General features: G+C 43.1%; 2 protein-coding genes and 1 long non-coding RNA gene across 4 annotated transcripts; 1 reads left to right on the top strand and 2 right to left on the bottom strand.

The window, feature by feature from the left end:
- Positions 1-38,257: 38,257 nt before the first annotated feature.
- On the bottom strand, positions 38,258-49,089 carry LOC117438173 (glucose-6-phosphate isomerase-like). The gene is given in 14 exon segments (XM_034073633.1): positions 38,258-38,379; positions 40,456-40,521; positions 40,604-40,676; positions 41,203-41,331; positions 42,693-42,769; positions 43,154-43,283; positions 43,620-43,772; positions 43,995-44,038; positions 45,458-45,518; positions 46,190-46,204; positions 46,207-46,278; positions 46,788-46,832; positions 48,368-48,439; positions 48,982-49,089. Coding segments are annotated over 14 exon segments (1,167 nt in total).
- A 42,807-nt stretch (positions 49,090-91,896) lies between these two features.
- Positions 91,897-206,422, top strand: LOC117438174 (uncharacterized protein KIAA0355-like). 2 transcript variants are annotated; one of them, XM_034073636.1, is made up of 13 exons: positions 91,897-91,982; positions 165,710-165,916; positions 168,885-169,025; positions 172,110-172,205; positions 172,341-172,502; positions 173,485-173,643; positions 186,396-186,493; positions 187,698-187,823; positions 188,335-189,320; positions 192,093-192,258; positions 196,140-196,274; positions 203,626-203,704; positions 204,239-206,422. In XM_034073636.1, exons 2-13 carry the CDS (start codon positions 165,737-165,739, stop codon positions 204,542-204,544), a joined length of 2,634 nt encoding a protein of 877 aa, XP_033929527.1. In that variant the 5' UTR covers positions 91,897-91,982; positions 165,710-165,736; the 3' UTR covers positions 204,545-206,422. The 2 variants fall into 2 exon arrangements, with proteins under 2 accessions (XP_033929527.1, XP_033929526.1); XM_034073635.1 differs by lacking the exon at positions 91,897-91,982 and adding an exon at positions 139,150-139,734.
- Positions 206,423-213,514: 7,092 nt separating this feature from the next.
- Positions 213,515-217,344, bottom strand: LOC117438177 (uncharacterized). Its single transcript, XR_004550658.1, has 3 exons — positions 217,177-217,344; positions 214,928-215,156; positions 213,515-213,960 (listed from the first exon to the last, which is right to left on the bottom strand). It is a non-coding gene; the product is annotated as an uncharacterized lncRNA (long non-coding RNA).
- Positions 217,345-245,959: the final 28,615 nt, after the last annotated feature.

Consider the following 245,959-nt stretch of genomic DNA (forward strand, 5'->3'; position numbering starts at 1 on the left):
AACAGGCAAAGCATTTTTCACCTTACCTGGAGCTTAAGATGCCCATACTCCCAGATATACCTGATTATGGATTTCTTCTATTTCAGGGAGATCCTCCTGTTTGCTTTTCTGTAGAATTAAAGATAAACTCAAAATTGCAATTAACTGTTTGTTTTTAACTCTAAATTCCATTCTGCCTTCTTTAAATGTTGCTTCTCACCCTAAGAAAGATTTTAGAGAATTTGGCATGCATAAAAATTTATGCATTCCTATTTGTTTTCTCAGTTTTTACTTTAAGGGTTTCAGAAAGAATGCCTCGGGCTGTTTGTGGTTTCTGGTTTCTTTTTTTCTATTTTTCTTGGTGGCCAGTAGCTCTAACATCTGTAACAAATTCTTTTCTCTCAGATTTAACACCGAATAAGTTGCTCCTCTATCCACTAAAATTCCACTTTATTTCCTCTAGTTCCTAATTTTAATTTAACCAGTGGATCTGCTAGGGTAGATTCCCCAGGTCCCTGTTAGTCTAGTTCCAATTCAGTCGCTGGAGCCACACCATGGCACTACCGCCCCCCCAGGGCAGTCTCACTTCCAGCGTCCGAACTCTCCCCCCCTCCCAGTTTCAAAGCAACCACCGCAGCCGTGGCTATAGCACGACCCAGCTTTTTCTTTTCTACCTGTTCCCGATTCCTATACGCTCTCCATGCTTCCTCCCGTCCACATTTATTCAACAACCCCTCAGTCCCGTCCGTGCACATGTCTGTTCCCACTTGTTTGCCTCCCACAGCACCCATCCCACGCTCAAACACAGGAGCTGCGCGAGCTCCCCCCTCCTTTCCCCCTTGGTTTTCCTTTTTTTTTTTTCCCTCACAGTTGCTCACCCTGCTCTGCAGGGGCTGCAGATGCCTCTGCAACAGCACTGCTGGTTTAACCCTTTCTGAACTCGGAATGTGCATCTGCTGCTTGGTGCCAGTGACAGTGATCTCTTGCTTCTTATGAATATGAGATAGGACAGATGCAGAGGGTGCTCCTCTCGGAGGTACCTGTGATAGATAATTTTCCATCCTATCTTCCTGATTACTGTTTTTTAACTTTAAACATCTTTCCCCAGTATCACAGGTTGAACAACATCTCTCCATCTTAACTTTCAGTTTTTCCCTGTCCTTTTCCAAAGCCAAAATTAAGGGATCTGGCAGAGCTATATTAATTTTGCATTGCGTCTGTCACTCCACATGGTCTCTTAAAGTGAAGAACATATCAGCATACATTACTTCATGCCATTTTCCTTGCAGCCTCAAAACAACATTAATTGTAACAATGTATTATAGTTCAGGTTCCATTTTTAGGCCATTTTTCCTGATCTGCCAAAGTATACAAAGGCCACCATCGATTACAATATTTTTCAAAACAGCTGGACAACATTTACTTATTTACCGAGCCCCCAGGAGACCCTCCCAGTTCTTTCCAGTGTGCCAAAATGCACCCTAAAGGACTCTTTTGCATGATCTCTTCACTCTGATGATTTTCCATTATCCATCTCTCACTCACACACACACGGGATCCCACAGACACACTCCACACAGTTACAACACTTGAAACAGACAGAGACTAAAATTCTATCAAACAAACCACAATTAATAACACAGTTATAACATCCTGTCACCAATACCAAAATCACAAGACCAAAATCCTTAATGTAACAAACCACAACAAGATCCAAAACCATTTCCACGAGACACCCCCTGCATCTTGCAGGACCCAAAACACAAGAAGCCCCCTGCTTCTTGTGGGTGTATACCAAACGGACGCTAGCAGCCAGGTATATACCTTTACCTATGAGATTTCTTATCTTGATTTATGGAAGGTTTACAAATCTTGCGTAGGCTTACCAAACCAACCCAATGACCAATGTAGTCTTTATGCAAGATGCCCCCTGCACCTTACAGACTATACAAAAGAAAAGAATACCTTTTATGAAGATGGTCCTTGTCTGCTCCTGCAGTGACCCGAATGAGTCGAGGGGTCTCTCCGGGAAAAATTCCCGAGGGCCTTAGGGAGCCCTGTCTTCAGTTGGTCCTGCAGCAGAGCAGAGAGTGTCCCATCTGTGGTGCCAGTTTAGCAGTAGCAGTAATTTTTCTCCTTCTTAGTAGCTGGTGCAAGTGCTGTGTTTTTGACTTTCAGCCTGGGAACAGCACTGATAACACCAATGTTTTTAGTTGCTGCTTAGTAATGTTTAGTCTGACTAAGGACTTTCTGAGTCTCATGCTCTGCTAGGGAGGAGGGGAAGCTGGGAGGAAGAAGAGACAGGACACCTGACCCAAACTAGCCAAAGAGGTATTCCATACCACAGCATGTCATGCCCAGGATGTAAAACTGGGGGCAGTTCCAGAAGGGCTAGATCACTGCTTGGTCGGGCTGGGTATCAGTTAGTGGGTGGTGAGTGGTTGTATTCTCTTCCTTTGTTATTTCCCTTATCATTACTGTTATTGGTGGTAGCAGTAGTGATTTTGTGTTATGCCTTAGTTACTGGACTGTTCTTATCTCAACCTGTGGGAGTTACTTTCTTTGAATTCTCCTCCCCATCCCTTTGGGAGTGGGGGGGGGGGGGGAGGGGGGAAGGGGGGAAGTGAGCAAGCAGCTGCATGGTTCTGATTTACGGCTGGGCTTAAACCATGACATCTTGACAGATGGTAAACAAGAAGAGCTGCATCATTCAAAGTAAAACACACTGACTATGGAAAGACTGCTTTATTTTACAGTACCCTGCTTAAATGAAACCTATTTCTAGCCATATAGAAATATTATTAACAATCTGCAATTAACATTTACCTCTGTGTCCCAGAGGTTAGCTCAAACCAAAAAGTGTGTGCTATATGATAACACCTTTATAACTACTTAAGTTGATGAGAGAGTTTGAATTCTGAGAGTTCTTGGCATCAGTCACTTGAATGAGCTGGAGGGAAACATCTCTTCCTCCACATGTGCTTTTCCAACCACCAGAGCTAATAACCACTGGAAAGCAGATTTTAAAGCAATTGCTCATATACTAGCGATCATGGCACCAGGCATGGCCATAGAGGACCTACTGGAACTTAACAGGAATTCTGTTTAATAATAGAATCATAGAATAGTTAGGGTTGGAACGGACCTTAAGATCATCTAGTTCCAACCTCCCTGACATGGGCAGGGACACCTCACACTAAACCATATCACCCAAGGCTTCAACCAACCTGGTCTTGAACACTGCCAGGGATGGAGCATTCACAACCTCCCTAGGCAACCCATTCCAGTACCTCACCACCCTAACAGTAAAGAATTTCTTCCTTATATCCAGTCTAAACCTCTGCTGTTTAAGTTTCAACCCGTTACCCCTTGTCCTATCACTACAGTCCCAAATGAATAGTCCCTCCCCAGCATCCCTGTAGGCCCCCTTCAGATACTGGAAGGCTGCTCTGAAGGTCTCCACGCAGCCTTCTGTTCTCCAGGCTGAACAGCCCCAACTTTCTCAGCCTGTCTTCATATGGGAGGTGCTCCAGTCCCCTGATCATCCTCGTGGCCCTCCTCTGGACTTGTTCTAACAGTTCCATGTCCTTCTTATGTTGAGGACACCAGAACTGCACACAGTACTCCAAGTGAGGTCTCACGAGAGCAGAGTAGAGGGGCAGGATCACCTCCTTCAACCTGCTGGTCATGCTTCTTTTGATGCAGCCCAGGATATGGTTGGCTCTCTGGGCTGAGAGTGCACACTGCTGGCTCATGTTCATTTTCTCAGTGACCATCAAGTTTAGATATAAGAAAGACGTTTTTTACTGTGAGGGTAGTAAGACATTGGAACAGGTTATCAAATGAAGTGGTAAAGGCTCCATTCCTGGCAGTGCTCAAGGCCAGGTTGAATGGAGTCTTGAGTGACATAGTTTAGCGTGTGGTATCCCTGCCCATGGCAGAGGAGTTTGAACTAGATTATCTTAAGGTCCTTTCCAACCATAACTATTATATGCTTCTATGATTCCATGATCCTATGCTAAGGAACCTTTTTCACAAAAAGAGTATGATGGTACTGGAATGGGTTGCCCAGGGAGGTAGTGAATACTCCATCCCTGGCAGTGTTCAAGACCACGCTGGATGAAGCTTTGGGTGATATGGTTTAGCGTGAGGTGTCCCTGCCCATGGCAGTGGGGTTGGAACTAGAAGATCTTGAGGTCCTTTCCAACCCTAACTATTCTATGATTCTATGATTCTATGAAGCATACTGGGTATGCTGGGAGTGTGAGAAATGTAAAAGGTCTCCTGGGAGACTTGGGTAGGGATCAACAGTGAAGCAGGAGGGAGAAATTTTACCCCTCTCTGTATCACAGAATCACAGAATCCCAAGGGTTGGAAGGGACATCGAAAGATCATCTAGTCCAACACCCCTGCAAGAGCAGGGTAACCTAGAGTACATCACACAGGAACTTGTTCAGGGGGGCCTTGAATATCTCCAACGTAGGAGGCTCCACAACCCCCCTGGGCAACCTGTTCCAGTGCTCTGTCACTCTTACAGTAAAGAAGTTCTTCCTGATGTTAACGTGGAACCTCCTGTGCTCCAGTTTACACCCATTGTCCCTTGTCCTACCACTGGATATCACTGAAAAAAGCCTAGCTCCATCATCCTGACACCCACCCTTTACATATTTGTAAACACTAATGAGGAAACCCCTCAGTCTCCTCTCCTCCAAGCTAAAGACACCCAGCTCCCTCAGCCTCTCCTCATAAGGGAGGTGTTCCACTCCCTTAATCATCTTTGTGGCTCTGTGCTGGACTCTTTCAAACAATTCCCTGTCCTTCTTGAACTGAGGGGCCCAGAACTGGACGCAATATTCCAGATGCGGCCTCACCAAGGCAGAGTAGAGGGGGAGGAGAACCTCTCTTGCCCTACTAACCACACCCTTTCTAATGCACCCTAGGATGCCATTTGCCTTCTTGGCCACAAGGGTACATTGCTGGCTCATGGTCATCCTCCTATCCACCAAGACCCCCAGGTCCCGTTCCCTTCACTCCTTTCCAGCAAATCAACCCCAAACCTGTACTGGTACATGGGGTTGTTCTTCCCCAGATGCAAGACTCTACACTTGCCCTTGTTGAATTTCATCAAGTTTCTCCCTGCCCAACACTCCAGCCTGTCCAAGTCTCGCTGAAAGGCAACACAGCCTTCTGGTGTGTCAGCCACTGCTCCCAGTTCAGTGTCATCAGTGAACTTGCTGAGGGTACACTCGGTTCCCTCATCCAGGTCGTTGATGAAAATATTAAACAGCACTGGTCCCAGCACTGACCCCTGAGGGACTCCACTGGTCACAGACCTCCAGCTAGATTCTGCCCCACTGACCACAACTCTCTGCCTTCTTCCTTTCAACCAGTTCTTGATCCACCTCACTACCTGATAGTCAAGCCCACAGTTCCTTAGCTTGTCTATGAGGATGCTGTGGGAGACAGTATCAAATGCCTTACTGAAATCAAGAAAAACCACATCTACTGCTCTACCATCATCCCTCCACCTAGTCACTTCATCATAGAAGGCTGTAAGGTTGGTCAAACATTACTTCCTCCTCATAAAACCATGTTGGCTGTTCTTAATAACCCCCTCATCCTTGATATGCCTAGAGATGGCGTCAAGAATAAGTTGTTCCATCACCTTTCCAGGGACGGAAGTAAGGCTGACCGGTCTATAATTACCCGGGTCCTCCTTCTTGCCCTTCTTATAGACTGGTGTGACATTTGCCATCTTCCAATACTCAGGCACCTCTCCCGTTTCCCACGATTTACCAAAGATGATGGAGAGTGGCCTAGCAATGACCTCCGCCAGCTCCCTCAGCACCCGTGGATGCATTCCAACCGGACCCATCCATTTATAGATGTCCAGATTGCATAGCTGATCCCTAACCCAATCCTCATCTACCAAAGCAAACTCCTCCTTTATCCTGACTCCTTCTGGGGCTATAGGAATCTGGGGCCCCCAGGGAGAGTCTGCAGGAGTAAAGACAGAGGCAAAGAAAGCATTCAGCACCTCTGCCTTCTTTGTATCCTCTGTCTCCATGTTACCCACCTCGTTCAGCAGTGGGCCTATATTGCCTCTTGTGTTAGTTTTATTTGCTATGTATTTGAAGAAGTCCTTTCTATTGTCCTTAATCCGACTAGCAAGATTAATTTCCAAGGAGGCCTTAGCTGTCCTAATTGCCTCCCTACATCCTCTAACAACTGTCCTATACTCCTCCCAAGTGGCCAGCCCCTCTTTCCATAATCCAGAGATTCTCCTTTTCCACTTGAGTTTGCCCAGCAGCTCCTTGTTTAACCACCCTGGTCTCCTAGATCCCTTACTTGATTTCCTACTCATTGGGATGCTCTGATCCTGAGCTTGGAAGAAGTGGTCCTTGAATGCTGACCAACTATCATGAGCCCCTTTACCACCTAGTACCCTTTCCCATGGGACTTCCCTTAGCAGTTGATTGAAGAGGCCAAAGTTGGCCCTTTGGAAATCCAGAACTGTGGCCTTGCTAGGTATTCTGTTCCTCCCACACAGGATCCTAAACTCCACCATCTCATGGTCACTGCAGCCGAGGCTGCCATTGACCATCACCACTTCAACCAAACCCTCCTTGTTGGTGAGTACTAAATCTAGCAGCGCTCCTCTCCTAGTTGGTTTATCCACCATTTGCATTAAGAAGTTACCATCAATGCACTGGAGGAACCTCCTAGACTGTGAATGATTGGCTGTGTGAGTCTTCCAGCAAATATCAGGGTAGTTAAAATCCCCCATGAGGACTAAGGCACGTAGTTGCAAGGCTACTTCCAGTTGCCTGTAGAAAGCCTCATCAACTCCTTCATCCTGATCAGGAGGTCTATAATAGATCCCCACAACTGTATCACCCATACCAGTCTGTCCCTTAATTCGTACCCACAGGCTTTCCACTTGCTCCTCATCTGGCCCTGGACAGAACTCAATACATTCTAGTCACTCTCTCACATGAAGAGGAACTCCACCACCTCACTTTGCTGACCTATCTTTCCTAAAAAGGACATAGCCATCCATGACCACATTCCAGTCATGTGAGCTGTCCCACCATGTCTCTGTAATTGGCACTAGATCACAACCTTTAGACCGCACACAGACTTCTAACTCCTCCTGTTTATTCCCCACGCTGCATGCATTGGTGTACACGCATTTCAGGGAGCGAGCAGAGCACGCTGATGGCACCCTTGGGAGGCGGGAGGCCTTCTGTTCTTCATTAATAGTAGAACAGTGCCTCACTAGTTCAGCTACAACCCTCTCGCACTTTGAATCTATCCTGAAGCTCTGTGAGTGAGCTCTGCTAACTCTTGCCCTAGTACCCTTTTTCCCCTCGGGACAGGGTCTAAACTATCCTTTCCCACAAATGAAACAATAGATTGATAGTCCTCCCTAGTCCACCATCCTTCAAGCCCTAGCATGTTTCTCTTGGGTTTCTCCCCAAAAGGCCCAGTTAAATCCCCTCCCCCCTTCAGATCTAGTTTAAAGCCTTGTCAATAAGTCCCACTAACCCCTGCCCCAAAACCCTTTTCCCTCTCTGGGACTGGTGTATCCCACCTGCCACCAGCAAACCAGGTGTCTCATACAGCAGCCCATGACTGAAAAACCCAAAACCCTGCCTTTGGCACCAGTCACGTAGCCATACATTAATCTGCAGACTCTTCCTATTTATCTCTTCACTCTTGCTTGTAACAGGTATGGAGGCAAACACCACTTGCGCTCCAGACCCTTTAATCAGCCATCCCAGGGCCCTGAAGTCTCTCTTCATTGCCCTTGCCCTCCTTGTAGTAATTTCATCACTGCCAACCTGAAAAACCAGCAGCGGATAGTAGTCAGAGGGCTGCACCAGATCAGAGAGTTTCTTTTTAACATCTCTAATCTGAGCCCCAGGTAGGCAGCAGACTTCCCTGTGGGATGGATCCGGTCAACAAATGGGCCCTTCTGTTCCTCTCAGAAGGGAGTCACCCACCACAATTACTCTTCTTTTCTTCTTGGTTGGGGAAGTTCTAAGGCATGGGGGTGAGTGACAAGCCCTAGATGACTCACTAGATAGATGTACCTCTCCATCTCCATTTACCTGGCCCTGTAGTTCCAAGACCTCATACCTGTTATGCAAGGGCAACTGGGAGAGAGGAAGGGATTGTGAGGGTTTTTGCTTACCTCTCCAAGGAGGGACCTCCCTCCATACATCCTTGTCCCTTAAGTTCTCTCCTTCTGTCTGATGGTAGGAGGGAAGGGGATCCATCACTTGTTCAAACACTTCCCTCTGCCTCTGCCTTAGGGTGTGACTCCACCAATCTATTTCACTTTTGCATTCTCTGATGGCTCTCAACCTTTTTACCTCCTCCCTCAGTTCAACCACCTGCCTGAGCAGATCATTTATTTGCTCACGGCGAACACTAGCAGTGTCACTGGCTCCCTCCAATACAAGTGCCGGGCTCAGGCATTTGCTGCAGCCAGAGACCTGCACAGCCACATGTCTGCAGGAAGGTTCAGTCTGGATACCCACATTATTACTCACTACAGCTTTTGATCGTGTTGTAACCATGATCTATCTGGTCGATTGATCCGTCTACTTCTCTCCACACAAACAAGCACTCCCTCCTCCTGCGCTGCAGGCGAGTCCTCTTGATGAGGTGGTTAGCCTGCTTGCCAGCCCGCTGGCCAGTCCGCGCAAACTGCCTTGACCTCCTCTGTTTGCCCGCTCTGTTCAACACGCTCCTGGTTGCCACGTTCCCTGGGTAGTTTTTTAACCACTCACAGCTGGTGCCACTCCTCCTGGCTCTGCCCCCGGTGAGTCAGCCCCTCGTGTATGCTGAGCAGCCGGCTCCTGGGCAAGTCCTGTTGAGGACTTGGGGCTCCCTCCTCAGTGGCTCTTGTCGCTCTGAGGTGAGGCTCCTGGACGCTGATCTCTCCCCGCTCCGCTCCGGTGTTGCAGGCATCCTCTCTCAAGCTGTAGTTCGCTTGTTCCCCTTAAAAACAACAAACAACAAAATTATGGGAAATACTGAGGAACCTAAGAGATGGGATCCTCTAAAGTATTTACCCCCTCCATATGATTTCCCCCAAATAGTTTATAACCCACCCCCTGAAAATCCTGATGAGCAGGAGGTCCAGCATCTGCAGCCATGGTGGGTGTAGTGTCACTGGGCTCAGAGAAGCCTGCCCATGCTCAGATCACTGCTGTGTGAGTACAGTCATGAGATGATGACAAGGTTGGTTGACACAGCCCTCTGAAAAGAGGCTAGCTGCACCACTACCAGCACCCTGCTGGCACAGGAGAGCCAGGGAAAGATGCATTGGGCAGAGGGGATGTCCAGGGCTGGCACGGGATGGGTGCATATGCCAGGTCAGATCCAAGCTGCTTTGACAGGGCTGACCACGTGAGGCTCACACAGTGCCTCCCTCTGCTGCAGCCAGGCCAAGCCAGCACTCTGAATCTCTCACTTTCAGAAACAGTAAATTCTCCCAATGATCTTATGAAAAAAAGGGGGGGGGGGAATATATCAGTGACTTTAAGTATTTCAGGAAAATTGTTTGGCACTGCAGTAGAAAAGCCTGCTCCACAACTTGCTGTTTGTATTTGTGCAGTCAAGTTGATTAGATGTCTGTACCCCAGCCACAGCTCCAAAAATGCTGTTCACCAGCAGCCCCGTGCAGGCACAGCACACTTTGCACACATAATCACACACATACATGTGTATATGGAGCCATACACTTAATCACAAACATGTGCACATGTAATCACACACTTAATCAGGCACACTGAAATTATTAAAACAAAGGATAACTATTTCAGGAGATTTTCAGTTCCCATTTTTTAAGACACTACCTTGAATTAAATAGCAAAACAATTCAAGGGCAATTATATACATTCCTGAAGCAGGAAGCAATATGTTAGGGAGAGATTTAATTATACAACTAAGGTTAGAAATGAAAACTTAGAGGGATCAAATGTTGGTTTCAATGGCTCTATTAATGGAACAGGATGAGGAAAAGATAGGCCCAGTTGTTTGGGTAAAAGAGGGAATTCGAACCTCACCTAGAAAAGACCTAGGGACTCTTATGAAATGCCATTTGGACTACCTTACATGGATGAGGTTGATGAAGTTCCGCAGTTCGAAACCAAGGATGTTTTTCAAGAACTGTATAATGGGATTGTTGTCTTCCTTGTCTTTTCTCAGAAACAAAAAACTGCATGCCCCAACTCCACCGCTGGAATTCATGGTTCATACCATCCAACTGGGAGAGTGGGTCCTGATCAAGACCTGGAAGGACTCAAAATTACAACCAGACTGGAAGCGTTCGTTTCAAGTACTGCTGACCACTGAAACTGATGTGAGGACTGCCAAAAAAGTTTGGACACACTACACTAGGATCAAAGAACCAGTGGAACTCATCTGAAGATAGGCAATGGCATGTACAATCAACTAAGAACCCCTAGAAGCAAAGCTAAGGCAGGAAGTCTGGAAGCCAGGAAGCCAATTGAGGAATCCAGGCCAGGAACACTAGCCAGGAAAACAAGCCATCTGGGAAACCAAGCCAAGAAGCCATGCTAGGAAACCAAACCAGAAACATATGCCATTCAGAAAACCAAGTCAAGCGAGAAAGCCAAGCTACACAAGGAATCTGAACCAGGTGGCCAAAACAGGAAACCATGAAGCCAACATAGAAAGCCAATACAGAAAGCCAAACCAAGTCAGGAAGGCATGACCAGAAGTAAAGCTAAGGCAGGAAGTAAAGCCAGGAAGCCTGGAAACCAAGCCAAGTGAGGAATCCAAGCCAGGAACCCACATCAGGAATCCAAACCATCCAGGAAACCAAGAAACCAAGCTACACCAGGAAACTGAGCCAAGCATCCGAGCTAGCAAGCCAACACAGGAAGCCAAACCAAGCCAAGAAGCTGAGCCAGTATGCCAAGCCAGGAAACAAAGCTAAGGCAGGAAGCCAAGTCAAGCCAGAAAGCTAAGGCAGGAAGCCAAGCCAAACCAGAAAGCTGAGCCAGGAAGCTGAGTCAGAAAGTCAAGAAGCCAAGCCCAGAAACCAAGAAGACAAGACAGGAATGATACAAAGGGTTAACCAATGTACAGGGGGGTTAGGGTTAAGCCACCTGCCTGACAATGTTACTGCTCTTTCATGCTTATCATACTCATCGTGTATGCTAGAACAATATGTAAGGACATGGCTATTGTTAAGAGGTAGGGATGGTGACTTGGTTCCCATCCTTTGGATGCCCAGGCCGGCTGAAATTGGCTCTGCGGTTTGGACAATGTAAAGCCTCCAGGGAGCATGGGTAACAACTAGGGGTGAAAAGTTCATCTTGAGACACTCACCCACGACCACCAGGAGGCACTGCGCAAGTGCAAAGGACCTTTTAGCTCATTATAATACGAAGTGAGGATAGGACATGAATATGTATAGACATGTTGTGCAACCTCATGCATATGTATAAATTTAGAGGATAAATGTAAAGGGGAAACGATGCTGAGGTGCACATGCCTTTGGAGGAATGATCCCCCATGCACCTCAGCGCTAAATAAACCATACCTACTTTACAACTTTAACGAGCTGTGGAGTCTATCTGCGTATCAAGAAGCCAAACCATCCAGGAATTCATGCCAGGAAGCCAAGTTGGAAAGTGAAGCCAGGAAGCAAAGCCAGGACTCTGAGCCAGGAAGCCAAGCCATATAGCAAACTGAGCCATGCAAGAAATCAAGAAGCCAAGTCAGGAATCCCAGCCAGGAAGGCAAGACAGCCAGGCAGCCAAGTGAGTAAGCCAGAAACCAAGCGAGGAAGCCAAGCCATCCAGGAAGCCAAGAAGCCAAGCAAGGAAGACAAGTCAAGAATCCCAGCCAGGAAGGAAAGCCATCCAAGATGCCAAGCAATAAGCCACGCTAGGAAGCCACGCTGCCCAGGAAGCCAAGCTATGCCAGGAAGCTAACACAGGAAAATAACATAAGGAAGCCAAATTAAGTCAGGAAACTGAGCCAGTATGCCAAACAAAGAAACCAAGTAAGGAAGCTAAGCCAGAAAGACAAGCCATCCAGAAAGCCAAGCCAAGAAGCCATGCCAGGTAACCAAGCCATCCCAGAAGCCAAGCCAAAAAGCCAGTAAGCCAGGCTAGCAGGAAGTCAAGCCTAGCAGCAAGCCACACCAGAAGGCCAAGCCATCCAGGAAGCCAAGTCAGTACGCCAAGCAAGGAAAACCAGACAGGAAGCAAAGCCAAGGCATCCAAGAAGCCAAGGCATCCAAGAAACCTAGCAGGAAGCTAAGCCAGGAAGCTGAGCCATCCAGTAAATCAAGCCAAGAAGCCACACCACACCAGGAAGTTGCTCTGCTGACAGACAGGGTACACCACAAAATGACCACACACTAACTGTATAATATGCACAGTTTAATAAACAAGCATGCTAAAGCCAATAAGCACACTAATGTGAATCATGTAAATCTCTATATATAGTAAGTACAATAAAGCAAATCAAAGATATATGTGTGATAAACACATAAATGTATTGGCTTTCGCAATTATCATAGATGTGGTTATGTGGATATAATTATACGAATTTATAGTAACAAAACCAAAGCTCAATAAAGACATAAGATGAGCAAACCGGAGTCGTATAGTAGAAGAATCTGTAAAGTTAAAAAGAAGAAAAAGGGGGGGGGGGGGGGTTTGCATGCTTGATAGAAGAAAAGCTAGTGCCTGTAAAATATAAAGTACTTTTTAGCTTAACTTAGATTGTAGAAAGAGAACAATGTTTATGTTGTTAGCCTGTGGAATTTAGTGGCCCCACTAAATGTGAGTTGTTTCACACGGGTCCTCTAAAGTATCTTTAGTTTTAAAGAACAATGTTTGTGTTGTAAGTCTGTGGTGAGATAACAAGATTTAGTGACCCCACTAAACATGAAGGAGTTATTTCACACCATCCTTGTACTTATCAGTTAGTTTAGAGACAGAGCCTCCCAAACATCTGCTAGCTTGGGATACTCCTTTTCTGCCCGTCCTGCTATAAATTTTGCAGGAAGGTCATTAAATCTTTGTTAGTTATTAGAATAATTACAGATATGGCTGGTTTTAGCAAGTTGTGTGATTACTGGAGCATCCAACTGTGCCAAAGGTGAAAAGCACACTGTGAGGAAGACTGCTTACTTCATCTTGAAGACCCCTACTCACATGAGGAAGACTGCTTACTTCATCCTCAAGACCCCTGCCCACAATTATTGAAGAGCAGTGCGCAGACGCCAACAGGAGGAGACTTATGATAATAAATTACTGGACTTAGTTATAATGTTCTCTGCCTATATGCAGGGATTATGAATATGTATGTGACTAATGGAATTGTGAAAGTATATAAACCTGTAACAAATACTAATCATTTGCGCCTCTGGCTACGGTCACGCGCCCAGCGCTGTTTGCTTTTGCTTTATTGACTTTATCCCTTAATAAAACCTTGTTATCTTGTTTAGAGAAGTGGATTCATATTTCACATATGTATATAAGTACTAAAGAAAGTTAGCAATCCATCAAATCATTACTGCATAGAGAGTACATAAATTAAAAAGAAATAATACACCAAATACCACTGAATCATCATCCAAGCCCACACTTCCAGCTGGGAAGCCCCATTGCAGCCAATGCCAGGAGTCTCAGGTAATTGGGAAAATTCCTACGAAGGGCATCCACCTACAGGTGAGGCTTCTCTCACGGCCATAAGAGGGTCCCACTTTTATACTCTTAGAAAAACAACTGGCTTTATGCCAGATCTCTAATTGCTTACTCATGGGCCTGTGCAATTTCTCATGATCTCACTGCTTCCCACTCTGAGAGTATTGGCCAGCTGCCTCAGTGCAGCCAAGTATGAAGATCATCGAAGAGCTGCACACCTATGTTTTCCTGTCTCTTTCTGACAGTCACGATGAACATAAGCATATATACTCTACCAATATACTGTGGTAAACAACACCCTTTGTTATGTCTCTTAGTCATGAGAGGGAATCAACTCTCAGCTAGGTTCCCATCCATTACAGAAACCAAGCCTGGAATCCAAGCCCAGAAGCCAAGCCAGGAAGCCAATAAGCCAAGCCTGGAAGCTAAGCCAGAAAGTCAAGCCAGGACTGGGTTCAGCAGTAGCAGTCATTTTTCTCCTTAGTAGCTGGTGCAGTGCTGTGTTTTCAACTTCAATCTGAGAACACCACTGGTAACACCCCAATGTTTTTAGTTGTTGCTAAGTAATGTTTACTCTGATAAAGGACTTTGAGTCTCATGCTCTGCCAGGGAGGAGGGGAAACTGGGAGGAAGCAGAGACAGGACACATGACCCAAACTAACCAACGGGGTATTCCATACCACAGCACATTATGCCCAGCATATAAACTGGGGGGAGTTACCTGGAAGGCAGGGTATCGGTCAGCGGGTAGTCAGCAGTTGTATTCTCTCCCCTTGTTATTTCCCTTATCATTACTATTATTGGTAGCAGCAGTAGTAGTTTTATGTTATACCTTAATTACTGGACTGTTCTTATCTCAACCCTTGGGAGTTACATTCTTTCAGTTCTCCCCATCCCTCTGGGAGCAGGGGTTGGGGGAAGAAGGCGGGGAGTGAGTGAGCGGCTGCGTGGTTCCAAATTACCGGCTGGGTTTAAACCATGACAGCCAGGAAGTAAGCCAGCCAGGAAGCCAGGCCAGGAAGCCAATAAGACAAGCCAGGAAGGTAAGACACCATGCCAAGAAGCTGAGCCATCCAGGTAGTCAAGCTGCAAAGGGAAGGCAGGAAGCCATGAATTCTACAAGCGTAGAAGAGTCAAGGCCAAAGTCAGCAACATATGCATCCAGGTACAGGCACATACACAATGTAGCTCAGGTAGGGAACTGAGCTTAATTGGGACTCCTTAACAAAGATACTAAGTTCCCAACAAGCCGCCTCACCTTGTTTTCATACCAGCCGTTTAACACAAAGGTTACACAGATGTCCCATATCAGAGCTGGGCTTGATTAGAGCCTGGGGATAGGGAAGAGGTTGCAGACCCTGCTGCCACACTCAATACCTGAAATCCACCTCCCGCAGCAGAGAAGCAAGGCCCTAATTGCACAACCCTCTCATCCTTCCCTCCTACTCCCATCATCAGTACAACTGTGCTTCTCAAACAACCTTTTTCTATCTTGCCTAGACTTTCAGTATGAAAATTTATTAAGCAGGAGAGCTTTTGTATTTGTATGGCATACCTACTGGCTGATTTTTTAAATGCAACAAATATGAATGTAAGTTTATCAATTACACTAAAAAGACTGTAATGAACAATTCCTAACTGTATACTTTAAGTTAGGTATATGCTCATGTTAATAGCAAATTTGCGAAAACAAGAATTAAACCAGCTGACATTCATGGGTATTGTGGGCAAATATAAATAGAACTAGCTACTCGCATTTTAAAAATAAAGCCAGCATCAATATTTAAATATGAAAGGCATATTCTTAATATCAGCCTGATTACAAAAAAGAAAAACCAAAACCAACACACACAAAATCCCAACAAAACTAACACCCTAGTTCATTAATGCAAAATTCAATAATATTCTCCTGTATAATTGCAAGGACCTATGCTTCACGAATACATTGCAATATCTGAGAAACCCTGCAGTTACATGTTTGACTTTTAGGAAAAGCACAACTATACTCTTAAACATATACTAGAAGCAAAGCAACACGGAGAACAAGCCAGGTTTTATTACTAGGTCAGGGGAAGGCATCTCCTCCAACCTAGCCCCCAGACTGGCACTGGCTGAGCACAGCTGGGAGAGAACAAGGCACTAGTCAGGTAGGTGATGCAAACTGGCCAAAATGGGGGTACAGGCACCAGGTGTCTCCATTTACCCTTGGCAGAAAATTAAAATTTGAAGCATGACACTTGAAAGCAATTTCTGCCTACTCCTATTTCTAGTATTGAAGGAGGTTTTTTGTTCAAGGAACATGGACTTTGTTCAAACCTGACATTTCTGCAAAGCTATACATTGTTGTTGTCTTGAAATAGTTTAAAAGAAGAAATTCCTTGCCAACTGGGATTTATTATGTGCTTTTAAAAATAACTGTCTGAAAGACTGTGGATAGGCTTGTGGCTACGAGAACTAAACAGTTACTATGAACGATACAAATAACTGTATACAGAGTACACTGCTCCAGGACAGATACCAGTTTTGCATAGTCAGACAGACATCTGTAGACATATTTCAAACTGCTCTCTCATTAGAGTATTTGTACCACTGCTCCCTCCTTCACAGCTCTGCGTTATTAAACTGAAAACCAGTTGAGCATAATAAAGTAGTGAATTTAAAATATGTGGTGGATATAATGTGTCACAGTCACAACAGCTTACTAGCTGACAGTCAAAAATGTCTCCTGGCTAAGCCTTCCCTCAGGATAAACTGGGAAGTCTTAAATTCCCCCATCACATCATCTTGCATTTCAAGCTCTCCTGCAAGTGGTGCAGAGGATGAGAGATCAGCATGAGAAGGCTGTGCTGGCCCTTCTCCCCTCAACTTACCACTCAGGTTCACATTTCCTCTTCCTGCCTGGATGAGTGTATCTGGGCCAGGGCTTGCTCTTTTCCAAACTGTCTTCACATGAGTCCAGCGCAGAGCCACAATGATGATTAAGGGAGTGGAACACCTCCCTTATGAGGAGAGGCTGAGGGAGCTGGGTCCCTTTAGCTTGGAGAAGAGTAGACTGAGGGGTGACCTCATCAGTGTTTACAAATATGTAAAGGGTGGGTGTCAGGATGATGGAGCTAGGCTTTTTTCAGGGATATCCAGTGGTAGGACAAGGGGAAATGGGTTAAACTGGCATATAGGAGGTTCTATGTTAACATCAGGAAGAACTTCTTTACTGTAAGAGTGACAGAGCACTGGAACAGGTTGCCCAGGGGGGTTGTGGAGCCTCCTACGTTGGAGATATTCAAGGCCCCCCTGAACAAGTTCCTGTGTGATGTACTCTAGGTTACCCTGCTCTTGCAGGGGTGTTGGACTAGATGATCTTTCGAGGTCCCTTCCAACCCTTGGCATTCTGTGATTCTGTGTGATCAGCCTCAGTCGTGCCCCACTCACAGTACATATTTTACATTGTTTAACTACAGCCTCTCAATACAAGTTTTGGGGGTTTTGACTCTGTGTGAGAAATAAAGAGCCCACCAAGACTGTAAGGACAAAATACATCAAATTACCTAAGACAATTTCAACAGACTTCAAGCAGTGGTGATACAAATTTTCTCTCAGACTAAGCTTCTATAATTCTAGCTAGCCTGACAAGGATCAGAGAGAAAGCTTCCTGCTTCCCACCCTGTGAAATGTCAGGTTCAACACAGCTCTGGAGCCACCTCTGTGCAAGTACAGCATACTCTTGAAAATTTGAAGCAAGCACTCATGAAATACCTCTTCCCAAAACAAGACCCATTCCTGTAGGTTGCACATACAGATACAAGGGACAAAGTATGAAATAATACATCCAGTTTATCCAGAGTAAAAAAAATACTGTTTGTTTGGTTTTAAATCAACTTACCTTGTACTGGTTTACAAGCAAAACAACCTCTACTAACAAGTGGTTTTGTTAATAGTTATGTCTGCAGTCTGACCTTTGCTTGCATAGAGCCTGACTTGAAGAGAACAATAAAAGCCTTCTACAATCACCATTGCACGGGGTAGAACTCGAGTTGAATAGAAGTTTGCATTCTTTAATCATATGATTCAATATACAAGGACTATATTTTAAAATGCTACAGAATTGTACAGGCCAAAAATAGAAAGATAAATTGGTCACATCTGAAAATCTTTATGTTGATGTATGGTCACCTTCCACCTTCCAGCTGACAAACATCTACCATCAACGTCTGCTGCATCAAGAGCTCACAGACTAAATACCAAACCCAGAAATAAGCATCATGCTAGCCCAAAGGTAAAGATTTGCAAGAACAAAAAAATAGTCTATAGACTTTGCTTGCCACTTGTTGTGGTTTAAACCCTGTTGGCAAGTCAGCCAGTCAGTCTACTCCCCCCCCCCCCAAGGTATACTAAGGTATAAAACAAATCACTACTGATACCACCAATAATAATAATGATGAGGGATATAACAAGGGAAGAGAATACAGTACCACCTGCTGAACGAATCCAACTGAGCAGTGAGCCCCTTCCAGGTAACTCCCAGTTACATCCCGGGCATGACTTGCTGTGGTATGGACTACCTCTTTGGCTAGTTTGGGTCAGGTGTCCTGTCTCTGCTTCCTCCTTGCTTCCCCTCCTCCCTGGCAGAGCATGAGACTCACAAAGACCTTGGTCAGAGTAAGCATCAGTGTTATCAGCGCTGTTCCCAGGCCGAAAGTCAAAAACACAGTGCTGCACCAGCTATTAAGAAGAAGAAAAAATGACTGCTACTGCTAAACCCAGGACACCACTTTACTCCTGAGAAAGATTTCTAATGTGAAGAAATCAGAAGGATGTACAGACTGCTGCACCCTGTTATAATTTAAATAGTATTTGTCAGCTGGGGAAGGAGCAGGGGTTTGTTAATTTTTCATTTTTTAGAAAAAGTAATTTCATTTTAGTACAACAGTCTCTGAAAAATAAAGAATATGATATTGCTAATAAGAAGGCTTGGTGCAAGGAATGCAGCAAATATGATCTTATGAAAACAAAAGCATAATGAGTCTATACAACACCCTGCTTCTTTTAAAAGTTGATGCTGTAGCAAGGCTAGATGGCATTGTTACTGCAAAAGACATTCAAAGAAACTCTCTAAGACTCAATTTGGAGCTTTACAAAGCAGGCATTCTTTATTGCAGCACTGAGCACAAATGAGAATAGTTTCACAAAGGTGAGTGCACCTGGAATCTACAAGCAGCATCCATATATCCAACAAACTTATGAATATTTACAACCTTTCTGGGAAATGTTTTACATATTCACTAGATTTCCTGGAACTAATTGTAATATTTGCATTTTATTTATGCATGCACTTTCTTGATGGGTGGTGGTCTGGAGGGGTCTTCCTCACTGTGCCCACTTGTGGAGACAGTGTTCTCACAGGAAAATAAATATTTGGTACATGAGCTCTGAATAACTCTGAGGGATACAGCAAGGCCGTGGGAGGCCCGAGGAAGCTTAAGCAAGCAAGACAAGAAGAAGCTGGAATTCACTGAGTTATGAGAACTGTGGACTGTTGGCAAGTGTTTGAGGTCAAGTTCTCACACCTGTGCTTAACCAATTATATGTTAGTCACTAAGGGTCTTCAAGACAAGTATCCAATCATGATATGCGAAATTGCTGTATGTGTGTGTAAGCAATAGTATATAAGGAGTTAATGCTTTGCAATAAATGGCTTTTTGTTTGATCATATTGGTCTCTGACTGAGTCCTTTCCGCGGCAAATGGCACCCAAACAGGGACCCTCTATAAGTTCACATTGAAACGGAAGAGGGTGTGAATCGCTGGGCCACGAAGAAATCGGCTGGAATCGATCTGGCTGGACCAAGATCGGGAGGCAGAAGCCTTGGAGGAGGGAATCCTCGGATTGGAGCCTTGTGAGCCCGGAAGACACTGCACAGTGCAAATAAGGTGAGCAGCCGGACAGTTGGAAGGGAGCTTAAGGATGGGAAACCAGTTAAGTAAAGAAGAAGTAATGTTTAAGCTCTTCCAACATATCCTCTCTGTGAGAGGGACAGACTATGATGAAGCTATGCTAAAAAGATTGTTGCTCTGGAGTAAGGAGAAGGAGTTAATTGTGGGAGTCGGCGAAGCTTTTAATCTCAAGACTTTGGAGAAAATTACTAAGGAAGAAGCCTCTGATTTATGGATGTTTTCAGTCCTTTTTAAGGTTAAGGGAGCAACCCTTAAAGAGACAGACTTAAAGTTAATGTTGAAATGGTTGAAGACGCATTACCCAGAGACTGATGAGTCTACCGGACTTGAGATATCCTTGTGGAATGGGGCAGGAGTAAAGCTGTGGAATACAGACACGAAAGGCAACGATGCTGTGAAAAGTTTGTTAGTCATTTGGAGAACTGTTTTAGAGATGTTAAAGTCAAAAAATGAGATCATGGAGAGCAGTGTGCCCCCCTCCCCCCGCCCTCCCCCCTGAACCTCCGCCGGTTGCCGCTATGGCTGCGAAGACTGAGGACAGGGATGAAGATGATCCTTTCAACCCAGGTCCTACTGACCCTGAGAAGGAGCCTGTGCACGTTCATCAGTTTGCTCCTGAGATTCTGACGCCTGATAATGCCCATGCTGACCTGGATAGTCCTTTTGACCTGGAGCCTATTCATCTGAAAAAAGAAGCCTGATTTATATCCCCCAGATCCTCACGATAAATGGGCAGCTGTGAAGGGAGAAGCGAGACGGCTGGGGGATGTGGATGTATTGCACAGTTTCCCGTGGTGTGTGTGCTTCCCACCCAAGATGGGAAGGTCTCTCATATGCTCTTATCAGGCGTATCGGGCAGAATGTGTCAGACCATGGAGTTGGGACCCCAAATACAACTCCTTTGATACAGTCTCTGTGATACTCATGTACTAGAAGTTGGTAAATATAAGTATGTCCATGTTTCTATCAACCCTTGGAAACCTTTATAGATATTGCTGGCAACTTCTTCCAACATAGGCTGGCCACCTGTGTCGGAATGAGTGTGCATTTTGGTCAGTATAAAAGCCCAAACCTCATGCGATGTGAGGGAGGCAGAGCCTCTGCGGGGACGCCCGCTAAGGTTGAGCCTGCCGCCTTGCACTGCAATGATGCTCCTCGGAGCTGGTTTCCTGATAGTCTTTACAAGGTCCTTGTGCCATGCTCTGCATGTGGGACTGTGTAGAGGGAGTAATGATTGTCTGGATTTTGTGTTTCAAATATTGTAGTTGTGTGGAGTGTGTATGTGGGATCCCATGTGCATGTGTGTGTGTGTGAGATGAGGGCAGACAGTGTTCTTTATATTTTTTGTTGTCAGATTCATGTAAAAGTTTTTAACAGGTAGCAGTTTAACATTTCGGGCAAGAAAGGGTTAATGCAAAAGTGCGGCAGGTATTTGTTTCTGCTGCTGAGAAGGCTGCTGCCAATAGGCTGGTAGTTTTAGCAGTACAAAGCAGGGTGAGCGACTTTGAAAAAAAAAAAGAAAAAAAAAGAAAAAGGGTAATGATAACTCATTCTAGCTGTTATTAGTGACTGTAGTTTTGTTGTGTATTGCTTCAAGCTTGTTTTCCAGCCAGTGTACTATCAACAGCACATAGGGGATTTGATTCAGTGACACTGTCAGCGTGGGTTCCTGAATAGGTTAGTCGAATCACCCTCCGATACAGTGGGCTGTCCAGTACGGTTCCCACAATGGGATGCAGACAGGCTGGTCGGACACAAGGGTCTCATCTTTCTTGGGACACTGACAGGCTGATTAAATATAAAGGGTTTCAAGGAAACCCTCCTTATAACGTTACAATGTGGTCTGAGCCATAGGGTTTAGGAATTATTGCTTTTGATTCTGCTTGTGTGAAAAAAAAAAAAGGGGGAGTGTAATGATGGAGCAAACCCCTTTGACTGTTACAAAGGTGCAGTCTATTTCTGCAGCTGCTTCACATTCCGTTTGCATCAGAATGCTTCTGCTTTAAGGAATCGCTTTAACCTGTCTACTTCTCAAGAACTGATAACCTGGGAGAGGGGTATATTTGTGTCCTCCTACCTAGAGGTCCACGGTGGCTGCCTACAAATTTTGTCAAGCCTTGCCATGAGCTGGACAGATGAGTGGAAGAACTCGATGCATCATCTACAGAAGCTGACCGTGAAAACCCCAACCAGAATGAGATAGAGAGAAACGAATGATTGTAAAACATCACTTGAGGGCAACTGAAAAGTAACAGCATGAATATGCGTGCTTGTAAAGTAGCTATTATTAGAGGTTGGGATTTTGCATATAAAACCACCTGTATTTACTAGCCAGTTGCTAATAAGAAACTATACCTTGTATTGTATGGAATTGTCACTTGTAAAAGAGATGTTAGAACATGCAAATTTGCAGCAGCTGCTAGAAAATGCTAAGGTAAAAGCTAGAAAGATTCTAATATGATGGTAGCGTTATAAAGCAAGTAATGGAACAAATTAAGAGGGTGGGAAAACTCCACTGGTAAGAAGTTTCTTTGGTTAGTAACCCACTGCCATCAGCATCTTCAACATGCTGATGCACTCTTGTCATGGTTTGAGCATGTTTTGAGGTTGTTTTTGTTCAAGGTTTTTTCCAGCCAGGTGGAGGAGGGGAGGCCAGAAGGAAGGAGAGACAGGACACCTGACCCAGGCTAGTCAATGAGGTATTCCATACCATAGCACGTGATGCCCAGGTGGCATTCTGGGAGAGAGAAGGCTGGAGGGGAGAGCTCTGGAGGAAAATGGAGGAGGGAGCACATGGTGCTCGGCCAGGCAGGGTGGAGTGAGTTATGGGTCGGTGGCTGGTGGGGTGTTGTATTCTTTTCACTTGTTGTTTGCTGTATCATTATTATCTGTAGTAGTAAATGGCAGTAGGGGTTTTGTGTTATGCCTTAGCAATTAAACCGTTCTTATCTCAATCCGTGGGGGCTACATTCTTTGGATTCTCCTTCCTAACTCTCTGGGAGTTGGGGGACTTGGTTTAAACCACGACAACTCTGTAATAGTTCCTCTGCTAATGTAAATCTCTGTGTGCTTTGCTGTAGTAGTGACTTGTTACTGGGTGAAGCAGGTGAAACTCTGCATTGACAACAAGGTGCAAGGACTGAGATTGACCAAATGCCTGCTACCACAGTCAAGGGCAAGACTGGGTTGGCCTCTGTGTCTGCCACCAAGAAGAACCTTTAGCTCCACTGTTGGCTGCAAACCAGCAGGCATAGAGCGGTGGAGACACATGTCATGCCAGACCTGATGTGAGGGATGGCCTCTGCTGTTATCAGAGAGCCATCCAGGAGAAAAAGGGCAGGCCCAGCTGTGTACAGCTATCAACAGGACCATACTGACTGCCAGAGAAAAGTATAAAGCCGCAGAACAACATAAAGAAACAGCAATGATAGAAATCTGTGTAAAATCTTTGTAATATCTGTTCTATTATGTGTGACCATGGGTAATGGACAAGTATACTGAGCACATCTGTTAAATCCCAATTATTCCATCCTGTTACATGGTGTGTAGGATTCACTGGTATGTCACATGTTATAAAGGTTCAAGTGACTTCAAATCAGACCAGTCTTACTGAAATAATGCTGCCTAGAGTAGTGGGTTGTTATGTTACACAAGTCAAGCAGTGATAAAGCAGACATACCAAATTGTAAAAAACTTTTAGTAAAACTAAAAAGGGGGAGATGTGGAGACAGTGTTCTCACAGGAGAATGGATATTTGGTACATGAGCTCTGAATAACTCCGAGGGATACAGCAAGGCCGTGGGAGGCCCGAGGAAGCCTAAGCAAGCAAGATAAGAAGAAGCTGTAATTCACTGAGTTATGAGAACTGTGGACTGTTGGCAAGCGTTCGAGGTCAAGTTCTCACACCTGTGCTTAACCAATTCTATGTTAGTCCCTAAGGGTCTTCAAGACAAGTATCCAATCATGATACACCAAATTGCTGTAGGTGTGTGTAAGCAATAGTATATAAGGAGTTAATGCTTTGCAATAAATGGCTTTTTGTCTGATCATATTGGTCTCTGACTGAGTCCTTTCTGCGGCACCCACTGATTGGCCTCTGTGCTTGCACATGTACAAGAGACTCCTGTGAATTACTTAACAACTGTGTCCCTGTTTTGGGTCAGTTCTGATTTGTTCCTTATCTTGAAGAACTAGTCCCATCTACCTTGGTCACTTCTTTCTTATCTTCACACCATGTTGACTATGGAGGGGTGAATGGTCCCCATCTGTCTTGGTTACTCCTTCCTTGTCTTCAAAGGCTACCCTTGTTTTAAACATACCCCAAGGCTGCACTGGCCCATCTTGCACTCAACAGAATAGTCCCAATTTACAACCTAAGAGCTTACAATTAAAAGAGCAGTTTTAATTTACAACTTAACATTTTAGCTTACAGCATTTGTCATTTTTCTCAAATTTATTTCCATGTGTGTTCAGAAAAAAACAAAAAAAATCATTGAAAAAAGTTTTAATGACACAGCCAAACACATATTTGCATTGTAACAGTAAAATAACCATTTTAAGAAATGTTGTGCTTTTTTCCTCCCAAAAGTGAAAATCAAAATGATTTTTGTAAGAACTTTGTCTTTTGCTTCCAGGTACTGCATATACAAATATAGATTTAAAAAAATAATAATAATCTGTAGGTCCCCGTCAGATATTAAGTATATTAAGATAGCAAGTCAACAGATGGTTTTGATAAAGCCAGATCCAGTCTCTACACACAGCACTTATACACTCAGTACCAGTCTGGCTCTCCATAGGTTTTTATCTTTAAATTATTAAAGCCCTTTGACATTGCATTTTGTACACAGGAAGAGGATTGCTAAAAAGACATTCAAAGCCACAGCAGTAGCGATCCTATGTCCTGGCTGGCACTGTAACCACCCCACTGGTCTACTTTTCCACACAGAAACACATTAGCATAATTGTCACCACAGTTTATTATAACTAGTCCACCTGTCACTACCAACCTCACAGGGCATAATTTCTAACCAGTCAGTGTGAATTAACTTTTCCAATTAAAGTTGTCCAGCACTCACTCATATGAAAACACCCATCCCAATATATATGCTCTGCTGTAAATCTCCTTTAAAGAAGATCACCTAGCTTCCTGGTACAGCAATACCAGGAAGCAGAGCCCTCATACATCCTCAGAGAAGTACAATAAAATGAGTTTTACAGAGTGACTCCCATCAAGATACAGCCACTAACCAGTCTCTACACAAAAATTAAAGACAACTCATACTTGTGTCAGAGAACTTGAGGTTGGCCTGACATCACTTTGAAATGTGAATGTGCACCTGCATACCCATTATAAAAGGCATGCACATTAAAGTTGCTGTTTTCTCAAGCATTTGTGAAGATGAGGTCTGTTTACTCTTTCTATGGAAAGATAAGTTTCTTTCTCCCTCTGCTGTAAAACAGAAGAAAAAAATAATTATTTCTCAGAGCAATTTACTGATTATTTTTATATATGAGATAACAAGTTTTAAGAAATGTAAGAGTTAAATTATCTCAGGAATTAGCAATCACAAGGAAATATGTAATTCTTGTGGAACAAAAAAAAAAAAGCTATTTGAACATAACATTTTAAACATAGAATCATAGAATAGTTAGGGTTGGAAAGGACCTTAAGATCATCTAGTTCCGATCCCATGTATCTTCCCAGGAGATGAAAAAACCCACCACTTTTTCCTCATCCAAATCCTTCTAGAACAGCCAAGCAGCCAAGGTTTGGCAACAGCTCCTACTGCAGTCCCCAACCGGGCACACACACAGACTGACCACCACCATGTCCCCATACAAAACTTCAAGTTAGCTCATCCAGCCAAATTTAATGTCTGATGAACCACTATAACAGTTATCACACAGGTTTATGAAGGTAAAGGGAGAACTGAAAGGTTCTATCACCCACTACTACCTCATGACCACAATAAAAAAAATCCAAACAAAAAAACCCCAAACAAACATGAAGGCATAACAGAAAACCTGTGTGATATCACAGAGCAGCACTGTCATCTCCATGCCGTGCCACCCATTTCCACAATATGCAGGGACATTGCACTTAACATTTGAGTCCTGCAAGCACAGTCCTAAAGGACCGTCTGGTATGGGTATTCTCAAGCACGCTACATGACATGGTAGATTCACTGTTTACAGATCAGTTTTTCTTTCCCCTTCCACCACAAGCTCAAGGTTCAAATTCGTCTTAGTCATTCACTCAAACACTTTCATTCTCTGGTTAGAGACAATTAGCCCACACCCACTGTTGCTCTGGGAAACACTGGGGGCAGAGCCCCAAGAACTGAGAAAAATCTGGGACCACACATGAACTGTCTTTGAGACTCTTGTGAAAAAAAGCAAAGGTCAAAATAGAAGTAGTCTCTATTTCTCCATGAAAAGATGACTCTGGAGATTACAGTGACTCCCCCAGCTCCCTGTGGTGCCCTGAAAAGCTGCAAGTGCCCCTCTCAGCAGTGGGTACACTGCTACTGCCACCCTAGCAAGCTCTTTGCCCCCATGGAGCCAAAATTGACTGCAAAAGCAACATTAACATTTCTGATATCCTCAGGGTAATGCAAGCATGTTTCTAACAGGGAAACAATTAGCACATCAGAGCACATAGTGCAAAACAGCATTTAAGTGCAGCTTGGTTTTACACAATTATCTAATAACATTATATAGCAAGAGTCACACCTCCAAGCCCCCATCACCACTTGATTAAGCAAAAGGGATATTTGCAAGGGTGTGAAAAAGCCAGACAAATCTTTACTCTAAAAGTAGCTCATGCATTGGGTTCCACTGCTGCTGTGAAATTTTGAAGCTGCTGTATCACAGTCCACCTCTGTAGACTTAGGTGAAAGACCCAGGAAACGAGATCAATGCAAACATTGTGGAGAGAGTTGAGATTTTTTTTCTCTTTGCCTTGGAAGACACACAAATACCTGAAGGCTGGAGGACACTGGAGCCACCCCAGCAAGTTTTTCTAACAACAGACAGCAACCTCAAGGTCTACAGATGATAAGCTATCACTTGTCAGAAATATTTTGTATACTTCCTGCTGAGCTTTTCTGGTATTCAAGGGATAGATCAATAACTGGTATTTTCATAGAATCATAGAACAGTTAACGTTGGAAAGGACCTTAAGATCATCTAGTTCGAACCCCCCTGCCATGGGCAGGGACACCTCACACTAAACCATATCACCCAAGGCTTCATCCAATCTGGCCTTGAACACTGCCAGGGATGGAGCATTCACAACATCCCTAGGCAACCCATTCCAGTACCTCACCACCCTAACAGTAAAGAATTTCTTCCTTATATCCGATCTAAACCTCAGCTGTTTAAGTTTCAACCAGTTACCCCTTGTCCTATCACTACAGTCCCTAAGGAATAGTCCCTCCCCAGCATCCCTGCAGGCCCCCTTCAGATACTGGAAGGCTGCTAAGAGGTCTCCACACAGCCTTCTCTTCTCCAGGCTGAACAGCCCCAACTTTCTCAGCCTGTCTTCATATGGGAGGTGCTCCAGTCCCCTGATCATCCTCGTGGCCCTCCTCTGGACTTGTTCTAACAGTTCCATGTCCTTTTTATGTTGAGGACACCAGAACTGCACACAATTCTCCAAGTGAGGTCTCACGAGAGCAGAATAGAGGGGCAGGATCACCTCCTTCGACCTGCTGGTCACACTCCTTTTGATGCAGCCCAGAATACGGTTGGCTTTTTGGGCTGTAAGCGCACACTGCTGGCTCATGTTCATTTTCTCATCGTCCAACACCCCCAAGTCCTTCTCCGCAGGACTACCATGAATTTCTTTTTTGCCCAACCTGTAGCTGTGCCTGGGATTGCTCCGTTCCAGGTGTAGGACATTGCACTTGGCATGGTTAAACTTCATGAGGTTGGCATCAGCCCACCTCACAAGTGTGTCAAGGTCCCTCTGGATGGCATTCCTTCCCTCTAGCGTATTATCGGCAAACTTGCTGAGGGCACACTCAATTCCATTGTCCATGTCAGCAACAAAGAGGTTAAACAAGACTGGTCCCAACACTGATCCCTGAGGGACACCACTCGTTACTGGTCTCCAGCCGGACATTGAAACGTTGACCACAACTCTGAGTGCGACCATCCAGCCAGTTCTTTATCCACCGAGTGGTTCACCTATCAAATTGATGACACTCTAATTTAGAGACAAGGATGTCATGTGGGACAGTGTCGAATGCTTTGCACAAGTCTAGGTAGATGATGTCAACTGCTCCACCCCTGTCCATCATTTTTGTAGCCCCATCATAGAAGGCCACCAAACTGGTCAGGCAGGATTTCCCCCTAGGGAAGCCATGCTGGCTGTCAACAAGCACCTTGTTGTTTTTCATGTGCCCTAGCATGCCTTCCAGGAGAATCTGCTCCCAGATTTTGCCAAGCACAGAGGTGAGACTGAGTGGTCTGTAATTCCCCGGGTCATCCATTTTCCCCTTCTTGAAAATGGGGGTTATATTTCCCTTTTTCCAGTCATCAGGAACTTCACCTGTCTGCCATGATTTTTCAAATATGATGGCCAGTGGCTTTGCAACTTCATTCGCCATCTCATTCAGTACCTGCAGATGGATGTCATCAGGGCCCATGGATTTATGTACATTCAGGTTCTTAAGATGGTCTCAAACCAGATCCTCTCCTACATTGTGCCCAAGGTCTAGGTTTTCACAGTCCCCGTGTCCGCCTTCCAAGACTTGGGTGGTGCAGACAGAGCCTTTGCCAGTGAAGACCAAGGCAAAGAAGCCATTCAAAACCTCAGCTTTCTCCAAGTCCTGTGTAGCTGGTTCTCCTGAAAGCTTCTGGAGGGGGCCTACATTGTCCTTAGTCTGTTTTTTAGCCGCTACATACCTATAAAATCCCTTCCTGTGACCTTTAACATCCCTAGCCAAGTTTAGCTCCAATTGGGCCTTAGCTTTCCTAACTTGGTCCCTAACTTCCCGGACAACATCCCTGTATTCATCCCAGGCCCCCTGTCCTTGCTTCCACTTTTTATAAGCCTCTTTTTTCCTGTGAATTTTTCTCAGCAGCTCCTTATCCATCCAAGGAGGTCTGCTGTCCCTCCTGCTGCACTTCCTTCTAGTCAGGATGCAACACTCCTGAGCTTGTAGCAGGTGATCCTTGAATATTAACCAAGAGTCTTGGGTCCCCCTGCCCTCTAGGGCTATATCTCATGGAACCTTACTAAGCAGGTTCCTGAAGAGGCCAAAGTCTGCTCTTTTGAAGTCCAGGCCAGTGGTCTTACTGCACACTCTTCTCACTGTCCTGAGGACCTCGAATTTGACCATCTCGTGATCACTGCATCCAAGACTTCCCTGGAGAGTCACATTTCCAACGAGCCCTTCCCTGTTGGTGAGCACAAGGTCAAGCAGGGTACTTCTCCTCGTTGGCTCCTCTATTGCTTGAAGAAGGAAGTTATCTTCCAAACAATCGAGAAAGGTCCTGGATTGCTTGTGCCTGCCTGTAAGGCCACTCCAACAGATGTCAGGGTGGTTGAAGTCCCCCATGAGAACAAGGGCTTGCGAGTGTGAGGCTTTTCCTATTTGTCTGTAGAGTTCTTCATCCACAGGTTTCTCTTGATCAGGCGATCTGTAACATATCCCCACAGTAATGTCTCCCATCACTGTATTCATTTTGTTCCAGCTTAGACCTAGTCAATGGCAAAATGTTTTTAGCAAGGAAGAGCACTGCTCTAGGACCTCAAGTACTGTATCAAACAGCTAGCATCATTCCTCTCCTGTAACTTTAATTTAGCCCTAAATGCGCACATCTTCCAAATTGAGTGCTTTTTATTGTTGAATACTTTTCAACTCTGAAAGGAGTTATGAAGCCAGTTTAGAAAAACTACCGGCTACGTTCAGTTCCTTGCACATATGTCTACCTCTTAATGCAGAGACTTGTTTGTAACTCTCACTCCACACTGAAGTAGATCTGTAGCCAGGTTGAAACAGTCCAAAATATCTTTGCCAAATAGTCCAGGTCATTGGAATCCCCACATGAGTTCAGGTAATAAATTAAGGCCCATACCAATATCTACTGATGTCAATGAGACATTTTCACTGACCCACAAAATCCTAGTTATGAATTGCGAGACTAAGTCTTGTCAATAAAATCTCAGTCCTATGGAACTAAACGGAATTTGACCCAAGCTAGTACACATGTACCTTGCGCAGTAGTCCTTATACCATGCTCCATACTTATAAGATTAGAATGGATGAAGTCCCTATCAGATTCTTTTTTCACTAGTTATCTTAAGATATATTATGATTACACGTAGCAGGTACCTATCCTGAGAATTAAACATGACTTGGGTAAAAAAATCATTATAACTCTTCCAACTCAAAATGATGTGATTTATGTTGAAAGGCTACTGAGGACTAACACTGATATTCATGGAAAATTCCAGTGAGGTTCAAGCTGATTCCCTGTACTGCCTCTTGAAATACTGGTTTCCTTAAGTGATTCAGGAAACACTGCTGCTAGTACACGAACTATCCAGCCACAAAGACATACCAACAGCCCCTTTATTGTCTATGTTAATGTCTAACAGATTTGAGAGAACAATGTAAACATTAGAAAGACCCATTAGGTAATGTATCATGACAAAGAAAGCACAACTGCAGATATTTTTCTGTATAGTTAAAGAAAATGGTAGGCCATAGACATTTTTTGAAAAGTCTGGAGAGACAGTCCTAAAATGAGAGCAGCTCTGCAAGCACAGCAAAGCACTTCAGTTAATCTAGGAGCCCCTGCATAAAATTTAAGAATAAATTAGACCAAATGTAAATTGAAATATTTATGAAAAGTCGCATTCCAGATCTGAACTTGTCAAACTCATTAACTGCTGAGACATTGGTTACTAACTTTACTGACTTATAAAGACAAAGGTGGTGTTTTTAATTAGTCCAAAACCACACAGGAATATTCATCAAGAGCTACTGGAACTGCTATTCAAGATTTTATTTTATTTTTTTTGACAGTTCACTAGCACTCAAAATCTATCCAACAAACAATATCCTATGCTTTTATCCTGTGTGAGAGGGATCTTCCCACCAGATATTGTCCTTCATGGCTGTTAATGATGAAAGGCAGAGCTCAGCCTTTCTAGGAACTGCTGCATACTTGAGATTGCTCCAGATGCATGGTCCCAGGCCAACTTCTTAGCAGGCTTCTTAACATCTAGCTCTTACCTCAGCTGAACCCACCATGCAGCCTGCTTCCAGACTCTGAAAGGATTATCCATTCCCCAGTTCCTTTTGTTTTGCACAGCCCAGGGCAGCCCCATTCAGTCCCCACATGGGACTCCATACTGGTCCAGAAGTCCAGGCTCAAAATATTTCCTTAGAGGAAACAAACCTTGAAAAATGCAGTTTAGAGAAATACTAAGAAATGTGTCTGTGAAATCATCAAGTAAAATCCAGCTACTATGACTGTAACAACCTGACTACAAATATTTTTGTGAGTATACTTTCTGAAATTCCAAGTGCATCCAACAGTTTTGGGAACTGTGATTTTGTTTTATGAGAAGGTCAGAATTTTCTGGTTTTCTTCCATCAGAAATCTCAAAATAAGGGAGAGGGCAGAAAGGAAACATTAAGGGCACAATAAAGTTATGTGACATTACCAGCCCTCTGGAAAAGTTTAGCTCTAGAATTATTTTTTCTGATCTATTTTGATAATCCCTACATGCCACAAAACTAATAAAAACTTGATAAGCCTCAAAGAGGGCAGAGCAATACAGTCACCAGCATTCAAGTTTGACTGAGACAACAGCTAAAAAGCATACTTTTCTTTGGTGACTTTTCATTAATAATCCAAGTTGCTTAATACAACTCTGGAAACCAAACTGCTTTCTGTTTGTCACACTCTGTAGTCCTTAAAGTGTTGTTAATGTGGCCGGCACTTTTATCTACTTAAGAGTTGACAAGATGCATACCCTGCCAATATCCTACTGAAACTTCACAAAAACAGATTTATGCAAAACTTTAATGCCCCAGATTGCACTATGCTATTATACACTGTATTTACTTAACTCTCCAAAATCCACTAAAAATAAATAAATAAACAAACCCACACACAGAGACAATCACACCACAACAGTGGGAACTGCCAAAAAGCAGAATATTTTTAAGTACACCTAAATATAACTGCTTTGCCTGGAAGACTATAAGGATAAAAATGAATGAAGTAAAACTACATTTTTACTTGACTGATCTATGCAGACTAACACTGCAGATCCATAAATGCGCTTTGCTCCTTCAGAACAGCAACAGGTTCAATTGAAGCTCTTGGTGTAGCTTAGGAAATTATACTCATTTTACCCTCCTTCAGGCAACCTAACAAAAAAAAAATTACCATCATTGAGTGTGCAGGAACTCTGCATGTGGTGCTGGATAGTCTGGAAATTAGAAACACCCCAGAAGTTCAGATCACTGTGAATTGGACCAAAGGGGATCACTTATAGATTGTTCCTGCCAAATCATCTTTGAGCAAAGGAACTAGAAAACATTTACTGCAACCATAACTCAGATTGTTTTGATACACGGGTAACCAATGTACAGGGGGGTAATACAGAGAAATTGTACAAGGGAGTTAAAGGAATTCCTTTGCTTAAACAAAAGTGTTGTCTGTCCTAAGTACCTGCCATTGCCATCTTGCCAAGGCATTGATTACTGCTGGAGGGGAAGAAACAGATGCTAATTCTACTGACAAAAGCAGATGAAAGGTCCTACTGATAGGCGGCAGGAGAGGCAGACTGGGTGACCAAGCCTTAAGACCATGACAAAAGCACAGGTGTTGGGTCCTACTGATAAGCGACAGGAGAAGCAGACTGGGCGCCGACTAACCCTGAGTCCATGTCTGAAGATTAAAAGGTGTAAAGGTTAAGAAGAGGAAGACTCATTTACTTCATCTTGAAGACCCCTACCCACAGGAGGAAGACTCATTTACTTCATCCTGAGACCCCTGCCCATGACCAGAAGGGGCACTGCGCAAGTGCAAAGGACCTTCTGGCTCATTATAATACGAAGCGGGGATAGATAATACATATGTATAGGCGGACTGAGCAACCTCATGTCTATGTATACCTTAAGAGAATAAATGTAAAGGGACAACAACCCTGAGGTGTGCATGCTTTGGAGGAGCTATCCCCATGCACCTCAGCGCTGAATAAAAGCATACCTACTTTACAACTTTAACTAGTTGTGGAGTCTATCCGCGTATCAGTTTTAGATCAATTACAATGCAAATATATTCCTCCCTTAATCTCATACCCACACAGTCTATGGTAAATAGATGCCCAGTGGGAATACAGTATCAGTTAATCATACTTTTAAAATATTATAATTTTCCCTTGAATACAGTAGTTACCTCCTCAAGAACTTTTAAAGTATATTCACAGATGAATTCTGACTTTGAAAAATCATTATTATATTAACAAATCAGCATTGCAAGTGTAAAGATGGCATTTTATATACATAAATCAACTTAACTACTTACACTGACTGACAGATCCCCACACTGCCCTTCCTGAGAGGCCTTCAAAGGGAACATATGCATCTTGTGGCGTGTTAGCCACATGGCTAGCCACTGGGCTGAGAATGAGGGAACTTGTTCCAGCTCACGGGTCTGACAGGTCTCTGCTTACTTTAGGCACACTACTACCTTTCATTTTCTCTCTTAGCATAAGAATACATTTCATCAGGGAGCTTTCATTTCATTTCATTGCACTTTCCCCAATTAGAACTGACTCAGACTTTCTCACTACTAGAGCACTATTTACCAAGAAATCTGTTTTGTTCTTGCAGGAATGAGCAGGCTTGATATTATACAGAAGGACTGAAGCTGTGGCTGTTCCATCCCTGGCAGTGCTCAAGGCCAGGTTGGACAGGTCTTTGAGCAACCTGGTCTAGTGGAAGATATCCCTGCCTGTGGTAAGGGGTTGGAACTAGATGAGCTTTAAAGGTCCCTTGAAACCCAAACCAGCCTATGATTTAAACTGATTCACTAGAGCTCATGATTGCCTGAGCTATACATGGCTTTTATACCATCTGTCGTGGTTTAAACCAAGTCCCCCAACTCCCAGAGAGTTAGGAAGGAGAATCCAAAGAATGTAGCCCCCACGGATTGAGATAAGAACGGTTTAATTGCTAAGGCATAACACAAAACCCCTACTGCCATTTACTACTACAAATAATAATGATACAGCAAACAGCAAGTGAAAAGAATACAACACCCCACCAGCCACCGACCCATAACTCACTCCACCCTGCCTGGCCGAGCACCATGTGCTCCCTCCTCCATTTTCCTCTAGAGCTCCCCCCCCCCAGCCCTCTCCTTCCCAGTATGCAACCTGGGCATCACGTGCTATGGTATGGAATACCTCATTGCCTAGCCTGGGTCAGGTGCCCTGTCTCTCCTTCCTCCCGGACTCCCCTCCTCCACCTGGCTGGAAAAAACCTTGAACAAAAACACCCTCAAAACATGCTCAAACCATGACACCATCTCATGCCCCAAACATTGCTGCAGGCTGTTCCTCTACACTTTGTGATCTCCCCAGTCCTGCCCTCAGCTGCTGCAGGGAAGTCTTCTGTTAAAGCATATTTACAGTGTGTTTGACTAGAACTGTGAGGCATTATGCCACAGAACATCCATTTTCACACTCTAAACTCTGCGGTCATAGTTTTGGCACCGATGTAGATGGACCAGCAAGTTGCTGGTATGTGGTACTTTGCTTATCCTGGAAATTTCTCCATTAATTAGAAAATAATGCCCACACCTAATGGCCAGCCCTGAGAGCTCTCACACATACATGTACCAGGCCTCACTGAAGCATGAGAGATCCTGTAAAAAACAAGCCTGAAGGCACCTGAAACAGACTACAGCTGAGGCCTCCCCCCGTTAGCCTGTACAGCCATTACCTGACCAGAGCTCAGTGGGAAGAGCAGGGGCAGTGGCCAGCACATATTGGCTGAAGCATATAGTGGCCAAGTGACAGCAACATACTGCTGAACATCATTGGTACTGTGAAATACACAGGAATGATTCGTGTCAGGAATTTAGGCGTCCTTGTCGCCATTGCACTTGGTGTGAAACCAGCCCGCCTTTGTGACCGTGATTATCATAAGTACTCCTGTCAATAAGGAGAAACAAAGGCGATAATCTCTCCTAATCAATCGCTTTGTTTTTCAAAGGGGACTTCCGTTTAACGGTTTGATTGGCCTAAGGAGGTTAGATAACCAAGAGATACATTTTGTTACAGGATGTTGCAAACTTGGGTACAAGGCAAATAACCATATAAGGTATAGAACAAAATGTTAAGACTACGTTAAGCTTGTAAGCATTTTTCTGTTAATACATTACTAAGAAAATTCAACAACGTCTTCACTGGAGAAAGACCCCAGCAAACAAGAAAAGAACAAAGGAAAGGGGCCACGTCGACATTCGGGTAAAGAATACAACAGGATTGGCTAAAACCCAAGACTCAGAAGTATAAGAGACTGTACTCCAAAGATCCCGGTGTGCGTTGCTGGTGGAGCGGAGACTCCCCTGCGCACCCAGCGCTGTTTTGCTTATTGCCTCTTTTAAATTTCTAATCAATTGTAAATAAAATCGATTGGGACAAAACCCGGTTTGCGGTAAATCTTTATAACAGTACCTGAGAGAACAAATGAATCACAGCCCCTTTTGCTTTGGGCAAGGGTGAAATTCTTCCAAGAAAAAAGTACTTGGGGGGGGATGACAGGGGGGACGGGGGACACAAGCAGCCACACTGTTGTGGTTTAAACCAAGTCCACCCAACTCCCGGAGAGTTAGGAAGGAGAATCCAAAGAATGTAGCCCCCACGGATTGAGATAAGAACGGTTTAATTGCTAAGGCATAACACAAACCCCCTACTGCCATTCACTACTACAAATAATAATGATACAGCAAACAGCAAGTGAAAAGAATACAACACCCCACCAGCCACCGACCCATAACTCACTCCACCCTGCCCGGCCGAGCACCATGTGCTCCCTCCTCCATTTTCCTCCACAGCACTACCCTCCAGCCTTCTCTTTCCCAGTATCCCTCCTGGGCATCACGTGCTATGGTATGGAATACCTCATCGGCTAGCCTGGGTCAGGTGTCCTGACTCTCCTTCCTCCCAGACTCCCCTCCCACCTGGCTGGAAAAAAAAAAACCTTGAACAAAAAACACCCTCAAAACATGCTCAAACCATGACATTATCCACCCCTTATTCCATACCATTCACGTCATGCCCAGATCCCACATTTTCAATACACCATCACTCTTAAGTCCACCCCTCGATCATGAGACATCTCTAAGTTGCATCTCTGGACTGATAGCCTGAAGTATCTGGGCCCACCAAAATCATTCACCGTCCCCTTCAGCAGTTCTACAGCTTGCTGCTGGGGACTCCATACAGCTGCTTTCCACCTCCAATGCTTCCAAAGCACTGGAGGGGCCCAGTGGATCAGATACCTGGCCATACTGTCCCACATGCCCTGCCACTCATGACTGTCCAGCCTTGGGAACAGTCTATTGGTGCTTCTATGTACTTGTCTAACCTTAGACAAGACCCACACCTGACTCTGCTTAACTTTTGGGATCAGACAAAATGGTTGTGGATGGAACACACTCTGTGTGTGTGCCACCATGCCGAAAACCATCACAATCAGCAGGCAGGTCCCAAGGGCACGCAAAAGCCATTCATAACCGTCAGAACTCTCAGATGATGCTGCTGCACTTGTCACTGGGGCTGATGTAGCTGCCGTGCTTGCCAGCTCTCCCACTATCAGCTTCTCTTCTCCCGAGTCCGGATCTTCCTCCTCTGCCTTGCTGGGAAGTGCTGCCTGGTCTCCTGTATCCTGCTGGGGCTCGGCGGGTGACTTCCGGGGAATATTCTCGGATGCTGCGGGGTTCGGAACGGCCGCGGGACTCGGTTCCTCCTCTGCCTTGCTGGGAAGTGCTGCGTAGTCTCCTGCATCCTGCTGGGGGTCGGCGGGCGACTTCCGGGGGACACTCTCGGCCGTCGGAGGGTCGGGAACGGCCGCGGGACTCACCGTCCCCACAGCCTGATCCCCCTGCTCAGCTACCGCCCTGCTCCGCTCCTCCCCCGCCTGCTCCCGCTGCTCTGCCACAGCCGTTTGGCTCCCCGTGCCGCTCTCCCTGGCAGCCTCAGCTGCCGGCAGCTCCCGGGGCCGCTCCTTCCTGGCTTCACGCAGCTCCACACAGACGACGACGAGGATAAGGACAAGGACGGCGAAGAGCAGCGGGACGGCCTGGTACAAGTTCAAGTCCACGGCCACGTCCATCCCCCCCTGCTGCCGGAGCCCCACCGTATTACAAGCCTCCGACACAAACACAAACACATCCAATCCATACACCAAGTACCCGGTAAAATCCCGAAACAGCGAGATCCAGAGAAAAACCTCTAAGAGCCAATAAATCAGCATTGTGACAAGAGACCATAAATCCGCTCAGATCTGTTCTTATCTCAATCCCTCGGGCCCCACGTTGGGCGCCAAAAATGTCGTGGTTTAAACCAAGTCCCCCAACTCCCGGAGAGTTAGGAAGGAGAATCCAAAGAATGTAGCCCCCACGGATTGAGATAAGAACGGTTTAATTGCTAAGGCATAACACAAACCCCCTACTGCCATTCACTACTACAAATAATAATGATACAGCAAACAGCAAGTGAAAAGAATACAACACCCCACCAGCCACCGACCCATAACTCACTCCACCCTGCCCGGCCGAGCACCATGTGCTCCCTCCTCCATTTTCCTCCACAGCACTACCCTCCAGCCTTCTCTTTCCCAGTATCCCTCCTGGGCATCACGTGCTATGGTATGGAATACCTCATTGGCTAGCCTGGGTCAGGTGTCCTGTCTCTCCTTCCTCCCGGACTCCCCTCCCACCTGGCTGGAAAAAAAAAACCTTGAACAAAAAACACCCTCAAAACATGCTCAAACCATGACACACACACACAAAAACAACCACCCACACAACCCTGACAACTGGGTCCAAAACTGCCACTGCAAGATAACTGCAGCATTAGAAGCAGCACAGCATGTATACATGTGTGTTGCCTCTTGCTTTAGGTTTTGACATAAAGAGTGACAGAAAGAACACCTGATGTGTTAGAATGGGACATAGTGTCCCTGCCAAGGGCCAGAGGTTTAAAAAGATAGGAGTTACTTACATAGTCAGGGAGGCAAATGTTACTAGGTCTGCACCTTAAAAATACAGAGCAAAGAAGTTTTACTCATCCATCATACCTTTTATTTTCCATTATCAATATGTGTTCATCCTTAAGCAAGTGAGGTATAAGAACTGAGGAACATATCAGCTGCACTTTATAGATTAACAGCCACAAAAAGAGGAAGCAACTAAACGATCTCCAAATTTCACAAAACTAATTCTCACTGAGATAAGATTAATTGCAACAAGTGACACCACATCTGTAAAGTGCTAGTTTTGTTAGAAGTGGCTAAAGAAGCACAACTAAACAGATTTGGGTGTTCGGTGGCTAGATTGTTGATCTCCGGGTCCTTCATTTCAGGCTCTGTGTTTTTTGATGAAACTGATGAGCCCATTTGTTGAGCTATCATGAGATGTCACTGGAGCATCTGACTCCAGTTCAGGTTCAATTTTCTTGGCAAGTTGTTTTCCAAGCTCAACTCTGCATTTATAAAAGCAGGAGAAGAACAACATTAATGAAATAGCCTACAGTATTTACTGTAAGCCACTGACAATAAAAATAGGTGCCAGTAGAAAGTAACTTTACAGTGAAAACTGACACTATGTCATCCCCCCCCCCCAAAAAAATAAACAAAAAAAAACAAAAAAAAAATTGACTGTCCTAGGTTCATCTGCAAGTTGTTTTTCTCCTTCCTAGTAGCTGGCACAGGGCTGTGTTTCAGCTTTAGTCTGAGAACAATGCTGATAGTGACAACTAGAACACTGGTGTGTTAAGTAATGCTTACCCCAATCAAGGACTTTTCAGTCTCATGCTCTGCCAGTGAGGGGCACAGGAAGCCAGGAGGAAGGACAGACAGGACACCTGATCTAAAATAACTAAAGGGGTATTCCATACCACAGCATGTCATGCCCAAGTATATAAACTGGGGGAGCTACCCAGAAGCACCAGATCATTGCTCAGGTTAGTCTGGGAATTGGTCAGCAGGTGGTGAGCAACTGCTTTGTGCATCACTTGTTTATTGTTGGTTTCCACCCCCCCTTCCCTTTGTAGTTTTTATGTTGTCTCCCCTTATTTCCCTTATTATTAAGTAGTAGTTTTGTATTATACTTTAGTTATTGGACTGTTCTTAACCTGTGGGATTTACATTCTTTCAATTCTCCCCTCCATCCCACCTGGAGCAGGTGGGAAGAAAAGGGGGAAGCAAGAAAGCAGCTGCATGGTTCCGAGTCACCAGCTGGGCTTAAACCACAAGACTGACAAAGTTATTATTTAACTGTGTGCCATTCATGAAGTGGAGTTCTCACAGCTGAACAGACAGCTCTCAAATTACAGGATGCCTGAAGAGAAAGTTTTGTTGCAAGAGTTAAGCAATCTTTTCCCCTTCAGTATTTGTTATGCAGCCTGCCCCAATGCACAATGCATCCAGCTTCCTATTATTCACTGTTGAACCTGTCATTACTCAGAACACTGATCTGCAATAGCAGGACAATAAACAACAGCCAAGTTGCAGGCCTGGAAGCCTTCCCCAACACTACAGCATGCTGTCCAACAGTTACAGCCACACAGGCTAAGGACCTAGAATATTCCAACAGACACAAGAAACTAAGCTGGTTTTACAACATCCCCCCATTCCATAGTTTTGGATGCCATTCTAGACTTTCATGTGTTACAGTAAAAACTGTACTTAGTCCTATCCCACTCCTGATCAGCATCAGCTATAGCTGTCTATAGACATCTTTTATTAGACATTATTTACAATTTCTACTGCAATGTTTTAAAGGATTTGCTGTGGAGTATACATCTAGAAACATACTGAAAGCAATCCTTCAGCCTTTAAAACAGCTTAAACTGCTATGCTAGGCCTGCAGAGCAAACTTGCTCTTCAAAATAACCCCTTATAACATAAAAGCACATTCCACCTGAAAAATCTTACTCATTTCCCAATCTCTCTCCTGCATAATTCTTTATGCAGTATGCTGTACAGTTAATATTGCTACAGATTGGTTTTAACCCAATTAGTTCCTGATTAGTCTTCTAATTTTAAGACTGACAAGCTCCTCATAAAGCTGCTGCTCTTCACATGGAACTCTACCATGAGCCTTGGTGCAGTCTTCATTAGACCTAGGGCTCCTGTACATGAAGATATCTGCCAAGAATAGTCTTGTATCTCCAGTATAGGAAAATTAAGAGGCAGTCAGCCTTTTGCTTAACAGATGTCATTCAAGCTGCCTACTAAGTGTTTCTAGAAGTAATTTTCTCCATTCTATAAAAGAAATTATTTTCCCTTTCTAACTCTGAGAAAGTGTTCTACCTGCTATTTTACTCATTACTGTCTCTTCATTTGATTAAAAATACTATAAATGCAAAGGTCCTTAGCTAAAGTCATATCTACAAAGTGATTATGCATGGCTGAACAAGGATACATGGTGACTGCAAATCTACTTAAAACTCTTAAGCCTTTGCTCTAACACTTTTAATTGTCTTTTCTCCAAGTCATGACAGATTAAGTAATACCACAGTCTAAGTATACAAGAAACTTATCAAGGATGCTTACCCCCAGTGTCATAACTGTTAATATCCCAGACAAATCCTTGAACAAATATCTTGTGCTCATACATGGCTATAAGCAGAAAGAGATTTATCAATTAACTTTATGATAAAGTCTCAATAAGCATTCACAGATGAGAGATCTATTTACTCACCAATGACAGCTCCCAGAGTAAATGGGTTGAGTTTAGTAAATATGATGTTGGTTGGTTGATTCCCCTCAAAGACCTTTCAAAGCAAGAGTTACATTTCTATCTAGTATGTTCTAAAACTTGGATTAGAAAGTTGAACTTCATATTTTCCTTACAGTCCATATGGTACTAGCTGTATTAGCAGCAAAATCAAATCCTGAAAACTTTAAAGGCTAACAGCTTCAACCATAGAATTGTATCATTTTCATGTTTTATTACAAACACAATGCCAAAATGTTACATCCAAGTACTATTACTGATTACTACAGTCTACAGGAAGTAAAAGACAAGTTAATACCCTAGGGCCAGTGATAAGATACCTCATCTTTTCTAAAGTGTCTCAAAAGGCTTTCAGATAATCACACTTAAGCATGAATACTATTCACAGACTGCTCTGCAAGACCTGACAAGGTAGAACCTGTAACAAATTTCACAGCTGTCAAGACAGTAGCACTTGACAGCCATCAGAGGGTACTGCTCCAAGAGGGTACAAACTCCAGCTAGCAACAGACCACCATGTTATCTAGTCAGAGGAAAGCTGTCAAGTGCCAAAGCCTGGTTACCTTATGGGGAAGGAATTTCTCCAGAACATCTCCACTCAGTCCTGCTCCTTGAAGGTCCTTACAAGCTTCATCAGCAGTCTTTCCTTTCATCAAGGCCTCAGTCTGAGCAAGGAAGTTGGCCAAAAGGATCTAGCAGGTAGAAATAAAAACATCAACTCAAGATACCGTTTCCTTAGCTGGAACATGATACCTAGTGCTTGAACCTAGACTATAATTACAACACTTGGGTTTTAACACTATAGCAGCAGGATGTGTAGCAGTTATAGCTGCATAGTGACTGCTATTGCTTTTTAGCTCAGAGTGCCAGGAAACTTGGTTACTGTCTGAATAGTACATGTATCCATAGACAACCAGGAGTGTTCTGCAAAGGCCTGCCTCTGATGAAACTGACAACAAGCCTTCCAGTGAGAAGAGAGGAGCCAGGATTTCACACACCTTTTCAGCCAGTATAGTCTATACTTTGTCCCATACTAAATCATGGTTGTAGATTCAACTGGACAGGGTGCTGGGTCATCTAGTCTAGATCATGCTTTATCAAGAAAGGTTGGACCAGATTATCCCTGAGGATATCCCTTCCAAGCTGGGATTCTACAATATGCAACCAACTAAGACATACTTTATATGAACAAAAAAAAAAAAATACACCCCCAAAAAACACCACAAACAAAACTACACAGCATACCAATCCCTACCAATACAAGTTTTTAGTCTATTTCTTTCCTAATGTTAGCTTGCAAATTAACATGTACTTCTATCCTACTCATTACATTGAGAATAAACTTATATCTACAGTTGAATGAAACCTTTTCTCCCCTTCTTTTGCAAAGCCATGTTCTTCTTAAACTTTTGCCTGGACTTGGTATTACTTTATAAAAAGTTACACAATTTAATAGAAATTGAAATCTGAAATCCTTAAAAGATTGAAATTTAATGAAGGAACATGCTTTTTCTGAAGCATGCACTAATTAGACCTGGACATGTTTCCACCTACAAAATTTAAAATTGTTAAGCAGTTAACTGCAAATTTAGTTGGATGATACATTAAAATTGGGCTTGTTAAATTATTTGTGTAGAAGGCTTTTGTCCTAGCCATGCTAGTATACTCATTAAATTTTGTCCTTGAGCAAGACTTGAAAAAACTTGCTCATAGATGCTGCTGCATCAGCTCTGAGAATTTACTTCTAAATGCAAGAATTATATTCCTTACAATTCCTACAAGTTCTCTCCTAATACTTAATTGATCAACTCTCCAGTCTCCATAGGCCAACAGGCCACATCACTGATCTGCCTCAAGAACCATGGCTGCAGTTTCAAGAACTGAAATACAACTATATTACATACATTACATATTTTCAACCCTGTTGTGAAAGTTCACAGAGCATGTGCAGAGTTTCAAAGAGGCATTTGGAAATCTTGTACACTACAATACTGAGTAAGCTTCAGCACCTTCAGCCACAGTAATATGGGTGCCCTGACAAAGAACTTATTACCTTGTGATGCATGCCATTTCTGACTGGATGCTGGGTCTGGACTGGGATCAGAAAGTCACAAGGAATCATGTGAGTTCCTGTAAGAAAAGGCACATTAATAACCCTGCAACATGAACATCATAGAAAACACTTCAACTCTCAACTCTTTTAGCTACTGGAAGACTCAGCCACTTAAAAAAACTTTTAAATAAATTAATTTAAAAAGCTTTTTATTAATAGCAGAGGGAAGTGACAATGCAGCTCAGTAGTTTCAGCTTTAGTTGACCCTCCTTATTGTAAGGTTAAAACCTGCCTCTTGTACCCTTAAAAAGCCACTAAAATTAATAGCACCAGAGCAATGTGATGCTAGGCAAGATAAGAGTCCAACCTTTAAACCAGTGTCAAATCTGCAGACACTCTTGCAGCTTTGTAGCCATTCAGAATTTAATTCCAAACTAAAGTACCGAATAACTTCATTTTACCTTGATGAATGAGTTGATAAAAAGCATGCTGCTCATTGGTGCCAGGCTCTCCCCACACAATAGGGCCAGTACTGCAGTCCACTCGAGAGCCTTTCTTGGTAATGTATTTGCCATTAGATTCCATATCACCCTAAAAGGAAAGAAGGGCTGTATCACTGTTCTTGCAGAACTACAAGTTTCCATACATAATTCAGCTATCATGAGTGTTGCCTATTTATAGAGGCTTCATAAAAATCAGGGATACACCTGCTTAATTTACAGACATTGAGATAATTGAGGTCTGAGGAGGGGAAATCTAACTTAACTGAGCAAATAAGTAGATATTCATCATGGCAGCAGTCTCTTTAGGCCCTCGATAACATAAGTAACTGCAATTTTAACCTAGAAACATGCATTCAGGTTCTAGAACCAGGATGGAAGCTTATCTACATACTTGCTTCTATGAAACCTTTACTCTGAGCCTTACCTGCTGGAAGTAAGCAGCAAAGCGGTGCATGTGTTGGTCATAGGGCAGAAGGGCATGGGTTTCACATCCATAGCAGTTTATATACCAGACCCCCAGCATGGCCAAAAGAACAAGCATGTTCTTCTCCAGCGGGGCAGTGTGGAAGTGATTATTCTATGTGACACAAAGGAAAACACTTTTGATAAAGCAAAAGTCATTCCTCCCAACTCTTAAATTGTTTTTATTGTTGTTTTGATCCAGATAGCTTCCCATGCACAGTTGTTTTAGGAGCATTGATAGGACATAAGACGCTGAACTTCAAAGACCAACCTGTCTTCAGTTATCTTACTAACAGCTCTTAAGAGGAACATCCAAAATAAGCATCCAATTACTCACCATCCAGTGGGCTCCTGCAAGCAGGCTCTCAAAGTTGTCAAACCCTAAATGGAAAAAGTCAGTTTGAATTTATTACAACTCAAACTTTATTTTCCTTGTAGAGACAACTGTAAAACAGTTAAAATTCCTTGTATGGCACAAGGCTCCCATCTGGTAATGGAGTTTAAAGTTGCACTTTGACTTCTCACAAAATTTGCATCCCATAGTGCCATATGCAGTTATAATAGAGGCTTGGACTTTAGAGAAAGTCCAACTTCATGAAGCATACAAAAACCACACACACCCCACACACCCTAGGACAAGGCTAGTATAGCAGGCATTTGTGTTTGTCTGAGGAGAAACAACTGTAGTATGGTTTTCTCAAAAAAGGTTCCCCTTTATAATTAGTGTATTTTAAATGCTATTCATTTCCACTAATGAGTAGTTTCATACCATCCCATCCTGCAAAGCCAGGTATTCCAATTTTTATGTGGAAAAATTGTGTTGAAGTGTTTCACAATTAGAGCAGCAGCTCTACCTATGGTCAAAAGCCAGCTTCAGGAGGTGAAGGATTTAAGAGCAAGAAGGCCTGATAAACTGGCATGTCAGCAGTCAGCTGACAGCAGTCAGATCTGTCTGACAGCAGAGATGAACAGTTTATTACAGACAAAATAGCAAATGCCTGAATAAAATTTTGCTGTTCACATAGGTTTTTCTACACATGAAAACTCCTATTCATATCATTCCAAAACCACCAATGTTTTTCTTCTAACCTCAGTTTAAGGGAAGTCTAGCTTCAGACTTTAAATATCTGAAAGAAGCCATGAGGGAACAAATGCAAGGCTGCTGAACAGCCTGCTTACCAGGAAATAGCAGCTCTTTGAGCTCTTTCACATTAACTGTACTCTCCACCTGTATTTGAGATCTGCATCAGAAATGCCCATGCTACAATACAAGTAGATGGGAATTTGCTTCAAGGGTCTAATGTTTGCTCTACAATGAACTGCAGATAGAAGCAGCATTCCTGTATCATCAAGCCCTATAGCCTAGAAAAATAAGTTCTGGGGACAAAAAGTAATAATGAGAAGAGACCATTAACAACACTAAATGGAGCTCACATGCAGAACTAGAGACATAGGGTTTTGATGTTTAGCATGTATATACTCACAGAAGCCACTCAAATAGTTCAGGAATATCAGTTTCAAGGTCCAATTTTCAACACAGATATAGCTTTACATAACAAGCACTTTTGGCTATGCAAGTGACTCGAGATGAAATTTGACTATTTCTACTTAAGTATGGGTAATCTCCAAAACTGCATTTACAGTACTAAAAACTTCAACACTACTATTGTGTTAGATTTTTTTTTTTAGCACAGCCAACCACTTGGTAGATTGTGTCAAATATTTTCCCCCAAACACATTATCATTGATAAATTCCATAGTTATATTCCTGAAGCAAACAGACATCATAAGAATACCTACCAATATGCAGGGCAATGGAGAGACCAATGGCAGACCACGGAGAATAGTAGCCATCAACCCACTGAAAACAAGAGACCAGTTTGGACAGAAATGCAAGGCTTTTAAATCTAAACTTATTCAAACTATAAGGAAACAGCACTATGTGCTTAGAATATTTTCAGCAAAACCAATATTGTTTCTGGTGTTAATTCATTGTGTATTATAAGGCATGGTCAAGGGAACCTACACCTTACAGTAGTTCCCTCATAATTCCTTAAGTATGCATTTTTTGACACTTTAAAGTTAACCTACTCATCCAATTTATGTCACATCTATTGAAGATCTCCTGATGATTCCAATTAATTTCCTATTATTAAAATTGCACCTTGTATTAACTGCTTTCCTAATGTCACTCCTCTATAAGTAAAGTCTGCTTCAGCAAGATTATGACACTAAGGAAGGGTAAGTCTCTACATAACAGCAGCTTTAAAAATCTAGTTTGTCAGGCACATAGTCAATGAGGCATAAAACAAACTGTTTCTAGTTAAGTATAAAGGCCAAAACAAAGGCAATATACTTAAAATATGCAACTCCTAAAAAATATAAAATTCTCTCCCATTTCTGACACTTGACCTTTACAAGCCTAGATTATATACAGTAGACCCCCAGTCAAATGTCACAGCTTAGAGTTTCAATACATCAGTTGGATTATTCTAACAGTTAACATCTACCACACATTGGACATTTACTTACATCCCAAAACTCAAAAACTCAAACATGTTTTCTGGGTCAACTCTAAAGTCTTTACCATAAGTAAAACCAGCAATCTTTAAAAGCTTTGACTAGCAAATAAAGCACACAAGTTGGATACCTGTGGAAATGCTGAAAGAGCCAAGGCCATGTAGTGAGCAATCCCAATACCCTGAGCCTTGTTACTGTAAAGTAAGAAGATTCTTGGCAGGCATAAGCAAGGTCAATTGTCTTGTTAGGCCTCTGTAATTTTCCGCTGAAAACGTGCAGAGAATGATCTCTGCCAAGGTTGTAGTTTCCCACTGTATTTTTAGAGTAAGGTATTTAATCACAATTATAACAAGTTATAAACATTAGTTCTGTAAACGATAGTAACCTCTAGACTAACCAATCAGAGCTCAGTATCCAAGGCTGTTACATAAGGGAGTAAGGGTATAAGAAGAGCACTGTATCTAATAAAGTTTGGCAATCGTTTGATCATATTGATGGTCTCTGCATTGTCCGGGACTCCTGCGTCAACAGATACCTATTAGGGTTAGGGGTTTAAAATGAGGCCATCCTAAAGGTACATAAAAAAATAAAATATATTTGTTATACTTACAGCATTGGTAGACAAAACAACAAAATGCTTGGCCACAGCTGAAGGCTTAATTAAGAGTGTTAGTTCTAGAATGCCAACTATTGAGTTCTGTTCATAAAGCTGATCTGCTACCATTTAAAAAAACTACTGCTCACTATCCAAAGTTATTTTTGCATTATCAACTTGAAATTACTTTATTCACATTAAGTGTGGGATTTAGCAGCATATCAGCCTGAAGGTGACATTCTGATGAAGCCCTCTGGAAGCAGTCGTTACTTAGAGTGACACACCATTTCCTTAAGAGTGTTATTGGTTTGTGTCGTGGTTTAAACCAATCAGCACAGCTTGTGTGTTTTAAAACCCCACCTCAGTCTCCCACAGCACCACACACCCCTTCCCCACTCCCAGAGGGAGTAACTCCCATGGGTTGAGATAAAACCAATCCAGTAACTAAGGTATAACACAAATTACTACTGCTACCACTAATAAAAATAATGATAGAGGAAATAAACAAGGAGAGAGAATACGATACCACCCGCCAAAACGAGCCCAACCCGAAGAGAGCTAACTCCCCCCCTTCCGGCTAACTTCCAGTTACCTCCCCAAGCATGACGTGCTATGGTATGGAATACCTCTTTGGCTAGCCTGGGTCAGGTGTCCTATCTCTCCTTCCTCCCTGGCAGAGCATGAGGCTCCGAAAAGTCCTTGGACAAATCAAACATTTGAGCAGTAACTCAAAACATACTTGCTATCAGCAACTGTTCCCAGCCCGAAAGTCAAAACACAGCACTGCACCAGCTACCAAGAAGGAGAAAAAACGACTGCTACTGCTGAACCCAGGACAGTTTGGAACATCACTACTACCACTTTGGAGCAGATAGAGTTTGTTGTACATGCACTACCCTTTCATCAAGACAACTGGTATTACTGATAAATCCCAAGCTCCAGATTTAGACTTTGGTCTTTCAGCAAGTGTTCTGGTGGACAAAGATAATGTGTCTGCAACAGTAGTGTAATAAGCAGTTTCAAAGCCCAGCTTTCAAACAAAGTGCAACTACCCTGACTGGAACATGTTAAAGACCATCTTAATAACCTGAGCGGACAGTATCTGCTTTTTATTCCTCTTAAGGGTTAAAAATAAGATAATGAACCAAATACAGGGTTTCTATTCATAGCACAGCCATCTGCCATGGAATTGTCAGTATATCACTTCAACCGTAACTTCTACTTTTTAAATATCTGCCAATTGGAAGGTAATGCCACATAGACACCATATTCTTGGCTTTTTATATCAGTAGCTCCATTAAATTACTAGCCAGCTCTAAGGCTAATATAACACTATTACTTAACAGGCAGGACTTGGGAGAACAATGTATTACAACCATTTATAATGAAAAACTAATGTATTCACTTTGATCAGACATAATAGTCTGTCACTAGCCATGAAGCACTGAAGTGATATACATACAGCATCTGCTGAGCTATATATCTTATGTCTGGGCAGCTATTGACTCTGTTCCAAAGCACACAGAATGACCAGGGAAATGCTGCACAAAAAGGCTGTTGCATTCTATAAAACAACTTAAACATATTAGACTTACATCAGTAGCAGCATGCAAGAACCATTCTTTGGCTGTCTCTGCATTGGTGATAGTTTCTTGGGTAGTGAAAGTCTGCAAATCAGAAAACAAAAAAGTACATAAAATGGTACTTAAAATTGAAAACAGTTCAGGCTGCTAAAACATCTTATGTCCCAAAATAATCAGAGCAGAGGAACTGTAAGTATTCATAAGACAGCTGCTGCCAGATTTCACAAAAAAAACCCAAAAACACAAAAAATGCTTATCAATCAAAGATTTCATATCTGAAATTGGAATATTTACTCCCCATTACTTCCCTCTCCCAAAATTTAATGCAAAACCTTGATACTAAGTTTCTATTTTAGTCTTTCACTAAATGTTTTACCATTCACCTAAAAAGGAACTAATTGAGCATCAAAACAGGGTAACCTAGTGTCCTGGGTTCAGCAGTAGCAGTCATTTTTCTCCTTCTTAGATCATGAATCATTGATCATAAAACTGATCGGGTTTGTGTTCACAGTATGGTCACCACCTCTAAACTTTGGGACATATATAATAGAAGTGTTTAGCAATTACACACATTCTTTCCCCTCCTCAGGGAGTCAACCTATGAAGGAGACATTCCCTTACCTTACCAGCTCCCCCACCAAACAGTTCACAGCATCATATGAAAGTTCAGAAGTTTTTGTATGACCTTTGAGTACCCTTGAGAACTGCCTGCTGATTGTAATGGAGATCACCATGTTGGCACACATAAAGAGTGTGCTTTACCCACAATCATTTCGTCTGATCTCGATAGTTAAGCAGAGTCGGGTTTGGACCTTAACTACGGTCAGACAATATATGAGGACCAAAAGATTTAGCCCAAGACTGGACAGTCATGAATGGCAAGGTGTGTGGGACAGTATGGGCAAGTATCTAGGCCAGTGGGACCCTCCACTGAAAAAGTGCAAAACCCAGAAAAATTAGTAATACACTGTCATGGTTTAAATCAAGTGCACACACAGCTCGTTCACTCACTCCCCCCCCTTGCTCCCCCAACTCCTGGAGAGTTAGGAAGGAGAATCCAAAGAATGTAGCCCCCACGGATTGAGATAAGAACGGTTTAAGAGGTAAAGCATAACACAAATCACTACTGCCATTACTACTACAAACAATAATGATAAAGCAAATAACAAGTGAAGAGAATACAACACCTCAGCATCCACCGACCAATAACTCACCCCACCTTGCCCGACCGAGCACTGACTGATACCTCCTCCATCCCCCCAGAGCCTCCAGCCCTTCCGGGTCTCTCCCGGTTACATCCTGGGCATGACGTGCTATGGTATGGAATACCTCTTGGCTAGCCTGGGTCAGGTGTCCTGTCTCTGCCTTCCTCCCGGCTTCCCCTCCTCCCTGGCAGAGCATTAGCTCAGAAAAGGCCTTTGACAAAACCAAACATTTGAGCAGAAACTCAAAACATACTTACTATCAGCAAACGTTCTCAGCCTGAAAGTCAAAACACAGCACTGCACCAGCTACCAAGAAGGAGAAAAAATGATTGCTACTGCTGAACCCATGACATACACTTAAATGAGGTGTGTTGTCATCCTGGTCATACCAGAGAGGGACAAATCCTGGAAAAGTGCTGGGGCTTGGCCTTTGCTTACACAGCCCTGTTCAACAGTACCCAGAACCTTCAAAGGAAAAAAGAAGGCTCTGGTTCTGGTGGCAACGCAACAGACAAAACAGCTACTCCGAAATACAGCAGCTACACCAACCCTATTGACAAGTACAGCAGCTACTCAAACTCCAACTGCAACAGATAACACAGCTACTCCAAGTACAGCAGCTACATAGGCCCCAGAGACAAGTACAGCAGCTACTCAAACTCTGACCACAACAGACAGCATGGCTACTCCAGCTCCAACCACAGAAGCTACTCAAACCCCGACAACAGATACTGCAGCCACTCCAACCACAGTGATAATCACTTCAGCTAAACCAGAGGACCAATTCATGCCAATATCAGTTGCCCCTGTATGCAAGGGGAAAAGCAAAAGAGAGGCAAGAAAGATGAAGCAAGATGAAGAAAAAATGTACTCACCACCCAGGACAGAATCTGACCAGAAGTTATTATTACGGGAATCTGAGAAAAAAAGAAAAAGCAGAAGTGACTTCTCAACCCCACACCTCAGCTGAGCTACAGAATATGCAAAAAGATTTTACCCATCAACCAGGGGAGCACATCATCACCTGGTTGCTGCAATGCTGGGACAATGGGGCTGACAGTCATGAACTAGAAGGTACAGAAGCCAAGCAGCTGGGATCTCTTCCTAGGGAAAGGGGAACTGACAAAGCAATTGCAAAAGAGAAATGGTCCCTCAGCCTTTGGAGGCAGCTCTTGACAGCTGCGAAAGAAAGGTTTCCATACAAGGATGATGTTATGAGTCATTTGACCAAGTGGACTACTCTAAAGAGAGGAATCCAGGCTCTGAGGGAATCAGCCATTGTAGAGATGATCTATCGCAGGCCAGATGCCTGGAAAAGACCCATAGATCCAGATTAAATTGAATGTACACAACCCATATGGCGAAAAATTACACAGAATGTACCATCATCATATCCCCACACACAAGGAAGCAATAAACTGGAATGATATAGCACCACCAACAGTGGATAAAACGATTCATCAACTTCAAGAGTTCAAAGACAGCCTTACACTTTCCATCATTTCAGATATGAAAAACAATCTCAGGAGATCAGAAAATTGAGACATAACCTATTTTATCTATCCACTTCCCCACATGTACCAGCCCACATATCAGCTATTAACAAGAAGTGTCCTACAGCTCAAGAGAGAAGATATAGGAGGCATATACCATGGGGGAGTGTGAAGACAGCGTTCTCACAGGAGAATGGATATTTGGTACATGAATTCTGAATACCCTGAAAGATACAGCAAGGCCATGAGAGGCCTGAGAATCACAGAATCCTAAGGGTTGGCAGGGACCTCAAAAGATCATTTAGTCCAACCCCCTGCAAGAGCAGGGTAACCTAGAGTACATCACACAGGAACTTGTCCAGGCGGGCCTTGAATATCTCCAACGTAGGAGACTCCACAACCCCCTTGGGCAACCTGTTCCAGTGCTCTGAAGCTTAAGCAAACAAGATAAGAAGCTGGAATACACTGAGTTATGAGAACTGTGGACTGTTGGCAAGTGTTTGAGGTCGAGTTCTCACACCTGTGCTTAACCAATTATATGTTAGTCACTAAGGGTCTTCAAGACAAGTATCCAATCACGATATGCCAAATTGATGTAGGTGTGTGTAAGCAATAGTATATAAGGAGTTAATACTTTGCAATAAATGGCTTTTGGTCTGATCATATTGATCTCTGACTGCGTCCATTCCGTGGCAAATGGTGCCCGAGCAGGGGTCCTCTACATTTTCACATTGAAACTGAAGAAATATTTTCAAATTGAAACTGAATAAATTGAAACATGGGGAAATCAGCTGGATTTGATCCGGCAGGACCAGAATCGGAAGTTAGACGCCTTGGAGGTAGACGTCTCGGAACGGAGCCTTGTAAGCCTGGAAGACACTGCTCAATGCAAATAAGGTAACAGCTGATGTGGATGGAAGAGGAGAAAAAAAAACCAAACTCTTCTGACACATCCTAGTATGATGAAGCTATGCTAAAAAGATTGTTGCTCTGGAGTAAGGAGAAAAAGCTAATTGTGGGAGTCAGTGAAGCCTTTAATCTCGAGACTTGGGAGAAAATTACTAAGGAAGAAGCCTCTGTTTTATGGATGTTTTCAGTCCTTCTTAAGGTGAAGGGAGCAACCCGTAAAGAGACAGACTTAAAGTTAATGTTGAAATGGCTGAAGACACATTACCCAGAGATTGATGAGCCTACCGTATTTGAGATCTCTTTGTAGAATGGGGCAGGAGTTAAACTGTGGGATGCAGCCACAAAAGGTAATGACACTGTGAAAAAATTGTTAGTCATTTGGAGAACTATTTTAGAGATGTTAAAGTAAAAAAATGAGATCGTGAAGCCCACTGCCCCCCACCCCCCACCGCCCTCCCCCTGTACCTCTGCCGGTTGCCACCACAGCTGTGAATACTCAGGGCTGAGATGAAGAAGAACTTTTTGACTCAGGCCCTATTGACCCCAAGAAGGAGCCTGGGCACATTTATCAGTCTGCTGTTGCTGATCCTGAGGTTCTGACACGTGGTAATTCCAATACTGATGTGAAATATGAATTCACTCCTCTAAACAAGATAACAAGGTTTTATTGAGGGACAAAGTCAATAAAGCAAAAGCAAACAGCACTGGGCGCATGACCGTGGCCAGAGGCACGAATGATTAGTATTTGTTACAGGTTTATATACTTTCACAATTCCATTAGTCACATACATATTCATAAGTCCTGCGTACAGGCAGGGAACATTATAACTAAGTCCAGTAATTTATTATCATAAGTCTCCTCCTCTTGGCGTCTGCGCACTGCTCTTCAATGTGAGAAATGAATATTGACATGACTATTTTATACTTAATGATTCTAACACTGGAAATGCTGTATTTTCAGGTACTGTTATAGAAGGGCTGTGAAAAGACCTTTCAAGCTTCTAGATTTTAAAGCCTACACACAAAGCTACTTTCTTAGCTCAACAGTTATATCCAAGATAACCCTTTATTAAGGTTTAGAAGTCTAATGCACTTATTTAAAAATACTGCAGTATCACACTGTGTGAACTGCTATAGCATTCACAACAGTGTTAGCAAAGGCAAAAGAAATCAGGCTAAAAAAATGAAAAAATATTGGGCACTGAGCTATTTGCAACAAATACTAGAACCTGAAGGAGTTAAGTGTCTTTAATTAGACAAAAAAAAAACTTTGCTAACTGGAATACATTAAAATATGAATAAAGCCATGGAGATAGAGATTTATTGGCAAACCAAATATTCAGAAAGCTTTTCTAGTGCATATATATTAGCATTAAGACTTATTTCTGGGCAGGTTTCTGCTCTATTCTTGTAACTTTAAAAGTTACTGAGAGTTTTAACAAACAAAATTGCTATCATTAAATAATATTAAAACAGTGCATTGGATTTTGTCCATAAGGTACCACCCTATGCATTAAATTTGTTCAATCAAAATTAATTTTTCTAGTATCATGCACTCTTAATAAATTCCCCAATTCTAAATTGATTCTTCTACAAATCACCTGGTGTCATGGTTTAAAACCCCACCTCAGTCTCCCGCAGCACCACACCCCTCCCCCGCTCCCGGAGGGATGGGGAGGAGAACCGAAGGAATGCAACTACCATGGGTTGAGATAAGAACAGTCCAGTAACTAAGGTATAACACAAATCACTACTGCTACCGCGAATAAAAACAATGATAGTGGAAATAAACAAGGAGAGAGAATACAATACCACCCGCCGAAACAAGCCCGACCTGGAAGAGAGCTAGCTCCCCCCTTTCCGGCCAACTCCCAGTTACAACCCCAAGCATGACGTGCTGTGGTATGGAATACTTCCTTGGCCAGCTTGGATCAGGTGACCTATCTCTGCTTCCTCCCGGCATCCCCTCCTTCCCTGGCAGAGCAAGAGACTCACAAAGTCCTTGGACAAACCAAAACATTTGAGCAGTAACTCAAAACATATGTGCTATCACAACGTTCCCAGCCCGAAAGTCAAAACACAGCACTGCACCAGCTACCAAGAAAGAGAAAAAATGACTGCTACTGCTGAACCCAGGACACCTTCTCCACAGACGTTTAAATTAACTCTTACAGAAAATGCACTCTTAGTATATACCATTTCTGTAACCTGTAGATGTTTTAAAATACCATCTGCTTATGCAAGTTGACTGAAACAAGCATCTTCACTAATCTTGCCAAGCAAATTGCCTAATGTGACTTATTTTGCAGAGAAGATACATCTGCATGGGAAGTGATATTCACAGGCTCTGATGACTGAAACTGTATAGCAACAAAGAAGGGTGACACCAGCGAAAACTTTGTTTACACTATGAAAAAAAAATCAGTTAAAAGCTCTACAGTGGAAAACACACTACTGAATTAGTGGCCAATTCAGTTCTAGCATTATCTGAAGAAACTACCAAATTCAGACCAATTAGCATCAGTTATTGTTGTTTTGGCATTTATCCATTAGGAACTGGACATAGTACAGGTTCATTTTGTATAGGTTAACAAATATGAGTTAGCAGCGATATAGGCCATAACCATCAGGATAGGACTCAATCAACTTCACTCCTCAGAGCCATGTTTAAAATACACCAAAACTACTTGGTGAACTTTTACTGATTAGTTTTATCACACAAATTTGACTTTGTTACAGTACTAAGTTCTTCAGAACATTTCCTCAATTGACTTGACAATATACCTACATTTTAAAGATGTACAGGATCAAAAAAAAAATCCCAAAATAATTAATGTTGTGGAGACAGTGTTCTCACAGGAGAATGGATATTTGATACATGAGCTCTGAATAACTCTGAAAGATACAGCAAGGCTGTGAGAGGCCCGAGGAAGTTTAAGCAAGCAAGATAAGAAGAAGCTGGAATTCACTGAGTGATGAGAACTGTGGACTGTTGGCAAGCGTTCGAGGTCAAGTCCTCATACCTGTGCTTAACCAATTATGTTAGTCACTAAGGGTCTTCATGACGAGTATCCAATCATGATATGCCAAATTGCTGTAGGTGTGTGTAAGCAATAGTATATAAGGAGTTAATGCTTTGCAATAAATGGCTTTTTGTCTGATCATATTGATCTCTGACTGAGTCCATTTCGCGGCATAATGTTATTTGACAACAGTGCTCAACTGCTGTATTTAACTAGGGAACAACAAAAATTTTACACCACTAAAAATGCAAAAAGAGTAGAATCATAAAGGAATCTGACAAGACCCATCAAAGAAGCTATTTGAGTATAACCAACTTACAAGTGAGAAGGGAATTGCCTACCTCTTTCCCAATTTCACAAAAAAATAGTTACTACTTGATAGAGGCAAGTAATTGAAAAATTAGCAAGAAATAAAGCAATATTTGAATGGTACTTAATGCTTTACAAAACTTCTGAACTAAATGCAAGGTTACTGTGAAAAGAGCAAGATCTAGAGAGCCCAACAATAATAAAAAAAAAAAAAACACAAAAACATCCACAAAAATACATAAAGGAGTAAATCATACCAAAACCAGCTCCAATCTCATGCTTGAGCCAGACCTATTATTAACCTCAAACAAGAGCACAAAAATTCATGTGAACTAGCCCACAATCAGTGCTTCACAATACACATAAGAACCTGGCTGGGTATAGAATAATTGCATTTAAAAAAAAAAAACAACAAAAAACCCCCAACACGACATGGCAGTACTTCATACCTGGCAGATGTACTTCATTTTGTCCAACACTTTGTTTACTTCTGGAACAACATCCTTCCCATCCAGAAGTATTGGCACATTGGAATGATTTCTCAGCAATATGAAGCACAGCTCAGTTCTGAAAAAAGGGGAAAAATATTATGAAGTTACTCTCAAATTATACCCAGAAGCCTCAGATGTCTGACCCAGGAGGTAGTATGATCTTCAAGTCTTAGAAATTCTTTAGATTAACTGGAATTGGTAGATCAGTAGATTGTGAGTATATGGGTATAATACACACTCATAGCTAGTGTCGTGGTTTAAGCCCAATCGGCAAGTCAGAACCACACAGCACCTCACTCACTTCCTCCCCCCTTCCTCCTCCCACTCACAGAAAGATGGGGAGGAGAAACAAAAGAATGTAATTCTCATGGGTTGAGATAAGAACAGTCTAGTAACTAAGGTATAACAAAAAACTACTACTGCTACCACGAATAATAATAGTAAGGGAAATAAAAAGGGATGACAATACAACCCCTTACCACCCACCGACCCAATCAGAAATCTAGCCCTTCGGGGTAACTGCCCCCAGTTCATATACAGGGCATGAAATTATGTAGTATGGAATACCTCTGGTTAGTTTGGGTCAGGCGTCTCTGCTTCTTCCTGGCTTCCCCTCCTCCCTGACAGAGCATGAGACTCAGAAAGTCCTTGGTCAGACTAAACATTACTGAGCAGCAACTAAAAACATCAGTGTTATCAGCCTTGTTCCCAGGCTGAAAGTCAAAACCACAGCACTGCAACAGCTACTAAGAAGGAGAAAAATGACTGCTACTGCTGAACCCAGAACAACCAGCTATCTAAAAACCACACTCTCACTTAACAGTCACTGCAGAGGGCTTACCAAAGCACAATATGCAAAGTAAACAAATAGCTTATTTGTTTACACTGATAATAAAGCTCAAAATCCCTTGGAAAGCATTTAAAATTGAGTTAAAATTATTAATTATTCTATGATTTATATAATAATTTGTTGACGCAGGAGTCCCGAACAACGCAGAGACAATCAATATGATCAAACGATTGCCAAACTTTATTAGATACAGTGCTCTTCTTATACCCTTACTCCCTTATGTAACAGCCTTGGATACTGAGCTCTAATTGGTTAGTCTAGAGGTTACTATCATTTACAGAACTAATGTTTATAACTTGTTATAATTGCGATTAAATACCTTACTCTAAAAATACAGTGGGAAACTACAACCTTGGCAGAGATCATTATCTGCACATTTTCAGCGGAAAATTACAGAGGCCTAACAAGACAATTGACCTTGCTTATGCCTGCCAAGAATCTTCTTACTTTACAGTAATAAGGCTCAGGGTATCGGGATCGCTCACTACACGGCCTTGGCTCTTTAAGAATTCCCACAAATCCCCCTTCTTGTTTTTGAGAGATTCAGATACCCTTTACAGCTTTTTCTATAATACGTTGTATACATTGTAAGATACAAGGAATAATCATTAAAAGATGGATTAGAAATGTTAGTAACATTAAAACACCTTTAATAATATATTTAATGCAACCTGTGATTCCTTAAAGCAGAAGCATTCTAATAAAAATGGAATATGAAACAGCTGCAGAAATTAACTGCTTAGGTGACGGCTAAAAACTTTCACATGAACCCGACAACAAAAAATACACAGAATACCATCTGCCCTCATCACACACACACATGCATGGGATCCCACAAGCACACTTCCCACAACTACAATATTTGAAACACAAAATCCAGACAATCATTACTCCCACTACACGGCCCCACATACAGAATGTGGCACAAGGGCCTTGTGAAGACTATCAGGAAACCAGCTGCGAGAAGCATCATCACAGTGCAAGGTGGCAGGCTCAACCTTAGCGGGCATTCCCACAGGGGCCCTGCCTCCCTCACATCGCATGAGGCTTGGGCTTTTATACTGACCAAAATGCACACTCGTTCTGACACAGGTGACCAGCCTATGTCAGAAAAAGTTGCCAGCAGTATCTATAAAGGTTTCCAAGGGTTGATAGAAACATGGACAAACTTATATTTACCACCTTCTAGTACATTACTATCACAGAGAGACTGTATCAAAGGAGTTGTATTTGGGGTCTCAACTCCATGGTCTGACACATTCTGCCTGATACTCCTGATAAGAGCATACAAGAGACTTTCCCACTGAGGGTTTTGAACCAGCACACACACCATGGGAAACCATGCAATACATCTGCATCCCCCACCCGTCTCGCTTCTCCCTCTACAGCTGCCCATTTATCATGAGGATCTGGGGGATATAAATCAGGCTTCTTTTTTCAGATGAATAGGCTCCAGGTCAAAAGGACTATCCATGTCAGCATTGGAATTATCAGGTGTCAGAATCTCAGGATCAGCAACAGCAGACTGATGAATGTGCACAGGCTCCTTGTCGGGGTCAATAGAACCTGGGTCAAAAGGATCATCTTCAGCCCCATCCTCAGTCTTCGCTGCTGCGGTGGCAACCGGTGAAGGTTCGATGAGGGGGGGGCGCACTGGTCTCCATGGTCTCATTTTTTTACTTTAACGTCTCTAAAACAGTTCTCCAAATGACTAACAAACTTTTCACAGTGTCATTTCCTTTCGTGGCCGCATTCCACAGTTTAACTCCCGCCTCATTCCACAAGGAGATCTCAAGTCCGGTAGACTCATCTATCTCTGGGTAATGCGTCGTCAACCATTTCAGCATTAACTTTAAGTCTGTCTCTTTAAAGGTTGCTCCCTTCACCTTAAGAAGGACTGAAAACATCCATAAATCAGAGGCTTCTTCCTTAGTAATTTTCTCCCAAGTCTTGAGATTAAAAGCTTCGCCGACTCCCACAATTAACTCCTCACTCCAGAGCAACAATCTTTTTAGCATAGGCTCCATTCCAAGCCTTCTACCTCCAAGTATGTTCCCATTACTGATCTTTCCCACAGCGTCTCTCCTATACGTTCCCATTCAGAAACTTCAAACGCTGCCCGGACAGTGAGCAGAAGACCACGGTCTCGGAACCATTTTAACAGCCTTTGTAAGGCGGCACTATCATATTCTAGTACTCTCTTAGAGAGAAATTGTTGAAGGAGCTCCATTATTGCCTGTTCGTCTTTGGATAGCGAGTGCCCCACCTCCTCCCTGGCCGCTCACCTGATCAGGGCGAGATCCCAACTTTGCAGCTAGCTGACTTCCACAGTGCCAGGACAGCACCGATTTTGGCCGGCTCCCGCCCTCTCGTTCCTGATCGGACTTCAAAGCCTCTGTGAAGGTTACCGATCTGAGGGTCCCTTGTTTGGGCACCACTTGTTGACGCAGGAGTCCCGAACAACGCAGAGACAATCAATATGATCAAACGATTGCCAAACTTTATTAGATACAGTGCTCTTCTTATACCCTTACTCCCTTATGTAACAGCCTTGGATACTGAGCTCTAATTGGTTAGTCTAGAGGTTACTATCGTTTACAGAGCTAATGTTTATAACTTGTTATAATTGCGATTAAATACCTAACTCTAAAAATACAGTGGGAATCTACAACCTTGGCAGAGATCATGCTGGGGAGTGACTATTCATTAGGGACTGAAGTGATAGGACAAGGGGTAACGGGTTGAAACTTAAACAGCAGAGGTTTAGATTGGACATAAGGAAGAAATTTTTTACTGTTAGGGTGGTGAGGTACTGGAATGGGTTGCCCAGGGAGGTAGTGAATGCTCTATCCCTGGCAGTATTGAACACAAGGTTGGATGAACACTTGAGTGCTATGATTTAGTGTGAGGTGTCCCTGCCCATGGCAGGGGGGTTTGAACTAGATGATCTTAAGGTCCTTTCCAACCCTAACTATTCTATGATTCTATGATTCTATAAGGAGTATCTGGGAAAGCCAGGTGTCCAGGATGGGCTACAGTTAAATTAACTGATAAGTAGGAGGATAGGATAATTATATCTCTGGTACTAACGAACAATTAAACTGGTATAAGCATCTACTGCGCGTGCTTCAAAGGCTGCCAGAAGTGATGAAGATTGTTGGAAGAAGTATACGACCCTCAGAGATCACCACCACATTTTTGTACACGTGCAGGTTCATTCAGGAAAATTACATAATCCATAGGTAGACTCATGAATATGTATGTATGCCCAAGGACTATATAAGGATGGCTTGTGTAGCAGTAGAGAGACACACGTTAGGAGGAGTTATCCCCCGTGTCTCCTGGCACCGCAATGAAGATTACCTGCTTGTCAGCTTGAAAACTTTGTTGGCAAGTTTGTTCCTGGAGTTTTCTCCAAATCAATTTGGCAACCCAGGTGGGACCCTCTCTGCTCGGCTGCAGGACCCGCTGAGGACAGGGCTCCTCAGGGCCCTCGGGAATTTTTCCCGGAGGGACCCCTCGACTCATTTGGATCACTGCAGGAGCAGACAAGGACCGTCTTCATAAAAGGTATTCTTTTCTTTTGTATAGTCTGTAAGGTGCAGGGGGCATCTTGCATAAAGACTACATTGGTCATTGGGTTGGTTTGGTAAGCCTACGCAAGATTTGTAAACCTTCCATAAATCAAGATAAGAAATCTCATAGGTAAAGGCGTAAACCCGGCTGCTAGCGTCCGTTTGGTATACACCCACAAGAAGCAGGGGGCTTCTTGTGTTTTGGGTCCTGCAAGATGCAGGGGGTGTCTTGTGGAAATGGTTTTGGATCTTGTTGTGGCTTGTGACATTAAGGATTTTGGTCTTGTGATTTTGGTATTGGTGACAGGATGTTATAACTGTGTTATTGTGGTTTGTTTGATAGAATTTTAGTCTCTGTCTGTTTCAAGTGTTGTAACTGTGTGGAGTGTGTCTGTGGGATCCCGTGTGTGTGTGAGTGAGAGATGGATAATGGAAAATCAGCAGAGTGAAGAGATCATGCAAAAGAGTCCTTTAGGGTGCATTTTGGCACACTGGAAAGAACTGGGAGGGTCTCCTGGGGGCTCGGTAATAAGAAATTGTTGGTAAAATATTGTAATCGATGGTGGCCTTTGTATACTTTGGAAGATCAGGAAAAATGGCCTAAAAATGGAACTCTGAACTGCAATACATTGTTCCAATTAATGTTGCTTTGAGGCTGCAAAGAAAATTGAGCTGCGGAGAAAAATTCACAGGAAAAAAGAGGATTATAAAAGGTGGAAGCAAGGACAGGTGGCCTGGGATGAATACAGGGATGTTGTCCGGGAAGTTAAGGACCAAGTTAGGAAACCGAAGGCCCAAGTGGACCTAAACTTGGCGAGGGGTGTTGAAGATAACAGGAAGGGATTTTATAGGTATGTAGCAGCTAAAAAACAGACTAAGGACAATGAAGGCTGCCTCCGGAACCTTTCGGGTGAACTGGCTACACAGGATTTGGAGAAGGATGAGGTTCTGAATGGCTTCTTTGCCTCGCTCTTCACTGGCAAAGGTTCTGACTGCACCACCCAAGTCTTGAAATCACAGAACCATAGAATAGTTAAGGTTGAAAAGGACCTTAAGATCATCTAGTTCAACCCCCCTGCCATGGGCAGGGACACCTCACACTAAAACATATCACGCAAGGCTTCATCCAACCTGGCCTTGAACACTGCCAGGGATGGAGCATTCACAACATCCCTGGCCAACCCATTCCAGTACCTCACCACCCTAACAGTAAAGAATTTCTTCCTCATATCCAATCTAAACCTCTGCTGTTTAAGTTTCAACCCATTCCCCCTTGTCCTATCACTACAGTCCCTAACGAATAGTCCCTCTCCAGCATCCCTGTAGGCCCCCTTCAGATACTGGAAGGCTGCTATGAGTTCTCCACACAGCCTTCTCTTCTCCAGGCTGAACAGCCTCAACTTTCTCAGCCCATCTTCATACGTGAGGTCCTCCAGTCCTCTGATCATCCTCGTGGCCCTCCTCTGGACTTGTTCTAACAGTTCCATGTTCTTTTTATGTTGAGGACACCAGAACTGCACACAATTCTCCAAGTGAGGTCTCACAAGAGCAGAGTAGAGGGGCAGGATCACCTCCTTCGACCTGCTGGTCACACTCCTTTTGATGCAGCCCAGAATACGGTTGGCTTTTTGGGCTGTAAGAGCACACTGCTGGCTCATGGTCATTTTCTCATTAACTAACACCCCCAATTCCTTCTCCGCAGGACTACCATGAATTTCCTTTTTGCCCAACCTGTAGCTGTGCCTGGGATTGCTCCAATCCAGGTGTAGGACATTGCACTTGTCATGGTTAAACTTCATGAGGTTGGCATCAGCCCACCTCACAAGTGTGTCAAGGTCCCTCTGGATGGCATTCAGCGACAAAGATGTTAAAGAAGACCGGTCCCAACACCAATCCCTGAGGGGCACCAGTTGTTTCTGGTCTCCAGCTGGACATTGAACAGTTGACCACAACACTTTGAGTGCGACCTTCCAGCCAGTTCTTTATCCACCGAGTGGTCCACCTGTCAAATTGATGACACTCTAATTTAGAGACAAGGATGTCATGTGGGACAGTGTCAGACACTTTGCACAAGTCCAGGTTGATGATGTCAACTGCTCCACCCCGTCCAACACTTTTGTAGCCCAATCATAGAAGGCCACCAAACTGGTCAGGCATGATTTCCCTCTAGGGAAGCCATGCTGGCTGTCACCAAGCACCTTGTTGTTTTTCATGTGCCCTGTTTTAATGCCTTCCATGTGAATCTGCTCCCAGATTTTGCCAGGCACAGAGGTGAGACTGACTGGTCTGTAATTCCCCAGGTCATCCATTTTCCCCTTCTTGAAAATGGGGGTTATATTTCCCTTTTTCCAGTCATCGGGAACTTTACCTAACTGCCATAATTTTTCAAATATGATGGCCAGTGGCTTTGCAACTTCATTTGCCATCTCATTCAGGACCCGCGGATGGATTTCATCAGGTCCCATGGACTTGTGTACATTCAGGTTCTTAAGATGGTCTCAAACCAGATCCTCTCCTACAGTTGGCCCAAGGTCTAGATTTTCACAGTCCCTGCATCCGCCTTCCAAGACTTGGGTGGTGCGGCCAGAGCCTTTGCCAGTGAAGATAGAGGCACACAAGCCATTCAGAACCTCAGCCTTCTCCAAATCCTGTGTAGCCAGTTCACCTGAAAGCTTCTGGAGGGGGCCTACATTGTCCTTAGTCTGTTTTTTAGCCGCTACATACCTATAAAATCCCTTCCTGTTATCTTTAACATCCCTTGCCAAGTTTAGGTCTAACTGGGCCTTAGCTTTCCTAACTTCATCCCTAACTTCCAGGACAACATCCCTGTATTCATCCCAGGCCCCCTGTCCTTGCTTCCACCTTTTATAAGCCTCTTATTTTCCTGTGAATTTTTTTCAGCAGCTCCTTATCCATCCAAGGAGGTCTCCTGGCCCTCTGTCATGGTTTGAGCATGTTTTGAGGGTGTTTTTGTTCAAGGTTTTTTCCAGCCAGGTGGAGGAGGGGAGTCTGGGAGGAAGGAGAGACAGGACACCTGACCCAGGCTAGTCAATGAGGTATTTCATACCATAGCACGTGATGCCCAGGTGGCATTCTGGGAGAGAGAAGGCTGGAGGGGAGAGCTCTGGAGGAAAATGGAGGAGGGAGCACATGGTGCTCGGTCAGGCAGGGTGGAGTGAGTTATGGGTCGGTGGCTGGTGGGGTGTTGTATTCTTTTCACTTGCTGTTTGCTGTATCATTATTATTTGTAGTAGTAAATGGCAGTAGGGGTTTTGTGTTATGCCTTAGCAATTAAACCGTTCTTATCTCAATCCGTGGGGGCTACATTCTTTGGATTCTCCTTCCTAACTCTCCGGGAGTTGGGGGACTTGGTTTAAACCACGACATTTTTGGCGCTCAACGTGGGGCCCGAGGGTTTGAGATAAGAACAGATCTGAGCGGATTTATGGTCTCTTGTTACAATGCTGATTTATTGGCTCTTAGAAGTTTTTCGCTGGATCTCGCTGTTTCAGGATTTTGCCAGGTACTTTGTGTATGGATTGGATGTGTTTGAGGCTTGGGCTAAAGCTTTTGTTTCACTGTACTTTGTGTCGGAGGCTTGTAATACGGTGGGGCTCCGGCAGCAGCGGGGGATGGACGTGGCCGTGGACTTGTACCAGGCCGTCCCGCTGCTCTTCGCCGTCCTTGTCCTTATCCTCGTCGTCGTCTGTGTGGAGCTGCGTGAAGCCAGGAAGGAGCGGCCCCGGGAGCTGCCGGCAGCTGAGGCTGCCAGGGAGAGCGGCACGGGGAGCCAAACGGCTGTGGCAGAGCAGCGGGAGCAGGCGGGGGAGGAGCGGAGCAGGGCGGTAGCTGAGCGGCAGGACCAGGCAGCGGGGGAGGTGAGTCCTGCGGCCATTCCCGACCCCCCAACGGCCGAGAGTGTCCCCCGGAAGTCGCCCGCCGACCCCCAGCAGGATGCAGGAGACTACACAGCACTTCCCAGCAAGGCAGTGGAGGAACCGAGTCCAGCCGCCGTTCCGAACCCCGCAGCGTCCGAGAATATTCCCCGGAAGTCACCCGCCGAGCCCCAGCAGGATACAGGAGACCATGCAGCATTTCCCAGCAAGGCAGAGAAGGAAGATCCGGACTCAGGGGAAGAGAAGCTGGTGGTGGGAGAACTGGCAAGCAGGGCAGCTACGTCAGCCCCAGTGACAAGTGCAGCAGCAGCACCTGAGAGTTCTGACGGTTTTGAATGGCTTTTGGGTGCCCTTGGGACCTGCCTGCTGATTGTGATAGGGATCAGCATGGTGGCACACACACAGAGCGTGTTCTATCCACAATCATTTTGTCTGATCCCAAAAGTTAAGCAGAGTCAGGTTTGGGTCTTGTCTAGGGTTAGACAAGGATATAGGGGCACCAGGAGACTGTCCCCAAGGCTGGACAGTCATGAGTGGCAGGGCATGTGGGACAGTATGGCCAGGTATCTGTTCCACTGGGCCCCTCCAGTGCTTTGGAAGCATTGGAGGTGGAAGGCAGCTGTATGGAGTCCCCAGCAGCAAGCTGTAGAACTGCTGAAGGTGACGGTGAATGATTTTGAGCCTGGTGGGCCCAGATACTTCAGGCCATCAGCCCAGAGATACAACATAGAGATGTCTCATGATCGAGGGGTGGACTTAAGAGTGATGGTGTATTCGAAAAGTAGGATCTGGGCATGACGTGAATGGTATGGAATAAGGGGTGGATAATGTCATGGTTTGAGCATGTTTTGAGGGTGTTTTTGTTCAAGGTTTTTTCCAGCCAGGTGGAGGAGGGGAGGCCGGGAGGAAGGAGAGACAGGACACCTGACCCAGTCTAGTCAATGAGGTATTCCATACCATAGCACGTGATGCCCAGGATGCATACTGGGAAAGAGAAAGCTGGAGGGATGGAGCTCTAGAGGAAAATGGAGGAGGGATGTTGTGGTTTAAACCAAGTCCCCCAACTCCCAGAGAGTTAGGAAGAAAAATCCAAAGAATGTAGCCCCCACGGATTGAGATAAGAATGGTTTAATTGCTAAGGCATAACACAAAACCCCTACTGCCATTTACTATTACAAATAATAATGATACAGCAAACAGCAAGTGAAAAGAATACAACACCCCACCAGCCACCGACCCATAACTCACTCCACCCTGCCTGGCCAAGCACCGCGTGCTCCCTCCTCCATTTTCCTCTCCAGCTCTCCTCCTTCCCAGAATGCCACCTGGGCATCACGTGCTATGGTATGGAATACCTCATTGCCTAGCCTGGGTCAGGTGTCCTGTCTCTCCTTCCTCCCGGCCTTCCCTCCTCCACCTGGCTGGAAAAAACCTTGAACAAAAACACCCTCAAAACATGCTCAAACCATGACAAGGGAGCACGTGGTGCTCAGCCAGGCAGGGTGGAGTGAGTTATGGGTCAGTGGCTGGTGGGGTGTTGTATTCTTTTCACTTGTTGTTTGCTGTATCATTATTATTTGTAGTAGTAAATGGCAGTAGGGGTTTTGTGTTATGCCTTAGCAATTAAACCGCTCTTATCTCAGTCCGTGAGGGCTACATTCTTTGGATTCTCCTTCCTAACTCTCTGGGAGTTGGGGGACTTGGTTTAAACCACGACAGAAGGAAAAGAGAAACTTATACCCACGTACGTAAAAGGACTTCCTGATATTGGTTCTGTAGAAACTTGACTGGTATAGGTAACTTGAAGTTCTGAGAAATTAGTATCTCAGAATTTGTATCTCCTGTTTTCCTGATGAGGAGTTGTCGTGGTTTATACCAAGCCGCACATCTCATGCACTCACTTCCTCCCTTGCTCCCCCAACTCCCGGAGAGTTAGGAAGGAGAATCCAAAGAATGTAGCTCTCACGGGCTGAGATAAGAACAGTTTAATAACTAAGGTATAACATAAATCACTACTGCTACAACCAATAATAATAATAATAATAATAATAATAAAGGAAATAAAAAGTGAAGAGAATACCACACCTCACCAGCCGCCGACCCATAACTCACCCCTACCCTGTCTGACCAAGCACCCACCGATACCTCCTCCAACCCCCTGAGAACTAGCCCTTCCGGGTAACTGTCCTGGGTTCAGCAGTAGCAGTCATTTTTTTCTCCTTCTTGGTAGCTGGTTCAGCACTGTGTTTTTGACTTTCAGGCTGGGAATAGTTGCTGATAGCACATATGTTTTGAGTTACTGCTCAGATGTTTGGTTTATCCAAGGACTGAGCCTCATGCTCTGCCAGGGAGGAGAGGAGGCCGGGAGGAAGCAGAGACAGGACACCTGACCTAAACTAGCCAAAGAGGTATTCCATACCATAGCACGTCATGCTCAGATGTAACGGAGAGATACCCAGAAGGGGCTAGGGGACTCTAGGGGATGGAAGAGGTATCGGTCGGTGCTCGGTCGGGCAGGGTGGGGTGAATTATGGGTCGGTGGCTGGTGAGATGTTTTATTCTCTTCACTTGTTATTTGCTTTATCATTATTACTATTATTAGTGGTTGCAGTAGTGATTTGTGTTATACCTTAGTTATTAAACTGTTCTTATCTCAACCCGTTGGGGGTACATTCTTTGGAATCTCCTTCCTAATTCTCCGGGAGTTCGGGAAGCAAGGGGGGGAGTGAGTGCACAAGCTGTGCGGCTTGGTTTTAAACCGCAACAGTAACTCTCGGTTACATCCTGGGCATGACGTGCTATGGTATGGAATACCTCTTTGGCTAGCCTGGGTCAGGTGTCCTGTCTCTGCTTCCTCCCGGTCTCCCCTCCTCCCTCGCAGAGCATGAGACTCACAAAGTCCTTGGACAAACCAAACATTTGAGCAGTAACTCAAAACATATGAGCTATCAGCACCATTCCCAGCCCGGAAGTCAAAACGCAGCACTGCCCCAGCTACCAAGAAGGAGAAAAAAATGGCTGCTACTGCTGAACCCAGGACAGTATCCACCCCTTATTCCGTATGTCCTGGTTTCAGCAGTAGCAGCCATTTTTCTCCTTCTTGGTAGCTGGTGCAGTGCTGTGTTTTGACTTTCGGGCTGAGAATGATTGCTGATAGCAAGCATGTTTTGAGTTACTGCTCGGGTGTTTGGTTTGTTCAAGGCCTTTTCCGAGCTCATGCTCTGCCAGGGAGGAGGGGAGGCTGGGAGGAAGGAGAGACAGGACACCTGACCCAGGCTAGCCAAAGAGGTATTCCATACCATAGCACGTCATAGCCAGGATGTAACCGGGAGAGACCCGGAAGGGCTGGAGCTCTGGGGGGATGGAGGAGGTATCGGTCGGTGCTCGGTCGGGCAGGGTGGGGTGAGTTCTGGGTCGGTGGCTGGTGAGGTGTTGTATTGTCTTCACTTGTTATTGGCTTTATCATCATTATTTGTAGTAGTAATGGCAGTAGTGATTTGTGTTATGCTTTACCTATTAAACCGTTCTTATCTCAATCCGTGGGGGCTACATTCTTTGGATTCTCCTTCCTAACTCTCCAGGAGTTGGGGGAGCGAGGGGGGGGGGGAAGTGAACGAGCTGTGTGTGGACTTGATTTAAACCACGACACTATACCATTCATGTCATGCTCAGATCCCACATTTTCAATATACCATCACTCTTATTTCAGTGCATGAACCAGTCCCTATAATGCTGCTGAGTCCATCTGGTCCATGATGTCAGGCTCCATCTCTTGTAAGTCTTTCAGAGCATTAGAGGCTGTGTGCAGTGTTCACACTCGTGTATAACCTGGGCAATGGTGTCCACTGTTAAGTCCACCCCTCGATCATGAGTCCATCTCTATGTTGCATCTCTGCTCTGGTGGCCTGAAGTGTCATGGGCCCACCAGGCTCAAAATAATTCACCTTTATGTTGCCAAAGTCCATCTGAGCCACTTCAATCTTAGCAGCTTTATCCACTTGTTGGTTGCTCTGCTGTTCCTCAGTGGCCTGACTCTCAGGTATGTGGGCATTTACATGGCTTAACTTCACCACCAGCTTCTGCACCCGGGTAGTGATATCTTGTCACAGTGCAGCAGCCCAGATGGGTTTCCCTCTGAGCTGCCAGTTGCTCTGCTTCCATTGTTGCAACCACCTCCACAGGGCATTTGTCACTATCCATGAGTCAGTATAGAGATAAAGTACTGACCACCTTTCTTGCTCAGCAATGTCCAGGGCCAGCTGGACATCTTTCACCTCAGCAAACTGACTCGATTCACCCTCTCCTTCAGCAGTTTCTGCAACTTGTCATTGGGGAATTCATACAGCTGCTTTCATCTCCAATGCTTTCCCACAATAGGGCAGGACCCATCAGTAAACAAGGCATATTGCTTTTCACTTTCTGACAGTTTATTATATGGTGGTGACTCTTCAGCACACATCACCTCCTCCTCTGGTGACATTCTGAAATCTTAGCCCTCTGGCCAGTCCATGGTGACTTCTAGAATTCCTGGAAGACTGGCCTTTCCCATTTGAACTTGTTGTGTAATTAGTGCAGCCCCCTTACTCCATGTATCATCGGTTGCATGATGTGTAGAGACCCTGCCTTTGAACATCCAGCCCAGCACAGGCAAGCGGGGTGCCGGGAGGAGCTGTGCTTCAGTGCCAATCTCTTCTGAAACAGCTCGAGCCCCTTCATAGGCTGCCAGTATATCTTTCTCAGTTCGGGTATAGTTGGCTTCAAATCCTTTGTATCCCCACCTCCAAAAGCCAAGGAGTCAACCTCGAGTCTCCCCTGCAGCTTTCTGCCAGAGGCTCTAGGTAGGACCATTCTCCCTGGCTGCAGTGTAAATTTTTTACACCTGGCCCTGTCCGAACTGCTCCAAGGGCTTCTGCATGAACAATTTCTCATTTAATTTGCTCAAAGGCTTGTTGTTGCTCAGGGCCACATTTAAAAACATTCTTCTTCTGGGTCACATGATAGAGAGGGCTTACAATCGAACTGAAATTTGGGATGTGCATTCTCCAGAACCCCACAACACCCAAGAAAGCTTGTTTATTTCTTATTAGTTGGTGGAGACATTGCTGTTATCTTGTTGATCACATCTGTGGGGATCTGGCAATGTACATCTTGCCATTTTATTCCCCAAAATTGAATCTCCTTTGCAGGTCCCTTGAACTTACTCTGTATTATGGCAAAACCAGCTTTCAGCAGGATTTGGATAATTTTCTTCCCTTTCTCAAAGACTTCTTCTGCTGTATCACCCCACATGATAATGTCATCAATGTATTGCAAGTGTTCTGGAGCTTGCCCCTGTTCCAGTGTAGTCTGGATCAGTCCATGGCAGATGGTAGGGCTGTGTTTCCATCCCTGGGGCAGTCAGTTCCAAGTGTACTGGACACCCCTCCAAGTAAAAGCGAACTGTGGCCTGCACTCTGCTGCCAACAGAATTGAGAAAAATGCATTTGCAATGTCAGCTGTAGCATACCACTTGGCTGCCTTTGACTCCAGTTCATATTGAAGTTCTAGCATGTCTGGTACAGCAGCACTCAAGGGTGTTGTGACTTTATTCAGGCCACCATAGTCTACTGTTAGTCTACACTCTCCATTAGCTGGCCATATGGGGCTATTAAAGTTTGAGCGGGTCTTGCTGATCAATCCTTGGTACTCCAGTCTACAGATCAGCTTATGGATGGGAATCAGGGAGTCTCAGTTGGTGTGATATTGCTGTTGGTGCACTGTTGTGGTTGCTACTGGCACTTGCTGTTCTTCGACCTTCAGCAACTCCACAAGAGGAGAATCCTCTGAGAGACTAGGCAAGGTGGACAGCTGTTCAATTTCCTCTGTCTCCAGAGCAGCAGTACCAAAAGCCCACTTTTGTGTCTTTGAAGTACCATCTTCTGAGGTAATCTATGCCAAGGATGCATGGAGCCTCTGGACCAGTCACAATGGAGTGCTTTTTCCATTTCCTCCCAGTCAGGCTGATTTCAGCCTCCAGTACAGTCAACTTTTGGGATCCTCCTATTACTCCAGAAATATAAATGGGTTCCACCCCTTGACAGTTTGATGGCATCAGAGTACACTGTGCATTGGTATTTACTAGAGCCTTATATTTCTGTGGGACTGATGTGCCAGGCCATCTGATCCACATAATCCAGTAAATCTGATTGTCCCCTACCTCCACCTGGCTGGAGGCAGGGCCCCTCTAATAGTCATCACATTGGTCACTTAAATCTTGTTGACAGGGATTAGTCTCTATCACAGGAGCTAGAGTAAAATCAGATCTTCCATGCCATCTGGGAACCTGTTCACCAGAGACTGAAGCCACAGCTTTCATGGGATGATCATCCTTGACCTTTGTTCTCATCATTTCACATACCTGTTTCGCCAGAGCTGAGGTAGGTTTTCCATCCCACTTCATCATGTCTTCTCTGTGATCCCACAAGTAAGACCGTAGTGTGGCCAGTGGCGTATACCTCCTATATCTTCTCTCTTGAGCAGTAGGACACTTCTTGTTAATAGCTGATATGTGGGCTGGTACACATGGGGAAGTGGGTAGGTCGGATAGATCATCTCTCAATTGCTTACACTCCTGGGAGAGATTTTCCCTCGTCCGAAATGATGAAAAGAGTGAGATTGTCTTCAAATTCTTGGAGTTGATGAATCATTTCATCCACTGTTGGTGGTGCTATATCATTCCAGGTTATTGCTGCCAGTGAGTGGGGATATGATGATGGTGAATTCCATGTAAATTTCCGCCATATGGATCGTGTACATTCAATTTAATCTGGATCTATGGGTCTTTTCCAGGCATCCAGCCTGCGATAAATCACCTCTACAATGGCTTATTCCCTCAGAGACTGGATGCCTTTCTCTAGAGTAGTCCACTTGGCAGAATGACTAATAACATTGTCCTTGTACGGAAACTTCTTTCACAGCTGCCAAGAGCCACATCCAAAGGCTGAAGGACTGTTTTTCTTTTGCAATTGCTTTGTCAATTCCCCCTTCCCTAGCAAGTGATCCCTGCTGCTTGACTTCCCTACCTTCTAGTTCATGACTGTCAGCCCCACTGTCCCAGCATCACAGCAACCAGGTGATGATGTGCTCCCCTGGTTGATGGGTAAAATCTTTTTGCATATTCTGTAGCTCAGTTGAGGTGTGGGGTTGAGAAGTCACCTCTGCTTTTTCTTTTTTTCTCCAATTCACATAATAATAACTCCTGGTCAGATGCTGTCCTGGGCTGTGAGTACATTTTTTCTTCATCTTGCTTCATCTTTCTTGCCTCTCTTTTGCTTTTCCCCTTGCATACAGGGGCAACTGATATTGGCATGAATTGGTCCTCTGGTTTAGCTGAAGTGATTATCACTGTGGTTGGAGTGGCTGCAGTATCTGTTGTCAGGGTTTGAGTAGCTTCTGCATTTGTCACTGAGGCTGGTTTAATTGCTGTGGTTGGAGCTGAAGTAGCTGCACTGTCTGTTACAGTCAGAGTTTGAGTAGCTACTGTAGTTGTCACTGGGGGTGGTGTAGCTGCTGTGCTTGGAGCTGGGGTAGCCACGCTGTCTGTTGTAGTCAGAGTTTGAGTAGCTGTTGTACTTGACTCTGGGGCCTATGTAGCTGCTGTACTTGGAGTTGTAGTAGCTGCTTTATCTGTTGCAGTCGGAGTTTGAGTAGCAGCTGTATTTGGAGTGTAATAGCTGCATTGTCGGTTGCTTTGCCATTAGATCTGGAGACCTTTTTTCCCTTTGAAGGTGCTGGATAATGTTGAACAGGGGTCTGTAAGCAAAGGCCAAGCCCCAGCACTTTGCCATCATCTGTCCCTTTCTCATATGACCAGGATTACAACACACCTCATTTAAGTGTATTACTAATTTTTCTGGGTTTTGCACTTGTTCACTGATGAAGTTCCAAAGCAGTGGAGGGTCCCACTGGCCTAGATACTTGCCCATACTATCCCACACACCTTGCCACTCATGACTGTCTAGTCTTGGCGTAAATCTGTTGGTCCTCGTATATTGTTGTCTGACCGTAGTTAAGGCCCAAACCCGACTCTGCTTAACTATCGAGATCAGACGAAATGATTGTGGGCAAAACACACTCCGTATGCATGCCAACATGGTGATCCCCATCACAATCAGCAGGCAGGTCTCAAGGGTACTCAAAGGCCATTCAAAAACTTCAGAACTCTCAAATGCTGCTGTAAATGGTCTGGTAAAGGGGCTGGGAAGGTAAGGGAATGTCTCCTTCACAGGTTGACCACCTGAGTAGGGGAAAAAGGTGTGTAATTGCTAAACACTTCTATTATATACCTCCCAAAGTGTAGAGATAATGACCACACTGGGAATGCAAGCCAGATCAGTTTCATGATCAATAATTCTATTGTATTACAAGTCATTACCATAAAGTTCAGTGAAACAAGAACCTTAGCCCAAGACCCCCAGCTGATAAACACTAAACCAGTAAATACTGGCTGTAAGTAAGGTACGACATGCTGAAACTGTGAGATCAAGAGCAACAACTTTGAGAGCCAATAAATCAGCATTGTGATGAGTGACTATTAATCCAAAACAATTAATGCTTACCACAAATACGACACACTCTGGTCAGATCTGTCATTATCTCAACTCTTCCTGCCCCATGTTGGGCGCCACAGAGAAGTGTCATGGTTTAAGCCCAGCGAGCAACCCAGAACCATGCAGCCGCTCACTCACTCCCCGCTTCTTTCTCCCCCAGCTCCCGGAAGGATGGGGAGGAGAATCGAAAGAATGTAACTCACATGGGTTGAGATAAGAACAGTCTAGTAACTAAGGTATAATACAAACCCTCTACTTCTACTTTCTAATAGAAAATCCTTAATCAAATATATCTGGGAATATAGACATCTGAAGTTCCAGGTAAGGCAAAAAATGCTTTGCCTGTTTAATTGGAAATAAAAGGGGGGAGGGGGGGGAGTGTCTGCCCAATTAGAACAAGTCCAGAGGAGGGCCACGAGGATGATCAGGGGACTGGAGCACCTCCCATATGAAGACCGGCTGAGAAAGTTGGGGCTGTTCAGCCTGGAGAAGAGAAAGCTGTGTGGAGACCTCATGGCAGCCTTCCAGTATCTGAAGGGGGCCTACAGGGATGCTGGGGAGGGACTGTTCATTAGGGACTGTAGTGATAGGACAAGGGGTAATGGGTTGAAACTTAAACAGCAGAGGTTTAGACAGGATATAAGGAAGAAATTCTTTACTGTTAGGGTGGTGAGGTACTGGAATGGGTTGCCCAGGGAGGTAGTGAATGCTCCATCCCTGGCAGTGTTCAAGACCAGGTTGGATGAAGCCTTGGGTGGCATGGTTTAGTGTGAGGTGTCCCTGCCCATGGCAGGGGGTTGGAACTAGAAGATTTTGAGGTCCTTTCCAATCCTAACTGTTCTATGATTCTATGAAGATCCCTTAAATTTAGAAGATCAAAGGGAATCAAAGAAATCATTGATAAATTTTAAAATATAGATTATTAATTGAATGTGAATTGGAATATAATACTCCTATCTTGCCAGTAAAGAAATCCGATGGGAAACGTTGCAGATTGGTTCAAGATCTTAGAGCAATCAATAAAATTGTAGAGGATATTCATCCAGTAGTAACTAATCCATACACCTTATTGACTAAATTGAATGATAATCAGAAATGGTTTGCCGTCTTGGATTTAAAGGATGATTTCTTTTGCTTACCATTGGCCAAAGAAAGCCACAGTTTATTTGCTTTTGAATGGGAAAATCCTGACATGGGAAGGAAAACTCAATTAACTTGGATGGTATTAACTCAAGGGTTTAAAAACAGTCCAATGATTTTTGGAAATCAGTTAGCACAAGAACTAGAATCCCAGAAGCCACCCACTCAGACAGGGACTCTGTTACAATATGTGAATGACCTATTAATTGTCACAGAAGCAAAGGAAGAATGTGCTCAGTGGATGGTGGGATTATTGAATTTCCTGGAACTGAATGGTTATCGAGTATCCAAACAGAAGGCCCAACTAATTCAAACCAGAGTCTCCTACTTTGGATATGAAGTAGCAGGAGGACAGAGAGAACTTGGAATCGCTAGAAAAGAAGCCATTTGCCTCCATAACTGTCCACCATCATGGAGCCTTGGACATTCCTGTGAATGATTGGATGGTGCAGACTTTGGATCCATGATCATGGAGTTCTGGTAAGACCATTATATGAACTGTTAAATGGAAATCCTTCCTCTTTAGAATGGACTGATTCAGCAGAAGGGGCTTTTAGAAATTCAAAAACAGAGCTAATGAGAGCTCCAGCTCTGGGACTTCAGAGGATGTGAATAAATCCTTTTGGCTATACTCTCATGAAAAGCAGGGAATAGCCTTGGGGGTCCTCACTCAGAAACTAGGACCCTATAAAAGGGCAGTGGCATATTTTTCAAAACAGCTGGATGAAGTGAGCAAAGGATGGCCCAGATGCCTGAGGGCTGTGGCAGCAGTTGTCATGAATATTGAAGAAGCTCGCAAATTCACCTTGGAACAAAAGATTACTGTACTAGTGTCCCATGTTGTATCAGCAGTCCTGGAACAGAAAGGAGCCCACTGGTTATCACCTTCATGTTTTTTAAAATACCAGGCCACCCTTGTGGAACAGGATGATATAGAAATTGTGGTCACTAATGTTGTGAATCCAGCATCCTGTCTGCAGGAACGATTGACAGAACCACTAACACATGGCTGGTTGGCCACTGTAAAGACTATATTTGAGCCAACCAGATTTGATTCTTGGTTTACTGATGGTAGTAGCTTCAGGAAAAATAGTGAAGGAAAGGCAGAATATTCCATTACCACCACTTCACAGGTAATAGAAGCTAAACCTTTACCAGCAAACACCTCCACCCAAAAGGCAGAAATAATAGAATTAACAAGAGCCCTGGAATTGGCTAAAGATAAACGGATAAATATTTGGCCTGATTCTAAATACGCGTTTGGTGTGGTCCATGCACATGGTGTCATCTGGAAAGAACAAGGACTTTTGAACATACAAGGGAAACAGATTAAACATGCTACAGAAGTTGCTGTTCACAGAATCACAGAATCCTGAGGGTTGGAAGGGACCTCAAAAGATCATCTAGTCCAACCCCCTGCAAGAGCAGGGTAACCTAGAGTACATCACACAGGAACTTGTCCAGGCGGGCCTTGAATATCTCCAACGTAGGAGACTCCACAACCTCCCTGGGCTACCTGAAGTAGTAGCTATTATGTATTGTAGAAGGCATCAACAAGGTGACTCTAATCAGGAAACTGGAAATAATTTGGCCAATTTCGAAGACAAATGAGCATCTGACCAATCTAAGATCATGTCCTTAATCTTTGATGGCAAACTAACAATTAGAAATCTGAACCTAGATATTCAAAAGAGGATAAAAAGTTGACTGAAGATCTGAGAAGACAGGAAAACAAAGAGGGTTGGGTTCAGATACCTGATAGGCGGATTGTAATTCCCTATAATCAGTTCTGCAAGTCAGTTCAGTGAGAACATAATAAAACTCATTGGGGTAGCAACTCTTTGTATAAATATTTAGACAAACAAATTATAGGAAGGAATCTATACACCATAGTTCAGTTAGTGACAAAATAATGTCAGCTTTGTCTTAAGAATAATCCTAAAACTGAAAATAAAAATCTAATAGGGACAATTGGGAGAGGAAGTTAGCGGGGACAGCAGTGGCTAATGTATTCTTCTGAATTACAGAGAAAAGGAGGTTATTGATATTTGTTGATGTTAATAGATACTTTTTCAGGCTGGCCAGAAGCATTCCCTTGTGGAATAAATAATGCAACACAAGTAATTAATCCATTATTAAACGAGATAATACCTTGTTTTGGAGTACCAGCAGCAATTTCTTCCAACTGAGGCTTGCACTTTAGTTAGAATTCTAACTAAACCTCAATCAAAAGAAGAGGTTAGCCCATTTGAAATTTTATATGGAAGACTGTATCAGTCCCAGTTTAAAGAAGAAAGTCTTCACGAAGTGGGAGAAAGCTATCTCCAACAGTTTCTGGTCAATTTTGTAAAGCAATTAGAAGAAATAAATAAGAGAATATTAGGGACAAGAGTGAGAGGTTTGAATTATCTGATTCACCCTTTCAGATCCAGAGACAGGGTTTAAGAATATAATACCTGTGTACAAAGAAATGCCACAGGTGTAGGTCACTATTCAAACTGCAATCACACTATTAATATAGATGGTATCATAGCTCAGTGGTGGCCCATTCCTAAAGGGAAAGGATGGTATTGGTTAAGTGGAGGAAATGCTTATAAGACTCTACCCCCAACTGGAAGGGGGCATGCACCTTAGGTGCGGTGGTACCCAAACTTACTATTATTAGAATAATAAAATCAGAATAGTTAGGGTTGGAAAGGACCGCAAGATCTTCTAGTTCCAACCCCCCTGCCATGGGCAGGGACACCTCACACTAAACCATATCACCCAAGGCTTCATCCAACCTGGTCCTGAACACCGCCAGGGATGGAGCATTCACTATCTCCCTGGACAACCCATTCCAGTACCTCACCACCCTAACAGTAAAGAATTTCTTCCTTATATCCTGTCTAAACCTCTGCTGTTTAAGTTTCAACCCGTTACCCCTTGTCCTATCACTACAGTCCCTAATGAATAGTCCTTCTCCAGCATCCCTGTAGGCCCCCCTTCAGATATTGGAAGGCTGCTGGTCTCCATGCAGCCTTCTCTTCTCCAGGATGAACAGCCCCAACTTTCTCAGCCGGTCTTCATATGGGAGGTGCTCCAGTCCCCTGATCATCCTCGTGGCCCTCCTCTGGACTTGTTCCAACAGTTCCAGGTCCTTTTTATGCTGAGGACACCAGAACTGCACACAATACTCCAAGTGAGGTCTCAGGAGAGCAGAGTAGAGGGGCAGGATCACCTCCTTTGACCTGCTGGTCACGCTCCTTTTGATGCAGCCCAGGATACGGTTGGCTTTCTGGGCTGAGAGTGCACACTGCTGGCTCATGGTCATTTTCTCATTGACTAACACCTCCAAGTCCTTCTCCTCAGGACTGCCATGAATTTCCTTTTTGCCCAACCTGTAGCTGTGCCTGGGATTGCTCCAACCCAGGTGTAGGACCTTGTACTTGGCGTGGTTAAACTTCATGAGGTTGGCATCAGCCCACCTCACAAGCATGTCAAGGTCCCTCTGGATGGCATTCCTTCCCTCCAGCATATCAACAGAACCACACAGCTTGGTGTCATCGGCAAACTTGCAGAGGGCACACTCAATTCCATTGTCCATGTCAGTGACAAAGATATTAAACAAGACCAGTCCCAACACCAATCCCTGAGGGACACCACTTGTTACTGGTCTCCAGCTGGACATTGAACTGTTGACCACAACTCTTTGAGTGCGGCTATCTAGCCAGTTCTTTATCCACCGAGTGGTCCACCTATCAAATTGATGACACTCCGATTTAGAGACAAGGATGTCATGTGGGACAGTGTCAGACACTTTGCACAAGTCCAGGTAGATGACGTCAAGTGCTCCACCCCTGTCCATCAGTTCTGTAGCCCCATCATAGAAGGCCACCAAATTGGTCAGGCAGGATTTCCCCCTAGGGAAGCCATGCTGGCTGTCACCAAGCACCTTGTTGTTTTTCATGTGCCCTAGCATGCCTTCCAGGAGAATCTGCTCCAAGATTTTGCCAGGTACAGAGGTGAGACTGACTGGTCTGTAATTCCCTGGGTCATCCATTTTCCCCTTCTTGAAAATGGGGGTTATATTTCCCTTTTTCCAGTCATCAGGAACTTCACCTGACTGCCATGATTTTTCAAATATGATGGCCAGTGGCTTTGCAACTTCATTCGCCAGCTCCTTCAGGACCCGCAGATGGATGTCATCAGGGCCCATGGATTTATGTACATTCAGGTTCTTAAGATGGTCTCGAACCAGATCCTCTCTTACAGTTGGCCCAAGGTCTAGATTTTCACAGTCCCTGCATCCGCCTTCCAAGACTTGGGTGGTATGGTCAGAGCCTTTGCCAGTGAAGACCGAGGCAAAGAAGTCATTCAGAACCTCAGCCTTCTCCAGATCCTGTGTAGCCGGTTCTCCCAAAAGTTTCTGGAGGCGGCCTACGTTGTCCCTAGTCTGTTTTTTAGCTGCTACATACCTATAAAATCCCTTCCTGTTATCTTTAACGTCCCTTGCCAAGTTTAGGTCTAACTGGGCCTTCGGTTTCCTAACTTGGTCCCTAACTTCCAAGACAACATCCCTGTATTCATCCCAGGCCACCTGTCCTTGCTTCCACCTTTTATAAGCCTCTTTTTTCCTGTGAATTTTTTTCAGCAGCTCCTTATCCATCCAAGGGGGTCTCCTGGCCCTCCTGCTGCACTTCCTTCTGGTCGGGATGCAACACTCCTGAGCTTGTAGCAGGTGATCCTTGAATATTAACCAAGAGTCTTGGCCCCCCTGCCCTCTAGGGCTATATCCCTATATTATTGATATCTATCCTTCTGAAACCTGGGTTAGAAGTTTTGTTTAATGGGTCAAGTGAAGGTTTAACCCTATTGCTGAATGGAACACTGCATTTCATAGTTTTGTTAGATGGCTAACTTCATCTTTGGGAGCAAATGAATTAGAGAAGGCAATCGTAAATATCTCAGCAGCCATAGATGAAGTAGAAAGTAAAACTATTGATATAATCCAAATGGAATGAAAGGAGATAAGTAGCCTATCTAAAATAGTATTACAAAACCAAATGGCTCTATACATGTTATTGGCTTCACAAGGAGGGGTTTGTTCCATAAGTAATGAAAGTTGCTGTTACTATATAGATCAAAGTGGCAGGATTGAAACAGATCTGGAGGAAAATTGGAAGCAAACAAATATTTCATGAAATGGACAAGAATGATACCTCCTGGGGTTTTTTTAGAAATATGGAAAAGTTAACTTCACGGTTACCTAATCTCTCCTGGTTGAGGCAACTGGTTGCAGGAATCTTAATACTAATCGTTTTAATACTGATTACTTGTGGCATGGTACAGTGTTCCTTTTGGTATTGTAAAAGGTCCATAATTGGTAATGAGTACTGGAAAAGACATAAGGTCAGGCAACAAGTTGAAAGTGGTAAATACTTTGCCAGAAGTCCTGAGCAAAATGGAGTTATATAGCAGAAGAATTTGCAAAGGTAAAAGAAAAGGGTGGACTTGATATAAGGAAAGCAAATGCCTGGAAAACAGAGTTAAAATACTTTTAGCCTAACTTAGGTCTAAAATAGAGAACAATGTTTGTGTTGTAAGTCTATGGTGAGATAAGAGAATTTAGTGACCCTACTAACATGAGTGAATTATTTCTGCCCGTCCTTCTATTTATCAGTTAGTTTGTCCTCACGAATATCTGCTAGCTTTGGATACTCCTTGTCTGCCTGTCCTGTGTTGCTCACAATAAATTTTTTACAAAGGTCATAGTGTTCTAAAAATTTGCCAGCTATCAGAAAGTTATAGATATGGCTGGTTTCAGCTAGTTTTGTGATTACTGAGGCATCCAACTGTGCCAAAGGTGAAAAGTAAATTGTGAGGAAGACTGCTTTCTTCATCTTGAAGACCCCTGCCCACGAAAATCAGATGGCAGTGCGCAAGCACCAAAAGGAGGAGACTTGTGATAATGAGTTCCTAGAACTAATTGTAATAGCCCTGCCTCTCTCTTGGTAATCTAATGAATATGCATGTTTGTGTATAATAAATATCTGCTCACTTAACCCCTCGGTGTGCAAGTTAGAAGGAGCAACTCCCCTTGCATCCGGGCCTGTAATAAACATACCTGCTTTATTACTCTCCTTGAGTTGTAGAGTCTGATTCCGTGCATCAGGGCTGTGCCACGTTTCCCGGCTGTAAATCCTGCGGTAAGGGAAGATCTGTTTTCTCGCACGGTGGTGGGCATGGCAGCTTGGCAGGCCCTGCTTGCTTTTCCACTTGCAGGCTGCCGCTGCAGTTCTGCCAGGGCCATTTGGGTACGTAGGGAACTGACCGGATTAAACACAATGTCTCTTCTTGGAGCTATTTTTATCCTGTATCAGCCTTATGGCCTCTTTCAGCGTGGTCCAGCAGAGGAATTTAAGGGGCAAGGGAATCAGTGAGGGAAGCCACCCCCTGTGTGGCCCCTGACCTCAGGATAAGGATGTGCCTCTGAACCTCACCTGGCAGTAACACTACCCTGGCACCTGTGCTAGACCTCTAAACCCCAGAGGGTGCCCACCCTTCCTGCCAGCATCATCTACCCGCTATTTCGTATGGCCCTAGAAGGATATGCCGCTAGTCCTGGTCTGCACTCTAGAGCCTTGGCTTGCCGCAGAATGGACTCAGTCAGAGATCAATATGATCAAACCAAAAGCCATTTATTGCAAAGCATTAACTCCTTATATACTATTGCTTACATACACTTACAGCGATTTGGCATATTATGATTGGATACATTTCTTGAAGACCCTTAGTGACTAACACAGAATTGGTTAAGCACAGGTGTGAGAACTTGACCTCGAAAGCTTGCCAACAGTCCACAGTTCTCATAGCTCGGTGGATTCCAGCTCTTCTTATCTTGCTTGCTTAAGCTTCCTCGGGCCTCTCATGGCCTTGCTGTATCTTTTGGAGTTATTCAGAGTTCATGTACCAAATATCCATTCTCCTGTGAGAACACTGTCTCCACAAGTAACCTATGTTAATTAGTTCTGGGAAGAAATTATAATATGTATAAGATTTCCAGGAATTATAATGTATATGTATGAAATGAATGCTTATAAGCAAGAAGCCTGTAAGAATCAGAATGCACCTTAGGCAGAGCTATCCCCTATGCATCTGGCACTGTACTAAGTAATGCCTGCTTCTACATGAATTGTCTGGAATAGGGCTCACTCAGATCAGCAAAGGAACATACTTTTTATGAGATTGGAGCAGGCTTTGGGAAAAAAGCACATAGCAACCTGAGGCCAGGACTGATTGTGTCAATGTAGTAATTCTGAAATATTTGACCTGATATTTTTATACCTATGTTTTTAAGTATTTCTAATAAATTAAGTGCCCGAAATTTTTAAGAAAAGGACAGTTTGCAAGGAGAGGTAATCTTTTTATTCAGAATGTGATAGTCAAATATAAACACAGAGAGAGAGCAAACTTCATGCTAAGGATAGACAGGAAGAAATTGCTCTGAATTAACTTTGCTAGGTAAATCAGTTAAACAGTTTGAGGAGGAAAAAATAGGTACCTGGCATCTGCAACAGTCGAGGAAACTTGTAAGGAAAGATGTGTACAGGTCTTATCCAGGACAGCAGTTACCTGTTTCCTTTGGGCCACGAGGTAGCGTGTGTATGGAAAATGTCGATATATGGTAAATGTTAATGTCTACATTATATCCATGTTTTTTCTGCCCTGTCATTTTTGTTCCTGGGTTTGTCATTTCAGAATACTTTTAAAGACTTGATGGTCAGGACAGTAACCACTGATGGTGATTACTTTGTTTAAGGCTCCTGCTGATAATTCTTTCTGTTTTATTGCTTGTCTATTTGAATAAATTTGTGTATGCAGTAATTTTTTTTTGTTTGGTAATTGCATGGTTTGGTTCATATAGTCCCCATAAGGGCTTTTGGTTCATTAGATAAAGAAACATTTTGGAATCTGCATGTTTAGGAAACATGGATATTGATGCAGAGGTATCAGATCTCGAATACGCTGTACAGGTGTGTGGCACTCCTGAAACTTGCTGCAGAGCATCTCAGTTTGGCAGAGCTGAAAAAGTGAACCTCTGTGTGGTTCCCCGAGGTTTTCCTTAATGAGTTCCTGGAACGGGAACTTCACACACCTGATTCCAAGTCTCACACTTTATCTTTTGTACTCAAAAGTATTGCTGTTGATTAATGATGCACATTTCTTGGCTAGAAAGTAGAACCGTGTCTTTAATACACTTTTTATGTTGCTGGTTTTACAGGTTTTAACTCATGCAGTGAAATTTTGCAGATTCCATTCCCTTCTCTTCCCTCCTTGGAGGCATGGGGAGGATTCTTAAATTATCCTGCTACACACCTGCCTGATCTTTTCAGACTTTGCCCTGGGAAGTAGCTTCAGATGTGAAAGAGGGTTTGAACAGTCTGGACCAGAGCTGACAGCCAGAGGCCCCCTGTCCTGTCCAGCTATTTCCTCAGGAATGCAGCAGTACAGTGCAAATGCCCTGCCAAGGACATGCAGCTTCTTGGAAGCAGAAAATAGTAATAATCTACACCAAGTCAGTGTAGCAATTCATCGACCAAGGCTCAGTAGCAGTTCTTCTGCAGCTTTGCTAGGCAGTTACCAACAGATGGCAATACTGCACCGAGGATTCGTATCTGTATGCGTGCCTATGGATTTCCTTCCCCTTGCCCTTCCCAGGAAATTTCAGAATGACTACCGTGTTTTAAACTTCTCTCATCCCTGGAAGTGTTCAGGCCAGGCTGGATGGGGCTTTGAGCAACCTGGTCTAGTGGAAGGTGACCCTGACCGTGGTAGGGGGTTGGAACTAGATGAGCTTTAAGGTCCCTTCCAACCCAAACCACTCTGTGATTCTATGATTTCTTTTAAGAAGCAATTATGTGAACAAAAATCCCCATAACACAGGCAAGCTAAGAACATAAACTGTACTATGGTGGGAAAAACATTTCCAATTCTGTCAGAGGCATGGTCCTGAGACAAGGAAGTACAAAATGAAATATAATCCTTTGTAAGTAAATTCAGTTCTAAGTCACGTTAAGCTTGAGGGCTTTGTAACAATAGCAGTGGAAAATAACTGAGGTAAATGTTTCATAAAAACTAGTCAGAATACAGCCAAAGAACATAATGAGAATCCTTGTATAAGATAAATCACTGCATTTGGCGTAGTTTTAGGTCCTTATGACCTTAGTACAAAAATAATTGTAAGAAAAACAGAACAGAAAAACAGGACGTGTAGATAAATGTTAGAAAAGGGTGAAATTTTATGTTAAAAATAATTATATTTGAAAGTCTGTAAATCAGCAGAAGGCCTTTATATATTAACAAGTTGTAACTTTGCTGTTCTGTACCTTAGTTGTAATTTTGGCATGGGTGGATTTAAGAAAATATTGTAAAACCTTACCCAAGCAGAACATACAGACTGACCAGAGGCAGCCAAGTGAAAACAAGAGAATGCTGGCATCAACATAATGGTTGGGGCCTGTCCAAAGAATGGAAAGGTGAAAAGGACAGAGCGAGGAAGACTTCTTACTTCATCTGAAGACTCCTTACTTCATCAGGACGACCACCAGAGGGGGGCTGCACAAGCGCAGAAGAGGCTGATGTCATAATGGACCGATGAGGCAATCCCTGATGCATATGTATTAGTTAAGGTAGCAATCTATGTTGAATATGAGAAACTCTTGATGTATAAATTGCGAACGCGATGTGACAAGGTTGAAGCCAGATTTGGGCGAGTGCCCCTGGTTTCCCAGCACTGTAATAAAGCACCTCATATAACCATTCCGGTGGTTATGTGTGCATTCTTATGCTAACATAAAGAGTATCTGAAACTAGCAGATGTCCAGGATGTGCTACAGCTAAGCAAACTGATAAGTAGAAGGACAGGATAATTATGTCTTCAGTGTTACAGAACCAATTAAGCTGTTGTAAGCATTTATCTCCTGTGCATGCTTCAAAGATTGACAGAAAGTGATGAAGATTGTTGGAAGAAGTAAACGACCCCCAAAGACCACTACCACGTTGTTGTGCACATGCGGAAATGGGCGTGGAATTATGTAAAGCGATTCTCGGATGATTAATGAATATGTATGAAATTTAATGAATATGTATGTTAAGCAACAATATAACCACAGTCTGTTTGAAGTTCGGCTGAGACACGCTAGGAGAAGCTATCCCCCGTGTCTCCCAGCACTGCAATAAAGAATACCTGCTTGTCAACTTAAACTTTGTTGGTGAGTTCTTAGAGAGTTTTATGAATCGGTGCATAATAGAGATATTTTCTCTAAGTTTCTTATTATTACTTATAGCTTTCCATCTATGAAAAAGGGAGCCAGAGTATAAATGAGCATTAAACCACCATATTTTAATTACTTGGCATTCTAAAATGGGTAATGGCAATAAGAGTCTAAAACACAGGTAGGAAATGGACTAACTTTCTCAGAGACACAAAATTTGTCAAACTAGAGCTTTTTAATATTGGAATTATATTAACAACTAAAGTAAGCAGCAAAATCTATAGATGACACGTTATTTATATTAAGTTTAGAGAGGACTAGAAAGAACTTCAAAAGACCCAATTAGTCAACATTACATGGACAGACTGATGGCACACTGTCAGGGTCCAACTGGAGAAAACCCCAGTGTTGGAGCTATTTTGTTTGTGATCCCAAGAGTGAAATTAAGACGCAAATGAGGTCAAGTACCACAATCGATTGGTTGGTTTATTACAAAAGACAATTATTATAAAAAAGGAAATTATTATAAAAAAGAGATAGCGATAGGACAGATCAGAAAAAAAAAAAGAAATGAAGCAAGAATTCAGGGTGCAGAGACAGTCACCACCATGGATCCAGTGGTGTCCTGGGGGTCCATAGTCGTTGTATTAGTGGTGGGAGTCTTCCGGGGTCCCTTGTCAGTAGAGGACAGTGTCCTCAAGGGTCTGTAGTAGCCGTTGGAGGTGGGTGTCCCCCATGGAGGGTGTCCTCTTCCCCCTTTTATTGTGAGTTGAGGGGAGTAGGCTGTTCTTAATGTTCTGCATGTTCCTGGTGGACCAGTTTTTCTCGTCTTGCAGCCAGCTCTTCAACTGCAAGTCTGTAGCAATTCTTGAGATAATGGGAAGCAATTACTCACACCAATCCCTGAGATAATGGAAGAGTCTTAGCTCCTCACACCCATCTCTCAAACAATGGACAGTGGAGTCTGATTTCAGTTCAGTCTCTCACACACTCAGTTTTGGTAACTACAAAATATTGTGCCATGGAAGGGAAGAAGAGGAGTTATTTATATCATTCACAGCATTCTAAAAAAGTATATCAGCTTAGAAAACAGGCTGAGGTCATTTAGCTGTGATCAAAACAAGTAAACAAAATGTTGGGATGCCTAAGAAAAGTGACAATGAGTAAGTTGAAGAATGTTAGAGAAATCAGCATTGATATCTTCATCTGGAAGGAAGTGTAATGATACAGGCTGCAAAGATCTCAATAAAGGCTACTGCATAGGTAGATGAAATTAAAAGAAGGATGAGAAGAATGACCTGGACCAGGGAAAGAACAAACTGAAAGAAGCCTATTTTTTTACCCTTAAAATGAATCAGGCCCAAAAGGCCTGTGATAAAAAAAAAACCAAACAAACAAAAAGCAAAACATAAAAATGACAGAATATTACAAAAAAGGTAGATTTTGAACTTTAGTCTTTGCTGAGGAAATTTGTTGTGAAATGCAAAAATAACAATAAAATATGCATTTAATTACATTACAAAACTTCTTGTTAAGGAAATCACTAAGACCAACAATTTCACAAGACTCAAAAAGAGATTTAGTGGTTAAATTGTTACCAATAATACTCAAAAGTAGTGATTTCTTTGAGTAAAAAATTGTGGGAAGTATATGAAAATGCTATGCTTTGGGTTTTTAACATTCAAAACAGATTTAAGATTGAGATCTCGTATGTATAGCAGAATATTCATTACCTACAGGTCTCCTATACCTTCCTCCAAATCTGCTGGCTTCTGTTGGAAACCAGACATTAGGCTAAATGTATATTAGCTGAACAATTCCTATATCCACACTGCACAAGATTTCTGCAGTGATCATATTCTTTAATTATACTGAAATCACAAATAGATTTCAACCCTGTGCAGAGATGCATTTCATTAGCACTAACAGTGGCTTCCCAATTTGCATATTATTTACCTTAACAGGCTACTTTCTGGGGGGAAAAAATAAAAATAAAAATGTGTGCATATATATATTTAAGTGATACAAACCTTTACTTTCCTGAAAAACACCCAACAATGTCTCTGTTCTTTCTTTGAATATGCAACTGCTTCAAATCCTTAACAATACTGCCTGGCTTCTTAGCTATAATATTTGGGCTCCCCAGCATCAAACACAAAGCTTCAGGCCATGTTAACATCCTGCTTTGGGTATGACTGAAATTGTTCACAGTCTCTCCCAAAATTATTCCTGCTCCTTTTGGGCTAACTTGATGGAAGACCCATGGAGATCACTACTGCATAAGCAGTTAACATCTCTGTAAATACCTGATAGGGAATGCACATGGAAGAGAACCCTAATCTCATCCTTTCTGAACAACCTCGTATTTCCATGCTTCAGTTATCAGCCCACAAAATTACTGTAATGCTAATGCTTTACATGAATGGTAACTAGTTAATTAACATTTCTTAAAGTCCTGAAACCTCAGATTAATAGTATTCTGGAGTATAAAGACATAATATTATTTCACTGAGCATTTGTCATTTAAAAAGGTCTATTCTTAAAGCTTTAATCAAACTGTATGATGAAAGCAATTTCCTTTTTGTCACATTTGGGTCTCTTGTCTCTGTTAAGATGCATGTGTAGTTAAACTATGCATTTCTTTTGAGAGGAGTACAAGTACTACTATCTATATGATCACAGAAGCCAAACTCAACAGTAGAATCCTACACTTGAGAGAGGTGTATAGTTGTTTTAAGAGTAATTTTTAGAAGATATGTCTCCTGAATTAACAAATTGTGACACTGTATAGCTTCTATTAGCACAGAAAAATAAATCTTTTCAGGTAACTATTGTCTTGTGAAAGCTACCAAGTCACAGCATCTCTAAAATGTCTTGGTTCTAAAAGACTGCTATTTTTTATTACATGAAACAATTACTGATTTAAATCTATTTTAGTATCATAGGAATAAATTAATCTTGGGTACAATTCCTCTATATGCAATGGATTTTAACAAGGCAGGAAAGAAATTTATAATTCACAGTTATATAAAATACTACAGAAAGCAAAGTTATTCTTCTGAATAATGAGCAAAGAGCTACAAATCTTCAGTAATGTCCACTGTTACAGAAAAACTATCAGAGCTTTTAACAGTGGCCAAGAACACTTACTTGAATATTAAAAAATCACGTCAGATATATATGTGTAATATGAGGCTAAAATTTCATGGTCATTTGGCAATTGTGCCATAAACATTAAAGGAACACAGCTGACTTCAATGGCTGTAAAATCAGGCCACGTGCAATAATTTTTTCAAGCTGTAGGTGACACTATAGAGCACCAGACGGCTTACTTGGACTCCAGTTTAATGCCCATGCAAAAATATTTTTCTTTTCCAAAAGACCTCTGGCAAAAAAAAAAAAAAAAAAAAGATAATGCACAGCAGAAGATTGTTACTCAAGCCTCATCATCTGACTTACACATAGCATCAAGAACATTCCTGCATGTGCAGCACAAGCAGCAGCACAGGCTGAGGCTGAGGGTATGGTGGAACTGCCCCTTTTAAAAGCAGTTGAGATTTCTGCTCCATCAGAAAGACCGCATGGTGATGGCCTGCAATCACTCAGGTTCCAGTGGCTAACACTAGCAGCTCTGAGCACACATACTCTTTTCATGTATTCTGGGAAGCCAACTGTATGCAACTGTCTGCCTTTTTTGTGTAATCAATACTGTCATGTAAATTCCTTCTGAAGTATTTTTAGACATTACATATAAACTTCACCCCATCCCTTGCAGTTCAGTGTTTCTTTCCTTTTACAAGCAGAGAAGCTGAAATTGGATCATTACTCTGAACAGCAATGCTGCCTGCTCTGATTTTCATATTACATTCTGTTTACAATTTCAATAAAGATCTATTTACTAGTTGTCAGCCTGGCCCATTTAATATTAAAAGTTACTATTTTTGACTTCTATATGAAAATGAATAGAAATTCAGGAAGTACAATTAATAATTTTGCTCATGATGCAATGGTCAGGAAGTTTACTCTTTCATAACTGTATTAGTGGACACACTAATAAGACATACTGTCAGGAAAAATAATCATCTAAAAAGAAAACAAGCAAATTTCTTTATTTTTTTTTCTCATGGAAGAGTGGCAAAGTTGTTAAATTATGTATCCTTTTTGACTGCATTCACAGAAAAAACACTTGCCAAGTTCACAGAGGAAATCATTGCACCAGGCTGATTTGTAGTTTTGTGATCAGCCATCCTTGTCTCTTTATGTAAGGTGAGCCAATCAGGTAAAATACGGTTCTACTAAAAAAATGGGAAATTCATTTTTATGTTAGTTGAATTATGTCAGTTCCCATAACTATTACTTTTTCTGGTAATTGTTATATTTATTATACACTGTATTAGCATTAATTAAATATTATTTTATAATTATGTATAATTACATAAATATTACACATTGTACCTATTTTGCATATATACTATATGATAGAGAGGAAAGGTGTTAAAAAAACACTATTTATAGAAAATGCTATGTATTTCCAGATTAAAAGTACTTTTCACAATGGAAATAGTTGGAGCGACGGTAAGGACCGGCACAAACAATACAGGTGGTTTCTTGATTGTTTGGAAGATAACTTCCTTCTGCAAGCAGTAGAGGAGCCGACAAGGAAAGGTGCCATGCTTGACCTCATGCTTACCAAGAGGGAAGGGCTCATTGGAAATGTGACTCTCCAGGGAAGTCTTGGATGCAGTGATCACAAGATGGTCAAATTCGAGGTCCTCAGGACAGTGAGAAGAGTGTGCAGTAAGATCACTGCCCTGGACTTCAAGAGAGCAGACTTTGGCCTCTTCAGGAACCTGCTTATCAAGGTTCCACGGGATATAGCCCTAGAGGGCTGGAGGGCTCAAGACTCTTGGTTGATATTCAAGGATCACCTGCTACAAGCTCAGGAGTGTTGCATCCCGACCAGAAGGAAGTGCAGCAGGAGGGCCAGGAGACCCCCTTGGATAGATAAGGAGCTGCTGAAAAAAATTCACAGGAAAAAAGAGGCTTATAAAAGGTGGAAGCAAGGACAGGCAGCCTGGGATGAATACAGGGATGTTGTCTGGGAAGTTAGGGACCAAGTTAGGAAACCGAAGGCCCAGTTAGACCTAAACTTGGCAAGGGATGTTAAAGATAACAGGAAGGGATTTTATAGGTATGTAGCAGCTAAAAAACAGACTAGGGAAAACTTAGGCCGCCTCCAGAAACTTTCGGGTGAACTGGCTACACAGGATCTGGAGAAGGCTGAGGTTCTGAATGACTTCTTTGTCTCGGTCGTCACTGGCAAAGGCACTGACCACACCACCCAAGTCTTGGAAGGCAGATGCAGGGACTGTGAAAATCTAGAATGAAGACCCTGAGCCCACTGTAGGAGAGGATCTGGTTCGAGATCATCTTAAGAACCTGAATGTACACAAGCCCATGGGACCTGATGAAATCCATCCACCCATCCTGAAGGAGCTGGCAAATTAAGTTACTAAGCCACTGGCCATCATATTTGAAAAATCATGGCAGACAGGTGAAGTTCCCATCGACTGGAAAAAGGGAAATATAACCCCCATTTTCAAGAAGGGGAAAATGGATGACCCGGGGAATTACAGACCAGTCAGTCCCACCTCTGTACCTGGCAAAATCTTGGAGCAGATTCTCCTGGAAGTCATGCTAGGGCACATGAAAAACAACAAGGTGCTTGGTGACAGCCAGCATGGCTTCCCTAGGGGGAAATCCTGCCTGACCAATTTGGTGGCCTTCTATGATGGGGCTACAGAACTGATGGACAGGGGTGGAGCACGTGACGTCATCTACCTGGACTTGTGCAAAGTGTCTGACACTGTCCCACATGACATCCTTGTCTCTAAATTGGAGAGACATCAATTTGATGGATGGACCACTCGGTGGATAAAGAACTGGCTGGATGGTCGCACGCAAAGAGTTGTGGTCAAAGGCCCAATGTCCAGCTGGAGACCAGTAACGAGTGGTGTCCCTCAGGGATCGGTGTTGGGACCAGTCTTGTTTAACATCTTTGTCGCTGACATGGACAGTGGGATTGAGTGTGCCCTCAGCAAGTTTGCCGATGACACCAAGCTGTGTGGTTCTGTTGATACGCTGGAGGGACGGAATGCCATCCATAGGGACCTTGACACACTTGTGAGGTGGGCTGATGCTAACCCCATGAAGTTTAACCATGCCAAGTGCAAGGTCCTGCATCTGGGTCAGAGCATGGAACTGTTAGAACAAGTCCAAACGACTCTCTTCTCCAGGCTGAACAGCCCCAACTTTCTCAGCCTGTCTTCATATGGCAGGTGCTCCAGTCCCCTGGTTGTCCTTGTGGCCATCTTCTGGATTTGTTCTAACAGTTCTATGTCCTTTTTATGTTGAGGGCACCAGAACTGCACACAATGCTCCAAGTGAGGTCTGACGAGAGCAGAGTAGAGGGGCAGGATCACCTCCTTTGACCTGCTGATCATGCTCCTTTTGATGCAGCCTAGAATATGGCTGGCTTTCTGGGCTGTAAGCGCACACTGCCGGCTCATGTTCATTTTGTCATCGACCAACACCCCCAAGTCCTTCTCCACAGGGCTGCTCTGAATCTCTTTGCCCTACCTGTAGCTGTGCCTGGGACTGCTCCTACCCAGGTTTAGTGTGAGGTGTCCCTGCCCATGGCAGGGGGAGTGGAAGTAGATGATCTTAAGGGCCTTTCCAACCCTAAGTATTCTATGATTCTATAACTTGAAAATACATCATATTGTGCAGCCAACTTAGAATAATTTAGGCATAAAATAAGCCTGAGAAATAATAACAAACCACTGTAAACTCACACAGCAAAACCATCAGAGACTAGGCCTGTTTTGAACAATTCCCAAATCTGGTAGCACCATGACAATCATGTCCAAGTGTCGTGGTTTAAACCAAGTCCCCCAACTCCCAGAGAGTTAGGAAGGAGAATCCAAAGAATGTAGCCCCCACGGATTGAGATAAGAACGGTTTAATTGCTAAGGCATAACACAAAACCCCTACTGCCATTTACTACTACAAATAATAATGATACAGCAAACAGCAAGTGAAAAGAATATAACACCCCACCAGCCACCGACCCATAACTCACTCCACCCTGCCTGGCCGAGCACCATGTGCTCCCTCCTCCATTTTCCTCCACAGCTCCCCCCTCCAGCTCTCCCTTTCCCGGTATGCATCCTGGGCATCACGTGCTATGGTATGGAATACCTCATTGACTAGCCTGGGTCAGGTGTCCTGTCTCTCCTTCCTCCCGGACTCCCCCTGGCTGGAAAAAACCTTGAACAAAAACACCCTCAAAACATGCTCAAACCATGACACCAAGGAATCAATCTGAGATATTTTTTGTGCATTTTACCCAATTCTCACATAAATCCATTTAACAACAGTGTTGAATTCTTCAGTTTCTCCAGCCAGTGATTTTAAGTAGATATGAAATATTCACTGATTATTCCCCCCCCCCGCCTTCTGCCTGGCTGTTCCTCACCCTCGATCCGCTACGCCCTTCACAGCCGGTGCCCACCGCGGGCGGTTCCTGTCACCCCGTCAACGGGTTAACAGCACCATGCGTCTCCCATTCCTTCATCCTCTCATGCCACCAATGTCCCCAGCGGCCCACCCCAGGGGCCTGGATACCCTGGTACCCCCACTTCTCCTTCCTCCACCCCCAGTCCTTCCCTCATCCCTACGCATGCAGCTGCTCACTCTCTCCCGCCTTCCCTTTCCTGCTGTCATTCGCGGCTCTGTCTGCTCCCTTGTCTGGCCCCTCCCTGGCGTAGGAGCCGCTGTTCCCGGAGTACACGGAGCGAGGCTAGTCTTCTGGTGGGGGCTGTCGTGAGTAGGTGAGCGAGTGCTGTCGTCCGGCTTCCACCCGGCCCCGTGGACAGGGCTTGTTCTCAGCCGTAGTCCGGCCAGCAAGGCCTTGGCAGTGTGAGGCGCTGGGCTGACATGGATGGTGCTACCGGCGCTCCTTCCTCCTCGGGCGTTGGGGGGGATGGGGCGCGAAAGAGAGCAGCCAGAACCTCCTGGGTCGCGCGGGGCGCACCGGCAGGGGCTGGGTGAAGTTCGCCTGAGGCGCCTGCGGAGAGCCTCGGCTGGGGGGAAGGCGGCGGCAGTACCCCAGGGCGCGGCCTGATGGTTCTCGCCGCGCTCCCTCAGCGGGGCCGGGCCGGCCCTGTGGCGGAGGGAACAACCGAGGGTGGTGAGGCTGCAGTCTTCCCCCTCCCTCTTCCTGCTGTGATCCGAGCACGGACAGGCCAGGGAGCGTGACTGAGACTGCACCTGCGGGAATTCTTGTGCATCTTCCTGCTAGATAGTAACCTGCAGCCGCCTGGAGCACAAGCAGGCCTCGGCCAGCTGCGAGAAACCCCGCCGCGGGGGCTTCCCCTCAAGGCGGCGCAGTTCTGTCTGGGCCCGCGCGGTGAGATGGCCCTGCTGTCCGTGTGGGCTTCCGGGGTGTTGTCGGAGGGATCTGGCCCTCGGGAGGGCTGTAACGTCTGCCTCCCGAAAGCACAGCTTGTCACAGCGCCTGTGGTGGGGTTTCTTCGCGTCTCCCGGCCCGAATGCCTGTGAGCAAGCGTGCCTCCTTGGCGGCCACTGCAGTGGGCTGTGCTTGTACCGGTGTTTCACCTGATGTTGATTGGAACTATTGTTTGTTGTTATTTAGCCTTATGTTTAGTATGTTGTATCCTTATGGTAACTGCAAGCAGAAGAGGATAGCTCAATTTGGGCTGTAGCTGAAAGCTTTACTAATGTACCTTCTTTTCTATCTGCTTGAAGGATTTTATTGTTTGAGTGGTGCAGGTATATATTTGTCAGGTGGATGTTGGCTTAGAAACTTGAAAGGAATTGAAAGATCCTGTTTGTTTGTTTTATGTGAGATTATAAACTTTGTTGCAGGTATAAATTGGCCACTATCATTATTGGTTTTAGAGATGAACAGATGTATGCTGCTGTTCAAGACACCCAAACATCAGGTGTGTGTAGTTGCAGTTCACTATTTGGTTTTTCAGAGTCCCTCAGCCTGTGGTGCTGGAGGCAAATGCATCTGTCAAAAGGTTGAGGCATCTTGTAATTGTCAGTGTGGCTGTTGGATAATCTCAAATTGAGAGGTTGGAGAAAAGGTTGCTGTGGGTTTTAAGGTTTGATATTTCTGTTTTCTCAGCCTGGTGCTGTCTTGCAGAGGGGGAGTGGTCCTCTTGAGGAACTTTTGTTTTCTGTGGGTGATGGGTGGCTGAAGCTCCTGCAGAATGCTTCCCTTCCCTCATCTCTCTGAGGTATGCATCATGTGGTTTCTGGCCACATGAAGGTTTTAGTATGCAGTTCATGGGATCAGAAATGTTGGCCAGTCTTGGTATGTTCACAGGTGCTATTTATTATGGGTATGGGCACAATTTTGTGCTTGGCTGGAGTCTTCTACTAGGAAACAATTCTACATAAGATAAGCTGGTCCCTTCTTTTGGAAAGCATTGCTGTTTTTCCATGTTCAACATTTCTACAAGGTTTTGTTTTCTTCCTTTATTTTCTTTTCTGTACTTTCCCTCTTAGAAGGAAATATTTTCTAAGTATTTAATCTATGGTCATGAAGTTGTGTTTGAAGTCAACATATGCGTTTCTGGAGCTTTGTGAAACCTTTGGAGTGTGAGGAACTGTGCAGAAAGCAGCACAGAGCCACTGCTTCCCATGCGTCTTGTTCTGCTTCCTAAGTCAGTGTAAGGCATAAATCCCATTGGTTTCTCATTTTGAATCAAGAGTTACTATGAGATGTTAGGAAACTAGAAATTATGTATACAGGGAATATTTTTCTAGTCAAAACTCTCCTCTTGTTACCATAAAAGACTCTTAGAAACAAATAGTTGCTACAGATGTTTAAAAGACAAATCTAGGTTTCTTCCACTTCTTGAGCATCAACTTCCCCACTTCTTTTTTTTAATTATTTTTCAACACCTCTTCCCCAGCATAAAAATGATGACTATTTTTATTTTACAGCAAAACAGCTGTATTTCTGCTGTGTTATAAGGTATAAGTAAGCTTCCCTTTACATCCTGAATTAACTGTAGGTTTAAGTGCTGCCACTTGTTTCTTGTTACTAAAAATGGATTGTGTCAAGAGAAACTGTGCTGTTGCTTTTGTTTATATAGTAGTACTGTAATGGGAAAAGACTTAGTTCCATTAAGGATGAATGCTGATACACCAGAAATCCTGCTAATGATAGTGATTAATGGGTGCTCCTCAAAATAGCTATCACTGCTAATATGACTAATTGTCCTTTATGAAAAGAGCTCCTTTATTTTCAGTAATCTCAAGATATTGCTACAGTTTTGGAGAAATGCCTTGTCTGTGCAGACAGATAAATGCACAGTGAAATGTGGAACTTGCAGTGAAGTATGGCAGTTCTTTAAAGGCTTGCTGCTGTGCTGCAGAACCACTCGAGGCTGAAAATGAAGAGTATCATCTTGTGGTTACTGTAGGTAGATAGAATATTATTACTGGAATTGGACGTTAACCAGAGCAACACCCTATGTGTTGTAAACAATGCCAGGGTATTGTTAGTAGCTACAGAAGGGGTTTTATATCATACATGAAAGGTGACATTTCCAGCAGCATCACAACGCATTGGGGCTGTCTCAGAAGGTAACTGTCTCTGCTAGGCTCAGTTAAAATCTACGTTATTATCACGCTGGTCCTCTTAGAGTTTGGTGATATGTCTGGATTAGTGTTTCTTAACCTTTGTTGGCCTTTGGGTAGCAACAATTTATTAATAACATGCCATAGGCAGTCTTGTTCTCCCTAGGCAATTTTGTATTCTGGGTTCTGTTTAGATTTTGTATGTATTGTGGCTGAAAGTAGCACTAGAAGCTTATATGGGAACTACAGATTTAAGCCATAGGAGGTGCCGTTTCTTGATATCTGTAAAAATCTTAAGTTCTGCCTGGTAGGATGAAAAAATATTTTTAAAGTTAAGCAGAATTTGTTAAAGATGGGTTCAAAACTCACTGAGAAGGAGCTAGTAGTTGTGTTTTGTTGTGCCTTTGGCTTTGCCATGAGTTTCTTCTTTTCTGCTGTTTGTGTACCTCAAGATAATTTTATTGCAGGAGGGGTGTAGATGTTCATCCCTTCTGTCCCTGAATAGACTATTCAGGGGTGTGTGTGGGGAGTAGGAGTCATTCCTTTCACAAATACTGTTTTGCAGGTTAATTGCTGATTTGGTCTGATAGGATCCCAGTCTCCTAGTGTTCTGTGAATAAATTATTTTGGTTCAGTCCTCAAATTTTGCCAAAATAGGAATATTTATTTTTATTACTACAAAACTTCAAAAAAATATGTTAATGAGGTATGTGATAAGACAAATTATTTTAAGAACTGTGGTTTTGAAATACCAATCTTTTACTCTGCTGTAAGTAATGAAGATTAGTGTGCTGTAAGATAAATTTGGAGGATTCTGTGTGGTTCTGTTAAGGTCACAAATTTTGCATCAGGTCCAGGGACCTGGGTTGGAGTAGCTTTGGAGTACAAGACAAAGAGGGATGTGTGTGGGAAACAGCAGAATAGAGGGTCTAGAAATGATGGTGAACTTTGAATAATGAAGGAAAACGGATGAAAAGGGAAATGTGAAGTACTCCAGGTGTGGCTGGGGGAATCCTGAGATGTCTGTGAGTGAAGGTAAATATGGGTGTGTCTGAAGTGGGAGTAACTGGCTCTGGGAGGCTTTCGGGGATGTTCAAGAGCCTTTTATAGCAAGTCAGACATTTTTCCAGCTATTGTATTTGTCATGGGTTCAGCAGTAGCAGTAATTTTTCTCCTTCTTGGTAGCTGGTGCAGTGCTGTGTTTTGACTTTTGCGCTGGGAATGATTGCTGTATGTTTTGAGTTACTGCTCAAATGTTTGGTTTGTCCAAGGACTTTCTGAGCCTCATGCTCTGCCTGGGAAGGAGGGGAGGAAGGAGAGACAGGACACCTGACCCAGGCTAGCCAAAGAGGTATTCCATACCATAGCATGTCATACCCAGGATGTAACCGGGAGTTACCCGGAAGGGCTGGAAGACTCTGGGGGTTGGAGGAGGTATTGGTTGGTGCTTGGTCAGTCAGGGTAGGGTGAGTTATGGGTTGGTGGCTGGTGAGGTGTTGTATTCTCTTCATTTTTTACTTTCTTTATCATTATTATTATTAGTAGTAGTAGCAGTAGTGATTTATGTTATACCTTAGTTATTAAACTGTTCTTATCTCAACCTGTGGGGGCTACATTCTTTGGATTCTCCTTCCTAACTCACCGAGAGTTGGGGGAACAAGGGGGGGAGTGAGTGCGCAAGCTGTGTGGATTGGTTTAAACCATGACAGTATTGCATACCATTGGTGGTACATTGGCTTCAGTCCAATAATAACATATGGCAGCTTATAAGGGCAAGAACCTACTACAACTTTTTATTAAACCCAAGTTTGATGTGGGATGTTCTAGGGCTTTGTTTTGAAGAAATGTTTTCAAAGGAAATAAATCCCTATAGGATTTCCCAAAGGAAATAGTCTCCCTATGAGGGCTTTCCCTTTTAAGGAAAGCCCTCATAGGAGAACATGGTAGCGCTAGTAGATAGAATTTTTGCTGTATTTGCTAAAAAGCAAAACAAAAATTTAAAAAAGGTTTTAATGTAGGGTCACATCAGAGAAAATAATTCTTTAGGAAAAATCTTTAAAATGCCTCCCTAAATTATGACCAATTTCTACTTATGTTTATAGTAAAATTTTCTCCTTGAAATTACTGTTGCATGTTCTCTCTTTTAGGCTAGATAAATTTTCATTTTCTTCCAACAGAGCTGTATTACTATGTGATCTTTTGTTACTTGCTTTTCTAATATTTTCTGCTTTTTCGAATGGTTAGGGTTTTTTTGGTCAGTGGGACTCTCCTTGGTTTATAGAATCATAGAATAGTTAGGGTTGGTAAGGACCTTAAGATCATCTAGTTCCAACCTCCCTGCCATGGGCAGGGACACCTCACACTAAACCATGCCACCCAAGGCTTCATCCAACCTAGCCTTGAACATTGCCAGGGATGGAGCATTCACAACTTCCCTGGGCAACCCATTCCAGTATCTCACCACCCTAACAGTAAAGAATTTCTTCCTTATATCCAATCTAAACTTCCCTTGTTTAAGTTTGAACCCGTTACCCCTTGTCCTATCACTACAGTCCCTAATGAATAGTCCCTCCCCAGCATCCCTGTAGGCCCCCTTCAGATACTGGAAGGCTGCTCTGAAGGTCTCCACACAGCCTTCTCTTCTCCAGGCTGAACAGCCCCAACTTTCTCAGCCTGTCTTCATATGGGAGGTGCTCCAGTCCCCTGATCATCCTCGTGGCCCTCCTCTGGACTTGTTCTAACAGTTCCATATCCTTTTTATGTTGAGGACACCAGAACTGCACACAATACTCCAAGTGAGGTCTCATGAGAGCAGAGTAGAGGGGCAAGATCATCTCCTTTGGCCTGCTGGTCACGCTCCTTTTGATGCGGCCCAGGATACGGTTGGCTTTCTGGGCTGTAAACACACTCTGCTGGCTCATGTTCATTTTCTCATTGACCAACACCCCCAAGTCCTTCTCTGCAGGGCTTCTCTGAACCTCTTTTCTGCCTAACCTGTAGCTGTGCCTTGGATTGCTCCGTTAAGGTCCCTGTGGATGGCACAAACCCTCTGGATGGTTTGTTTTATCTAGGCATGTTTCAGTGGGATACTTGTCAGATGGTGTCGTGGTTTAAGCCCAGGCCATAAATCAGAACCACACAGTGTACTTCCCCTCCCATTTCTTCACCTGCTCCTGGAGGGATGAGAAGGAGAACTGAAATACCCTCAGGTTGAGATAAGAACAGCTTAAGAACAAAGGTATAACAGAAATCACTACTGTTACTACCAGTAATAATAATAAAGGAAATAACAAGTGAAGACAATACAATACCTCACCACCTGCCAACCGATAATATCTAGCCCCCAGCAGTGCCCTAGCCCTTCCTGGTAACTCTCAGTTACATCCTGGACATGACATGCTATGCTATGGAATACCTCTTTGACTTGTTTTGGTCAGGTGTCCTGTCTCTGCTTCCTCCTGGCTTTCTCTCCTCCCTGGCAAAGCATGATACTCAGCAAGTCCTTGGTCAGAGTAAACATTACTGAGCAGCAACTGAAAACATGGGTGTTACCAGCCTTGTTCCCAGGCTGAAAGTCAAAAACACAGCACTGCACCAGCTACTAAGAAGGAGAAAAAATGACTGCTACTGCTGAACCAAGGACAGATACTGAAGTCTTCTGGAAAGCATTTCTGAGGATAGCATTGGAAAAGACAGATTATTTGGAAAATTTTGACAGGGAGATACATCCACCGCCTTGTCAGCCCCCCCTTCTCAGGTTTAGATGTTCTATTTTTGTTCTTTCCTGACACTACTTGTGTGTTGGTTAGAAAGTTATAAGAGAACATGTCAGCTGGTTGTTTAATAAGAGTATTTTAGGTGTGATTCTTGTTCAGTTGTGCACTCAAAGTTGTCATTTAAATGGCACCATCCAATTACAGAAATTTTCTCACAGGCTCTGTGTGGTGTACTTTGCAGTCCAGGAATGGAACAGTACTTTTCAACTTAAACACTTTCTGAATGTAAGGGAAAATATTTTTCCCTCAGTAGAAATAATAATATTTAACTTCGATTCTTTAATGTTTTATTCCGATATGCTGTATTTTGGAAACTTTAAAGCACTTTATGGAATGTGTGTAGAGGAGAGGGTTGGAGAAGAGTAGGAAGAAAAGACTGTGGCAGACCTTTTCTCCACAGGTATCCTTGGTATGATTCCTTTGTGCTACAGTTGTCTACTAGTGAAATATAGCTTTAATCCTGTCATTAACTGAGTGTTTTCAGTTTCCCAAGTAGGTTACCTCACTGTAATAACTTGCTACGTTTGTGAGTTTCTGGATGGAATCAGGAGTTTCTCTGGATTTACTGAGGTAAAAGTAGATCCTTTGAAGCATGTCCATGTGGTCTGTATGATGCCAGGTTATTCAGAGTAATGTTCCTAGGTGTTTGGTTTTTTTTTGTCCATCATATTTGAAAAATCATGGCAGTCAGGTAAAGTTCCCAACGATTGGAAAAAGGGAAATATAACCCCCATTTTCAAGAAGGGAAAAATGGATGACCCAGGGAATTACACACCAGTCAGTCTCACCTCTGTGCCTGACAAAATCTGGGAGCAGATTCTCTTGCAAGGCATGCTAGGGCACATGAAAAACAACAAGGTGCTTGGTGACAGCCAGCATAGCTTCCCTAGGGGGAAATCCTGCCTGACCAATTTGGTGGCCTTCTATGATGGGGCTACAAAAGTGATGGAGAGGAGTGGAGCAGTTGACGTCATCTACCTGGACTTGTGCAATGTGTTTGACACAGTCCCACATGACATCCTTGTCTCTAAATTGGAGAGACATCAATTTGATAGGTGGACCACTCGGTGGATAAAGAACTGGCTGGATGGTCGCACACAAAGAGTTGTTGTCAACGGCTCAATGTCTGGATGGAGATCAGTAATGAGTGGTGTCCCTCAGGGATCGGTGTTGGGACCAGTCTTGTTTAACATCTTTGTCGCTGACATGGACAGTGGGATTGAACGCGCCCTCAGCAAGTTTGCCAATGACATCAAGCTGTATGGTTCAGTTGATACGCTGAGGAAAGGAATGCCATCCATAGGGACCTTGACACACTTGTGAGGTGGGCTGATGCCAGTCTCATGAAGTTTAACCATGCCAAGTGCAAGGTCCTGCATCTGGGTCAGAGCAATCCCTGTCACAGGTACAGGTTAGGCAGAGAAGAGGTTCAGAGCAGCCCTTGGGGGTTAGGGTTTGTGCCATCCACAGGGACCTTAACGGAGCAATCCAAGGCACAGCTACAGGTTAGGCAGAGAAGAGGTTCAGAGCAGCCCTGCAGAGAAGGACTTGGGGGTGTTGGTCAATGAGAAAATGAACATGAGCTGGCAGTGTGAGCTCACAGCCCAGAAAGCCGACTGTATTCTGGGCCGCATCTAAAGAAGCGTGACCAGCAGGTCGAAGGAGGTGATCCTGCCCCTCTACTCTGCTTTCATGGGACCTCACTTGGAGTATTGTGTGCAGTTCTGGTGTCCTCAACATAAAAATGACATGGAATTGTTGGAACAAGTCCAGAGGAGAGCCGCAAGGATGATCAGGGACTGAAGCACCTCCCATATGAAGACCGGCTGAGAAAGTTGGGGCTGTTCAGCCTGGAGAAGAGAAGGCTGTGTGGAGACCTCATAGCAGCCTTCCAGTATCTGAAGGGGGCCTACAGGGATGCTGTGGAGGGACTGTTCACTAGGGACTGTAGTGATACGACAAGGGATAATGGGTTGAAACTTAAACAGCAGAGGTTTAGACTGGATATAAGGAAGAAATTCTTTACTGTTAGGGTGGTGAGGCACTGGAATGGGTTGCCCAGGGAGGTTGCGAGGTTGTTCAAGCCCAGGTTGGACAGAGCCTTGGGTGACATGGTTTAGTGTGAGGTGTCCCTGCCCATGTCAGGGAGGTTGGAACTAGATGATCTTAAGGTCCTTTCCAACCCTAACTATTCTATGATTTTATGAATGTTGAACTTTCTGCTCTTCTGTACATATTGCAGAACTTGGCTGATTGTGCCTTAGAAGAGCAGTTTGAGTCCAAGCACAAGAGCTTCTCTGGAGAAATATAAAGCACCTGAATATCTATGGGTCATATTCCAGAAAAATTCAGAGAACTTTTAAGTGTTTCTTCCATCAGGGTCTAAGGACAAGGTAATATTTTTAAAGTTCCTTAAAAGTACTTGAAGCTGATAATTTTATCATGAAGAAGCTAGATGTTATTTTTTTTTTTTTTGTGGCCTGGCATATAACAGAAATGCTGAAAACCAGTGAAAGCTGTAGTGACTAGATAAGACAGACACAGGAATACCCTTCTTGTTAAAGACTTTTCTTGTGTCTGCATCCTCACAGCTTAAGTACAAGACTTAGTATCAGAGGGGAAGGATCGCTTTGGTTAAATGTAACTCTATGCCAGACTCCAGAAGATTTGAGAAATATAATTTTTTTCTGTTGAGTATTTTGTAATTTTTCTCAGAATCGTATTTGCAGGTCTTGCACCAGATGGAATTATGTAGCAGGAGAAAGAATGCAAGGAGGAAGAGGCTACCTAGAAAGTTTCTTCTTCCAGATCAATATGTTGTTCTGCATGCATCTTGCAGGGTAACTTCCGTGTAGAATGAGTTTGTCATCTCCAAATGTTCAGAATAAAAATCATGTTTGTCAAATGAAGGTAAAAATGAGTGCAGTTTTTCATCATTTGTTAAAGGCACCTGTGTTTAGTCAAAGATGGAGAGATCCTGAGGATGGGAGAATTTTTGGTGGATGGGAAGAATAGCAATATTGCCTACTGTTGAATGGATTGCAGTTCTTTGTCCAAGTAGCAATTGAAGCCCAGATGGTATAGAATAGTGCTAACTAAAACTGTGCAATTATATTGTTACAGAATCCAACTTCATCAGCACATGATTCATAGCTCTAGAATAAACTATTTAGCCTCTTACCAAAGACATAGATAGATAGTTATTGGTGTATTTTTGGCTGAACAACACAATTTGCAAATATTTAAATAATAAAGTAACAAGATAACTTTTTCCTATGCGAGGTGAACATTTACAACCAGATGATGGCATTGAGAATACTGCTAAATAGGCATGCTAATAGGCATTAGCAGAGAAACTATTACAGAGTTGTCGTGGTTTAAACCAAGTCCCCCAGCTCCCGGAGAGTTAGGAAGGAGAATCCAAAGAATGTAGCCCCCACGGATTGAGATAAGAACGGTTTAATTGCTAAGGCATAACACAACCCCCCTACTGCCATTTACTACTACAGATAATAATGATACAGCAAACAGCAAGTGAAAAGAATACAACACCCCACCAGCCACCGACCCATAACTCACTCCACCCTGCCTGGCCGAGCACCATGTGCTCCCTCCTCCATTTTCCTCCAGAGCTCTACCCCTCCAGCCTTCTCTTTCCCAGTATGCATCCTGGGCATCACGTGCTATGGTATGGAATACCTCATTGCCTAGCCTGGGTCAGGTGTCCTGTCTCTCCTTCCTCCCGGACTCCCCTCCTCCACCTGGCTGGAAAAAACCTTGAACAAAAACACCCTCAAAACATGCTCAAACCATGACAGCGTGTTTGTGTGGTGGTTTGATTTTTGTTTGGTTTTTTTTTTTTCATTTTAGTTTCTGGAATAGTTGGTTTTTAGTAGCATTAATTAGGATTGTCTGATATAGTCAAACAAATGAATAACAGACCATGATTAGCCTTTTATGTATGTTTCCCCTGAACATGTGTTAAAAGATTCTAGCTCTTCTCTCAGTCTGCCTTCTCTTTCCATATCACAGTGATCATGAGGGCTGCAGAGGTCCCCTTCAAATCATAGATACTGTCAGGATTGTTTTTTGTCACTGAATCTCCATTTAAGTTGTTGCTGAGCAGACATCAGAGTTACTACTCCAAAACTTTTCATGCTGTCTTTGAGTCTGGCTACTTTTTTTGAAGAGTATGCTTTAATCAGACATATTGTTGGACTGAATGCTGGGAGTATTGAATTGCTGTGTCTTATAGATACCAGAATTCATGGTTGAATAGCTCCTCTGGCTTTAAAGGGACAATATATTAATCTTAACTTGTTCTTCAACAGCTGCACAGTTTGTTGCTTGTGCAGTTGTCATGGTTTAAGGCTAGCCAGTAACTCAACCACACAGCCACTCGCTCACTCCCCTTCTTCCTTCCCCCCTGCTCCTAGAGGGATGGAGAGGGGAATCGAAAGAATGTAAATCCCATAGGTTGAGAAAAGAACAGTCCAGTAACTAAGGTACAATACAAACCTACCTCTTCTACCACTAATAATAATGATAAGGGAAATAACAAGGGGAGAGAATATGAAACTAAAAGGGGGAAAAAAGGAAAAGAAACCAATTAACAAAAGTGATGCACAATACAATTTGTCGCCACCCACTGACTGATACCCAGCCTGACCTGAGCAGTGATCTGGGCTGCGTGATTCCCCCCAGTTTATATACTGGGCATGATGTGCTGTGGTATGGAATACTCCTTTGGCTAGTTTGGGTCAGGTGTCTCGTCTCTGCTTCCTCCCAGCTTCCCTGACTCCCTGGCAGAGCATGAGACTAAGAAAGTCCTTGATATGAGTCCATTAGGGACTGTAGTGATAGGACAAGGGGTAATGGGTTGAAACTTAAACAGCAGAGGTTTAGACTGGATATAAGGAAGAAATTCTTTACTGTAAGGGTGGTGAGGTGCTGGAATGGGTTGCCCAGAGAGGTAGTGAATGCTCCATCTCTGGCAGTGTTCAAGGGCAGGTTGGATGAAGCCTTGGGTGATATGGTTTAGTGTGAGGTGTCCCTGCCCATGTCAGGGAGGTTGGAACTAGATGATCTTAAGGTCCTTTCCAACCCTAACTATTCTATGATTCTATGATAATATGAATGCAGGGCATCTTACATGCTAGGTCTGTAAGGAATGTTTTTCTGTAAAATGAATTCTAATGTGAGCCAAGTTAAACTGGTGTGATTTGGAACAGTAGACTAGGGGGCAAGTATTACGCAACTAGAATGTGTGAATATTGCTTATAGTGCTTGGCAGCATGTGAAAAACCTGATCGTGCCTCAAAGCACTGTTGAGTTAGCGGACGACTTATCCCTTATTTAGTTGTCTCTAAATGTTTGTGTTGTGAGGGTGTTTCTGTTTTTTGTTTACAGCATACCATTGATTTAAGACCTATAGTTCATAGATTTTTACTTGCTATATCTGCCTGTGACATTGTAAGTTATTTTGGCCAAAAGACACTGTTGTGAGGGACAGTACTCCATCTGAAATAGTCCAAACCTGGTTATCTCAGAACCACTTAATATTCTGAAAAAAGCAGAGAATAATTGCAGCTGTAGAATATCCCTCAGAGAGGGGAAGGATTTGACAAGCTGACTTACATATACTAATATGTGTCCTTAAATGCAAGATACCCTTGTCTTGACTGTTGTGTATTCTAGCACTGATAAAGCCTTCTGTATCTTTTAGGTAAGAAGTAATACCTTGAAGTTGGTGCTTTGTAGTTGATGTGAAGGGAAGAATTGTTTTTCACTGGTGATTTTTTGATTTATTTTTATTTTTGTCTAAAATTGATATTTGCATTCTTCTATGTAGAAGATAATGCTTCACCTTGGGCTGGTGGTAAAGCAGTAGGTTGTGTGGCAGGTAATTATAGCTTACTTGCACTGACACTGGAATGCCTTCCCTTCTGCTTTCTACTTGTTTGTTGTCTTTTCTCTATTCAAAGGTTTTGGTTTCTTTTTAAATACCTTCATATTGAAGACTGTAGTAAGAAACAGCAATGCAGCTACTCATAGTCATGAATTCAATGAGTAATCATTAATATTGCTTATTGTAATATTTTAGAATTAACAAAAAATTAGGTAAAAAAACTTTTCACTTATCATTTGTGCCAGATTTAAGATTGTTATTCATAAGGTAGCCAGATTTTTACAGCATTGGCATGTGGTAAAAACCTAGATGCCACAAGATTTTTCACTGTTTTTTCTTGAGTAGATATGATCTAGGAGCTTAATAGTATATTTTTTTCTTGAGTAGTTATCTTCTAGGAACTTAATAGTATAGATTGTTTAATATAAGACTGAAATTGTTTTTATTAGTAGTGAATAAGTACAACTTTTGACTAATAAGAGTCCATTGTCTTGTTCAAATTATGAACAAATAAACATCTATATAAATGGAGTTTATGTTTCAACTTCAGAGGCAAAGCATGCCAGCATAATGGAATTCTATTCCAGACAGAGGTTAATGTTAGCTATGAGGAAATAAGACTCCATTTTTCAAGTGGCTATACTGTTTAGAACGATTTGCTGATATGCATATAGTAACTCAAAAAGCCATAGGATGCTTTTTTAATAGTGTTCGAGAGCCCTAAAATACAGTTTAATCTAATTTTTTAATATCATTATATTGATATACTGTAAAGAAAACCATCAGTTTCATTGCCAAGTGCATAATTACCTAATTTTATTATGCTGCTGAATCCAGCCACTCTTCTTTACTCCCTCTGGTTATTTTCATTCTTACTTTTACTGCTTTTGTCCTGCTTTACACTTAATTCACTTTTAAAATTCTCCTATTTGTATTACCCAGTGAGGATTGGAATGCTAGCTAAAAAATGGGGAGAGGAATCTGCCATGCTGAAAAGATGAAAGATTTCCTGTTGTAAGCTCAGTTTGGTATGAGCGTCAGTGTCCATGCCACTGACATGGTGAAGTGTCATGGTGCTGACAGTGTCGTGCACTGCTTGAACTCTCCTGCTGCACAGGAATACACAAGTGTTAGTTGAGGATAAAAATCCCTTGATGTGTTGAGTAATACTCTGATTGTGGTTAGTCCCAGTTCTGACTTTAGAACACATTGTTCATAATAAAATAATAAAAGTAGGAAGTGGTATGGTCTGTTCCAGCTGCATAATGTTATTGGACACTTTGAAAGAAGGTAATTATTTTATTTGTTTCTAGAATGGAAATTTTGAGAAAATGACTCATTGAAATTCAACTCCTTTAATAAAAGAGAACGTAAATACTGTAATATGCACATAGCGGGTATTGTTAGGTGTATGCAGGAAATATGTATTTTGTATTACTTGTGGATAAACCCAAATATATAAATACCTTAGGAGTAAGGATGCATGTCTAATACTGTGGGTTTTAAGCTTGCTGGAGTGAATCTAAAAGTAGGACAAAGAAATTGAAAATAGGACCAGTGCTGATGAATTGGAAGCAAGAAAGTAAGATATGTTTTCAGTGTTCAAAAATTGCAGGTAACTACAGACTTGATACTTGATTATAACTTTTTTTTTTTAAGAGGATGCAGAAAATAAACATAGCATGCCTGCGTTTAGTCATTGTAGTGTTTCTTGAGAGATTTCTACAGATACATAATGTATGTTTATGCAAAATATAGAAATTGTAGTCATATAATGATAATGGATTAATTCTAGAAGTAGAGCAAGATCCTTACAAAGCCTTGGAAGGAATATTAATAGTAGTAGGAACAGTTTTCTACATTTTTTTCCATGTTATACTTTGGGGAACAGGAATGGATGGAAATCCTTCCTGCACAAGTGTGTTAGCTGTTGTGTTTGTGCAGTAGTGATTTGTACTTTCTGCTGCCATCAGTAATTCAGGAGCACAGTACACAAGTTCAGGATTTTGTCAGAGCTTACCTAATTGGGGAAAAAATGTGGAAGAATATGTGTTATCAGTAGATGGAGAACATAGTATGGAATTACAGTGGCAGCTTGAGCCTGAGATCTTGGGGTGTAGCCGCAGGGTTCTTTCTTTCCGAACAGTTAATTTTATGGGAGTCTGTTACTGTAGTGTTTATCTTAAAGCAGATGTAAGGTGAATTTTTTGCCTAAGTAATAATTTCACTATCCTTCCACACACCTCTGGAGAAGGTATAGTTTCTATAATAGTGATTACGGAGTAGGAGTAGGCATTGGGTTTTTGTCCAAAGCAGTCATAGCTGCTATATGATGGTTCCACTGGGGTTGGAAGAACTTGAAAGTAATGAGAATGTAGGAATGTCTTAGGTGAGATCTGTGTTCAAATAGATCCCTGGCTGTGTTTCTTGAGAGGTGTTGATTTGCAGTGCCTGGCTTCTTGTGGGAAGGTGGGTTTCACAGCAGGCTGCAAGCTCCCCTGGCAGGGAAGCTGCACGAAGGCTGAATCAGATGTGTGGTTGCAGTTTATGGCAGGTAGTAGAGGGCCAGAAGGCACGTTGTCTATTTGGACAGTAATTTCATCTTAAATGTTAAGTTTATGAGATCATGTTAATATTTTTGTATGTCATGATAATATACTTAATATTTAAAATGGAATTGTTAAATCATTTTTCTTTAATAACTGCATTGTTAAATAACAAACAAAACAATTGTCCAGTTTGATCAGCATTCATTTCTTTGTTTCAGTATTTATAGCAGTTGTAACACCATTGCTGTTAGTATTATGATGATTTTGCCTGATGATACTGGTGGGCTTTAAGTGGAAGGCATTATTTTTCAAAAATCCTTCTCAGAATTTCTTCTCAGAATTTTAAGAATCACTAAAATTTTACAAGCTTAGTTGTGTTTTTTCAGATGCTCATTAAGTAATTTGAATGTTTCATATAAACTATCATATGTTAAAAGGGTCATTTTGACATAGTGGAATGTTTATTACATGCTTTATCCAAAATTAAGGCACAAATTTTCATGCATCTCCAGCCTTCATCAGTGGTTGTACTCCAGAAGCCCTTTCCCTAATGAAGTAAGGACTTTAAAATGGTGTCAAGTATGGATTTACTTTGGTACATACTTGATATATAACATGATTTAGTTGAAGATGCCCCTGCTTATTGCAGGGGGTTGGACGTATTCTTTATGACTAATGAAGAATATTCTTATGTAACTGCCGCGGAATGGACTCAGTCAGAGATCAGTATGATTAGACAAAAAGCCATTTATTGCAAAACATTAACTCCTTACATACTATTGCTTTCACACACCTACAGCAGTGTGGCATATCATGATTGGATATTTGTCTTGAAGACCCTTAGAGACTAACATATAATTGGTTAAGCACAGGTGTGAGAACTTGACCTCAAACGCTTGCCAACAGTCCACAATTCTCATAATTCAGTGAATTCCAGCTTCTTCTTATCTTGCTTGCTCAAGCTTCCTCGGGCCTCTCACGGCCTTGCTGTATCTTTCAGAGTTATTCAGAGCTCATGTACCAAATATTCATTTTCCTGTGAGAACACTGTCTCCACATCTCCCCCTTTTTAGTTTTACTAAAAATTTTTTACAATTTGGTATGTCTGCTCTATCACTGCTTGACTTGTGTAACATAACAACCCACTACTCCAGGCAGCATTATTTCAGTAAGACTGGTCTGATTTGAAGTCACTTGAACCTTTATAACGTGGCATACCAGTGAATCCTACACACCATGTAACAGGATGGAATAATTGGGATTTAACAGATGTGCTCAGTATACTTGTCCATTACTCATGGTCACAAATAATAGAACAGATGTTACAAAGATTTTTGTCATTGCTGTTTCTTTATGTTGTTGAGTTTTGGGGCTTTATACGTTTCGCTGGCAGTCAGTATGGTCCTGTTGATAGCTGTACACAGCTAGGCCTGCCCTTTTTCTACTGGATGGCTCTATGATAACAGTGGAGGCCATCCCTCAAATCAAGGTGTGGCATGGCATGTGTCTCCACCACTCCACACCTGCTGGGTTGCAGCCAGCAGTGGAGCTAAAGCTTCTTCTTGGTGGCTGTGACAGCAACCAGCGGAGGTTTGGGGAGGGAGGGAGGGGGGGGGGATGCGCTGGTCTCCATGATCTCATTTTTTTACTTTAACGTCTCTAAAAGACTTCTCCAAATGACTAACAAACTTTTCACAGTGTCATTGCCTTTCGTGGCTGCATTCCACAGTTTAACTCCTGCCTCATTCCATGAAGAGATCTCAAGTACGGTGGACTCGTCAATCTCTGGGTAATGAGTCTTCAACCGTTTCAGCATTAACTTTAAGTCTGTCTCTTTAAAGGTTGCTCCCTTCACCTTAAGAAGGACTGGAAACATCCATAAATCAAAGGCTTCTTCCTTAATAATTTTTTCCCAAGTTTTGAGATTAAAGGCATCACCGACCCCCACAATTAACTCCTTCTCCTTACTCCAGAGCAACAGTCTTTTCAGCATAGCTTATAGAATCATAGAATCATAGAATAGTTAGGATTGGAAAGGACCTCAAAATCATCCAGTTCCAACCCCCCTGCTATGGGCAGGGACACCTCACACTAAACCATATCACTCAAGGCTTCATCCAACCTGCCCTTGAACACTGCCAGAGATGGAGCATTCACAACCTCCCTGGGCAACCCATTCCAGTACCTCACCACCCTAACAGTAAAGACTTTCTTCCTTATATCCAGTCTAAACCTCTGCTGTTTAAGTTTCAACCCATTACCCCTTGTCCTATCACTACAGTCCCTAATGAATAGTCCCTCCCCAGCATCCCTGTAGGCCCCCTTCAGATCCTGGAAGGCTGCTAAGAGGTCTCCACACAGCCTTCTCTTCTCCAGACTGAACAGCCCCAACTTTCTCAGCCGGTCTTCATATGGGAGGTGCTCCAGACCCCTGATTATCCTCGTGGCCCTCCTCTGGACTTGTTCTAACAGTACCATGTCCTTTTTATGTTGAGGACACCAGAACTGCACACAGTACTCCAAGTGAGGTTTCATGAGAGCAGAGTAGAGGGGCAGGATCACCTCCTTCGACCTGCTGGTCACGCTCCTTTTGATGCAGCCCAGGATACGGTTGGCTTTCTGGGCTGAGAGTGCACACTGCTGGCTCATGTTCATTTTCTCATTGACTAACACCCCCAAGTCCTTCTCCGCAGGACTACCATGAATTTCCTTTTTGCCCAACCTGTAGCTGTGCCTGGGATTGCTCCCACCCAGGGGTAGGACCTTGCACTTGGCATGGTTAAACTTCATGAGGTTGGCATCAACCCACCTCATAAGCGTGACAAGGTCCCTCTGAATGGCATTCCTTCCCACTAGCGTATCAACAGAACCACACAGCTTGGTGTCATCAGCAGACTTGCTGAAGGCACACTCAATTTTATTGTCCATGTTAGTGACAAAGATATTAAACAAGACCGGTCCCAACAGCGATCCCTGTTGGACACCACTTGTTTCTGGTCTCCAGCTGGACATTGAACCGTTGACCACAACTCTTTGAGTGCGACCATCCAGCCAGTTCTTTATCCACCGAGTGGTCCACCTATCAAATTGATGACACTCTAATTTAGAGACAAGGATGTCATGTGGGACAGTGTTGAATGCTTTGCACAAGTCCAGGTAGATGACGTCAACTGCTCCACCCCGTCCATCATTTTTGTAGCCCCGTCATAGAAGGCCACCAAATTGGTCAGGCAGGATTTCCCCCTAGGGAAGCTATGCTGGCTGTCACCAAGCACCTTGTTTTTCATGTGCCCTAGCATGCCTTCCAAGAGAATCTGCTCCCAGATTTTGCCAGGCACAGAGGTGAGACTGACTGGTCTGTAATTCCCTGGGTCATCCATTTTCCCCCTCTTGAAAATGGGGGCTATATTTCCCTTTTCCCAGTCATCAGGAACTTCACCTGTCTGCCATGATTTTTCAAATATAATGGCTAGTGGCTTTGCAACTTCATTCGCCAGCTCTTTCAGGACCCGCAGATGGATTTCATCAGTGCCCATGGACTTGTGTACATTTAGGTTCTTAAGATGGTCTCGAACCAGATCCTCATGTACAGTGGGCCCAAGGTCTAGGTTTTTACAGTCCCTGCGTCTGCCTTCCAAGACTCGGGTGCTGCGGTCAGAGCCTTTGCTAGTGAAGACCGTGGCAAAGAAGCCATTCAGAACCTCAGCCTTCTCCAGATCCTGTGTAGCCAGTTCACCCGAAAGTTTCTGGAGGGGGCCTACGTCGTCCTTAGTCTGTTTTTTTGCTGCTACGTACCTATAGAATCCCTTCCTGTTATCTTTAACATCCCTTGCCAAGTTTAGCTCCAATTGGGCCTTAGCTTTCCTAACTTGGTCCCTAACTACCCGGACAACATCCCTGTATTCATCCCAGGCTTCCTGTCCTTGTTTCCACCTCTTATAAGCCTCTTTTTTCCTGTGAATTTTTCTCAGCAGCTCCTTATCCATCCAAGGAGGTCTGCTGTCCCTCCTGCTGCACTTCCTTCTAGTCAGGATGCAACACTCCTGAGCTTGTAGCAGGTGATCCTTGAATATTAACCAAGAGTCTTGGGCCCCCTTGCCCTCTAGGGCTATATCCCATGGAACCTTGCTAAGCAGGTTCCTGAAGAGGCCAAAGTCTGCTCTCTTGAAGTCCAGGGCAGTGAGCTTACTGCACGCTCTTCTCACTGTCTTGAGGACCTCGAATTTGACCATCTCATGATCACTGCATCCAAGACTTCCCTGGAGAGTCACATTTCCAATGAGCCCTTCCCTCTTGGTGAGCACGAGGTCAAGCAGGGCACCTCTTCTCGTCGGCTCCTCTATTACTTGCAGAAGGAAGTTGTCTTCCACACAATCGAGAAACTTCCTGGATTGCTTGTGCTGGGCCGTACCTTCGCCCCAACAGATGTCAGGCTTCATCATATTCTGTCATTCTCACAGAGACGATATGTTGGAAGAACTTAAGCATTGTTTTTTCTTCTTTACTTAACTGGTTTCCCATCCTTCAGCTCCCTTCCAACTGTCTGGCTGCTCAACTTATTTGCACTGCGCAGTGTCTTCCGGGCTCACAAGGCTCCGATCCAAGGATTTCACCTCTGAGGCTTCTCTCTCCCGATCTTTGTCCAGCCAGATAGTTTCCAGCCGATTTCTTCGTGGCACCGCGATTCACACCCTTTTCTCTTTCAGTGTGGTGCCAGATTAGTCAGGTAGTGCTTGTACCAGTGAGATGGTCCTGGCTGTCAGCATGCCCTCTGCACAAACAGTCCTGGTGGCAAAAAGGTCACTTTTTATAAGTCTAATTCTTAGGAAATATATTTGAAGGGGGTCTGGCCAGATCTGTAATAGATGCATCAGCTGGTATTGAAACACTGCTTAAATGTGTTTGGTATCTTTGTAGTATCTTACGGCTGGCAGAACTTCACTGTGTCACAATTTCTGCAGCAGAAAGCCCTTTGTCAGCATAAGTTACCGGGAAAGAATGTCAGTATGGCTTAAATCATCTAAGTGTCGTTTAATGTAAGCTGTCTTTTATGTTGATAATAATTTTTAGGAGTAATCAACACATCAGAAGATAACACTTGAAATTTTAAATGTTTCTGTCCAGTCTTCATTTGTGAACAAAATTCAGCTCTGTTAATGAATATTGAGAGATACCATTGCATGGGCTTAATTAGGTATGAGGTTAGGATCTTCCACAGATGCATATGTGTGCACATGGACTGTTGGTACTAGGTGCTTTGGAGGGGAACACGCATAAGTTTTCAGAAAGATCTAGCAAATAATAAAAGTTTAAATTTAAGTCTTCAGGTTTGCCTATCGATGTTTGATTTCTACTGAATAGCTCAATCACATATTGTTAATTTTTTAATGGATTAAAACTTTACATCTGTTTATCTTTCAAGATGTATTATACCAGCATAAATATCCCATTGTATCCTTTGCAAATTTCTTGCACATCTCGGTGACCTGGTGACAAATCATGCTTATGATTGAGGGCTTAGTTGTTTACATAAAACTATAAGTACTTCTACTTTTAGGATGTGGTAAGGTGGTCTGACTGTGCTTTGTATGTTGTAAATTAGGATTGATAATTATTTAACAGTTAATAATTTTATTGGGAAATATTTTGAGAGGTTTTGGTGGAAATTTTTTTAATCAAAGAGCAATGCACTTTTTAAAAAGGAAAAGTCACATTATACCAGTCAAATCACATCAGTATTTATCTGAATGTCAGTTTGACTGTTGTATGCCTTTCCATGCCTTCTACTTAATGTAGCAGCTTAAAGCTGGAAGCTATAAAAGCTATGTGTGTTGCTGAGACATGCCGGCAGAATTCCATCAATGCATTTGTTAGCAAGTAGCTCTTTTGTGAAGTTATTTATATTCCTTGGTAGCATCTACACTAGATATAAAAAATATTTTCTGAGTGTGTAAATCTATTTGTATTGAAAGAAATTGAATTTCATTATTAAGAAATGTTAAGTCTGTTTTTTAAACAATCAGGAAAACAGTAGTCTAAAATATGAAAGTCATTGGTTTTCTTAATAAAAGGAAAAAACAACTAATTAAGTGCTAAGCTCCAAGGGGGAAATGTTAACAGTTGTCGATATTTGGGGGTTGGAACTAGGTGATCTTTAAGGTCCCTTCTGACCCAAGCCATTATAACTTTTTCCCCTTTTGATTTATATTAGAGATTTACAAATTGGAAGGGTGCTACATTTGATCTTATAACTAATCATGTCATGACCCCAACTATACAGGATGAGTTAGTACTGTTTTAAAAATCTCATCTTTCTTTAATTAAGACTTATAAGTTCTGGTCTTAATGAGGAGTGGAACACTGTGCTTAAGGCACACAAACAGCTTTTTTGATTTGAAAAAAATGAGGAAAGGTAATAAAGTATGCATGCTACTGTATCTACTTTTTTAATCTTTATGATCTAAAATTAGTTGTCACAACTGTTCCTTCATCAGCTACAGAAATTAGTTCTAACAAATCTATTTTCTAATAGATTAGAAATTAAGCATTGTGATAGTTCCAAGAGTCTCCTGTTGCAAATATCAAGTTCAAGAATGATTTTTAGAATTAAATTTAAAACTATTCAGCTACTATTATTTATGAAATTGCTGTTTGCAATAGTATTATATGATGCTTTTAGAGTATTATGTGCACACTAATTTCTGGTTTTGTTATAGAAGGGAGAGTGTTATTCATATTGGATTGCTCTAGTTTGTTCATATCCTATGAAAAATGAATCATATATTGTTGACTATATACAGACTGAATTGCCAGCCAATTTTGGGCCCAAATATGGTAGACATAATTCTGTTCATTTGCTGTAAAAATACATTCTCCTTAGTTTAACATTTTCATGATTACAGTTTTCTGATAATTCCATACTTTTTAACATGAGAGCGATATGACAGGCCTAATCATCATGTCTCTCTTCAGAATAGAATATAATTTTTCCTTGGCAGAATTCCAGGTGTTCAGTTATGAATCTACTGCTAATCAAATAGAGTAAGCCCATAAACCATTTGGAAAGTCTGTTTGCAGAACGCAGGAATTGTGGTACAAGGACATGAATCTGTATTACCTAGATGACAAAAAAAAGCTCATGACTGTACTGTCATGAGAGTAAGTGTATGTGCTGATGTCATTTTTCCTGACAGGTACTCCTATTTCCTATTTTTGGAAATTAAATTTGTGTCATTTCAGAATACTTAATGCTTTTCAAGTAGAAGATTTTCAGTGAATGAGTTGGGGGAGAAGCAAACAGAAGGATTCAGGACAAAGGAGGAGTTTGCTTTGGTAGATGAGGATTGTGTTACGGATCAGCTATGCGATCTGGACATCTATAAATCGATGGGTTCGGATGGAATACACTCATGGGTGCTGAAGGAGCTGGCGGAGGTCATTGCTAGGCCACTCTCCATCATCTTTGGTAAGTCATGGGAAACGGGAGAGGTGCCTGAGGATTGGAGGATGGCAAATGTCACACCATCCATGTCTTGCCAAGGGCAACAAGGAGGACCCGGGTAATTATAGACCAGTCAGCCTTACCTCCATCCCTGGAAAGGTGATGGAACAACTTATTCTTGACGCCATCTCTAGACAGATCAAGGATGAGGGAGTCATTAAGAACAGCCAACATGGTTTTACCAGGGAGAAGTCATGTTTGACCAACCTTACAGCCTTCTATGAGGAAGTGACTAGGTGGAGGGATGATGGTAGAGCAGTAGATGTGGTTTTTCTTGATTTCAGTAAGGCATTTGATACTGTCTCCCACAGCATCCTCATAGATAAGCTAAGGAAGTGTGGGATTGATGATCAGGTAGTGAGGTGGATCAAGAACTGGTTGAAAGGAAGAAGGCAGAGAGTTGTGGTCAGTGGGGCAGAATCTAGCTGGAGGTCTGTGACCAGTGGAGTCCCTCAGGGGTCGGTGCTGAGACCAGTGCTGTTTAATATTTTCATCAACGACCTGAATGAGGGAACTGAGTGTACCCTCAGCAAGTTCGCTGATGACACTAAATTGGGAGGAGTGGCTGACACACCAGAAGGCTGTGTTGCCATTCAGGGAGACCTGGACAGGCTGGAGAGTTGGGCAGGGAGAAACTTGATGAAATTCAACAAGGGCAAGTGTAGAGTCTTGCGTCTGGGGAAGAACAACCCCATGTACCAGGACAGGTTGGGGGTTGACCTGCTGGAAAGTAGTGAAGGGGAAAGGGACCTGGGGTTCCTGGTGGATAGGAGGATGACCATGAGCCAGCAATGTGCCCTTGTGGCCAAGAAGGCAAATGGCATCCTAGGGTGCATTAGAAAGGGTATGGTTAGTAGGGCAAGAGAGGTTCTCCTCCCCCTCTACTCTGCCTTGGTGAGGCCGCATCTGGAATACTGCGTCCCCTTCTGGGCACCTCAGTTCAAGAAGGACAAGGAATTGCTTGAAAGAGTCCAGCACAGAGCCACAAAGATGATGAAGGGAGTGGAACACCTCCCTTATGAGGAGAGGCTGAGGGAGCTGGGTTTCCTTAGCTTGGAAGAGACTGAGGGGTGACCTTATCAGTGTTTACATATATGTAAAGGGTGGGCGTCAGGATGATGGAGCTAGGCTTTTTTCAGTGATATCCAGTGATAGGACAAGGGGCAATGGGTGTAAACTGGAGCATAGGAGGTTCCACGTTAACATCAGGAAGAACTTCTTTACTGTGAGAGTGACAGAGCACTGGAACAGGTTGCCCAGGGGGGTTGTGGAGCCTCCTACGTTGGAGATATTCAAGGCCTGCCTGTACAAGTTCCTGTGTGATGTACTCTAGGTTTCCCTGCTCTTGCAAGGGAGTTGGACTAGATGATCTTTCGAGGTCCCTTCCAACCTTTGGGGTTCTGTGATTAAGGTAGCCAAAGCTTTTACCATATACTCAAGTGAATAAACATTAGTAAGTGCTGGATTAGGTTTTAACTTCAGTCCCATAGAATAGTATGGTAATATACTTGTAAATAATTCACTTTTTCTTATTTAAATGTTGAAATACATGCTAATAGTAGTGACTTCATTTATTTGACTGGTTTAGGACTAGTATATTTAATGCAATGAAGAAGACATATTTGCAGGGCTTTTTTTTTCTTTTTTTTGTGTGAGTTGGGTTTTTTTTGTTTGATTTTTGGTTTTTTTTTTGTGTGTAGTCTTATATCAAGCACTTGGCTGGCTTTCAGTGTTTCAGTGTGAGCAGGCGGTTTTTTCCAAGCACTATGGCAAGTAGTGGCCACAGTCGAAGAATTCTGTAGGTGATCTATTCTGAGGGGCAGAGCTGTGCCTTTACTGCATAAAGTTTGTTGTTCATGCTCACTCTTGCTGTGGTCCCATGAACCTTTTATTCATCTTAGCATGCTTTACACCTTGGATGAGTGCAAGTGAGTGTGCTAGTTGCTGATGTTAAGTGTACCTTTTTGGGACATGAAATACGGAGTCTTGGGTCTCCTCTGGCTGACAGTCACATTGCATGGGAATTCCTAAAGCTGCATGCAAATGCTTTGTTAGGCTACTATATCAAAAGAATAGACATCTGTTTTCTGTTCCTTCAGCTCCCTTTCAAAAGGGCACTGGTCCTGCTTTATAAATAGATAACATAAGCACCTATTCCTGGGGGAGGATTGAAACAGTGATCCTGATCTGACACAGGCATGCCGCGGCCAGGTGGAGGGGAGAAAACACCGATACGATGTAGGTTCACAAAATGCTCCGTTTATTGATTACAAGGCTGCTCTTAATATACTGTCTTACACGCGATCACGCATTACTTGATTGGCTGCCTCACTTTGTCCACGAGGCATACACGCTCCCCTTTACCTTTCCTGATTGGTTTCAAACCTTCGCTTCAGCTTAGCGTTACATCATGCTTTTGCAATTACTGGCATCTTGTTATTGCATTCCTGTTTTGCTGATCTTGACACTTGTCATGGTTTGAGCATGTTTTGAGGGTGGGTTTTTTCAAGGTTTTTTCCAGCCAGGTTGAGGAGGGGAGGCTGGGAGGAAGGAGAGACAGGACACCTGACCCAGGCTAGGCAATGAGGTATTCCATACCATAGCACTTGATGCCCAAGATGCATACTGGGAAAGAGAAGGCTGGAGGGGTAGAGCTCTGGAGGATAATGGAGGAGGGAGCACATGGTGCTCGGCCAGGCAGGGTGGAGTGAGTTATGGGTCGGTGGCTGGTGGGGTGTTGTATTCTTTTCACTTGCTGTTTGCTGTATCATTATTATTTGTAGTAGTAAATGGCAGTAGGGGTTTTGTGTTATGCCTTAGCAATTAAACCGTTCTTATCTCAATCCGTGGGGGCTACATTCTTTGGATTCTCCTTCCTAACTCTCTGGGAGTTGGGGGACTTGGTTTAAACCACGACATTTTTGGCGCCCAACGTGGGGCCCGAGGGTTTGAGATAAGAACAGATCTGAGCGGATTTATGGTCTCTTCTCACAATGCTGATTTATTGGCTCTTAGAGGTTTTTCTCTGGATCTCGCTGTTTCGGGATTTTGCCAGGTACTTTGTGTATGGATTGGATGTGTTTGAGGCTTGGGCTAAAGCTTTTGTTTCACTGTACTTTGTGTTGGAGGCTTGTAATACGGTGGGGCTCCGGCAGCAGGGGGGGATGGACGTGGCCGTGGACTTGGACTTGTACCAGGCCGTCCTGCTGCTCTTCGCTGTCCTTGTACTTACCCTCCTCGTCTTCTGTGTGGAGCTGCGTGAAGCCAGGAAGGAGCGGCCCCGGGAGCTGCCGGCAGCTGAGGCTGCCAGGGAGAGCGGCACGGGGAGCCAAACGGCTGTGGCAGAGCAGCGGGAGCAGGCGGGGGAGGAGCGGAGCAGGGCGGTAGCTGTGCAGCAGGATCAGGCAGCAGGGGAGGTGAGTCCTGCTACCGTTCCCGGCCCTCCGACGGCCGAGAGTGTCCCCCGGAAGTCGCCCGCCGACCCCCAGCAGGATGCAGGAGACCACGCAGCATTTCCCAGCAAGGCAGAGAAGGAAGATCCGGACTCAGGAGAAGAGAAGCTGGTGGTGGGAGAACTGGCAAGCAGGGCAGCTACATCAGCCCCACTGCCAAGTGCAGCAGCAGCAGCTGAGAGTTCTGACGGTTTTGAATGGCTTTTGGGTGCCCTTGGGACCTGCCTGCTGATTGTGATAGGGGTCAGCCTGTTGGCACACACACAGAGTGTGTTCTACCCACAACCATTTTGTCTGATCCCAAAAGTTAAGCAGAGTCAGGTTTGGGTCTTGTCTAGGGTTAGACAAGGATATAGGAGCACCAGTAGACTGTTCCCAAGGCTGGACAGTCATGAGTGGCAGGGCATGTGGGACAGTATGGCCAGGTATCTCATCCACTGGGCCCCTCCAGTGCTTTGGAAGCATTGGAGGTGGAAGGCAGCTGTATGGAGTCCCCAGCAGCAAGCTGTAGAACTGCTGAAGGGGACGCTGAATGATTTTGAGCCTGGTGGGCCCAGATACTTCAGGCCATCATTCCAGAGATGCAACATAGAGATGTCTCATGATCGAGGGGTGGACTTAAGAGTGATGGTGTATTGAAAATGTGGGATCTGGGCATGATGTGAATGGTATGGAATAAGGGGTGGATAATGTCATGGTTTGAGCATGTTTTGAGGGTGGTTTTTTTTCAAGTTTTTTTCCAGCCAGGTTGAGGAGGGGAGGCTGGGAGGAAGGAGAGACAGGACACCTGACCCAGGCTAGGCAATGAGGTATTCCATACCATAGCACGTGATGCCCAGGATGCATACTGGGAAAGAGAAGGCTGGAGGGGTAGAGCTCTGGAGGATAATGGAGGAGGGAGCACATGGTGCTCGGCCAGGCAGGGTGGAGTGAGTTATGGGTCGGTGGCTGGTGGGGTGTTGTATTCTTTTCACTTGCTGTTTGCTGTATCATTATTATTTGTAGTAGTAAATGGCAGTAGGGGTTTTGTGTTATGCCTTAGCAATTAAACCGTTCTTATCCCAATCCGTGGGGGCTACATTCTTTGGATTCTCCTTCCTAACTCTCAGGGAGTTGGAGGACTTGGTTTAAACCACGACAACACTTCTTCTTTTAACCTGGGGTCATAAGTTCACTTTCTCACAGCTTGCTGTAGGCCTGTTCAAGCGCCCATACTCGACCCCCAACATCTCCCCCTCTTTTTTCAAATAAAGCATTAGTCATCTGCTGCACGCGTTGCATAATACATTGTAACAAACAAGGTCCAAAAAACAAAATTAACAACATAATCATTATTGGTCCGCTAAACATCATGATTAAACTTCTTAACCAACTACTTATTCCTAGCGATTTTAACCAAGAGTCTATAGGATTTGTTTCTACAGTAAGTTCTTTCATATTTTCTTTAAGTTCAAACAATATCTTGTGAATAGATTCAGAATGATCAGAAAGATTCATACAACACATGCCCAGAAGCATTCTAATGCAAAGGGGATGTGAAGCAGCTGTAAACTGTACAGTGTTAACAGTCAAGGAGTTACACTCCCCCTTTTTTTTTTTTTTGATCAGACAAAAAGCCATTTATTGCAAAGCATTAACTCCTTATATACTATTGCTTACACACACATACAGCAATTTGGCATATCATGATGGGATACTTGTCTTGAAGACCCTTAGTGACTAACATATAATTGGTTAAGCACAGGTGTGAGAACTTGACCTCGAACGCTTGCCAACAGTCCACAGTTCTCAGGACTCAGTGAATTACAGCTTCTTCTTATCTTGCTTGCTTAGGCTTCCTCGGGCCTCCCATGGCCTTGCTGTATCCCTCGGAGTTATTCAGAGCTCATGTACCAAATATTCATTTTCCTGTGAGAACACTGTCTCCACATCTCCCCCTCTTTAGTTTTATTAAAAGTTTTTTACAATTTGGTATGTCTGCTCTATCACTGCTGGGCTTGTGTAATATAATAACCCACTACTCTAGGCAGAATTATTTCAGTAAGACTGGTCTGATTTGAAGTCACTTGAACCTTTATAACATGTGGCATACCAGTGAATCCTACACACCATGTAACAGGATGGAATAATGAGGATTTAACAGATGTGCTCAGTATACTTGTCCATTACCCATTGTCACACATAATAGCACAGATATTACAAAGATTTTACAAAGATTTCTACCATTGCTGTTTCTTTATGGGGTTGAGTTTTGGGGCTTTATATATTTCGCTGGCAGTCAGTATGGTCCTGTTGATAGCTTTACACAGCTGGGCCTACCCTTTTTCTCCTGTATGGCTCTCTGATAACAGCGGAGGCCATCCCTCACATCAAGGTCTGGCATGGCATGTGTCTCCACCGCTCTACACCTGCTGGTTGCAGCCAGCAGCGGAGCTAAAGGTTCTTCTTGGTGGCAAACATAGAAGCCAACCCAGTCTTGCCCTTGACTGTGGTAGCAGGCATTTGGTCAATCTCAGTCCTTGCACCTTGTTGTCAATGCAGAGTTTCACCTGCTTAACCCAGTAACAAGTCACTACTATAGCAAAGCACACACAGATTTACATTAGCAGAGTAACTATCACAGAGTGCATCAGCATGTTGAAGATGCTGATGACACCGAGTAACTAACCAAAGAAACTTCTTACCAGTGGAGTTCTCCCACCCTCTTAATTTGTTCAATTACCTGCTTTATAACAGTACCATCATATTAGAATCTTTCTAGCTTTTACCTTAGCATTTTCTAGCAGCTGCTGCAAATTTGCATGATCTAACATCTCTTTTAGAAGTGACAGTTCCATACAATACAAGGTATAGTTTCTTATTAGCAACTGGCTAGTAAATACAGGTGGTTTTATACACAAAATCACAGCCTCTAATAATAGCTACTTTACAAGCACACATATTCAAGCTGTTACTTTTCAGTTGCCCCCAAGTGATGTTTTACAATCATTCATTTCTCTCTATCTTGTTCTGCTTGGGGTTTTCACGGTCAGCTCCTGTAGCTGATGCATCAAGTTCTTCCACTCATCTTTTCATTTTTTTTTTTTTTTTTTTTTTTCCAAAGTCGCTCACCCTGCTTTGCACAGCTAAAACCACCGGCCTATTGGCAGCTGCACTTTTGCATTAACCTTTTCTTGCCCGAAAGGTTAAACTGCTACCTGTTAAAACTTTTACATGAACCTGACAACAAAAAATATACAGAACACTGTCTGCCCTCATCACACACACACACAGACACACACACACACATATGGGATCCCACAAGCACACTCCACACAGCTACAGTATTTGAAACACAAAACCCAGACAATCATTGCTCCCACTGCACAGTACCACATACAGGACGTGGCACAAGGACCCTGTAAAGACTACCAGGAAACCAGCTCCGGGAAGCATCATCGCAGTGCGAGGTGGCAGGCTCAACCTTAGCGGGTGTTCCCACAGAGGCTCTGCCTCCCTCACATCGCATGAGGCTTGGGCTTTTTTACTAACCAAAATGCACACTCGTTCTGACACAGGTGGGCAGCCTATGTTGGAAGAAGTTGCCAGCAATATCTATAAAGGTCTGCAAGGGTCGATAGAAACATGGACATACTTATATTTACCAACTTCTAGTACATGAGTATCACAGAGACTGTATCAAAAGAGTTGTATTTGGGGTTCCAACTCCATGGTCTGACACATTCTGCCCGATACCCCTGATAAGAGCATACAAGAGACTTTCCCACTGCGGGTTTTGAACCAGCATATACACCACAGGGAAACCGTGCAATACATCTGCATCCCCCACCCATCTCACTTCTCCCTTTACAGCTGCCCATTTATCATGAGGATCTGGGGGATATAAATCAGGCTTCTTTTCCGGATGAATAGCCTCCAGGTCAAAAGCACCATCCAGGTCAGCATCGGCATTATCAGGCGTCAGGATCTCAGGAGCAGCAACAGCAAACTGATGAAAATGCGCAGGCTCCTTCTTGGGGTCAGTAGGGTCTGAGTCGAAAGGATCATCTTCATCCCTGACATCAATCTTCGCAACTGGCGGAGATTCGAGGGGGAGGCCGGGGGGGGGGGCGCGCTGGTTTCCATGATCTCATTTTTTTTGACTTTAACGTCTCTAAAACAGTTCTCCAAATGACTAACAAACTTTTCACAGCATCATTTCCTTTCGTGGCTGCATTCCACAGCTTAACTCCTGCCCCATTCCACAAGGATATCTCAAATCCAGTAGACTCATCAATCTCTGGGTAATGCGTCTTCAACCATTTCAACATTAACTTTAAGTCTGTCTCTTTAAGGGTTGCTCCCTTCACCTTAAGAAGGACTGAAAACATCCATAAATCAGGGGCTTCTTCCTTAGTAATTTTCTCCCAAGTCTCGAGATTAAAAGCTTCACCGACTCCCACAATTCTTCCCCTATCTTACGCCATTGATCTTTGGAGAATAACTGTCCCGTATTTTCTAACAACCCCCTTCGTCAGCACCAAAATAAAAAGTCCACAAGTTCCTGTCGGGGTATCGAGTACCCTGTTTTCTTCGCTACGCTTCTATCGTAGCCTTTTCTATCGCTGATACAGCGAAACCCATCCCGAACCAGACCGCAGTCTGCCTGACTCAACGGTCAGCCGTGGCCACGTAATTTGAGCTCCTTTCCTGCCTCTCTCGGGCAGCCTGCCTCTCTCGGGCAGCCGGGTTCTCCACCTTCTCTCGTCCGTGCTCTCTCTCTCCTGGTATCACGTCGGGGTCACCAGAATGCCGCGGCCAGGTGGAGGGGAGAAAACACCGATACGATGTAGGTTCACAAAATGCTCCGTTTATTGATTACAAGGCTGCTCTTAATATACTGTCTTACACGTGATCACGCATTACTTGATTGGCTGCCTCACTTTGTCCACGAGGCATACACGCTCCCCTTTACCTTTCCTGATTGGTTTCAAACCTTCGCTTCAGCTTAGCGTTACATCATGCTTTTGCAATTACTGGCATCTTGTTATTGCATTCCTGTTTTGCTGATCTTGACACTTCTTCTTTTAACCTGGGGTCATAAGTTCACTTTCTCACAGCTTGCTGTAGGCCTGTTCAAGCGCCCATGCTCGACCCCCAACACAGGCATATGTTTTTGACATTCAGGGAGGCACCCAAGTCTGAAAGAAGATCTGGTTTAACACTTTTCTTTCACCAGCTTTTCCTTTTGCTGTCATGTCTTACTGCTGAGACTTGAGTTAGTGCTATTTAGTGTGTTGCATGTTTTACTTCAAACAAGATGTAAGAAGACTCCTGATGCGCTGTGGGCTCTGCCATGGAAAAATCCAGCTCAGTACACTGACAACTGTGAATCTGATTTAGAGATACTTAGCTTCCATGTGTGCTTTAGAGGGAGTGTGGTTAGACAGTTCAGGACTGTGGACTCTTTTCACAAGTGTTAAGGGTTGGAAGTGAGGTAGTGTAGTGCTGAGCAGCCAAGACCCTCAGCCCTTACCTAGTTTCAGAAATTTGGTGTTCTTCAGCCTTTTCCAGTTCTCTCTGTTTCAGTGGTTTTCACAACAGAGTCTTTGGTAATTTGTTTTTTGGGAGCAGGGCATGCTTGTCACTCAGGACATCTAGCCTAGATGTGTCTCAAATATTTGTGCAAAAGACACAAATTGGCACAAATAAATTAATAGCTTTGCTTAAAGGCAGGTCACTTTGAAGGGAAGAAAACTGTAGACAAAGGCATAATAAATTAGTTAAGAGATTGTCTTAGGTAAATGTCATCAATGAAATTGGTCTTTGAGTTAAAAAAAAACACAAAGTTGCCGAAACCTTCCACTTAGGTTTAATGAATTTCTGTGCTTCTGTTTGTAATTGCTTCACTGGTGAATGAGATCAGTTTCTATATTAATAAGTTGGTCTGTTTAGAATCAAAAGAATGTAAATCCCATGTGTTGAGATAAGAAGAGTCCAATAACTAAAGTATAATACAAAACCACTACTAATACCACTAGTAATAATAATGATAAGGGAAATAACAAGGGGAGAGAATATAAAACTAAAACAGGAAGGGGAAAAAAAAATCCACCACAGTAATAAACACAAGTGATGCACAATACAATTGCTCACCACCTGCCGACTGATACCCAGCCCAACGTGAGCAGTGATCTGGGCTTTCTGGGTAACTCCCCCCAGTTGATATACTGGGCATGATGTGCTGTGGTGTGGTATACCCCTTTGGCTAGTTTGGGTCAGGTGCCCTGTCTCTGCTTCCTTCTGTCTTCTCCTGCTCCTCCTCACTGGCAGAGCATGAGACTGAGGAAGTCCTTGATCAGGGTAAGCATTACTTAGCAACAACTAAACCATTGGTGTGTTACCAGCACTGTTCTCAGACTAAAGGCGAAAACACAGCAGTGCACCAGCTACTAAGAAGGAGAGAAAAAAAACCCCAAACTGTTACAGCTGAACCCAGAACATGATTCTAGTTAAACTATGTGAACTATATAGTCTCTGTAAAGCATGTGCTATGAGCTGTGGTCTCCAACTAGTGGGGGGAAAGACATTGAATCAGTTTTAAAGCTGTGACTATTGACATGCACTTAACCCTCTGCTCCCTCACCAGGCTATTTACAGTAGAAGTAGATTCTGAAAATGTTAAAGACCTTCAGTATCCTTTCAATGCCATTGAAAGCAGCCTGTGCCTTTTGCTGGGAACCAGCTTGTTGCTGAATATGCTGTGCTTTGCCTATGGTGTGACCACCCTGAGAATGTAAGATTTTGGAAACTAAGCAGGGTCCAGCTTGGGTCTTGTCTGTTATATGACTATTTAAGAACACTACCAAGAGATTCTCCCTGAGGCTGGACAGTCATGAGTGGCAGGATGTGTGGGATTGCGTGAGCAAGCACTTAAGCCAGTTGGCCCCTCCTGGCAATACCAGAGAAGGACAACTCACTGCAACATGCTGGGGGTTGGCCTATGCCTGTAGAGCCTTGTTCTGTAAGGAGCAGGAAAAAGTTGTCCCTGGATCTGATGGTAAAGCAACAGATAACGCAGCTACTCACACCCCAAGCACAGCAGCTCCCTCAGCTATAGCGACAAGCACAGCAGCTATTCAAACCCTGAAAACAGACACTAGAGCCACTCCAGCTCCAGTGGCAAATACTGCAGCAACTCCAATTACAATGAAAGACACTGCAGCTGAACCAAAGGATCAGTCCATGCCAGTATCAGTTGTCACTGATAGTTGCAAGAAAAGCAAACGAAAGGCACAAACAACTTACACAGTGAGTGAAGATGAAGACTCAGAGTGTAAGCTAGAGGGGGTGCCATCTGAACAAGACAAATTACTACAGGAATCTGAGGATCTATGATTCTATGTACATGATGCATGTGGTGGAAGTTTACACGGCGTGCGCCATCATCATATTCCCAATTACTGGCATCAGTGACCTGGAGTGAGGCAGCACCACCAACAGTGGATGAAGTGAGTCATCGGCTCTGGGAGTTTGAAAACAATCTCACCCCTTCCATCATTTGAGCTGTGGAAAAAATCCTGTCTCAGTAGTTCAAGCAATTGAGAGACTATCTATCCAGCTCCCCAGAGGTACCAACCCACATCTCCACTATTAACAGAAGGCACCCTGCTGCTTGAGAGAGAATATATAGGAGGTACACGCCACGGGGGCAGCCTATGGTTTTCTATGTGGGATCATGGAGAAGACATGAGAAAATAGATGAACGGGTGCATGAATTGAAAAGGAAAACAGCTGTCAATGATGATCCTCCCAAGAAAATTGCTGCTTCAGTCTTTAGAGAGCAGCTTCCCAGACAGAGTGGAAGAGCTGATTTCACTCCAACTCCTGTGATAAGGAATACTAATCTCTTTATACAATAAGTAAATAGAGAGTCTTACGATGGGTATTAGAGGGTCCCTGCCTCCAGCCAGGTGGAGGAGAGGGACAACTGGGCTTACTGGAATGTGTGGATCAGATGGCCTGGCACATCGGTCCCACAGGAGTATAAGGATCTAGTAGATACCAGTGCACCTTGATGCCACCAAACTATCAAGGCGTAGAACCCATTTGTATTTCTGGAGAGAAAGGAGGATCCCAGGAGTTGACTGTACTGAAGGCTGAAATTGGCCTAAATTGGAAGGAATGGCAAAAGCACCCCATTGTGACTGGTCCTTGGCATAGATTACCTCAGGAGATGGTACTACCAATGGGCTTTTGGTATAGCTGCCTTGGAGACTGAGTAAATTAAATAGCTGTCTACCTTGTCTGATCTCTCAGAGGATCCTTCTGTTGTGGGATTGCTGAAGGTTAAAGAACAACAAGTGCCAATTGTGACCACAACATTGCACCTGCGGCAATATCACACAAACCGAGACTCTATGATTCCCATTCATAAACTGATCTGTAGACTTGAGAGCCAAGGAGTGATCAGCAAGGCCTGCTCACCCTTTGATAGCCCCATATGGCCAGTGAGAAAGTCTAATGGAGAGTGGAGACTAACTGTAGACTCTTGTGGCCTGAATAGAGTCACACCACCCTTGAGTGCTGCCGTACCAGGCATGCTAGAACTTCAATATGAACAGGAGTCAAAGGCAGCCAAGTGGGATGCCACAATTGATATTCCCAATGTGTTTTTCTCAATTCCTTTGGTAGCAGAGTGCAGGCCAGAGTTTGCTTTTACTTGGGGCATCCAGTGCACTTGGAGCTGACTGCCCCAGGGGTGGAAACACAGCCCTACCATTTGCCATAGACTGATCCAGACTACACTGGAACAGGGGCAAGCTCCAGAACACCTGCAATGTGTTAATGACACTATTGTGTGGGAAGATACAGTGAGAGAAAGTTTTGAGAAAGGGAGGAAAATAATCCAAATCCTTCTGAAGGCCTGTTTTGCCATAAAATGGAGTAAGTTCAAGGGACCTGCACAGGAGAATGAATTCTGGGGAATAAAGTGGCAAGGTGGATGTCACCAGATCCCCACAGATGGGATCAACAAGATAACAGCAATGTCTCCACCAACTAATAAGAAAGAAACACAAGCTTTCTTAGGTGTCATAGGGTTCTGGAGAATGCACATCCCAAATTAGTCTGATTGTAAGCCCTCTCTATCATGTGACCCAGAAGAAAAATGACTTTAAATGGTGGCTGGAGTGAGAAGCCTTTAAACAAATTAAAAGAGAGATAGTTCAATGCAGTAGCACTCGGGCCATTCAGGACTGAGCAAGATGTGAACCATGTGCTGTGGAGAATGGTTATTCCTGGACCCTGTGGCAGAAACGTCCAGTGGAGACTTGACATTAGCACCTCAGGTTTTGGAGTTGGGGATACAGAGGATCCAAGGCCGGCTATACCCCAACTGAAAAAGAGATATTGGCAGCCTATGAAGGGGTTTGAGCTGCTTCAGAAGTGATTGGCACTGAAGCACAGCTCCTCCTGGCACCCCAGTTGCCTGTGTTGGGCTGGATGTTCAAAGGCAGCATCTCCTCTACACATCATGCATTTGGTGCTGCATGGAGTAAGTGAGCTGCACTAATTACACAATGAGCTTGAGTAGGAAATCCCAGTTGTCCAGGAATTCTAGGAGTCATCATGGACTGGCCAGAGAGCAAAGGTTGTGGAATCGCAGAATCATAGAATAGTTAGGGTTGGAAAGGAACTTAAGATCATTTAGTGTGAGGGACATCTCACAGTAAACCATGTCACTCAAGGCTCTGTCCACTCTGGGACACTCTGGGCTGGGCACACATGAGTATCTGGATACTCATGTGCTATCATGATCATCATCATAGAATGAAGTCCTGGGGAAAGCCAGCAGCATCAGTGGGAGTCTCCACTACTGTCTTCACATCACCAGCGACTGACCCTGACTTCCCCCCCATCATCACCCCAAAAAAGGATGAGCTTTGATGAAACCAGGCGAGTTCAGTGGAATTGTCAGTAGGCAACAATCCAACACTGCACACTGTCTCTTCTGCCTGAGAGACTGTTAGAAGAGATGAAGTCTAACATCATGGACCAAATAATTCATCAGACTTCATAGGGATGGTCCATGGATTGAGGAATCATATCTCTGTGTGTGTGTGTGTGTGCGTGTTTTTATATATGAGACAAAAAGCGATGGTATATTGAAAGATGTAGGATTTGAGCATGACGTGAATGGTATTTAATAAGGGATGGATACTGTCCTGGCCTTAACTGTATCAGTTATTTTTCTCCTTCATAGTAGCTGGTGCAGTGCTGTGTTTTTCAACTTTAGTCTAAGAACAATGCCAATAACACACCAATGTTTTAGTTGTTGCTAAGTAATGCTTATCTGGATCAAGGACTTTCTGAGTCTCATGCTCTGCCAATAAGGAGGGGCATGGGAAACTGGGAGGAAGCTGATATAGGACACCTGACCCAAACTAGCCAAAGGGACATTCCATCCCACAGCATGTCATGCCCAATATATAAACTGGGGGGAATTACCCAGAAGTCCCAGGTCACTGCTAGCATCGGGCTGGGTATCGGTTGGTTGGTGGTGAACAACTATATTTTCTCCTTTTGTTATTTCCCTTATCGTCATTATTAATGGTAGTAGTAGTGGTTTTGTATTATACTTTAGTTACTGACTGTTCTTATCTCAACCCATGGGATTTAATTTCTTTCGATTCTCCTCCCCATCCCTCCATGGTTGGGGGGGAAGAAGAGGGGGGATAGTGAGAAAGTGGCTGTGTGGTTCTTAGTGACTGGCTGGGCTTCAACCATGACAACTTGGACTATCCAGTAGAGCAGGCTAGAGCATGGGGAGAGATGGTGTTCAGGAGAGACCCTGGCAGGAGGATGTTTCCAACAGGGACTTCATGGCTTCAGGAAGGTTTTGCTTGCCTACTTTGTTTTGTTTCTTTCCTCCAGCATTTCCAGGTAAGCAGTCAAAAAGGAATCCCAAGAAGCAATTCATGAGCTGAAAAGAACTAAAATGGTATTGGTATAACAGGCTATTTCTGTGTGTCTTTTCTCCCCATACTCCATTAAAAGGAGCTTTTATGACTTGGAGGACTAAAAACCAAATCACACACACACACATACATATGAACACCAAGCCCCCAGAACTGTGGCTGCAGCCTATCCTAGAGTTATAGAATAGTCAGGGTTGGAAAGGACCTTAAGATCATCCAGTTCCAACCTCCTGCCATGGGCAGGGACACCTCACACTAAACCATGTCACCCAAGGCTCTGTCCAACCTGGCCTTGAACACCACCAGGGATGGAACATTCACAACTTCCCTGGGCAATCAATTCCAGTGCCTCACCACCCTAACAGTAAAGAATTTCTTCCTTATATCCAATCTAAACTTCCCCTGTTTAAGTTTGAACCCATTATCCCTTGTCCTATCACTACAGTCCCTAGTGAAAAGTCCCTCCTGATTATCCTTATAGGCCCCTTTCAGACACTGGAAGGCTGCTATGATGTCTTCACACAGCCTTCTCTTCTTCGGGCTGAACAGCCCTAACTTTCTCAGCCTGCCTTCACACAGGAGGTGTTCCAGCCCTCTGATCATTCTTGTGGCCCTCCTCTGGACTTGTTCCAACAGTTCCATGTCCTTTTTATGTTGAAGACACCAGAACTGTACATGATATTCCAAGCGAGGTCTCATGAGAGCAGAGTAGAGGGGCAGGATCACAGAATCACAAGGGTTGGAAGGGACCTCGAAAGATCATCTAGTCCAACCCCCCTGCAAGAGCAGGGAAACCTAGAGTACATCACACAGGAACTTGTCCAGACGGGCCTTGAATATCTCCAACGTAGGAGGCTCCACAACCCCCCTGGGCAACCTGTTCCAGTGCTCTTGTCACTCCCAGTAAAGAAGTTCTTCCTGATGTTAACATGGAATCTCCTATACTCCAATTTACACCCATTGCCCCTTGTCCTACCACTGCATATCACTGAAAAAAGCCTAGCTCCATCATCCTGACACCCACCCTTTACATATTTGTAAACACTGATGAGGTCACCCCTCAGTCTCCTCCAAGCTAAAGGGACCCAGCTCCCTCAGCCTCTCCTCATAAGGGAGGTGTTGCACTCCATCATCTTTGTGGCTCTGCACTGGACTCTTTCAAGCAATTCCCTGTCCTTCCTGAACTGGGGGGCCCAGAAGGGGATGCAATATTCCAGATGCGGCCTCACCAAGGCAGAGTAGAGGGGGAGGAGAACCTCTCTTGCCCTACTAACCACACCCTTTCTAATGCACCCCAGGATGCCATTTGCCTTCTTGGCCACAAGGGCACATTGCTGGCTCATGGTCATCCTCCTATTCACCAGGACCCCCAGGTCCCTTTCCCCTTCACTACTTTCCCTCCTAGCCTTCGGAAGGTCCTCCCCTGTGTCTTGGAGAATTGACGAAAAGACTATCTGAGTTCCAGAGCCCCTGACCACCTCTCCCAGAGCTCTGTAGTCCTTCTTTATACTCCTCAGGCTACTACTGTCTATATCCCTAGCACCCACATGTGTCACTAGAAGCGGGTAATAGTCCGTGGGACTTACTAGAGCAGGCAGCCTCTCTGCAACATCCCTGATCCGTGCCCCAGGTAGGCAACACACCTCCCTTGCGACCGGGTCAGGCCGACAGATGAGCGCTTCTGTCCCTTTCAAGGCAGAATCCCCTACTACTACCACCTGCCACTTTTTCTTGGCTGCACCGGTAGAGATCTTCTGTACCAGTGCACTAGCTGGCTGTTTCTGGTGCAAGTGCATTTCCTCATCAGCCCCCTGCAGGACAGCTAAGTGGTTCTGGGTGGGGACAGTTGATTTAGGAGGAAGCCCTTTGCTTTTAATTGCCCTCTTCCTCCTTTTGTTGATTTTTATTTTGTTACTAATTCCCAGCTTCCCAGGTTAACAGCCTCCTTCTTTTCTCCATGAGTTAGAGGGGAAGCTTGAGGCCCCTGCACTGTTTGGGTCTGGAGCAAGCAGTCCTTCTTCCTCTCAGCTTCCCTGACATCTTGCAGCTTATTGATAACATCCTGCAGCTCAGTCACCTGCTTGAGGAGGACCTCCACCAGGGGGCACCGAGTGCAGCCCTGCCCATTCTGCACCTTTCCCTCATAAGACCAGTGCAGGCACTCTCTACACTCCGAGCTCTGCACCACAGCCTCCCCTCTTACCGTCTCTGTCTGGGTGCCTACGCTGGCCACCACCGGGGCAGCCAAGGCAGAGCTCCCAGACCAGGCCCTGGTCATACTATTCCAGTGCCTCACCACACTTACAGTAAAGAACTTCCTCCTTATTATCCAATCTAAACTTCCCCTGTTTAAGTTTTAACCCATTATCCCTTGTCCTATGTTTGATTGTTTTACATGAATGGTGCTTGCAGTGTTAAGTTCATCCTGAGATTTGAAATCTGTATCTCATAAATCTTTTGGAAGTAATCCATATATTGTATGTTGGTTTTAATTTTATCTCGGGTATGTTGGATCATCTTGCTCTTTTGTATTATATTGCATATTCACTGATAAGATAACAGAATTCACAATGAGCACCTTTGCAAGCAGTTTTTAAAAATGGGAAATGGGATCAGAACCATTTTTAAAGCATGATATATATATATTTTTTAAAATCAATACTATTTTAGCCAATATGGCCTGTAAAGCATTCCTGTAGGTGAAAGTTGGCTGAAAGGAAGTTGACAAGTATGGGTAACTGTGTAACTAAACTAACTAGTGATAGACATACATTTTGCTCACTATTTCCTCTGCTCAGTTTCCTGTGTTCATTCAGGGGAAAAAAGTTGTCTCCTCTGCTAGCAGAGTAATCCCAAATGGAACAGGTGGGGATTAGACCCCTTTTTGCTGGTCCAAAACAGAAACTGGGAGGTGCCAAATTCCATTTGTCTTAAAGTCTTCCCTGTTAATTTATGTCTCTTGCAAGTTGGAGAAAATGTTTTTGATTTTTCAGGAAGTTTCCAAGAAAAACTTTTGGATGTTACTTTAAAAAACCAGTAGCGAACTTTATTTGCATATGCACTCATTTTTGTGCAATTTCTGTTTCCTCTATGCATATATGGCCATTTTTAGAGCAACTCATGGAGATGGCTTCTTGATCCTCTGTAAGTTCAAATAATTCAAACTAGTAGCAGTTCTTTAACTATTGCACTGACTCCTTAAAGTAAGAACATAAATAATGGGGTGAGCTTCTTCCAGTTTTACAGCTTTCAACAGGATTGTGTTCAGTGTGGAGCTTGTTTTTATACTATATATTCTATTCATAACATTTAATAGTACATGAACAATGCTGCTTTGGTCTTGATTACATAAAGGAATAAATTGTTAGTGGCATGCTAACTTTTTTTATACTTTCTACACTTGATTTCTGTGAATATTTCTGTTTTCTGCAAGTAAGTACAAGCTTAAGGTGTATGTTTTGGGCTGATAACATGCTCTTATATCACTAGAATGAAGCTTTTTTTATTTTTTTTTCCTAATATGATGAATTACATAGCATGAAGTTCATGTAGTTACAATATGGAGTTCCTGCTTTAAATCCATGCACCATGATCAGCAGGGGAACTGTAGCACTGGAGAAGGGAGGGGAAAGCATGGGAGCATTCTCTGTCACTTTGTGAGGAAAAGATGCAAAAGGAAGAGTATTTATTTTGTACATAGCATGTTGGAGATCTCATTATAGAAACTTTAAGACATGTAGCATTACCCACATGCCTAGTGTTGAGAACTGTAGCTTTTCTTTCTCTAAACAAGTATCTCAAGAATTGAATCAATACCTGCAGGTTTGACTATGAAATTCTCTAGAAGTAAAGTACAATAACTTATCATGTTTTTTTATAGCTGTAGAAAATACAAAGCCACAATTTTATTTTTTTCTATTCATTTGCATTAATTTTCTTATAGAATGTAGCAGTTCTGTGTATTACCTAAATACCACACCATTTCAGATTATCAGTGTCTTAGTTTGATCCTGAAAGGTTTAGTATGTAATAAGAAGCGCCAAATTGTAGTGTATCTCTAATATGCTTGTCTAATTCAGTGCTGTGTAACTTGAAAACCCCTTCTTAGCTTTTTCTACTTTTGGCACTAATTAACATTTAGGTGTTTTGTGATAATTTCTGAAGTTCTTCTGCAGTATGAAGTTCATGTCTACTTAGAGAAAATAATCACCAATTTACTTATACAGTGCATATAAATTAACCAACTCATTTGTTCTGTCTATACTTATATGCAGTCAAGAAACCAATTTATTCATGTTTTTCCCTGTAAGGCACCATAGTTTGTAAGCAAGGAGAAAAATATTTTCAGCTGTGCATATGATATCAAGACCTCCAAGAAAATTCTGTTTTTAATACGGTTATTGCATTTTGACACATTCAGTGTGACACTGAGAGAAGTATAAAGTAGTTAAGACACAAAGTTATCAGCTTAGAGTACTTTAATAAGGGATGCTGAAACATGTATGGAAATTTCTGCTGGGGTTTGTATGTTTATAATGTTTTAAAAAGTGGGAATACAAAAGAATATTTGCTCTAGATCTCAGAAGCAGAACCATCTGCAGCAATGACTTCCTGAAAAACTTGTCTGTTGTTTTAGTGGGTGTGACCATTAGCTCTATAGAATCATAGAATGGTTAGGGTTGCAAAGGACCTTAAGATCATATAATTCCAACCCCCCTGCCATGGGCAGGGATGCCTCACCCTAGACTATGTCTATATGTTGTTTTGTCCTGCTGTGTCTTGCCTGCTTCTTTATCTGCGGGATTTTTGTGTTATATGTATGTGTCAAAACACATTATGAGAATGAATTGATGTCTTGTTTGTTCAGACAGATGGAAACAATAAATTTTGTCAGGAAATATTTATTCCCCTAATATTTTGACAATTTTTAATAGTTTTTGTATCTCAAATATAATAGCTAAATTAACATTTTTGTTGTTGAATTAAAGGGCTCCTTCCTGTTATATCTAGATTCTTTTAAGTGTTATGGGGAAAAAATATTATGAATTACTGTTTGATATTAGCTTTGTGTGTTGCAGTTGCTGCAGTAAGGAGAAGATGTCCTTATCTGATCAAATCAAGTTATGCATATGTGTAGGGGAAGGAGAGAGTGGCCTAATGTGTGACTTGTAGCTAGGACTAGATACGCTGATTGAACAGATTGTATTTCTTTACATTATACTTTCCTTTTGATAACTCCTGACATTGTTAATCAGTGTCTTTTGCAGTCTGAAGAAATAGAATGTTCCTCTCAAAGCAAGGAATGCTGTAGGAAGCTACATGTTCAGGACACTAGTATGGGGTTTCCCACCCAAACCTAGCTGATGGGTTAAGAGGTAATGAGGTCAATGCAGTTCTGACTCTGTCACAGAAGAAAGAAAGATGATGGTGATGGGATTGAGTAGCAAGGTATATATTCATAATACATTTAAAAAAAAAGAAGTCACGTCTTTATATAAACACACATATATTTATAGAATCATAGAATCATAGAATATTTAGGGTTGGAAAGGACCTTAAGATCATCTAGTTCCAACCCCCCTGCCATGGGCAGGGACATCTCACACTAAACCATGTCACCCAAGGCTCTGTCCAACCTGGCCTTGAACACCACCAGGGATGGAGCATTCACAACTTCCCTGGGCAACCAATTCCAGTGCCTCACCACCCTAACAGTAAAGAATTTCTTCCTTATATCCAATCTAAACTTCCCCTGTTTGAGTTTGAACCCATTACCCCTTGTTCTATCACTACAGTCCCTAGTGAAGAGTCCCTTTCCAGCATACCCCCATGATGAGCCCCTAGGATAACTGTGACCATTGTATGCATATCTGACTTCAACCTGTAAACGTGATCATGAGAAGAAAAGGAGGTGGAATTTTTGGTTGATGCGGGCGCAACATATTCGGTTTTTAATGAAGCTCTGATACCCTTAGGGGATGAATATATTACTGTAAAAGGAGCAACTGGCCAAAGTGAAAAGGTGTATTTTTGTAAACCATTAAAATACCAATTAGGAAAACAATGGGGCATTCACAAATTTTTATATATGCCCAACCCCACAAAGGCTCTCTTGGGGAGGGATTTATTAGAACAGTTGGGGGCAGTCATCACCTTCAATAAAGGCGAGATCACCTTAAAGGTAAATGACCAGCAATACATAGAAATGTGAAGTTTAATTTTAATTACACATCAAACAGGGGAAAAGATTAGAGAGGATGTATTAGACCAAGTATTTCTGGGAGTATGGGCTACATACAGATATACCTGGAAAAGCCAAAAATGCCCCCCCGATACAGGTCAAGATCAAGGAAGGGAAAGAGTCGGTCAGAATCAGACAATACCCTTTGAAAAAGGAAGACAGGGAAGGAATCTGCCCAATAATTGAAAACTTCTTTCAATTAGGGCTATTAAAGGAGTGCCAGTCTGACTTTAACACCCCTATTTTACCGGTCTATAAACCTGATGGGACATATCGGATAGTGCAGGACTTACGAGCTGTGAACTAAATAAATGAAAATCTTTACCCTGTGGTAGCAAATCCATATACCCTGTTAACATGCCTTACACCAGAGCTAACCTGGTTTACTGGTGTAGATTTGAAAGATGCCTTCTTTTGCCTCCCTCTCCACAAAGCCAGCCAGAGAATCTTTGCATGTGAATGGGAAAACCCTAGGAGTGGACGCAGAGCTCATCTCACATGGACGGTGCTGCCTCAAGGATTCAAGAACAGTCCCACCCTGTTTGGAGAACAACTGGCAAAAGATTTAGAATCCTGGGAAGCCCCACCAGAAGAAGGAAAACTATTGCAGTACGTAGATGACATCTTAATCACTGCCCAGACAGAAGAAGCTTGTGTGGCCTAGACAGTAAGAAGGAAGTGCAGCAGGAGGGCCAGGAGACCTCCTTGGATGGATAAGGAGCTGCTGAAAAAAAATCACAGGAAAAAAGAGGCTTATAAAAGGTGGAAACAAGGACAGGTGGCCTGGGATGAATACAGGGATGTTGTCAGGGTAGTTAGGGACCAAGTTAGGAAAGCTAAGGCACAATTGGAGCTTAACTTGGCAAGGGATGTTAAAGATAATAGGAAGGGATTTTATAGGTATGTAGTAGCTAAAAAAACAGACTAAAGACAATGTAGGCCCCCTCCGGAAACTTTCAGGAGAACTGGCTACACAGGATCTGGAGAAGGCTGAGGTTCTGAATGACTTCTTTGCCTCGGTCTTCACTGGCAAAGGCTCTGACCGTACTACCCAAGTCCTGGAAGGCGGATGCAGGGACTGTGAAAACCTAGACCTTGGGCCAACTGTAGGAGAGGATCTGGTTTGAGACCATCTTAAGAACCTGAATGTACACAAGTCCATGGGACCTGATGAAATCCATCCGTGGGTCCTGAAGGAGCTGGCGAATGAAGTTGCAAAGCCACTGGCCATCATATTTGAAAAATCATGGCAGACAGGTGAAGTTAGGGTTGGAAAGGACCTTAAGATCATCTAATCCTAACCCCCCTGCCATGGGTAGGGACACCTCACACTAGACCATATCACCCAAGGCTTCATCCAACCTGGTCTTGAACACTGCCAGGGATGGAGCATTCACAACCTCCCTGGGCAACCCATTCCAGTACCTCACCACCCTAACAGTAAAGAATTTCTTCCTTATATCCAGTCTAAACCTCTGCTGTTTAAGTTTCAACCCATTACCCCTTGTCCTATCACTACAGTCCCTAATGAACAGTCCCTCCCCAGCATCCCTGTAGGCCCCCTTCAGATACTGGAAGGCTGCTATGAGGTCTTGTCGTGGTTTAAACCAAGTCCGTACAGCTCGTTCACTCACTCCCCCCTTGCTCGCCCAACTCCAGGAGAGTTAGGAAGGAGAATCCAAAGAATTTATCCCCACTGGTTGAGATAAGAACGATTTAATAACTAAGGCATAGCACAAATCACTACTGCTACAACTACTACAAATAATAATGATAAAGGAAATAACAAGTGAAGAGAATACAACACCTCACCAGCCACTGACCCATAACTCACCCCACCCTGCCTGACCAAGCACCAACCGAAACCTCCTCCATCCCCCCAGAGCACCAGCCCTTTCGGCTCTCTCCCGGTTACCTCCTGGGTATGACGTGCTATGGTATGGAATACCTCTTTGGCTTGCCTGGGTCAGGTGTCCTGTCTCTCCTTCTTCCAGGCTTCCCCTCCTCCCTGGCAGAGCATGAGCTCAGAAAAAGGCCTTGAACAAACCAAACATTTGAGCAGTAACTCAAAACATACTTGCTATCAGCAACCATTCTCAGCCCGAAAGTCAAAACACAGTGCTGCACCAGCTACCAAGAAGGAGAAAAAATGACTGCTACTGCTCAAACCAGGACAGGTCTCCACACAGCCTTCTCTTCTCCAGGCTGAACAGCCCCAACTTTCTCAGCCTGTCTTCATATGGGAGGTGCTCCAGTCCCCTGATCATCCTCGTGGCCCTCCTCTGGACTTGTTCCAACAATTCCATGTCCTTTTTATGTTGAGGGCACCAGAACTGCACACAGTACTCCAAGTGAGGTCTCACGAGAGCAGAGTAGAGGGGCAGGATCACCTCCTTTGACCTGCTGATCATGCTCCTTTTGATGTAGCCCAGGATACAGTCAGCTTTCTGGGCTGAGAGTGCACACTGCTGGCTCATGTTCATTTTCTCATCGACCAATATCTCCAAGACGTTCTCCGCAGGGCTGCTCTAAATTTCTTCTCTGCCCAATCTGTAGCTGTGACAGGGATTGCTCCGACCCAGATGCAGGACCTTGCACTTGTCATGATTAAACTTCATGTGATTGGCTTCAGCTCACCTCATAAGCATGTCAAAGGTCCCTCTGGATGGCATTCCTTCCCTCCAGTGTATCAACCGAACCACACATCTTGGTGTCATTGGCAAACTTGCTGAGGGCGCACTCAATCCCACTGTCCATGTCACCGACAAAGATGTTGAACAAGACTGGTCCCAACACCGATCCCTGAGGGACACCACTCATTACTGGTCTCCAGCCGGACATTGAACGGTTGACCACACCTCTTTGCGTGCAGCCATCCAGCCAGTTCTTTATCCTTTGAGTGGTCCATCTATCAAATTGATGTCTCTCCAATTTAGAGACAAGGATGTCGTGTGGGACTGTGTAAAACACTTTGCACAAGTCCAGGTAGATGACATCAACTGCTCTTACCCCTCTCCATCACTTTTGTAGCCCCATCATAGAAGGCCACCAAATTGGTCAGGCAGGATTTCCCCCTAGTGAAGCCATGCTGGCTGTCAATAGGATGACACTAACTTGTAACTGCCTTTTCGACTATCAGTACAGCTCTCCCTCCCTTTTGGTCTTGTGTGTTGTTGACATTGTATTCCTTGAAGTATACAGGGAAACCACAGGAGTTAATCTTAAACCTTCTCATTGTTCCATAACATCTTAAATACCTCCCCCCCCCCCCCCCCCCCGGAAATGACCTAGAGGCTTTACAAATGCATTTGTGCATTTTTGTAATGAGTTCCCAATTGAGGGCAAATGCAGTCTGGAAGAACCACTTCTTAATTTTACAACAGAAACAACTACTTCAACAAACAAGGATAGGGGAAGAAGGCTTGCAATAATACTCTTAATTTTTAATCGGTTACACCTGCAAAGTCTTCTGTAAAGAGTCCAGATTTTTATTTTTTTTCTTCCCCTCCAGTATTAAGAAGAGACACTGCAACTAATTTGGCAGACTGGAAAGACATTTGAAGATATTTGGTCTGCTGACTTAAGGATTTGCTTTTTCAAGGAAGGAGCCTCTGCACTTCTTTTAGAATTGCTCCACTTTTCGTTATATTACTAATGGGAAAACTGTATTAAGCTATTGCTTCAGAAACTATTATTTACATTGACAAAAATAACTTCGTAGACTTAACATCAAGTGATGACATTATGAATAAATTGTAGGTAGTAACTTCCCTGCTCCAACATCACTTTTCTGTGCACAGAATGGAATACTAAACAAGAGACAGAGCATTATTAAGATATTTTGGCTTGCTTTTTGACTACAGTTTATAACTGCAACAGGGCTGCACTGAACATTGAAAATATGAAGTCAGCAAATGCTGCCTTCCTTACTGCTGATAGAGATTATACAGACACTTGCCTTTTTGAAATGCCTTTTGTGAAACCAATGTATGCAGTCCTCCACTGTTACTGTACATAACTATATAGTTGAGGAAGGAATTTGACAAGTGATTGTTAATTTAAGAAATTTTTGGACAAGCACTCACTTATGTATTGCTGCAGTACACAAGAAAGCAAAATGGACTATAAGCGGCGCTTTTTGCTTGGCAGTTCCAAACAAAAAGGACAGCAACAGCAGCAGTATCAAATGCCTGAGCTAGGCAGGACCCTGAGTGCACCACTGGCATCTACATCTCCAGCATCCCCTTTGGTGTCTTCAGCTGCTGCAGGCAGCTGCAGCCACACTGTGTCCCATATGACTCCGATTGCAGACATCCAGCAGGGAATCTCCAAATACCTGGATGCACTCAATGTGTTTTGCCATACAAGCACTTTCCTTACAGACCTCTTCAGCAGTGTATTTAAGAACTCACAGTATTCTAAGGCAGCTATGAAACTGAAAGATGTGCAGGAACATGTTATGGAAGCAGCGAGTCAACTCACGGCAACAATAAAACCAGAAATAGCAAAAATGCTGATGGAACTGAGTGCAGGAGCTGCAAACTTTAAAGATCAGAAAGAGTTCAGCCTACAGGACATTGAGGTAAGTTACCTTGGGGGATACTGTTTTGCATGTGAATTTGTATCATTCCTTCTTAGTTGGGCATCTCTTTGAAATCACTTCTACACTAAAAGTTCCTTCTGCTTTGCTTTGTATTTGTGGACTATGCTGGTAAAAAGAGAAGCTCTACTACTTTCAATAAAACATAAGAAATTGAAGTCATTTGCAGTGTCTGACTTCTGACTATGCTGAATTAAATATTTTATAGGTATTTCTGTATAAGAACTTGTACTCAAAGATTTCATTAAATAAGAAAGATGAGGTACAATTAGATTGTGCCATCTATATAATTCTAGATGGTAATCTTCTATATGATTTAAACTTAAAACCAGCAATACAACAACCTCTTTCTTCTTGGGGAAAACCATGCTTAGTTTAAAAATAATAATGCAAAACAAGAATAATAAACCCCAAACAACTAACCCAGCACCCTGCCCCTCCAAACCAGCTAGATAGAAGTTTTAAACAGTTTTCTGTTTTGTTAGCTAATATTTCTAACTTTTAAGCCATCATATTCTAAATTAATTTATATATTCTTATAGTGTTATCCATTCTGAGAGGAAACCTGAACACTGGGGAGTGGTGTATTGTCATCAGTGTTTGTGTAAAACCACATATTACTTGACTAATGATTGAAATTGGTGTGAAATAATATTTTATCACCCTTTGAAGCATTTTTGTCTTTGAGCTGTTGTGCTTAAAAGAGAAATACCATGCTAGACTGAGAGATTTGTATTGTAAAAATTTGTTGTGACTTTGCTATAATTTCCATATGCTGGTAGCAAGTGCCCAACAGCCAGAATTCGAATGGTTTGAAGTTAAAAGAGAATCTCATGATGCTTGGCTGGGTATTTCTCCTATAGTAAATGTCTTAATTCTGTAATAAGCATTTTTAAATGACAGTCACAGATGAATCCCTGGTGGTTTAAGTAGTTCTTTGTGTTTTGAGGTATTTCTTTACAGCAGTCTTTGCAGAGTTATTCCTACAGAAATTCATCCTGTGTTGAAAACTGATTTTTGAGTTCTCTTATTTTTGATGTAGACTTCAGGTAACTTTGTAAGGATAAATGTTATACACACAGCATATATCTGCTTTCTTAACTGCATAACTTATGGATGAAGTAGTGTCATGGTTTAAGCCCAGCCAGTAACTTGGAACCATGCAGCTGCTCACTCACTTCCCCCCCTTCCTCCCCCCCACTCCCAGAGGGATGGGGAGGAGAATCGAAAGACTGTAACTCCCACAGGTTGAGGTAAGAACAGTCCAGTAACTAAGGTGTAATACAAAACCACTACTACTGCCACCAGTAATAATAGTAATGATAAGGTAAATAACAAGGGGAGAGAATACAATTGCTCATCACCTGCCGACTGATACCCAACCCAACCTGAGCAGTGATCTGGGCCTTCCAGGTAACTGCCCCCAGTTTAAATAATGGTCATGGCATGCTGTGGTATGGAATACCCCTTTAGCTAGTTTGGGTCAGGTGTCCTGTCTCTCCTTCCTCCTGTCTTCTTGTGCCCTTCCTCACTAGCAGAGCGTGAGAGACTGAAAAGTCCTTGATCAGCGTAAACATTACTTAGCAACAACTAAGTACATCAGTCTGTTATCAGCATTGTTCTTGGAGTATAGTCTAAATAACAACACTGCACCAGCTACCAAGAAGGCAGAAAAGTACTGTTACAGCTGAACACAGGACAAGTAGTTAACTAGAATGCCTTTTGTAGTACATAATTGTAGTGAGAAATATGACTGACAATTTAAAGTGTTGTATACTTAGTATAGAGTGAATTAAGATTGGCTATACATTTGTTATAAATGTCTTCTGCAGACTGGTATTTTTGAAGAGAATCTAAGAACATCACAATGTTTAGCTATACTATGTATGTACTGCTTTTATAACCTAGTCAAGCAATTCTAGGTGTTAATTCAGACCCTGCCCCACATGCTGTGTGGAGAGAGTGCTTCTTCAGCAGGGAGTGGAGTTCACCAGCAAAAGCAAAGCACTGTTTGCTTAAGTTGGCTGCATATCCTCCCAGCATAAAGCAAAGGTGGAGAAATTTGTTTTGGTCCCTGCTTTACCTGTATAGATCCAACCCATGTTCTTGAGCTCCATGTGCACCTGCTATGCTATCCTCAACAGGTGGCTCTGTGGTAGGAACAGATGTAAAAAGAATACAGGCAAAACTAGCTGGATTGCTCGGTTTTGGTTTTAGGTATATCTCGTGGAAACTGATCATTTGTCATTGTACTTTTACCGTGGAATCACAGAGTGGTTTGGGTTGGAAGGGACCTTAAAGCTCATCTAATTCCAACCCCCTGCTACAGACAGGGACACCTTCCCATAAACCAGGTTGCTCAAAGCCCCATCCAGCCTGTCCTTGAACACTGCCAGGGATGGGGCAGACACAGCTTCTCTGGGCAACCTGTGCCAGTGTCTCACCACCCTCAAAGGAAAGAACTTCCTGATATCTAATGTAAATCTCCCCTCTGTCAGCTTAAAGCCATTCCCCCTTAAACTCCAGGAACAATCTTGCCAACAAAGTTTTCAAGTTGACAAGCAAGTATTCTTTATTGCGGCGCTGGGAGACATGGGGGATAGCTCCTCCTAATGTGTGTCACCATATTGCTGCACAAGCCATCCTTATATAGTCCCTGGGCATACATACATATTCATGAGGCTACGTATGGATTATGTTATTTTCCAGGAAGTTCCCCACATGCATACAAAATTGTGGTGGTGGTCTCTGAGGGTCGTTTACTTCTTCCAACAATCTTCATCACTTCCAGCAGCCTTTGAAGCATGCGTAGTAGATGCTTATACCAGCTTAATTGGTTCGTTAGCACCAGAAATATAATAACCCTCCTATCCTCCTACTTATCAGTTAGTTTAACTGTAGGCCATCCTGGACACCTGCCATTCCCAGATGCTCTTTATCCCTGTGTCCTGTTCTTCTAGACTGTTTTTCTTACATTCATTTTGTACTAAGGTCATAGGGCCTAAAACTATGTCAACTATAAGTTTATCTTATATGAGAATTCTCAGTATGTTCTCTAGCTGTACTCTATTTTTTTCTATGTATCATGCACCTGGGTAATTTTCCGTTACTACTGTTACAAAGCCATCAAACTTAACATTACTTAAAACTGATTTTAAAGGTTTATGTATTCCATTTCGTAATTTTGTGCCCCCCCCCTTGTCTCACTATCACTATGTGCCCTTGTTAAAAAGTTCCTCTCCAGTATTCTTGTAAGCCCCCTTTAGGTATTGGAGGCCTCTGCATCTTGCATATAGCTTTTTAAAAAAAAAGTTAATATTTATGGGAACTTTTGTGTAATGAGACAAGTATTGTGTTCTGCTTTTGCTTGAGAACCAGCAAAATTTAAGGTTTTGATACTGACTCAAATGTTTGTTTTGTAAATCAGCCAGGGAGAATGGTTTAGATTGGATATAAGGAATAAATTCTTTACTGTAAGAGTGGTGAGGCATTGGAATGGGTTGCCCAGGGAAGTTGTGAATGCTCCATCCCTGGCGGTGTTCAAGGCCATGTTGGACAGAGCCTTGGGTGACATGGTTTAGTGTGAGATGTCCCTGCCCATGGCAGGGGGGTTGGAACTAGATGATCTTAAGGTCCTTTCCAACCCTAACTATTTTATGATTCTATGTCCACGTAAGGTGGAGCAAGAAGTAATGAATTTCAATTTCAGAAGGCAGGATTAATATTAGATGCTGTAGAAATACTTTGTAGTGTTAGTGAAGTGCTGATGTGGATTGGTACAAAGGGTAGGGAGCCTACATCATGCAGAACTTACAGAACAGGTTAAACTTGCATCTAGCAAAACTAACCCAGATGAAATTGCTCCTTGCTTGGGACAGTAGGGTGACCTCTGAGAGGCTCTCCTACTCTGCATTTCTGTGATTTGAAGACTGAACTATTCATGCTGAAATTCTTAATAAAAGCGTAGTTGTTTTTTTGTTGAGGTTTTTTTCCCGTATCTATAGAAAAGTTAATGTTTCTTAAAACTATCATCAGGATTAAAAAATTCACAGTGGAAACAGGAAAAATATGAAAGGCTTGCATGACTTTATCAGAGATCACTGACCAGGGAAACCAAGGGGAAAAGAGTGTGAGAGGCAGTGTAATTGTCCCCTTAGAAAATATATGGGGAAAATACAGTAGTATCTGAAGTCGCTTTTGTAGCTTCTGTAGTGATGACTGAAAGAACTTAAAACTCTGAGAAAGAATTGAGTGAGAGTTGAATGTCTGAGTGGCAGCTCAGCATTATCCTATGAAGAGGTACTCCAGAGCCTTTTGTTTGAGGGGTAGAGTCTGGTATTACAGAAACATTGAGAGGTAGGTTGTACTTCATGGTGGCGTGGGAGGACAGAACCTGAAATTCATGAGGACAAGGCTTTTTCTGTGCATGAGCCCAGCTAAGGAAGACATGCTTTTCTTAAGCCTGCCTCAACAAAGGCTGTATGTCTTGAGGAAGAATGAGAAATATAAGCAAAGCAGGTTTGGTTTTAGAAATTTAGCAGAGAGCTTTTCTGAAGTGCCACACATTTTTATCTAGTGTAGTAGTCTCTAGCCACCAGGGCAGGCAGTATCAAGAAAATGTCAAATTTTGATGAACGTAGACTGATTTGGATTTGGACTAAAAAAAGGTGGTGCAACCTGGACTGTAGCCACAGTGGGTGAGGGTTTTAATACATTTACTGTTTTCTAGCAGAACAAAGCTTGCTAGTTCAGAGCTGTCTGCCAGGATGTGTAAGAAGGTGACTTCTGATCAAAGTGTTGGTGACAGATTGAGTTTCCCAAGGTTTCTTAATTTCAGAAATGCAAATGCTGATTTTTGTTTTCTGCCTTTCATTTTCCCCTTTCAAAAAAACTCTGAATTCTCAGGTGTTTTGTGCCTGTATGGATGATAAACAGTTTGCAACTCAAGGGGAACAAGAGTGTGTTTTGTGTTAAGTTTTCCAGATCTGTTGTAAGCTGGAAGACTGCAGTAAAACTGTACTTCTATTAATAAAAGCATTAAAGGAAATCTGGGGGGTGGGGGGATTAAAACTGGAAAAAAGTTTGTGTATTTCCTCATGTTCTGTGAAGGTTTGCAGCAGCCTCAGTACTGCAAAATGTGAACAATGAGTCTTGGTTTAGCTACATGGTGCTTAAAAGTGTCTTAAAAAGTCTTACCTGTCTTAAAAGTGGTAGTAATGACAGAGATTGTACATGTTGCCTTCCTAAACAAAAGGGAAATATGAATGGGCACGGGATATTTGCATGAACATTTGGTTTTGCACTAAATTGAGACAATTTTTTGGTTTTGATCTGTATAAAGTAAATGAAGATTTTTGATCAAGAAGCTTGTGGGACAAAAATGTTTGAGTAAACTTAAAATGTAGGCTATCCTTAACAAACATTTTAAAGCATAATTTTAAATATATTTTTGAAAATTATTATCTTTCCTGTGATTTACAGGGATTGGATTCAGACTTTTCCAAGTTGAAGAACTGTCAGTAGCAAAAAGTTGCTTCAGATCAGTAGAAAATGCTATGGCTTGCTGGAATGCCATTGTACTCTTGTCTTGGTCTACAGTCTCATGGTCTGCTCTCGGATCTGCTAGCATTGTTTTTAGAAATACTTTGTATAACATTTTAATTGCCTTTTTAAAAATGTTTAATACTTAAATGCTTTTTTGCTAAATCATGTTAGCATTTTAGTAGCTGTCAATATCAGATTATCACTACTAGTTGACCATTAACAGAAATGAGTCTGTCAGGTTGCCCATGTATTCTAATACTGTAGCTGAAATTCTGCTGGAATCTAGTTGGTCTTTTAGGTAACACTTCTTCAATGAGCAGGATTGTGTTTTCCCTTGGAGGTGTTTTGGTCATGAGATTGTAAGCCTAAATTTTAAACTAACAATAGTGTGTGTGCCTTTAACATAGTAGAATAGACCAATCTGTTCTAATTTCTAACACATAGAGAGAAAGGAATGTTCAGCTGATGGGGGAAGGAATGTCACAGGATTTATAACAACTAAGGAGACAGTAAATAAGACCAAGGATGTCAGCCTTCAAGATAACAGAGTGGTGCCCAACATGGAGCAAAACTGGAACAGAAGCAAGGACATATCAACTGCTAACTAAGCACTAGGACCTTGTGAGCGTGCACAAACACTGAGTTTATTCAGTAAACACAGTGAGAAAGACTATGAGTGATCACCAGGGACCCCCAACTTAGCAAGAAAACACATGCGTGAAGGATGAAGATATAATTAGTTCCTGGAAATGCTATGTATATGCATGAGTATGCTAAATATATAGCTGCTGCCCGCAAGTAATGGGTGCGCTCACCTTTGCAGGATGATTTGCATGTGTGCCCAGCACTGCAATAAAGAATGCCTGCTTTCTATAACTCTAAATTGAGTCAGAGACTTTTATGGTAACCAAGATCATTCTTCCAAACTGCAGGGCACTGCTGCATAGTAAAAATGAATAATATTCTTCCTACTTTGAGTAATATGTGGGAAGGGTGCTCTCTGGTAAATCAGTTTGAGTCATGTCTCATTATATTACTATATTAAGCTGATTCTTCAGTGGGTAGATGGGTTGTGCACAGGACTTATTGTTGTGAAAGCCATTAAGAACTCTGCTCAGGGAAAAGGGGGTAGTAGGAAACCACTGAAAACCGTGTTGTGATGTTTTGTTTTGTTGAGTATTCTGTTGTTTAGGGAAATAGCCAAAAAAAAAAAAAAACTCTACTGTGTAAAATTGTAATTGGAACTGCAGGTCAGTGTTTGTATCAAGTGTGGAAGACTGACACTGATTGTTTGCTAACTTTATTAGTGGTAGTGTTCTTTTTTAAAGAATCTGTTGTGTAAGATTTATTTGCCAGGGAATTTGCATGTCATCACTGTTCAGAAATGAAATCTGGCAATTTTATGTGTGTGCTTTGTCCAGCAAAATATTCCAAAGTTGATTGTGTACTCCCATTAGGAGGATGATATGGGACAGATTAACCTAACACTGCATCTTTCCCTGATGCTCCTGTTTGTAGATAACCGATTTGATTAAACTCATCGCCTGTTTCAGAGACAAGGAATTCTGAAGTGAGACCTCCCAAAACAGTATCACTGCCTCCAACTGCCTAAACAGGAAGACAGATAACTTTAAGTAAGGTTATTCCCTGCTGAGATAGATAGCTGTCCTACATGGTAACATACTAAGGAAGTTGAGGTGCTAGAGCTGTATTTCTTGGGACAAAAAGCTTGCAAGCTGGAGACCTCATTATATATGCAATAAAATTATTCTAAGAAATGGTTTAAGAAAACACATCACTACCAAGAAAAAGTTAATAGTTGACATCTGTGATGATTCCACTTTGTCTTTGATTACTACATAGTCTCTAGGTTTTTAGTCTGTTCTTAGTATGGTGTCCTGGGTTCAGCAGTAGCAGTATTTTCTCATTCTTAGTAGCTGGGTGCAGTGCTATGTTTTCTACTTCAGTCTAGGAACAGTGCTGTGATTCAGAGAAAACTCCAGGAACAAACTTGCCAACAAAGTTTTCAAGCTGACAAGCAGGTATTCTTTATTGCAGCGCCGGGAGACACGGGGGATAACTCCTCCTAACGTGTGTCTCCCTATTGCTACACAAGCCATCCTTATATAGTCCCTGGGCATACATGCATATTCATGAGTCTACGTATGGATTACATCATTTTCCAGAAAGCTCCCCGCATGCGTACAGAATTGTGGTGGTGGTCTCTGAGGGTCGTTTACTTCTTCCAACAATCTTCATCACTTCTGGCAGCCTTTGAAGCACACGCAGTAGATGCTTATACCAGTTTAATTGGTTCGCTAGCACCAGAGACATAATAATCCCTCTATCCTCCTACTTATCAGTTAGTTTACCCGCAGCCTATCCCGGACACCTGCTATTCCCAGATACTCCTTATCCCTGCGTCCTGTTTTTCTAGATTGTTATTCTTAAGACCACATCAACTCTAACGATTTATCTTGTGCCAGTATGTTCTCTACCTGTACTCTATTTTTTCTATGTATTATGCAACTCAGTAATTTTCCACTGCTACTGTTAAAAAGCCATTGAACTTAACATTGCTTAAAACTAATTCTAAAGGTTTATAAATTCCATTTTGTGATTTTGTGTTCCCCTTGTTTCAATTCCCCCCTTTTTCTGTCCTTTTGCAAATTCTTTTGCAACATTTTATATATTACCATTACCATCAAAAGTCCTTTGAAATAATTTCCCATTTCTACTCGGTGCTTAATTTCATTCCTTTTCCAATCTTCATAATTTATCATAGATAGTTTACAACACCAGAGGGAACATTGTATCATACCACAAGTAATCAATATTAAAATAATTAACATCAATATTCTTGCAATCAGTTGCCTCAACCAGGAGAGATTAGGTAACCATGTAGTTAACTTTTTCCATATTTCTTCGAAACCATAGGAGGTGTCATCCATGGCCGTCTCATGAAATATCTTAGTTTGTTTCCAAATTTCCTCCAGATATGTTTCAATTCTGCCACTTTGGTCTATGTAGGAACAACAGCTTTCATTGATTATGGAACAAACTCCTCCTTGTGATGCCAATAACATGTCTGGAGCCATTCGGTTTTATACTACTTTACATAGGCTCGTTATGTTTTGTTGTTCTACCTGCATTATATCAATGTCTTTACTTTCCATTTCCTCTATGGTTGCTGAGATATTTACAATTGCTTTCTCTAATTCACTTATTCCCAAAGATGGAATTAGCCCTCTCACAAAACTATGAACTGCAGTGTGCCGTTCAATAATAGGGTTAAACCTTTGCTTAATCCATTTAACGAAACTTCTAATCCAGGTTCCGGAAGGATACCTGTCAATAATAGTAAAATTGGGTATTACAGCACCTAAGGTGCCTGCCCCCTTCCAGTTGGGGGGTAAAGTCTTATAAGCATCTTCTCCACATAACCAATACCATCCTTTCCCTTTAGGAATGGGCCACCACTGAACTACGATACCATCTATATTAATAGTGTAATTGCAATTTGAATGGTGGTCTACATCTGTGGCATTTAAGCAAGTATAGTCTCCTACCCTGGTTCCTGGTGTAATACATCTTTGTGCACAGGTGTAATATTTATTGCCTGGATTAGGATTAACTATTCCAAATTTTAACCTTCCCTTTGAATACAAATTGCTAGTGTTCACCCACAGATTTGTCCATGAAACAGTGTTAGGAATTGGAACTCCAATTAATGGGAGTTCCAGGCTTTCTCTTGATTTAGGCAACTGTGCACACACCCAACAGTCACTACGATTAAAACTTCAGTAACATTTTGCATTAATTTCAGGTATAAATTCTGGTCTCAAGTTTATGCACCAGTTATCATATGAGTCTGTTATAAATTGAGACCACAACGGATCATAATCCAATTAGGATTTTATTAATTATAGCAAGTAGAATATGAGCAAAGACAGCGCTGGACGGCAGGGGAGTCTGCGCTCCGCCTACTGCCGTACTGAGCAGTTCAAAAAGCCCTCCCTTATACATCTTTTACTTCCGTGTTCATGACGTAGTTGAGGTACTCTGCGCATGCTTCAGCTGTTGCTAGGGGGTCGACCTCTGCCTCCCGGTGGTCGGTGAGGCCAAAGTAAGAAGTCTTCCTCCTTTGTTCCATAGTTGACCCTTCATTTATGTCCTTATATGGAGTGGTTTGTCTTATTTCTGCCAGTTCCTGGAACATCTTGCAAGCCAGTTTCTGTAACACCTTGTGGTCATCTTATGTTTGCATAAACGGTTTCTGGTTTAATTGGTGTAAGCGATTGTGGTTTATCTTGCATAAACTGTGTCCGTTAACTGTGTGCATAAGCAATTTCATATCTTTTGTTGTCTAACCTTTATATTGGGCTTAACATATATATATACCTAACATATATCTTAATAAACAATACCTTATTCTTTAGTTTTTCACAATCCCCCCTTTTTCTTTTTATCCTATTATTGTTTATTAGATGCTGCTTTCATTCTCAGCACTGCAAATAAACCTTTTTCTACAATCCCAACATTTATCAGAACACTCACAGGGTAATACCTCACAATTACAATCAGTGTAGCCCCTACGTGACATAATATATTCACAACAATCTTCATCCTCATCAATAGATACACTCTTATAATTTGCCCCAGACCTCATAGTTAAAATAAGCAGTTTAGCTATGTCAAATCGTTCCCTAATAAAGTGTAAAATATAGCATAATATACAAGGCCCAAATATAAGTCCCAAAATCAACATGATAAGCAGTCCTGCTAAAGTGGACAACAAAGTGGTTAGCCAAGGTGAAACATTAAACCAGTTTTCATACCATGACCTGCCCACCTCACGATCTTTTTTACGTTGATCTAACCTTTTCCGGAGTTCAGACATGGTGTCCTGGACTACTCCAGTATGGTCAGCCAAAGAACAACATTCTTCATTGAGAGCTACACATAACCCTCCTTCTTTTAAGAACAATAGATCTAATCCTAAACAGCAATCACTAAGATTAAATTTTCCACAGACCACTCCTTCTTGAGCCAACAGGCAATCTAAAACCACACGATTCTGATATATTGCAGTTTTCATTTTAGTATTTTGCTTTGCAATTAATCCTAATACATTTTCTGTTTTATTTACTACTATTTCTACCACAGTTTGTGACCTTGTAATTCTATTCAACATACATATAGGAGTTCTGTATCCCCAGGATGCATCTTCTGCCCAAGTTGCCAAATCATAATAGATTATTCATTCAGGTGGCCACTCATTGTCTTTCCATTTTGTAACTCTCTTTTATATTGTTTTCTCCTTAATAAGAAGAAATTAGGTCTGATCATTCCTAATATACATGAACCTGTCCAATTTTGGGGTAAAAATGCAAAAGTTATTTTACCACAGATTCAATAATATCCATTTGGAGTAGGCCAACTGTTTGGTATGTTAGTTTCATTAGTCCAGTTACTGAATTGGTGATTTATTTCTATGGGATTTCCCCATCTTCCCCAGTCTTTCTTTGCTCTCTTCCACATATAACCCCCTTCACAAAGTAAATTTCTTATTGGTTTTACACCATTTTCTAAATTTTGCCAGCAACTTTTTCCGATTATACCCATTTGCAAGATCCATTGTTGTCTCCTTTTGTTTCCTTTTCGATTTTTCCAGATTGTAGGGTCGCTTATATTACTCTCCATTGCCTCCCAGGCCCATCTCTTTCCCTGGTTAGTTCCCCTACAAACATAGCAGTTAGTTACATTCAATGCTTTAGATATATTTTCAGCAAGATTTACAAGGAGATTTTTAGCAACTGTGAGAATTTCATATTGGACTCCAGTTTTTTTTTTTTTTTTTTTGATCTTAATACTAATAATCACAGCTGGGTCTTCCCCAGTTCCATATATTTTAAGTCCAATTTTAGTTACTTGCTTCTGTTTCCATTTTTTTTTTTTTTTTTTCAAATCTATGAGAGTTAAATTTATTGGATTGCAGGCACGGGTTGTACAGTTATTGTTTGTTTGCATTCTTGCTATTGAAGCTTGTAAAGTCTTACACTGATAATCACATCCCTAGTCTGCAGTATCCCAGCATACACAAGACCATCCTTTTCTTCCACAGAGGTGTGATGACTGATACCTAGCTGTTTGATTAAGTACATAATCAGGATTTATATGACATTGGTATCCACCTGGGCAAATATATTTTGGTTGGCTACTGTAGTACTGCCTCCATTCTAGACTTCCACAATTAGTATCTAAATCCTCATCTATAATATCATATGCATCAAAAATCATTGGCAGTGAGGTACTCAAATTGGTTATAACTTCACTTGTTCCAATTAATTTCCTTTCTTCTGAATTTGTTCTCATTTCTACCCCAATACAAGGTTGGAAGTTCCTTTGGATCATAACACACAGTTTTGCTTGTTTTTCCTGACACAATTCATACTGGGTTTGATTATATATGCAACTGCCTATCTTTGTTCCTTTGCATTCATAAACAGTGTGATATACCAAGGTTTTAGAGGTTATTCTCCTTCATCTAGTTGTGGTAATACATTCAACTATAGTTGTTGTGAATGTTTTTAAAAGCCACCGCATCTTCCCATATGGTTCCTATCAGAACCGACACCAAAAGAGGTCCGGTCAGGATCATAGTGCTCAGCGGTCACAGCCCCAGGGGTTGCAGCCCTCGGCAGACCTTTTCAGCTGCAGCACGGACTCCCTCCGGTCTTGCCCTCTCTGGTAGGTTAAAGGTATATTCCCCGTCGGCTACTATGACAGTAGTATTTGACCCACAACAACTGTTCCAACGAGGTGGTAATTTCACACTGAATGCAAAAAGAACTGTAATTGATTTCTCAAAAATTGTTCATGGTCTCTCCTATGAGTAATAATATGCTTCAAACAATTGGGACACTTAGGTCTAATATACAAATTGCAGTGTTTGCATATAGGAGGACATGGACTAATACTGGCCCTTATCCTATGGTTTCTTAAAATAATTTCAACTATATCTTCATTTCTCATATCAGATTTACAGGAGTCAATATGAATTCTCTCAGTTACTTATCCAAGTCCTCTAGAGGGTCAGCTTGGCGTCTCTGGGTTCAGTCACAACTTTCCATTTTTTTTATGGGTCCTTTTACTCGAGACGCGTGTGTCCACCTTTTTTCAGCAGCTCTTATCGCCGTTTCTGTAGTTAAAAGAACAAGAAATGGTCCCTCCCAACGAGGGGATAAACTCTCTTCTTTTCAGCTTTTATGTAATTCTAGTTCTAATTCATTCACTGGAGCCGCCCCATGGCACTCCCCTCCAGGGCAGTCTCACTTCCAGGGTCCAGATTCCTCATAGCACACACACAGATCCGGTTCCACAGAAGAGCCTACTCCCCCACCTCTGTTCAACATTCCTTCTCCACCAGTTTTAAAGCAACCGCTTTCTTTTTATCCACTTTCCATGTTTCCTCCTTTACTCCCAGTCCACATTTATCCAACAACCCTTCAGTCCCATCTATCAACATGTCTGTTTCCATTTGTTTGCCTATCCCGGCACCCATTCCATGCTCAAACACAGGAGCTGCTCGAGCTCTCTCCTTCTAACATCTTAACTTCTTAACATCTTTCCCCAATATCACAATCTGAACAACATTTCTTTAGCTTTTAGTTTTTCCTGTCCTTTTCCAAAGTCAAAATTAAGGCATCAGGAAGAGGTATATTAATTTTGCACTCTGTCATATCTGCATACATTACTTCATTCCATTTTCCTTATCACCTCAAAAACAACATTAATTATAAAAATGTATAATAATTCAAAGTTCCATTTTAGGTCATTTTTCCTGATCTTCTAAAGTGTATGAAGGTCAGCATTGGTTACAATATTTTACCAACGTTTTCTTGTTTACAGAGGCCCCAGAAGACCCTCTCAGTTCTTTCCAATGTGCCAAAATGTAACCCAATGGGCTTTTCTTCAGAATTTCCTTGTCTTGACCGGCTCCCATTTCAGCCAATCTTTTATAGATCTCTATAGCTTCTCATCCCCAGTGCTCTGCAAATGCACTTATAAAAATGAGAGCACCTACACACAAGTTGTATGATATTCTTAAGGGGGTCAGTACAATAATATCTCTGGGTTCTGAAGATCAGCTCCCCTGTTGTTAGATCATAGTTTCGGTTACAGCAAAATTTCCTTTACAATCATGCCTCTTCAAATTTTCTTTGATACTTTTTTTTTTTTACAAATATTTTCCCAGTTTTCCTTTTTTACCCTCCCAGAGGATCCTCCAGAACTTTTGTGGCTTTTTCCACAAAATAATCATTTTATTTCTGTTCTCAGAGAATTACCGATTGGGTATCTATAATCTAATGGCTGTACACACACAAGAAGATGCACAGGATAAAAAAAAAAAGCAGCGAGAGGGGCAGCCGGACACTCCCCCTCCGCCCTTTTCTAAGCTGCTCACAGACGGGACACACACAGGGTTACACAGACAGGACAGCGGGAGGGGCAGCCAGGCCCCCCCGCTCACAGACAGGACACACAGGTACAAAAAAAATATAGACGCTTCGTCCGTCTCCGGCCGCTCTCCTCGCGGAGACACGGAACCGCGGACTGGGACTCCACACTCGCTTTGTAGCTATGCTACGTCTCAGTCACGCAAAAACACAAAGTTACACATGGGATCCCCCACTCACACTATGGTTCCGCTTACTCTCCTCACGGTTCTCAGAATCTGAGATACAGCAGAAACCTGGTGGGTTCGCTTACCCTTCACCTGCCCCCCTAGCAGGTCCGTCCTGGCTCCCAAAACTTGGGATACAGCGAAAACCTGGGCTCGCCCGATCCGCCTATACATATTTATTATCTATCCCCGCTTCGTATTATAATGAGCCAGAAGGTCCTTTGCACTTGCGCAGTGCCCCTTCTAATCACGGGCAGGGGTTTCAGGATGAAGTAAATGAGTCTCCCTCTTCTTAACCTTTACACCTTTTAATCTTCAGACATGGACTTAGGGTTAGTCGGCGCCCAGTCTGCTTCTCCTGCCGCTTATTAATAGGACCAAACATTTGTGCTTTTGTCATGGTCTTAAGGCTTGATCGCCCAGTCTGCCTCTCCCTGGCTTATCAGCAGGACCTTTCATCTGCTTTTGTCAGTAGAATTAGCATCTGCTTCTACCCCTCCAGCAGTAATCAATGCCTTGGCAAGATGGCAATGGCAGGTATTTAGGACAGACAATACTTTTGTTTAAGCATAGGAATTCTTTTAACTCCCTTATACAATTTCTCTGTATTACCTCCCTGTACATTGGTTACCCGTGTATCAGTTCCCCCTTTTTCTATAAAGTGAGTAAATTCTTTTATTCTATTATTTATGACAGACCTATCCATGTTACCTGGAGAAGGCCTTGGTTAAGTATATCTCTGAACCATCCAGTAACTCCTTATCCAATCCACTTCCAACAATTTTAAGCTTTTGCATATTCTCCTGCAGTTTTCCCAGCTTAGTATGGATTGATTCAGAATGGTCAGATTACTTTCATGCAGCACATACCTTTGAAATCCTCAAAACCTTTTCTGCAAGACACCCACTGTATCTTGCAGGATTCAGACCATCAGATGTCTGCTGCCTAAAAACCAAAACTTTTTCTACGAGACACCCACTGTGTCTTGCAGGACCCTAACCACAAGATGCCCACTGCCTCCTGTGATTGTAAACCATAGGACGCCCGCTGCCTCTTGTGCATAAAACCTTTTTGTACAAGACACCCACTGTGTCTTGCGGACCCAAATATCGGGTCGAATTATTTTTCTTTTGCCCATACTTTCATACAGTAATGGACCATTTTTTTCCTTACTCTTTTTTCCTTCCTGGGACGGCTGAATGTCCCAGTACTTTATCATTAACCCCAGGGGACCGTCCGGTGGTGCATCCGGTGGGCTGCTCCCTGCTTTATTCTTAGGATCTCTCCTTGGATCCTTTTCTGGGTTATAATTACGACTCTTACTCTGACCCATTGTCTTACTCCGGGGACCTCTACCTGGGCCCCCGGGACTGGGACCTCTACTGGGACCCGTCTTCCCTCCCCATATCTTAGTACAATATTCTATCATTTTTTTTGCTTATCTTTCCCTAGGGTTTCAGGGAAATCTCTCCAATTATCTAAGGGGTATTCATGTGAGTCGAAGGCTTGCTGCCCTTCGCCCCCCATCTTCTGGAATATCCACAAATATACACTCACTCGCTCCCCCTTGTTCCTGGCCCAGTCCCTCGCGGGAGATGGAAAACGCAGTACTTAAGGGTCCACACTCGCTTGGTTCAGTATATCGAACCTCTCATTCGTTATATTCCAGGAAACCCAATCCCGCCCGAACGGCAAACCTGCGAACAATTTCGCCGCGAACAATTCCGCTCTGCGAATTTCGCAATATACTTACGCGTCCTGCGTCTTCGTCCGGACTCCCGTGCACAGAATTTTTATGGGATTTTACCGGTTTTTCCTTTGCTCATTATTCTAGAATTTAGGTTCGTCGGTAAGGTTGAGGTAAGCTGTTGGTCGCGGGGCCGCGAAATGTCGCGGGGCGCCTCCCCAGAGGACCAAAGCTCACCGTTCCTTATCCGAGTCACGGCACCAGAAATTGTTATAAATTGAGACCACAACGGATCATAATCCAATTAGGATTTTATTAATTATAGCAAGTAGAATATGAGCAAAGACAGCGCTGGACGGCAGGGGAGTCTGCGCTCCGCCTACTGCCGTACTGAGCAGTTCAAAAAGCCCTCCCTTATACATCTTTTACTTCCGTGTTCATGACGTAGTTGAGGTACTCTGCGCATGCTTCAGCTGTTGCTAGGGGGTCGACCTCTGCCTCCCGGTGGTCGGTGAGGCCAAAGTAAGAAGTCTTCCTCCTTTGTTCCATAGTTGACCCTTCATTTATGTCCTTATATGGAGTGGTTTGTCTTATTTCTGCCATTGCAAGCCAGTTTCTGTAACACCTTGTGGTCATCTTATGTTTGCATAAACGGTTTCTGGTTTAATTGGTGTAAGCGATTGTGGTTTATCTTGCATAAACTGTGTCCGTTAACTGTGTGCATAAGCAATTTCATATCTTTTGTTGTCTAACCTTTATATTGGGCTTAACATATATATATACCTAACATATATCTTAATAAACAATACCTTATTCTTTAGTTTTTCACAAGTCCAAATTATGACTGACGCAATTTCATACGTAAGGGTCCCGAAGGTTCCATCTGCCATGTCTTCTCTGGTTCTGGTGCTTTCTTTATTCTTGAATAATGTATCCAAGCAGGTTGTTGCTTTATCTTCACTGCTGTAAAGGTGGTCAGTAATATCTGGTACAGTCCACTCCAGTTCTCCTGTAGAGGATCTCCTGAAAAATTCTTAACATAAACCCAGTCTCCAGATCTGAAAGGGTGAATCGGATAATCCAAACCTCTTGCTCTTGTCCCTGCTACTCTCTTATTTATCTCCTCCAATTCTTTTCCCAGATTGACCAAAAACTGTCGGAGATAGCCTTCCCCCACTTCCTGAAGACTTTCTCCTTTAACTTGGGACTTTTATGGTCTTTCATATAAAATTACAAATGGGCTAACCTCTTCTTTCGACCAAGGTTTAGTTCGAATTCTTAATAGAGCCAGTGGTAAACCTTGGTACCAATATAATTTCATTTCCTGACATATTTTCCTAATTTGTTGTTTGATCAGATGGTTTATCTTTTCTACGTGTCCACTGGCCCGAGGCCTGTATGGAACATATACTTGCCAATCAATTTCCAATTTTTGCTAATTTCTTGTAACAATTTTGCACTAAACTGCAAACCTCGGTTGGAAGAAATTGCCGCTGGTACTCCAAAGCAAGGTATTATCTCATTAAATAATGTTTTAATCACTTGTCTTGCATTATTTATCCTACAAGGGAATGCTTCTGGCCAGCCAGAAAAAGTATCTGTTAACATCAACAAATATCGATAACCCCCTTTTCTTGATAATTCAGAAAAATCTATTTGCAAGTGCTGTCCTAGGTAACTTCCTCTCACAATTGTCCCAATTTGATTTCTATTTTCAGTTTTATGCTTATTCTTAAGACATAGCTGACATTGTTTTGTCACTGATTGAACTGTGTTGTATAGATTTCTTCCTACAATTTGTTTGTCTAAATATTTATATAAAGAGTTGCTACCCCAATGAGTTTTATTATGTTCTCCCTGAACTAACTTCCAGAGTTGGTTATAGGAGATTACAATTCACCCATCAGGTATCTGAACCCAATCCTCTTTATTTTCCTGTCCTTTTAGATCCTGAATCAATTTTTATCCTCTTTTGAATACCTAGGTTTAGATTTTTCAATTGTTAGTTTGCCATCAGGGATTAAGGACATGATTTGTGATTGTTCAGCTGCTCGTTTGGCTTCAGAATTGGCCAAATTATTTCCAATTTCCTGATCAGAGTCACCTTGTTGATGTCCTTTACAGTACATAACAGCTACTTCTTCAGGTAGCTGAACAGCCTCCAGTAATTGTAGAATTTCTGTAGCATGTTTGTTCAAAAGTCCTCATTCTTTTCAGATATCACCATGTACATAATCAGTCCAAATATTTATCCTTTTGTCTTTAGCCAATTCCAGGGCTCTCATTAATGCTATTATTTCTGCCTTCTGGGCAGAGGTGTTCGAGGGTAAAGGTTTAGCCCCTGTTACCTGTGAAGTAGTGTTAATGGCATATCCTGCCTTTCGTTTACCATTCTTCATGAAGCTACTACCATCAGTAAACCAAGAATCAGCATCTTCCAGAGGCTTTTCTTTCAAGTCTGGTCAGCTCAAATATACAGTCTCTATGGTGGCCAAGCAGTCTTGTGTTAGTGGTTCTGTCGATTGTTCCTGCAAAAGGATGCTAGACTGACAACCTTAGTGACCACAATTTCTAAATCATCTTGTTCCACAAGGGTGGCCTGGTATTTAAAAAACATGAAGGAGATAACCAGTGGGCTCCTTTCTGTTCCAGGACTGCTGATACAACATGGGACATTAGCACAGTAATTTTTGTTCCAAGGTGAATTTGCGAGCTTCTTCAATATTCATGACAACAGCTGCCACAGCCCTTAGGCATCTGGGCCATCCTTTGCTCGCTTCATCCAGCTGTTTTGTAAAACATGTCACTGCCCTTCTGTAGGGTCCTAGTTTTCGAGCAAGGACCTCCAGAGCTATTCCCTGTTCTTCATAGGAATATAGCCAAAAGGATTTAGTTACATCCGGAAGTCACAGAGCTGCAGCTCTCATTAGCTCTGTTTTTAAATTTCTAAAATCCGCCTCTGCTGAATTAGTCCATTCTAAAGAGGGAGGGTTTCCCTTCAACAGTTCATATAGTGGTCTTACCAGAACACCGTAATCATGGATCCAAAGTCTGCACCATCCAGTCATTCCCAGTAATGTCCGGAGCTCCTTGCCAGTTGATGGTCGTGGAGTCTGACAGATGGCTTCTTTTCTAGAAGCTCCAAGTTCTCTCTGTCCTCCTGTTATTTCATATCCTAGGTAGGAAACTAGGGTTGGGATTAGTTGGGCCTTTTGTCTGGATACCCAATAACCATTCAGTCCCAGAAAAGTTAATTCCACTGTCCACTGGATACATTCTTCCTTTATTTCTGTAGCAATTAATAGGTCATCCACATATTGTAACAGAGTCCCCGTCTGAGCAGGTGGCTTCCATGATCCTAGTTCTCGTGCTGATTTCCAGAAATTGCTGGACTGTTTTAAACTCTTTAGGTAATAGTGTCTAAGTTAATTGAGTTTCCCTTCCTGTGTCAGTATTTTCCCATTCAAAAGCAAATAAATTTTGGCTTTCTTTGGCCAATGGTAAGCAAAAGAAAGCATCCTTTAAATCCAAGATGGCAAACCATTTCTGATTATTATTATTCAATTTAGTTAATAAATCATACAAATTAGCTACTACTGGACAAATATCCTCTGCAGTTTTGTTGACTGCTCTGAGATCTTGAATCAATCTGCAACTTTTATCATCCTATTTCTTTACTGTCCATAATATTATATTCCAATTCACATTCAATTAATAATATATATTTTAAAATTTATCAATGACTTTTTTTTTTAATTCCCTTTGATCTTCTAATTTTCAGGGATATTGTTTTATTCTAATTGGGCAGGCCCCCCTTTTTATTTCCACTTTAACAGGCAAAGCATTTTTCACCTTACCTGGAATTTCAGATGCCCATACTCCCAGATATACCTGATTAAGGATTTCTTCTATTTCAGGGAGGTCCTCCTGTTTGCTTTTCTGTTGAATTAAAGATAAACTCAAAACTGCAATTAATTGTTTGTTTTTAACTCTAAATTCCATTCTGCCTTCTTTAAATGTTGCTTCTCACCCTAAGAAATATTTTAGAGAATTTGGCATGCATAAAAATTTATGCATTCCTTTTTTTTTCCCAATTTGTACTTTAAGGGTTTCAGAAAGAATGCCTCGGGTTGTTTGTGGGTTTTGGGTTTTTTTTCCTCTTTTTCTTGGTGGCCAGTAGCTCCCACATCTGTAACAAATTCCTTTCTCTCAGATTTAACACCGAATAAGTTGCTCCTCTATCCACTAGAATTCCACTTTATTTCCTCTAGTTCCTACTTTTAATTTAACCAGTGGATCTGCTAGGGTAGATTCCCCAGGTCCCTGTCAGTCTGGTTCCAATTCAGTCGCTGGAGCCACACCATGGCACTACCCCCCCAAGGGCAGTCTCACTTCCAGCGTCTGAACTCTTCCCCCCCAGTTTCAAAGCAACCACCACAGCCGTGGCTATAGCACGACCCAGCTTTTTCTTTTCTACTCGTTCCCGATTCCTATACGCTCTCCATGCTTCCTCCTGTCCACATTTATTCAACAACCCCTCAGTCCCGTCCGTGCACATGTCTGTTCCCACTTGTTTGCCTGCCCCAGCACCCATCCCACGCTCAAACACAGGAGCTGCGCGAGCTCCCCCCTCCTTTCCCCCTTGGTTTTCCTTTTTTTTCCCCTCACAGTTGCTCACCCTGCTCTGCAGGGGCTGCAGATGCCTCTGCAACAGCACTGCTGGTTTAACCCTTTCTGAACTTGGAATGTGCATCTGCTGCTTGGTGCCAGTGACAGTGATCTCTTGCTCCTTATGAATATCAGATAGGACTGATGCAGAGGGTGCTCCTCTCGGAGGCATCTCTGATAATTTTACAGCCTATCTTCCTGATTACTGGTTTTTAACTTTAAACATCTTTCCCCAGTATCACAGGTTGAACAACATCTCTCCATCTTAACTTTCAGTTTTTCCCTGTCCTTTTCCAAAGCCAAAATTAAGGGATCTGGCGGAGCCATATTAATTTTGCATTGTGTCTGTCACTCCACGTGGTCTCTTAAAGTGAAAAACATATCGGCATACATTACTTCATGCCATTTTCCTTGCAGCCTCAAAACAACATTAATTGGAACAATGTATTATAGTTCAGGTTCCATTTTTAAGCCATTTTTCCTGATCTTCCAAAGTATACAAAGGCCACCATTGGTTACAAAATTTTTCAAAACAGCTGGACAACATTTTCTTATTTCCCGAGCCCCCAGGAGACCCTCCCAGTTCTTTCCAGTGTGCCAAAATGCACCCTAAAGGACTCTTTTGCATGATCTCTTCACTCTGCTGATTTTCCATTATCAATCTCACACACACACAGGATCCCACAGACACACTCCACACAGTTACAACACTTGAAACAGACAGAGACTAAAATTCTATCAAACAAACCACAGTTAATAACACAGTTATAACATCCTGTCACCAATACCAAAATCACAAGACCAAAATCCTTAATGACACAAGCCACAACAAGATCCAAAACCATTTCCACGAGACACCCCCTGCATCTTGAAGGACCCAAACCACAAGAAGCCCCCTGCTTCTTGAGGGTGTATACCAGTAAAATCCAAAACCTTTTCTACAAGACTCCCACTGCGTCTTGCACAACCCAAACCATAAGAAGCCCCCTGCTTCTTGTGGGTGTATACCAAACGGACGCTAGCAGCCGGGTATACGCCTTTACCAACAAGATTTCTTATCTTGATTTACGGAAGGCTTCCAAACCTTGCGTACGCTTACCAACCCAACCCAATGACCAATGTAGTCTTTATGCAAGATGCCCCCTGCACATAACAGACTATAGAAAAGAAAAGAATACCTTTTATGAAGATGGTCCTTGTCTGCTCCTGCAGTGACCCGAATGAGTCGAGGGGTCCCTCCGGGAAAAATTCCCGAGGGCCCTAGGGAGCCCTGTCCTCAGCGGGTCCTGCAGCCGAGCAGAGAGGGTCCCATCTGGGTCGCCAAATTGATTCAGAGAAAACTCCAGGAACAAACTTGCCAACAAAGTTTTCAAGCTGACAAGCAGGTATTCTTTATTGCAGCGCCGGGAGACACGGGGGATAACTCCTCCTAATGTGTGTCTCCCTATTGCTACACAAGCCATCCTTATATAGTCCCTGGGCATACATACATATTCATGAGTCTACGTATGGATTACATCATTTTCCAGAAAGCTCCCCGCATGCGTACAGAATTGTGGTGGTGGTCTCTGAGGGTCGTTTACTTCTTCCAACAATCTTCATCACTTCTGGCAGCCTTTGAAGCACACGCAGTAGATGCTTATACCAGTTTAATTGGTTCGCTAGCACCAGAGACATAATAATCCCTCTATCCTCCTACTTATCAGTTAGTTTACCCGCAGCCTATCCCGGACACCTGCTATTCCCAGATACTCCTTATCCCTGCGTCCTGTTTTTCTAGATTGTTATTCTTAAGACCACATCAACTATAACAATTTATCTTGTGCCAGTATGTTCTCTATCTGTACTCTATTTTTTTTCTATGTATTATGCACCTCAGTAATTTTCCACTGCTACTGTTACAAAGCCATTGAACTTAACATTGCTTAAAACTAATTCTAAAGGTTTATAAATTCCATTTTGTGATTTTGTGTTCCCCTTGTTTCAGCTGATATCACACCAATGCTTTTAGATGTTGCTAAGTAATGTTTACTCCAATCAAGGACTTTCTCAGGCTTGTGAATGTGGGAAAGCGTTGGAGATGGAAGGCATCTGTATGGACTCCCCTACGACAAGTTGCAGAAAATGCTGGAGAGGGTGAATCGAGTCAGTTTGCCAAGGTGAAAGCCATCCAGCTGGCCTTGGGCATTGCTGAACTAGAAAAGTACTTTATACTGACTCATGGATAGTGGCAAGTGCCCTGTGGGGGTGGTTGCAACAATGGAAGCAGAGCAACTGGCAACATAGAGGTAAACCCATCTGGGCTGCTGCTCTGTGGCAAGATAACGCTGCCTGGGTGCAGAACCTGGTGGTGAAGTTACGCCATGTGGATGCTTGTGTACCAGGGAGTTGGGCCACAGAGGAACATCAGAACAACCAACAGGTAGATAAAGCTGCCAAGACTGAAGTGGCTCAGATGGATTTCTATGGCAACATAAGGGTGTATTATTTTTGGCCTGGTGGGCCCATGACACCTGAGGCCATCAGGGCAGATGCACCATATAAATGGGCTTGAGACCAAGGGTTGGACTTAACAATGGACACTATTGCCCAGGTTATTCAGAAATGTGAAACATGTGCTGCAATTAAGAAAGCCAAGTAGTTAAAGCCTCTCTGGTATGGAGGACAATGGCTGAAGTACAAATATGGGGAGGCCTGGCAGATTGACTATATCATAGTCCCACCAACCTGCCAAGGCAAGTGCCATGTGCTTACCATGGTGGAAGCAACCACCCAGTGGCTGGAAATATACTCTGTGCCTCGCCACTGCCCGGAACACTATCCCAGGCCTTGAGAAACAAGTCTTGTGGCCACACGGCACCCCAGAAAGAATTGAGTCAGACAGTGGGATTCATTTCCGTAACAACCTTATAGACACTTGGGCCAAAGAGCATGGCATTGAGTGGGTATATCACATCCCCTACCATGCACCAGCCTCTGGGAAAACTGAACGGTACACTGGGCTGTTAAAAGCTATACTGAGAGCAGTGGGTGGTGGGATTTTCAAGCATTGGGATACACATTTACCAAAGGCTACTTGGTTGGTCAACACCTCTTTGGAAGCAAATCTTCAGTTAGTAAATTTTAAAGCAAAGTGAGTTTGACATCTGCCATGAGCATTTGACAGTGCAAAAATCCTCCACCACTTGGATTTTATTTAAGCAGTTAAAGCCACCCTTACTTATTTCTGAGGAAGACTGAAATAGATTATTTTTTGAACAAAATAGGAGTTCTTACTGTTTAGCATTGTAAATTATACTAGGAATGTTGTGTGCCGCTACTTAAAAAAAACCTAAATCATTTGTTTATTTTGAGCATTATTCCCAAGCAGGGGAAACTTCAACATCTGTACCTTAAATATTTTTTGAAACTTAATTGGCTTGAAATTCCTCATGAGTTTTAATTTCTTCTTCCCGTGAGAACTGCATTCTTTGTTCACGGAAATATTCAGATCACCAGTTTTTTTTTAGAAATCTGTCTAATCTTGTAGCCAGGAATGTTGGAGGTATTTTTCATTTTATCAAACTCCACTTTCAGAGGTCAGTCAAAGTACCAAAAAATAATTAATTTAATGCCTTGTACAAAGAAAGGAAGTGATTGAACCAGAATGGAATGTCAAAAGGAGTCCAGATGCAATGGAAAAAAGCATTGCTACCACTGTTTTTTCTGAAGTAGATAGTTAATGTGTATAACTGTTCATGTGACTACTGAGTCTTACCAGGAAGATCATTGTGTCTGAATGTTTTTATTCCAGAAGAATGTAGCTGAAAATAAGCCTGATGATTTATTTGCTTCAAGGCATAATGGCTTTATACATCTATGTATTTTATTATTTATCCCTAAAATGGAATTCAAGTCTTTTTTTTTAATAAATCAAAGTCAAATATACATTTTAAATTGCTTTGTGTGAAAAAATTCATAAAAGCAACAAAACACTCTAAAGAGTTTTTAAATACTTTCTCCAGTAATTTGGAAAACTCTTGCTGCTTTGCTGTGTTGTAGCTGTGCTTTGTGGTAAGCTTTCATCTGCTTAGGAGAGTGTGGCCCTAAAGGTAGACAGGGTGTTCCTGTTTGTGCTGCATGGCTCTTCAGGTTGTCCTTCTGGATGGTTGTACTCTTGTCTGTTGTTCCATGTGTTGTGGCTGTGCCTAAATACTCGAGTTGTGTGATCTGTTTGTAGTAAATGAGGCATATGCCTGTCTTAAGTCATAATTCTCATTAGCACTAGTATGACAGAGGGGGATGGAAATGTGCAAGGGATGGTGGTGGGGCCCCATTCCCCAACATGATGCTGGTGCTGCCCTCAGCTTAGTGAGTATGGGGAGGCACCAGCAGCCCTTCGCTTCCCTGCCTTTCCTCGGGCTTTCCAAATGAGTGTTCAGTGACCTGTTTCAGTGCAATATTCTGAAGAGGTGATTTGTGCCAGTGTTAGCAGTTCCTGTCAGACAATGCAAGTGACAGGGCTCCAACTTTGTGCATGCATTCTGCAGTCACTGTTACGTTCTATAAATGTCACTGTGTGTCTAATGCATTATGTGGCAAAATGGTTTTCATGCTTATTGCTGGTTATTGCTCTGCTTGGAAGATAAACTGCTGGATTAAACTTTTCTGGTTTTAATGATAATGTTTTAAAATTATTCAGATTTTTATTTTGGGCTTTTTAGCATAAATTCAGCAAGGTCTATGTTCAAGTGGGTTTTGCTGTTGACTTTGTCCTTGTGATAATATGCTACTCACATTTTTTTTATTGTTTCATGTGCTCAGTATTGCTAAGTAACTGAACAAGCTTTGCATTCTTCAAATAACCATAACTTGAGTGCAGAAGTAAAAATTACATGGGATCAGTATGATCTCCCTTTAATTTGTAGAAAATAATGTTTGCTCGCTGTTTACCTTATTCTAAGTAAATGGCTAAATATCAAATGTTACTTAGAATCATAGAATAGTCAGGGTTGGAAAGGACCTTAAGATCATCCAGTTCCAACCTCCTGCCATGGGCAGGGACACCTCACACTAAACCGTATCACCCAAGGCTCTGTTCAACCTGGCCTTGAACACCACCAGGGATGGAACATTCACAACTTCCCTGGGCAACCAATTCCAGTGCCTCACCACCCTAACAGTAAAGAATTTCTTCCTTATATCCAATCTAAACTTCCCCTGTTTAAGTTTGAACCCATTACCCCTTGTCCTATCACTACAGTCCCTAATGATCTGAAGTGTTATTTTAATAGAAAAAGAATCTGAGTACCTCAAACACTGAACAAAGGAAAAAGAGAAACTTCCATGAAATCCTCTATTTGCTTGAAATGGGTTTGTTTCTTCTCCTGCAGGTACTTGGGCGATGTTTCTTGACGGTGATGCAGGTCCACTTTCAGTTCCTGTCACAAGCTGTGCAGAAAGTCCAGCCAGTGGCACACTCGTGCTTTGCTGAAGCTGTAGCCCAGGAGAAAAAGAATGTTAGTGGAGCCAGAACCTCAAGTTTAAGCCCCACAAATGAGCTAGAAGATGCAATAAGATCATGGAGAGGAGCAGCAGAGGTATGGAGGTCTTGCTGTAGTTATGTTTAGTGAAATGGCAGTTGTGTTTAGTGAAATCTAAATTCCGGCTAGATGCCCTAATAAAGGAAGGAAATCTCTGATTTTTCAAGACATGCTACATTTCAAGTGGGGATCATGGTGCAGTTAGTTTCAGATGCTAAAACTTGTTTTACCTATATGCTGATTATACCATCTCTGTGCTGTGTAAAGTTTTCTTTGTGATATGATTGTATATAAGGAGTACACAAACAGTGGAAACAGCTTTTTGTTAGTTATGAATTAACAGCATTCAAATGTGGTTTGGCAGAAGTGGAATTTAGAATAAAACATACAAGTTGTCTTTGCAAAAATAGCAAAAAATCTTGATGAAAAATAATTTAGACAATTACTTTCTCTTAAATTTTGAGCACTGTCGTGGTTTAAGCCGCACAGCTCATTCACTCACTCCCCACCCCTGCTTCCCCAACTCCCGGAGAGCTGGGAAGGAGAATCCAAAAAATGTAGCTACCATGGGTTGAGATAAGAACAGTTTAATAACTAAATTATAACACAAATCACTACTGCTACTAATAATAATAATAATAATGATAAAGGAAATAACAAGTGAAGAGAATACAACACCTCACCAGCCACCAACCCATAACTCACCCCACCCTGCCTGATTGAGCACCAACCGATACCTCCTCTAACCCCCAGAGTCCCAGCCCTTCCAGGTAACTCTAGGTTACATCCTCAGTATGACATACCATGGTATGGAATACCTCTTTGGCTAGCCTGGGTCAGGTGTCCTGTCTCTCCTTCCTTCTGGGCTCCCCTTCTCCCTGGCAGAGCATGAGGCTCAGAAAGTCCTTGGACAAACCAAACATTTGAGCAGTAATTCAAAGCATACTTGCTATCAGCAACCGTTCCCATCCCGAAAGTCAAAACACAGTGCTGCACCAGCTACCAAGAAGGAGAAAAAATGATTGCTACTGCTGAACCCAGGACAAGCACAAATTCTATTTTATACTTAAATCTTTACATTCGCTTTTAACACTTTTTTCTTATGCTGCTAAGCCTGATGTTCCTTGCTCCATCAGTTGTTGGAATGTGAATTGTATCACTTACATGTACCACTCTCTGGACTTGTATTTTCATAAACACTTGTCATCTGTGCAATCCTTACTTTTACTGCTGAAAAAGGAAAATCAGTTTTAGGAGCTTTTCTGCTTTCCCTTGTACTATTGAGGTCCGCAGGCTTATAGATCAGAATGACTTCAGACATGCATAGTTTCTTTAAATTCAAGTAACTTGGAGCATGTGCTTTTGAAGTCCGATTTGGCAGCACACACAAGCTTGTTTATCATCTTGACTGGAAATGTTGTCAAGGTTTCCATTTATCAACCTGGGATGTGAAAGGTATATGAAAGCAAGCAAGTTTCCTTTAGAACTATGAATGCAGAAGAATTGTTTGTAATTTTTACTGCAGCATAAGTTTATGTCACTGGATAAAATAAGGATTTGGGAGTGCTTTACGTATATTACAGATAATTGTAACAGGTCTAATCCTGGTATAGCTGTACTCCTTTTGCATTAAAAATAGTTAATTTTATGTTTAATATACTTAGTTTCTTAAAACTGTTACAATTTCTAGAAAGGCCCTGCCATTGCTATCAAGTTTATTTAAAATGTGGTTAAAATTATACTTGGGTTTGCAGAATCTGGGACCTTAACTTTCTTTATACCTCCTTAACAGTCCACTTAAGCTATTTCTGTTATTAAAACCTGTATTTTGAAATAGAGTTTAATACATATATTACACTAATCATATCCTTCACTAAACATACATGGGGAGGAGACCAGAAAAATACAGGTTCTTCCTAGTTCCAGAATAAAAATAGAAGAAACTTCTCAGTTTTTATGATATTGACTAAAATTGCTCTGAAGTATTTGTGTGGGATTTTAGGATAGCATAAGAAAAAATCTGTCCTCTCTAGATAAATAAAATCTCTCAAAATTTAGATAGACTAGTATGCAAGTCATTTTGATAGGAGATTTGAAATACTGAAATCTTTCAAAATTTTGACTTTGTGGAGGAAGGCAATCTATTATTTCCATATACCCAGCCTCATTGACAGAGAATACACTGCTATTTCAGAATAAAGTTTAAGGTAATATTTTGTTAGTAACTCAGAACTATTTTCCCTTTTTTTTCACTTGGAAAATACTGTAGTTTTGTATGTGTCAATGAGGTAAGCAATGACCATTGGCTGTAGTACCAAAAATCCCCAATTTCAACATCCTGCTTTAGAGCAAGACTCCTTTCTAGACTGAAAAATAAGCTCTTTCCAAGACCTTGAATGCAGTTGAGAGCAGGTTTTTTATTTGTTTTACTCTGCTCAGTCATGTAATTTTTTACAGTTAAAACTAGATATGTGGCTTTTCATATTTCTTATTTTTCTAAATCATATTACATAAAGCTATTCTCTTGCTGTGCTAAGTTGATCTTAGTCTTGTGTGGGTCTTCTCAAATTGCACCACAGTAATCAACCTTAATTTTACAAAATATATCTTGTGTACAAAGGAGTGTTTGTCCACATGATTAAATATATTTTTTGTGGCAAGTAATAGCCTTTATGTTGAAGTTGCAAGACCCTCCTCTGGGAATGAGAGTCATCATGTGGCCTGTGTAACAGGATCCTTAGTCTTGAGAGGGAGCTGAAATAATAACAGCAAACAATGTTGAATTAAGTTGCTATCCAACACCTATGTGCCATACAAATTACGTGAGATTTGTACTTGCAAAGTAGCAGTAGAGATTTAATAAATTATAATAAATAAGCTCCTCCAGATCCTTCCCACCAGGTTCTGCTTTTAATCTCCTTTATAATGTTTTAAACACTGTGGGGTGTTTTTGGTTGCTCTTTAAAATTTAATTAATCTTGAACTGGTTTGACTCTTTTCCCTGTATTTTTATTTTGCATTACAGGCAACATCTCAACTACGAGAAAGAGGCTGTGATGGATGTTTGGCAGGAATTCAAGTCCAGCAACTTTTCTGCTCACAGAGTGTGGCAGTCCCTGAACATCAGCTCAAAGTACTAAACATGAAAATTGACAGTGCTTTGCAGGTAATTTTTAAATTCTACTGCTTTTATGTGCATGTATGTCCTGGGTTCAGCTGTAATAGTTATATTTCTCCTTCCTAGTAGCTGGTGCAGTGCTGTGTTTTTTGATTTTAGTCTAATAACAATGCTGATAACACACCAATGTTTTTAGTTGTTGCTAAGTAATGTTTACCCCAATGATGGACTCTTCAGTCTCATGCTCTGTCAGTGAGGAGGGGCAGGAGAAGACAAAAGGAAGCAGACAGGACACGTGACCCAAACTAGCCAAAGGGGTGTTCCATACCACAGCACATCATGCTTCGTATATAAACTGGGGGGAATTACCTGGAAGGCCCGGATCACTGCTCAGGTCAGGCTGGGTATCAATCGGTGGGTGGTGAGCAATTGTATTTTCTCCCCTTGTTATTTCCCTTATCCTTATTATTATTGGTGGTAGTAGTAGTAGTAGTTTTTGTACTATATCTTAGTTACTGGACTGCTCTTATCTCAACCCATGGGATTTACATTCTTTTGATTCTTCTTCCCATCCCTCTGGGGGCAGGGGGGAGGGAAGAAGGGGGGAGTGAGTAAGAGGCTCTGTGGTTCTGAGTTACTGGATGAGCTTAAACCACGACAGTTCTTTGTGGCGCCCAGTATGAGGCACACAGGGTTGAGATAACAGCAGATCTGACCAGAGTGTCAATGTGTATTTGTGTCTAATTGTATTTGTCTAACTGTACAAATTGTGTGTCTAATTGTATTTGTGATAAGCATGCATTGTTTCAGATTAATAGTTGCTTGTCACAATGTTGATTTATTTGCTCTTAGAGTTGTTGCACTTGGTCTCGGAGTTTCAGCGTGTCATACCTTACTTGCAGCCAGTATTTGCTGCTTTAGTGTTTGTCAGCTTTGAGGCCTGGGCTAAGGTTCTTGTTTCACTGTACTTTACAGTAATGACTTGTGACACAATAGTAATTGATCATGAAACTGGTCTGGCTTGCGCTCTCAGTGTGGCCATCATCTCTATACTATGGGAGGCATGTAATGGGAATTTTTAGGAACTACACATCTTTTTTTTCATCCTTGGTTGGTAAACCTATGAAGGGGCTGTTCCCTCACACCCTCTGCTCCCAGTAGGCTATTTACAGCAGCATTTGAGAATTCTAAAGTTTTTGATGGCCTTCGGATACCCTTGAAACCAGCCTGCTTCTTTTGCTGGGAATCAGCATATTGCCACAAATACAACATGTTTTAACCATGGTAATCCCACCTTGAGAATGCTTGATTTTGTTTGATCTCGAAAGCTAAGCAGAAAACTGAACAGTACACTGGGCTGTTAAAAGCTATACTGAGAGCAGTGGGTGGTGGGATTTTCAAGCATTGGGATACACATTTACCAAAGGCCACCTGGTTTATCAACACTGGGGGATCTGCCAACAGGGCTGTCCCAGCCCAGTCATAACTTTTAATTACTGTAGAGGGGGATAAATTTCCTGTGATGCACATCAAAAATTTGCTGGGGAAGTCAGCCTGGGTTATTCCTGCTTCAGGTAAAGGCAAACCCACTTGTGGGATTGCTTTCACTCACATACCTGGATTTGCTTTGTGGGTAATGTGGGAAGATAAGGAGTTCAGGTGTGTATCCCAAGGGGATTTAATGTTGGGGGAAAACAGCCAATGAATTCAATTGTATGCTTTTGCTTGCTATATAATGCTTCAATAGCCCATCAGCTGGATAGCTATCTCCATCTCTCCTGGTTTTGAAAAGAATGTATGTGCTGTCATGATATTTAGCAGAGAAGCATAGAATCTTAGAACATTTAGGGTTGGAAAGGACCTTATGATCATCTAGTTCCAACCATGTAGTTCCAACTTGAGCAAGTCATGGGAAAGGCTAACAGCAGAACTGTCTTCATGTCACTGTTGACTGACCTGGACTTCCCTCCAGTCATCACCTCAAGAAAGAATTAACTTTGATGAAGCCAGACGAGCTCAGCAGTTACTAGGTGTGTTTGGCGGTGTCGTCAGCTGGCAACAATGCAGCACTACACACTGTCTCTCCTGCCCTGAATGACTGTTACAAGAGATGGAGCATGACATAATGTACTGGATGAGTTCAGCAACTTTATAGGGATTGGTCCATGCACTAAGGAATGATATTTCTGTGTGTGTATATATATGTGTGTATGTATATATGTGAGACAAAAAGCATGAGCATGATGTGAATGGTGTGTAATAAGAGGTGGATACTGTCCTTGGTTCAGCTGTAACAGTTTTTCTCCTTCTTAGTAACTGGTGCAGTGCTGTGTTTTCGACTTTAGTCTGAGAACACTGCTGGTAACACACCAATATTTTTAGTTGTTGCTAAGTAATGCTTACCCCATCAAGGACTTTTCAGTCTCATGCTCTGCCAGTGAGGAGGGGCATAGGAAGCTGGGAGGAAACAAAGACAGGACGCCTGACCCAAACTAGCCAAAGGGGTATACCGTACCACAGTACATCGTGTCCACTGTATGAATTGGGGGGAGTTACCCAGAAGGCCCAGATCGCTGCTTAGCTTGGGCTGGGTATCAGTCAGTTTGTGGTGAATAATTGGATTGTCCATCACTTGTGTTTTTTGTTGTCTTTCCCCCTTTTAGTTTCATATTCTCTCCTCATATTGTTTCTCTTATTATTATGGTGGTAATAGTAGTAGTAGTTTTGTATGGTACCTAAGTTATTGGTCTGTTCTTATCTTTCCCTGTGGGATTTACATTCTTTCGATTATCCTTCCCATCCCTCCAGTAGCAGGGTGGAAGAAGAGGGGGAGTGAATGAGCAGCTGCGTGGTTTTGAGTTACTGGCTGAGTTTAAACCATGACAATGTAGTACAGTCAGTGGGCAAAGGAATGAAATAAGGAAGGAGTGTATTACTGTAGAAATATGTACCACAGGCAGCCATGAGGTATTTGAGAATTATAGTATTGGAATCTTATATGATAAATGTGTATACTGTAGAACTGAGTAGGGTAAATCCATGTAACAATTCTTACATATGTATCCAAACATGGCGACTGCTTGCTTACTTGGTGATATGCCTGTGCTATCTCAAGTTTTTGTTTAATGTCAGGCTTACAAAGTGGCTTTGGAGAGTTTAGGCCATTGTGAATATGCGCTGAAGGCTGGCTTCCACTTGAACCCAAAAGCTATTGAAGCAAGTCTTCAGGTAGGATCTGCTAAACCTATTCTCTCTTTCATCCATCCTCATCTTGAAAATAACTATTTAAACCAAATAAATTGGACTCATATTAGGATTTTCTAATTTCTTCATTTATTATAATGGATCTGTGTTATGTCCCAGGGTTGTTGCAGTGAAGCTGAAGCCCAGCAAACAGGAAGGAGACAGACTCTTCCTCAGCCCATTCAGTCTGAACTGCCCACTGTTCCTGTTCAAATAGGATCACATTTTCTGAAAGGAATATCCTTTAATGAGTCTGCATCAGAAAACCTAAAGCTGAAAACGGTAATAACCTGTATCTAACCACAGGAGTGAATTTAAAAACAAAACAAAACAAAACCAAAACAAAAAAAACCCCAAACTTGAATTCCTTAAAATCCAGAGAACAACTGCAGTAGAATTTCAGTGCCAAACTTGTATTTGAAAGTGTATAGTTTTAGCCTGACTTCCTGTGGAAGCAAGATCTTGATAACATTGTAGCTTCACACCTGCTTCTGATAATGTTTCAACCACCTGGGCAAGTTCAGTTCTATATGAGAGATGCATAGAAATCTAGGAGGCATTGAAGCTTCTGTGAACTTTTTGAAAATAGCTGGGTTAGGTATCCAGAAGTGGAGGGGAAGGTGAGCCCTTGCTGATGGTCTTCAGAGCACTTATTGTCTTAGGTGACAAAATAAGTCTGGCCCAGCCTAGTGCTGAGAGGTGGGAGGTATGTTTAAAAATAAAAAAATTTTAAAAAAAATTGTAACAAAGCTCTTCTTAATGTCTTTTTACAAACTTTAATCAATTGTTAAAAACTGTGGAGAAAACTGTATTTTCAGTATGAAGGAATGGAAAATAAGTCCATGCATTCAGAAGTGATTTGGGCAATTTGAATCAGCATTCTCATTTTATTTATTTATTTATTTATTTATTTATTTTATAAGCCCAGTTCCTTGTTCCTGGAAGAGTTGAAACAATCCACAGCTCAAAATGCTGCTGTTCTGCTGTCTTTGCAGTGCTTTTTGTACTTTTGATTAAACTGTTCTGCAAGTTAAGTAAAAATACTATTTTATGACTTGGGAGGAGTATTGTGTTCCAAATAGCAGATGTTCTTCTATATTTCTGTTCTGCAGTTGAGTTCTTCTAGTTATACAAGACTGTTCAGAGGTAACAGATGTTGCAGTTGTCGGAAAAGCATGTAGAACAATGCTAAATACATGTGGAAGCACTGGTGTTAAAATTTCTGAATTGTATGTTTAGTAAGACAAAGTGTTTATTTTTTCAGTACACGATGCTGCAGTTGATTAAGGAAGCCAGATGCCACAATGGACTTACACCATGGGATGACGCTTCTGTTACTGAAGTACTAAATCAGGTTTGCCCTTCCACTTGGCGAGGAGCCTGCAAAACTGCCGTACAGTTGTTGTTTGGCCAAGCTGGACTGGTAAGTGACTATGAACTAGATTTGTTGGGGGAGAGGGGCACTGATCCATACCAAAACTACCAGTTAGATGCCAGCACCTGTAATGAATGCTCAAAGTGATGGAAAACTATGTCAGCCACTCTCGCCAATGAGACAGCTTTATTTGGATGTCTGCTCAGATGCCTCTGTACAAACGCCCATAGTGTGGAGAATAAACAAGAGAAATTAGAGATGTTTGTGCGTCTGCGGGGATATGACGTTGTTGGAATCATAGAAACATGATGGGATGGCTCCTATGACTGAGTGTTGGATTGGAAAGGTTATAGCCTCTTGAGGCAGATGGCGAGGGGGAGTAGGTATTTATGACAGTGATAGCCTGGAAAGTATGGAACTCTGTATGGGGACAGGTGATGAGTAAATAGAAAGCTTGTGGGTCGGGGTCAAAGGGAAAACTGCAATGGGGGACATGACTGTGGGGATCTACTACAGGCCATCTGCTCAAGAGGACTCTGTAGATGAAGCTCTCTATAGACAGATAGGAGCAGCCTCCCATTCCCAGGCCCTTGTCCTCATGGGGGACTTCAACCACCCTGATATCGGTTGGAGGAATGGTACTGCCCAGCACAAGCAATCCAGGAAGTTACTTGATCGTGTGGAAGAAAACATTCTCTTGCAAGTAATAGAGGAGCTGGCAAGGAGAAGTGCCATATTTGACCTTGTGCTCACCAAAACGGAGGGTCTGGTGGGGAATGTGATGCTCAGAGGCACCATTGGTTGCAGTGATCACAAGACAGTGGAGTTTGGGATACTCAGGGCACTGAGAAGAGCAGGGACCAAGCTCACTGTCCTGGACATAAAGGGAGCAGACTTTGGCCTCTTCAGAAACCTGCTTAGTAAACTTCTATGAGATAAAGCTCTAGAGGGCAGGGGGGGCCTATAATATTGGTTCATATTCACAGAATTACAGAATCACAGAAGCCCAAGGGATGGAAGGGACCTCGAAAGATCATCTAGTCCAACCCCCCTGCAAGAGCAGGGAAACCTAGAGTACATCAACAGGAACTTGTCCAGGCGGGCCTTGAATATCTCCAACGTAGGAGACTCCACAACCCCCCTGGGCAACCTGTTCCAGTGCTCTGTCACTCTTACAGTAAAGAAGTTCTTCCTGATGTTAACATGGAACCTCCTATGCTCCAGTTTACACCCATTGCCCCTTGTCCTACCACTGCATATCACTGAAAAAAGCCTAGCTCCATCATCCTGACACCCCCCCTTTACATATTTGTAAACATTGATGAGGTCACCCCTCAGTCTCCTCCAAGCTAAAGAGACCCAGCTCCCTCAGCCTCTCCTCATAAGGGAGGCGTTCCACTCCCTTCATCATCTTTGTGGCTCTACGCTGGACTCTTTCAAGCAATTCCCTGTCCTTCTTGAACTGGGGGGCCCAGAAGGGGACGCAGTATTCCAGATGCGGCCTCACCAAGGCAGAGTAGAGGGGGAGGAGAACCTCTCTTGCCCTACTAACCATACCCTTCCTAATGCACCCTAGGATGCCATTTGCCTTCTTGGCCACAAGGGCACATTGCTGGCTCATGGTCATCCTCCTATCCACCAGGACCCCCAGGTCCCTTTCCCCTTCACTACTTTCCAGCAGGTCAACCCCCAACCTGTACTGGTACATGGGGTTGTTCTTCCCCAGATGCAAGACTCTACACTCGCCCTTGTTGAATTTCATCAAGTTTCTCCCTGCCCAACTCTCCAGCCTGTCCAGGTCTCGCTGAAAGGCAACACAGCCTTCTGGTGAGTCAGCCACTCCTCCCAATTTAGTGTCATCAGCGAACTTGCTGAGGGTACACTCGGTTCCCTCATCCAGGTCGTTGATGAAAATATTAAACAGCACTGGTCCCAGCACTGACCCCTGAGGGACTCCACTAGTCACAGACCTCCAGCTAGATTCCGCCCCATTGACCACAACTCTCTGCCTTCTTCCTTTCAACCAGTTCTTGATCCACCTCACTACCTGATCATCAATCCCACACTTCCTTAGCTTGTCTATGAGAATGCTGTGGGAGACAGTATCAAATGCCTTACTGAAATCAAGAAAAACCGCATCTACTGCTCTACTATCATCCCTCCACCTAGTTACTTCCTCATAGAAGACTATAAGCTTCGTCAGACATGTCTTCCCCTTGGTAAAACCATGTTGGCTGCTCTTAATGACCCCCTCATCCTTGATCTGTCTAGAGATGGCATCAAGAATAAGTTGTTCGATCACCTTTCCAGGGATGCAGGTAAGGCTGACAGGTTTATAATTACCCGGGTCCTCCTTCTTGCCGTTCTTATAGACTGGCGTGACATTTGCCATCCTCCAATCCTCAGGCACCTCCCCCCTTTCCCACGATTTACCAAAGATGAAGGAGAGTGGCCTAGCAATGACCTCTGCCAGCTCCCTCAGCACCCGTGGGTCTATTCCATCCGAACCCATTGATTTATAGATGTCCAGACTGCTTAACTGTTCCCTAACACAATCCTCATCTACCAAAGCAAACTCCTCCTTTATCCTGACTCCTTCTGGGGCTACAGGAATCTGGGGCCCCCAGGGAGAGTCTGCAGGAGTAAAGACAGAGGCAAAGAAAGCATTCAGCACCTCTGCCTTCCTTATATCCTCTGTCTCCATGGTACCCACCTCGTTCAGCAGTGGGCCTATATTGCCTCTTGTGTTAGTTTTATTTGCTATGTATTTGAAGAAGCCCTTTCTATTGTCCTTAATCCGACTTGCAAGATTAAGTTCCAAGGAGGCCTTAGCTGTCCTAATTGCGTCCCTACATCCTCTAACAACTGTCCTATATTCCTCCCAGGTGGCCAGCCCCTCTTTCCATAATCCATAGATTCTCTTTTTCCACATGAGTTTGCCCAGCAGCTCCTTGTTTAACCACCCTGGTCTCCTAGATCCCTTACTTGATTTCTTGCCCATTGTGACACTCTGATCCTGAGCTTGGAAGAAGTGGTCCTTGAATGCTGACCAACTATCTTGAGCCCCTTTACCACCTAGTACCTTTTCCCATGAGACTTCCCTTAGCAGTTGATTGAAGAGGCCAAAGTTGGCCCTTCAGAAATCCAGAACTGTGGCCTTGCTAGGTATTCTGTTCCTCCCACTCAGGATCCTAAACTCCACCATCTCATGGTCACAGCAGCCAAGGCTGCCATTGACCATCACCACTTCAACCCAGACCCTCCTTGTTGGCGAGTACTAAATCTAGCAGCGCTCCTCTCCTAGTTGGTTTGTCCACCATTTGCATTAAGAAGTTATCATCAATGCACTGGAGGAACCTCCTAGACTGTGAATGATTGGCTGTGTGAGTCTCCCAGCAAATATCGGGGTAGTTAAAATCCCCCATGAGGACCAAGGCATGTAGTCGTGAGGCTGCTTTCAGTTGCATGTAGAAAGCCTCATCAACTCCTTCATCCTGATCAGGAGGTCTATAATAGACCCCCACAACTGTATCACCCATACCAGTCTGTCCCTTAATTCATACCCACAGGCATTCCACTTGCTCCTCATCTGCCCCTGGACAGAACTCAATACATTCTTGTTGCTCTCTCACATGAAGAGCAACTCCACCACCTCACTTTGCTGACCTATCATTCCTAAAAAGGACATAGCCATCTATGACCACATTCCAGTCATGTGAGCTGTCCCACCATGTCTCTGTAATTGCCACCAGATCATAACCTTTAGACCGCACACAGACTTCTAACTCCTCCTGTTTATTCCCCATGCTGCGTGCATTGGTGTACAGGCATTTCAGGGAGCGAGCAGAGCACACTGATGGCACCCTTGGGAGGCAGGAGGCCTTCTGGTCTTCATTAATACTAGAACAATGCCCCACTAGTTCAAACCCAGCTACATCCCTCTCGCACTTTGAATCTAACCTGAAGCTCTGTGAGTGAGCTCTGCTAACTCTTGCCCTAGTACCCTTTTTCCCCTGCAGGAGAGGGTCTAAACAACTCTCCTTTCCCACAAATGAAACAACAGATTGATAGTCCTCCCTAGTCCACCATCCTTCAAGCCCTAGCATGTTTCTCTTGGGCTTCTCCCCAAAAGGCCCAGTTAAATCCCCTCCCCCCTTCATATCTAGTTTAAAGCCCTGTCAATAAGCCCTGCTAACTCCTGCCCCAAAAACCTTTTCCCTCTCTGGGACTGGTGTATCCCACCTGCCACCAGCAAACCAGGTGTGTCATATAGCAGCCCATGACTGAAAAACCCAAAACCCTGCCTTTGGCACCAGTCACGTAGCCATACATTAATCTGCAGACTCTTCCTATTTATCTCTTCACTCTTGCTTGTAACAGGTATGGAGGCAAACGCCACTTGCGCTCCAGACCCTTTAACCAGCCGTCCCAGGGCCCTGAAGTCTCTCTTCATTGCCCTTGCCCTCCTTGTAATAATTTCATCACTGCCGACCTGAAAAACCAGCAGTGGATAGTAGTCAGAGGGCTGCACCAGATCAGAGAGTTTCTTTTTAACATCTCTAATCTGAGCCCCAGGTAGGCAGCAGACTTCCCTGTGGGATGGATCTGGTCAACAAATGGGCCCTTCTGTTCCTCTCAGAAGGGAGTCACCCACCACAATTACTCTTCTTTTCTTCTTGGTTGGGGAAGTTCTAAGGCATGGGGGTGAGTGACAAGCCCTAGATGACTCACTAGATAGATGTACCTCTCCATCTCCATTTACCTGGCCCTGTAGTTCCAAGACCTCATACCTGTTATGCAAGGGCAACTGGGAGGGAGGAAGGGATTGTGAGGGTTTTCGCTTACCTCTCCAAGGAGGGACCTCCCTCCATACATCCTTGTCCCTTAAGTTCTCTCCTTCTGTCTGGTGGTAGGAGGGAAGGGGATCCATCACTTGTTCAAACACTTCCCTCTGCCTCTGCCTTAGGGTGTGACTCCACCAATCTATTTCACTTTTGCATTCTCTGATGGCTCTCAAACTTTTTACCTCCTCCCTCAGTTCAAGCACCTGCCTGAGCAGATCATTTATTTGCTCACAGCGAACACAAGCAGTGTCACTGTCTCCCTCCAATACAACTGCCAGGCTCAGGCATTTGCTGCAGCCAGAGACTTGCATGGTGGCATGTCTGCAGGAAGGTTCAGTCTGGATACCCACATTATTCCTCACTACAGGTTTTGATCATGTTGTGGCCATGATCTATCTGGTCGATCGATCCGTCTTATGTCTCTCCACAAAAACAAGCACTCCTTCCTGCTGCGGTCAATGATCACCTGCTTCAAGCATAGAAGTGTTGTGTCCCAACAAGAAGGAAATGGGGCAAGAAGCCCAGGAGATCTCCTTGGATGTATAAGGAGCTGCTGAGGAAATTTTGAGGGGAAAAAGGAAGCTTGTGGATGGTGAAAGTGAGGACAGGTGGCCTGGGAAGAATACAGGGAAGCTAGGTGTCAGGTAAGGAAAGCTGAGGCCCAGATAGAACTTAGTCTGGCCAGGGATGTCAGAGATATAAGAAAAGGCTTCTATAGTGTCATGGTTTAAGTCCAGACAGTAACTCAAAACCACGCAGCTGCTCACTCACTCCCCCCTTCTTTGCTACCTGAGGGATGGGGAGGAGAATCGAAAGAATGTAAATCCCACGGGTTCAGATATGAACAGTGCAGTAACTAAGGTATAATACAAAACCACTATTGCTACGACCAGTAATAATAATGTTGATGAGGGGAGAGGGGGAGAAAATCTGGTTGTTCACCACCATCCGGCAGATACCCAGCCTGACCTGAGCAGCGATCTGTGCCTTCTGGGTAGCTGCCCCCAGTTTATAAACTGAGCGTGGTGTGCTGTGGTATGGAATAGCCCTTTGGCTAGTTTGGGTCAGGTGTCTGTCTTTGCACCCTCCCGGCTTCCCGTGTCCCTCCTCACTGGCACAGCATGTGAGATTGAAATGTCCATCATTGGGGTAAGCATTATTTAGCAATAACTAAAAACAGTGGTGTGTTATCAGTGTTGTTTCTAGACTGAAATTGAAAACACAGCACTGCACCAGCTACTAGGAAGGAGAAAAATTATTGTTACTGCTGAACACAGGACATATAGGTATGTTTCTAACAAAAGACAGACTGGGGATAACGTTGGCTCTGTCTGGAAGGAAATCAAAGAACTGGGTGCCCTGGATTTGGAAAAGGCTGAGGTTCTCAATTACTTCTTTGCCTTAATCTTCACAAGCAAGTGCTCTGACCGTGCTGCCCAAGTCCTGGAAGGGAGATGCAGGGACTGTGAGAATTAAGACCTTGGGCCCATTGTAGAAGAGGATGTGGTTCAAGAGCATCTTAAGGACCATGGGACCTGATGAAATCCATCCGCGCGTCCTGAAGGAGCTGGTGAATGAAGTTACTAAGCCACTGGCCATCATATTTGAAAAATCATGGCAGTCAGGTGATGTTCCCGACAACTGGAAAAAGGGAAATATAGCCCCCATTTTCAAGTAGGGGAAAATGGAAGACCCAGGAACTACAGACCAATCAGTCTCATCTCTGTGCCTGGCAAAATCTTGGAGCAGATTCACCTGGAAGGCATGCTAGGGCACATGAAAAACTACAAGGTGTCTGGTGACAGCCAATATGGCTTCACTAAGGGGAAATCCTGCCTGACCAATTTGGTGGCCTTCTATGATGGTGCTGTGGAACTGATGCAGAGTGTTAGAGCAGTTGATGTCATTTACCTAGACTTATGCAAAGCATTCAGCACTGTCCCAAATGACATCCTTGTCTCTAAATTGGAGAGACATCAATTTGATGGATGCACCACTCAAAGGATAAAGAACTGGCTGAATGGCTGCACGCAAAGAGTTGTGGTCAACGGTTCAATGTCCAGGTGGGTGATGGTTGATGAGAAAGTAAACATGAGCCAGCAGTGTGCACTTGCAGCCCAGAAAGCCAACTGTACCCTGTGCTACATCAGAAGAAGTGTGACCAACAGGTCGAAGAAGGTGATCCTGCCCCTCTGCTCTGCTCTCATCAGACCTCATTTGGAGTATTTTGTACATTTCTGGTATCCTCAACATAAAAAAGACATGGAGCTGTTAGGGCAAGTCTAGAGGAGTGCCATGATGATGATAAGGGGTCTTGAGCACCTCTTGTTTGAAGACAGGCTGAGAAAGTTGGGGCTGTTCAGCCTGGAGAAGAGAAGGGTGCATGGAGACCTCATAGCAGCCTTCCAGTATCTGAAGGGGGCCTATAAGGATGCTGGGGAGGGACTCTTCATCAGGAACTGTAGCAATATGTCAGAGGGTTATGGATTTAAACTAAAACAGGGGATGTTTAGGTTAGGAATAAGGAGCAAGTTCTTTACTGTTAGGGTGGTGAGGTACTAGAATGGGTTGCCCAGGAAGGTTGTGAATGCTCCATCCCTGGCGGTGTTCAAGGCCAGGTTGGACAGAGCCTTGGGTGACATGGTTTAGTGTGAGGTGTCCCTGCCTAAGGCAGGGGAATTGGAACTAGATGATCTTAATGTCTTTTCCAACCCTAACCATTCTATGATTGTATGAATAGACTTAGCAAAACAAGGGTTACTCAAACGTCCTGAAGAGAAACTGGATATTTTGAAGATTTTGGAAATTAATTTCCAGGGTCTTACTTTATGTTTGTCAGTTTTTATCGCTCCAGCTAGCTTAATTTATGAGTGAAATGTATACTTGTAGAATGGCAGTACATAGATAGTATTTGTAGCTTATAGGAACAGGAGGATGTGCTTTGTACTTTGTACTCTCTTTTACTAGAAAGAACACAAGAATGAAACTTCTAATTCTTAGTGAAATTGTAGGCTTAAGTTTTTAAATAACATAGTAGAATACAGCAAGCTTTTCTAAATTGGTAACACGTAGAGAGAAAGCAATGTTCAGCTGACGGGGGAAGGAACATCACAGGATTGATAACAACTAAACAGACAGTAAATAAGACCAAGGATGTCAGCCTTTAAGATAGCAGAGTGACACCCAACAGAACAGAACAGAACAGAAGCAAGGACATGCAAACTGCTAACTCAGCACTAGCACCTTGCAAACATGCACAAGCATTGAGGTAATTCAGTAAACACAGCGAAGAAGACTATCCACGACCACCAGAGACCCCCACTCAGTAAGAAAGCACATGTGTAATTGGGATGCAAATATTATTATTAGTTCCTGGAAATATCATGAATATGTAAATAATTTCATGGAAAATAGGTGTATATGCACGAGTATGTTAAATATATAGTTGCTGCCGGCACACAACAGGTGTGCTCACCTTTCCAAAATGATTTGCGTGTGCGCCCGGCGCTGCAATAAAGAATGCCTGCTTTATAAAACTCCAAATTGAGTCTTAGAGAGTTTCTCCAACCAAATTTTACTGTAACAAAATAAAATGTTTTTCAAATCTATAGATGAATATGTTAAAAAGGAGCACCCTTCCTCCCACTTCCTCTCCCCACTTTTTCCCCACTTTTCTCAGATTATTTTTTAAAATTGCTTTTTTTTTCTTCTCCCCTCTCCTCTCTGCTTTGAATGGAAGCTGGGTTTCCTGTCTGACATAAAGCCCGAAGTCCTCTGCACCAAGTAATGCTACCTGACATCTCCAACAGAGTCCAGAGCAATGAAGTACCTTGCTGTTGAGATGTGTTCTTTAGAAACAAACCTCCTGGGTTTTAGAGTGTTTAAACAGGTGCTAAAAATAGATGCTTGGAACGTAGTCTATAAGAAAATGCAATTGTGCTCCCCTAATTAATTATTCCAATCTCTTAATTTAATGAAGTGTCATTTATGACACAGATTGATTTTGGTTTTTGTTTTGTTGGGATTTTTTACTAATATGAGTTTTCATTTGACTGGGCAAATAAAACGGGGGCATGAATGCAGTAGGATAGGAAGGAAATGCAGGTATCAAGATGCACTCTAGTCTATGACAGTTTCCGTCAAGTATTCCTTGAATTGTCTTTAACTTACAACAACCTAAATGCTTATTGTTGATTCATATATGGATTCTTTGTTCAAGGTGATGGCAAACCATCAGGACTTTGTAACTAATTGTAATTTCTGATGAAAGGACCCATATTGCTACATACTTTATAAATATAACATTTTTCAAACAAATCACACAGTTGATTATGTGACTTTGACCTTCTGTCCTAGTTCGTTAAATCATATGTGTTTTGGTACTATTGACAAGATCTTCAATAATGGCAAATGCTAAATTGTGAATTATAAATTTGTCAGGTGTTTCTACTTTAGCATTCCTTTGATACTAGATATCAATATTAGATAGTCCCTTAATATTTAATGTCTGTTAGAGAAGTAGGTTCAAATCATAGTGGAATTCAAGTATCTTTTCATGTAAAGAAGGCCTAAGATCAAAGGGACAGAGCAGTATCCAACAGCAGTGCACCTTCTGTCAATCCTGACTTCCCTGTGATACAGGGATTCGAGGATAAGAGGTGGTAGTCCATTAACCCCTCTGTAAGGAATTTTTACAGGGAGGCATGAGAAGGTGTTATCTTTGCAGGGAGAGAAAGGAACTGTGGAATTGTAGGATTCATCAAATTTCTACTGAGGTGTTTTCAAGGAAAATGTATTAAATTTAAATCTATTATTTTATTAAATTTAGAACAGCTATGGGGGACATTACTGTGGGGATATGTTACAAACCTTGTGATCAAAAGGACTCTGCGGATGAAGCACTCTATGGACAGATAGGAACAGCCTCACTCTCACAGGCCCTTCTCCTCATGGGGGACTTCAACCACCCTGACATCTGTTGGAGGGACAGTATATCCCGGCACAAGCAATCCAGGATGTTCCTTGATTGTGTGGAAGACAACTTCCTTCTGCAAGTAATAGAGGAGCCGACAAGGAGAGGTGCCATGCTTGACCTCATGCTCACCAACAGGGAAGGGCTCGTTGGAAAGGTAACACTCCAGGGCAGCCTTGGCTGTAGTGATCATGAGATGGTCGAGTTCGAGATCCTCAGGACAGTGAGAAGAGAGTGCAGCAAGCTCACTGCCCTGGACTTCAAGAGGAACAGACTTTGGCCTCTTTATGAACCTGCTTAGTAAGGTTCCATGGGATATAGCCTTAGAGGGCAGTGGGGCCCAAGACTGTTGGTTGATATTCAAGGATCACCTGCTCCAAGCTCAGGAGTTTTGCATCCCAACTAGAAGGAAGTGCAGCAGGAGGGCCAGGAGACCTCCTTGGATGGATAAGGAGCTGATGAGAAAAATTCAAAGGAAAAAAGAGGCTTATAAAAAGTGGAAGCAAGGTCAGGTGGCCTGGGATGAATACAGGGATGTTGTCTGGGAAGTTAGGGACAACGTTAGGAAAGCTAAGGCCCAGTTAGAGTTAAACTTGGCTAGGGATGAGAAGGATAACAGGAAGGCAATCTATAAGTACACTGCAAATAAAAGACAGACTAGGGACAACATGGGCCCTCTATAGGAAGCTATCAGGAGAACTGGCTACCCTGGATTTGGAGAATACTGTGGTTCTCAGTAACTTCTTTTCCTCAGTCTTCATGGGCAAATGCTCTGACCACACCACTCATGTCTTGGATGGCAGATGTAGGGACTGTGAGAATTAAGACCTTGGGCCCACTGTAGAAGAGGATGTGGTTCAAGAGCATCTTACGAACCTGAATGTGCACAGGGCCGTGGGATCTGATGAAATCCATCTGCGTGTCCTGAAGGAGCTGGTGAATGAAGTTACTAAGCCACTGGCCATCATATTTGAAAAATCATGGCAGTCAGGTGAAGTTCCTGACGACTGGAGAAAGGGAAATATAGCCCCCATTTTCAAGTAGGGGAAAATGGATGACCCAGAAACTACAGACCAGTCAGTCTCATCTCTGTGCCTGGCAAAATCTTGGAGCAGATTCTCCTGGAAGGCATGGTAGGGCACATGAAAAACTACAAGGTGGCTGGTGACAGCAAATATGGCTTCACTAGGGGGAAATCCTGCCTGACCAATTTGGTGGCCTTCTATGATGGTGCTGTGGAACTGATGCAGAGTGTTAGAGCAGTTGCTGTCATCTACCTGGACTTGTGCAAAGCATTCAACACTGTCCCACATGACATCCCTGTCTCTAAATTGGAGAGACATCAGTTTGATGGATGGACCACTTGGTGGATAAAGAACTGGCTGGATGGCTGCATGCAAAGAGTTGTTGTCAACGGTTCAATGTCCAGCTGGAGAGCAGTAACAAGTGGTGTCCCTCAGGGATCGGTGTTGGGACCAGTCTTGTTTACCATCTTTGTCACTGACATGGACAGTGGGATTGAGTACGCCCTCAGCAAGTTTGCCAATGATACCAAGCTGTGTGGTTTGGTTGATACACTGGAGGGAAGGAATGCCATCCAGAGGGACCTTTGACATGCTTATGAGGTAAGCTGATGCCAGTCTCATGAAGTTTAATCATGACAAGTGCAAGGTCCTGCATCTGGGTCGGAGCAATCCCTGTCACAGCTACAGATTGGGCAGAGAAGAAATTTAGAGCAGCCATGCGGAGAACGTCTTGGAGATATTGGTCAATGAGAAAACGAACATGAGCCAGCAGTGTGCACTCTCAGCCCAGAAAGCCAACCGTATCCTGGGCTACATCAAAAGGAGCATGATCAGCAGGTCAAAGGAGGTGATCCTGCCCCTCTACTCTGCTCTTGTGAGACCTCACTTGGAGTATTGTGTGCAGTTCTGTATCCCTCAACATAAAAAGGATATGGAACTGTTGGAACAAGTTCAGAGGAGGGCCACGAGGATGATCAGGGGACTGGAGCACCTTTCATATGATGACAGGCTGAGAAAGTTGGGACTGTTCAGCCTGGAGAAGAGGAGGCTGCGTGGAGACCTCAGAGCAGCCTTCCAATATCTGAAGGGGGCCTACAGAGATGCTGGGGAGGGACTATTCATTAGGGACTGTAGTGATAGGACAAGGGGTAATGGGTTGAAACTTAAACAGCAGAGGTTTAGACTGGATATAAGGAAGAAATTCTTTACTGTTAGGATGGTGAGGTACTGGAATGGGTTGTCCAGTGAGGTAGTGAATGTTCCATCCCTGGCAGTGTTCAAGGCCAGGTTGGACAGTCTTGGGTGATATGGTTTAGCATGAGGTGTCCCTGCCCATGGCAGGGGGGTTGGAACTAGATGATCTTGAGGTCCTTTCCAACCCTAACTATTCTTTGATTCTGTAATAGGGAAATAGTACTGTTCCATTAGATAGACTAGATAAATTGTTGGTATGGGATTTTATAACCTTAAAAGGAAAGGGGGGCTGTTAAGAATTGTGAGCAATGTGAAGATTTTCAGAGTCTGTATTATTTGTCTATATCATACCATGCACTGCAGGTAAATTATTTAAAATATTTTGATAAATTGGTGTTTGGGCGCTATTAAAGTAGTAATAGTGCCCAACCTCTCAAATGTAGGGGCTTTCACATGAAGCCACTGGTGACTACCACATATTTAGGTAAAGCAGCTGTAACAGTGTTGTGATGCATAACTATAGTATGTAATTGAGAATACTTAAGTCTTTGAAATATAAGTTACTGTATCAAGCTATTTTTTTAATTTACTTTTTAAAATATGAATAAACTTACAATGACTTTGTGAGTTGATTTGTTTTTATCTGGTTATGTTTTATACCTGTAGCATGACAGGTAGGTGAGGCTATTGAATCTTGACTACAGTGGTGATAATATAACTTGAACTGATTCTTAAAATAATTTCTGTTTTCATTTTCTTTGTTAGGTGGTTGTGGACACAGCACAGATTGAAAATAAAGAAACTTATGCTCCTCAGATAAGTTTAGAAGGATCCAGAATTGTGGTGCAAGTTCCATCAACTTGGTAAATAAAAATATTGTATTGCAGATTATACTATTAACGTTGACTGAAATATATTTAGGGGAAAATATTGCAGTACAAGTGGAAGAGAGAATACTAGGGAATTAGGGCATATCTTCCTTAAGTTCTTTTATCTGGAATTGACTACAGTTCCTGACAGACTGACAGTTGTGCTTTAGCAGCTGCCTCTGTACTTGTGCTGCCTCTGGAGGCAGCACAAGAGGGGCAAAAAAAAAAGATTGATGATGAAAGCGAAGGTTTAAGAAATAAAAAATAATAATACAATAATATTCCTGTTATGCTTCTTCCCAGCAGGTCCTCACAGTTCTTGCCTCAGGAAGGCCAGGAATTAGATGAGTTTAATGAGAGCTTTAGCTCTCTTCACTGAGCTGTTCTTTAAGCATTGTCATGAACCTCAGAACTCTGTGGTCCAAGAGACTGTCCCTGTCAGTTTAGTTGACTGCCTAGGGAAGAACGGTAGGATTAATCTGCAGTTTAGGTGATACTTTCTTCCCTTCTGAAACAATTATTTGGAATTAGAACACTTCTCTTACTTCAGAGTACCCAGTGTTAGGAATTTCAGTACAACACAGTGCATTCTTTTGAATCCTTGATGAGAGCCTGTTACTAGTGGCACCAGTGGTATGTCCAGAAGTGTGAGTCAACTGATAGTCTCTTTACACAAATACATCTTTAATTCTTCTATATAGTATAAACTGGCACTTCTCTGTTCTCTTATTGTAAATTGCTGTATTATGAAAGAACTAAAATCATGTGGAGTGCTTGAGTCAGGTGTTGTGGGCTCTGGAAGAGCTCCGCCTGCTGACATGCAGTGAGAGTGACTCTTCATGCCTCTCTGCCCGAGTTATGCCTGCTCAGCTAAAGAGCTAATCATTAATCATGATTTTAAAATTAATATACAGCTAACTTAACTGTAAGAGTTATATAATTTAACAGTAGAAAGAAACTGAGACTGAAGGCACAGTCTTTAGAAACCCTCAGTCATCCATACATTATGCTGCCTTTGCTAGTTGCACCTCTTTAGGAGCAGTAGTAGTATAGCAATTGGCCTTTTATTATCTGACTAGTATGGTAAAATTGTCTAATGTAAAACACCAAACCAAATAAACAAAAAACCCAAACAAATACACAAACCAAAACATAACAAGAAAAAATTTATTTTTTAAGTTAAACTTAATGATTACAGGTGTCTGAAAGAAGATCCAGCAACAATGTCTCTGCTACAGAGGAGTCTGGATCCAGAGAAGACTTTGGGGCTAGTAGATGTGCTCTACACTGCTGTGTTCGACATACACAGGTGGAAGGAAGGAAGGTAGGTACATCTACTTCTGAACCTTATGCTCTCACGTTCTGGTGTCCTAGTTTAAACAAAGTCATCATTGTTGAAAGATCTATACTGAAAAATTTCATAGTACCGATTCATCAGGAGGGGAAAACAGTAGTCAAAATGAGGGCAGGAAACTGGTATTCTACGTAGGTACCTTGTGGGTATGTACAGAGATACAGCAGTCTTCTTGAAACCAAACCAGAAGCTTATCAAAATGTACAAAAATATTTGTTTCTGTCTTACAAAAATACTTGATTTTTATTTAATTAGTTACCATTTAAATCTTAAAGCACAATTAAAATTTCTTAATTAAAGTAGTTAATGCTATTGCAAATGCTAGTAATAATTTGCATTGTTGCCGTAAGAAGTAATTGATGAACTCAGCAATTTTTGGTTTTGCTTCTTCTAGTAGCTACTACCCAAATACACATTTTCCTTTGAAGTACAAGCTCAGTTATGTATTAGGTGGTTTGATATATGTATTTTTTTGATGCAGGGAGCAAGCTTTGCCTTGTATTCAGATCCAGTTGCAGCGTGAAATCTTAGGCTTTGGGAATCAAGTTGACACACCTTCTGGAAATGGAAGCAAATCTTCAGGTGGTCTGCAAAAGACGTTCTCAAAACTGACTTCACGGTTTACAAAAAAAACTTCCTGCGCCAATACAAGTAATACTGGAAGTTACTCAATCCCCAATACACCCTCCAAAAATGTCTTCATAAGTCTCAACATGGAGGAGAAAGCTAAAATGCTTACTAACATAGACACACAGTTACAAAGCATCTTGAATACTGGTAATTTCCCTAGGACTGCAGATCCACTGCAGTCAGTTCAGAACACAAATAACCAGTTAGTGAATGGGTGTCTAGTTCAAAGACGGGACAACTTCTTCAAACTGGATGACAGCAAGGATGACAAAGTTATGAATTTACCAACTGACCAAGAAATGCAGGATGTTATAGATTTCTTGTCTGGTTTTAACATGGGTAAATCCCAGCAGAATTTTCCGATGGTGAAAAGAAGGAACTCTGCATCCTCTACAGCAACAGAACAAAAATCAGGAACAGCACAACAGCAATCACAGTCTGTTTCTCATGCACCACTGCATCCTTCCCAACAAGGCTTGTCACAGCAACAACAATCACAAAAGCAGCAGCAGCAAATGCAGTATTACCAACACTTGCTTCAGCCTATTGGACAACAGCAACATGTACCTGCAAAATGGTTAACTAATTCTTTGCAGCAGCCAGCCCAAGCTGTTGGAGCTGGATTGTCTCATATACACCAGTGGAACAATCCTGATTTTTCAGATTTAAGCTCTGATTTGTACAGCTTGGGTCTTGTGAGCAGCTATATGGACAATATGATGTCAGAGATGTTAGGACAGAAACCACAAGGACCTAGAAATAACACATGGCCAAATCGTGACCAAACTGATGGAGTGTTTGGGATGTTGGGAGAAATCCCGCCTTTTGACCCTGCAGGTGTGCTCCTTTCCCTTCATTGTGATTTTTTTTTTTTGGGGGGGGGGAATATATTGGTTTTGTTTGGTAGGGGTTGTTTTGGTTGTTTTTTTTGGTGGTGGTATGTTCTTTTTTTTCAGTTGTTCTTTTTTTTTTAATAAGGCTTTGTCATGGTTTAATCCCAGCTGGTAACTCAGAACCACAGAACCACACCTCCAGGCAGGATGGGGAGGAGAATCAAAAGAATGTAAACCCCACGGGCTGAGATAAGAACAGTCCAGTAACTAAATTATAATACAAAACGTATTACTACTATTACCACTAATAATAATAATGATAAGGGAAATAACAAGGGGAAAGAATATAAAGCTAAAAAGGGGAAAAGAAAAGAAACCAGTAAACCCAAGTGATGCACAATGCAGTTCCTCACCACCCACCAACCGATGCCCAGCCTGAACCTAGCAGCTATCTGGGCCTTCCGGGTGACTCCCCCCAGTTGATATACTGGGCATGATGTACTGTGGTATGGAATTCCCTTTGGCTAGTTTGGGTCAGGTGTCCTGTCTCTCCTTCCTCCTGTCTTCTTGTGCCCTTCCTTACTGGCAGAGCATGAAAGACTGAAAAGCCCTTGATTGGAGTAAGCATCACTTAGCAGCAACTAAACCACTGATGTGTTATCAGCATTGTTCTCAGATTAAAGCCGAAAAATAGCACTGCACCAGTTACTAGGAAAAAGAAAAATAACTGTTACAGCTGAACTCAGGACAGGATCCTTTCACAAAGAATACTGTTAAACATTGCTAGCAATAACTGTCAATTCCTAGTGCTATTCACCAAATCCTAAGGTACTCACAAAGGCCAGCAGGTATTTACATGTATGCATTCCAAGATGAACTAAAGTGAAAGAAACTTTCATTAAGAATGGGAACAAATTCCTTTATTTTTCTTGTCCCAGCTGTAGTGATTCTGACCTTTCCTACATGGACCATATCAGAGTACTGAAACAAATACTTATAGATGATGTTCCTCCTATTGATAATTTGTGAAATTGCTTAAAACTCAACCCTTGAAATTGCGTGTTCTACCTCTCCCCAGAATGATCCTTAGTGCTCTTTTCCAGTCCTGTAGCCTGGAGATACAGACAGATTGCATCTTTCCCATGTCCCCACATTTCCCCTCCATTACTTTGCAGTTCCATGGGAGTCATACTGGTTCCTGTTCCACAGCTGTGACTGCAGTGAGAAGCCTGGATGCCGAAGGGTTAGAGACTTTAAAAGAGCATGTGCCATGTGGTTTGTCAGATCACAGAATCACAGAATCCCAAGGGTTAGAAGGGACCTCGAAAGATCATCTAGTCCAACCCCCCTGCAAGAGCAGGGAAACCTAGAGTACATCAACAGGAACTTGTCCAGGCGGGCCTTGAATATCTCCAACGTAGGAGACTCCACAACCCCCCTGGGCAACCTGTTCCAGTCACTCTTACAGTAAAGAAGTTCTTCCTGATGTTAACATGGAACCTCCTATGCTCCAGTTTACACCCATTGCCCCTTGTCCTACCACTGCATATCACTGAAAAAAGCCTAGCTCCATCATCCTGACACCCCCCCTTTACATATTTGTAAACATTGATGAGGTCACCCCTCAGTCTCCTCCAAGCTAAAGAGACCCAGCTCCCTCAGCCTCTCCTCATAAGGGAGGCGTTCCACTCCCTTCATCATCTTTGTGGCTCTACGCTGGACTCTTTCAAGCAATTCCCTGTCCTTCTTGAACTGGGGGGCCCAGAAGGGGACGCAGTATTCCAGATGCGGCCTCACCAAGGCAGAGTAGAGGGGGAGGAGAACCTCTCTTGCCCTACTAACCATACCCTTCCTAATGCACCCTAGGATGCCATTTGCCTTCTTGGCCACAAGGGCACATTGCTGGCTCATGGTCATCCTCCTATCCACCAGGACCCCCAGGTCCCTTTCCCCTTCACTACTTTCCAGCAGGTCAACCCCCAACCTGTACTGGTACATGGGGTTGTTCTTCCCCAGATGCAAGACTCTACACTTGCCCTTGTTGAATTTCATCAAGTTTCTCCCTGCCCAACTCTCCAGCCTGTCCAGGTCTCACTGAATGGCAACACAGCCTTCTGGTGTGTCAGCCACTCCTCCCAATTTAGTGTCATCAGCGAACTTGCTGAGGGTACACTCGGTTCCCTCATCCAGGTCGTTGATGAAAATATTAAACAGCACTGGTCCCAGCACCGACCCCTGAGGGACTCCACTGGTCACAGACCTCCAGCTAGATTCCGCCCCATTGACCACAACTCTCTGCCTTCTTCCTTTCAACCAGTTCTTGATCCACCTCACTACCTGATCATCAATCCCACACTTCCTTAGCTTGTCTATGAGAATGCTGTGGGAGACAGTATCAAATGCCCGGAATAAACTACAATAATTGCTATGTTCCTTCTCTCTGAACTTAAATAAATGTACAGGTTTTAATTACATCAGCATCTGCTGATGGGATGTTGGACCTTTCAGTGCATGGACATGATCATAGTGACAAATACTATTTCCCGGATGGAAGGCAAAGGGCAGGTGTACTTCCATGTGAGATTATTCACTGTGTATGGATGTGCTCTTCACTGTTTCATAAAGAGTTATCAATGGTTGTATGATATTTTTTATCTGTGAGGGAATTACTTTCTGTTGGTGGGGTATGGTCAAGCCTAAATCATTAAAAGAGGGAGATAACTGCAGTAGAAATAACTTAATGTCAACAACTGACTTTTTGGTTTCTTTTGTTCAGTTGGCTCTGATGCAGAATTTGCCTGCTATGTTGCTGGGGTCAAGCAGGCTATGCAACAGAAAAGGCAAGCACAGCATGTCCATCGCCCAAGCAACACACATAACAACTGGCCTCTCCCTGATGATCCTCATAAAATCTGGCCTGTTACAGAGTATTTCACAGAAGGGTAAGATTTGGAAGACTACACAATTTTATTGTATGTGAGTCTGCTTTATTCACAAACTTCACAGAATGTGGGAATATTGAGTGTTTTTTCCAAATGCTGCTGGATCTGTAGAAGCTGTACTTCGTTATGTTGAGTGAGAAATCTGAGCCCTTCCTGCTTTACTGACACTGAGGCACTGACATACAACCATAGAATCATAGAATAGTTAGGGTTGGAAAGGACCTCAAGATCATCTAGTTCCAACGCCCCTGCCATGGGCAGGGACACCTCACGCTAAACCATATCACCCAAGGCTTCATCCAACCTGGTCTTGAACACTGCCAGGGATGGAGCATTCACAACCTCCTTGGGCAATCCATTCCAGTACCTCACCACCCTAACAGTAAAGACTTTCTTCCTTATATCCAGTCTAAACCTCTGCTGTTTAAGTTTCAACCCGTTACCCCTTGTCCTATCACTACAGTCCCTAATGAATAGTCCCTCACCAACATCCCTGTAGGCCCCCTTCAGATACTGGAAGGCTACTATGAGGTCTCCACACAGCCTTCTCTTCTCCAGGCTGAACAGCCCAAACTTTCTCAGCCTGTCTTCATATGGTAGGTGCTCCAGTCCCCTGATCATCCTCATGGCCCTCCTCTGGACTTGTTCTAACAGTTCCATGTCCTTCTTATATTGTGGGCACCAGAACTGCACACAGAACTCCAAGTGAGGTCTCAAAAGAGCAGAGTAGAGGGACAGGATCACCTCCTTTGACCTACTGGTCACACTTCCTTTAATGCAGCCCAGAATACGGTTGGCTTTCTGGGCTGAGAGTGCACACTGCTGGCTCATGGTCATTTTCTCATCGACCAACACCCCCAAGTCCTTCTCCACAAGGCTGCTCTGAATTTCCTTTATGCCCAACCTGTAGCTGTGCCTGGGATTGCTCCAACCCAGGTGTAGGACCTTGCACTTGTCATGGCATCAACCCACCTCATAAGCGTGTCAAGGTCCCTATGGATGGCATTCCTTCCCTCCAGTGTATCCAACGAACCACACAGCTCGGTGTCATCGGCAAACTTGCTGAGGGCGCACTCAATCCCACTGTCCATGTCACCGACAAAGATGATAAACAAGACTGGTCCCAACACCGATCCCTGAGGGACACCACTTGTTACTGCTCTCCAGCTGGACATTGAACCGTTGACAACAACTCTTTGCATGCAGCCATCCAGCCAGTTCTTTATCCACCAAGTGGTCCATCCATCAAACTGATGTCTCTCCAATTTAGAGACAAGGATGTCATGTGGGACAGTGTCGAATGCTTTGCACAAGTCCAGGTAGATGACATCAACTTCTCGATCCCGTCCATCATTTCCATAGCCCCGTTACAGAAGGCCACCAAATTGGTCAGGCAGGATTTCCCCCTAGTGAAGCCATGCTGGCTGTTACCAAGCACCTTGTTGTTTTTCATGTGCTCTAGCATGCCTTCCAGGAGAATCTGCTCCAAGATTTTGCCAGGCACAGAGGTGAGACTGACTGGTCTGTAATTCCTCGGGTCATCCATTTTCCCCTTCTTGAAAATGGGGGTTATATTTCCCTTTTTCAGTTGTCAGGAGCTTCACCTGACTGCCATGATTTTTCAAATATGATGGCCAGTGGCTTAGTAACTTCATTCACCAGCTCCTTTAGGACCCGCAGATGGACTTCATCAGGTCCCATGGACTTGTGTACATTCAGGTTTTTAAGATGATCTTGCACCAGATCCCCTCGTACAGTGGGCCCAAGGTCTTCATTCTCACATTCCCTGCATCTGCCTTACAAGACTCAGGTGCTGCGCTCAGAGCCTTTGCCAGTGAAGACCGAGGCAAAGAAGCCATTCAGAACCTCAGCCTTCTCCAAATCCTGTGTAGCCAGTTCTCCCGAAAGTTTCTGGAGGGGGCCTACGTAGTCCCTTGTCTGTTTTTTAGCCATTACATACCTATAAAATCCTTTCCTGTTATCTTTCACACCCCTAGCCAAATTTAGCTCTAACTGGGCCTTAGCTTTCCTCACGTGGTCCCTAACTTCCCAGACAACATCCCTGTATTCATCCTAGGCCGCCTGTCCTTGTTTCCACTTTTTATAAGCCTCTTTTTTCCTTTGAATTTTTCTCAGCAGCTCCTTATCCATCCAAGGAGGTCTCCTGGCCCTCCTGCTGCACTTCCTTCTAGTTGGGATGCAACACTCCTGAGTTTGTAGCACGTGATCCTTGAATATTAACCAAGAATCTTGGGCCCGCCTGCCCTCTAAGGCTATATCCCATGGAACCTTACTAAGCAGGTTCCTGAAGAGGCCAAAGTCTGCTCTCTTGAAGTCCAGGCACTGGGCTTGCTGCACTCTCTTCTCACTGTCCTGAGGACCTCGAATTCGATCATCTCGTGATCGCTGCATTCAAGGCTCCCCTGGAGCATCACATTTCCAACGAGCCCTTCCCTGTTGGTGAGCATGAGGTCAAGCAGGGCACCTCTCCTTGTTGGCTCCTCTATTACTTGCAGAAGGAAGTTGTCTTCCACACAATCGTGAAACCTCCTGGATTGCTTGTGCCGGGCTGTGTTGTCCCTCCAACAGATGTCAGGGTGGTTGAAGTCCCCCATGAGAACAAGGGCCTGTGAGTGTGAGGCTTTTCCTATTTGTCTGTAGAGTTCTTTATCCACAGAGTCCTCTTGGTCACAACGTTTGTAACAGATCCCCACTGTAATGTCTCCCATCACTGTTTCCCCTTAACCCTGACCCATAAACTTTCTGTTAACTGATCACCTGTCCCCAGACAGATTTCCATGCTCTCCAGCCTATCCCTAACATAAAGGGCAACACCTGTCCCCCCCTACTAAGCCTGTCTTTTCTAAAAAGCCTGTAACCTTCCATTCCAACACTCCAGTCATGGGAGCCATCCCACCATGTTTCTGTGATTCCTATTATATCATAGCCCCATAGGTGTGCCCACATCTCTAATTCCTCGTTTGTTCCCAATGCTACGGGCATTTGTATAGAGGCATCTTAGCCGAGCTCCAAATGAAGACGGCTCATTGACTGGAGCGGCTGCAATATCGCTACATTGCTCCAAGCATTTATTATAGGTGCTGGCAACTGTCTGGGTGCATTGAGATGGAATGATGCCCCCCTCCCCCAACACATCTAGTTTAAAGCATTTGTTTGATGTCTCCTTTACAATGGAATGTATATTAACTTTGACTCGAACAGAGGAAATAAGGAATTTATAGCACAGATTTATTCAGAATTGACTTTTTTCAGCAATTTGAAAACCTTAAAGACCTAGTTTTGATGAAAAGTGATGCTACTGAAGTTGCTGTACCTGACTGAATTCAGCTTTCCAGATTTTACCTACTCAGTCTTGCCATACTATAAGGCAGGTACCTTACAACAAGTACATTACTAATTCTTCCAAATCATAATTATTAATCACAAAAGAAATGTTTCAAGATCCTCTGTTTGTCCATGACGTAAATCTGTGACTCTCGAGCTAGATTAAAATCAGTAGGACCAAGTATGTGTTCCAGCTCAGTTCTGCAATGAAAAAGTCAAGTGCTTAGTGATTCCGAAACCAAACATCATTTGTTTCTCCTTCCTGACCAAGAGAGGAACTTTAAATTCTTATAATTATTTTAGTAAAATATACATAAAGTGACTGTAACAGACAAAGCAGTTGATGCTCTCATTTCTAAGTGATCACTATATTTATTACAAATTTCATTTTACAAATTTTACATTTTACAAAGTATTGAAATGTCTTTGTGCTGTGAGATATCACCAGTGACTAAGATTCAGCATAACTTCCTAGGGCATACAGTCTAGACCAGACACTAAAAATATAACAGCTAATACAGCTCTTTGTCTTACAGTGATGTGACAAATAGCTGGCCTGGTACTCAAGGAGACTCTGCCAGCTCAAATGATGAGACCTCCTCAGCTAATGGAGACAGTTTATTCTCCATGTTCTCAGGGCCAGACCTTGTTGCTGCTGTGAAGCAGAGAAGGTAAGCAAAATGTATTGCTCCATAAGAGTTCTTTTTTTGATAATTTCATTTCAGTAGTCACACAAAGGGAATCCCTGCTAATTAGATGAAGTTATAAAAATATCTCTGTGTGTACTACACTGATGATATGGGTCACTGTACAGTGTATCTGACTTTAGTGATCCCAAACTGCATTATATTAATAGCTGTCTCCTTATACAAACTATCACTTGCACAAGTAACCAGTTGTTAGCTGAAATTCAACATGTTTAGAAAAGATCTGACACTTTCCCTTTTCCAAGATAATCTACTTAGGATGGATGCCACTTCTTTCTAAACTACTGAGGCATTACAGATCATCATTGAATTGGCTATCTAAACTGAGTACAGTTTATAGCAACAAACGCACACACACACCCCAACCCAAAACAACCAAAAGCCAAAACAGAGAAAAAAAAACCCTTCCAGAATGCACATGTCAAGGACTTATGTTTGATATTAGGTCACAAATTTAAACCAAAGGTAGAACATTGTTTCCTCAGTAAATTCACTGTGCTTCAGCAGATGTTTCACTTCCCCAATTGTTTCTGTTGTCTTGTGTCCTGGGTTCAGCAGTAGCAGTCATTTTTCTCCTTAGTAGCTGGTGCAGTGCTGTGTTTCTGACTTTCAGCCTGGGAACAACACTGATAACACCGATGTTTTTAGTTGTTGCTAAGTAATGTTTACTCTGACCAAGGATTTTGTGAGTCTCATGCTCTGCCAGGGAGGAGGGGAAGCCGAGAGGAAACAGAGACAGGACACCTGACACAAACTAAGCAAAGAAGTATTCCATACCACAGAACATCATGCCCAGTATATAAACTGGGGGCAGTTACCCAGAAGGCCTAGAGCGCTGCTTGGGACGGGCTGGGTATCTGTCAGTGGGTGGTAAGAGGTTGTATTCTCTTCCCTTGTTATTTCCCTTATCATTATTATTATTGGTGGTAGCAGTAGTGGTTATGCATTATACCTTAGTTACTGGAATGTACTTATCTCAACCCATGGGAGTTACATTCTTTTGATTCTCCTCCCTATCCCTCTGGGAGTGGGGGGAGGAAGGGGGCGAGTGAGTGAGCAGCTGTGTGATTCTGAGTTACAGTCTGGGCTTAAACCATGACAGTTCTTTGTGGCACCCAACATGGGGCAGGAAAGGTTGAGATAATGAGAGATCTAACCAGAGTGTGTCTGCTTGTATTTGTGATAAGCATTCATTGTTTTTGATTAACAGTCACTTGTCAAACTGCTGGTTTATCCTCTCTCAAAGTTGCTGCTCTTGATCTCAGAGTGTCAGCATGTTGTACCTTACTTACAGCTGGTATTTGCTCTTTTAGTGTTTATTGGCTAGGGTGCTTGGGTAAGGTTCTTATTTTGCTGTATTTTATGGTAATGACTTGTAATACAATAGACTCATTGATCATGGAACTGATCTGGCTTGTGTTCACAACCTCTGTACTTTGGAAGGTATATAATAGAAGTGTTTAGCAGTTACACATCTTTTGTTTCCTCCTCGGGTGGTCAACCTATGAAGGAGACATTCCCTTACCTTCCCAGCTCCCCCACCAGACTGTTTACAGCATCATTTGAGAGTTCTGAAGGATTTGGATGGCCTTTGGGTACCCTTGAGACCTGCCTGGTGCTTGTAATGGAAATCACTTTGTTGGCACACACGGAGCGTGTTTTACCCATGACCATGTCGTCTTATCTCTAAAGTTAAGCAGAGTCGGGTTTGGTCTTGTCTAGGGTTAGACAACAATATAGGAGGACCAAGAGATTTTCCCCAAGGCTGGACGGTCATGAGTGGAAGGGTGTGTAGGATAGTATGGTCAAGTATCTAGGCCAGTGGGCCCCTCCAGTGCTTTGGAACTTAATCACTGAACAAATGCATTATCTGAAAAAATTAGTGAAACACTTAAATGAGATGTGTTGTCATTCTGGTTATACCAGAGAGGAGCAAATCAGGGCAACGTGCTGGGGCTTGGCCTATGCTTACAAAGCCCTGTTCAACACTATCCAGCACCTTCAAAGGGAAAAAAGGTCTCTGGATCTGATGTTAAAGGAACAGACAATGCAGCTACTCCAAATACAGCAGCTACACCAACCCCAGTGACAAGTACAGCAGCTGCCCAAGCCCCAATAGCAAAATACAGTGCAGCTGCTGGTGCTACTCAAACCCCAAGCACAGTGGCTGCACCAACCCCTCCAACCACAGTGATAATCACTTCATCTAAACCAGAGGACAAATTCCTGCCAATATTAGTAACTCTGTACACAAGGGGAAAAGCAAACAAGAGGCACAGAAAGCATCCTGTACAGTGGAGAAACATGAAGAACCAGTGCACTTACTACAAGGTACAGCATCTGATCAGGAGTTGTTATCAGAGGAATAAAATCAGAGACGTGAATCAGAGGAAGAGGAAGAAGAGGCTGAGAAAGTTGGGGTTGTTCAGCCTGGAGAAGAGGAGGCTGCGTGGAGACCTCATAGCAGCCTTCCAGTATCTGAAGGGGTCCTACAGGGATGCTGGTGAGGGACAGAGGTACTGTAGTGATAGGAAAAAGGGTAACAGGTTCAAACTTAAATGGGAAGATTAGATTGCTATGAAGGGGGCGTTCTTCACTGTTAGTGTGGTGAGGCTCTGAAATGGGTTGCCCAGAGTAGCTGTGAATACTCCATCCCTGACGGTGTTCAAGGTCAGGTTGGACAGAGCCTTGGGTGACATGGTTTAATGTGAAGTGTCCCTGCCTATGGAAGGGGGGTTGGAACTGGATGATCTTAAGGTTTTTTCCAACCCTAACTATTCTATGATTCTTTGATTCTAAGAGATGACTTCTCAACCCCGGACCTCAACCAAGCTAGGGAATATGCAAAAAGATTTTACCCATCAACCAGGGGAGCACATCATTACTTTTTTGCTCCAGTGCTGGGACAATGGGGCCGACGATCACGAACTAGAAGGTAGGGAAGCTAAGCAACTGGGATCACTTGCTAGGGAAGAGGGAATTGACAAAGCAATTGCAAAAGAGAAATGATCCTTCAGCCTTTGGAGGTGGCTTTTGGCAGCTGTGAAATAAAGGTTTCCATACAAGGACGATTTTATGAGTCATTCAGCCAAGTGGACTACACTAGAGAAAACCATCCAGTCTCTGAGGGAATCAGTCATTGTAGAGATCATCCATCGTAGGCTGGATGCTGGGAATGCACCCATAGATCAAGATGAAGTTGAATGTACATGACCCATGTGGCAGAAAATTACACAGAACTCACTGTCATCATATTCCCTCTCACTGACAGCAATAACCTGGAGTGACATAGTACCACCAACAGTGGATGAAATGGTTCATCAACTTCAAGAGTTTGAAGACAATCTCACCCCTTCCATCATATCAGCTGTGGAAAAAACTGTCCCAGGAGTTCAAACAATTGAGAAGAAGACTGATAACTGTCTACAAGACGTAAGTGGCAGATGTTGTTATCACTGTTAGAGGCCCTACCTCCAACCAGGTAGAAGAGAGGGACAATTGAATTTACCGGACTGTGTGGATCAGATGGCCTGGCACATCAGTCCCACAGAAGTATAAGGCTCTAGTAGATACGGGTGCACAGTGTACCTTGATGCCATCAAGCTGTCAATGGGTGGAACCATTTCTATTTCTGGAGTGACAGGAGGATACCAAGAGTTGACTGTACTGGAGACTGAAATCAGCCTAACTGGAAGGTAGTGGCAAAAGCACCTGATTGTGACTGGTCCAGAGACTCCATGCATCCTCAGGAGAGGGTACTTCAAAGACCCAAAAGGGTGCCGATGGGCTTTTGGTATTGCTGCTTTGGAGACTGAGGAAATTAAGCAGCTGTCCACCTTGCCTGGTCTCTCAGAGGATCCTTCTGTTGTGGGGTTGCTGAAGGTCGAAGAACAACAAGTGCCAGTCGCGACCACAACAGTGCACCGGCGGCAATCTCGCACCAACCGAGACTCCCTGTTTCCCATCCCTAACCTGATCCAAAGATTGTAGAGCCAAGGAATGATCAGTAGGACACACTCACCCTCTAATAGCCCCATATGGCCAGTGCAAAAGTCTAACAGAGAGTGTAGATTAACAGTAGACTAACATGGCCTGAATGAAGTCACACCATGCTTGAGTGCTGCTGTACCAGGCATGCTAGAACTTAAATATGAACTGGAGTCAAAGGCAGCCAAGTGGGATGCCACGACTGATATTCCCAATGCATTTTTTTCAATTCTTCTGGCAGCAGAGTGCAGGCCACAGTTTGCTTTTACTTGGAGGGGCATCCGGTACAGTTGGAACCGACTGCCCCAGGGGTGGAAACACATCCCTACCATCTGCCGTGGAGTGATCCAGACTGCACTGGAACAGGGGCAAGTTCCAGAACACCTGCAATGCATTGATGACATTATCATGTGGGGTGATACATTGGAAAAATCTTTGAGAGAGGGAGGAAAATAATCCAAATCCTGCTGAAAGCTGGTTTTGCTATAAAAAGGTCAAGGGTCCTGCACAGGAAATTCAATTTTTGGGAATCAAATGTCAACATGGACGTAGACAGATCCCCACAGATGTGATCAACAAGATAACAGCAATGTCTCCACCAACTAATAAGAAAGAAATACAAGCTTTCTTGGGTGTTCTGGGGCTCTGGAGAATGCACATCCCAAATGAGTTTGATTGTAAGCCCTCTCTATCATGTGACCTGGAAGAAAAAGGATTTCAAATGGGGCCCTGAGCAACAACAAGTCTGTGAAAAAATTAAATGAGAGATAGTTCATGCAGTAGCCTTTGGACCAGTCCAGATCGGGCCAGATGTAAAAATGCACTCTTACACTGCAGCCAGGGAGAATGGTCCTACCTGGAGCCTCTGGTAGAAAGCTTCAGGGGAGACTCGAGGGCGACCCCTCAGCTTTTGGAGGTGGGGATACAAAGGATCTGAGGCCAGCTATACCCCAAGTGAAAAAGAGATCCTGGCAGCCTCTGTAGGGGTTTGAGCTGCTTCAGAAGTGATTGGCACTGAAGCACAGCTCCTCCTGGCACCCCAGTGGCCTGTGCTGGTCTGGATGTTCAAAGGCAGGGTCTCCTCTACACATCATTCAACTGATGCTACATGGAGTAAGTGGGCTGCACTAATTGCACAACAAGCTGGAGTAGGAAATCCCAGTCGTCCAGGTATTCTAGAAGTCATTATGGACTGGCCAGAGGGCGAAGACTTTGGAATGTCAAAAGAGGAGGGGGGATGCTTATTGAGGAGGCCCCACCATATAATAAACTGTCAAAAAGTGAAAAGCAATATGCCTTGTTTACTGATGGGTCCTGCCATATAGTGGGAAAGCATCGGAGATGGAAGGCAGCTGTATGGAGTCCTCAAGGACAAGTTGCTGAAACTGCTGAAGGAGAGGATGAGTCAAGTCAGTTTACCGAGATGAAAGCCATCCAGCTGGCCTTTGGCATTGCTGAACTAGAAAAGCGGCCAGTATTTTATCTCCATACTGACTTATGGATGGTGGCAAATGCCCTGTGGGAGTGGTTGCAGCAATGGAAGCAGAGCAACTGGCAACGCAGAGGTAAACCCATGTGGCATGCTGTGCTGTGGCAAGATATTGTACAATGGGCTGTTCAAAACTACACTGAGAGCAATGGGTGGTGGGACTTTCAAACATTGGGATATACATTTACGAAAAGCCACCTGATTGGTCAACACCAGAGGATCTGCCAACAGGGCTGGCCCAGCACAGTCAAAACTTCTACATGCTGTAGAAGGAGATAAATTTCTTGTGGTGCACATAAAGAATTTTCTGGGGAAGACAGTTTGAGTTATTCCTGCTTCAGGTAAAGGCAAACCCACTTGTGGGATTGATTTTCTTCAGGGGCCTTGATATACTTGGTGGGTAATGAGGGAAGATGGGGAAGTCCAGTTTGTACCTCAAGGGGATTTGATTTTAGGGGAAAACAGCCAATGAACACAATTGTATGCTGTTGCCTGCTATGTGGTACTTTTATAGCCCACCAACTAGATGTCTTCAGGTCACCAGCAACTCGTCCTGACTTCCCTCAGACCATCATCATAACAATGAATGAGCTCATCAGTGACCAGACAAGTTCTGTGTTGTCATCAGCAGGCAACAGTCCAACACTGCACACCATCTCTCCTGCTTTGAAAGACTGTTACAAGAGTTGGAGACCAATATGGACCAGACGAACTCAGCAGCTTTATAGGGATTGGTCCATGCACTATGGAATAATATCTCTCTCTTTGTGTCTGTGTAGATGCGTGTGTATGTGTATATATATATATATATATATAAAAGGTTCAGCAGTAGCAATAATTTTTCTCCTTCTTAGTAGCTGGTGCAGTGCTGTGGTTTTGACTTTCAGCCTGGAAACAATGCTGATAACACTGATGTTTTTAGTTATTGCTAAGTACCAAGGACTTTGTGAGTCTCATGTTCTGCCATGGAGGAGGGGGAGCCAGAAGGAAGCAGAGACAGGACACCTGACCCAAACTAACCAAAGGGTTACTCCATACCGCATTATTTCATGCCCAGTATATAAACTGGGGGCAGTTACCTGGAAGGGCTAGATCGCTGCTTGGGTTGAGCTGGGTGTCAGTCGGTGAGTGGTGAGCGGTTGTATTCTCTTCCCTTGTTATTTCCCTTATCATTATTACTGGTGGTAGCAGTAGTGTTTTGGTGTTATACCTTAGTTACTGGACTGTTCTTATCTCAACCCGTGGGGGTTACATTTTTTCGATTCTCCTCTCCACCCCTCCTGGAGCCAGGGGGGAGGAAGTGGGGGGGGGGGGGGGGGGGGGGGGGGGGGGGGGGGGATTGAGCTATCAGCTGTGTGTTTCTGAGTTACTGGCTGGGTTTAAACCAGGACATTTTGTCTGTAAAGTTATTTCAGAAAAGATACTTAAAAAAACCCAAACCAAAAAAACCCCTACAAAACAAACAGCCCAAATGCATAAAAAATGAGAGCAGATAGAAAAAAGGCAATTTATTTCTTTTAAATTTCTTCAGAGTGGGCAAAAGCCTAACCCATCTTCCTTTCTCCCCTTTAAATATGTGTGTGTGTTGCTGAAGCTGTAGCTTGAAGAACTACTGCACTGTCCAGCCTCTGACAGTATTTAGTAATGAATTTCTTTCTGCTTTGCTTCTCCTACCTGTACTGAGCAGATATGAAACAAGACTAAATGTCCGTACACATACTAGGCTGTGAAGTATAACAGAATGAAGCTGCAGAATGGTATATGCCAGTGTCAGATTAATGGGGATGACTCACTTAAAAAAAAACCCAATAAAATTAATGTTACTGTTTTTCTGGGCAGAAAACACAGTAGTGGCGAACAGGTACCTAGTGCACTACCATCACCAGCTCTTCTTTCTGCAGCAGATGACTGTAATCAGGTAAAGTAAGAATGGGTTTGCTTAGTCATTTTTCCTATTTGCATTTTGGGGTGGTTTATACTAGCAGGACAACTAGAGTAGCATCTGTATCTCCAGATAGCTTAGCTAAAACCTAAACCATCAGCAGACAAGTAGTACTAGATGCTTTTATTAAAGTTACCAGGTTTAAATATTAAAATTCAAGTTAAGCTAAGAGGCAACAGTCAATTTTAATTGTTTGTGCAGAGAAAACTGAAATACCAGTAGATTTATTACTGGCCTTGTTAGAAATCTTGACTTCGAACAGGGCTACTATGTGTCAAATAAATAAAAATGTTTTTCAATAGGCAGATATTTTAAGAATTGGTAGTGCTATATCTATGTATCAATTCTGCTTTCAAACATAAATTTTTCTTCTGAAAATGTCTTAAGGAGGGAATAGGGTAATGTGTTAAGTATTGTTACAAAGAAGAAGTGTTTTATTATTGGAACAAACAAACAAACCCCAAACCAAAACCCCACAAATCTCAAACACAACTTATGTTGTTTTCTCAGGATAAGAAGACCAAGACCTGGCCTCCCAAGGCACCCTGGCAACATCCATCCTCTGTCATGAACACCCTACCCAGTCAGAATACACCTTTGTATTCCATGAGCAGCCCTATCAGCCAGTGGAGCGACGCGATGCAGATCCTGCAGTCACCCATGTGGGCATCAGCCAATGACTGCACTCCAGCAGCAGGGCTTTCCTCTAACTTTGCTTATGTGCAGCAGCAGCAGCAAAAACAGATGAATAAGGGCTTTAAAACTTTCCCAGTGAAGCACGAACACAGACCATCATCTTACCTGCATCAGTACTGACTGCTTCTCACGTTGGGAAATGCAGCACAGTGCCAAACATAAATTACCTGTACTTTGTTTCACAATTGTGTATTGGTTATATCCTGTTTATCTCATTAAATATGGAACTGAGGGGGTTTGGGCGAGATATGCAAAGTCTTGAATTCTGATTTACAGTGCTGAGCAAATATAACCAATATGTTTGATATACATGAAGCAGCCCAAAACTGTGATGTAGAAATGCTTTTAAAAATATGTATATTGCCTTTGCCTTTACTTTCAAAAGTTGGTGGGTTTTTTTTTGTTTGGGGTTTTTTTTTTGTTTGTTTGGGTTTTTTTTAAGAAGTGCTGAAGGACTACCATACAGGAAAGAATATATTTTATAACTATTTTTCATACAGATTTATAATTAAGCACCTTACTGAAACACATTGAATATGTTGAAGCAAATATATAATGGTAACTTTGTTCAACACTGTTTAAATTTATAATGGCCAAGCTGTAAAGCCTTTGTATTCTCCATAAACGGTTGTTGGCAACTCTTTTTAAGTAAAGTGCAGCAGTAGCTTTTTGTATGCTGCACAAGTGTGTTCATGGTGCGCCTGTTGCAGAAAGAGTTCCAAAATTGAGTTTTGTGATAGTTTCTTTACTCTAAGTAAAGATCAGCAACAGAACCACTCAGCTTGTGTCACAAATGTTACCTGAGCTTAAAGTAGATGGCATCTGTGTGGATAATAAGACAGTGGTTTTCGAGCAAATAGTTTCTTACTGCCTTGTTTGGCCAAAGGCATATCCACACCGTGCTTGTTAAGTGTGTGAAAGTATAGCCAAAAAGACTACTTGAATATGTTTAAAGTCTTTATTTCAGGTGCTACAGTTGATTAAAAATTGTGAGCAGGCTCAGAAGATTAAGTACTGAAATGTGGGGTAGCAGTTAGTTAAAATAACATTTAAAAATTTTTTTTTTATTTTAATTTTCCTTTTAAGAATAAAGTAATTATTTGCAGTCAATGTGTGCCATTAAGTGAACCTGTGGAATTAGAAATAATCTTCCAACCAAAGTGGATCTGGAAGAGTGGTACCTAAAAATTGAAGGACAGTGGTAAATGTATGTATAGCTATCCCACTGTATATTAATTGAGATTACAGAAGACTTTATATAGTTAGAGCTTATTTAAATTTTCATATTTCATTTTTGAAAGACTCTAAAGCCCACACTATTTTCTGGTATAAGACTTTTGACAGTAATAATCTTATTTTTGTGTTTTTCTTAAGTCATATTCTAATATGTTAACTACTAGTACAACAGGTTATTATTTCTAACAACATAATTTTTCAATGAACATAAAGCATATTTTTTGGTTTTGGTTTTACAAACTAAGTACATCTATATCTAAAGATACCAGAAAACTAAATACATTATATATATATATATATGTAAAAAGTGTACACAACACTAAAGCTAGTAAACAAACGTGGGTATTTAAAACCCATCCATCTTGTTTGCTTGTTTGGTGATGGGCTATATTTGCAGGCTCAGATTGTTACCTTTTGTGCTGTTTGAGGATGCCAATGTTGCCTGTATTTATACTGTCACCATGTTTTCTGAAACTTCATACTTACTATGTTTAAAAATATTCATTTTCTGTACATAGACTTTTTACAGCAATGTGCTTCGCACAGTGTGGCTTCTGTCTGTAAATTGTTTATGGTCTGTACTACTATGATTTTGAAAACCCTCTGCTGAAAATGTTAGTGGTTATTTAACTTGATGAATGGTTTTGAGTTTCTTAAACTTTGTCATTTAGAGCTAATATTAAAGCCTAAATTTGGTTGTACTTACTGGTTATTCATACTAAGATCAAAATGGAAATTAATAAAAACTTAATTTTGAACTTTTCTAACAAGTGCCAAAATTATTGCTATAGTTTTTGCAGTTTGTTCATAATGACAAATGCTGGCAAGTTTCCAGACCTACAGAAGTGAGTTGTGAAAACAAAGCAAGTCTGTCTGCAGTTTGACCACGTTGGTTCTATGCTGTCCTTTGCTTCCATCATTCTGAACACTGGTAATTTTAAGAATTGTTGTACTTGGCAAATTATTTTTGCCATTAAACTTCATTTACACTGCCAAGTGCAAGGGTTTGGTGCTCAGTTAACTTATCCTTATTGCAGTACTTCTTGTGAATAGCTAATGCTTCTGAACTGAGACTGTGCATTTTGTATTTTAAGGCTTCTGTAAAAGTAAACATTTTGCTTTAATAAAGATATACATTTAATAGGTCATAACTGTTAAAAAAATATGCACCTTGCTGAAAATGAACAGCACCTTAAAGTATAACTTTGATTTGTAAACAAATATCTTATTTCATTAACATGGGATTATTTAACAGTTTGAAAATTGTCAACTGCGTACTTACTGACTCATTGTATAAAGCTGAACTTTATACACTGTACAATTTAAAGCATCTTTAAGGCTACTTTTCCAAGTAGAATGCACTGAAGAACATGATACAGAAAATACCTTAGCAATGTCTTTGAACATGCAGTGCTGATGAACATTAGCATACCAACTTACTTGAGTTTTTTAGGAATCACAATGTAAATAACTGATGGTAGTGAGCAAATTGTAAACTTCCCCCAACAATAAGGCTATATCAATCATGCAGTATTTGAGGTGTGCAGGCTGTGCTCTTTCTGTGTCAGAGTACCCAAGAGTACAGCAGACTGTAATTGCTGACAAACACCCAGGAAGTGTATGAGTCTGCTGTAAGAGTTTATTTGTTTACTGAGTCTGTAGTACAGAGCATTTCAAACAAAAAGGAAAAGTCATGACACAAGTAGGGCAAACACACAGCCTTCTCTCACTGGAATAAAAGCTCCATTTCTCCCTTGTGCCCAATTGCCACATTATGCAACAGTCTCACCCTTCCTAGAGACGTTAACATTTCTGCTTCACAAAAACACTGAGCTGCTCCTTTTTTAATGTGTTACATGAATCCAGAATATATTTTAATTTACAAAGAATGTCTTTCATTTATTAAGTTCCTATGATACAAGGTACAAAACAGTCTTCTGCTTCCATCTATGGCAACAATTGATTGACTTTGTTGTGTTGGAGGTAAAAGTTACCCAGCTAAATGCTTCCCTATAATTGTACAGTCTTAGTCATTAAAGTCTCTGCTTCATGAGACTGCACAGGGCCTCCAAATGCACCTTTTGTAGCACTGCCCTGACCACCAGGCTATGTTCAGAATTACAGTACATGGGAGTTTTTCAGAGGGGGGAAAAAAAGGGGACTATGATAATGATCACCCTTAAGTTCTGCTTCCAGAAAGAAGCTAGCCTAATATAATATGAAAAGCTACATTCACATTTTCAACATAAATGCACAGATGACTTTTTACCTGTCAAAACCACACCTTCTCAGCTCACAGAGCAAGACTCTAAGTAGTTCTAGAGATGGATAAAGCATTGCTGCTCGTGCCCAGGTATGTACAGTCAGTCTATGCTCTTCTGCTGGGTGGTGCCACATCAGGAATTGTAGCTAAATAAATGAGGTTTCTGTGCAGGGTAAGCTGGTACCTATGAGAAGAAGAAACAGAGTACATGGGAAATGAAATAATGTATTATTTTCTAGCAAACTACCCACACTTCAATAGTCACTTTTGTAATCTGATCAATATTTGCTGTTAGGGAAAGAAACAGCAAACTATGAAAATAACAATAATAAATCAAGGCAAATGCCTCTCTATCCAGTTCTTGTTCTAAAGCACAGAATGCTGCACTGAACTGCACTCTGTAACCAGGTATGTGCTGCAAGCCAACTGACAGCAAACACCCACATTAAGCTCTTTCTCTGGTCAATACTGAAAAGATGCAGAGCCTCAGGGAGCAGCCCAGGGGTAGGAGACTGTGATAAACACATAAATGTATTGGCTTTCGCAAATCATAGGTGTAGCTATGTGGATATAACTATACGAGTTTACAGTAACAAAAACAAAGCTCAATAAAGACACAAGATTAGACAACAAGTTAAAAAAGGGTCAGAAATCTTGAGCAAAATGGAGTCACATAGTAAAAGAATCTGTAAAGGTAAAGAGAGGGTGGGGCTTGATATAAGAAAGGCTAGTGCCTGTAAAATATAAAGTATTTTTTAACTTAGGTTAGAAAGAGAACAATGTTTATGTTGTAAATCTGTGGAATTTAGTGGCCTCACTAAACATGAGTTAATTGTTTCACACTAGTCCTCTAAAGTATCTTTAGCCTTAAAGAACAATGTTTGTGTTGTAAGTCTGTGGTGACATAACAGGAGTTAGTGGCCCCCACTACACATGAATGAGTTATTTCACATCATCCTTCTACTTATCAGTTTAGAGACAGAGCCTCCCAAGCATCTGCTAGCTTGGGATACTCCTTGTCTGCCCGTCCTGCTATAAATGTTGCAGGAAGGTCACACTGTTTTAAATCTTTGCTAGTTATCAGAATAATTACAGATATGGCTAATTTCAGCTAGTTGTGTGATTACTGGGGCATCCAACTGTGCCAAAGGTGAAAAGTACACTGTGAGGAAGACTGCTTACTTCATGTTGAAGACCCCTACTCACAAGAGAATAACTGCTTACTTCATCCTCAAGACCCCTTGTCATGGGTTCAGCAGTAGCTCATGCTCTGCCAGGGAGGAGGGAGAGATAGGGCACCTGGTCTGGGCTAGTCGGGGAGGTATTCCATACCACAGCACGTCCTGCTCAGGGAGGGGACTGGAAACTGGTCGGAAGGGAAGGGGTTAAATCTACTCCAGGCTAGGCTCGGAGAGGGAACTGGAAGCTGGCCAGGAGGGGGAGGGGTTAGCTCTCTCTTCTGGGCTGGGCTGATGGCGGCAGGTGGTATCGTATTCTCTCTCCCTGTTTATCTCCTCTAACATTGATTTGTTAGTGGTAGCAGTAGTGATTTCTGTTATACCTTAATTGCTGGACTGATTTTACCTCAATCCGTGGGAGTTGTATTCCCACTCTCCTCTGGGAATGGGAAGGTGGGGGGGGGGGGGGGGGGGGGGGGGGGAACAAAGGACTGTGTGTGGGACTCCGGGAGTGAGTGAGGGAACTGTGCAGATTTAGTTTAAACCATGACAGTTTTTGGTGCCCAACATGGGGCACAAACCCACGAAATAACAACAAATCTGACAGGATTTATAGTTATTTGTCACAATGCTGATTTATTGGCTCTCACAGTTTTTTCTCTTGAACTCACGTTTTCAGGATTTTACCAATTACTTTTCATATATATTAGTTGTGTTAGTGTTCATCAAGTATGGGGTTTGGGCTAATGTTCTTGTCTCATTGTACTTTATGTTAATGACTTGTCATACAATAGAAGCATTCATCATGAAACTGATCTGGTTTATGCTCCCGGTATGGTCACCAACTTTATATTTTGGGAGGTATATAATAGAAGTGCTTAGCAATTTCACACCTTTCTTCTCCTTCTTGGGTGGTCAACCTCTGAAGGAGACATTCTTCTATCCTCCCAGTGTTCTCTCCAGATGGTCTACAACATCATTTGAGGGTTTTGAAGTTTTTGAATGGCCTTTTAATACTGTTGAGACTTGTACGCTGATTGTGATGGGGATCACCATAGTAGCACGCATACAGAGTGTGTTTTGCCCACAATTATTTCATCTGATTTCAAGAGTTAAGCGGAGTCAGGTCTGGTCCTGTATTGGGGTTAAACGATGACATAGGAGGACCAAGAGATTTTCCCAGAGGCTGAACAGCCATGAGTGGCAGGGTGTGTGGGATAGTATGGGCAAGCATCTAGGTCAGTGGGCCCCTCCAGTACTTTGGAATTTTACTTCCGAATGAGTGCAAAATCCAGAAGAATTAGTAAAACACCTAAATGAGGTGTGTTGTCATTCTGGCCATACCAGAGATGGACAAATCATGGCAACGTGCTGGGGCTTGGCCTATGCTTATAGGGCCTTGATCGACACTATCCAACACCTTGTCATGGTTTAAACCAAGTCCCCTAACTCCTGGAGAGTTAGGAAGGAGAATCCAAAGAATGTAGCCCCCACGGACTGAGATAAGAACGGTTTAATTGCTAAGGCATAACACAAAACCCCTACTGCCATTTACTACTACAAGTAATAATGATACAGCAAACAGCAAGTGAAAAGAATACAACACCCCACCAGCCACCGACCCATAACTCACTCCACCCTGCCTGTCCGAGCACCGCGTGCTCCTTCCTCCATTTTCCTTTCCAGCTCTACAGCTTTCTCTTACCCAGTATGCATCCTGGGCATCACGTGCTATGGTATGGAATACCTCATTGCCTAGCCTGGGTCAGGTGTCCTGTCTCTCCTTCCTCCCGGCCTCCCCTCCTCCACCTGGCTGGAAAAAACCTTGAACAAAACCACCCTCAAAACATGCTCAAACCATGACACACCTTCAAAAGGAAAAAAATGTCCCTGGATCTGAGAGCAACACAGAAGTCAGCGCAGCTGTTCCAACTCCAAGTACAGCAGCTACACCATCCCCAGCGGCAAGTACAGTTGCTAACCAAACTTCGACTGCGACAGACAGTGCAGCTATCCCAGCAACAAGTACAGTTGCTACTCAAACTGCAGCTGAACCAGAGGACCAATACGTACCAATATTGGTTGCTCCTGTACACAAGAGAAAAACCAAAAAAGAGGCAAGAATGGTCCTACCTGGAGCCTCTGGCAGAAAACTCCAGGGGAGCCTCAGGTCGACCCCTTGGTTTTTGGAGTTGGGGATACAAAGGCTCGGAGGCCAGCTATACCCCAAGTGAAAAAGAGATCCTGGCAGCCTCTGTAGGGGTTTGAGCTGCTTCAGAAGTCATTGGCACTGAAGCACAGCTCCTCCTGGCACTCCGCTTGCCAGTGCTGGGCTGGATGTTCAAAGGCAGGGTCTCCTCTACACATCATGCAACTGATGCTACATGGAGTAAATGGGCTGCACTAATTACACAGCGAGCTTGGATAGGAAATCCCAGTCGTCCAGGCAATCTGGAAGTCATCATGGACTGGCCAGAGGGCAAAGATTTTGGAATGTCACCAGAGAAGGAGGTGATGCGTGCCAAAGAGGCACCACCATATAATAAATTGTCAGAAAGTGAAAAGCAGTATGCCTTGTTCACTGATGGGTCCTGCCGTATTGTGGGAAAGCATCGGAGATGGAAGGCAGCTGTATGGAGTCCTCAAGGACAAGTTGCTGAAACTGCTGAAGGAGAGGGGGAATTGAGTCAGTTTGCCAAGGTGAAAGCCATCCAGCTGGCCTTGGACATTGCTGAGCGAGAAAGGTGGCCAGTACTCTATCTCTATACTGACTCATGGATGGTGGCAAATGCCCTGTGGGGGTGGTTGCAGCAATGGAAGCAGAGCAACTGGCAACGCAGAGGTAAACCCATATGGGCTGCTGCATTATGGCAAGATATCGTTGCCCAGGTGCAGAAGCTGGTGGTGAGGGTACGCCATGTAGATGCCCACATACCTAAGAGTCGGGCCACTGAGGAACACCACAATAACCAACAAGTGGATGAAGCTGCTAAGATTGAAGTAGCTCAGATGGACTTAGATTGGCAACATAAAGGCGAATTATTTTTGGCCCGGTGGGCCCATGACACTTCAGACCATCAGGGCAGAGAGTGGTAGGGCATGTGGGACAGTATGGGCAAGTATCTGGTCCATTGGGCCCCTCCAGTGCTTTGGAAGCATTGGAGATGGAAGGCAGCTGTATGGAGTCCCCAGCAGCAAGCTGTAGAACTGCTGAAGGGGGCAGTGAATGATTTTGAGCCTGGTGGACCCAGATACTTCAGGCCATCAGTCCAGAGATGCAACACAGAGGTTGACTCATGATCGAGGGGTGGACTTAAGAGTGATGGTGTATTGAAAATGTGAGAACAGAGCATGATGTGAATGGTATGGAATAAGGGGTGGATAATGTCCTGGGTTCAGCAGTAGCAGTCATTTTTCTCCTTCTTGGTAGCTGGTGCAGTGCTCTGTTTTGACTTTCGGGCTGGGAACGGTTGCTGATAGCAAGCATGTTTTGAGTTACTGCTCAAATGTTTGGTTTGTCCAAGGCCTTTTTCTGAGCTCATGCTCTGCCAAGGAGGAGGGGAGGCTGTGAGGAAGCAGAGACAGGACACCTGACCCAGGCTAGCCAAACAGGGATTCCATACCATAGCACGTCATACCCAGGATGTAACCGAGAAACCTGGAAGGGCTGGAGCTCTGGGGAGATGGAGGAGGTATTGGTCAGTGCTCAGTCGGGCAGGGTGGGGTGAGTTATGGGTCGGTGGCTGGTGAGGTGTTGTATTCTCTTCACTTGTTATTGGCTTTATCATTATTACTTGTAGTAGTAATGGCAGTAGTGATTTGTGTTGTGCCTTAGCTATTAAACTGTGCTTATCTCAACCCGTGGGGGCTACATTCTTTGGATTCTCCTTCCTAAGTCTCCGGGAGTCGGGGGAGCAAAGGGGGGGAGTTAGTGAACGAGCTGTGTGTGGACTTGATTTAAACCACGACACAAGAGAAACTCGATCCACTCTTCCCTTCATGTGATAGAATGTTTTCGTATCTTTATTAGAGTCCAAACATAAAAATCAAACATTGAAGCCTGAAAAGCTAACAAACCAAGCAAAAAAAAGCCACACAACAAAAAACCCACCCACAAAAATCAACCAACAGATGCAATGTTCTTCAGCATATCAACTTTTGCAATAACACAGTAGGTTGTTTGCCAACTTAATGTTTATTATTTAAAAATTAGTTGCTTTTTATGCAGCTATACAAAGGTTGTGATGGCAGTGGGATATAATGGAATTTTACAACTATATAAAAATGTTCCTTTACCTAAGAAACAGTATTTACTTTGTGTACATATTTGACTGACAAAGCAAGTTTTCTACCTTTCAGCCCCCTAGTTCATAAAAGTACAACCATCTCAAAAGGGATATTACAGGATTTCCAAAAAAAAAAAAAAACAAACAAAACAAACCAACAAACCTTCAGTGGGTCGAAACACTCACAGTATCAACGGCCTTCTGCATACAACTGTCCTTACAAGTTGATAATTGCTTCAGATACAGTTTAGTCATAAGAAAAATCTTTTTAAGGATGAAAAAATAAACCCCATCAAAGTACTGCTTTATAATTAACTATACATAAGAAATTACTCATCCTTTTGTCTCAAATATAGTTAATGCTCACTGTTTTCAAAGATGGCCATTTTTCAAAAGTTTTCAAAGCATTATACCCTTTGAAATTAAATAGTTAAATCCCAGTGCTGGTGACAAGTATACAGCAAGTTAACTTCATTCTTTGTGGAGACTGAAGTTAATTCTCTGGATCAAGTAGATCTAGACGTTCAACCAGTTTCAACTTTGTGCAGATTATGCAGCAACCTTGTTGTCTTTCTAAAGGGAACAACAGTAGAAGGTTAATTTTAAGTTTGGGGGGTGGAGGGGGTGAAAACCACAAATTAATCTGGACAACAGCATTAGGCCAAGATGCAACTGTGATGGCTCCTTCCCATCTTCTGCAATGGAAAAGGAGACCTCCCTGTGCAACCAGGCTCATGTCTGGTCAATGCTCCCTCGCCTGGCATATTCTGAAGTAGCTCGTGACTCAGACTGGACCACATGGCACAAACCCTTGGTCTTTACACCACCACCCACTTGTCTGGAAGGCTGTGAAATCCTTTCATGCAGAAATTCAGATCTGTGATCTTCCAACCCTTCATTTCAATTCATGCTCAGCTACCACAAATATCTTTGAATCACAGGACTAATTGTTGCAAACAAAGGAATAACTGAGAGAGAGTCAGAAATCTTCAGCCACAAAAAAAGGCTCCCCCTTTTCTGTTTATGTTAAAAAGATTTAAATCCTCAGATAAAAATTAACTGCTCATGCAGTAAACTACCAGAGAAATTTCTTCTGCCCCAGTCAGAACTGTAAAAGCCTACATTTCCTTGCACCAGTATGGTTAATTACATTTGCTACAAATTCTGAACAGGGTGCCAGCATTACTACTGTTGCCTCACAAGCCAATGTTCCAGTTGAATATGCACACTTGATGCCAAAAAAATGTCTTGCACTGAAATTGTTAAATGATTTCGACTTTGCAAGCAACTGAGCTCTGCTGACTGAGATCATATGTATGATCCATGAGTTTTTGTACACAGGAAAATTTACATTGTTTCCAATGTAAATTGGAAAATTTACTTGCAAGATACTATTCAAGAAATTCTAGTTCAATATAAAATTTAAGAGCAGGCATCTCTTTGGGTTTTGGGGTTTTTTTGTTTTTGTTGGTTTTTTTTTTCACTACTAGTTTCCAAGAACAGCGGACTAGAGGTCATAGTTACATTAAATATATTTTACCCTATATTCAAAGTCAGCAAACTCCCTGCCTCCACGACCTCCTCTGAATCCACCACGGAATCCTCGAGGGGCAGTGAAGACACCTCTTCCACCTCCTCGTCCTCTTCCACCTCTGAAGCCAATCCCCCCTCTGCCTCTGTACCCTCCACGGCCACGACTGGGACGTAGTGGTATCCCAAAGGTCTCTGCATTTAGCCTTCTTTCCTCAACCCAGGTGGGTTGCCGTTCTCTGCCACACAAAAGGAACAAGGATCATTTTAAAACACACTTTTGAAGGAGGAATGCTTGGCTTTGAATCACCAGAAAGCCCATGACATAAAAAAGGATACATCGATCCCACTGTAAATCTTCATTATCCCTTCTGCAAGAATCTAGGTATCTGCCATAATTAATTTCATTCAATGAGAAGGGATGATACAGTACCACTATTTATATATTAATCATGCTGTAAGTTTCCCATATAGAAGAACACAATCTGTATCCTCTGCATACATCATCATATAATTAAATTTTAAAAGTCTGTCTGCAATTTAAAAGAAGAAACAGAAAATAAGAGTTTGGAGTTACAGATATTATTTTATCTAAATGTTAGCAGAACACTCCTCACCCCATAATTCATAACAGGTCAACAATCCACATCACATTGTCTAATAATAAGAAAGACAACAGCAAAAGATAAGCTTTAATTTTCCTGAAATGGTATCTTCCCATTCAAAAACCACAACTGGCCAAGATAGCTGTGTGATATACTTTTGTGGTTTAAAACACAGTCAGCCAGGTAGTGTCTCTCTCACCCAAACAACACCCCCCCCCCCCCCCCAGAGGGATGGGGATGAGAATCAAAAGAATGCAACTCCCACAGACTGAGATAAGAACAGTTTAGTAACTAAGGTATAACACAAATCACTACTGCTACCACCAATAATAATAATGATAAAGGAAATAACAAGGGAAGAAAATACAACACCTCACCAACCACCAACCGATAACTCACCCTACCCCATCTGACAAACCCGCAGTGAACTAGCCCTTCTGGGTAACTCTCAGTTACATCCTGGGCATGACATGCTGTGGTATGGAATACCTCTTTGGTCAGTTTGGGTCAGGTGTCCTGTCTCTGCTTCCTCCTGGCTTTCCCTTCTCCCTGGCAGACCACGAGGCTCAGAAAGTCCTCGGCCAGAGTAAACATTTGAGCAGTAACTAAAAACATAGGTGCTATCAGCACCGTTCCCAGGCCGAAAGTCAAAACACAGTGCTGCATCAGCTACTAAGAAGGAGAAAAATGACTGCAACTGCTGAATTGAGGACACCTACTTAAAAATCATTACACCAAAGCAGAGTCATAACTGATTTAACTAAAGTGGTAATTATTAGCAAAATAAAACACAACACCTACTTCAGCAAATCTATAAAGGAGATTCTAGAGTATGGGCACTAAGTTCCAGAAGCATGGCTCTAAAACAACATGCCCTGGGTTTGGTGGTAGCAATCATTTTTCTCACAGCTGGTGTAGCACTGTGTTTTTCACTTTAAGCCTGGGAATAGCAATGATAACACTGATGCTTTCAGTTGTTGCGCAGTAATGTTTACTCTGACCAAGGACTTTCTGAGTTTCATGCTCTGCCAGGGAGGAGGGGAAGCTGGGAGGAAGCAGCAACAGGACACCTGACCCAAACTAGCCAAAGAGGTATTCCATACCACAGCATGTCATGCCCAGGATGCAAAACTGGGGGCAGTTACAGAGAAGGGATAGATCACTGCTCGATTGGGCTGAGTATTGGTCAGCAGGCGGTGAGCGGTTGTATTCTCTTCCATTGTTATTTCCTTTATCATTATTATTAATGGTGGTAGCAGCAGTGGTTTGTGTTATACCTTCGTTATGGGATTGCTTTTATCTCAACCTGTGGGAGTTACATTCTTTTGATTCTCCTCCCCATCCCTCTGAGAGCGAGGGGAGGAAGGGGAGGAGCTGTGTGCCTGGGCTTAAACCAAAACAAATATTTTCCTATTTTAAAAATATTTTTTTCCTATATTTTAAATTATATTCCTATTATTACACTGCACTTGCCCACAAAGAACTTTTGTGCTTGGTATTCCTATTTCATTTTTTGCCCACTGCATGTGGAAATAGGTTTTACTCACTTTCGAATCAGAGTTGATTGTAACAAGTAATGCTGACACTACCTCGAGACATAAACATGCATTAAGTAGACTAACAAGTTTCCCCTTACCTATTAATAGGCCATTACCTATTGTCATCACAGGAGATGTTATCAAAAAAGGATTTGGTTTTGTCATAGTAGCAGTTGGGGCCAAGTGGATCTTCCTCATCTGCATTACCTTCACTATTTTGATTATTAACACCTGAGTCACCTTTGTCTTCTCCATTTACAGGCTTCTCTGGTTTCTCAAGTTTATCTTCTGGAAAATAAAAGTAAACAGAAGCTTTCCAGATCATCATACTAAAAAACACAAGACTATTAACTTATTCTCAGACAGACAGAAACTATACTGAAAGCTCAAAACTACAAACCCCCCTCCAAAATTTAATGGGAAAGTCAAATAATTTGACACAAATTAGGATGCTTTGCTTCTGTTGTCTGGAGGTTTGATATCCTCTATATTTGATGCAGGTTAAAATAAACAAACAAACAAACAAAACAAATAAGCACAACCACAAAAACAAAACAAACCAAAAAAACAGAAAACACAAAAAAACCCAAACAAAAACCAGGCACAAAACACACACACCTCCGCCAAAACCAACAACAAAAAAATACCCTGTGGTAGAATGGATTTGATAGCCATTTGGTTTCTATCATTCCAGCTACCTCCTTTCCAGATTCAAAAGCCTCAGTCACTCCTCATAAAAGCCATTAATGCTTTTGCTCATCCCTGTTGCCCCTTCTCTTCTGTCTTCTGCATTTGTCATTACCTCCTTTGACACACAAGGCCAAACCAGCAATCAAGCTATACCATAATGTGACTTTATACTTGTTTCCTAATAAGGCCTGAAGTTCAGCTTACTGTTTTGACTGGCACTGAAAAGGAAGCTGGTGATTCAGCAGAACTAGCGATCGCAATCTTAAAGTCTCATTCCTAAACACTTACAAATTTACACCCCATAATGCTATGCATAAAATTCAGTTAGCCATCTTAACCTTTCCACAACATGCACACACAATTACCACTCTGCCTCATAAAATATATCTACAACTCTTTATGGTTTGCTTTCCCTTTCCTCTTTATTATTCTAAAGAGAAAAAAAAAATTAACAATACATATAGTATCAACAGCAAACTGTCAACTGAAGTGAACAGCTTGAGAGAGGACGCCTGCAACACCAGAGTGGAGCAGGGGGAGATCAGCATCCAGGATGAAGTAAATGAGTCTTCCTCTTGTGGCCAGGGGTCTTCAAGATGAAGTAAACAGTCTTCCTCACGGTGTACTTTTCACCTTTGGCACAGCTGGATGCCCCAGTAATCACACAATTAGCTGAAACCAGCTATGTCTGTATTTCTTTTGATTAACTAGCAAGGATTTAAGATAGTGTGATCTTCCTGCAAAATTTATTGTGGGACTGGCAAACAAGGAGTATCCCAAGCTAGCAGATGTTCGGGAGGCTCTGTTTCTAAAGTATCAAACTAACTGATAAATTCAAGGATTGTGTGAAATAATTCATGCTTATTGGAGTCACTAAGTCCTGTTATCTCAACACAGACTTACAACACAGACATAGTTCTTTAAAGCTAAAGATACTTTCGAAGGTTAGTGTGAAACAATTAGTGGGTCCACCAATTTCCACAGATTCACAACATAACTATGTTTTTCGGGCACTAGTTTTTCTTATATCAAGCCCCTTGTGCATTAATTGGACCCCCCCGGGGGCAGCCAGCACGAATGCAGGATCGGGGACTGCTGCCAAACTGCCTGTCATGCAGGTCCCTTGCAAGTTCAGCAAGAGCTGAGCTGCCGCAGAGACACAAGTTGATGACGCTCGCTCTCTGCAAATACCATCGTTTTACACACATACCGGGGGCGGGGAGAAGACTGACCAACAGCGTTGGTTTTCATGCTAACACAGAACAGAAACCTTAGCAGAAAGGTGCGGGCATCAGATTCAGTCTATGCAGTGGTATTTTCATTTTGCAAATTTGTAAAAGTAATTTTTGGGAAGCCTTTTAAGCAGCACAACTTTCTTTTTAACGCAGGGAAGCTCTAGAGAGCAGGAATTGCGTTTCACTCTCATCAGGAATGTGGGGCCTAGGAAGCTCTCAGGGCTCGGGCTGGCCCGAAGGAGGCAGGAGGCCGGGTGTGGGGGGATTGATACACGGGTAACCAATGTACAGGGGGGTAATACAGAGAAATTGTACAAGGGAGTTAAAGGAATTCCTTTGCTTAAACAAAAGTATTGTCTGTCCTAAGTACCTGCCATTGCCACCTTGCCAAGGCATTGATTACTGCTGGAGGGGAAAAAGCAGATGCTAGTTCTGCTGACAAAAGCAGATGAAAGGTCCTGCTGATAAGCTGGGGAGAAGCAGACTGGGCGATCAAGCCTTAAGACCATGACAAAAACACAGATGTTTGTTCCTATTGATAAGCGGCAGGAGAAGCAGACTGGGCGCCAACTAACCCTAAGTCCATGTCTGAAGACTAAAAGGTGTAAAGGTTAAGAAGAGGAAGACTCATTTACTTCATCTTGAAGACCCCTGCCCACAGGAGGAAGACTCATTTACTTCATCCTGAGACCCCTGCCCATGATCAGAAGGGGCACTGCGCAGGTGCAAAGGACCTTCCGGCTCATTATAATACGAAGCGGGGATAGATAATAAACATGTATAGGCGGATTGAGCAACCTCATGTCTATGTATACCTTAAGAGAATAAGTGTAAAGGGACAACAACCCTGAGGTGTGCATGCTTTGGAGGAGCTATCCCCATGCACCTCAGCGCTGAATAAAAGCATACCTACTTTACAACTTTAACTAGTTGTGGAGTCTATCCGCGTATCAATTTGGCGAGCCAGCCAGGAGACCTCTGTCCGGCTGCAGGATCGGCCAAGGGGTGGACATCCTCGGCGCCACAGGCTGTTTGCCTGGAGGACCTCCACTTCTCGTCTGCTCACTGCGGGGACAGACAACAACCTGTGCCGGCTGCGGAGAAACGGTATGCTTGGGGTTTTGGTAATTTGGGTTTTGGTAATTTAGGTGGCCTGTAAGGCGTATGCGTGGCCCGGGGCTGCTGGTAAGGCGCGCAGAGACGTCTGGCGCACAGCGAAGTTCCCCTTGGTTGGTATGGCTTGCAAGCGGGGGGCTCGCCGACCGATAGAGCGGCTGCTAGCGATCCTGGGAGCGGATCGGGTGAGCCCGGGTTTTCGCTGTATCCCAAGTTTTGGGAGCCAGGACGGACCTGCTAGGGGGGCAGGTGAAGGGTAAGCGAACCCACCAGGTTTCTGCTGTATCTCAAATTCTGAGAACCGTGAGGAGGGTAAGCGGAACCATAGTGTGAGTGGGGGATCCCATGTGTAACTTTGTGTTTCTGTGTGACTGAGACGTAGCACAGCTACGAAGCGAGTGTGGAGTCCCAATCCGCGGTTCCGTGTCTCCGCGAGGAGAGCGGCCGGAGACGGACGAAGTGTCTATGTTTTGTGGTCCTGTCTCTGTCCTGTGTATAAGATTAAAAGAAAAGAAAAAAAAAAGAGAAAAAAAAAACACAAACTGGAAAAAAATGTAAAAATGTCAAAAAAAAGAGGCATGATTGCAAAGGAAATTTTGCTGTAACTGAAACTTGTGTAGGTGCTCTCATATTTTCATAAGTGCATTTGCAGAGCACTGAGAAACTATATAGAGATCTGTAAAAGATTGGCTGAAATGGGAGCCGGTCAAAACAAGGAAATTCTGAGGAAAAGCCCATTGGGTTACATTTTGGCACATTGGAAAGAACTGAGAGGGTCTTCTGGGACCTCTGTAAACAAGAAAACGTTGGTAAAATATTGTAACCAATGCTGACCTTCATATACTTTGGAAGATCAAGGAAAATGGCCCAAAAATGGAACTTTGAATTATGATACATTGTTATAATGTTGTTTTGAGGTGACAAGGAAAATGGAATGAAGTAATGTATGCAGATGTGACAGAGTGCAAAATTAATATACCTCTTCCTGATCCCTTAATTTTGGTTTTGGAAAAGGACAGGAAAAACTAAAAGCTAAAGAGATGTTGTTCAGATTGTGATACTAGGGAAAGATGTTCTTCTGTGGAACCGGATCTGTGTGTGTGCTATGGGGAGTCTGGACCCTGGAATTGAGACTGCCCTGGAGGGGAATGCCATGGGGCAGCTCCAGTGAATGAATTAGAACAAGAATGACATAAAAACTAGAAAGAAGAGAGTTTATCCCCTCGTTGGGAGGGACCATTTCTTGTTCTTTTAACTACAGAAACGGCAATAAGAACTGCTGAAAAAGGGTGGACACACGCGTCTCGAGTAAAAGGACCCATAAAAGGAAAGTTGTGACTGAACCCGGAGACACCAAGCTGACCCTGAAGAGGACTCGGATAAGTAACTGAAGGAATTTATATTGACTCCTGTAAATTTGATATGGGAAATGCAGATATAGTTGAAATTATTTTAAGAGCCAAGTGTCCCAGTTGTTTGAAGTATATTATTACTGGTAGGGGAGACCACGAATAGTTTTTGAGAAATCAATTACAGTTCTTTTTGCATTCGGTGTGAAATTACCACCTCGTTGGAATAGTTGTTGTGGGGTATACCTTTAACCTACCAGAGAGGGCAAGACCGGAGGGAGTCGGTGCTGCAGCTGAAAAGGTCTGCCAAGGGCTGCAACCCCTGGGGCTGTGACCGCTGAGCACTATGATCCTGACCGGACCTCTTTTGGTGTCAGTTCTGATAGGAAAATCATTCACAACTGTAGTGAATGCATTACCACAACTAGACAAGGGAGAGTAACCTCTCAAATAATGATCTACCACACCGTTTATGAATGCAAAGGAACAAAGAAAGGCAGTTGCATATATAATCAAACTCAGTGAGGACAAATTCAGAAGCAGGAAGTTATAACCAATTCGAGTACCTCACTGTCAATAATTTTTGATGCATGTGATATTATAGATGATAATTTAGATACTAATTGTGGAAGTTTAAAGTGGAGGTGGTACTATAGTAGCCAACCAAAATATATTTGCCCAGGTGGATACCAATGTCACATAAATCCTGATGATGTACCTAGTCAAACGGCTAGATATCAGTCATCACACCTCTGTGGAAGAAAAGGATGGTCTTGTGTATGCTGGAATACTGCAGGCTGGAGATATGACTATCAATGTAAGACTCTATGAGGTTTAATAGCAGGAATAGCTGTACAACCCGTGCCTGCAAACCAGTAAATTTAACTGAAAAATTGGAAACAGAAAAAAGTAACTAAAATTGAACTTAAAATACAACATCATGTATTATCATGAAATGGAAACTGGAGTCCAATATGAAATTCCCACAGTTGCTAAAAAATCTCTTTGTAAAGCATTGAATGTAACTGTTGTGTTTTTGAGGGAAATAACCGGGGAGAGAGATGGCCCTGGGAGGCAATGGAGAGTAATATAAGTGACCCTGCAGTCTGGAAAAATTTAAAAGGGAACAAATGGACCAGGCCAACAATGGCAGATTGACTTTACAGAACTGAAAGGAAGGGGGGTATAGACATTTGTTACTAAATTGAATAATAATCAAATGGTTTGCTGTCTTGGATTTAAAGGACTCTTTCTTTGCTTAATATTGGCCAAAGAAAACCAGAATTTATTGGCTTTTGAATAAGGAAAATCCTGACACAGTAAGGAAAACTCAACTAATTTGGACAGTATTACCTGAAGGGTTTAAAACCAGTCCAACAAGTTTTGATCCACCCACTCAGAGGGACTCTTACAATATGTGAATGACCTATTAATTGCTACAGGAACAAAGGAAGAATATGTCTCGTTAATGGTGGGATTGTTGAATTTTCTGGGACTGAATGATTATCAGGTATCCAGACAAAAGGCCAAACTAATTCAAACCTGAGTTTCCTACCTAGGATATGAAACAACAGGAGAACATAGAAGTTGGAACTGCTAGAAAAGAAGCCATTTATCAAACACCACGACCATCAGCCATCAAGGAGTACGTACCTGGGAATGACTGGATGATGCAGACATGGATACATGATTATGGTGTTCTGGTAAGACCACTATATGAACTGTTAAAAGAAACCTCTCTCTTTGGAATAGACTGATTCTGTAGAGGAGGGCTTTAAAACAGAGCTAATGAGAACTGCAGCTCTGTGACTTCCGGAAGAGGGAATAGCTTTGGTCCTTGCTCAGAAACTAGGACCCTATAAGAAGACAGTGGTGCATTTTTCAAAACAGCTGGATGAAGCAAGCAAAAGATAGCCCAGATGCCTAAGAGCTGTGGCTACAGTTGTCATGAACATTGAAGAGGCTTGCAAATTTACCTTGGGACAAAAGATTACTGTACTAGTGTCTCATGTTGTATTAGCAGTTCTGGAACAGAAAGAAGCCCACTGGTTATCTCCTTCATGGTTTTTTTTTGGTTTTTAAATTTAAGCTGGTGATTCTGATCAGGAAACTGGAAATAATTTGGCCAATATTGAAGCCAAACAAGAAGCTGAATCCCTGATGGCAAACTAACAATTGAGAAATCTAAACCTAGATATTCAAAGGAGGTTAGAAAATTGATTGAAGATCTCAAAGGACAGGAAAAAAGGGGGTTGGGTTCAGATACATGATGGGCGAATTATAATTCCCTGTAATCAACTCTGGAAGATACTTCAGGAGGAACCTAATAAAACTCATTGGGGTCGCAACTCTTTGTATAAATACTTAGGCAAATTGTAGGAAGGAGAAAATAGAAATCAAATTGATACAACTGGGAAGGAAGCTACCCAGGACAGTACTGGCAAATAAATTTTCCTGAGTTACCGAGAACAGGTTACCAATATTTGTTGGTGTTAACGGATACTTTTTCGGGTGGCCAGAAGCATTCCCTTGTAGAATAAATAATGTAAGACAAGTAATTGGAACATCGTTATATGATATACCTTGTTTTGGAGTACCAGAGGCAATTTCTTCCGACCGAGGTTCCCACTTTAGAGCAAAATAGTTACAAAAAAACTAGCAAAAATTAGAAGCTGATTGGCAACTACATGTACCATACAGGCCCCAGGTCAGTGGGCAAGTAGAAAAGATGGTTCATCTGATCAAAACATCAGACTGGTAAAATATGTCAGGAAATAAATTAATATTGGTACCAAGCCTTACCACTGGCTCTATTAAGGCTTTGAACTAAACCTCGGTCGAAAGAAAAGGCTAGACCATGTAAAATTTTATATGGAAGACCATATGGGGTCCAACAGGGAGTGCCTCTCCAAGTGGGAGAAGAAAACCATGTGGCTGGAACTCGAAGCAGAGGACTGGAGAGTCCAGTACATAATATACAACCTGGAGATTATGTATACATAAAATCTTTCAGACCACAGAGGAAGATCTCGAACCAAGGTAGAAGGGGCCGTTCCAAGTATTACTCACAACTTTCACTACTATCAAAATTAGAGAACAAAGCGTCTGGATTCAAAAAGGCTCCAAAAGCTCCCTGGAAAATCACATCGAGCAGTAATAACAGACAAATTTGTGATAGAGTGATCCATGAGTGTTAACACAATGTTGCAATTGTATTCAGAATATAAATCCAGGTATCACTACCTGAATGAGATAAGGGCAGTACAAGTGCTGCACATACTACATGAAGCTTGGCCTAATTAGGTGTATACCCGACTGCTAGTGTCCGTTTGGTGTACACCCACAAGAGGCAACGGGCATCCTGTGGTTTACAGTCACAGGGGACAGTGAGCATCTTGTGGTTTGGGTCCGCAAGACACAGTGGATGTCTTGTACAAAAGGTTTTACGCACGAGAGGCAGCGGGCGTCCTATGGTTTACAATCACAGGAGGCAGTGGGCATATTGTGGTTAGGGTCCTGCAAGACACAGTGGGTGTCTTGTACAAAAAGGTTTTAGGTGTAAAACAAGAGGCAGCGGGCGTCCTATGGTTTACAATCACAGGAGGCAGTGGGCATCTTGTAGTTAGGGTCCTGCAAGACACAGTGGGTGTCTTGTAGAAAAAGTTTTGGTTTTTAAGCAGCAAGCATCTGGTGGTTTGAGTCCTGCAAGATACAGTGGGTGTCTTGTAGAAAAGGTTTTGAGGATTTCAAAGGTATGTGCTGCATGAACGTAATCTGACCATTCTGAATCAATCCATGCTAAGCTGGGAAAACTGCAGGAGAATATGCAAAAGCTTAAAATTGTTGGAAGTGGATTGGATGAGGAGTTACTGGATGGTCCAGAGATCTAGTTAACCAAGGCCTTCTCCAAGTATAATTTTATCAAAATCACTTCATAAATCAATAGAAGGAACATGGATAGGTCTGTCATAAATAATAGAGTAAAAGAATTTACTCACTTTATAGAAAAAGGGGGGACTGATACACGGGTAACCAATGTACAGGGGGGTAATACAGAGAAATTGTACAAGGGAGTTAAAGGAATTCCTTTGCTTAAACAAAAGTATTGTCTGTCCTAAGTACCTGCCATTGCCACCTTGCCAAGGCATTGATTACTGCTGGAGGGGAAAAAGCAGATGCTAGTTCTGCTGACAAAAGCAGATGAAAGGTCCTGCTGATAAGCTGGGGAGAAGCAGACTGGGCGATCAAGCCTTAAGACCATGACAAAAACACAGATGTTTGTTCCTATTGATAAGCGGCAGGAGAAGCAGACTGGACGCCAACTAACCCTAAGTCCATGTCTGAAGATTAAAAGGTGTAAAGGTTAAGAAGAGGAAGACTCATTTACTTCATCCTGAGACCCCTGCCCATGATCAGAAGGGGCACTGCGCAGGTGCAAAGGATCTTCCGGCTCATTATAATACGAAGCGGGGATAGATAATAAATATGTATAGGCGGATTGAGCAACCTCATGTCTATGTATACCTTAAGAGAATAAGTGTAAAGGGACAACAACCCTGAGGTGTGCATGCTTTGGAGGAGCTATCCCCATGCACCTCAGCGCTGAATAAAAGCATACCTACTTTACAACTTTAACTAGTTGTGGAGTCTATCCGCGTATCAGGATCAGCGCCTGCTCGGCGTCCGCGGGGTCTTGGCTCACTGCACGCATTCGGTGGCTCAGCCCTTGCTCTGGTACTCCATGATGCACCAGATCAGCTGTTTATCTTGTGAAGTATACAGGAATGATTTGTGTCAGGAACTCAGGAGTCCTTGTCACCATTGCACTTTGGGTGGAATCAGCACCCCTTGTGACTTTTGTACCAGCTGTGGGATGTATAGGAATGATCATGATTATGATAAATGGTCCTGTCAATACAGTGATGACAGAGAAGAAAGAAGAGAATAATCTCTCTTACTCAACCGCGTTGTTGATCAAAGGGTGCTTTGTTTAACTACTTGAATGCTTTAAGGGGGTTAGGTAACCAAGAGATACATCTTGTTACAGGATGTTGTAAAACTTGGGTAGTAGGCAAATAACCATATATGGTATAGAACAAATGATAAGGCTGCAGTTAAGCTTGTGTTTTCCCATTAATACATTACCAAGAAGTTCAGCGACTTCTTCACCAAAGAAAGACCCCAGCAACAAGAAAAGAACAATGGAAAGGAGCCACATCGACACCTGGGCAAAGAAGACGACTGGATTGGCTGAAACCTAAGACCGAGAAGTATAAGAGACTATACCCCAAAGATCCCGGTGCGCATCTTTGGTGGAGTTGAGACTCCCTGGTGCACCCAGCGCTGCTTGCTTATTGCCTCTCCATATTAATCAATTGTAATAAAAATTCATTAAATCAGATTTGCTGAGGGGAGAAGCTTGAGAGAGGATGCCTGTAACACCAGAGCGGAGCGGGAGGAGATCAGCGTCCAGGAGCCTCACCACAGAGCGACAAGAGCCACTGAGGAAGGAGCCTCAAGTCCTCAACAGGACTTGCCCAGGAGCCAGCAGCTCAGCTCCCGCAAGGGGCTGACTCACAGGGGACGGAGCCAGGAGGAGTGGCACCAGCTGTGAGTAGTTAAAAACCTACCCAGGGAGAGCAGCCAACAGAGGGGGCAAACAGAGGGGGTCGAGGCAGTTCACACGGGCAGGCGAGCGGGATGGTGAGCACTCGCCGTGTGACCAGGGCCCGGTCTGGGAGCTCTGCCTTGGCTGCCCCGGTGGTGGCCAGCGTAGGCACCCAGACAAAGCTGGTAAGAAGCGAGGCTACGGTGCAGAGCTCGGAGTGTAGAAAGTGCCTACACTGGTCCTGTGAGGGAAAGGTGCAGAATGGGCAGGGCTGCGCTCGCTGCTCCCTGATGGAGGTCCTCCTCTAGCAGGTGGCTGAGCTGCAGGATGCTGTCAGTAAGCTGCAAGATGTCAGGGAAGCTGAGAGGAAGCAGGACTGCTTGCTCCAGGCTCAAACAGTGCAGGGGCCTCAAGCTTCCCCTCTAACTCATGGAGGAAAGAAGGAGGCTGTTAACCTGGGAAGCTGGGAATTAGTAACAAACAAAAACAACAAAAGGAGGAAGAGAGCAATTAAAAGCAAGGGGCTTCCTCCTAAATCTGCTGTCCCCACCCAGAACCGCTTTGCTGTCCTGCAGGGGGCTGATGAGGAAATGCACTTGCATCAGAAACAGTCAGCTGGTGCACTGGTACAGAAGATCTCTACTGGTGCCGCCAGGAAAAAGCGGCAGGTTGTAGTAGTAGGGGACTCTGCCTTGAAAGGGACAGAAGCGCTCATCTGTCGCCCTGACCCGGTCGCAAGGGAGGTGTGTTGCCTACCTGGGGCACGGATCAGGGATGTTGCAGAGAGGCTGCCTGCTCTAGTAAGTCCCACGGACTATTACCCGCTTCTAGTGATACATGTGAGTGCTAGGGATATAGATAGTAGTAGCCTGAGGAGTATAAAGAAGAGCTACAGAGCTCTGGGAGAGGTGGTTAGGGGCTCTGAAGCTCGGATAGTCTTTTCGACAATTCTCCAAGACACAGGGGAGGCCCTTCCAAAGGCAAGGAGAATTGGACACGTTAATAAATGGTTAAAAGGGTGGTGTCATAGTCAAGGGTTTGGGTGTCTTGGACATGGGGCCCACATTTGTAGGCCAGGCCTACTGGGGGCTGGTGGAACTGCTCTGATAAAGAAAGGGAAGAGTGGCTTTGCTAGGAGGCTTGCCAGACTTGTCAAGGATGCTTTAATCTAGTTGTGTTGGGGGAGGGGAGCATCATTACATCCCAACACACCCAGTCAGTTGCCAGCACCTATAATAAATACTCTAAGCAATGTAGTAATATTCTAGCCGCTCCAGCCACTGAGCCGGCTTCATTTGGAGCTCGGATCAGATGCCTCTATACAAATGCCCATAGCATGGGGAATAAACAAGAGGAATTAGAGATGTGGGCACATCTATGGGGCTATGATATAATAGGCATCACCGAAACATGGTGGGATGGCTCCTTTGACTGGAGTGTTGGAATGGAGGGTTATAGGCTTTTTAGAAAAGACAGGCCCAGTAGGAGGGGCGGGGGAGTTGCCCTTCATGTTAGGGATAGGCTGGAGAGTATGGAACTCTGTCTGGGGACAGGTGATCAGTTAACAGAAAGTTTATGGGTCAGGGTTAAGGGGAAATCGGTGACGGGACACATTACTGTGGGGATATGTTACAGACCGCCTGATCAAGAGGAACCTGTGGATGAAGGACTCTACAGACAAATAGGAAAAGCCTCACGCTCACAGGCCCTTGTTCTCATGGGGGACTTCAATCACCCCGACATCTGTTGGGGCAACGGTACGGCCTGGCACAAGCAATCCAGGAAGTTTCTCAATTGTGTGGAACACAACTTCCTTCTGCAAGTAATAGAGGAGCTAACAAGGAGAGGTGCCCTGCTTGACCTCGCACTCACCAACAGGGAAGGGCTCGTTGGAAATGTGACTCTCCAGGGAAGTCTTGGACGCAGTGATCATGAGATGGTCGAATTTGAGGTCCTCAGGACAGTGAGAAGAGCATGCAGTAAGCTCACTGCCCTGGACTTCAAGAGAGCAGACTTTGGGCTCTTCAGGAACCTGCTTAGCAAGGTTCCATGGGATATAGCCCTAGAGGGCAGGAGGGCCCAAGACTCTTGGTTAATATTCAAGGATCACCTGCTACAGGCTCAGGAGTGTTGCGTCCCGACCAGAAGAAAGTGCAGCAGGAGGGCCAGGAGACCTCCTTGGATGGATAAGGAGCTGATGAGAAAAATTCACAGCAAAAAGAGGCTTATAAAAGGTGGAAACAAGGACAGGTGGCCTGGGATGAATACAGGGATGTTGTCAGGGTAGTTAGGGACCAAGTTAGGAAAGCTAAGGCCCAATTGGAGCTAAACTTGGCAAGGGATGTTAAAGATAATAGGAAGGGATGCTATAGGTATGTAGCGGCTAAAAAACAGACTAAGGACAATGTAGTCCCCCTCCGCAAACTTTCGGGAGAACTGGCTCCACAGGACTTGGAGAAGGCTGAGGTTCTGATTGGCTTCTTTGCCTCGGTCTTCACCGGCAAAGGCTCTGAGCGCAGCACCCGAGTCTTGGAAGGCGGACGCAGAGACTGCGAAAACCTAGACCTTGGGCCCACTGTACATGAGGATCTGGTTTGAGACTATCTTAAGAACCTGCATGTAAACAAGTCCATGGGACCTGATGAAATCCATCCGTGGGTCCTGAAGGAGCTGGCGAATGAAGTTGCAAAGCCACTGGCCATCATATTTGAAAAATCATGGCAGACAGGTGAAGTTCCTGACGACTGGAGAAAGGGAAATATAACCCCCATTTTCAAGAAGGGGAAAATGGATGACCCAGGGAATTACAGACCACTCAGTCTCACCTCTGTGCTTGGCAAAATCTGGGAGCAGATTCTTCTGGAAGTCATGCTAGGGCACATGAAAAACAACAAGGTGCTTGGTGACAGCCAGCATGGCTTTACTAGGGGGAAATCCTGCCTGACCGATTTGGTGGCCTTCTATGATGGGGCTACAAAAGTGATGGACAGGGGTGGAGCAGTTGATGTCATCTACCTGGACTTGTGCAAAGCCTTCGACACTGTCCCACATGACATCCTTGTCTCTAAATTGGAGTGTCATCAATTTGATAGGTGGACCACTCGGTGGATAAAGAACTGGCTGGATGGTCGCACTCAAAGAGTTGTGGTCAACGGTTCAGTGTCTGGCTGGAGACCAGTAACGAGTGGTGTCCCTCAGGGATCGGTGTTGGGACCGGTCTTGTTAATATTTTTGTCGCTGACATGGACAATGGAATTGAGTGCACCCTCAGGAAGTTTGCCGATGACACCAAGCTGTGTGGTTTTGTTGATACGCTGGAGGGAAGGAATGCCATTCAGAGGGACCTTGACACACTTGGGAGGTGGACTGATGCCAACCTTATGAAGTTTAACCATGCCAAGTGCAAGGTCTTACACCTGCGTGGGAGCAATCCCAGGAACAGCTACAGGTTGGATAAAAAGGAAATTCAGAGCAGCCTTGTGGAGAAGGACTTGGGGGTGTTGGTCAATGAGAAAATGAACACGAGCCAGCAGTGTGCACTTGCAGCCCAGAAAGCCAACCGTATCCTGGGCCGCATCAAAAGAAGCGTGACCAGCAGGTCAAAGGAGGTGAACCTGCCCCTCTACTCTGCTCTTGTGAGACTTCACTTGGAGTATTGTGTGCAGTTCTGATGTCCTCAGTATAAAAAGGTCCTGGAACTGTTGGAACAAGTCCAGAGGAGGGCCACAAGGATGATCAGGGGACTGGAGCGCCTCTCGTATGAAGACAGGCTGAGAAAGTTGGGGCTGTTCAGCCTGGAGAAGAGAAGGCTGCATGGAGACCTCTTAGCAGCCTTCCAGTATCTGAAGGGGGCCTACAGGGATGCTGGGGAGGGACTATTCATTAGGGACTGTAGTGATAGGACAAGGGGTAAAGGGTTAAAACTTAAACAGGGGAGCTTTAGACTGGATATAAGGAAGAAATTATTTACTGTTAGGGTGGTGAGGTACTGGAATGGGTTGTCCAGGGAGGTTGTGAATGCTCCATCCCTGGCAGTGTTCAAGGCCAGGCTGGATTAAGCCTTGGGTGATATGGTCTAGCGTGAGGTGTCCCTGCCCATGGCAGGGGGATTGGAACTAGATGATTTTATGGTCCTTTCCAACCCTAACTATTCTATGGTTCTATGATCATGGCTAAGATAAAGTTTTTATAACAAAATTAGTGACCCCGATGTGATCTCTTTGTGGCTGCTTGGGACCGTAGCTCTTACGAGGGGCACCCTACAAATTGTGGCTCAGGAGTTGTAGTCTCGGACAGTCTCGAGAGATCAACGAACAGAGAGTCAACAACCAAGCAATTCGAGCTCCCGGAAAAATGCAGTATAAATTACCTGTAATTCTTGTGAACAAAGATCCGGATGAGAACAGCAGACTGTAGGTATCATCCAGTTGGGTGGAATGCCAGTGTGTGCATGATTGAGATGCAACCACGTTACGAAGCGAGTGTGGACTTCTTCTAAGCACATTTCCAATCTCTCGTAAGGGACTTAGCCGCTGAAGGAGGGAAGTGATAGTGGTCGATTGAAAGGAGACACACCCAGCAGGAAATGGGTCAGACTAGGAGTGGTAACTCTAACCCAGGAAGGGGCCCACGGAGAGGTCCCAGGAATAAGGCAGGGAGTGAATTAACAGATATACTCCCAGACAGTCCCTTGGGGTTAATGCTTAAATACTGGGGCTCTTGGCTGTCCCAGAAAGGAAAGAGTAAGGAAAAAATGGTCCATTATTGTATGGAAGTGTGGTCTAAAGAGGAAGTTTGGCCTGACTATTTATTTGAGCCAATATTTGGGTCTTTTGATGATTGGATTTATCAGGCTCTAAATTTATATGTAAATGGAAAGGAACCTTTCAATCAAGAGGAGAGTGACTATGCTGCATTATGGAAAGGGTCATCTATAATGGTTTCATTATTTCCCTTGAAAGAAAAGAAAGGATAGGTAAATAAACTAAATAAACCATCATGGGGGCCGTTAGATAATTTACCACCCCCTTATCAAGGGCAGGACTCAGGAAGTAATCAAGAAGGTGTTTACCCTCCGATACCACCCGACCCTGCTCCATCAGCTCCCCCATCCTCCCCTCCCTCCAGTCGCACTAGAAGTAACATAAAAATACAGGAGGATGAAAATCCTCAGGAGAAAACAAAAGAAAAATAAACTCCATTTTTCCTCCAAGAGGTGCCGATGGGAGGAAATATAGGAGGGATTGGATTTGTATCAGTACCCCTGAATATGGGCGATGTAAGATCCTTTTAAAAAGAGATGGGTCAGTTATTAGATGACCCTTTGGGGGTTTCTGAATGATTGGATCTGTTTTTAGGCCCTAATATTTATACATGGGAAGAGGTGCAGTCAGTATTGGGAATATTATTTACTGCAGAAGAAAGATCTATGATTAGGCAAGCCAGAATGAGAAATTGGGAGAGACGACATCAACAGGGTCCTCCCGGAGAGCAAAAATGGCCTAATCAGAATCCCTATTGGAATAATCAGAATGGCCATGACAGGCAAAGCATGACAGACTTGAGAGAGATTATTATACAAGGAATTAGGGAAGCAGTCCCAAGGGGACAGAATATTAATAAAGCTTTTAGTGAGCATCAGGAGAAGGATGAGTCTCTTACTGATTGGTTAGAGAGATTAAGGAAAACCTTACAAATGTATTCTGGAGTGGATCCAGCTTCCCCAATAGGAGAAGTGCTTTTAAAAACTCAAATTGTGGCACAATTCTGAGGGGATATTAGAAGAAAGCTGGAATATTTAGATGATTGGCAAGATTGCAGGCTACAGGAATTAAGAGAAGCTCAGAAAGTCTATGTATGGAGAGATGAGGAAAACCAGAAAGCAAAAGCAAAAATATTTGTGGCAGCGGTGCAAGAAACTCAGAGACGAGAGCAGCCCAGACTGATACCCAAGGTTTCAGGACAGGGGTACTGAGAAAGGAAACAAGTAGAACTAAAGGAAAAGACTAAGACTCCATCTGGGGAGGTACCAGAATGCTACTATTGTAGAAAGAAGGGACATCTTAAAAGAAATTGTAGAAAGTAGATGCAGGATGAGAAAATGTGTAGGGGTGAAGAATAGGCCGCCTGGGCAAGTTCCTGTGTGATGTATTCTTGGTTACCCTGCTCTTGCAGGGGGGTTGGACTAGATGATCTTTCGAGGTCCCTTCCAACCCTTGGGATTCTGTGATTCTGTGACATATAACTCCTAATAGGGGTGTCAGGGGGTATATATTCTGAGGATGAGAACAAGAAAAGAGCCCTTGATAAAGTTAAAGATAGGTCCCCAGGGAGAAAAAATAATGTTCTTAGTTGATACTGGAGCAGAAAGATCTCTGGTCCGGCATATCCCTACATGATGCCAAATAAGTAAAGACACAACTTTAGTAGTAGGAGCAAAAGGAGAACCTTTTGGGGTTCCCGTTATCAAAAATGTAGAGATTGAATCTTAAAAGAAAATTTGCATAGGAAATTTTCTGGTAGTGGAAGAAGCAGAGAACAACCTATTAGGACGAGATTTAATTATAAAGTTAGGAATAAATTTGGAGGTGGAAAAGGGAGTGATTACAGTAAACTTATACCAATTAATGGAGAAGGATGAGGAGCGTATAAATTCGGAAATTTAGCATAATAAAGGAGAAGTAGGAAAATTGAACATTGAACCATTGGAAGTAGAAATAACAAATCCAAAAGAGCCCATTAGGGTCAAACAATATCCAGTTTCCTTGGACGGAAGGAAAGGATTGAAACCGATAATAGAAGACTTGAAACAGAAAGGAACTTTAGAACCCTGTATGTCACCGCATAATACTCCAATCCTCCCAGTCAGAAAACCAGATGGGAGTTACTGGTTAGTTCAAGATTTAAGGGCAGTTAATCAGAGAACTGTTACCTGGTTCCCGATGGTGGCAAATCCATATATTTAATTGTCCTGGTTTGAGCAGTAGCAGTCATTTTTCTCCTTCTTGGTAGCTGGTGCAGTGCTGTGTTTTGACTTTTGGGCTGAGAACGGTTGCTGATAGCAAGCATGTTTTGAGTTACTGCTCAAATGTTTGGTTTGTCCAAGGACTTTCTGAGCCTCATGCTCTGCCAGGGAGGAGGGGAGGCTGGGAGGAAGCAGAGACAGGACACCTGACCCAGGCTAGCAAAAGAGGTATTCCATACCATAGCACGTCATGCCCAGGATGTAACTGAAAGTTACCTGGAAGGGCTAGTGCTGTGGGGGTTGGAGGAGGTATTGGTCGGTGCTCGGTCGGGCAGGGTGGGGTGAGTTATGGGTTGGTGGCTGGTGAGGTGTTATATTCTCTTCACTTGTTATTTCCTTTATCATTATTATTAGTAGTAGTAGTAGCAGTAGTGATTTGTGTTATACCTTAGTTACTGGACTGCTCTTGTCGCAACCCGTGGAAGCTACATTCTTTGGATTCTCCTTCCTAACTCTCCGGGAGTTGGGGGAGCAAAGGGGGGGGGGGGGGGGAGTGAGTGCACAAGCTCTGTGCAGCTTGGTTTTAAACCATGACAGTTTTTGTTTTTTTTAAAACCCAACCTCAGTTTCCCTCTCACCACACCCCCACACCCCTCTCCGCTCCCGGAGGAATGGGGAGAAGAACCGAAGGAATGCAACTCCCACGGGTTGCGACAAGAACAGTCCAGTAACTAAGGTATAACACAAATCATTACTGCTACTACTACTACTAATAATAATGATAAAGGAAATAACAAGTGAAGAGAATATAACACCTCACCAGCCACCGACCCATAACTCACTCCACCCTGCCTGACCGAGCACTGACCGATACATCCTCCAACTCGTAGAGCACTAGCCCTTCCAGGTAACTTTCGGTTACATCCTGGGCATGACGTGCTATCGTATGGACTACCTCTTTGGCTAGCCTGGGTCAGGTGTCCTGTCTCTCCTTCCTCCCAGCCACCACTCCTCCCTGTCAGAGCATGAGGCTCAGAAAGTCCTTGGACAAACCAAACATTTGAGCAGTAACTCTGAAACAAGGGGAACACGAAATCACAAAATAGAATTTATAAACCTTTAGAATTAGTTTTAAGCAATGTTAAGTTCAATGGCTTTGTAACAGTAGCAGTGGAAAATTACTGAGGTGCATAATATATAGAAAAAATAGAGTACAGCTAGAGAACATACTGGCACAAGATAAATCGTTATAGTTGATGTGGTCTTAAGAAAAACAGTCTAGAAAAACAGGACGCAGGGATAAGGAGTATCTGGGAATAGCAGGTGTCCAGGATAGGCTGCGGGTAAACTAGCTGATAAGTAGGATAGGAGGATTATTATGTCTCTGGTGCTAACGAACCAATTAAACTGGTATAAGCATCTACTGCGCGTGCTTCAAAGGCTGCCAGAAGTGATGAAGATTGTTGGAAGAAGTAAACGACCCTCAGAGACCACCACCACAATTCTGTACGCATGCGGGGAGCTTTCTGGAAAGTGATGTAATCCATACGTAGCCTCATGAATGTGTATGTATGCCCGGGACTATATAAGGATGGCTTGTGTAGCAATAGAGAGACACACGTTAGGATGAGCTATCCCCTGTGTGTCCCGGCGCCGCAATAAAGAATACCTGCTTGTCAGCTTGAAAACTTTGTTGGCAAGTTTGTTCCTGGAGTTTTCTCCGAATCAACTCAAAACATACTTGCTATCAGCAATGTTCCCAGCCCGAAAGTCAAAACACAGCACTGCACCAGCTACCAAGAAAAATGACTGCTACTGCTGAACACAGGACACTAGTAATGATAGATCAATTAACACATGGGTTGAGGCCATACCCACTGCTAGAGCTACAGCTCAGGTAGTGGCAAAACAATTACTTGAGAATACCATTCCCAGGTATGGAATGATCGAGGTAATAGACTCCGATCAGTGATCTCATTTTACCTCTAACATTCTTAAAAGTGTTATAATGGCTTTGGGAATTCAATGAGACTATCACACCCCTTGGCACCCCCAGAGATCTGAGAGAGTAGAAAGGATGAATCAAACCTTAAAACATCAGTTACCAAAATTAATGATTGAAACTAAAATGTCATGGATCAAATATCTTCCTCTGGCCTTGCTTAATATTAGAACTATGCCAAACTTGACTACCGGAATCTCAACTTTTGAGATGTTTTATGGGATGCCATATACCCAGGGACTACCAAGAGGTCACCCCAAGTTGGAGAATTTTACTATCCAACATTATATCACTACTTCAAATAAGAACATGCATGAACTCAGGGCCAAGGGAATGCTAGCACAAAGCACGCCCTTGGAATTTTTCATACATAAAATTCAACCAGGGAACAGGGTACTAATAAGAAGCTCGAAGGAAGAGAGTTTATCCCCTCATTGGGAAGGACCATTTCTTGTTCTTTTAACTACAGAAATGGTGATAAGAACTGCTGAAAAAGGGTGGACACACGTGTCACAAGTAAAAGTACCCATAAAAGAATGGAAAGTTGTGACTGAACCCAGGGACACCAAGCTTACCCTCAAGAGAACTTGAATAAGTAACTTAGGGAATTCGTATTGACTGCTGTAAATATGATATAGGAAATGTAGGGGAGATCAGGAACAATTTTTGAGGAATCATTTACAGTTCTTTTGCATTTGGTGTGAAACTACCACCTCGTTGGAACAGTTGTTGTGGGTCAAATACTATTGCCGTAATAGCCGACGGGAAATATACCTTTACCTACCAGAGAGGGCAAGACCAGAGAGAATCAGTGCTGCAGCTGGAAAGGTCTGCCAAAGGCTTACCAAAGGCTGCAACCCGTGGGTCTGTGACCGCTGATTCGGAGAAAACTCCAGGAACAAACTTGCCAACAAAGTTTTCAAGCTGACAAGCAGGTATTCTTTATTGCGGCACCGGGAGACACGGGGGATAACTCCTCCTAACGTGTGTCTCTCTATTGCTACACAAGCCATCCTTATATAGTCTCTGGGCATACATACATATTCATGAGGTTACATATGGATTATGTTATTTTCCAGAAAGTTCCCCACATGCATACAAAAATGTGGTGGTGGTCTCTGAGGGTCTCTTAATTCTTCCAACAATCTTCATCACTTCTGGCAGCCTTTGAAGCACACACAGTAGATGCTGATACCAGTTTAATTGGTTCGTTAGCACCAGAGACATAATAATCCTCCTATACTCCTACTTATCAGTTAGTTTAACTGTAGCCCATTATGGACACCTGCTATTCCCAGATACTCCTTATCCCTGTGTCCTGTTCTTCTAGACTGTTTTTCTTAAAACTATGTCAACTATAATGATTTATCTTGTACAAGAATTCTCAGTATATTCTCTAGCTGTACTCTATTTTTTTTCTATGTATCATGCACCTCAGTAATTTTCCATTGCTACTGTTACAAAGCCATCAAACTTAACATTGCTTAAAACTAATTCTAAACGTTTATATAATCAATTTTGTGTCCCCCTTGCTTCAAATCCCCCCTTTTCCTGTCCTTTCACAAATTCTTTTGCAACATTTTATATATTACTATTACCATCAAAAGTCCTTTTGAAATAATTTCCCGTTTTCCAATCTTCATTTACAATACCAGAGGGAACATTGTATCATACCACAAGCATTCAATATTAAAGTAATTAACATCAATATTCCTGTAACCAGTTGCCTCAACCAGGAGAGATTAGGTAACCATGAAGTTAACTTTTCCCATATTTATTCAAAACCCCAGGAAGTGTCATCCACAGCCGTCTCATGAAATATCTTAGTTTGTTTCCAAATTTCCTCCAGATCTGTTTCAATTCTGCCACTTCGGTCTATGTAGGAACAACAATTTTCATTGACTACGGAACAAACTCCGCCTTCTGATGCCAATAACATGTCTAGAGCCATTCGGTTTTGTAATACCACCTTAGATAGGCTGGTCATGTCTTGCTGTTCTGCCTGGATTATATCAATGTTTTTACTTTTCATTCCCTTTATGGTTGCTGAGATATTCACAATTCCTTTCTCTAATTCATTTACTCCAAAAGATGGAATTAGTCCTCTTACAAAATATGAAATGCAGTGTGCCATTCAATAATAGGGTTAAACCCTCGCTTAATCCATTTAACAAAACTTCTAATCCAGGTTCTGGAAGGATACCTGTCAATAATAGTAAAATCAGGTATTACAACAAATAAGGTGCATGCCCCCTTCCAGTTGGGGGGTGGGGTGAGTAGAGTCTTATAAACATCTTCTCCAAATAACCAATACCACCCTTTCCCTTTAGGAACAGGTCACCACTGAACTAGGATACCATCTATGTTAATAGTACGATTGCAATTTGAATGATGATAACCTTTCCTTTGAATACAAATTGCTAGTGTTCAACCACAGGTTTGTCCATGAGACAGTGTTAGGAATTGGAACTCCAATTAATGGGAGATCCAGGCTTTCTCCTGATTTAGGCAACTGTGCATACACCCAACAGTCACTACGATTAAAAACTTCAGTAACATTTTGCATTAATTTCAGGTATAAATTCTGGTCCCAAGCTTGTGCACCAGTTATTATACGAGTCCAAATTATGACCGACACAATTTCATACGTAAGGGTCCTGAATGTTCGATCTGCCACGTCTTCTCTGGTTCTGGTGCTTTCTTTACTCTTGAACAATGTATCCGAGCAGGTTGTTGCTTTATCTTCACTGCTGTAAAGGTGGTCAGTAATATCTGGTACAGTCCACTCCTCCTGTAGAGAATCTCCTGAAAAATTCTTAACATAAACCCAGTCTCCAGATCTGAAAAGGTGAATCGGATAATCCAAACCTCTTGCTCTTGTCCCTACTATCCTCTTATTTATTTCCTCCAATTCTTTTCCCAGATTGATCAAAAACTGTCAGAAATAGCTTTCTCCCACTTCCTGAAGACTTTCTCCTTTAAACTAGGACTGTTATGGTCTTCCATATAAAATTTCAAATGGGCTAACCTCTTCTTTCAACCAAGGTTTAGACTGAATTCTTAATAGAGAAAATGGTAAACCTTGGTACCAATAAAAATTAATTTCCTAACATATTTTACTAATTTGTTGTTTGATCAGATAGTTTATCTTCTCTACTTGTCCACTGGCCCGAGGCCTGTATGGAACATGTACTTGCCAATCCATTTCCAATTTTTGCTAATTTCTTGTAACAATTTTGCACTAAACTGCAAACCTCGGTTGGAAGAAATTGCCGCTGGTACTCCAAAGCAAGGTATTATCTCATTAAATAATGTTTTAATCAGTTGTCTTGCATTATTTATCTTACAAGGGAATGCTTCTGGCCAGCTAGAAAAATTATCCATTAACATCAACAAATATCAATAACCTCCTTTTCTCAGCAATTCAGAAAAATATATTAGCCACTGCTGTCCCAGGAAACTTCCTCTCACAATTGTCCCAATTTGATTTCTATTTTCAGTTTTAAGATTATTCATAAGACACAGCTGACACTGCTTGGTCACTGATTGAACTGTGGTGTATATATAAAGAGTTGCTACCCCAATGAGTTTTATTATGTTCTTCCTGAACTAAATTCCAGAGTTGGTTATAGGGGATTACAATTTGCCCATCAGGTATCTCAACCGAATCCTCTTTCCTGTCTTTTTAGAATTTGAATCAATTTTCTATCCTCTTTTGAATACCTGGGTTTAGATTTTTCAATTGTTAGTTTGTCGTCAGGGATTAAGGACATGATTTGTGATTGTTCAAGCTACTCATTTGACTTCAAAATCGGCCAAATTATTTCCAATTTTCTGATCAAAGTCACCTTGTTGATGTCCTTTACAGTACATAATAGCTACTTCTTCAGGTAGCTGAACAGCTTCCAGTAATTGTAGAATTTTTGTAGCATGTTTAATCTGATTCCCTTGTGTATTCAAAAGTCCTTGTTCTTTCCAGATAGCATCATGCGCATGGACCACACCAAATGCATATTTAGAATCAGTCCAAATATTTATCCTTTTATTTTTAGCCAATTCCAGGGCTCTCGCTAACGCTATTATTTCTACCTTCTAGGCCGAGGTATTTGAGGGTAAATGTTTAGCCCCTATTACCTGTTATGTGCTGGTAATGGCATATCTTGCCTTTCGTTTACCATTTTTCATGAAGCTACTACCATCAGTAAACCAAGAATCAGCATCTGCTGAGGGACTATTCATTAGGGACTGTAGTGATAGGACAAGGAGTAATGGGTTGAAACTTAAACAGCAAAGGTTTAGATTGGATATAAGGAAGAAATTCTTTACTGTGAGGGTGGTGAGGTGCTGGAATGGGTTGCCCAGGGAGGTTGTGAATGCTCCATCCCTGGCAGTGTTCAAGGCCAGGTTGGATGAAGCCTTAGGTGATATGGTTTAGTGTGAGGTGTCCCTGCCCATGGCAGGGGGGTTGGAACTAGATGATCTTAAGGTCCTTTCCAACCCTAACTATTCTATGATTCTATCTTCCAGAGGTTTTTCTTTCAATTCTGGTCGGCTCGAATATAGTCTCTATGGTGGCCAAGCAGTCGTGTGTTAGTGGTTCTGTCGATTGTTCCTGCAAAAGGATGCTAGACTGACAACCTTAGTGACCACAATTTCTATATCATCTTGTTCCACAAGGGTGGCCTGGTATTTAAAAAAACGTAAAGGAGATAACCAGTGGGCTCCTTTCTGTTCCAGAACTGCTGATACAACATGGGACATTAGCACAGTAATTTCTGTCCCAAGGTGAATTTGCGAGCTTCTTCAATATTCATGACAACGGCTGCCACAGCCCTTGGGCATCTGGGCCATCCTTTGCTTGCTTCATCCAGCTGTTTTGTAAAACACGTCACTGCCCTTCTGTAGGGTCCTAGTTTTCGAGCATGGACCCCCAAAGCTATTCCCTGTTCTTCATAGGAATATAGCCAAAAGGATTTAGTTACATCCGGAAGTCACAGAGCTGCAGCTCTCATTAGCTCTGTTTTTAAATTTCTAAAATCCCCCTCTGCTGAATTAGTCCATTCTAAAGAGGGAGGGTTTCCCTTCAACAGTTCATACAGTGGTCTTACCAGAACACCATAATCATGGATCCAAAGTCTGCACCATCCAGTCATTCCCAGTAATGTCCGGAGCTCCTTGGCGGTTGATGGTCGTGGAGTCTTACAGATGGCTTTTTTTCTAGAAGCTCCAAGTTCTCTCTGTCCTCCTGTTATTTCATATCCTAGGTAGGAAACTAGGGTTGGGATTAGTTGGGCCTTTTGTCTGGATACCCAATAACCATTCAGTCCCAGAAAAGTTAATAATTCCACTGTCCACTGGATATATTCTTCCTTTGTTCCTGTAGCAATTAATAGGTCATCCACATATTGTAAAAGAGTCCCTTGTCTGAGTAGGTGGCTTCCATGATCCTAGTTCTCGTGCTGATTTCCAGAAATTGCTGGACTGTTTTAAACCCTTTAGGTAATACCGTCCACGTTGAGTTTTGCTTCCTGTGTCAGTATTTTCCCATTCAAAAGCAAATAAATTTTGTCTTTCTTTGGCCAATAGTAAGCAAAAGAAAGCATCCTTTAAATCCAAGATGGCAAACCATTCCTGATTATTATTCAATTTAGTCAATAAATCATACAAATTAGCTACTGCTGGATGAATATCCTCTGCAATTTTGTTGATTGCTCTGAGATCTTGAACCAATCTGCAACTTTTATCATCATATTTCTTTACTGTGCAAATATTCCAATTCACATTCAATTAATAATATATATTTTAAAATTTATCAATGATGTTTTTTTATTCCTTTTGATCTTCTAACTTTAAGGGATATTGTTTTATTCTAAATGGGCAGGCCCTCCTTTCTATTTCCACTTTAACAGGCAAAGAATTTTTCACCTTACCTGAAATTTCAGATGCCCATACTCCCAGATATACCTGATTTATGATTTCTTCTATTTCAGGGAGATCCTCCTGTTTTTCAATTGAATTAAAGATAGTCAAAATTGCAATTAATTAGAATCATGGAATCATAGAATAGTTAGGGTTGGAAAGGACTTTAAGATCATCTAATTCCAACCCCCCTGCCATGGGCAGGGACACCTCACACTAAACCATATCACCTAAGGCTTCATCCAACCTGGCCTTGAACACTGCTAGGGATGGAGCATTCACAACCTCCCTGGGCAACCCATTCCAGCACCTCACCACCCTCACAGTAAAGAATTTCTTCCTTATATCCTATCTAAACCTTTGCTGTTTAAGTTTCAACCCTTTACTCCTTGTCCTATCACTACAGTCCCTAATGAATAGTCCCTCTCCAGCATCCCTGTAGACCCCCTTCAGATACTGGGAGGCTGCTGCGAGGTCTACCTCTCATTTAATTTGTTCAAAGGTTTGTTGTTGCTCAGGGCCCCATTTGAAATCCTTCTTCTTCTGGGTCACATGATAGAGAGGGCTTACAATCAGACTGTAACTTGGGATGTGTCAGCGCTCACCCACTGCAACATCTGGTTCACCTCCACCTTCCCACACAGGCTCTCCGGCACAAACACCACCAACATGTCTCTGTTGCCGCTGCCCCGCACAAGGCCTGATGGGAACCACCCCGAGCCAGGGCTTCAGCGAACCCTTTATTTGGGTTTAACATAAAATAACAAAAGAACAAAAGAAACAGTGCCTCAGTGCAGTGGCAATGAGCAGCTGCACACAACCCCGCAGGAAGGGCCAGATTCTCCTCCCCCCCCTCTCAGGGCTTAGCACCTGTATTTACAACACATGGTGTTTAAATAAGTCCGGGCCATGTCCGACAGGATACAATTATTGCTGCACTGGCTCTGCCTACCAGTATCCCCCATGGCTGCTCCCACTCGTTATCTGTGGATCACAAAAGCCAGTGCTGTTAACATGCAAAAAACATTACTAAACACTATTATCTAACTTCTGCTTGACCTTTTACAAAACACTTCCTTGTAGTGCTATACAAAAGTTATACAATTAAGATTCTATCACCATTTTTAAAACGTGCAGTTTTTCACATTTTATCACCACTGAGCATTTCGGGGGGGGGGGAAATGAAAAAAAAAATCAGCAAATTTTCATCTTTATATCCCTTTATTCCTGTAGCCTTCATACACACAGACAGACACAAATGACCGGGTATCTATTCCAGTGCATCAAAACATCATACATAGCCGTTCATAATTGGCAGAGTCCATCTTATATCAGCTGTGACTTCAGAGTCTTAGAATTATAATCTTAGAGTCATAATGTCTCCAAGCTATGGCCTAGCAGAATGCAAACAACTAAGAATTCTTTAAATTGCTTATGTCTACAGGTATTACAACAAAGTTAATGGCTCACTGTTGACAAATGGAGACGTACTTCAGTCCCAGCCACTCCAGGAGAATTACAAACTCATGTGTCTGGTCCATCATTAAAAATGTTAATATTTGTCACTGAGTAAAATTAACTGCAAATTTGACATATGAAAATTTCTGTTCTCCTTATTTCAAAATATTTTCTTTAATTTGGTCAAATTCTGCAATATGCCAAAAACTACAAAATTGAATCTTTACAAGATGTCCTGGTTTGAGCAGTAGCAGTCATTTTTCTCCTTCTTGGTAGCTGGTGCAGTGCTGTGTTTTGACTTTTGGGCTGAGAACAGTTGTTGATAGCAAGCATGTTTTGAGTTACTGCTCAAATGTTTGGTTTGTCCAAGGCCTTTTTCTGAGCTCATGCTCTGCCAGGGAGGAGGGGAGGCTGGGAGGAAGCAGAGACAGGACACCTGACCCAGGCTAGCCAAACAGGGATTCCATACCATAGCATGTCATACCCAGGATGTAACCGAGAAACCTGGAAGGGCTGGAGCTCTGGGGAGATGGAGGAGGTATTGGTCAGTGCTCAGTCGGGCAGGGTGGGGTGAGTTATGGGTCGGTGGCTGGTGAGGTGTTGTATTCTCTTCACTTGTTATTGGCTTTATCATTATTATTTGTAGTAGTAATGGCAGTAGAGATTTGTGTTGTGCCTTAGCTATTAAACTGTGCTTATCTCAACCCATGGGGGCTACATTCTTTGGATTCTCCTTCCTAACTCTCCGGGAGTTGGGGGAGCAAAGGGGGAAGAGTTAGTGAATGAGCTGTGTGTGGACTTGATTTAAACCAGGACAGTTCTTTTTGGCGCCCAAGGTGGGGCCCGAGGGTTTGAGATAACAACAGATCTGAGTGGATTTATAGTCAGTTGTCACAATGCTGATTTATTGGCTCTCAAAGTTGTTTCTCTGGATCTCACAGTTTCAGAATCTTGTCAGTTACTTTGGCCCTGTATTTGCTGTGTTCGTGTTTGTGAAGGTTCTTGTGTCACTGTACTTTACGGCAATGACTTGTAATACGGGGGGGCTCTGGCAGCAGGGGGGTATGGACATGGCCGTGGACTTGGCCTTTGTACCAGGTCGTCCCGCTGCTCTTCACTGTCCTTGCCCTTGTCCTCACCTCCGTCTGTGTGAGGCTGCGTGAAGCCGGGAAGGAGCGGCCCCGGGAGCCGGCAGCGGCAGCTGAGGCTGCCAGGGAGAGCAGCCCCAGGAACCAAGCGGCAGTAGCAGAGCAGAGGGAACAGGCGGTGGAAGAATGGAAATAGGCAGGAGCCAAGCAGTGGAAGCAGGCGCCAGAAGAGCCGAGTCCCGCGGCCGTTCCGAACCCCGCGACGGCCAAGAGCATCCCCTGGAAGTCACCCGCCGAGCCCCAGGAGGATGCAGGAGACCACACAGCACTTCCCAGCAAGGCAGAGGAGGAAGATCCAGACTCGGGAGAAGAGAAGCTGGTGGTGGGAGAGCTGGCAAGCACGGCACCTACATCAGCCCCAGTGACAAGTACAGCAGCAGCAACTGAGAGTTCTGACAGTTATGAATGGTTTTTGGGTGCCCTTGGGACCTGCCTTCTGATTGTGATAGGGATCAGCATGGTGGCACACACACAGAGTGTGTTCTACCCACAACCGTTTTGTCTGATCCCAAAAGTTAAGCAGAGTCAGGTTTGGGTCTTGTCTAGGGTTAGACAAGGATATAGGGGCACCAGGAGACTGTCCCCAAGGCTGGACAGTCATGAGTGGTAGGGCATGTGGGACAGTATGGGCAAGTATCTGGTCCATTGGGCCCCTCCAGTGCTTTGGAAGCATTGGAGATGGAAGGCAGCTGTATGGAGTCCCCAGCAGCAAGCTGTAGAACTGCTGAAGGGGGCAGTGAATGATTTTGAGCCTGGTGGACCCAGATACTTCAGGCCATCAGTCCAGAGATGCAACACAGAGGTTGACTCATGATCGAGGGGTGGACTTAAGAGTGATGGTGTATTGAAAATGTGAGAACAGAGCATGATGTGAATGGTATGGAATAAGGGGTGGATAATGTCCTGGGTTCAGCAGTAGCAGTCATTTTTCTCCTTCTTGGTAGCTGGTGCAGTGCTCTGTTTTGACTTTCGGGCTGGGAACGGTTGCTGATAGCAAGCATGTTTTGAGTTACTGCTCAAATGTTTGGTTTGTCCAAGGCCTTTTTCTGAGCTCATGCTCTGCCAAGGAGGAGGGGAGGCTGCGAGGAAGCAGAGACAGGACACCTGACCCAGGCTAGCCAAACAGGGATTCCATACCATAGCACGTCATACCCAGGATGTAACCGAGAAACCTGGAAGGGCTGGAGCTCTGGGGAGATGGAGGAGGTATTGGTCAGTGCTCAGTCGGGCAGGGTGGGGTGAGTTATGGGTCGGTGGCTGGTGAGGTGTTGTATTCTCTTCACTTGTTATTGGCTTTATCATTATTACTTGTAGTAGTAATGGCAGTAGTGATTTGTGTTGTGCCTTAGCTATTAAACTGTGCTTATCTCAACCCGTGGGGGCTACATTCTTTGGATTCTCCTTCCTAAG

This window comes from Melopsittacus undulatus (genome assembly GCF_012275295.1).
Source record: "Melopsittacus undulatus isolate bMelUnd1 chromosome W unlocalized genomic scaffold, bMelUnd1.mat.Z SUPER_W_unloc_1, whole genome shotgun sequence".
Classification (NCBI taxonomy): domain Eukaryota; kingdom Metazoa; phylum Chordata; class Aves; order Psittaciformes; family Psittaculidae; genus Melopsittacus; species Melopsittacus undulatus.

Coding starts and splice junctions, on each gene's coding strand:
- LOC117438174 (XM_034073635.1), top strand. CDS start 139,240: ATGTATTGCTGCAGTACACAAGAAAGCAAAATGGACTATAAGCGGCGC. Junction 165,917..168,884: donor CATGGAGAGGAGCAGCAGAG/GTATGGAGGTCT, acceptor TTTGCATTACAG/GCAACATCTCAACTACGAGA. Junction 186,494..187,697: donor GTGCAAGTTCCATCAACTTG/GTAAATAAAAAT, acceptor TAATGATTACAG/GTGTCTGAAAGAAGATCCAG.